Source organism: Nipponia nippon, unplaced genomic scaffold, assembly GCF_047370975.1.
Source record: "Nipponia nippon isolate SJK-2023a ecotype South Korea unplaced genomic scaffold, ASM4737097v1 scaffold_19, whole genome shotgun sequence".
NCBI lineage: Eukaryota > Metazoa > Chordata > Aves > Pelecaniformes > Threskiornithidae > Nipponia > Nipponia nippon.
Window position 1 is genome coordinate 8,587,208 of NW_028262335.1, and position 277,084 is coordinate 8,864,291.

General features: G+C 51.5%; 11 protein-coding genes and 2 long non-coding RNA genes across 34 annotated transcripts; 5 read left to right on the forward strand and 8 right to left on the reverse strand.

Annotated features, from left to right (window-relative positions):
- The first annotated feature begins 1,675 nt into the window (after window positions 1–1,675).
- Window positions 1,676–14,877, forward strand: ARHGEF16 (Rho guanine nucleotide exchange factor 16). 5 transcript variants are annotated; one of them, XM_087755329.1, is made up of 16 exons: window positions 1,676–1,722; window positions 2,341–2,606; window positions 3,329–3,914; window positions 4,603–4,654; window positions 5,140–5,309; window positions 6,031–6,087; window positions 6,433–6,593; window positions 7,708–7,860; window positions 8,496–8,625; window positions 9,332–9,406; window positions 10,516–10,608; window positions 11,262–11,416; window positions 11,791–12,000; window positions 12,409–12,482; window positions 12,977–13,078; window positions 13,557–14,877. In XM_087755329.1, exons 3-16 carry the CDS (start codon window positions 3,354–3,356, stop codon window positions 13,694–13,696), a joined length of 2,133 nt encoding a protein of 710 aa, XP_087611455.1. In that variant the 5' UTR covers window positions 1,676–1,722; window positions 2,341–2,606; window positions 3,329–3,353; the 3' UTR covers window positions 13,697–14,877. The 5 variants fall into 5 exon arrangements, with proteins under 5 accessions (XP_087611455.1, XP_087611456.1, XP_087611454.1 ...); XM_087755330.1 differs by having other exon boundaries at window positions 2,341–2,536; XM_087755328.1 differs by lacking the exon at window positions 2,341–2,606 and having other exon boundaries at window positions 1,682–1,722.
- A 135-nt stretch (window positions 14,878–15,012) lies between these two features.
- On the reverse strand, window positions 15,013–124,471 carry MEGF6 (multiple EGF like domains 6). Of its 5 annotated transcripts, none has more exons than XM_087755323.1 (39): window positions 123,556–124,470; window positions 120,815–120,949; window positions 116,098–116,207; window positions 104,441–104,545; window positions 73,648–73,770; window positions 54,812–54,934; window positions 45,120–45,245; window positions 44,148–44,270; window positions 43,637–43,759; window positions 41,437–41,574; window positions 39,753–39,875; window positions 38,763–38,885; window positions 37,393–37,560; window positions 37,007–37,138; window positions 36,752–36,880; window positions 34,869–34,997; window positions 34,567–34,701; window positions 34,129–34,263; window positions 31,456–31,581; window positions 30,357–30,488; window positions 29,775–29,903; window positions 29,220–29,351; window positions 28,682–28,810; window positions 27,958–28,086; window positions 27,212–27,340; window positions 26,286–26,414; window positions 25,956–26,084; window positions 23,684–23,812; window positions 23,197–23,325; window positions 22,424–22,555; window positions 21,251–21,379; window positions 20,520–20,648; window positions 20,210–20,338; window positions 19,882–20,010; window positions 19,208–19,336; window positions 19,005–19,133; window positions 18,356–18,487; window positions 17,809–17,856; window positions 15,013–17,520 (listed from the first exon to the last, which is right to left on the reverse strand). In XM_087755323.1, the coding sequence occupies exons 1-39, from the start codon at window positions 123,639–123,641 to the stop codon at window positions 17,453–17,455; spliced, it is 4,842 nt and encodes a 1,613-aa protein (XP_087611449.1). In that variant the 5' UTR covers window positions 123,642–124,470; the 3' UTR covers window positions 15,013–17,452. The 5 variants fall into 5 exon arrangements, 4 of the variants coding, with proteins under 4 accessions (XP_087611449.1, XP_087611450.1, XP_087611451.1 ...); XR_015704288.1 differs by having other exon boundaries at window positions 17,493–17,520; window positions 18,332–18,487; window positions 123,556–124,471; XM_087755324.1 differs by lacking the exon at window positions 17,809–17,856 and having other exon boundaries at window positions 123,556–124,471.
- A 2,561-nt stretch (window positions 124,472–127,032) lies between these two features.
- On the forward strand, window positions 127,033–131,828 carry TPRG1L (tumor protein p63 regulated 1 like). Its single transcript, XM_087755416.1, has 5 exons — window positions 127,033–127,273; window positions 127,342–127,433; window positions 128,723–128,899; window positions 129,485–129,638; window positions 130,356–131,828. The coding sequence occupies exons 1-5, from the start codon at window positions 127,058–127,060 to the stop codon at window positions 130,548–130,550; spliced, it is 834 nt and encodes a 277-aa protein (XP_087611542.1). The 5' UTR covers window positions 127,033–127,057; the 3' UTR covers window positions 130,551–131,828.
- Window positions 131,829–131,955: 127 nt separating this feature from the next.
- On the reverse strand, window positions 131,956–149,668 carry WRAP73 (WD repeat containing, antisense to TP73). The gene is made up of 12 exons (XM_087755414.1): window positions 149,527–149,668; window positions 148,675–148,827; window positions 147,972–148,088; window positions 140,586–140,658; window positions 139,617–139,720; window positions 138,646–138,732; window positions 137,638–137,772; window positions 137,469–137,546; window positions 135,995–136,100; window positions 134,834–134,959; window positions 133,874–134,065; window positions 131,956–132,919 (listed from the first exon to the last, which is right to left on the reverse strand). Exons 1-12 carry the CDS (start codon window positions 149,593–149,595, stop codon window positions 132,810–132,812), a joined length of 1,350 nt encoding a protein of 449 aa, XP_087611540.1. The 5' UTR covers window positions 149,596–149,668; the 3' UTR covers window positions 131,956–132,809.
- A 4,859-nt stretch (window positions 149,669–154,527) lies between these two features.
- On the forward strand, window positions 154,528–184,950 carry TP73 (tumor protein p73). The gene is made up of 14 exons (XM_087755402.1): window positions 154,528–154,628; window positions 156,832–156,927; window positions 158,263–158,386; window positions 164,646–164,891; window positions 177,754–177,940; window positions 178,083–178,198; window positions 178,738–178,847; window positions 179,262–179,404; window positions 179,856–179,944; window positions 180,280–180,404; window positions 180,737–180,891; window positions 181,051–181,183; window positions 182,169–182,262; window positions 184,018–184,950. The coding sequence occupies exons 1-14, from the start codon at window positions 154,618–154,620 to the stop codon at window positions 184,336–184,338; spliced, it is 1,950 nt and encodes a 649-aa protein (XP_087611528.1). The 5' UTR covers window positions 154,528–154,617; the 3' UTR covers window positions 184,339–184,950.
- A 1,163-nt stretch (window positions 184,951–186,113) lies between these two features.
- Window positions 186,114–196,258, reverse strand: LOC148056037 (uncharacterized). Of its 4 annotated transcripts, XR_015704303.1 has the most exons (10): window positions 195,879–196,258; window positions 195,212–195,751; window positions 194,042–194,112; window positions 193,431–193,539; window positions 191,555–191,685; window positions 191,155–191,262; window positions 190,010–190,128; window positions 189,108–189,264; window positions 187,272–188,297; window positions 186,114–187,126 (listed from the first exon to the last, which is right to left on the reverse strand). XR_015704303.1 is itself a non-coding variant. In XM_087755404.1 (9 exons), exons 1-9 carry the CDS (start codon window positions 196,121–196,123, stop codon window positions 188,149–188,151), a joined length of 1,629 nt encoding a protein of 542 aa, XP_087611530.1. In that variant the 5' UTR covers window positions 196,124–196,213; the 3' UTR covers window positions 186,114–188,148. The 4 variants fall into 4 exon arrangements, 1 of the variants encoding a protein (XP_087611530.1); XM_087755404.1 differs by having other exon boundaries at window positions 186,114–188,297; window positions 195,879–196,213; XR_015704305.1 differs by lacking the exons at window positions 186,114–187,126; window positions 187,272–188,297 and adding an exon at window positions 190,299–190,474 and having other exon boundaries at window positions 189,126–189,264.
- Window positions 196,259–196,350: 92 nt separating this feature from the next.
- CCDC27 (coiled-coil domain containing 27) lies at window positions 196,351–199,184 on the forward strand. Of its 2 annotated transcripts, XM_087755410.1 has the most exons (6): window positions 196,351–196,504; window positions 197,155–197,285; window positions 197,427–197,504; window positions 197,784–197,996; window positions 198,601–198,705; window positions 198,830–199,184. In XM_087755410.1, exons 1-6 carry the CDS (start codon window positions 196,351–196,353, stop codon window positions 198,965–198,967), a joined length of 819 nt encoding a protein of 272 aa, XP_087611536.1. In that variant the 3' UTR covers window positions 198,968–199,184. The 2 variants fall into 2 exon arrangements, with proteins under 2 accessions (XP_087611536.1, XP_087611537.1); XM_087755411.1 differs by lacking the exon at window positions 198,601–198,705.
- Window positions 199,185–199,321: 137 nt separating this feature from the next.
- LRRC47 (leucine rich repeat containing 47) lies at window positions 199,322–206,571 on the reverse strand. The gene is made up of 7 exons (XM_087755403.1): window positions 205,885–206,571; window positions 205,358–205,804; window positions 204,503–204,619; window positions 203,171–203,286; window positions 202,184–202,286; window positions 201,662–201,751; window positions 199,322–200,735 (listed from the first exon to the last, which is right to left on the reverse strand). Exons 1-7 carry the CDS (start codon window positions 206,539–206,541, stop codon window positions 200,496–200,498), a joined length of 1,770 nt encoding a protein of 589 aa, XP_087611529.1. The 5' UTR covers window positions 206,542–206,571; the 3' UTR covers window positions 199,322–200,495.
- Window positions 206,572–206,687: 116 nt separating this feature from the next.
- On the reverse strand, window positions 206,688–229,828 carry CEP104 (centrosomal protein 104). 7 transcript variants are annotated; one of them, XR_015704302.1, is made up of 23 exons: window positions 227,712–227,815; window positions 226,828–226,992; window positions 226,163–226,336; window positions 225,703–225,841; window positions 224,953–225,018; window positions 224,516–224,592; window positions 224,179–224,347; window positions 223,801–223,959; window positions 222,913–223,161; window positions 221,832–222,035; window positions 221,134–221,301; window positions 220,250–220,423; window positions 218,529–218,705; window positions 218,009–218,215; window positions 217,391–217,507; window positions 216,732–216,768; window positions 216,154–216,235; window positions 215,429–215,537; window positions 214,982–215,120; window positions 214,456–214,523; window positions 212,864–212,954; window positions 211,299–211,588; window positions 206,688–208,548 (listed from the first exon to the last, which is right to left on the reverse strand). XR_015704302.1 is itself a non-coding variant. In XM_087755399.1 (23 exons), exons 2-22 carry the CDS (start codon window positions 226,938–226,940, stop codon window positions 211,452–211,454), a joined length of 2,856 nt encoding a protein of 951 aa, XP_087611525.1. In that variant the 5' UTR covers window positions 226,941–226,992; window positions 227,712–227,815; the 3' UTR covers window positions 206,688–208,548; window positions 211,444–211,451. The 7 variants fall into 7 exon arrangements, 5 of the variants coding, with proteins under 5 accessions (XP_087611525.1, XP_087611524.1, XP_087611526.1 ...); XR_015704301.1 differs by having other exon boundaries at window positions 206,688–207,305; window positions 208,409–211,588; XM_087755399.1 differs by having other exon boundaries at window positions 211,444–211,588.
- On the forward strand, window positions 227,777–231,599 carry DFFB (DNA fragmentation factor subunit beta). Of its 3 annotated transcripts, XM_087755406.1 has the most exons (7): window positions 227,778–227,947; window positions 228,019–228,145; window positions 228,269–228,457; window positions 229,181–229,260; window positions 229,443–229,613; window positions 229,848–229,948; window positions 230,455–231,599. In XM_087755406.1, exons 1-7 carry the CDS (start codon window positions 227,834–227,836, stop codon window positions 230,669–230,671), a joined length of 999 nt encoding a protein of 332 aa, XP_087611532.1. In that variant the 5' UTR covers window positions 227,778–227,833; the 3' UTR covers window positions 230,672–231,599. The 3 variants fall into 3 exon arrangements, with proteins under 3 accessions (XP_087611531.1, XP_087611532.1, XP_087611533.1); XM_087755405.1 differs by having other exon boundaries at window positions 227,777–227,947; window positions 228,019–228,457; XM_087755407.1 differs by lacking the exon at window positions 228,269–228,457.
- Window positions 231,600–232,471: 872 nt separating this feature from the next.
- On the reverse strand, window positions 232,472–237,289 carry CUNH1orf174 (chromosome unknown C1orf174 homolog). The gene is made up of 3 exons (XM_087755408.1): window positions 235,575–237,289; window positions 234,423–234,914; window positions 232,472–233,656 (listed from the first exon to the last, which is right to left on the reverse strand). Exons 1-3 carry the CDS (start codon window positions 235,818–235,820, stop codon window positions 233,546–233,548), a joined length of 849 nt encoding a protein of 282 aa, XP_087611534.1. The 5' UTR covers window positions 235,821–237,289; the 3' UTR covers window positions 232,472–233,545.
- A 2,813-nt stretch (window positions 237,290–240,102) lies between these two features.
- LOC148056039 (uncharacterized) lies at window positions 240,103–248,210 on the reverse strand. Its single transcript, XR_015704306.1, has 5 exons — window positions 248,141–248,210; window positions 247,734–247,838; window positions 247,240–247,376; window positions 242,885–242,956; window positions 240,103–242,601 (listed from the first exon to the last, which is right to left on the reverse strand). It is a non-coding gene; the product is annotated as an uncharacterized LOC148056039 (long non-coding RNA).
- Window positions 248,211–263,781: 15,571 nt separating this feature from the next.
- LOC148056040 (uncharacterized) lies at window positions 263,782–269,752 on the reverse strand. 2 transcript variants are annotated; one of them, XR_015704293.1, is made up of 3 exons: window positions 269,615–269,752; window positions 268,120–268,242; window positions 263,782–267,580 (listed from the first exon to the last, which is right to left on the reverse strand). It is a non-coding gene; the product is annotated as an uncharacterized LOC148056040 (long non-coding RNA). The 2 variants fall into 2 exon arrangements; XR_015704292.1 differs by having other exon boundaries at window positions 263,782–267,583.
- Window positions 269,753–277,084: the final 7,332 nt, after the last annotated feature.

Below are 277,084 nucleotides of genomic sequence, written 5' to 3' on the forward strand. Positions count from 1 at the left end.
CAGGAGGGTACCCAGAGCTGGCAGAACCCTTCCTGGCTGAATAACGGGGCATAACGCTAACGAGCGCTCCCCGCCCCTGCAGTAACCGTTGTCTGATGTATTACGTGCTTGGCTTGTAATACCGCAGAAGAGCTTCAGAAAATTAAATGATGGACGTCCCTCCTTGCCGCCGAGGTCCCGAAGGACCGGTGGTGCCGCCGAGCCGTGCCTGCGTCCCGCGGAAGGGATGCGTCGTCCTCGCTGGGAAGTTTGCACGGGGAAGAGTGAGAACGCTCTGGGGCGGGGGAACGGGTTAGGACAGAGAATTAGTGAGCTATCTAAAACCGTCAGGAATATTTCCTTTCACAGCTACGAGCCGAGAGTTAGCGAACTATCTAGTGATAGCGGTCAGATGTTTCAGCGGGGGCCCTGGGAGCAAAAATGACTTGAAAGCAGGGTCTTTGAACTAACAACATGCATTACAAAAGTGATGAATGGTCTCCGCTTCAAAAAGTCATTCATCGTGATCAAATGATGGTATCCTACATACAGCATAATAGCCCTTCCCTGGAGTTTGCCATGTAAGGGTTTCAGTCTTAGCTGAACTCTCGAGCAGAAACCCTCTGCCTCTCCGTGACGGCTGGCAACCTTTCTCCTTATTAGCCCTGGAGGGAAAGGGAAAAAATCTATCGGGTAAGAAAGCTCTGATAATAGAGCGATTGTCAGGCAGGCCTTAGAGAGAAGAGAACAGTCTTTGAAAAGAATATTGCTGACAAGTGGACTTTGTCATCCAGAAAGCACTTGAGATTCACCATAAACCAGCGAGAGAAAGGCTCCATTGGGGGGGGGGGGGGGGGCGGGAATCAGAGTGGGGGACAAAAGAGAAGGTCAAGGAAAAATCTGTTCCCAGTAAATACAGAGCACTCTTGGGCCTGGCCTCACTGGGCAGCCACGTTCCTGGGCAGCTGTCAGCAGCCCGACCCTTGGATCCTCTTTCCCCCCGTAGCTGCGCGTCCTGACAGAGGCCGTGCGGTGCCAAAGCATCCGAACCGGGTGGTTTATGCCCCTGGAGGGACGGCCCGCGATCGCGTTTAACCGGGGAAGATGTAAGCTGCCACGGCAAGCCTTACACATGCCTGTGGTAAGAATCAGTCCCTGGCCTGCTTGGAGTGACTGCGTGCCTGTTGCTGGTCAGGCCCTGAGGACAGTCAGAGGTGCGGTAGTTTGTCACCCGTTAACACGATGGGAGGGCGATGCCAAAGAATCCCGTACCCTTCAGTGACCTTGGTGAAGAGGCTTTCGGGAATGGGCGACCCTGAGAGAGTCCGGGGGCCAGGAGAGAAGGGCTGGGCAGGCACCTTCTGCAGGGAACGCCAAGAAGCGGCGAGAAGTCCTCTTTAGTTACGTCTGGTCAGCTCTGCGCTCCTGTTAAGTCCTGGCCCCCGGGACGGCGCCCAGGAGGTGAGCGTTGCCCTCCTCCACGCCGAGATGCCTGGGGCACCGGCTGCCGGCGCCCGGGCCCGGCTCTGCGCGGCCCCCGCTCGGGGCAGCGTCGGGGACCCCGGGCGCCCCGGCCCCGAGCCCGGACCCGGCGCCTCCGGCCGCGGGGGCGGCTCGGCCCGGCCCGGTCCCTCCCCGGGGCGGCTCCGCGCCCGCCCCCGCCCCCGCCCCCGCCGGGGCCCGCCCCTCCCCGGCCGCCGCCGCCGCCGCCGCCGCCGCCGCCGCGCTGGGCTCCGGGCCGCGGTAGGTGCGGGCGCCGCGGCGGGACCGGCGCCTCCTGCGCGGGGGCCCCGGGCGGGACCGGGCCGGGGCCGCGGAGCGGGCGGGCGCCTGCAGAGCCCCGGCGGGGCCCGGCTCCGCCGCCTCCTCCCCGAGCGGCGCTGCCCGCCCCGGGCCGGGCCGCGGGAGGAGGCGGACCCCGGCGCCGGGGAGCGGCTCCGCCGCGGCGGGGGAGCGGGCGGCGCCGGTGAGTAGCCGGCGGCCCCGTCCTCCCGCTGTCGCGGCCGCAGAGCCGCTCGCGGCGTCTCGGGGCAGCGGTGCCGGGGCGGGGCCCGCGTCCCCTGCTCGCCGGCCGAGCGGCGCTGCCCGGGCGGGGCGGCCTCTCCCCGCAGCGCGCTCCCGGGGCGCACGGGAGTTGCCGCGGGGCCTCGGCAGCCGGTGCCCCGGCGGTGCGGGCCCCGGGCCCCGCGTAGCGGCGCGGGCCTCCTCCAGTGGCGCCGGAGACCTGGGGGTGCGGTAGCACCCAGTGCCTCTGAAACGGGGCGTGCCTGGTTGGTGCCGTTGGGGCTGGTGCTTCGGGCAGGCTCCATCCTCAGCCAGGACCGGGTTAGGAGCAGAACGTAGTGCTTTTCTCATCCGCAGGACGTTCGGCAGACCGTGGCCGAGAGGCGTGTGCCCCTCATCCGAAGACGGGAAAATAAGCAGCATCTTGATCAAATGAGCTTGTGTTGATGGGTCTGATTTGTGCTTCCGCCAGTCGCTGCGGCAGGGAATTAAGTTGAAGCCTTGGTTGCTGTTTCCTGGTCCGTGGCCTTTGGAAAGGAACAGCTGAGAGACGGTGATGGCATACAATGAGATCTCAGCTGAGGGAAATTAAACTGTAGTTTTTCCTCAAATTATGTAACAGGGTAGGCAGTGGGCGTAAAATGCTCTGTCGGGTGTTTGTTCCGTAGGGGCAGGGTACGTGCTGTGGCACAGGAGGGGATGAGTAAGCGTAACCCTGACCGGGGAGCTTTAGGGACTCGGGCAGGTGTTCTTGCACGCGATGTGGAGCCGCTCCTCGGGGCGGTTTGGGACAGGTACAAGCTTTGAGGAGCACAGGGCTTGCGTTGGGGCGCCCGCCGGGGTTTTCACAGCCCGGCAGCCCTGGGGAGGTGGAAGCCAGGAAGGGAAAGGCTGGCCCTGGTGGCTCAGGCTGGCGGCACCCCTCGACAGGGAAGTGCGGCAGAGGGGAAGCGGGTGCTCGGGGTGCTGCAGCCCTGCCCCGGCTGCTCGCTCGGGTGCGAGCCTGCCTGGTGCCGGCTGTGTGGCCTGGCTGCTCCCTGGCGCCTGGCCGCATCCTGCGCTCTCTGCCTGAAGCCAGACACGGGCTTCAGGAGCCGCCAGCCCGGCCCCTGCGCACCAGGTGGCCCCGAGAGGTGCGTGGGCAGTGGGAGCATCACGAGCGCGCCTGTGTGGGCTCTGCCTGCAGACAGCGCCCGGGAGAGCAGAGGCTGGGTTCTGTGCTGCCCCGAGGTTCCCCGTGCAAAATGGTGCGCTGGCCGCAGCCAAGTGCGCTGGCCGCAAGCCAAGCCCTCTGCCTTACTGGGAAAAGTCATTCCATCTGTCTGTCTGCCTGTCTCTCATGCAGCTTTCTGGTTCCCTGTGCCACCGAAATGTCTCAGAGTCCCCCTGGCACCTCTGTGGATGACAGGACCTTTCTCCTGGAGTACCGATGCCACCCCGTGCGGCCGGAGCCCTCCAGCCCGACCTCCTACCCCGAGAAGCGCAGCTCCACCACGGCGCCCGATGCCACCTCGCTCTCGGCAGTGGGCTCTCCCACCTCGGCCGAGCCTCGCCGCATCGTCCTCAGCACGGACAGCCCGGCCGCGCTGAAGGTGGGAACCCAGCAGCTGATCCCCAAAAGCCTGGCTGTCTCCACCAAGACCAAGAACAACCCCTCCCGGCACCAGAGCCTGGGGGCAGCTGGGTCGAGCCGGGAGCCCCTGGGCCCCGACCCGAAGCGGGCGTCCGTCCCCAGCCTCTCACTGGAGGCGGAGGCGGAGGTGGAGGATGACAGTGGGGCGACCCTCAAGCGCAACCTCAGGAACATGTCCTACCGCGCGGCCATGAAGGGCCTGGGTGCGGAGCCGGAGCCGGTGAGCGCCGTCCCCTTGCTGAAACCCACGCCGGAGGAGGGCAGCGCCCTGCCTGCCCGCAGCCCCGGCAGGAACAAGGTGGGTTTTGCACCTGCTGCCACCAGATTGCTCTTGGGCAGGGATCGAGCCCCCACTTTCCCTGGTGATGAGCTGCTGCCGGGGGATCTGCAGAGCCTTTTTCCTGCAACTCCTGTCAGTTACAGAGCGGCGTGAGCCCAGCGCGGAGCTGGCAGGGCTTGCTGAGCCTGCTGGCGTGACTTGTGCCCTGGGAGGCCTGCATGTCACCAGCAGATGCTGTAGGTCCCGAGAGCACGGAAATGGCTGACACGGCTTTCGTGGGGCGTGCAGCTGGCTGCTCTGGGGCTCCCGTTTGTCGACAGGCAGCTGCGGGCATGTTTGCAGGGTGGGGCTGGCCGGGTGTGTGGCTCCGAGATGGCGGCTGGGTGTACACAAACATGGGTGAAGCAGGACTGGGGAAAAGGAGACTCCAGTGCAGGCAAAGTCCAGGTGTGAGACAGATAGATGTGAAAGGCAGCGGGGTAACCACAGAATGGTTTAGATCGTGACCCCGATAACGCAAGGTGAAAGCTGAGTCACTTCGGTAAGGCAAACAAAAGCTCAGACAAAAACCAGGCTGAAAGAACAGGGTGGTATTTGCTGACTGGCCGCGCAGGTAACTTCTCCCCTTTCCTGCAGGAGCTAGATGCTTCCCAGGGCCACAGAAATACAGTAACTGCAGCGTGCTCTCCTCTTCTTCCTCTTGCAGAGAACCTTTGGGCGGAGGCGGGTGCAGAAGCGTGGCGGCTCGTTCAAGGACCGTGAGTGCCTCCCGTCCTCCCGCGAGCACGGCTCCAGCGTCCCCTCTGCCTCGCAGGGCACCGGGGCGCTGCTCAGCGCAGCAAATCCCTAGAAGTCCCTTTGCCACGCGTGCTGCTGCTTGTCTCTGGCCTGGGGGAATTGCTTTTGCCACCGTTTCCCCACCTGCAAGAGGAGCATTGCAGCCCTGCTTCCCCACTCCCTGGGGCGTGATGAGGCTCAGGCTGCTGCCGCGCTCGCAGCTGGAGCGCTCCCAGCTTTGCTTGCTCCGGGCAAACACGGGGGAGCGGCGCGCTGGCTGCGGGAAGCTGTCGGGAGCAGGAGCTGCTGGTTAATTGGTGCTGTGCAAAGTCCGACCTTGGTGGGGAGGCGCTGGCCCCGGCTCGTGGCAGGGCTCGTGGCCGACGGGGTGAGGCAGTGGTGGGAAGGGAAGCCGTGGGCCGCAGCTGGGAGAGGCTTCGCTGACCTCGTGCCTTTGCCTCTGCAGAGCCCCGGCTGTATCAGGAAATCCGTGAGAGAGGTCTGAACTCTGTCAGCCATGAGTCAGATGAGGATTTGCTGGAGGAATCTGTCCCAGAAGAGCCATCCCCTCCGGATGCCGCTATTGTGGTGCGGAGCTATCGCCCGGCGCAGGTGACCTGGAGCCAGCTCCCGGAGGTAGGAGCAGCAGCCCAGCCCGCAGGGTCCAAAAAGCCCCTCTTGCCCTCGCCATGGGCTGCTCCCGCGCTCGTGCCGTGTTGCAGCACAACTGCGTGTATTTTAAAAGCTCTCTGAGCCGCCGAGCAAACTGCGAGTGGATAATTCTGCAGCGTTATTAGTCTTTGCAATGGGATGCTCTGGGACGCAGGTCCCCGTCCCGGCTCGCCGGGATGCCGGCGGAGCTGCTGCGGCTGTGCGCGGGAGGGGTTCCCCCGCAGGCGGGGGGAAGGCAGGTTCCCCTGCCGGGCACCCGGGTTTTCCCTGCTGGCCCTCGGGGGGAAGGAGCTCCTCCTGCGGCGCGGCGTCGGCTACCGGCCACGGGAGATGCTGCGGGCGATGGGGGGGCGCTGCGGGCGATGGGGGGGCGCTGCGGGCGATGGGGGGGCGCTGCGGGCGGGCGGGAGATGCTGCGGGCGATGGGGGGACGCTGCGGGCGATGGGGAGATGCTGCGGGCGGGCGGGAGATGCTGCGGGCGATGGGGGGGCGCTGCGGGCGATGGGGGGGCGCTGCGGGCGATGGGGGGGCGCTGCGGGCGATGGGGGACGCTGCGGCGGGAGGTGCTGGCGCGGGGCCGGCGGGTTGTGCGGGGCTGGGCAGAGCCCCGGCCCGCACTAGAGGGCGTGCAAGGACCGCCGCTCCGCAGCCCCGGCGCCGGCTCATCCCCGCCTCCGCCCGCAGGTGCTGGAGGCGGGCCTCCTGCAGAGGGTGTCCCCCGAGGAGCGCAAGCGGCAGGAGGTGAGCGGGGCTTCCCCTGCCGGGGGGCTGCGCCGGGACCCCTGGCACCGGGCGGCGTTGGGAGGGCTCGCCCGCGCGCCGTGGCGGGGAAGCAGGCGTGCTGGAAGGGAAGACATCTTAGGGCCGTGGCTTGTGAATGAATGCAAGTCCTAAAAGATGCTGAAGTTGGTGTAGGCCAGGCAATGCATGAGGTGAGGGAACGCCGCGTTGTTGGAGCGAAGTCATTTCCCTTGCCTTCGTGCCAACCGAATGTAAATAAGATGTAGCAAGTGTTAATTCCTGGCCTTGTTTAGTCGGTAATAATCCGGTTTGCGTTGTTACATCTTCACTGCCCTGCTTTTTCAGGCAATGTTTGAAATCATCACTTCTGAGTACTCCTACATGCACAGCCTGAATGTCCTGGTGTGCCACTTCATGAGGTCGGAGGAGCTGAAGGAGACCATGACTCAGACGGAGCACCACCACCTCTTCTCCAACATCAGCGACGTCCTGGCGGTCAGCGCGAGGCAAGTGGGGGCCACCGGCGTGGGGCTGGGACCAGGCAGGCCTGGAGCAGCGACTCTGGAACTCGGTTTATTTGCCATGTAACAACAACTGTCCCTTAGGTTTGCTGAAGGTACTGAGACAGCCCACCCATTGCCCTTCTTCCTAGTGCCTCATGTCGCGGCACTTACCCCAGACCGTGCCGCACCGGCTTCCCGCTGTTACGTGCTCGGGACCTGAACAGCTGGTTGTCTGTTACTCTGACACCCAGTTTTTTAATGGGTTATAATGGTGGTGCTCGGTCATGCGGCTGCAATCAGGCACCGAAAGCTGGCTGAGCCCCCGTCCCCGCACCTGGGACACTCCCATTTGCCTGGAAACTCCTCCTCGCGTGTCCTGGTGCTGCCGTGACGGTGGTGCCTCCCTTTGCCTCTGGGCTGGTGAGATGGGGCAGGTGGAGCCGGTAGCGCTGCGGCTCAGCTGCCCGGCTCCAGCCTGGCCAACAGCAGGGACCGGCGAGGCAGGGCACCGGGCGGCTGAGCCGCAGCAAGCGGCTGCTTGTTGCGGAGCATGGGCAGGGGATCGCTCGGGTGCCAAAAATGAAACTGCGCCTTCAGCAAGCCAGAGTAAGCATGGCCTTTGCTCCCTGGGAGGTGGGGAGCGAACGCCTTGGGAGCCGGTGCTCGGGGCGGCCGGCGAGCCCTGTCCGTGTGGGAAAGCAGCAGGAGGAGAGCGCAGGCGCGGCTGCGGCAGCCGTGGGAACTGCTGCGGGGGCGGTGAGGGCTCGCAGCTTCCCGCAGCTGGGCAGAAGCGGCCCTGATGGGGCAGAAACGAATCTTCCCGGAGAGCTAAAGCGGAGGAGGGATCGCACGCGGGAATGGAGGAAGCCTACACACCTGGGGGCCGGGGAGCTTGGGAGCTGCGCTCCCCATCTCTGCAGCGGAGCTGGGAGCCGCGCTGAGGACGTGGGCGTCTCGGCTGCGCAGAGCTGACCCCGTGCAGAAGGGATCCAGGGCCTTGACTCCTCTGGGAAAACTGGGGAAAAGTTGCAGTGGGAACACTGTTAAACACATATCTGTTCGGTTTATCTGGCCCTAACGAGTCATGCTGTAAAGTTATTTGAAATTCTCTCCTTAGATTCTTTGAAGACTTAGAGAAGCGGCACCAGGAAAACGTCCTAATTCCTGACATCAGTGACATAGTGGAGGAACACGCCTTGAACCACTTCAATCCTTACGTCAGCTACTGCTCCAATGAAGTCTACCAGCAGAGGACACTTCAGAAGCTGCTGTGAGTACAAGGCTCAGGCCTTGGGCTTGGAGGGGAGTCGCTTACAAGGGGCCTCTGGGCTACAGGGACGCTAGCTGGCTGCAGACGGGACCGCGACTTGCAGGTGGCTCCCTCAGCCCGTGGTTGAGTCCTTTTTTCCTAAGGAAGGCTGTCTCCTTTCTGAGCAGAGTTCATCTTCTAGACCTCAGTGTGCCTGTGTCGGGTGATTAGGACGTGATTTGTGTTGTGCTGTGAGAAAGGTGAAGGACAGGGATAACGGGGGGTGATGCTACCACATACTGAAGTCAGACGGGTCTTGCCAAGGTCAGAACACGTATGGGGTGTGGTAGGGACATCTATGGAGGCTGGTCGTCTGCAGATCATACTGGTGGTACAGGTCAAGTTTGTGTCTGCTGTTGGTGCATCTACGGCTTTACCCGCCTTTTGGTGGACTCAACATCTCTAGGTGCTTTTCCATCACCTGCTAACGGATCAGGCCATTTTCCACCCCAGCTGTGTGCCCTGAGCTCAGCAGACTGCTGCTGAGCACCAGAGGCAGCGCCGTCGCTGCGCTGCGGGTCTCGTGCACGGAAAGCTACCAGAAAATCTTGATAACTGAAGAACAGAGTTAATGGAGATTTCTTGTCCTGTTCCAGAAACACAAACCCCTTATTTAAAGAGAGCTTGAAACAAATTGAAAGGAGACCAGAATGCGGAGGCCTGCCAATGATATCATTTCTCATTCTCCCTATGCAGAGGGTAACACGGCTTCCTCTGCTGTTAGATGTAAGTAAGTCACACGGTGGCATTGCGTGGCACCTCTGAAGAGGTGACTGTGTTGTTCCCTTCTTCGGTTTGCGAAGCCCGGGACAGCCTTCTGCTTGGACTTCCATCCCTCTGGGAGCCAAGGCTGGGATGCCCGAGCCTTTGTTCAGGATTTAGATCCAGAGCGATCTGCTTCTTGTGGGTGTCAGATGTGCAGCTTAAAGCTTTGTGAATAATGCTTCACGTCTTACCTGAGTGCCGTGAGGTTCCTCCATGCCCTGTCCTGCGTCTGGATACCCAGGGTGGGGTGGCACGAGCGTCCTGTTTCATTAATGGTCAGGCGGCCCAGGAAGGGACCGCAGGTCTTGCACAAGCCTCATTGAAATCCGGGACTTCTGGACCCAGCTGCTCTAAAGAGCAAAGCTGCTGGGTGTGGGGTTTCTAGTAACTGCTCCCAGTCCGTAAGGGGCTGCGGGAGTGAGAGCCAGGGGGATGCCGGTGCGCGGGGTGACAGTGATGGGCAGGTACGTATCTGATGTGAAAGCCCCAGCAGAAAGCAGATTGACAGCTACCAGCACTGTTAAACCTTGCTTTGACCGTCTGCCTGTCCCGCTGCCAGGCTGACCATTGGGAACGTCTCGAGCCTGTGTCACATCCTGAAATCCCAGGTTGATGCACAGTTCTGTGTCCTGCGATATCACTAAAGCGTCTTATCTTGACATTCTAGACTGTCTGTCAAAAAACAAAAGCATGCACTGCAGCGTATGGAGCTGCCACCAGAGCTCTGAAAGCCATCAGCAAGGTGAGGCCCGGCTGCCAGCTCTCCATCTTTCCTCCTCCCAGCGCACCGTTCCGTCACTCCGGCCCCGAGCCTGCCATTCTGGCCTCTGGTTTTCCTACTTACGTTGGTTCACTTGAGATTTCTCGGCCCTAAATAGCTGGTGGATGTACACATCTTCTCCCTTGCTCACCTTTTTTCACCTGATTTTGGTTTTTCCTTTTTCTTGTCATCTTTTCTTCTTTTCTCTTTGGCCCATCTTTTGTCCTTCCCTTTGGTGTCATCTTCCCCATTAGTGCTCTCCCTTCTCAGAACCACCCTCCAGGTGACAGCAAGCTGCGACACCTACTTGCCTCAGTTTTTGGAGATTTAGGCAAAGAGCAGTAAACAAAGCAAAGAGCAAAGGGCAGAGGAGCGAAGGAACAGCGGCAGCAGTGGCACTCGTGAGCCGTGCGCTCTTCCTGCTCCCGCGCCTCCCCTGCCTGCCCAGCTGGTTGTCATTCACACAAGGCGATGCACCACGGAGATTATGGCCACCAAAGCGGCGGTGGCAGCTCTTCCTTTTGTCCCCCTAAAGACCGGCTCTTGGCAACGCACTCCAGCCACTCGCGGTCTGTCCTGATCGCTCATCCCATGGGGCAACAAAGTGCAGGACCCTCCGTCCTTCCCCGGGTTGGAGGGGCGGCTGGCAGAGGCGCGTCTGCTCGGGAGAGGCAACGCGAGGGGCCAGGGAGCCACGTGGCTGCATGAAACGCGGCCTGTGGAAGGGTTCTGTCCTCCTCTGACTGTTCGATCGTTCGTCCTCCTGTCTTAACCTCCTCCCTTCAGATGATTCATTCTTCCTCTTCGTATTGCTCCTCGGTGAAGCTCGGTTTTGGTGTGGTTTCACTTTGGTCCTTCTCCAGGCAAAGGAAAGGTGCCATCTCTCTCCTGGAGATCTCTCGTGGCAGGAGAACCTCCAGCTGCCTTTCCCCAGCCCTGGCTTGGAGCCTGTCGGGACTCAGCTGTTTCTCCTGTCCAGGGAAGCGGGGCGGCTGCCTGACCCTTCGCCGGCAGCGCTGGTGCAGAGGACAGACGGGCTCAGCGTCTTGCCATCTAGGCCGCTTCACTTGTGGTGGTGTTTCCTTTTCTAGCTGGTTAAGAACTGCAATGAGGGAGCTCGTGCTATGGAGAGGACGGAGCAGATGTACACCCTGCAGAAACAGCTGGAATTTGGAAAGAAGAAGGTGAGGACCGTGGCAGTGGTGGAAAAAATATCTTCTGGGGTGTGCTGTTAGAGTGGCCCATCCCAGGCGCGTTGGGCCTGTCCTGGGAATCCTTCCAGGAAGCCTTGACCAGCTGGAGCATCGCTGCTGCTGTGAGCAGCATCACTGCGTTGTGTCCGGGGTGACCATTTCTTCCTGCTGTTCTGACTTAAATATGAGTTTCTGGGCCTTCGCCCTGCCAGCTTGGAGGGTTCAGCAGAGTAGTCCTGGATAATCCATGCTCCCTCACGACCCTCATCCGGTGGAAGCTGGGCTTGCCCCTGAAAGAGGAGGTGTTACCTGGGTGGATCAGCTGGCAGCGATGTCTGCCCTTGCTGTGTTGTTCCAGGCAGAACATGGGGCTTCGGCTGTCTGTAAGCGCTGTCAGATGCGGGCAGCTTTCTAAAGGGGTGTAGTAAAGCCTTGACATCGTGCCCCACTGCTGCGGCTCGGGGGGCTGTGTCTCCGGGCGAGCTGGAGCAGGGTGTACGGCTGCTCCACTCCCTGCCTGCCTCCTGGAAAGTCTCCAACGGACCCCAGGGTCGACTGCGAGTTCAAACACAGGTTCTGAGCTTGGTTTTGCCTGCCGCTTGTGAGACAGGTAGTAAGTCAGACTTTCCCTGGATCCATTCCAGCCTTTCCCGCTGATCTCCGCTTCCCGCTGGCTGCTGAAGCGGGGGGAGCTGTACCTGCTGCTGTCGGAAGAGGCGGGCATCTTCCGCCGAGGCGCTGGCAGGCTCTGCTACCTCTTCTTGTTCAACGACGTCCTGATCATAACCAAGAAGAAGAGGTAAGGCTTCCTTTCCCTACATAACAACTAGGGGGATTAAAATCTGAGTTTCCCAAGCAGCACGTAGCCTAAGAAATTCTCGAGATTTCCCTGTTTTGACCTTTACTGAAGTGTCCCCTGTTAGCCAGAAGGGAAGTGCCCGGCTCCACAGCCCTTGGCCCTGCTTCTGTTTGTGGGTGGCTGGCAGGTCCGCAGAGCTGTGTCCCACCCCTGGGCATCAGCTCATGTCCTTGCCGTGACGGTCGCCTGGGTGGTGCCCACTGAGCTTCACCCACTGGGGCTCTGAGCTGGTCCGGGAAGCAGCTTGGTCCCCGCCGGTGGCGTCCACGCTGCGGCTCCGTGTGGCCGAGGTGCCGATCCTGTCTTTGCTGTAGTGAGGAGAGCTACACTGTGATGAACTACGCCACGCTGGACCAGATCACGGTGGAGAAGATCGAGAACACGGACCCGCCTTCCCCTCCTCCTGGCAAGACCGGGAGTGGTGGCACGGCCCGTGGCATGGCTGGCGGGCACCTGCTCCGGGTGGTGATGGAGAAGGACAGCGAGGGCAGGCGGGAGGAGATCGTGCTGTCGGCAGAGACGCTGTGAGTGGCCCGGTGGGATTTCAGAGGGTGCACGCTCTTGCTTGTGGGATAAACTGGTGCCCTGGAAATTTCCCTGAGGCTTCTGTGAAGCACCCTTTCCCTCCCCACACCTCTTCCCAGAAAGGGGGATCTGTGCGGGCTTGTCCCCTTGCTCTGTTTCCTTCTCTCTCTTAGATTTCCCTTATAATTCCCATATAATGCTTCCCCTGTGCAAATTAAGCAAAGCGGCTGGGCGATGCATACCGCTTGTGAAGTATCTGTATGTTGAATGCTCTGAACGTGATGTTTGCTCAGTCTGACTTCCCTTGAAAGCCTTCATCTTTCGTGCTGGGAATTTCCCAGCTACTGCTGGCAACATGGATGCTGTCTCTAAGGCTTTCTTTGTAATACGGGCTTTCCCTCTGCCAGGAGTGACCGGGCCCGGTGGATTGCTGCGCTGATGCACAGAGAAAAGGAAAAGCCTGACACCACTCCTAAAGGAGGTACTGGCATGCTGGAGGTCAGGCCTGGCTGTGCGGGGATTAGCGGTTGTGCCTAGAGCCTGAGCGTTTGCAGGCACGGGTTTTTACCCTGTTCTTATCCGCTCCTGCTGGAGAAGGGGCTGAGGATGTGTGTCGATGGAGAGGAGAGCTCAGGGTACCACACCTTGCTCGCTAGGAGTTGCCTCCCATTAAGTTATCAGACACAATAAACTTTAAATACAGTTCTTAGGAGGCACAGTGAAATTCCAGGAATGCCTCAGGCTGTTGGAGGAAGAGATTTGGCTTCCCCTTCCCGTGTGCTTGGAGGGGGCAGCAGGAGAGAGGAGGGGTGGGGGCAGGAGGGCAGCAGAGCACGACTTGCTGTGGAGCCCCGGAGCGGTGGGCGGCCAGGCGGGGCTGGGGCAGCTTGCCCAGCACTGGGGTGGCACGGCCGAGCGTGCCGGGCTGCGGCTCCCAGCCGTGCCTTCTCACTGGGCCCCTGCTGTCCTCTGCAGATCTGAGCCAAGTGGAGATAACCCACGCATACCTGGCTAAACAGACGGACGAGATTTCCCTGCAGCAGGCTGACGTTGTCCTGGTGTTGGGTGGAGAGGATGGTAAGCGGCAGCGAGTGGGCAGCTGCGGCTGGGCAAGGCTTACCTTAGGCAGAGCTATGGTGGGGGGAAAGGCTTCAGTGATCCCAGTGAACTGTGATTTTAGCAATTTTCAGAAGCTTCCAGGAAGCCCTAGCCACTGGCAGGGTCCGTGTTGCTGGCTGGTGCTGTGGCCCAGCAGATGACAGCGGGTCCCCGGTGGCTGATGGAGGTGGCACTGCCACGGGTGGGTGCTGCGTTACTTACGAGTGATGCTGCGCGCAGGCTGCGGCTGGCAGCCAGCAGCAGAGACCTCAGAAGTGAGAGCAACAACCTCAGAACAGGCAGGGCGTCAGAAACCTCCTCCCCTGCGAAGCTTTCCCTGCACGCCTCTAGCTGGCACCTCCGTGGGAAGGGGAGCGGTGCAGCCCTCTCCTTCCACGCACATCCCCAGGAGCCGCGGCCTGTCCTCCTTGCGTGACCGGCTCTGTTCTTCTCCTAGGCTGGTGCTGGGGTGAGAGGCTGAGGGATGGTGAAAGGGGCTGGTTCCCCCAGTCCTGCGCTCGGCAGATCACCAGTCGCGCAGCAGTGGAGTGCAACGTCCGCCGGATGGAGCGGCTGCGGATAGAGACCAATGTGTAGGCTTACAGCCACGGAAAGATGCCTCTGTCGTGACTTATTTCAGGGGTCTTCAAACCTCTGCGGACTGAGCCCATAGCAAGAAGGGAGTGGGAGATCCTTTCTTCTTGAATTTCATTTGTCTTGAGCTGTCACAGGCGGCAGATCTTATCGTTCAGGACCGGTCTTTGTAGCGGCCGTGACAGCAGCTAATTAATGTGAGAGCTGGCATCCGAGTGCTCCTGGCCAATGCCAGTATTAATGACCTGGAACAGGCTTCAAAAGCAGCCAAAGTGTTGGCTCAAGTTGAAGAGGCTGCAGCTGTGTTCTGGGCTCTGTGAAGTGGCTCCTGCTGCCGTCTGGGCCATGGCCTGGTGGCAGCGGCCGCGCACCTTGCGTGGGAAGACTGGGGCATGGGGAGAGCATACCTGAACCGAGAATTTTTAAGAACTTAAATCTGTATGCTAGGCTTATTCCTTGACCCAGTTTTTCCCTCCTGTTTCTTTTCTTTCTTTTTCTTTCCCCACAATTATTATTGGTTCTTTTGAACACAACTGTGAGCTCGGCAGGGTGAGATGGTGCCCACCACCTTTCCGTCACTTGCCAAAGTAGCAGATGCTGGAGGCTGGTGCAGTCGGAGTTGTTCTCATGGAGTCAGGGCTAGGGCCAGAAATGGGATGCTCCAGCCAGAGGGAAGCAATTTGCAAGTCCTACTGGAGGAGCAAGCCAGGAGCATGAAGAAGAGCAATGCTGCAGCTCCCGGCTGCCTTTCCCGTCTCCGAGGTGGGCAGGTGGATGTGCCCCGGCAGAAGAGGGAGGCTCAGTGCCCCTGGAGAGGGACGTAGTCATGGAGGTTCAAACCCCATCCTTCCCGAGGCAGAGCAGTCCCCTCTCCTCCCCTTCTCCCCCAGAATTAGCACCGACAAGCGATTACCGACGAGGGCCGAGGCAGGGTAGCTCTTTTGTTGTACTGAGCAGTTCGCATCTGGGCTTTTCATGAGTCGAGTGTTTAATGCCACAGGGCCTTTGGGGCAGTGGCAGGAGCGGGGGCTGCGCGGATCTGCCGGCTGCTGCGCGCTTCTCAGCCGGTCAAGACGGCAGCAAGGATTTTGGGGTGAGGCGGCCCCGTGTGCCGTCTGGGTGTGCATTCACAGGGGCAGCAGTGTTGTAATGTGTCTGTTTTGATTAAACTGTTAAAGGATTAATTGGATTAGCAATAAATTCATGGATCCCAAGGAAATGCAAGTTCTCCTGGAACTGTGCACAACGTCGGCAGCACCGGTCGGTCCCCATGTTTAAGCTGTTGGTGGTGACGGGTGTCCCCGAGCAGGACAGCTCCGCGTCGCATTGACGCCAAGGAGCAGGCTTCCCCCTTCCAAGCTCTAAAAAGAACCTTGGCAGCATCTTTCTGGCCTCTGCTTGTTCTCGACATACGCACATCTCGGGAACAATCCTTCAGAGCGGGTGACTAAAAACCTGCTGTCAGGTGCAGCGCATTTCAAGTGTAATCAACTGAGAGAGACCAGATAAACAGAAATTCAGTCAGGCTTTCTGTTTATTTCTCTTAACTGTGGAAGAATTAAAATTTTTCATCAGTGCTAACTTAGAGGAGATGGGATCCAAAAAGAGAGACACTAGCTGCATGAAAACAGGAGGCAAACAAACTGTATTAAGAAATATGAACAGGAAAAAAACTTGATATAAAAAAAATAGGTACAGAGTTGCTGCATTCCCATGCTCAGACGTACGGTTGACTCCAAGCAGCTGCCGGGAGCCACAGAGCCACGGCTCAGGCTTTCACGCTGTAACGGGACAGGACCGATCCATCCCCGTGCTTAAGGCAGGGCTAGGTTTCCATGCACTCCTGGAGCAGGGCCCTTGGGGCCAAGGGCTTCTCTGCACCTTGGTGCCGGTGGGCGGCAGGGACTGCCGGTGCGGCTCGGTGGCATCACTCGCCAGCTCGGTGGCATCGCTCGCGGGCCCCCCCAGCCGCACCTGACGGCTCCCGGGTCTCCGGCCGGCACGGCGCTCGCCCTGCGGAGCCTGGCTGGCCGCGCTCGGTGGAAGGACCCGTGGGGATGGGCCGCTCGCTTTCTGGGGGAGGCTGCGTTTGCTTTCCAACCGGCCAAGGGAATAAATAGAAACCTTCGCCTAATGCAACGGTCACTTAAAGGCAAATGTAACAAAACATATGATTGTCTGGAGAATCGGCAGCAAGGCTAGCAGGATTGATCAGGGTCATTTGGCACACGGACAAACTCTTCCTACTCCCTGGTTATCAATCATACAACATACAACCTTAATTACACAAGTTTGGTCCTTCACTACATACTTATATTAACATTATTTCTTCACAATAATGATATCTAATGCAAAAAATACTGTTAAGGAAGAAATAAAATAAGAAAAGAATTAGCAAAAAATTACAAGTTATATACAGATTAAAATAAATTCTATCAGGAAAAGAAACAATTCTTTTTTATTATTTTCAGTTGGCCCCTGTGGGAATAATTTAAAGGCCAAGCGCCGGGGCAGGGCTGTACTGCAGCAGCAGCAGAGGCAGATGTGCTGGGACGGGAACGTCCCATCTCCTTCGTAGAGACTGGGTTCTTTTGACGTTGTCGGCTCTCGGGCTCCGTTTACCCAAGAGCTTTGTGCAAAGAGGTGAAGGGGCCCGGCTCAGGAGGGCTGTCGGTCCGGGAGCCCTGGCCCTTGCTGGGGCGATGGCGTTCCCCGTTGCTGGTGGTGGCAGCCGAGGCTTTGCTGTGGCTCTGCACTCGCTGCCGAGCCCGAAGCCGACTGCTTCCCGGCTGTTCCTCCTGCCTCCAGCCCCTTCCCAGCTCCTGGGTTCAGCTGGGATGGAAAAAACAACGCAGAGTCCAGGGCTGGGGCGGGAACACTGAAACAGGGATTTGCATTTACCAGACGATGCGAGAGCTTTGTGTCTATCCACACAGTATCGCTGATTATTACACCTAATTTAGGCTTGCTTTTTGGTGGAGCAAACAACACAGGCAGTCAAGTGGGCTGACGTACTCCTGGTCCGAAAAAACGGCTCCTGACCCCGGCAAAGCTTGCCGAGAGCAGGCTGCGCTGTCGGTGAGGGAGCCGCTGCCTGTCACTGGAGGTGTAAACCGGGAGCACTTGACGCGTGCTGACAGAGAGGGTAAGGCCGTGGGCGCTGGCTCTGCAGAGGTGGTGTGGTAGGCGCTAGAACCCAGCGTCTTGCCCCCATGGCAAATGATAATTTACAGTAAAATGCCATTGTAAATTCAAATTTAAAAAAAAAAAAAAATCCAAGTGAGGTGATACATCTACCGGAGGCATGATCTCAGGAGAGCTGGGCACATTCAGCCATCAGTTCTGACAACACTGTTGTACGGCTTCCCATAAATATTGTTGCATAAATACCTATTTTGGACCATAATTTCAGCCCCCTCCCCAAGCCCAGCACCCAAAAGATGAAGGCCAGCAATTTGCCATGAGCTATCAAAGTCCGCTGTCCGCTGACCAGTTCCTTCTGGTGTCTGGCCAAGGGCGTGCGCCAGTGTCGGCGTGCGTGCTCTTGTGGCATGCCCGGAGGCCAGCCCGTGCCGCCGTGGTGAACCGGTTAGGCTCGGCACTTCAGCCTCTCTCAGACAGCTCCAAAAGCAGCAGCGCAGTCTGTCAGGCAATGATAACCGCTCATGTGGCTTGTAAACAAGTTTGTTAAATAGGTCATTGGCTTCTTCAGGTGGCTGCTTGGTCACACCGAGGGAGCGCTCCCGGCAGCTGCAGGACCTAGTGCTTGCCCAGCCGGAGCCCCCCCTGGGGCGGAGGTGACCCGGTGGGCGCCGGGGGCTGCACAGCTGGAAGGGAAGCCGGGACAGGTCAGCCCTCGCCATGTGCGCCGTGTCGGCCACGGCCAGCCCGCGGCTCAGGAGGGGAGCAGCCGCAGGGCCGACCCACTCGTGCTGCTGCTCTGCCTGGGGGCAGCAGCCCCCGTCCCGCTCCCCGCCGGGAAGGCATGAGCTGGGAGCCTGGCCCCCGTCTGCGCCCGCAGCCTGGCTCTGTGGTTTCACATTGGCGCAGCATTTTTAGGTTGGTGCCTGCAGCCGTGGTGTGCAACAGGCCACTTGTCGAGGTCTGTTACTGACCTGGGACCAAGGAGGGGTGCTCGGCCGATGGCGGACGAAGCGTACCACCTGCAAAGCAAGCCAGAGCGTCCTGCCACCCGCCCCTGCAGTGCCGCTGCGCAGCACCCACGGGGGAGTCGCGCTGAGCCAACAAGTTCAATCATGGCTTGGGCAGAAATAAGGTATGTGTTCTTCCCACCATGGTCGGTGCACAGGATCATTTTGTTCCAGTGTGCCCAGAAAAGCGTGGGCTTTGTGTCGTGGCTTTACCACGGGCACATTTGGGGTTAGACTGCTGAACAGCTTTATTTTCACAGCACTGTCAGCACGCAGTTTTCATAAAACCTCCCTCATGGCTGGGGTGACAGTGCCTTGGGAAGAGGCAGGTGCTACACCACATTACTGGGTTTAGTTGATAGCACTGCTACCAAAACCAACCCGCCAGGGCATGAGCCACGACCCCAGCACTGGTACCACAGCATCCCCCCGCAGCAGTTGCGTTTGCATTAGGCTTCCCCTAATGTGTGTATCCAGCGGTACTCACTGTGGCACTGCGCCTATACGTTACCTTCCCGGCACGTCGGTCCCATGTACCCATTCAGACAGAGGCACTGGCCGTTCTGAGCATTGCAGTAGGAGTTGCTGGGTGCGCACTGGCAGGCCAGGCTGCAGTCCGGGCCGTACCTGGTCGGCCGGCAGTCTGTGAGGGGTAGAGAGGTGCAGAGACGGCCGCAGTCAGCCTGCTTCTGCAGCTGAGCAGAACCGCTCAGATGTTTCCCGCTGTGCAACAGGCAGAGCTTGCAGTGGAGGCTGAGTGCAAGCTAAGGCAGAGAGCTTTTTCCTTCCCCCCGCTCCCAGACTGCTCCTGAGCTCTGGTGAGGACATCAGCGGACATCAGAGCACCCCAAGGCCAACAAGCTGTTCCTTCTGCATTTGATCCTCAGCCTTCTGACTCTGGCAATCTAAATACAAGGGCACTGGAGGCTGGGGGAGCATTTGCATTCCGATCTGACCACAAATAGAGGCTGGAGAGGTGACCACCACCGTTCAGATGCCCTCTTACTCTTCGAGGGAACACACAGAAAAGAAAGCCCCCTTCCGTGAGAATTCAGCTCCAACAAGAGGGGTTTTGCATCCACTTTAGGACTGAGCTTCTGAGTCAATGCCCCTCTTGCATGGTCCCCTTTCTCACCTTCCCAAGCCGTGGCTCAACTCACCTGAACCGCACTTGAGGCCGGTTTTCCCTGGGGGACACAGGCAGCGCCCCGTGGCTGGGTCGCAGGGCGCATTGCCGACGCAGTCGCAGAGCTGCTGGCATCCCTCACCGTACGTTCCTTCCTCGCAGCCTGTTTTGAGAGGTGAGATACGGCACACGCGCTCTCCCGCCTGTTTCTAGGGAAGCAGGAGGAGGACGGGGTACCTGTCTGACAGCGCTCGCCGCGGAGCCCGGCAGGACACTGGCAGCGACCAGTGGCTGGGTCACAGCCTGCTCCGTGCTCACAGTCGCAGCGCTCCCGGCAGCCAGCTCCATGGAAGCCCGGGGGACAATCTGGGATGGAGCCGGGTGGAGAGCTCATTAAAGCCCACGGATGGGCTCAAGTCAGGCTCAGCTGCAGACAGGCTCTGCAGCAAAGCCTCCATCAGCCCACCAGAGAGAAGCAGCGAGCCTTTCTCTCTGAGAAGTGCCCAAATGCATGCAGTTGGTCTCGGTGGCCCGGGGCAGGGCTACCAGCTTCCCGCAGCGAGTCTTGGGTGCAGAGCACAGCGTTTCAGCTCTGAAGCGTTTGCTCGGCTGCCCAACACTAAGCTGTGCAGTGGTGACGTGCGTGCCCAGCTGCCTTGGAACGGCACCTCTGTGCCCAGTGGTCTCACGCAGAGAACAGAAATTGCCTTCTCTGCGACTGCTTCTGCTACCTGGAAGGGTTCACTGTGAACACCAGTAAGAAAGGAAGAGCCCATCAGTGCACACAGCCACGTGTGCGACTGCAGCGGGTCACACTGTTGTCCTATGGGCCTGCTCTCTGGCTGAGCTTTAGAAACCCCCCCCCTCACAAAGCCAAAGGTGCCCACAGGTGCCAAACTGCCACAACTCACTGTGTTCACACAGGGGCCCATAGTGGCCCGTGGAGCAGCGGCAGGTTCCCGTCCCCGGGTCGCAGGTGGCATTGTGCAGGCAGGCGCAGTGGAGCTGGCAGTTGGCACCGTACCTTCCCGGCGGACATTCTGCAGGGAAGATGCAGCGGCAGAGCTGCTCAGCGGCCAGAGAGCCGGCCCTGGCCCCGCTCCTGCACTTCAGAGGGCCGTGATGTGATAAGGCAGAACAGGCACAGGCGGGGATAACAGAAACTGCACCCAGTATGAAACAGAGTGAGCTCCACAGTTACTGAGCCAGTGCAGGACGATGCATCCAAGTCGGGTTTACCTAATTCACAGGATTTCCCCATCCACCCGAGCGCACATGAACAGGAGCCGTCGGCTGCATCACACAGCCCCCCGTTGCGGCAGGAGCAGGTCTGCTGGCAGCCCGCCCCGTACCGGTGCTTCTCACAGCCTGCGGGACGAGAGGAAGTGGTGGCAGCGGGCACGAGGACCACAGCGCGATTTGGGCAGGAGCGCCCAAGCACAGGCAGAGGTCTCGGGGCAAGACAATCGGCTCCTGCTCAGGACCTTTTCTGACCCGCTGCCTGAAACGCCTGCTTGTCCTGATGCACCACCCTGCAGCTGATGTTTACCTTGCTCACAGGTGGGACCAGCTCTTCCAGGTGGGCAAACGCAGTCTCCGGTGACGGGGTGACAGGTAGCACCATCCCCGCAGGGGCACACCTGTGCACAGTCTGTGCCATAGCGACCAGCAGGACAGCCTGGCGGGAGGAAGACCTTGAGCTGCCTTGGTGAGGCCAAAGCACAGCTGGCTATGTCTGTAGGCTAGAAAGGACAGACTTTGCAACGGCACGTGAGCAAAGCAATGGGCACAAGGGGGGGCAGGAGGAGTTTGCAGCCCTGTCATAAGTGCACAGTGGGACTGGCAGACCAGGGAAAGAGCTTTGAGTTTCCTTCTGCTGGAGGAGCAAAGCATTTTTAGCAGAGAGACAGTGATGGCATGATGCAAAGGCTGATGTGTCAGGCCTTTCCTAGCGGAGAAATCATTGTGGTGTAAAACAAATGGAGCGAGACATTTTTTCCATGGTTAAGACAGACAGCAAACGAGATCAGCTGCAACTGCGTTCCCCCAGTAAGGCTGGCACTATGCGCTACTACTACTGAAGCGGAGGGGGCATTGCTGACAGCACAGGTTGTAAAGCGAGACAAGGAGCTCTTTTTCTGTTGATGGGCCACTGTAAGGCTTCTCTCCTCCCGCAGGGTCAGCAACCCGGCCGTGGGCAGGATTTGCACCTACCACCATTCCCCTCCTGCTGAGGAAACTCCCGCGAGCTCCTGTCCCCGGGGCTGACCCGGCACTCACCGATGCTGCAGTCGGCACCGATGTAGCCAGCCGGGCAGTGGCACATCCCCGTGGTAATGTCACACAGGCCCCCGTTCTTGCATTTGCATGGCCTTTCACAGTTAGGGCCGTACCACCCAGGGGAGCACTCTGCGGAAAAAAAAGAAGCAATGGCCTCAGTGCCTAAAAAGATGAGAACAAGGTCCAAACCCTCTGGAAAAATCCACCACGTGGATTCATATGGCCATTTCATCAGAGAGGAAGCAGACAGCTCTGCTGGAAGCGGGTCTGTGCCAGGCTGGCACAGTCGGTGGGTTTCTGATCTGCTTTGTAGCACAGAGCTGCTCCAAAGCACTTATGAGTCAACCAGCTACAGCAACGTGCCGACGGCGTGCGAGTCGCCCACACGCGTCCCTGGGCATGAGCTGATTGTGTCCGATGTGAGCCATGCAGCACAGACAACACAAGCTCCTGCAAGCCATGCTCAGGTGCCTCTGCCCTCCCGGCGGCACACGCTGAAGTGCAGGAAGGCAACAGCTTCTCCGAGGTGCCGGCTGTTCAGCAGGAGCCAAAGAAAACCCAGAGAGCACTTTTAAGTAATTGCATGGAAACGAGCAATGGAGCCAAGGAGCTTTGGACTGTTCAGAACCTCTCTGCTGAACATACAGCTGGTAAATATCCCACAATTCAAAAGAAAAATGGCAAAAAATCGGCCTGAGTGCACATGAGAATGATGGTTTTTTTACATGACCTCCTACTTGCAAATCAGCCAGCGAGAGACACCGCAGCGGTCAGAGCCTCTCGCGCAGGGCCAGGCTTGGACAAGGGAGCAAGAAAACATTTGCCTGGACAAGGCTCAGCTCCCGAGCTGTGAGAGCTGCACAACGGTTAAGAACAGAATAAAACAGGCCTTGGCCAGGCCAATGAGGACAAAGGCGACCAACGGCAAGAAACCAGGCAAGACAATCCGCCAGAACCTGTGTTTTGAGGCCGCTCCAGTGAGCTGGCTGCTCCCTGAGCTGAGGCTTCTCCGGCGGTCAGCCCAGCGCCGTGCCCCGTGCCAGGGCGCGATGGCTCTGCACTGACACTGCTGGCACTCCCGGCACCGGCACCGCGCTTTCAGGGCAAGACGCAGCCTTGGGCAGCAACCTGCAAAGGTCCGTGAAGGAGAAGAGGAACCGAGCGCGGACTCACCCAGCTGGCAGGCGGGGCCGTGGAAGCCGGGGGCGCAGACGCACGCCCCGGTGACCGGGTGGCACTCCTGGGTGGCTCCGGCACACTGGCAGATCTGACCACAGCCCTCGCCGAAGGTCCCTGGCAGGCAGGCTGTCAGCAGAGAGGGCACCAAGGTGACTCAGATTCGCTTAGCGGGAGCTATCCCATCCCTCTGTGCAAGACTTTTTTTGCCTTTTTATTTTAAGGCAGGATTTAGGAAGCCTTTTATGACAGTGAAAGTTCTCTGCCACCCAAAAAGCAAAAGGAGCTGCACGCAAATGGTTCCTTGACTCCAGGAAAGACGTGGATTGAAAAGAAAACTGAGTACTTAAAGGCATTAGATGCCTTTAGCAATGCTAGCCCTACCTACCCTCGTACTCCCGCAAGCTTCCATCCCCACACACACAGACATCGCAAATGCACCCCTCTCCCCTGGGTGAGGAATGTGCTCGCATGCCTCTGGCCCTTCCAGACTTGCTCCTACCCACAGGAGCGCATTTTAATACTGATTTATTGCTAATCCTCTGGATAAATACATAGCTCTGATTTCCCACTTGGCTCCCTGTGCTTTGCTAACATTCTGCGGGCATGCACCCAGCTGCCAAAACGTGAGCTGCTCCTTGGCACAGCTCGCTCTTGGTATTTTTTTCTTGTTTTTCTTTTCCCCTTCTATTTTATGTAGCAATTGCTTGACCCGTCATGTTCCCAGAGCCTGTCAGCGGAACGGTAAGAGGATCACTCCATCTTCGTACGTTTTTCACATCCAGAGCCTGTAAAGCCCGGCGGGCAGCCGCAGCGGCCGGTGATGTGATCGCAAGGCACTCCCAGGGGACAGGCGCAGCGGCTGGCACAGTTCTTCCCGAACGAACCCGGCAGGCAGGCTGTGGGAAAACAAGCAAGGAGATGTAAGTCTCCTGACTGGATTTCAAGTTATTGTTAATGCCTGCAAGGCTTTGGAGACCAAGGGCCAGCTCTTGCCCTCAGCACCTGGCTGCCGCATGCGGTGCTGAGCCAGAGCCCCACTGCAGCAGCCAGCTAGGCAGCGTTTTTTGCAGCAACCCAAATGCCTCTTTCAGGGCACACTGTCAGCTCCTCAAAACGTTTTGTCACAATTTGTAACTTTTATTAAAGACAAAATTTCTCCTCTTGCCAGACTTTGGAAGGAGCCCAGTTTCCCCTGAGCCAGGGATGGACCCAGCGGAGTCCGGACGCCGTGCCGCCAAAGGGATGCTGGCTCACCTTTCTCACAGCGCCGGCCCCTCCAGCCACGAGGGCAATCGCATGCGCCGGTAACGTGATGGCACGACACGTTGTCCCCACAGTCGCAGTGCTCTTCACAGCGTGCCCCGAACAGCCCCTCTGGACAAGCTTCAGAGATGCAAACACGGGAGAGGAGACAAATTACACAAAAAAGGTAACATGGCTCTTTTTTCACTGCAGTTTCTGTAGGCACATACTTCACTTTATTTATGGCCCTTTCATTCCTGCCAAGCCAGAGCGGTGCTGTGACAAGTCCGGTGACATGTGCCAGCTGCAAAGGTATTCTCCCTCCGGCAAGCGGTGCGGCTGGGCTAACGGCCCTCTTGCCTTTGCTTCAGTGGCATGGGCCGCACCAGCCTGCCAGCGCGGGGGCTGCAGTCCCTCTCTCGCCCCACGGCACGTATGGTGTGGGAAATCGTCGCACGGCCCAGACCTGAACGCGCGCCCGCTGCCCCTGAGCGCGGGAGCACGAGTGTCTCAGCCACGTCACCGGACAAACCTGCTCAGGGTACGCGAGCGTGAAGTGTACTGCTGGCTGGCACCTAAGTTGCTGTGAAAGTCTCTCTTTAACCGTGCCACATGTTCTCGGAAGTGTTATTCCTGGCACTGTTTAATGAGAGCTGGGCACCAGCACAGTATATTTTAATCACAGCAGCAATCGTTTAGTTTTGCTGCTTCTGTTGTCATAGAAGCACCTGGTTTCTAAAGCAGCTGCAAAACAAAATGTGTGCTGTATCAGGATTATGCAGAAGTTTAGCACTGCAGGCGCAAAATCTGTGAACTTAATTTTCAATTCTGCCTCATGAATGAATGCAAAAAAAAATCAGTAAGTCCCTGTACAACTGTCCAAACAGGTTGCTTGTCCACGCGAGGACCAAGTTTGTACACACAGCTGTGGTGAGAGCGTGGCTGCGCTGTGCACAGCTGGGCAGATACTTGCACATACACGCAGTTTGAAATAGAGCACCGTGGGAAGCCAAGGAGAGGATTCTAGCTTTTTAAAAAAAAAAAATCATATAATTTCTGCATTTTTGGGTGGGTTTTTTAATTAATTTATATTGAAAGAAATTATAAAAGTGAACCTGCAGGTGAGCTCAGCGCAAGCAACTGCGGGCAGGGTGAGGCAGGAACAGTCCCTGGGGTATGATGGCCAGAACCACAGGGGCACCTGGAAGCCAAAACCTCCGAACGCCCATCCTTCCTGATCTCCACCCCAGCAGCTTAAGGCTGCCCGGTGACGGGGACTCGCTGCTGGCAGGTCCGAGGTGTGGGGTTTTGGAAGCGCATGACGCGACGCTAGGAGGGGACAACGTGCCCGAGGATGCGGCAGAATCCTGTGGCTCGCCCTCGGCCGCGAGGTGAGCCGTAGGTTCCGCTCCGTGGCCAAGTCTCGTCTGCCAGCCAAACTGTTTACAGCCACTGCAAACGGCGACATTCCCAGGCAGGAAACCCGAGAGCAGTTTGACGTGGCTGACGGCAGACATAGCTGCAGTGGGCAGCTCCTTTATGCCAGACTTCAGCTGACAAGTAATGGCATTGGACTAAGACATGCCTTTTACACCGTAATATAAGGCGTACGCCAGGCTGAGGTGTCATGACCCCTGAAAGGGAAGAAGCTTGTGGATCTCTTCTTGGCGTGCCAATATTCGATGAAGTCCCTGTTGCTGCTCTTATTAAGGCCAATAGCCTTTTCAACACTTCCTCATAGCACAGGGATTGCCAGGGTATGTGTTACAGTTAAAGATAAGGTGAACACAGGAGCCTGCCGAATGACAGATGTGATTATTTGCTGGGGCTTAGGACTGAAGCCAGGCATTTAGGGTCAGTATAATATAGGCAAGCGTAGAAGAAAGAATGGAAAGGAGATGATCTTTTGTTACTCTTAAAATAAATGGGACAGAGGAAGATCTTCGCTTGGCTTTTTGGCTTTCACCATGCAAGTGGTGGGGGGGACGGCTGCTGCCCTGCCTTCATCCCTGCTTGGAGCCTGCGGCTTTGCACTGATGCCTGGGGACCTGAGCCTTCGGACACCCCAGCCCTCTCCCGCTGGCACCATCGCTTTTAGGACAGCCCTCAAAGGAAAGCACAGCAGTGGACAAAACCAAGGCACACAGCCAGGATCACGGCACCCACGAGCTCTCTGCAGTGCTGAAATGCAAATTTTACATCTTTGCTGTCCCCGGGCCCCCAGAGCCCCTTGCGCGGCACCCGCAGGCGGTACCCATGGTTAGGACCCCCGTGCCCCACTTACGGCTCTCGCACTTCTCGCCCGTCCACCCAGGCTGGCAGACGCAGTGGCCCTTCTGGCGGTCGCAGAGCCCCCCGTGACGGCACTCGCAGCGCTGCCGGCAGTCTGCCCCGTGCTGTCCCTGCGCACACTCTGGGAGGAGGCACACGGTGAAACGCCGCCCTGGCACCCACCCCCCGAACGCGCGCGGGGAAGGACCGCGAGCCCTTGGTCGTGGGCACGCACCACCAGCGCCGTGCACGTCACCCCCAGCCTTTGGAGGAAAACGAGTCCAAAACAGGACAAGTTTGTGCCAGAGCCTGTTTCCCAGTGCTGCGACGCACCGTTACTCACCCAGCTCACAGGCCAGCCCTGTCCACCCCTCGGGGCAAGCGCAGAGCCCTGTGGCGGGGTCACACGTGCCACCGTTTTGGCAGAGGCAGCGCTGGCGGCAGTTCCTCCCGTAGAAACCTGCCAGGCACGCTGAGGGAGAACCAGGCCAAACATCCAAGTCAGAACACAGGTCCAAAGGCAACTGCCAAGCCTCTGGTAGCCTGCTGGAGCGCTAGGTGGATGGGCTGATATATAAAATTAAGCCATTATCGCTTGCAATGAGAGGCAGGGAGAGGAGCTGAGGACACCCTCAGGCTGCTTAGCTGCCCGCATAAAGACATCTGGTATTTCAGCCTGCTCAGGTAAGAGACAGTGATGACACGGGGCATTGGGTGCCCGATCTCTTTAGAGCTTTCTTAGCTCTGGTGGTGGCAAAAGAAAAAAGGTTGGGTGAGTTCAGCAGCCAGGAGAGCTGCTCAGTTGGTAACCTACGCCTTCGGTCCCGAGTGCAGAACATCCTCCTTCCTAGACCCAGACAGTGCCAGTGCTTGGCAGAGAAAAAAAGCCATTTAAGCACATGAATAATTGTTCTCGTGCACAGTTTCACTGAGCTGTGCCTAAAGGCATGGCTGACGGTGTCTGAGCGCTCAGTGCAGTGGACGATCAAGCCCTTACTCTGTGTGCTGCTACGAAACTGCAGGCCTGCAATTTCTGGTGCTCTTGGAGAAGGCAAACTCTGGGCTTCTCTCTTTGCGAATGAATCGGGAAGTGCTGCACAGCTAGTTACGATCTTACTTGCAATCTTGCCTTGCTATCGTACTGTCTCGGCTTTCTGTAGTTGCTACTCCACTGAAAACTCTGACCCACTCAGAGAAACGGCATTTTTAACGCATGCTGGCAGAGGCAGCAGACAGCCTGCGTTAGGAAGCGACCATAAGACGTCTTACCTTGCTGGCACGTGGGTCCCGTCCACCCGGCTGCACAGAGACATCGGCCGCTGACGTGGTTGCAGGTAGCGTTATTGAAACAGTTGCACGTCTGGCTGCAGTTCTCGCCGTACCTGTTCTCCTGGCATGCTTCGTGGGAGCAGAAGCAGGCAAACTGTTAGGCAGCAGGTACGAGTTGCATCAGCCAGAATCCTACTAACCCCCCCAAACGCACTTGTCTGGGCGAGGAACCAACACTGGTGCGTGGCTGCTTTGGACGGCTGTGTAAGTTGGTTTTTACGGTGCTATGGGGAAAAAACAGCTGTATTCTACAGGTGGCTGACTTCCAGACACGGACACTGTTGTTATCATCGATGTTACATCATTTTATCTATTTGGAAACTGTTCTGCTGGATGGCCAAGCCCTCATTACATTCAACAACGACGTGCTCAGTCAGACCCCCCCCAGTCCCTCTCCAAAACCAGAATTAACTTCCACGCAGAGAAAATCACACGTGGGGAACAGACACCTAAACCTCCGGGCTCTACGCCCTAGCAGCGCAAGAGACGGCGAGGGCTCTGGAGTGCCGCGCGGAGGGCTGCTCCTGCCTCGCTCCAGCCCAGCGCAGCCGCAGAAGGTGGGTGCCAGGCCGCAGCGACACCCACCCTGACCGCGGCGACACCACCCTGACCGCGGCGACACCACCCTGGCTGCGGTGACACCACCCTGGCCGCAGTGACACCACCCTGGCTGCAGCGACACCCACCCTGGCCGCAGCGGGGGCCGTCCCAGCCGGGGAGGCAGTGGCACCGGCCCGTTGCAGGGTCACAGCGGGCGCCGTTCAGGCAGTCGCAGGCTTCCCGGCACTCCAGTCCATAAAATCCATCAGGACAGGCTGTGGAAAACAAAAGAGAAATCCCCACAAAATGCCTATACAGAGAGCTGGAAGTCTCCCAGCAGAGATGAGATGCCTCTTGGTGGCCTTTTTTGTCGGTATAATGCTGCACCAGGGTGGCAGCCACCTGTTAATGGCTCTCCCCCTGGCAGGGCAGCAGAATATTGGATGCCTGTGCTCTATGGACACTCAAGGTACAGGACAAAGCTGTGGTGCATCAGACGAGCAAAGGCACAAGGTTTCTGTCCACCAAGTGACCGAGCAGGTTGATGCAGGAGCCAGAAGTCTGCACCCAGGGACCCCTTGGAGAGACCGCTCCACGACCCAACGTGTGTACACACACGGGCGACCGAGGCAGCTGCGCATTTGCTCCTTGTTTACATTTTGTTAGTCTTTTTTTTTTTCCTAGACCTCTTCCCTTCAGAATTAAAATCAGAGACTTAGCAGCTTGCGGACATGCGGTTTTCCCCATCACCATCCCGAGGGACTCTCTTTGCTGTAGCGGGACAGCAAAGGCAGACACGGAGTACAGCCCGCTTAGGAAGTGGTCCACGGGAGCGCTGACAGCGCGGGGTCCCCAGGCCAAGGTACTTACCGTGCTCGCAGAAGGTTCCTCTCCAGCCTGGGCTGCAAGTACAGGCCCCGCTGACGTGGTCACAGGCAGCCCCGTTGTCACACTGACACCGGTGCCGACAGCTCAGCCCAAACCATCCTTCTGGGCACTCTAGCAAGCAGAAGCAAAGGAGACTGAGGAGCCTGTCCTTTCCTGGCGTCCCCAGGAAGCTATGCTAAGGCAGGAGCTCAGGCTCTGAATGGAAATAACAGTATCTGGCAGCTGTGTTTTTATAACGACTAGTGGGCTCTACCCTACCCCTTACAGATGTGTACCCAGGTCACCCAACCACCCTCAGGACAGGACTGGACCCATCACAGACAGGGCACTGGAATTGCACTTCTGTAACTGGGCCAAGAAGCACTGATGGAGAAATCTGCACCACGGCTTCCTCCGCTACCTTACAGGGAGAAGGCAGAAGCCTCCTGGACTGCCTGTCCGATGCCTTTCCCCTGGAAAACAAATCTATGGCATTTGGCTCGGCTTAAGGCGAGCAGGGCAGCCCGCTGGCAGCACTCACTCTTTTCGCAGCGGCTGCCTGTGTAGCCGGCTTCACAGACGCACTGCCCCGTCTCCGCGCTGCAGCTCCCATCGCTGTTGCTGCAGTTGCAGGTGTGAGCACAGTCGGGGCCCCAGCGACCTTCATCGCAGGCTGAAACACAGGAGGGAACGGACCCTTAACGGCGTGGGCTCTGCTTGCTCAGCTTCTTGGTGAGCGAGGGTGCGGGCACAGTGCTGCCTCCTCCTCGGGGTGTTATTTCCCTTGATTACAACTGCTCACTTGGGCAGAAGGACAAACACAGGGGTAGGTCCTCGGAAAACCCAGTGGGACAGTGAGAGCGGGTGCTACACTAGCACATATTTGAGGTGAATTCATTCTGCAAACAAGCCCACTACAGAAAGGCAAGCGGCACCTGGCAGCACTGGCGGGACAGAGCAGAGAAACCTAAAGGATTTCAGAGAGAGACTTCTGGCAGAGGCACAGCACGAAGATGACAATGAAGCAAATGACAGCGTAGCTTTGCACAGGTCAGTGTCTTCTAGGAGCAATGGATAATAAACAGGGGTACAATACCTCTCTGGCAGTTGTACCCCGTCCAGCCAGGTGCGCAGCTGCACGTCCCCGTCACAGGATGGCAATGTCCATCATTCCCACAGCTGCAGCTCAGCTGGCAGTCTGGGCCAAACCAGCCGGGCGGACACACTGCCAACGCAGACACGTACTAGCTGCAAACGGCTGCTGACACACCGCGGCAAGGGCTGTCTGTCCTCCTGGCAGACCCGATGGGTGCGGCAGCGTGCCTCTGCAGACCTGCCATGAGCACCGACGCTCCTTGTCCAAGCGTGGGTGCTCAGCCTTGGGCTGAACGAGCCGAGGGGCTTAGGGTTTTACATTCCTTTCTGCTGATGCAAAAATTACCGCTGTGAAGATAGGACTAGAGGGACGTCAAGGGAAGAACGCAGCCCCTGCCCCAAAGTGTGAGGCATCGGAGGCATACGCGGTGCTAAGCCCTGCTCTGATGAGTGCGGTGGTGCCTCGTCGATAGCTGGATGCTCTGCTCACTAGAGCAGGTACTCCAGGTGAGCCTAAATAACCCTCATTCCACCTGGAGACAGCCATTCGGGCGTGAGGGACCCGACGGCAGGCAGCACTCACCATCCTGGCAGCGACGGCCGGTGTAGCCGGGTGGACACAGGCAGGCCCCCGTGGCGGGATCGCAGCTGGCGTTGTTCGCGCACTCAGGACATAGCTCCTGGCAGCCCAGTCCCCAGCGACCGTCGGGGCAAGCTGGAGCGCGGGCAGAGAGAGGACACACACTCATCGGGATCACAGCCGAGGCGTGGGAGGGAAATGTCTATTTTCTGGTGCACGGCAATGAGTCCCCTTTCTCGTTCACCCTCGTGCTTCATGCAAAACATGGGCTTTTGTTTGGCAATACATGGCTACTAGCAAGGACAACATTGCTTGCTTTGTTTTATAAACAGCGTGTGAGCCCTTGGGAAGAGCTATTCTGATCTCACTCCAGTACTTTCATGTCAATTTTGGATTCGCATCGACTTGTGGAGAGCTACAAGGGCTCCTTGCTAGGAAATGGTGTTGCTGGCAAAGGGTCTCGGCAGCTGCCGTCACACCACTGGACAGCACGCTAGCCAGCATTCCCAGCTCTGCTTTTAGTTGCAAAGGCGAAGCAAAAGGCTAAGAACTGATAAAACTGGGGCACAAATCCTTGTTTAACTGCTCCTAAGCTGCTCCAGGGCCTGGAAAAGTTCAAAATGTATGGTAAGCACTGTGCATGTATGGTTTTATTGCTCAGTCAAACTATTAGGAGCAGGACATCTATATATGACTAATATCTTCCAGCTGCTGTAATACTGTACAATCATGTAAAAGTTTTGGATTTAGGATTCTCTAGTTTCCAGCCATTAAAGAGTAATATGGCGAAGGCAATTAAAAATACACATCAGTAAAGAAAGACTCCTTTCCTATGTTAAGGGCTGCAACAGCCAAGAATACCTTCATCTTTTTTATTGTTGATGTTGTTGACTTCCTTGTACTTCCCTCAGCTTCAACAGCAGAGCGGAGCTCGCGAGCCTATTGTTTAAGTCTTACCATCAAAAGCTGCATTTTTTCTAATTTTCCACGAAGATGATTCTCATTGCACTAGATGTTTTTGAAACTAATTTTAGCAAGAGAAAAATAACAGCTATACACCTAAATCCCTACCTCAGCGCACTGGCTCCCATCGCCTCCTCACCTTGGCCGCAGTCGTGTCCGGTCCAGCCTGGCAGGCAGAGGCACTGCCCCGTGCTCCGGTCGCAGGGCGCTCCCCCGCAGGAGCAGGACCGCCGGCAGCCCGCCCCGAACGTCCCCTCCGGACACTCTGCGTCGAAAACAGCAGTGTGAAACCTGCCCCCTCCTGCGAGGCCTTTTCCACGAGCACATACCGATCGGGCCCCACATACCGAAGGAGCCTCCGGCTCTGTGACGAAAAGCCCATCTGTGAAAAGTTCCCACGCTGCAGAGGAAGACCGCGCTCGTGGGCCTGGATGTGACCGCTCTTATCCCACCGGCCACCTGCAGCCGGGCCTCTAGCATTTCGCACCACTACCTTGAGTTGTCTGTCCGAGTATCACTTGTCTGCTGTTGCTTGTACTTTCAACAAGTATTTCTTTATCACAGAGGACCGACTGATCACAGGCCCAACAGCTGAGGCCAAACCAGTCCCCAAACATGACTCTGCAAATAACCCATTCCCTCGCTGCTGCACCCCTGCAGGGCTGCGCCCCGGGCAGCAGCCGCAGCCGGCCGTATGCAGCACTGCTGCAGGCACCGACAGCGTGGCAAACGGGTCAGGAAAGACGCACTTTTGCTCAGCCTCCAAGACGCCCGTGCTCATCCCATGGGCAGTGGCCTGAGCCACCCTGCTCTCTCTGTGCTGGGGCGCAGAACGCCGAGTTCGCAGTCCCCAAACCCATACCATCCCTTGACTTTTATAAGATGCTGTGAGGGTTTTTTACTGCCCTGGCCGAATGCCTCTGGAACCTGGAAGCCAGGCTTTTAAGAAGCAGCAAGATTTGCAGCAGGTACACTGATGTAAAGCAATAAAGCAGGAGCATCCCCGTCCACAGGAGGAGTAAGCGCTTTTCCTTCCCTCAGCTCTGAATGCCGGGGGGCTACTGCTGATACCAGCAAGCTCCGTTTGCTCTTTGTACCCCATGACACAATTTAGCAGACAGCTAATTACATGCAGACTGAGGGCCTCAGACCAAAAGATCCTTAAATCCCATTTGAGTCTCCCAAAAATGCTCATAGTCCCTTTTATTCACCCAGGCCAATGTTTCAAAAGGCTTCGGCAGATGCAAACACACCGGCATTCACAAATCGCGGAGGAAAAGCACACCAGCACGCAGATTTCAAGTGACACAGTGGAGTTTTTGTTATTCCTCCTCTTTGCTAATTGATGGCAGATGTTTGTCTTCACCCTTTAATAATTTCCAGATCCGAACAACAGCCAAGAGCCTACTATTTCTATACAAATATTTGTGTTATTTCCTGTGACTCCCCCCTACAGGCTTGAGCTCCTTTCTTATTCTTTTTAAAAATATCCCGACCAAAAGCGCCCAGCCTGCCAAGGCGCCGCGTGGCTCGGAGGCAGCAGCGTCCCGCACGCCGGGGGGGCTCCAGGGCTGCTGGGACCCCTGGCAGGGGGCACAGGCCCTGCAAAAGCCGCTCCCAGCTCTCCTCCTAACGCCGCTTAGCTCTGTTAGCACTTGCTTGCATGGGAACTTTGTGTGACCATCTGCAGCTTTTGTTCTGACCGACAGACCAGCTATGTTCTACCAGTTGCGGTGTTATGCAAGATAATCATGTGCCAGCAGCTTAATTAGGTGAATAGTTATAACTGCTGGGTTGGGTGTGGGTGGAATGCTTGGTTAAACATGTGCAGAGACTCCCGGGATGCTTGAATCAAAATTCAGATGCTGACCACCACAATGCAGTTGGGTCTTCGAGTGTGGACTTCAAGCGTTCAACTTTTTGCCTTTTCTGTTGGATCTGACCAGTTGAAATGTGATTCAGAAGGGGTCAGCTCACAAGAGGAGGAGGTTGGCTTTTCAATCACCGATCAGCTCTGAGGCTGGCAGAAGTTATTATTTTCCAGGAACTGTGTTCATGTTTTGTAATCATCACCTCGTGCCAATGACTCACTGCCATTAGGTTCACTCAAAACACCTTTGTTCGAAGAAAGCCAAGCTCTCTGACACCCCAGCTATCTCCTGGGACCTTGAAAAGCTGCGCCCTCGGAGCTCGAGTGCTACAGTGCCCACACAGAGCGTGCAGTTTAGTTACCATACTGTCAACTGGCCCTGTATGTGAAGAGCAGAAAGCTGCTCCAGGAGGTTCATACGGAGGCAGAAGTTTAAATCCTAATGTAAATGAAATATAAAATTTTCTTTTCTGCTTGAAGATCAAATAGAGTTTCAATATAAAATAGAGAATGGAGCAGAAAATATGATACCGTTCTGCTGGGCACTGATTGCCTGGAAGTAAAAAGACATCAAAGGGAGGGAAAAGATAATGAGATATCTATCACCTTCATCTACAAAAGCAGAGATGCCCAAGTGGCAGGATAAAGTGAGACCTTGTTCTCCTTTTCTGAATAAGACTGACTATGCATGAGAAATCCTGCTTCCCCTTTTAAAGAGATCGCAGCGGTTTACAAAGACCTGTACGTGGCAGCTCTTGTGTCCTCTAAAGCCAGTTCAACTTTCCACTCATTAGATCAGCTGCAGTGGGCTAGGGGTCTGTGAGAGCACAGGAGGAATTCTGCAAGTTCCTTCACGTTGATTTGTGAAGAAAACGTTTGTACGTGTGAGGAATCGTGAGCCTACAGCAGGCTTAGAGTTGCCTTGCAGGGCCCCTGCCTTACCTTGGTCGCAGCGCTCCCCATGGTAGCCTTGGGGACACTCTTTCCAGCACTCTCCGGTGACACGGTCACAAGACACTTCTGGAGGGCAGCTACATTTCTTCTTGCAGCCATCCCCGTAATAGCCAGGGTCACAGTCTGTTAATAATCATAATTAAAAAGAAAGAACATCTGGCATTACTCGACAGACCCTGGAAGAGCAGGCAGCGCCAGCTCGCGGCGCCAGGCACTGGCCAGCACGCTCCCGAGCCGCCGGCTGCGCAGGTTCTTAACGGGACTGAGTCTGGCAGCAAGTTTTGTTCCTAAGCTAAATAACAAGAGCTGAGACAGTCTTAGGAGGGTGGCAAATGAGCTGAGCTTTGCTCCCAGAAATGAGTTAGGAGGGAAGGGGCTGCGGGAGGAGAAAGGGGGATGCTCTGTGAATACTTCTTGGCAACTCACTCGTCTCACAGCGCTTGCCGCGGTAGCCAGGTTTGCATCGGCAGGAGCCGTCCCGCTTGTCGCAGTCCTGCGTGTTCTGCTGCACACAGCGGCACTCTTCGGAGCACCCGGGGCCAAACGCCCACTTTGGGCAAACTGGATGCAGAAGGAAAGAGCTGGTCAGTGACGCACGAAGCCAAATGACATGGGGCAAGGGACAGAAACTTTGCCACCCAGTGCTGGCCCTTCCCAGGCGTGGTACCTAGAGAGGCTGTAATCTAAGAATAATATATATCTCATAACAAAGATGAGGACAAGCATACCTAAATGGCAGTATCGTCCGTATAAGCCAGGATCGCACAGACAGGCTCCATAAATCCGATGGCAACGACCCCGGTTGGCACAGTTGCACTTTTTCCTGCATTGTTTCCCAAAAAATCCTTTAGGGCACCCTAGTAATAGAGAGAGATTTCCTGGGATGGTGAGGCAATTTTGGCCTGTCATTTTATTTCCAGCAGACCACAGGAAAAACGAACCAAAATCAAAGCTGTATAACATCAGAAATGAACCTAGGCAAAGGATGCAGCGGGTGTTCAAAAGGCGGCTGGCCTGTTTTCTGACCAGGAATGCGTGTGTCTCTACACAATAAGGTAATGATAAGAGCGATCGGGTTCCCTGCATCAGCTCAAAACCAGGTTGCTTCAGCAGCCGGCACCCCTGTCCCCGCACAGGGCGTTTCCAGCCACACGAGGTGCCCCGAGGGCACCGCCAGCTCTGTGCCCTGCTCGCAAGGGCAACGCGGGTTCTGCTGGAAATCCACCCTGCAGGGCTCTGAGAAGCCAGGTTTTTCATATGTGAGAAGGTAATCCGTGAGGCTGTTCCGATTGATAAATAACAGTCATATCTGCACTATTAAGGGAATAAAATTTTTCTTCTTTGTTGTGCTAAAGATCTTAATATTAGAAGCACACGGCAGACAGACTGTGTCAGCAGAAAGCTCCGGCCAGCATCCATCCAGGCAGCATGTGCCTTGTCCCCTATGATAAGAGCAGCAGGCAGCTTAAGCAGAGGAAATGCCACCGTGGGACAACAGATCAGTTCTTCGCTGTTTATTTTAATCTTACCTTCCTGTTTTATCTCTGTACCCCTCAATCACCTCCTTCCTACAGAAAGAAAAGGTCAGGGTATCTCTTGCATTCATCTGCATTCTGCTTTGGTCTCCTCCTTCAGTAATAGTTCCCAGATGCTCCTAAACATTTGTCTGAAGTCATTTTGTCTGAATCTCTTATTGTCTCACTCTTTCTGTGTTTTTAGATTATGTCCCCCAGATTTTAACTCTTTGGGAGAACAAATGCCTACCAACAGCAAGTGACGCCTCCTTCTGCAGTACTTTGGGTAACGATTGTTGTCAATGCTTTTCAATGCTTTGGTTTTTCTTCAGTGGAAAATACCTCCATGGTGCTGTAAATTTGCCTTTGGACCTCCGTTTTTGACATTCTTTTCTGTGCCCACCACTGAATGTCCAGTGAAATACAGATGGCTGCCCATGGTCATTGCTGAGTAGCAAACAGGGACTGCAAAGGTTTTCCAGTGCAAAGACAAAGAATACTACCTGGAGCACTGTTTTGTGGGTGAAGAATCCCCTTTACTGTCTTTTCCTTATTAAAAAGACTTTTTTCGATGCAAGGCTAGGTGACCCACTGAGTCAGGCAGAGCAGGGACGTGTAGAGCCGCTCACACCAGGATGGTTCAACAAAAGCGTTGAAGGATGCTTTCAGTGAACAGCTACAAAGGGAGCAGGGTAAGGCAGTCTGCGGAAAACACTGTAAGGCTTCAGAGAAGCACAGCTGGAACATCAGAGAGTGGCATCAGAGATGGCCGTAACAGCCATTTATCAAATTACAGCAAATGCTCTACTAACACGTTAAAAGCAACAGAAAGGAGCTACCTGTGCAGGCTGGGGAGCATCACTATTGCTCTTTCCTTACAGGAAAATGTTTTAGTGAGAAAAGAAAACTGCAAGGGAGGCCCCCGTGTTCTCTGCTTGATTTCAGGGCTCTGCAGAGCTGCCGTCCTGCCTTTTCGCAACGAGGCGGGACGTCCCGCACCCCACCAGGTGCCTGCGCCTTGCCGAGGGCTGCGGCGAGAAGGAAGGGGATCACTCTCACTGCTGCACGAAGCAGGTGACGGAGAGCAGCGGGCTTACCGTCTTGGCAGAGCTCGCCGGCCACCCCCGGCGGACAGCGGCAGGCACCCGTGGCGGGGTCGCAGGTGCCACCGTTCTGGCAGCGGCAGGCCAGGCTGCAGTTCCTCCCGAAGGTGCTGGCCGGGCAGGCTGGGGCGAGAGAGAGAGGCGAGGCTCAGCCGGCTGCCGCAGCCCCGCACGCAGCCGCTGCCTCCATGCATCCTGGAGCAGGGACGAGAAGAGCTTTCTTGCCCACTGCCCTCCAGCATCACTCACTCTGGTTACAGAGGACGCCCGTCCAGCCTGCCGGACAGTCGCAGCCGGTCTCCTCCGCGTTGCATGTGCCTCCGTTTTGGCAGTCCTCACAGGTCAGGCTGCAGTCGGGGCCGAACGTGTGCTCCAGGCAGACTGCAATGAGAGGGTGAAAAGCGTTCCCCAAGGCTGCCGCAGCATCTGGGAGAGTTTGGGCAGAGAAAACCCTTGTGCGCGCTGCGGCAAAGCTAAATGCATCTGTGTTGTAACACACGTTCCGTGTGCATAGCAAAGGTACTCGACAAGTCTTGCGGGTACGCTCACCAAACACAAATAAACCCAGCATGCGTGGTTAATTCTGAAGACTTCCAAGCAAAGTATGCCTTTTACCAGTGCTGCAAAATGCCTACCAAATTTTTCTGAAAGTGTGTGCTCTCCTCTTGCTTCCATCTCTTCCTCCTCTTCTTCATAGTCATCATTAAAGAGCTGGGTAAATTCATCTCGCAGGATGGCAACATGAGGGATTGGGTGGATAACGGGGTGCCGACTGTCCAGAGCTTCCACGGGGTCCTCTATAGCTAGGGAAGCAGTCACGGAGATGACAATGCCAAAGTGGGAAAACAGACAAGATCTCTAAGAGGTGAATAGGACAGAACCTCTGTAATAAAAAAGGGAAAGCAGAAATATCTGTACAGGGTTGGTGATCCGATTTGGCATGGTTTGCACCACTGATCTCTCTCTGTATTGACACCTCTAACATTTTTGCACCTTGTTTGCTTGTTCGTTTTGGCTAGAAGGGGCACGGGCCAGCTAAGTGACTTCAAAATCCATGGGAGAAGCTTTGATCTTAACCTTGACACACAGCTCTGGCTTCTCAGGCAACTGAGCTCGCACTCACCCCATCACCTTTGCTCTGCTGTTTTTCTGACCAGAGCCACTCAGGTTCTTTGAGTTTTCAGGTAAGTTAATTCTTTTCTGCAAAATTAAACAAGACTGCCCATCTAACAAAATTAAGCAATGCATTTCAGCTTGGTTCTCCTTTTGGGAACAGTGTCTATCAGGTACAGCTACAGGTTTCCTTCCCCTGCAGAGCAGGCAAGGGTTAAAAGCCAGGCAATCAAGCTAAGCACAGGCACACTTGGGAGCCAGGGCAGGGCCTATAAAAGCCACGGGGCCAGAGGAGCCTCAGGTGTTTTGCCAGAGCAGGGAGGCCCTGAGTGCTGCTCCTCTGGGTCCAGACCTCAGAAAGCCTTTCCAGGGACCCGGGCAATGCTGCTGGGGTTGGTAGATGAAGCGAGGGGGATGTTGGCTGCCCTGCTAATGAGTAAGTTGGGTAATAGTGTGTTTGGTGGTGGGATTTTGTCCCACTAACTGCTTAAAAAAAGTCTGTTTATTTCTTATAAGGAGAAACTGTAGAGGCTGATGGCTGTGGAAAGTGTTCTGGTTCTTTGGTTAATGTGGAGTCATCGCTGCAGACTTTATCAGTGTAGCTGTGCCAAAACCCTCTACACTTCTTTGGAAAGTGCTGTGTAACATGGCTGAAATAGGACTGGTTCTGTCAGGGGAAAGCTTTCCACTGGTGGTGTGAGTCATTCCCACTACTAGTAATAGTAAGTACTGTGAAAAAGCTGGAAAAGGTTGTGTGCAGGGCTCAGGAGCTCCAGCCTGGGCTGGTCCCGGCTTGCCGGGCTGCGTGCAGGGCAGGCCGTGGTGGGCAGAGCAGGGTGAGGGGCAGGGAGCCCGCCGCTCACCCGTGCAGCGGCACGGACGTTGCACTTACAGGTGCAGCTCCATCGGTCTTCATCCAGTTTGTATCCGATCTCGCAGCCACACTGGAAAGACCCTAGCTGGTTCTGGCATGTGTGTTCACATCCACCGTTATTTGAGGAGCACTCATCCACATCTAAAAAACACGGGATACTCCAGTGTAATGGGAGCAGGCCCTCTGTACAGGACAGGGGCCCAGATATATTTCTGTCCACAGATCAGCAAGTAGGCTGATGGCATCCTCTCTGGTAGTGAGGTGAAGCCATCTGACTCTCAAAATTGAGTGAGACTACCCAAGTGGTTCAGGGAGCCCTGGGTTTCGAAATACCATGTGCTGGGTCTCAGCTCACATCTGTCACTAATTGTGTAGAAACAGGTGGGTAAACTTGGGGCTTCACCTGTGAAACGTTATTGGAGAGAAGTGTTATTGGAGAGCTTTGATAGTGAGAACAACTCATTAGGAGGAAAAAAGCCCCAAACTGTTAATGGTAAGAAAGTGACTCATCAGAGCTGACAGGAAAGCTGCTATGAGCTGCGAGAAACTGGAAGAAATGCCTGACTCTTTGCAACCAGGTAGGGCAATTTCTTGTTCTCTTTGTTAAAAGCTTGTGTTAGTCACTGTCTTAGCTGTATTTTATACAGATGCTTTTATTTGCTTGTATCTCTCGGGTGAAAATGATGGGCAATGTTGGCCTCCGGGGTTGAACGTGAAATGATTTCTGTGAATCACTCCAGGTCAGACCTGGACCAACTCAGCTTGAGATACCCTGATTTGAATTCAGTGTGTTCAAAAGCCCCATTGCTACTCTTCAGTTGTGCTGGACTAGTGTATGGGTTAGAATTGCTGAGTTGCCTTAACAGTAAGCAAACTGAGGAGGCTGACAAAACACAGAAACCCAGAATTAGAGAAACGCATTCCGTGTGTGTCTTGCCGTGCTGCACGGCTGAGGACCGCAGCATTGCTGGTTGACTTGCAGGAGTCCAGCTAGATGTTTCTGCTTACCATCACACCCACAGCCATCTGTGCTGAGCCTGTATCCAGCATAGCAGGCACACTCGTAGCCTCCGGGATAATTGTAACAGTCCTGCTGACAACAGTGGGAACCATTGTCACATTCATTGATATCTAAATAAAAAACAAAGGGCACTGGATGTTAATACACATCTAGCTTTGCAGTGGTGACAGTACTTGTTAAAATTGCTCCGTGACTAGTTCTGGTAAGCTTTTACTGCTCTGACTGCCAAATGCTGAGCCAGTATTCTTGCTTTCCTCTGAAATGAGTGAGCTTAATGTTAACAGCTCATCCTTGGCAATGTGCTCCCCAGCCAAGGGGAATCTGGAATCCTAGAGGCCTGTGGGAAGTTAACTGTGATTTTCAGTTTGAGGTTGTTCTTAAAGGTTTTGTGTGCTTACAAGTAGGGGGTGATTCCAACTGTAACACTGACTCTTGCTTTTGGATTTACCCTGTTAAAATACTGATGTTGAGTACAGAGATGGATGAGAGCTGCATGGCTCCTTCCAACTGCCTCAGAGCAAAGTGAGGGATGGACCTCAATCACCTGGAGAAAACAGAGCTCCTGCAGCTCTAAATTTCAAGCCCTTTGTATTTATGGGACTTCATTTGTCTGCTATGAAGTGGAATTACTGCGGTGCCCATGTAGTAGTGGGGTTTGTGAAGCGTGCCCCTACCACCAGAGGAGGATGGACCAAAGAGGTATCTGGTAGGAAAACAAATAGCACTGCTGGGCTACAGAAAGTGTACTGGGCTTTGTAGTATGCAAAGGAGTAACGTTCTTTCAGAGTAGACTTCAGTTCAGGTCCTGGCTTTTTTTGCTCCCATGTTGTGATGTTGTGTGGAGACAGCTCCTACAGCTTCCTCAGAGCCGCAGAGGAAAGAAAATGTCCTGGGGATTTTGGGTTCCTCTCCTCTGGCAGAGGAATCGCTCCCCTTTGCACAAGTAACTGTGGGTGCCCGTGGCAGCCTGCTCAGGAGTGTGTCTGTTCCTAGCAGATGTCCTGGGCAGACATGCTGCTTGAAAGCTGCGGGAAGAAGGTGGTACTGAAAAAAGAAGAAACAAATTCAAGAATTTTCCTGACTAATGTGCACCACACTGGTGCAGGACCTGGCTGGCTGGGGAGCACCGCAGTGGCTTTCTGACTAGGTTATTTGCTGTGAGGGGCTCAGAGTAATGCAATAGAAAGTGCATGCCTCAACTTCATAGCACTTACAGAGCTTGAGGTGCATTTCACTTACCTCTCCACTAACACATACTGTACAGAACTGGATGGGGCTGAGCTACACTTGGCTTGCAGCTAGTGACTCATCCACATCACTCACTCACTCAAATAACAGGCAAGATGGCACTTTTTGAGCATCATCCCTTCTAGATGTAGGCTTATAGGTATCTGAGATGCGAGTCTGTCTGCCAATGCTGCCTTAGATCAGCTTCAGCAGGGAAAAGCTAGCTAGTTCTGAAGTCAACATTGCTGTCCAAGTAGGTCTTGAGTGGAGGTTTGAGGGTGTCTTCAAGTAGAGAGATCTCATCTCCTTTTACTTTGCATCTGTTTCTAGCCTTGTTAACCTGTTTGTAGTGCATATACAGATGGTAGCTAATATACGGAGATCCTCATCATTACTTGAGAGGTGCTTGTAAAAACAAGATATGTACCTTTTCCCTTGCCTTACCAGTGCATGTCTTCTGGTCCTCTTCAAGCCGATAGCCAAAGTTACAGGTACAGACTGGGCCAGAGCTGGTGTGGTGGCAAGTGTGGGAACAGCCACCATTGTTGGCTTCACAGCTGTTCACAATCTCCATTTCTATCCCTGGAAAAGGCATGCTGGTTAGGGTCCTGCAGTGTGTGCTGCACATCTCTACATACTGGCTGGCCAGTGCCTTCCCTCGGTGCTGCGCTCGAGCAGGCACCCGCACAGCAGCTTCCAGCCAAGCTCCTTGCACGGGCATTTTTGTGTGCACAGCCCTGCTGAGGAGAAGAGTGATCTGCAGTGAGGAAAGGATGAAAATAGCTTTGCGCAGAGGCCGCTGCTGGGCTGGGAAGTGATGTATAAAAATAAACCGATGGATCCCAGGCAACGCCCCATGTAGCCTCTTAGGGACAGACTTGTGGAGCAGGCTCTGGACAATGAGATGAACCAGACTGCAGACAAAACTGCTCCCATTCCTGACAAGCTGCAGTATGTGCTGCCAACCAAAAGTTGGCTCAGACTTTGTGAGTACAGAGCTGTTCTGATGCCAGCTAGAAATGGGAGCAGCAGAATACAGCTAACTATGGAAACATCCAGATGCCTACAGCTAGAAACGTTACTGACATGTCAGAAATGGTGGGTGCAAACATCAATAGCAGCCATATATCTTCTTAGCTTGGCAAAGTTTATGTAAACTTCGGTCTAGTTAATTAAGCTTTCTTAAACTAAAAGGAACTTGTACCATGGAGCTTTGACTCAGTCCTGAACCTCAGGAAAACAATTTCTGCCTTCAAGAACATTTTTGAGTTTTTTAGTGTGTTGAGGCCCAAGGAGGATGAAAGGAGGGGAGCTCGATGCTTCCCAATGGATCTGTGCATTCAAAACCAAAAGCTGTGTCATGGTGGAAAACTATCTTCCATATTTCACAACATGAATATAGTCCCTCTGCCTTTCCTTTTCTTATTAATGCAAGAACCACCAGGGTTTTGCATAAAAGAAATGTGCTAGAAGGAGCAGGGAGAAACACTTTTCATACAAGAAGCCTATTTGATTCCGTAGCTGGCACCAAAGTAGAGGTACTGGCCGTGGTTATGGCAATGAGTCACAACAACCGGAGGAGCCATGTCAGAACGTGAGTGGGGCTTGTGCTTCCACTGTCCCTGCTGTCAAAAGTGACCCTCCAGGGCTGGCATCTCTTACCAGGGGCTTACCTGGAAAACCAAGGCTTGAGCAGCAATAAAACTAAGCTTTTTGTCACCTGTGGGCCAGTAGCTGAAGCCACAAAGCGTAGTCTTCCCTGCTGCGTAGTCACAGTGCTAGGTGAGGAGGTAGCTAAGATTTATTAGGCATAGACCTGGCTTCCTAATCCAGTCCTCTGTAAGCCTTGCTGGCTATTGTGCATCTTCACCCCAACAGCTGGAGGTGAATGTGCAGCTGCACATGAAACTGAGCTATGGGATATTTTTGTACAGAATATGCAGTGTGAGATAAACCATCTTCCTAGGAAGAAAGGTGTGTACATGCTCAGGCTCTTAAATACATGTCATCAGTCTAGTTCCTCACATTGCTCTCAGTTTGATGCCTTTCAAGACAGCCTTTTTATGATCTGCAAAGCCTTACCCTCGTACCCTTGGCAGGCTCCCGGTGAGAGCTGCACAGGTGGAGCATCATGGCTTCCAGTAACACCAGCTGCCAGCACTGGGGCTGCCACAGTGGCTTTCATCCATAAGGGGGCTGCTGGTGCTAAATGCTGATAGCTCTGCTTTGGACTGTCCCCGCTGATGTGTATTAGCTGAACAGAGATGTATGGACAATCTGGCTCATTCTTGCCTAATAGCGTTTACTTGTTGTCTCGATGCGATCACTTCACTAGCTCAATTCCTTCGGTTACACATCTGCAGCTGACTGAACTCATCCAACGAAGTCCCCAAGAGCAGAACTTGGCCTCCAAACACATTGCCTGAACCAGCAAAACTAGCTTCATGTTAACTTTAAAGATCAGACAAAGTTTTTTATCTTGGTGGGAGAGTAAACAGCCCCAAACCTGCTTGTGAAATTCTTCAAAAAAGATTGCTGTAGCTCAGCCCCACCAATTCACAGAGGATAGTGCAGGAACAGTTGCCTGCAGAAGCAAACCTGCCTCCGTCCCTGCCTGAGATGGGGGTCTGCATGCAGTACTCACGATAGCATTGCTTGCCGTCTGCCCCCAGCTCGTAGCCCGGGTGACAGGTACACTTAAAGGAGCCGCGAGTGTTGAGGCACTGGTGTGCGCACATGGCTAGTCCAGTCAGACATTCGTTCACGTCTGCAAGAGATGAGAGATCAATAAGCAAGGCAGGTTGAGCCATAAACTTTCTTTCAAAGGGACAATTGTTACTATCTCCAAGTTTTTCACTGGTTTCTTGCACCCTGAATCCTTCACTGGGGTCCAGACCACCAAAGCAACAGAGTTAAGGGTTGAGAATTACTGTACAGCTTCCTAGGAAATTGGATCACATGGAACTCGAGTGCTGTTCCAGACAACTCGAGCGGGGCTCTTGGACAGACGTACGCTGAGCACTTTCAAGCCGCCCCTCTGGAAGCCTTGTGCATCACTGTTAAATGCCCAAATGCTGGGAGTTGCTACGATTGAGCACTACTTCACCCCATGAGACAGTTGTTTTCCTCTGAGCGCTTTGCTGTAGGGAGGTTACCTTCACAGGCCTTGTTGTCAGGCGCCAGCCGGTAGCCAGGGTGGCACTCGCAGCGGGCTGTTCCACGGTGGTTGTGGCACCGGTGCATGCAGCCCCCATTCCTATCGGTGCAGGGGTTCCTCACTGCAGGTCAAAGCAGAAGAGGCAGGCTTATTTCGTACTAATCCTAGCTCTTATTGGCATTATACTTAGGGGGAAACAGAGCATCAGGCAGTTACGCCTAGCAAAAATGTCTGCCACCTGTGAAAGATCATTTTCCACCAGACAGAAAATCTCTGCTACTGCTTGCTGCTCCATCCGGGCAGGAGGATTTACACGGTGTGCAATCCTGCAAAAGGCAGGCACTAATCTGAGTAAAACCTTTCCCGCAGAAGCTTGGCATGGGCATGGCCCTCTGCAGGGCTGACAGAGCAAGCAGCAGGCAAATTTGTTTCAAGTGCTCCCATCAAGAGGCTTGCCGATCTCCGACCTGCTCCAGGACCTGGACAGGTGCTACCAAACCCTACCGACTGCTGCATTCGTAATACCCCAGGTGTTCCTTTTCCCTTAGCAACTTCACAGCTAAGGACTTCCCTCCCCCTACTTCTTGAATAAGGAGATTAAACTTCTGCTTTATATCCCCTTCAGCTTCTCTCCCTCCTGCAGCCGGGAGCAGGTCAGCCAGAAAGCTGTCTGCAAGCAGAGGGAGAAGATCCCATCCCGCTGCAGCACACTGCCGTTCCTTCGCTTTCTCAGAAGTGTGTGCCTTCATACAATTTCATTTTTGTTGGCTACACTCCTTCAGCTCTTCCTTGCCTTTCCGAATAAGCTGCAGAATATGTCCATGACAATATAACAGGCAGAGTTTGGAGAAGAGCTCCCCGGTCTGATCTATTTGACGCCCCTATTCCCCCAACCCTCCGCTGCCCCTGGATAAAAGCCCAAAGCGAGCTCTGCCTCCCCGGCTTCCTGCGCGTGCTCGAGGGGACTCACGGGCGCAGCGCTTGCCGTCCTCCCGCAGCTGGTAATTGTGCCGGCACTGGCACCGGTGCTGCGCCAGCGTCACCTGCACGCAGTCGTGTTCACAGCCGCCGTTGTTCAGGGCACATGTGTTCAGAGCTACAAGGCAAAGGGACAGAACGTTTGTCACAAAAATAACGGCACCTGGACGAGCCTCTTGCACAGGACCTGGGCAAATCACACACACTCACACAGAGCACTGCTGATGGGAATTGAAAATTGGGGCATACTCAACCTGTGCTAAAGCAAGCAGTTCACAGCAAACTTCATAAGCGAGAAGTGTGCTAAATGTGAGCTGTTGCTACAAATCTGTTCGTGTGCAGCACACGAGAGAGCCTGCCCGCCGCTGTGCCAGCCAGGTACCTTGGCAGACCCCCCTTGAGATGGAGGCCTTTTCCTTTACAGCCCAACAGTGCCAGGTAGCAGCTTAAAATTGCTCTTTTCTACGTAAGAGTTGCCAGCAGCTCTCCTGAGGGGCAAGGCCAGGACGTGGGGGTCCAGGCTAGGTCCTCTGCAGTGCTACACGGGCGGGCCGCTGACCGCTGGCATGCTTCCTAACGAGCACCAGCCGCTGCGAAGGGTGCCCGTGCCAGCAGGCAGGCTTCTCGTGCTGCGGTATTGCTGAAATTCTCATCATTTTGTTCAAAGACAGCCACTGCAGGTGCAATGCCAGAGTTAGTTCAGCTTCATTACTGCTCAGGGTTGCACTCGGGCATATTCAGGTTTCCCTGTAACAAAATGATATGGAAAACTAAGTTTCTGGCTCCATGCTGTGCAAAAGACACCGACTGCACAGGGCAAGGCCCAGCAGGTACCATCAGTTCTTCTGGGAACATCTAAAAAAGCGTTTTCAGATGCATCCTGCATGTCTGTACTTCCATTGGGTGTAACAACCCCCAGCTCAGGGCTTTGACAGGAGATTTCTATGTGAAGGTTAGGATGGATGTGCCCGTCCGCGCCGCCAGTAACTGCCGCCGTAACCAGCGGAGTCGCTGAGCCGGAGTGCGTGGAGATACGCTGGCAGGAGCTGTGGTTTGTTGTGCAGGCGGGACTGGGAATGGAGATCCCTGACTGCTGTTCCTGGCCGTGCCACAGCGTTTCTGTGTGGCCTTGCGCAAGACGCTTCCCTGCCCAAAGGATTTCAAACAGTCGGAAAACAGGTTTTGCCTAGGCTACAGCAGAAAACAGATCTTATGACCGAACATGTGGACTATCTTCTCTTTACAAGCTTGCTATCATTATTCAGCCTTAAAACAGCCTTCTCCTCCCCCCTCTCTGTTCTCATAATCTGGGACTTCTCTGCAGGACAAGCAACAAAAGCGTGGTGTTTAACTGGAGCTGTGTGCACTGCGCAACCAGCAAGCAGGCAGAGCTTGCCTGCCTATGTTTACTAGGCTGCAGCTCTCCAGGACCACTGACCTTCTTGCATCCAGGAGAAATTTGAGCTAGAGAACAAAGCAGAGAAGGACTTTCTGGAGAGGGATTCACAGACTCTGGTAGATAAGCCATCCTGGGGTAACTACATGCCTCCAAAGTGATGAAAGTCATCTCTCAGACCACTGCGTGTCTCCTGAGTTAGCCTACCTACTCCTTAATCGGTGAGCATCTCAAGCAGAGACTGCTCCAAAGAGGTGCCCCTTAGGGGAACTGGGAAATTGGCCTTTAAAGTCTGTTCTTAGGAGACACGAATGTGCGTGAAACACAACACGCTGCGCACCAAAGCTGCGTGGGTGCGACATGGCTAAAGCCCGGCCACGGTCTGGGACGGGAACCCATAAGCAGAATGGTACGATGAGCTGGGGTCTCACGTGTTTCTGACCTATTTTTCAAGCTCCAGAATAAACTAACGTGCTGACTCTGAGGAATCTTATGAGAGTGCTAAAAATCTCTCTAATGAAAAGCATCTCACCACAAACTAACACTTCAGGTAATCACAGTGCCCCCAACAGCCTCCAGAGTTTTGCTAAGCAGGTGAGTCTGGAAAGCATATGCTGGTAAAAGTCTCTGCTTTTAACGAGGCCTCGGAATCCCAAGGAAAGCCGGGTCTGCTGAACACCCGCACCCAGATGAGCGGGCAGGCTGCAGGCAGCTCGCCTGCACTGGCTGGCAGCGGGTACCGATGCCTTGCAATAGGTGGGCATGCAACCCCCAAAGAGCATTGTCTATAGACAAAGCACTGAAAGTCATTTGATTAAGCCTCTTGTATATTAGTGAAAAACAAATATTTGGCACAGGAGGAAAACAAAATGCAAAACTGTATATGTGGGGTTTCTTTTCTGCAAACAGTTCCCCTGTAAAAAATATGCCTTGACTCAGAGCTGAGGAGCTCTCTCATTTCAAACTTCTAAAAACTCACTTCCCGTTGTATGCCTCTAATTAACTAAACAACATTTAGGGGAATAAAAGTGACTTAATAGGGTCGAAGTATTGCCATACGCAACATATGGCTGGAGCACGAGCTATCCGTTTATGTTAGTTGTGCTGACATCGTTTCCTTCAATCCATTTGGAAGGAAACAACAGAAATACTTGACGTTCCTGAAAAGTTATGGGTCAGAGTTACAGTACTCAAGCTTTAGCAGAGATGGGTGGTCATTTTAAAATAGTCTGATATATTAAAGTGTTTAATTCAAAAGTACCCATAAATAACGTGCTTGTTGGGAGTGGTTTTTTTTTTTAAAAAGTAAAACAATGCTAATGCCTGCCAAAACATTCCTTCATATGTGAAAAGTACTGGGCCAATGTATAACGAGCCAACACATCTTACGTCTAAAATAACCTCCCAGCATGCAGCTATTTGTATGAATTTGCAGTCTAAATAACGCCCTCCTTGCACACCTCAAAAGACAACTTTTCAGAGTGGAAAAAACTAAAGTCCAGGTTCTTCTTTATCATACAAAATTTAAGCAGACAGAAATTCTGTGAGGTTGGATACAGCAGGCTTTCCAAAAGCATTATTTCTACGCACGAGCAGTTCAGCACGTCTCTGGGTTGCACTGAACCGCGTGCTGAGGCACGATACCCCGCGGCAGCCATGTCGTGACGGAGCCATGCGATGGCAAAAACTGCTCCTGAACAGCAGAGGAAACTTCGGGGACTCGGGACGTGGCAACGCTCGGCCACCGTGACACCAGCTGAAGGACACGCGGTCCTGTTCCAGCGAGTCCTCCTTGACCAAGGTGTTTAAGCGCAACCGAGTGCCAGAACTGCTTAAGCAGATCTTACCTCACGCTGTTTGCAGACCACTAAGAGAGCATAAAAGGTGAAGCAGCGAGAGCGCAGGGGTCTTGCAGAGCATTTTCTTTCCTCTTGTGTTTCTTTTAGTATAGCTTATTTGCTAGCAAACGTACTCTTCAAGACTAATAACCCCATCTGAGCCTCCCCGTTCTGCGACTGCACACGATGACGAAGGGGCCGGGGCACGTGGTTGCCTCAGCCACCGCGGGTGTGTTCCAGACCACTACAGGCAATGGGAACCAGAAGTCCTTCTCTGCCAAGAGACTTTTATACATGGGGAAGAAGTGGCTGGCATCGCTGGCTATACGGTGCTCGTAAGCTATACGGCACTGGTGGCACGTGCGGGATGCAAGGAGCAAAGCAATCGCGTCCTGCGGGGCCACCCACGGTGCACTGGCCGGCAGGGCTGCTCATGCAGCACCGCGGTTTTGCTAAGATGCGAACTAATTCAATTTAAGAATCAGGAATAAGATGAAACACGTTAAAATTGGTTTGGGTGTCTTTCCATCAAAGCAAGGGTCTTCTAATTCTGGGTCTCCTTAGCTGGCTTCTTGCAGAGTAACAGCCAGTAGACCTCACTGCTGGCCTTGTTTTAATTACTGCTCTTTTTTTCTGTTTACAGAACCACTCTAAAAATATTTCCATTCCCAGATGCTTATCCTAGCTTATCATTTCTGTGACAACATTGCCAAATCCAGTGTCATCTTGTACATCACACAGATTTTTGTAATTAAAGCTCAGACAGATTTTCCACAGATGATATTTCATCGTCTGCACGAGGGATGTTACTTCCATCCCCTCTGTCTGAAGGGAGTGCAGTGCTGCTGAAAGATGCTAGCTCCTAGATTCTGACCCTCTTTGGCCTGGGAAACAGCTAAAAAGGGATGAAAAGGACATTGTTGCTACTGGTTGCACGTGGGAAGCGCATCTGCAAGCTAGCAGCCTCACACAGGAGTCGATTTAACAACCGAGCTACCCGAGCTCTGCACCCTCCGGCTGACCCCACGAACTGGGAAGAGCTGAACGCAGCCCCTGTGGCCACACCGTGACCTCCTGGAGCCGAGCAGTCCCCTCGCTCGGCCCGGGGCCGTCAGCAACCTCACATCATCGGCGCTCGCCCCCTCTGCGTCCCTCCCCGGTGTCTCCACAGCTCTGCGGCAGAAGCCAGCTCAGCAGCGCTGAAGGCGTGCGTGTCTGCTGCCTCGCGAACCTGGGGCGCAACCCTCGCACCGCAGCACGCTGGTGATAACGCTTCCCTTGGTTTGACTCGGGCTCCTCCACTCTAACTTCTCCTCTTCCCCATCCGTATCAGCTTTCCCTCAGATCCAAGTCATTTGCCATCAGAAGCAGTGAGCTAATGCTTTAAAAGCAGCCGTAACTAAGATCGAGCATGACGTTCCCTTTTGCAGTGTCACACAAAACCATCGATTCTAAGAAACAGCTGAGAAATGCCCCACTGGACAAAGAAAAGGCAAATTTTCTAAAACATGCAAGTTGTCTGTACAATGCATGCAAACCGAAAACCTCTACAAAGCGCACACGGAGGATTACTCCCTGTGCACATAGTTCAAGCCCACAGAAACCTTTACGGCATAGTCCTTCTGTTCACTATATAAATCGCTGCTATATTTGAGATTTCTTCTTTTGAAGTACTCTTAATATAAATAGGGATACATCATGTAATCCCAAACTGATTTATTCTAACCTCAGACAATTTCCAGAAACATGTTGTGTGTTAATACAGACCATCTCTCTGCTCCGCAGGCCAACAAAAGCAATTGGCTCAGATGAAATTCTTTGCCTTGGACTGGATTTCATCCCTCTGCTGAAAGAGTGGAGAAGGACCTGAAGATGTCAGCCTCCTGCCCATGTGGTTCTGATAAAGAAAGAGGTAATTTCAGGACGTCCAATGACTCTTTTTGTTCTGTTTCACTTTCAATAGAAATGTCTGCTCTTTTTCTCCCTCCTTTCTGTATTAAAGTCATCAGTGACTTGCTATATTTGAACAACAAAGGCACAATAAAAGAATCTTGCGCAACTGAGCTGCAAATTACCCAAAGCATCAACAATTGTTCAGTTCCCTTGTGGACTGTGCATAGAGCCAAGCTCTGCTTATGCTGTAAAAGGTACCAACACCCTCAAAGAAAACCGCTTTTAAAGGCAAAATATTTCTTCCAATCCTACAAACCACAAGTGCTAATCTAAACAGCTCTTTATCTGGAACCACAATACACTTCATAAGAAATTGCTTTTAAAGGAGCCTAAGTAACTTCCGAAAACTTTTGCTGATTCTTCCCTGCATTGCGCCTTGCTTTATCATCTGCAGTACTAAGCACAAAGGTGCAAACTACCAAGGGTGTAAAGCCATCAAAAGAAAGCAGCAAAAGATTTTATCTGTTTTCCAATTCTTTGACGTCTTCAGGAATAAAATAGGCTTTGACTTTCCATCGCAAGCTTGGAATAATCGTCCAGCCGGAGGGTGGAAGAGGACCGATCGCCCTGAGCCCAGCCCGCCGGAGCTGAGCTGCTCGCCCGGCCCCTGCGCTCCCGGGGTTAACAGCCACCAGCCTCTGCAGGGGAATTCTGGAGCTCCCCGCTCCAGGCAGCGCTGCTGATTAATTGAAGCCTTTGTGGGTTTTGTGGTGATTGGAAAACATTTAAAGAATTAGACCCATGGTTTTACAGACCTTAACTAGAAACTGCACGGCAATAGTCTCCCTCTGTCTCCAAAATGCTTTCTGCTGCATTGCTGCTCACTGGGGCTGCCAGCAGCTTCCTAAAGCCCACGTCCATGCTTGACCCAGCTCTGCGAGCCGCCCCGCAGCCCGGCGCAGGTCCCCGCAGCGACTTCCCCTGCCTCTAAGGGCAGAGCAGTTCTGGAGCAGAGGGGAATGGATGGGGGAGCCTCGCTGTCTCCAGTTCTCTTTATTCCTGTCTGATCGCTTTTATTTAGTGGCAATTTTTTTCTGTTTTAGTAGCACTGAATCTTACCTGTCCAGTAAAATAGAGGATATCCCAACTTGAAGAGAAACACAGCTTTTCTCAGTTGACCTAATCCCTCAGAACCATGCAGGGAAAAAAACCCCTTGGTTGAAGTCAAGTCAGTGCCTGAAACTTCACAGGAGTGAAGAAACGTGGCTCAGGTCCCTGAGCAAAACCTCCCACCTCTTGCTACCTTCAGCCCGAGAAAGCAGCTGCCCGGCACCGCAACGTCTCCACTCTGCGTCCTTGCGACGGAGGTTACTTGCCCAGACAAACACACCTTCTCTGGCCTGCTCAGCATCACGCTACAGCTCTACCTTTGCCATACACCACAACTGATCTCTGCGTAGATACCAACCAGCACAACAACTATAAAGCAGTTTATTACCGGGTAGAAGCTCAACTATCTAACTGCACCCACAAAGAGAGGCCATCGTGGCTCCTTTCTGCACAGCAGTCACTCAGCCCCCAGGCACCAAGAGCTGCTCCACTCCTGGGGAGACCCTGTTACGGGTCCCCCCAACCCACCCGCGGATTGGATGGGTGCTCATGCTGCTTCCCACCACTCAGTCGTGGTGTTCTACCTTCCTGCTACAGCTGGCCTTAAGATCGGCACTTAGCGAGGGAAAATCCTTTCTTCTTCCCCAGCGGTGCTGGGAAAGCACTCCTGAAACACAAAAATTGAAGTGGGAAGGGAGGGCATGTTGAGTGAGGCATCCTGCCTTTGCTGCTGCTGCCTGCACGCTGCCCGCACCCCGCGATCGCTGCCTGGTAACTCGTCAAGAATGCTGGCTTAATAAAAGTCCTGTGATTTCCAAGATCAAGTTGGAGCAAAGCCTCTGACTTCGCAGTGTAAATATTTACATAGACCAAGCACTAAAGGAAAGAACCATTTGCGTGTACTTGTGAGAACACCACAGAAAGCGAGCACATGCTCGAGGGCCTGGGATTACCGCGAAGTGACCCACGGAAAGCTGCCCGGCCGGACCGCACGCCGCTGCCAGGCTCGCGGGCTCGCCGTCCCAGCGTCAGCGAAGGCAACGGACAGGCAAGCACATGCTGCTGCAACGACCAAACCCAGGGCGAGAGCATCCCCTCGGTGGCCCCAGCTGAGCTGCTTCCCTTGCCTGGGCTCTGTTGCGGGGTGGGCTTGTTCCACGGGCACAAACAGCCTGTACTGACACAAATCACAGTCGTATAAACTCAAACCACATCACACCGAGCCGCTGTGCCTGACTGCTGCCGTGCAGCCAGAACCACTGCTGCCAGCACCAAGAACCGTCATACAGAATCCACAGGGCAGAAATCTGTCCACCGGGAGACAGGCATCAAACGGGGCAGTCGTGGCACGTGGGCGCCCGTGGCACAAGGCACCCTTACGCCTGTGGATGCATAGAGGGCAGCCACAAACACCGGCAGAGGAGTAACCTCTAGGTCTGTGCTCTGTTCCAAGCTTTTACAAGAAAAATAAGTTTACTTCCACCCCTCTGCACAACTGGCTTAATAGGTTAATACAGCACTATTATGAAGGCAGGATATATATATACATATACACACACACATATATGCACATTTCTGTCACAAAAGTGTAAAGAACAAAAGCCACCAGTCCTGAAGCAAGCAAGCCAGATTTTTAGGTCTGGTCTGTTGTTATCTTAGAAACAGCATCGGACAATTATGTAGCGAGAGTTTTTACTCGCCCTGCCTGGTCTGCATCTACTTTCCTGTGTACTTTGTGGGTCGCAGGGGTACAGGCACCGCCGAACTAACAGCAGATCCTGCCAGCTCTGCTCCCCAGAGCTTCCAGAAACGGCCCGAGTTACTCCCGTAGTAGATCAGGTTTCATGAATAGAGACCCCTTAATTTTGGCAGATGAATTCCAACACTGTGCACATTATGGCAAATACTTGCTCAAAAGTTTAATGCAAAGCAGGTTTGCGGTGCTCAGCGCAAGCAGCACGGAGCAGGGAAGCCCTGCCTGCACGGCTCCTGGCAGAAATGCTCTGCACATCGCAGCCGCACGAGCAGGTAAGCCTGAAGAACAAAAGCAAAGGATGGAAATTGCTTTTAAACAAGAGATTCCTCCCTGTAGCGATCCCTTTTGTACTTTCTCTGGAAATTGTTTCACCTTCTGGCACTGACCCTGCTGAGAACTCCAGAGCTGGAATGGCTGGCTCATGTTTTATTCTATGAGGCAGAGGCGGCAGAATCACTCTATACCACAAAAAAGAGAACTACGTGTTATAAGGACAATGATTAGATGACAGACCACGTACACACTTACATGCAAAGAGTAGCAATGCATAGCCACGAACACAAGTTTAGGTGTTCAGTGCTAGAGCAGCGGGCTGGGAATGATTGGCTTTTTTCTTTATTTGCAATCCTTTTGCTTCTGGATTTTCTGGGCAAAATATAGGGCACCCAGTGAACTTGCACCTTAAGCCTACGCCTCGCTGCGCCCGTGAGAGCGTTGCCACGTAGCGGGGCAGCTGCAGAAAGACGTGCAGCTGGTGCTGCTCCGGGCACGGCAGGCACCGCTTCCTTACACGGCTTTTTTGCTGCTCGCATCACCGTTCCCAACTGGAACACACATGCTCACACAGTCGTTTTTAGCAAACTCTGGAACGTGACTATGTTCTGAGCAAAACCAGCAAATGGCCTTTGTAATACCATCGCCCAGGAATTCTTTCCACTTGTATGAAAATATCCCTCAAAAAATGGAAAAATGTGTCAAATAAAGCTGTGACGGAGAAGTGGTTTAATAAAAACAACAGCAGCAGCAGATGCTGGAAGGCAGACTCCAAGCTCCACCCCAGTGTCTCTGAGCCTCTAGTTTGAGGCAGGCAAACAACAATATTTCAAGAAATTGGCCCCGAAGTCAGCTGCAAGCCAGACCTGGCACCTGAACTGTAACGTCTGGATGGGCGCCACCCAAGCGGCCGCATGACCAGCATCCCAGGGAGGAGTGTGTCGAGTATTAAGGCCGCAGTCCCGCACACAGCCATGCTCATTTTCGCTTCTCTGTCACGCCTGGTGCCTGCCGTGCGGGCGAGGGAACAGCTGAGGTGAAACTGAAGTCTGACTTGAACCTTTTCATAATCTAGTTTACGTATTTGTTCTGAAAATGCCATATCTGATACACCCTGTATCAACAGCAGAAGCACCAAAGCACTGGAAGTCACTTCTCCCGAACCCGAATAAACTAAGGAACGGCAAAGAAGTCTAAATTCTACATGGCCACACTGCAGAACAGCAAACGTTAGGGAAGACGACCAGGATCCTGTGAAACGAAGGAGCAGGCAATCCATCACCGCCATCTCAAATTCCCTGCAGAGAGGAGGGATGTGAGTGGGTAAGCCGATGTCAGCGCTCTGTGTACAGTGCCACAGGTACAAAAAGGGCTATGAAGAATTAAAGATTCTCAAGAAATTTAAAACTGGGACTTACCGATGCAGGTCCTGCCATCTGTGTGCAGGCGAAAGCCTGGCTTGCATTCACAATAGTAAGATCCAAGGGTGTTCACACATCTGTGCTGGCAGCCCCCATTGTGGACCTGGCACTCATCAACATCTGCAAAAGAAAAGGGAAGAGGGAAAAAAAATTCAGAGGAGTGGGCATGACGGTACCTGAGGTCAGGATTATTTATCCTCTGTTGATTGACTCCAGATTTGAGGAACAAATGCAGAGGGAACAAGATTGCCATTTCATTATGTTTGATCAGTCAAGCTATTTAAGAAATTTCAGGGAAAAAAAAGTATCTTATTTGTCAATCAGCATAAACCATCTTTCAGGTTGTTCACCTCGCAATGGTCACTTTTCCCATTTGCTCTAAGATTACGGATTTATTGAGATTTTACACTTCCTTTTCTTTATGTGCTGAAAACAGGCTGGGCTAGTCCATTTGCTACTTACATACCTACATGGAAGGTGGAGTGAACACCTAGCATTACAGACCGAAGCGATAAAAAGCAGCGAAGTTCAACGCCTCGGCGCTGCAGCAGCAGATGCTCTCGTCCTGCTGAGTCAGCCCCATCCTGCTGCAGCACAGAAGCTGGCTTCCACCGAGCTCGGCCGCGTGCCGCAGGTGAGAGGTTTCACTGTCGTGCTCGCCTCAGTACTTCGCAAAAAGCATTTAACACATTTCACACCATTTACGCCTGGGACTCACTTGACCTGCCGCTGAAACGCAGCGAAATCTGGGCTATCTGGTGATAAGCTACGCTCAGAATTGCTATGCATCATTGGAGACAAGAAAGAAAACACGTTAATACCCGGAGAAAGTTATTACGATGGACCAACTGTGTGACTAGCAAGGATTTGTTCGTAATTGTACGATACTTAAGAACATGACGAAGTCCAACTGGACCCCCCAAATACAAAAGGCAGACTACAAGCGGCGAGACTCTGACCGCAGCCCCCCAGCCCTCTCCCCCAGCTCCACGACCAGAGCAAGCCCGGGAGAACGGAGGCAGCCGTTCCTGCAACAAGGCAGCCACTTGGCCAATAACACTGCGCACGTCCGTTTCTCTTGGTAAAACTACGGGCCCTCGAACAAAAGACAGTCTCTGGGCCAGAAAAATCTTCTGCCAAGTGCTGAGCAATCTTTCAAGAGCTGAAATGGGAACCAGCCCATGAGTTCTTGGTAAAAAATCCTGTTACGTTTTATTATCAGAGCTTCAAAACCAGGGAGGTAGACAGCAGTGTGTTGTTACACAAAGGGAGATTCATTCCTGTTGCACAGACCTTAAATTGCCTCTAAGCACTGGGAATAACTTCCAGAACTGAGAAGAAATGTAAAAATGTTTGGAGCACCCAGCTACATGGTGCTAACTAAGACGCATATCAGAAGCTTGTCAAAGGCAATTTCAAGTTTCTGAGATGTAAGACTCCTTCATATGGCTGTAATTAGAAATAATAGGGATGTTTGTGGTTATAGCTGTACAGTTCCTTAATTCCTGCCATTTGCGTGTGTGCGTACACGTATGCACATACGCTACCTTTCAGACGGGCAAGGATTGAAGATCTCTAGTCAGATGGGGGAACCGGATCACATCCACACAAACAGCAAAAAAGCCAACCAGCAATTCCTTTTTCATGGAGGGAAAACTTCAGTAGGTTTGCGTCTATTAGTGTTTCTATGCACTTGCGGCATTTTTGTGAAGACGCCTTCAGCACGCACAACTATTTTCTGCTGTTGCACAGCATTGCTGCTATCCGTTACACCTCTCAGGCAAGATTTTGCCAGAAGAGAAGGCTAAATCCCCGAGCAAGCAGAGAACCTGGGACACAGCTTGCACAGGGGCTTGCTAGCCAGACCCTTCCCGGGTGCTGCAATCTGGGCAGCCCAGGCACAGAAACCCCAGCCCAAGGCCTTGACTCTGAAGGGGGGCATCGAGGAGAAAAGCTCTCGAGGCTGCTGAGCATCCGACACGACGCTCTGTCCATCCAGCAGCTTTGTTCCACAGGCAACGCTGCTAAACAATTTCACAGAAGTACACACAGTTCAAAGTAAATGAAGTAACGGGGCCGAGATGACGAGCGACCAAAGCCGTGCACGTGGCTCAGAAACAGCAGGTCTGGGGGCAGTCACGGTGGGGACGCTGGAGAAGGGCATATATCGTCTGAGTTTGTTTAGGGCACTTTAAGTACCACAAAAAGCTGTTACCGCCGGTTAGATAGAAAGCTAAACCATAATTGAGACACTTGATTGAGGACACAGCACTTTGAGATCTGTGCTGTTAAACAGGATTTCAACTTGAATGTGCCACAAGCAAAATGCACATTTTCAGTACTGAGGACTTCATGCTGTGTGTATAAAGCGCCGGACGGTCCTGACTGCACGCGACTTCTTTTTGCATCCTAGATTCTGCCTGCTATCGTGTCACTCGCCTTGGTAAATCTATCAAATCCACCCTATTGATTCACCCGGAGCCTCCCAGTTCTCACTGAAGCTCCCTGGAGCTTTTAAAGCAGTACATGATGGAAAGGTTAAACCCACGGGAGCAGGAGCAGAATTCCTGTGCACCGGGCTCGGCCGGTTGGTAGGATCCCCGTGCACAGGCCTGGCAGCCGGTGACGCTCCCCGACAGCTCGCCTGGTGCTGCACGGTGGGGAAAACTAGAGGGCAGAGCCTGCTGGCACGGCGAAGTGGGTCACGCAGGCAGCGGGACGATACAGAGCCAAGCTGAACAGCGAACCAGCGCCGTTTTGTCAATGACTGTTGCTAATAAGATACAGAAACATTTCCTCAATGAATCACGGCAGGGCGTTGCCCCTGGCTGTGCCTCTGCAAGCCAGCAGTGCAAAAACCTGCGCAAGCCTCACCCTGGCCCAGCGCCTGCGATCCACTCCCCTGCCCGAAGCATCGCCCCGCTCCCTGCCAGCCTGCTCTTACCTGATTGCAGTTACTGCTCTCACTGGGGAGGCAAAGCGCATCGAAAACCACCAGAAAAGGAGAAATGCAACCTTGACTGAAGCCAGTGCTAAAATTTGACATTAATTGGCATCCGACTAATTGCCAACAAAATCAGCTAGCAGCAAGCAAATGGACTGGGTCAGGGAAGAAGTGGGAAGCTAAGTGGGAAAGGTGATGCTGCTTTTACTCAGTGTTTGTGAGCTACACAGTAATAATAAAAAAGTTTGTTTTCTCAGCATACTTTTCATTAGAAAGCTTCTCACTGCTTACAAAGTTCAAACCTAAGGATCAGAGCACGTGAAAACGGCCCTCTGCCCTCTCTGTCCTGGCGATGTCCAGCGAGCCCGCAGCCCTGACGTCTGGTGTCCTGCTGTAACGGCCGCACAGGGCTCCTTCCCCGAGGCTCCCCACTGTAGCTACAGCCTTCATTAACCCCGCGGAAAACGACAATTTCTGTAATGCCAGACCTCTGCTCGGTCAGTGGACTATAGATTCCTTCTCTGGGCATTTTAGAAGGTTTTGTTATTTTCTTCCTGTTTTCCAAGAGACTTAATTTTTAAAGAAAGGAAAATGAAGAGATTTTTGAGGTGAAACATAAGCTTTAAGTGATGCTCTCCGAAGAGTAACCCAAATCCAAACCAGCTTTTCAGGGGGGGAAAAATGCTGTGGCATGAATCTGAGATGCCTGTCAAAGCAACCTAGCTCAAATTAAATCCTTGTCTTCTGCAAAGGTTTCACACAGTTTGGATGCTACAGAGCCCCAGGGTCGCTGGTGCAGCCCCTGCTCACGCGGTAGGGCAGCAGTTCTTGGGCGCAGCACCGGAGCGTGCGTCCTCCCGAGCCCTTCGTCTAAGAGCCGCGGGCAGCTGCCGAACCCTGCAGCCCCCCAGCCGCCCCACAAAGCTGGAGCTTGGGTGTCCAGCTCTGACGCCTCTGAGAGGAGACTGCACAAGGTCCATCGCCATTAGCTATTAATACACAGAACTGGCTCTACTCAGCTCAAGAACAGTAAAACTGGGGTTTGGGAAGATATTATAAAGAGTAATAAAGTTTTTTGGTCTGAATTTAAACGACTATTCCACTGCTTCCCTTCAGCTCTAATCTGAAACCGTAGATAATTTACCGTCCAAAAAAGTTAGTGATGTGTTGAATAAACTTCTTCCTTGCACCCCATTACTCGTACTCAGTAATTATACATCTCCTCTCTAAATGTCTCTTCTTCCCCCTCTGTATTTTTCACCCTCTAAATCTCTGTAATGACGGAGGGCTGTCCCCACCCCAAGCCCCGCTCTGCCCCGTCCCACCCTAGCCCGGGAAAGCGGCCAGTCCTTCCTCGCGGCCCGGCTGCAGAAACACCCAGCACCTTCACGGCACACGCTTCCCACGGGACCCGCCACGTCCCCTTTTTCCTTCTGGAGCCTCGCTTATCTCCTCCTACAGTAACAGAGAGCTTTTTGGACGTATACTGCACGATGGTGTGACCAAAATAAAGCTTCCCATCCTTCGCACCCCTGATGGGAGGGCAGCAGCGTCATCCCCCGAGAAATCTTAGGTTTGTGTCTTTGGAAATAACGCAACTGTGCCATTTGCCAAACCAAATTCAAACTCCGGTATGAGCGCACAGAGGGAAGAGGCACCTCCTGGGCAGCCGCTCTGCCTACTGCCTGGCTCTCTGATGGAGAGTTTGCAGGTTCTGGTGGGGACGGGGTGCCTTCGGTCCTCAGCCTGTGGAGTCGCGGGCTGCGCCTGCCGCAGCAGCTGCGTGAACGCTCACGGGGGAGAGGAGCCAGAGCTTGCTCACAGCTGTGTGAAATAGCAGGGCTTTTTCTGGTTTGACCTGAAACGCACTGCTAAAAAGAAGGAACCACAATGATGGTGTGTCGGGGCATGCTCTGGATCCGAGAGGATCGCTCTGCCCTGCCCAAGGGACAGCAGCAGCTTGTGCTGGGGAATGGGAATTGTTCCCACTCCGCCGGACACCTCAGGTGGCCCTTGCCCGGCCATGCCCAAACACCAGGGTCCGTCCTGCAGCCCAGGACCGCTCTCCCACACCCTGCACAGACAACAGAGCACAGAGAGAGGAAAGAGGCAGGAGCTGCATTTCCCAGCGGGACGTGTGATGGAGGAAGGGCGACACATTGGCCCCAGGGACAAGGAGGGGGCAGGTCCGCTGGCCACCCCCAGCAGCAGCAGCAGCATCTCCAGCCTGCCCAGGCGTCACAAGGCTCGCCAGCAAGTGATTCACCCGGCAATACAAACCGGGAGGCAGCAGGAGCCTCCTCTGGGGCCAGGACAGAGCATCCCTGCAAAGGGTCACGTTGCCCCTGGTGCACGTCTTGGCAGTACAAAGATCCGAAAATCTACACGACACTTTGCCAGATGCGGTTTGTGGCATGCCGAGCTATTGGAGAGCTGACAAAATCTGGTTGAAATTAATATGCCAAAGAAAGAAAATTAGAAGCACACAGGCTTCTCTGCCGAGGAGGGTGGCTGACACTGAGCAACCCAGAGCCACGCCAGGATGGAGCACGCCGAGCCCACGTGCCTGGGCACTCCGCCGTGCCAGCATGGATAGGGCAGTGGGTACCGGCCGAAGCCCACCGAGACAGACACAAAAACCAAATGCAGTGAGAGGCTGGGAGCAGGACTTGGCTCATTGGGGAGGGCAACTCCCCTGCGGCGTATGGAGACTGGAGTTCACGTCCTCATCCGCAAGGACACGGGGCTCACCCGAGAAACAGCTGATGCCCTCATCAGCCTCTTCCCCAAACAGAAACAATCCATCGGACCGCAGATACCGGCTACGTGGACCAACAGCGGTAACGCTTGTAATCGAACGTTGGGAAGACGAACACAAGAGGAGGAGGGTGCGAGGAGATGGCTGTATTTAAGTGCACTCCCTGACCACGCACAGGTCTTCGGGAAGAAATACTATGATTTATCTCAAACAAGAACTCCATGTCAGAGGAAAGAAAGTGGCAACAGCAGCTCTGCAAATTACTAAATATTTGGTACAGAGGCAGTTTATCTCCTCTGAAAGGCTGAGGAGGAGGAGATGGATCCCAGCTGGAAGCGCAGGCAGTAGATACGCTGCTAAGGTTCTCTCTGTCTGGTCGAACAGCAGTGCCAGGCTTTAATCCCTGCGGCAATTAGCCTGGATTACAGAGCAGGGCTGCAGGAAAAAGGTTAATTAAAATCCATCAAGATGAGCATGTGTGGGATTTAGCGACTTTATCTTTCTGGTACCAGTTTGTTGAAGCTAATTCAGCAATATTAAGAAGTAAAGAGCCTGGAAGGAGACGAACCAACAGAGCGGCACGCTGGATGGCCGAAGCCGAATGCTCCTGGGTAGAGGAGCACAGCGCTCCCGCTGCTGCCCTGCACTACAGACACGGATTAGAAACTTGGGGCGCAGAATGGTGCCGGGACATGTTAGAAGGAAAAAGCCCTATACATTACTTCGTCTCTTGCGTGTATTGCACAGCCTCTAGCACGAATAACCTGGAGAGCTCGGAGGCCCTGTTATTCCACACTCCCCATGTAGAGCGTGCAGACAGGACTCAGCAATGGCAAGGTCCAACAGTGCAAGGAAGACATGGGAGAGGACGATGTCTTATCCCCCCTCTGCTAACTCAGAAGCCTTTCCCTCCTCCAGGATGAGGGCGAGGAAGAACGGTGCCTGCCTCAGGCTGGTCTCGGCTTGGAATCTGAGTGACTCACGTGAGGAAAGCAGCAAGGTCATCTGGGGCGGTCAAAATGCCTCCACACCCTCAGTTTTCATCGTGCTGTAAAACAGGCATTTGGGAAAGCCTTGAAGGCTCTTGAAGAGCTCCACAGAGTTGTCCGAGCTGGCATTCCTTCCGCTGCAGCCTCTCCTAGACAGACGGGAGATGCCCGTAGCTTTCCCACGCTACCTGTGCCATCCTCAACAGCAGCAGTTTCCAAAGGCACTTCAGGAACAGATGCATTGGTTTTACAATAATCTGATGAAGTGAAAATGTATCAGGGAGCTGTTTTTGCCTCAGTCGCTTGCTTTGTCCTCAGCTCACCTTTTTTTGCCTTCAAGCACAGCAGCTGGGAGAGTCGCCCAGCTCTCATTTGTGCTCACATTTCTGTCTCTGGATGGTGCTGGCAATTAGGTATAGAGCGGAGCAGAGGTGCACGTAACAACAAGCAGGCAGCCTGCCCTTGACTTGCTGCTACACTCGGTCTCTCAAACCTTCTTTCGCAGCTTGCTTTGACCCCACTTCTCTCTGCAGGACGTCATTTCGACTAGAAGACGTACCTGCGCGGAGACACGTCGGCTTGGTCCCCGCGCCGTGCTCTGGAGGCTAACCGCACCCAGGTAAACACGGGCACGTACCTGGCAGCAGTACCGACTGGTGGAAATGCAGGCCGCTGCTGAAGGAGCTCACAGGCTCACGGAAGCCATATAATCAAAGCAAAGCCACTACGCTGTTTTCTGACATGTTTTAGAGGACCACGGAGAAAATATCGAGGTACCAGGTCTACTTCACTGTGACGATTTAATGGAGGTCCCCAGCAGAGCGCAGCGCTCTCTCCTGTCAAGGTTAGCTGTGCGAGGCCATAATCCAGAGCATTGCAATTAGCCACTCTGCACTAACACACGGATCCAACAGAGCGCTGTTTGTACACAGAATGCGTTTTAAGGCACTCAATGAAATGTACGCCGCTGTTACACAAACCGCCTCTCCGTACAGTAAAACTGCCGATGAAACGCACATACTGCAGATCGTTGCGCTTGCTTTGCTTTTGCAGCTGGCTGACGAAGGAAACACCTCTGCGCAGAAGCAAGCGCTGCCTGGCCTGGCAAATGGGAACGCGCTTCAAGTAAACCAGCGTGCGGTACCGTAAAAATCATATGATCGAGAGAATGTCTGCTGCTACCTGCCGAAGAGAAGCCCAAGCAGCAAAGGAAAAATCATCAACCAAAACCGCAGTAATATCCAGTTTAGCAACGCGTCTATGATCGTCTCCTCTGCCTTGCCAGCTGCAAGCGTGACGCCAGCTTCCCACCGTCCAGCACCTGCCGTCCGACCGCTGCCGCGTACCTTGGGGCATCCACCTGCATGCTGGTGGGTGAGGGGCTGCGGAACAGGGGGCCATCTTCAGGGACCTTCCCCCCAGCACCTTGTCTCGGGTCACCTCTCCTGAGGACCTACTTCCATTCAAAGGCAGAAATTACGGTTCCTGAAAAGTTACCTTGTTTCGTGTATCAACACCCGCAGAGCAAGGTCCGGAGAGCGCCTGTGGCAGTGCAGAGAAGACAGCAGTTGCGAGTGCTCCGGGAAGATTCGAGGCCAAAACCCCAGCCCTCTGCTAGTGCACATCAGCGACTTGCACCGAAAAGGCTCGTCCCACCGGAGGAGAGAACGGAGGTGTTCACCCGAGCCAGCCTTTACCCCTCTGTCTGCCGGTTCTGTCAAAGGTACCGTTCAGGAAAGGTATTCCATGCTGCAACATGTCAAAAATTCACTTGTTTCCAGAGATGGAAAGAGAGCAGAATATTTTTTTTCTTGTCTTTTTTGGTTGTTCTCAGTCGGGTGGGCCTGAAGGCTGCGGTATGTTGGACTGGGTTTATTTTATTTTGCAATCTGCACCTACTTCTTTGTAAACTATGTAAGAATATTAGACATCTTGGAGGAAAGACATATTTAGCTTATCTGCCAGATTTTGGCTTGCAAACGTCTGGATATTCACCCCTTTTCTGAAGATGAAAAAACCCACGTTCCTGGACAAAGAGGCTTAGAGACCTCACGCTTTTCAGTAGATACGTTACTTTTTTCCCTGGGTTCAGAGCACTTGCAAGAGTAGCCAAAAGGCCTGGGTGAAGGCGCTTTGCTTTTCTGCTTGAAGCTTTAAATGACATTCTCCCTGAACATGAGAGAAACGCCTCAGCCTTGCAGAACGAAAGATACCTCACCCGAAACTCAGGACAGAGCCGCGAGCGTGCGCGAGCTACCTGTCCGTGGAGCCCAGATAAGCAGAATCAGGATCAGGTGGATTATGTGGCAGGGAAGGACAGGCTGGAGTTCATATTCCAGACACAAAGCTGGATCTCAGGAGCTTGTCTTGGAGAAGTCATATGAGCTAATGTAGTTGGATGGAGATGGCAAGCGCGAGCTGAGTTTGAGACAAACATCTGATCTATAAATAACAAAACAGCAACTCACCCCATTTCCAAAGGTCTGGCACATCTCACAAATACACTGATATCACTTTTATAACCGACTGCTTGGGGCATTTACTTATTAGGATTATCTCATGATGAGATAATGCATTCCTTGATGTCTACATTATTCACAAGCATCCAAAGTCTTTAGTGAACTTCACATATTCTCCATTATTTCCTAAATCTTCAGGCAACCACAAGCTTTATCTGCCGCTAAGTCAGCTGAGCACATAGAGGAGGAAACAGGGATGTGGGGGGGTGCGCGTACTCGCAGACCTCACACCTCGCTCAGCGTCCCCATCTACCATCACACATAAGCCAGTGCACACATAAACGTCCAACGAAAGACATTGCAAAGCGGCAAAAAAGTATTTACTGCCTCCTTGCAGTGCCTGACACAGTGCGGCAGAAAGCGCAAGTCTCATAAGTCACAAACAAACAAAAAACCGTAAACCTCTCGATGGCAGGGAAGAACTGACAGGGAAGTCCTTCACCCTGCGGTATGCTGGAACCTCCAGCCACCGCCTGTTAACGCTGCTGGCTTTCCGAAGGCATGCTGACATGCCGGGGTGCCATCGACAGCAGGCGCTGCACGTGTATGACGGGAGCAGAGAGCGACTCCGTCCCCTCCACCTGCCCGGTGGGGGATTCAGGCTGGCCAGGCACTGTCCACAGCGACGGGCTTGGGATGCCTTTGCTGGGAATCGGCTGGACCAGCCGCTGGGAAGCCTGAGCATTTCAGCGCAGAGAAGTAACCATGAGACGACTCCTCTGGCTGCACCCACCGGCTGTAGCCCGCATACTCCCCCGCTCCTGACCCCAGTCACTGCTGCCGGAGGACTCCCCTTATGCACGAAAGGACACTGAGTAACACCGAGCTCTGTCCTTTGCGAGGCTCCGCTATACAATACTCACGCGACTCGGGCACAGGCAGTCTTGCAGAGAGAAAGGCAGGGTTTTTTTTCCATGATAAAACAGTATAATATTTCATGTATTTGCCCTGGACTGGGGTGAGATCCTTTGGAACTGCAGAGAAAACTAATCAACGTACCCTAACAAAATGTATACGTTTGTTTTTTAAAGGCATATTGCACAGTAGCTATCTTTAACCAAGCCACATAGCTGCACAGCAACTGATGGAAAGAAAGAAGAGTTTCTTTCCCCCTCTGTCAGAAGTGACTTTTCCGAGTAACAAACCCACCAGAGGCAGACTGTGCCTACAACAAAGCGAAGCGACGATGCAAACAGGCAAATGTATGGCCAGGTCACCAGTCTGTGACTTCAGTTGCTGCCAGCCCGGGACTCCCACCTGGCAGCTCAGTTATCTGCCGCAGCAGCAGCAGCAGCAAAACCTCTCGGGCTCGCCGTGCAGCTGGCAGCCGAGGAGGAGAGCCCCTGCAAAGGCACCAAACCCAGCAGCCGAGGAGGAGAGCCCCTGCAAAGGCACCAAACCCAGCAGCTGAGGAGGAGAGCCCCTGCAAAGGCACCGAGCCCGGCTACGTACCTGGCCTCAGCTCGGCGTGGCCAACTCCGTACCCCGCGCGCCCCAAGTAACAGGGGTAGCAGTTTCTCCAGAGGTAGTGGTAGTGATTGCCAGCGGTGCCTGGGATGCCACCCAAGAAGCCGAAGCACCACAGCAGCATCCAGAACTGCCTCTGCTCCTGTCCCATGATGGAAAGCTGACAGGCATTCAGACAGAAGGCAAACAAAAAACCCCCAACCCCACAAAACGCGGAGTCCCGCAGCACGCCGGAGACGAAACGGTGCCGAGCTGCAGGAGCCGGGGGAAAAAAAAAAAAACGCAAAGGAGCCGCCAAGCGAAGGGAAGCCGGGGGGTGCGCGGAGCTGCGCGGGGCGGCGCGGAGGAGCGGCTCTGCCCGCGGCCGGGCCCGCCCCGCGCCGCCCCCGCAGGTGAGGCCGAGCCCTGATCGCTGCCGGCTCCCCCGGGACCGCTCCCGCCTCCCCCGGCATCGCTGCCGGCTGCCCGGCATCGCTCCTGCCTCCCCCGGGACCGCTGCCGGCTCCCCCGGGACCGCTCCCGGCTGCCCGGCCGAGAGGCCGCATCCCTCGGGAGGAGCCGCGGAGGCTGCGGGCCGGGGCCGGGGCTCGGCTTCGGCGACCGCCGCCCCCGGGGAGGGAGCGGGGGTGCGGGCTGGGCTTTCCCGGTTCCCGGGCGTGGAAGGCGGCTCAGACAGTGCAGGGCACGGGGGAGCGTGATACCCGGGGTGCTGCCGGGGGGACGGACAGAGAGCCGGCTGCAGCACGGCCCCGCAGCAGCGGGAGCCTGGCGCTGTCCCCCTTCGTGACCCGCCCGAGGGGAAGGGGCGGCCGCTGGGGATGCAGCGGAACCGCGGCAGAACCTTCACCATGAAATAAAGCCGACAAACATGCCCAAAACATGTCTGGCGAGCGATCAAACAAGGTCGTCGGTGGCCAGGCTCTCCCACAGCACCCGAGAGCAGCCCGGCATCGCTCTGCCCGCGGGGAGCTCGGCCGCAGCTGCTGGGGAGCAGAGGGCGAGAGCAGCCGCACAGGCAGAGCCGCCGGGCACCGAGCCTCGTCTCCCACATGCAGGCCCGCTCTGGCCAGTGACCCCTGCGAGTGGCCAGGCCCGGGCCAGGCACGAGGTTGCGTGCACAGGCTGGTAAAATCCAGCTCCTCCACAGAAAAGCAAGGGCCTTGCGAGTCCTTAACTCGCAAAAAGGAAAAAAAAAAAAGAGACCTCCCCCTTAAACCTTCACGGGGCTTTTCTTAAAATAATGAAGAAAAAAAAAAGAAAAAAAGAAATCTTCATCAACAAACCAAAGCTGAAACGAGGAACAGCCACTGCGGCTACTCCAAAGAAAACCATCGTATTACCGTTTCCTGTAAGATGGAGCCTAGAATTTTATTTTACCTTTTTCATTAAGCAAGAAGTAAGAGTAGCTTATTGGATTTTCCAAAGGCAAGCTCAACAGCCTCATTTAACTTTCTGGAATGTTTTGAAACAATGTGCTTGCAGGGTTGAGCTGGGGGAGAGCGGGGCCTGCTACTTTGAGACATTTTAGCAGTATTATTTGGCTGTAGTAAAATTCCAAATTAAAACTTGTGGTTTAGACTGCAATGAATAGTATTCCATGAACAATTTTGAAACACAGAGAGAAGCTGAATCCAGGAAGAAAATAACAATTTAAGGCTATTGCTGCAGCGGTTTCCAAAGGAAGGTGGACCCGAGTCACGAGTCCCCTGCGCAGACGGTTCCAAGCAAGAGCAGCTTCCTAACGTTTCATGGACCGCTTCAGCTCATCTTAATATTCACCCCTTGCAGCAGTCCACATGCTTCTCATTAATATTTTGAGTTTAACAAAAATATCCGACCCAAAAATTTGTCAGTCGCTTTGTGGAAAAAAATGTAACCTTTCTCAAAGATGCTGCAAATTTTTTAGAAACAGTCTGCAGAAGGAAAAATCAGTGCACGCTGCTAATGTGCCACAGCCCGCCTGCTGTTTAACACGCACCTTCCTCCCGCTGCCCCGTAGGTCTGCCAGGGTTCCCCGAGGAGATGCTCGGCACCAGGGGAGAGAGGACACGGGGCAGGAGAGGGGAAACGCTGGAGGGGTATTACGGAGAGGCACCAGAAATTCCACCTGCACTCCCCAAGTGCCGCGATGAACCGGCTGCCCATCGCATCGCTTTGCGCTGCGCCCCGGGCGTGCCGTCACACGCTGCCAGCCCGCTAGAAGCCACTTTTCGATCAACCAAACTTCACCCATTTAAAAATAACGCGTTGCCAGGCATTGTGAGTTTTCACTGCTGGCCCGGATCGGTTCCTTGGGAACGCCCCCTCCGAGCAGCGACACCGCGGCCATTACAATGGCTCGCGTTGGCACTTCTGTAAACGTTTCCAGTAGTGTTGACATGCAAAAACGAATGTTGCCACAGAGCTATGAAAAACGGTTTAGACCGACTTCCTCACTTCAGTAATGTTATTAAGACATTGTCTATGTTAAATTATGCTTGCCTGGAATGCAGATGAATCACAGGGAGCGCAGCTCTTCAAGTGACTCCCTGACTCCGCAAGCACCAACCAAAGGGACCTTTCCACTGGCTCCGCGACCGGGACGTTCCTCCCACCCGGGCACCCGCAGCTCCTGACAGAGCGCCCTTGCTCCTTGCACCGCAGAAATGACCGCTAGCACAGCTGCTGGTGCTCAACAAATTATGTGACAAACGTGTTCAATCTCATATTTTTGTAGACTGCTAAAAAAAAAAAATAAAAAATGATGAGAGGCTCAGGCTTTTCCGAATGGCTCTGTGGTATAACACATGTATCAGAAGTACACCAGGCTTGAACATCGACTGAATCCTGCTTATGTCATAAGTTATGCTTGGCCAGGTTTGAGCCAGCTCGAGCTTCCTTGTCACCTAATTTACTTCAGCTGATTAAGTACTAAGAGCCGGTTTGAGTACGGTAACACATTACGGTCAGCAGCAAATCGTTACCGCTTCCCGTGGAGGCAGCTCGGAGAGCACTACCATCCAGAGGAGTTCTTTAAACAGGGACGGAGCTGGACCGAACCCGTAACTCTCGTGGAATTTCATTCAGATTCAGGCTTAGCATTAATAAATTCTTGTAAGAACCCAAACAAGTTGCAGCTGATGATGTGGCACTTCACAGTTCAACGGCGTGTTAAGCCCCGGAGTTAATTCATCCCTGCACAGGCACAGGTCAGCCAGCTTAGGTAAACATGAGTGCTTGAATCTTCATCCAAAAATTACCCAAGCCCCAAACCAAGTTTCTTCTGACATTTTAAAAAGGATTCTACAGTTAAAAGGAAAGAGCCAAATGGAGAATAGGAAAGCAGCCCAGAAAAACGCAAGAGGTGAACAGGGAAGGGGAACGGAGATGAACGGGCGGAGGCACGGGGTCTGTGACCCCGGGGGTCGGCACCGTGCGAGCCGTCACCTCGGCTGGTGTGCAAGAAGCACGCGGCACACGGCTGCCGGGGGAACGAGCCGTGCAGAAAGATCTACGGCTGCTGGCTCGTGTAGCTGCGCGACGGAGGGGCGAGCAGTGGACGTGCGCTTAACCATTCCTGCTTCAGCATCTTTGACATGCTTCGCCCTTCCATGGAGGATGTTTGACCTGTTTAGGGTTAGCTTTCCACCCTCAGCTACCTGGGGCTACCGTGGGCAAAGTTTTCATCTTATTCATCAATTTTGACCAAAGAAGATACCACAGGAACAGCTTAGAGGAAGAAACGGGAATGAGTACAAACTGGAAAAGCTGAGAGCTTTTAGTTTTTCCAGCTGCAGAGTTTGAACTCCCTCTTCCAGTTGGGAGATGGCTCATTTCAAATGAGCCTCCTTGATCCATTTCAAGGGGAATTTAAAGAGGGGAAAATTCCCCTAGTCTGGCGCTCTGTAATGGCACCTGGGTTAATTGCCCCATGGCACTGGTACATACTAGTTCCCGGAACTCCTCATCAGGCTAAGGCTTGTCTGGCACAAATCCCAAGGTCATCTACTCAAATGGTTTCAGAAGCTGAAAGAGGAAGGTTCATCACCTGCAGCTGGGCTCAAAATGACAGCTACCCCGCTAACAGACGATCACGGTTTAGGGAGCCACTGCCCACTTCTGTCTCCTGACAGTCTCTCAGCTGAGGCCAGGGAGAAGTCCGGCACTGCCTGGATCAATCCGTCTGCATCGAGGGGAACTTCAGATTCCAGTCTGGTTAGCCATGACATCCTGGCTCCGTGGACCAGCAGCTCGGGCGTTGTGCCGTGCTGTAACGTTGGCTGATGAAGAGTCAGATAAACTAACGGCGCAGGAAATTTAACACATACCAGTCACGGGCTGCATGCTGAAATCTATTCCAGACAGATTTTTGAACCCCTCTACATGTGCGTAAGGAAAACGTTAGCTGGTAATTAAATGAGCGGAGACCGCCATGTGCTGAATTGGGTTTATTACACACAATCCAGCAAAAATGTGAATTTTCATTTAATTTTCCAGCTAATGTCCTTGTCCTAAGAAGGCTGTGAAAAGTTCAGATATGCTTCTCTATGTGAAAAGGCGCTTGGAAGGATAAAATAAACAACAGTTTGTGAGAATCATATTTTAGAGGTTTGGTTTATGATGCTTTCTGGGAGCTCTGTCCGCTGCATACTTGGCTGAGCTCTCTCCATCACGCCTATGCCCAGTGGAGAGCCCTGTGCATATCAACTCTTCTAGAAGTGTGCACAAGGGGCCTGGTTTTCTGCAAAACCTCCTACAGCAAAACCAGAGAGCTGAAGGTGAAGGATGACTTAGTACCACTGCAAAAATGAGCTCCTTTCCCTGGGACGTAACTTAAACCTGAACTGATGGTGGCCAATGGATCTAGAAAAGGGGCTTCCACGTCTTTCAGGTCCCTGACATTATCACGTCACATTGTGTAGTGGAACCTCAAGAAGATGTTGTTCAAATGGGACTTGAGCTCCCCTAGAATTTGCCATACCTCAAAAATTGTTGTAGAAAAGCGGTTTGTTTCCCGTAAAAAACCCAACGCATAATGTCCCCAAACCACTCTACACACAGCTCTTCCACTGGAGATAAATTAGAAATACAGAAATACTTGAGAGGCTCATGGTTACAAGGATAACCAGCCTATACTCAACAAAACAGAAACACTCTACAAGCACCTAAGTCAGCTGTATGTTATTGATACTGGTAAATCATATAAGAATTAGTAGTGCCTAAAATATATTTCCTTGCAACGGTAGGTCACTAGCTCAAGTTCAAACCACGTAAATAAAGATGAGAGCTGGTACCACCCAGGGACTCAGTGCCAGTACTAAGGGAGCTTGTCAGACAGATCCCAGATGGGTACAAGAGCGAGGTGGCTCCTGTCCTGGCAGCAGCAGCCCAGGACTGAATAAATCCAAGGGAGGATTTTCTTTCTAACCATAATCCCTTTAGCTTAGAAGTGAACACAGACTGGAGAGGCAAACACTGCTGCTGCTACTGCCCGTCTGCCTATTTCATGGATAAGACCGAGCCAGGAATCATCCTGTAAGGTACCAGGCAAGGTCTGAGCCAGAAGCGTGCACGCACACGCGTGCACACACGCACGGACACGTGCCCCGGCCCCGGCCCCGGCCCGTGGTGGCCGTTGCTGGCAGTGGGAAATGGCAGAGCGCGGGAAGTAACCGGAGGGTCCTGCAGCTCGGAGGATGTCACCTGTGACCATCCCTACTTGTCGCTGTGTCTGACAAGCGTGCCAAGCTCTGGACAGCCACACATTTCAAGAACTACTTATATTTCTTTGCAGCGTTGCGGGAGAACACAGACACTTGTTTTAAGATCCCAGTCATCAGCCAACCAGTCAACACCCTGGCATAAAAGAAATTCATTTTTTTGCCCCTTGCTCCTGCAATGGTATCCCCCACCTCCCACATTTCTACTGAGAGCGAATCAACATAACTTTAACCAATTCTGGGCAGGAAAAGCAGCGAGCTCTCCCTGAGCTATAATCGCTCTCTTTCTGAATAGAGGTTAGGTTGGGAAGTCCTTACGTAGCCGAGACTCAATTTTTTTCTTCAAAAAATTTCCTACCTTAGAAGCAAACACTGGGTCCCGGTGGCTTCCTGCCTCTCCACACAAAGCATCCTGCTGATGTTATTGCGTAGCTATTTGTTTAGCAGATACTTCAAAGAGGAGGGCTCCGAAGAGGCCAGCTTGGCATCGCTCCGAGCCAGGAACGAAGTCACAAGGGTGAAGCAAGTAAACTGCCCGCCTCTGGACCCGCGACTCGTCTTCTCGGGCCGCCCTCGGGAAAGGCGCAAGGCCCAAACCCTCCTGTCCAACACGGAGCCAAGAAAGGGCTCCAAATATCTGACCTCATGTTTTGAAGCCCAGGCTGCTTTATTCTGGCTCCATCAGGACTTCGATCAAGAAGAGCTGAATATTTTGCAAACTGTAAACATTAATCAGTGCCTTTTGTCTTTTCTAAACTCCCCTGTCTGTACAAACACGGGTCTAATCCCGTCCACTTTTCTCCATGCGTGCATTAGCATTCAGGGTATTTGGAGAGAGTTTCTCCTCTGATATAAAAATAACAAATGTAAGAAGTGGGGAGTACAGCAGGGTCCACCCACTATCACAGTAGCAAGACTGATGGAGAAGTACAAACCACGGAGAGGTTAACTAGCACCCGCTTTGCCAGTGGGTAGAGATTTACACTTGAGCAAAATGGGAGTATATGAGCGACGTGGCCCAATGCAAACTTTAGTCTCAGTTAATTTAGGGCTTAATCTTGCCCATGCTCTTTTGTTGTGTGATGAAACCTGCAGAAGAGCAAACACACGCAGAACGAACGAGGAGCTGGAGGAGGACGACGGCACTTACTGCACCCCTGTGCACCCCGACACCGGCTCGGGCGAGGGGGAGGAAGGGAGGTGGGCCGCCATCTCCAGTACAACGAGGGGGAGAGAGGGGGCACGTGCGGGCTCTGGGGGCACAACTCACGGCAAATAATTCCACGAATGTATGCACAGGGATTCACATTGTCTCCCCTAAAAAAAAAAAAAAAAGGGGGAAAAAAAAAAGGGTTGTTTGTTTCCACCAAAATCCTGAACCTCTTAATCATCTGGGAAGCTAATCCTCATCAGGGGAATTCTGGGGAAACTGAAAATATTTTAGCTTGGCTAAGATAAGGGCAGAGCTGTTTATTTCACACATCTCTACAGTGGTACAGAGCCAGGAAATACTTTTCAGTTATTTTCAACAAAACAAGACAAATGTACCAAATTGGCAAGAAAGTGACATTTTTCTGCAGAATTCTTTAATGTCCAAACCGATATCCACAGAAATGACTCTTTCCCAGTTTGTCAGCAATCTTTGTTAATTATTTTGAATACTTTTGGACTTCTCCTAAGCAAACCAGTGCCGAAAATATGTTAGACCTCCACCACAAAACACGACCATCCTAAGCAATCAGTAGAGTACCCTGCAGCGGGCACTTTAACGTGGCACTAGGGAATATGCGAGCTTCAGCTTTCTGGTCTGCAGGAGCCCAGTAAAGGTGTCAGTGAATCCTGGAACTGCAATATACTCAAAAAAAAAAAAAAAGTATTTGTTCTTGGCTCCAATAAGCAAATAGCTTTTTGCATTTTTCTGACTTGCAGCTCCAGCCGACTCGAACACGCAGCACTTGCGGAGATAACGCCCAGGGAGAAGGGGATGGGGAGTCTACTCAGTGCACTACAGTACAGATTCAAGCTGTAGGAGCTGAAATGGCCATACGATGCAAGGCTTGCTCCGAGTACTATGCTAACACAAATCCCATCTAGTATTTTCATTTTACAAACACAAAATTGCATCTTCTCTTCCACTTTGGTTTGAAAGTAGGAGATTTAAAGTGGAAGACAGGGAACAATATAGACTCCGAAGAAGAAATCTCATCTCTTTTGAAGCAATAAAACACCATCGACTTCAACAGGGCCAAGATCTCACCCTGAAAACTACACTTCTCTCCAGGCCAGGCTTTCCTGCTATGACCGGCATGTATACCTCTAAGCGTGCAGCAGAAAGAGCACTTTCTCCGGATGGCTGAACAGCACCAGGAGGGTGCAGGATGTGAGAGAGGAGAGGGGAAACCCGAAAGCCTCTCCGTCAGCACAGCGGTCGCGACCACGCCACAGCCCCGGCCCTACCTGCGCACGCCTTCCCGTCCTGCTCCAGCCGCAGCCCCGCCGCGCACTTGCAGTAGAAGCTCCCGATGGTGTTGCAGCACTGGGACTCGCAGCCACCGTTCCCCACCTCGCACTCGTTCACGTCTGGAAGAGAGAAGGGGGAGCACAGCTGAGCTTCTGCTGCCAGACCGAGCTGCCATACTGCCAGAGAGGAAAAACAATTTTATTACAGCTTATTTTCCTATTATTAAATTTGCAGTGCCAATAAGAAAAAAGAGCGTTAACCAGTACAAAATGATCCCCCTCGTTATGGGCTCAAACACTTCAGATGTCACTACCCAAAGGATTCCTACCCTGGATGGAGGCCGGCACTCGCACGGATAAGAATATATTCATTATCACAACACGATGCCTCACTCCGTAATGGCCATTTTGTTCATGAAAACGAGAAGACCAAATTTCTCTACATTAAAAATCTGTTGGTTTACAAGTTTTAGTTTCTTATCTTAAATCAGAGGGGTAGAACTACTACACTTCTCCACTAAAATTCCTTCAAATAAACCTGCACAAGTTGCCTGAAGAGTATTAATCCAGAGAAGACTAAACTAAAAGATTGTAAAAATGAAAACATCCCCATAGTACACCTTTTCTACTCGTTTGTGTAACTCAAGTCCAGAATAAGTCACGTTACCCTACAGAAGCCGGAGGTTTCTCTTCCCCTCAGCAGAGCATGGGCCAGACCTTTAAGGAACACAGAGGACCTTTCTCAAATTACCTTTAAATAGAGTGAATGACTCATCTCCAGGTGAAAATGGAGGAATCGCCACCCGCCTTGTTTTCCTTATTACCTAAACATGGGCTCTCTCCACGCCTCAGTTCAGCTCCTCAGATTTAACAACCGGGGACCCAAACCAGCCGAAAGCTGTATTTGCCCTCTAACTCCGAAGCAGCATCCTCCCAAAAGTCCATCCAGAAGCTATGAATAAGCACTGGAGATGCTTTCCCTTCAAGCATTTTCACACCTCACCAAAATACATGATAGCTACTTTAATTAGTCCAAAAATCCCAGTCTGCATATGGTGCCAAGGCTCCCAACGCATCAGCTGGCTCCGTGACCCCAGACGAACAGACTGGAATCTCCAGAAGCTGCGGGCAGCAGCCCAGCGGCACCAGCTGCCCAGGCTTTTCGGGGAAGCGTGGGCAGAGGGACCTGGCCACGGGGAGCCTCTCCCACCGCCCGGCTGCAAATCCCTGCTCCCGCGCAGACCGCGCAGCCTCAGTCCCTGGGAGAAATACGAATGCGCAGCCAGGGACGTCAGTCCCTGCCGCAGCCTCGGGAACGCCTGCTGCCTCCAGCACGGCAGAGGGAACCTTGCGCCGCAGCAACGTTGTTAGGCCATTTCATTATTTTCAGTTACAGATCAAAATCAACCCCAGATTAGGAAATGCCAAGTTGCAGTTAGACGTGAAATATATGAGGAGGCTGCAAAAAGACTGATCAGTTGTTGGCAAATTCTTGACATTTGGCACTAAGCAAGGCACTCTAAAAATGTATTTGTGCTTAAGAAGCTACTTTTTTTTCTCTGTAAAGAAGCATTTCCATCTTAAAAGTAGAAAAATGGACACAAATACTGTTTTAAGGCATTTGGTCTGGATGGAAGAATAATGAGCTGTAGCTTTGCCAAAAATGCATGCTTCAGCCATACTGTATGCCGTACATTTCCTTCTGCTACTGCAGATAAATCTTGGTTTTCTTTTGCTCACCCAGAGCCGACAGAGCTCGTGGTCTGTTGGGAGCCAGCCCCACTTCCATCTGCTCTTAGCTCTGAGCCCAGCTCGAGCTCCGCAGCCTCTGTGGCCAGACGCAGACAGAATCCCCCGGGGAGCAAGGCTAGGTCGGGCACACACCGCAGGAGCCCACGCAGCCCCCCGCGAGGCAGCCAGGCCGCGTTTACTGCAGGATGCTACAGAGAGGGAGCCCGCTGGACAGCCATCGACCTTTGCACGCATTATTAGCATGTCCCACTGAAAGAAAAAATAAATAGTATCGACGTGAGCCATCACATTATGTTTTAAATTAGTGGTTCGCAAACCAGGGACTGCAAAGTAGTGCAGAGCGCCTGGGTGCCGTCCACGCAGCCACGCGAGGATGGTGCTGCTGGGGCTGCTCTCGCCTGCCGGGTGAGGGTGCATCGGCGGCGAGCAGCTCCGTCCTGCTCCCTCCGGCCGGGGAGCTGCTGCGTCAGGCACCCGCTTCCCACACAACACGCGGCTGCAAGCTTGCTCCACATAACAAGCGCACCTGAAGCAAGTTGCTGCTGTGAGCGCCACGTGAAATTTCACGTTAGATGCAAAGAAAGGTGGACATTGAGTTAGGGGGGCGGCACGACGCAGCACTCGCGTGCACAGCGCTTGCTGCAGGTGTGACTGCAGCAGCCAGCAGGGACAGGGACAGGGACGGGGATGGGGACAGGGCCAGGCAAAGCTGCTACCGCACCGCAGGCATCCACCGCAGGCTCTCTGCCGGCAGCGCTTCCCCCGCCCACGGAAAAGCTCTTTGCAGAGGCATCCGTGTAGTGATGCTCTTTATTCAGTATAAAACAGGCACTAGATCACTCCTGCGATAACAACAATAAAAGGTAGCTGCGGGTAGTGCGCAAACCTGTCAAGCCATAAAGAATTAAATGTATGACCAGCCAAGAATAGAGTCAGAGGACAGTGATCAAAACAAGGCCGATGTGATCAAAGAGACCCACCATTTAATTCCCTCGGCCTCTTCTAATTCAGTCCTGTCTGGGCTCAGAGTTCCCTAACTTCTTCTGAAACACCAGACAGTGCAAGTTTTGTTTTACTTTTCAGAAATTCTCAGACCTGCTAGAGCTTAACGAAATCCCCAAGGGTTTATGTTTGCTTAATCCTCCCATCGCAGCACCCCGCCGGCGTTAGGAGACCCACGGTTCATTCCGAACGCTTTGTGCAAGAGGGAAGGGCTACCCGGTGGTTAGCAGGAGGGCTACCCAGCGGTTCCCTCGTCCTCGCTCTGACAGCAGATTTCCACTACAGGTGTTAAAAGTATGAATTCAATGGCTCCATAAATTTTAATTAGATTTTCATGTACTGTAACTGCCTAAATGCAGTATCCGTTTGAAGAAAGGTGTGTTACTGTCACAGCTGTAAGAAGAAGAGCTTTTTAAACCAGTTCTGGAAAGTAACCCTTCATCAGTTAATGGCTTTCCTATTTTCACCAAAGGTCTGGCAAAGCTTATACGTACCGTCCCGCTGTGAGCTGCTTTGAAGCCAGACGCCAGCCCTAGCAGCTACGCTAACAGCCGGCACGACGGACCCTGCCTTACGTGTTGTAAGAAAAGCGATCCTAAGTGCTGTGAGCGACGCTCACAAATACAAGAGAAAATTCTTGTTCCTGCTCTCTCTCTTGTTCCTATAACCACTATCACACGGGTTTTATTTACACAAACAGCACCGGTGGTTAGACACGTTGATTGGGCGAGGCAGTATTTCAAAGAGATGCTTACGGACTTGTTACGGAGAGCAGAGGGGGAATTAGGAAATGCGACCCTGTAGGATCTTGTAAAACTTTGAGAAGGCTTATGAATTTGAAAACCTGATGTTTTAGAAGCTAAAAGGGCAGCTGGAGGCAATGAAACATCTGTCATGCTGAGTTAGGCAAGGAAAGAGGAGTAAGAAAGGCTTATCGGTTTGAAGGTCCGTCCACAACGCAAGTAGCCTGCTAGGAGCATCCAGGGAGAAGTTTATGATCCAAAAATTTGTCCCAGTCCTGCTCATCCTCATAATGTTTCATGGTTTAATAAGCCTCTTGCTCGGCTTCCCACACAGCAACACCTTAAAGCTGCGCCTGTGGCATCAATCTGTCGCTGTGGAGGAGACCTTTCTGAGGCCATAAATCCAGATTACGGCCTTACGAAGGACAGACAGAAACCATAAGGGGAGCGGGAAAGACATCTTAAGCATTTGGCACAAAGCCAATTTGGGCAACATGAGGTATGGTTACCTCGAATGAATGTCTACAGAAAAGAGCAGCTCACTTTGAAGGGATTCAAGCAGCTGTTTGCTCGGGCTGTGCTTTGCACGTTGGGGCTCACGCCTTGCACTTCAGAGGCAAACGAATGCCAAACCCAAGCAACCAGACAACCAGAAATCACAAAGGTGCCTTCAGCTGTAAATCTGACCTTTTTCTGGGCCCACACCAGGACTCAGTGTCCTCCAGCTCCGAGCAAAGCCGCAAATCAGCCGCTGCCCTCTGGAGAGGCTTTGCTGTCAGGTTTCGCAAACTCTGACGGAGAGGAATTTGTCACGGAGCCTGAAGGGCTCTGTAGCCTTTCTGGGTATGTGCTGGATACAGCTGGAGTCCAGCATATTTGAAGTTTTTTTTATTATTATTATTTTTAACAGCAGCTTTTGTATAAAGTTCCCTTTAATCTTTTAAATGGACACAATCTCAGCAGCTTCCCCATAAGCCGTAAGTTTCCCCAGAAGGATACAGTGAGAGCAGGAGTTATTCTTGCCTCCACGTTTTGTAAAAATAAGCACTGTGGTTAGACTCTGCAAACACTACTTTTAGTTTCTTAGAGCTTGTGTTTATCAAAGCATTATGAAACTTCCTTCCTCCGTGACTGAAACATAGGATTTATCAAGAAAATGAAGAGTATTCCTCATCCCCCCCAGCCACACGCCCCGGCATCACCGCTGTCTGCCTACCTCGTACACTTCGATCCTGACCGCTCGCTCCTGCCCAGGAGCCACTGCAGCTCTGAGCTGACCTCTGCTCCGGCTCCGGTTTGATTTCCCGCTGCCACTTCCAGCCAGGCACCCGGCTTTCCGAAGGAGGGCATCCCAGCGGTCCGCTCAGGGCGACCAGGGAAAGCGTGAAAGCCCACAACAGAGGGAAGTCCTGCGCTGGCCAGGGCGTGGGCTGGGCGGCTCAGCGTTCGTTCCCCGCGGTGTATCCAAAACCTGGATGGCTCTAAGACCAGAGCACGCCCCTGTCCCCTGCCGCTGTTAGCACGTCAGAGCATGAATTGCCATTGCACTCCAAGGGCATTAATTGCCAATTCCGGCAGAAAAGCGGCTCTGAGGTACTAACAGCCCAGCCTTGTTCCGAAAAGGGGGAGAGGCTGAGGTTGACTATTTTGCTATCATCAGTTTGGGGCTGTTTGGCCATCCTGAGTTATAAGATCTTTGGACAAAGGATACCTTGAAATTGTAGTCAACCCTCAGCACAGAAGTATGAGATTTATTTTGCCTCTGCCAGGCAGCTATGAATCCGCTGTCACCACCAGCCAGGTGGCACGAACAAAGAGTGGTAAAGGTTGGTCCCTAAATCAAACCTGACCCTGCTGAAGCTGTGAGCTAACTAGGAGCAGCTGTGCTGGAATCGGTCCTCGTGGGCCCTCGGCACGCTCGGGAGGGAAGATTATATATTATTCCCTGGAGGTTGTCGTGCGTCTTTGAAACAATCCATTAGTATTTGAGAAAGGTGTGATGGCTGCAGGCGTTCCCTCACTCAGTGTGCTTGGCTTACATTAAAGCTCTTAGGCATTCATGCCATATGCCACCCAAAATTACAAAGGCTCTCCTCTCTCCTTCCCCCCAGGGAACGGTGCACCGGGAGCCAAAGGCAGAGCTGCAGGAACGGCCGCGGGTTCCAGGGGCCGGCTGCGTTGCGGCACTCACAGCCGCCCTCCCGCACCACGCGGGGCACGCTGAGCAGGCGCTGGCCGCTCCTCCCCTCTGAAGCACCAGCATAAGCCCAGCGCTGCTTCACCACCTGCGTTGCCGTCGCTCTCTGACGCAGCCGAGAGCCGAGCCTGGCCCACGGACCACGTATTCATGAAATCACCGCCTTGCGTCAACTTTTTTTGTACAACATCAATCCTGCCTAGAGCTTTCTTGGACTTATATTTCCTGTCAAACTCAAAACTCAGTTCAAGTTCACTGAAAGGTCTGAAATTCTTTCAAGGAAACCAGGACTAGGTTGGAGCACGAGAAGGGCCAAGTTACCGTTTCCCACTGAAGCCGTGCAGAACTCATAGATCCTTCATACTTCTCATAGGGAATCCAGTCAAAGTGTGTTATTCTGGTGATAGTCTTAGGCCTGTCCAAACTCCATAATTCAAATCCAACCTGAGAGACCGTGATCCGCACTTGGACTTGAACATTGAGCTTTTTTTTTACAAGACAATCCTGAGGAAGAAAAGAGCGCAAAGCTACACGTGGCTCAACCGCGAGATACCAAATGACGGCAGACAGACTTATCAGTGCTTGGAAACGCGACTGCAGGTGCGCAGTCACCCAGAAATGTGTGGGGTTATGGGTACCGGGCTGCTGCAGGCTGCTCAAAATCTCAGCTGCGGAGGGGAGAGGTGCACGGAGGCAGGACTGCAGGAGACCAGTCAGGTTATTCCGAGTCAGTTTCTGCGTCCAGATTACTCCCATAGGTCCTATCACCCGGGAAATGTAGATTTTCGCCTCCATTGGATGATTTTTCAAAATGAAAAAAAAAAGTCAGTGTCCAAGAACACCAGTGAGCCAGTCCGAACCTCAGCAACGAAGGGCCGCCCTTCCGTGCACTCGCATTTCCATGTGTTGACAGAGCAGAGGAGCCACGGGGCAGCGGGAGGGTGCGTGGGGCTCTGCTCGCTCCTCTCCGCAGATTCCCCGCAGACCCTTGAAACCAAGTATGGGTCGCCTCGAATCACACCCACAGGCTCCACCTACACTTGATTTCCAAGGTCGCACACAGCGGACACCAAGGGGCTCCTGGAAACCTGCTCCCTGAGAAAGATTTCTTCCTGTCCTTAGTTTTAGTCATACATTCACTGAAGTGCCATGTAAACGCAAATGAATTCAATATGATGCTTCTTACGGGACTTCTGTTAAAACTTGGTTTCAGTTCATCTCTGTTTGTAGAATACATACAAGGTTGCTTTTTATTTTTTAAGAAAGAGTTACGAACACATAAGAGGATATTGTACCGAACGTTCACACATATAACACATTTTCTCAGATAATCTGTGCTCCTCTGAAAGCACCAATCTTCAGATAACTCACATCCCCACTAAATTAAAGGCAGGCAGGAACGAGAGCTTGATTAGAGGAAAGATACATACGCAGCATAACTGGTAAAGATCTGGTTTGTTTTCTGCTTGTTTCCCAAATAACTCAGAGAAACGAGCACTACTCGTGCAGCGCGCCGCAGCGTAACCAGGCCCCCGGCAGCTCTGCCGGTGCGTCTCAGCCCGACCAGAAACGTCTCTGAAAGCAGCACCGCGCTCCCACACGTTTCACTTCAGCTTCAGCTACCACCTCGATTTCTAGCTCTGGGCTCCCTCTAGGCAGTGATCTCTACAGGTTTTAAAGCATTGCAATAGTTTATATTCATCTTCATTATCTTTAGCAATTGTCTCCCTACCTCTTCAGTGCCCAAGCCAGCCAAAAATAACTGTAAAGGTCCTATGATAAAATTGCCACTGAATTGTATAATCCTTCCCAGATACAGCCTAACCTTCAAGCATTCAAAGAAACCCATGACATCTGAAGTGGCAGAGCTGCAATATGGAAAGAAATACATCATTTCAGTTAAATTAAAAAAAAAAATCCATCCGTATTTTTAAGCAGCTTTGCAGAGGAATACTTAGACTTCTTATAGAAGTTCAGTCACACCCAACTAATGACCATGTTTCTTATAAAACTAAATTCATCTGCTTTGGAAGAATTTCATGTTGCTACTTTAGCCTTGCACCTGTGCAATACATTCTCAGTCCCTGGCTGAGCCCAAAGCCCTCCCAGCATTAGAAAGGGCAGCGACTTGCTCTCTTCTCTGCATCGTGCCTTTCCTTCTGCATTGCACCGTACCGCTCTGCTTACCTGTATTTCTCATCCTTCTGGCATTTCTTTCTGTGGTGGCTCGGAAATCTCCTTTTGAACGCATCAGCATACTGTTGTGCACGGACGGGACAGACGGACAGACCAAAGGCTCGGCTGGGTTTAGGACTCACCTTCAGGACTGCCGTGGCGTTAGTGCTGGGCTCAGAAGCCTGCTTCTCGGGACCGCTGGATGTCCCGCGTTCCCCTTTGCTCCGTCCGAACACGGCACCTGCCAGGAGCCCCCGTCCCTGCCAGCCTGGGCGAGGAGCAGCCGGGGCCCCAACCAGCGGCGAGACTGGCAGTGCTCCGAATCAAAACCTGAACTGCATTTCTTGGGAAACCAAGCATTTTGGAGGATCTGTGTTTTTGCGATGGGATTTGGAATTACAGGTAAACCTGGCTTACTGTGACGAATTCAGAGCCTCAGGACGGAGGCTGAACACGATGGCGGTGATACCCATTCTGCATCAACCTGGCCACTACTCTCTGGCGTTCACAAACTCCCTTTGACACCTTTTGCTAGAAAAGGCTTGAAATAAAATACTGATAACAGTAGGTATTCCTCTTCTTTATGAGAATGCCCAAGTAATTTTAAGGAAAACAGAATTCAAGCACATCTGGTATTTTATTTATGGAGGTTACACACTCCCACATGAAAGAAACCATCCACTTAAAGTGATAACAAAAAACCCCCACTTTTCCATCTGCCGTTGGGTTAAGAGACCATTAATATTCACAGCCTATTATCAAGCGACTTTACAACATCTTGTAAAAAGGCCTGAAGGAAGCTTAAATGCCAAGAGGCCCCAGTTTCACAGCATCTGGCTTTCCCCTGAACAATGGCTGCCCCTTTCCAGCACACCCAGAAAACACACCGTGAAGCCACAGGGTCATCTCCCAGCTCGAAAGCACACACACCAGCCAAGTTTTGGGGACTCGGGCAGAGAACATGGCCCTCGAGAGAAAAAGGAACGTCTTTGCACATTATTGTGATGACCCATAAAAGGTAAGTGCACTCCAGACTGCACAGATCTGCTCAGCTATTTGCATATTCGCAATTCCCTAGAAAGGAGGACCAGGGTCCAAACGTTGGTGCCAACGTGCCAGCCTCTTCCCCACCCCAGCAGGTTAAGTTTTTACACGGCTTAATTTCCCTTAATTCAGTAAAATCACCCAATGTGGCAGGTGAGAGGAGCTGGCAGGAGATTTTCCTATGTTCTACTGCCAGCTCTCCCGGCTGAGGATGGCAGCCCTGGAAGGTGCTGCAGTAGCAATGCAATAGCAAATAATAAATGAGCAATTACCTATGGTTATCAGCGGACAGGTCCCCAGGAAACCGCCGCCACCGACAGCCCCCGAAAGCGGAGGGGCTCGCTGCAGCGGAGCAGCCCGGGGCGCGGGCAAAGCCTGGTGGGCATCACCTCCTCTGCCCGGCGCTGAGGGCAGGAGGGCACCTCTCACCGCAGCCGCGCCAGCCGGGCTGGACCGGCAAACAGAGCGCCACCGTTTGTTAAAAGCATGACCGCAGGATTCAGGCTGCGAATGGGGACGTTGCTGGCACCAAATTCCCTCTCCAAATTAGAAAATAATGATCACAATTTAGGCTCAGCTGCGCCTCGCAAGGGCCCCTTCCCCTCCGAGAGCAGGAAAGCTCCTCTTCTCCTGGCCCTGAGCAGACTGACCCCTCTGCGGTTCCTACTGGGACTTTTCTGTGGAGCCAAAAGCTTCCACTGTGTGGGTGGTTTTGACTCTCTTTGCTCTCTCCAGCCCTTTACGTTCGTCTTTCCTCATTCGGGTGTCTGAGGGGGCTCTGGCGCTGCCGGGATTTTCCCCACGACCCGCGAGAGGGACGCAGCCGCTGCCGGCGCTCCGCCGAAGGCCGGGATGCTGCAGCGCTGCCCAAGAGAGGGCAAGCGAGAAGCAAAACCTCAAGCACAAGCAGCCCAGTCTGTGCTGCTGTCTTCATTCTCATACCTTCTGCTTTCGGCAGCCCATTTCCTCACCTTGGATAGAGCAAGCAGGTGGGATTCGTTCCCAGCATTCAGGGAAAACCCCCTTGCTGCTGGGACTCTTCCTTTTGCACGTCCCCTCCTCCCATCGCTCAGCCGAGCCGTCCCTGGTGGGTACCTCAGCAACTCGCTAACGCCACAGCCCCTCGCGTGCCGACAGCTAATTACTGCCAGCTCTCTTCTCTCTCTTCACTTAAACACAGTCTTTGTTATAAATATAGGGGAGTATAGTTCTGGGATCAGCTGTGCACTCCAAGCAAGACGGCTGTATGGCTTCCACGCTCCGCGCTGGTGAGCCACCATCCCCAGGAAAACAGAACTTCTTATCTGTAAGATGCAAAACTCACAGCCTCAGCTGGCTCAGCCCCAAATACCTCTCAGCGATAGCGACCTGATGCCTGTACAGAAAGTCATCTGACGGCATGCTGTGTAAATGGCTGCTGGGCATTTCTGCTCCATGATGGTCCAGAGAACAGTCTCGCTGCCCGGGACCTCGTGCTTATTGCACCGAATAGGTCGTTTTGATTCTGTGTTTTAGAAACCATCCGTCCTACTCGACACCTCTGCGATAACGCCTGGGAGAGCGACCGTCAGTGCGGGGAGCGCCCGGGCGGCAGAACTCGCAGTGCCACTTGGACTGCTGTCTGCCGCTATCTAGTGAGAAACAGCACCGTTGCCTTTTCCCATCATCGTCTTTTTCCTTTTTTTTACTAAAAGAATTTTTAACTGCCTAACTATTTATTATTGCAGAGGGAGAATTTCCATTTCCTGAGCATTCAGACCTGCCTTGTTCCTCTTCGGCACGTACAGCTGCAAGCAAGCGCGAGCTGGCTGCACGGAGAACTCTGTGGCAAACTCCCGGTCAGAGGAGCGCAGGCTGCCCCTTCACACCGCGTGTCTGCAGGCCGAGAGGCGTTGTGCCACACGCTGCTGGGAGGGCAGCTCCGCACCCGGGCTGGACACTTGCCTGTCTTAAACACCCACTGAAGGCGGATGGTGCCGGTCCCCCGAGCTCACAACATGCACCTTGCAAGCCAGCAAAGGCTTGTGGCTACCTTTCCAAATTCCAGATTAATTTCTGAGAAAGGATTCTCCTGAAGTAAATAAAACCTGTGAAATCTGGTTTTCCAACAGAATCCGCACTTACATGTATTGCATACATACACATATATATAACTTCTACCTGTGCTGTTTTTATCTCCCAAAGAACTCCATAAGCTTTAAAAAAACATTTTTTTCCTTTTTTTTTTTTTGTGGGAAGTGACCTTTAGTGAGAAAAAAAATAAACAAAATTTGCTGCATTTTGCTTGACGGAAAAAAATTAAAAAGAAAACTACTAGAGTTTATATAGAGTAAAAGCAGCTAAAATTAGGATAAACTAATTTTTATCTAATTTCAAAGGGATAACCCCGAAGCTCTTCAATGGGAAGAGTTCTCAGCACAGTCCAAGGGTGAGGCAGGCACTTCAGAGGGACCCAGCTCTGGGGGATCTGCTCCCCGCAGAGCAGAGCGAGCAGAGCGAGCAGAGCCGAGCAGAGGCTTTACCTCCTCCCTCTGGCCATCCCGGAGTTTACCAGACTCAGAGCTGTTCGGAAACGGCCGCAGGCAGCACCGAACTGAACGCAGCCACGTCAAAGATGAAACTTGGGGTAATAATTATTTTCTAAAAATCAAGTTGCTGTCATATATCTTCACTAAAACAGCTGTAGTGGGAAACAAGCTGTGATGTCCTGAGAATTTGAGCTGCTCTGTTTTATAGCCGTTATAACACAACCCATTTAACAAAGTGTACATCATATTCTCCCGATAAGAAGCACTCCTGATGCTCTAAAGGAAATAAGAGAATATGCCTTATCTAGTACTAGAACATAAGCAGTTAAGCATAGAAATGGCAGAACTGCATGGGTCCTACAGACACTTCTGCATGGCTGAATTTGGGTTGAAAGAAAATATTTTCAATTGTTTCTCTGAAAATCTGCCAAACTGATGAGCCAAGAGCGGGCTGCTGCACCGTCACATCAGCGTCGCAGCTTTGCTGCTTCCCCAATAAGCTTGTTTGAAAAGTTTTGTCAGCAAACCAGAAATTACACACAAAATCCATGCTTGGTGGAGATTTTTTTGTTTCTTTGTCGGTTTCTTCATGTTTGTTTTCTTTCCCTTTTTCACAACTCAGCACACTCTGGGATTTGGCATCCCAGTATTAAAAACCCCTTTCTCCCACGGCATAGCCAGGAGGTCAGCCAGCGGCCTACTGCTGCCTCGAGGAAGCCCACGGGGAGTTGCGGACCTGGGGAAGGCGAGTCCCCGAAGGCACGGGGGGTTGCGGACCTGGGGAAGGCGAGTCCCCGAAGGCACAGAGGACGAGGAGCCTCAGGGACGGGGCTCTCCCCGCACCGCTCAGTTCGGGCTGCAGAAAAACCAGCGACGGAGCCCCTGCCCCGGGCAGGGCAGGATCGCTTCTGGTGCAGAAGGGTACTGAGGGTGGAAAAGACAAGTTGCAAAATACAAGGGTATAACCAGACTTGTAAAAAAGAGAAATTGTAAGGATATATTCTATATTTTCCTGTCTTCCAGGAATTCCTAACCAGATTCTCATCCTTACCCACCTAACCATCTATAAACTCCATGTCTCTCCATGGATTGTATCAAATGCTCGGACAACCTCAGCCTGTCTCCTCCTGACCTACAATAACAGAGACAAAATAAAACAGCCACGACAGACAGCACCTCCAGGAAATCCCTTTTTTTAAAAAAAAAGAGCACAGCCTTTCAAGAGAATATGCCTGATGCGATCTGCCGTGGTCTGCAGGGAGCAGATTATCTTTCACAACTCTGTAGCTTCCTGCAGTGCTCGGATAAAACTTACTCAGTGCAACATTCATTGCTTTTCACAGCCTTTTTTGTACACCCATAATTTCTTCCATAATTTTCTGTCCAAACTGACATCATCTGGCCGCTTACGCGTAATTCTTCAAGCACTTTTGCTGTATCTGGCCTTTTCTAACTTTTTGTTTATCGTAATCATTTTGTCACAAACTACACCGCACAAGGCTGTATCTGCTGTGATAGGAAGGGCAGCGTGTGAGCCATTTCTGCGATGCTTGTTAAGACATGCTGATGTACAAAACACAGCAGCATGCGTATAAAGATCCACACGTATACACACACATACATATGTCTATACGTGCACTGTCTGTTTTAAGCCGAGGTTTGGGCCAGGAGGGATGGACTAGAGACCATAGGTTCATTTTATCACGGTGGCATCCTTCCCCCACATCCCAGCCGTGTACGTGCAGTCTGCAATCCCCTGCTTGGTAACAGCCAACTTCTCCAGAGTGATTACATTATCATTTTTGCCTCCCGTTAAACTTCTCACAAATATGAAGATGTAAGATGGCCAAATTACATTTAATCAATATCATCGTTAGGGCTTTAAATTTTTATGAACTTAAAGTTGCATAAGACAGCGAGTTGACCTACGTTGACCATAAACTTTGCAGGTCTTTTTTAACTCGACTCCTGGACATGATGGGCTATGCCATGAAAAGTTCGAAAGGATTTGGCCTACTCTTTAAGGTATTTATTTTTTTAAAGAAGAGAAAAATTAAGCTCAAATATGCCAGTGGTTCAGTTTGGGTAAACACATGACAGAGATGCATTTCTGCTCGTCGCCTTTCCCAGCTGCATGGTCTCCTCCGAGACAAGGCAATTATCTTTTCCGTTACCAGGGGCTTCCCAAAAGTCTCCCTGACCTAATGGAGACTTCAAAATAATGTCTGCGACCCCGTCATCTGCATGGAAATGCAGAAGCGAAGGGCGTGTTGGGATCGCTCCGTCCCCACTGGAACGGGTGCAAGTCCCTGCCGGAGCAGCGCGAGGTACTTCTTTAGGCCGTGCAAACGTTCTGGAGGAAGGGGCATCTGCAAGAGAGAACAGCTACACAGATCTGAAAGCCCTCCCATACACATAACCAGCTGTGCCGGGGATCTTCCACGCGGCTTCCATTAAGGGGTGAGACAAAGATTTTCATCAAATGTTCTTGCTCCACTCAGAGCCCACACATTTCCTATTCCCGTCAATGTCGTATGATTCCCTGTTTCCTTAGCTTCTTGCACACTGCAGGCCTCAGCCAGACGGCAGCCCGCATCACCAGAGATGGTCTCCTCTTTCTCCCGGTCCCATATTGTCCCCGGTTTCTGCGGAGGTCCTCCCTCTCTGCTGCCATGCCCAATTCATTCGTGGTTTTGACAAGTTTCCGCTTTGTCTCCCCGAGGGCCGGCAGGAGACGGAGCGGTGGGACGGCTAATGCCAGCCAGCCGGGCTGGTTCTTTACACAAGTTGCCCTCACTCTTTAAAGACTTTCTCCCGCTGCAGTGAGAGGCAGCAGTCTGACTAGGCTCAGCCAGAGTAACCTTAGACTCTCGACTGCTGCCATAAAACCTTATGGACTATAAATATCTCTCCATAGCGGAGAGAATTCTTTTTTGACACATTATATAATGGATGCAATATAAAAATATACTGCATTTGGCAGGCTTTCCAAGGCTTCCCTTCGGGAGCTCAACAAACGGGCTGGTGTTTGATGATTTTTTTTTTTCCACTGTATGGCCAAAACTGCATTTCACGGAAAGACGGGAAGATGGCTCTCCTGGGAAGGAACCCGTATTCCTCTTACGGAGAAGCTGCAGAGACTTCCTTCAGAGTTTCCAGACCTTTGAAGTGACCTCAGCTCCATGAGATCACGGATGGGTTTGCCAAGGCTGTGTATGGAGGTGTGAATGTCAGCGGCAGTTTTCTCCCGTTATTAATTGCTTCTTGCAGAGAAGCCTGGGGCAGGGTGAAGCTCTGTGCTCAGCAGGCAGCTGGTGATCCTCGGCTGCGTGTCCCCGCGGCGCTCAGCCCGTTGCCTCCGAACGGACCCCGGTTACGCCTCCTGCGCTCGCAGCAAAGCAGCCAGGCTGAGCCAGACTTACTGCCATGTACCTGAGGAGATGAGGCAGCGAGAAAGCATGGAGCTGTGTTCTCACTAGTTACATCGCCCCGATCCAAAGCCAATGAGATCCATACCGAATCAAGGAAAAATTTGTCAAAATCTAGCTGGCGGGTTCAAAAGAAATGCTGTTGCAACAGGCGAAGCTGTAGAGAGTTCAGATAGGGACTGAAGATGAGCGGAGCGGTCCGAGTGCCAGATGCGTATGCACCGGGAGGCAGGAGATCTGGGCTCCAGATACATCCCAGGCTCGCTGCGTTACCTTCCCTCGGCCAAGGCACGTAACCTGCCATGCAGATTCCTCCAGCTAAAACATCAAAAGACATACCTGCCTCGCGAGTCCTTCTAGCTGGGATGCTTAAGGCACCCGAGTCTGTTAGAGGCGTTATTAGCTGCTATGCGGAGCACTGCTCAGCTGTGGGCCTCGCTCCCCTGGAACACGAGATCAGCACCGACACTTGTTTCTCCGAGACACTTGCAGTTAAGCAGAAGACTAACCAGGATAAAGAAATCAAAGTTCTCTTCTCCTCTCATTTGAAAAAGGAACAAAGCGTTGAATTGAACATAATTATTCCTCATCTATAATATTGCATCCACAAACGACAGTTCCATTTCCCCCCGCAGATACCAGTGAAATACAGCTGCCTTTGCTTACAACGGTGTTGCAAAATGAGCGCAGTTAAGTGAATTTCAAGAAAAATGCTTGCTGTGCCCAAACTGGGTGCACTTGTCATTTAGCACAGCTCCAGGTATCGTCACAAACACACCGTGCCCAGAGGCTCTGGAGAATTCAAAAGAGAAGCATCCTAACAGATGCCTGTAAAAACCCGAGGATTTTCCTAAGGTTTTGGTTATTAGAGCTGGCCCTTCCCCAGGAAAAGGAGGATATCGTCTGATCTAGTACCCATAAATCTCTGTTTGTCCCTAACAATACAAACAACGTAAGCCTCTTGATTTTTGCTTACAAACAAACCAGAAACCAGAACCACTCGCTCTCATATGCTGTTGCCCTACAAATGTGTTTGATAGCTATTTTTAAGATGTTACTGTACACAAATATAAAAAATGCAAATTAAACCATAAACAGAATACAAACAGAAATAGCCAACAAAAGCTTATATCTGCTGAATATCCTTTCTTTGACCAATTAACTGGTGCTTCTGGGCTAGCCCCAAATGGTCCCACGTCAGTGGTTTGACAGCTCCTCTGATAGCGGATCATAACAACTAACTAACCTAGGCTCACAGGGGACTGACTTACCTTAGGCTCCTGCAGCCGCTGACCTCGCTGGCCAGGGCTGCTGACGAGGCTGGCAGAAGATAATATGTGAATTACAGAGAGACTTATGGCCTTTTTTAAAGCCAAAAGCTTTAATGAAAACTGTATCGAGTGGACACTGATGGTGACCCGGCAAAGGATGCTCAGCTGGGGAGATAAGACTTGACAACAGATTTTCAGGAGCGACAAGGACAAAGGAGAAGGCTCTGCTACCAAAGTAAGAAATGAGAGGTACAGCACGGAAAGAATTGGTTTGCCATTCAGCTCTTTCACCGGTCAGGTTTAAACTTGCTCACATGAGTAAGAAGCTCCAGGAGCCACACTCCTTATTCAAAAGGAATCCCACGCCAAGCATCTTGCAAAGCTCTGCAGCATTGACTGTCAGCTGCTCCTTCCAGCAAACCTCCTCTTTTTGGCTGGATCAGAGTCAGAAGTGCTGAAATACCGTGAAGAGGATTACGATGGCAGGTAGAAGGGTCATAACCAGAAGGGTCAGCTACGACCGTCTGTCTTTGCCCCGTCATTCTAGGCACTTTGCAGAATTTTGATTGCATGCAACACTAATGCAAATAGTACCTCTCTCTGGAGGCTTGCTCACTCAGCTACCGACGCACAACGGACAGTACACGTCTTATTCTAAAGAACTGGAAAGTCCCTGGGAAAAAATAATCTTCTCCTAGTCTCTTTGTCTCCATATAATTAAGTTCAACACTACAAAGCATCCAAGGGGGGAAGCATTTTGTAAGGTTCTCAAGAGCTGCAGTAACATTTATAGTACAGGATGGTCTATGCAAAACTATGGATTACTGATCTCATTATTTATATTTCACTACAGAAGCCACTCATGTTCCCAGATGCATAATAGGTGTCGAGAGTAAGAACCTTGAAAAATAAATTGAAAAAGTTACAAGAGCAAATGGCTTGTTTATGCCATAATTGGTATTAGGCAATTAATGGTGGGACGAAACATCACATTGCGTCTGAAAACAAAAAGCAATACTGTTTAAAGAACAGTTAATGAGCACGTTTTATGTTGTCCTCAGCAAGTTTACTGCCAAGCCACAAAAGACATTTAGACACACTTCCTTTTGTCTCCAATGAAAGGGTCATTGCTCCTTGCTTCTTGTTAAATTCACAAGTTAAAAAGAAAAGCGCAAATGTGATGTTTTAAACTTGAAATTCACCTTCTCGAAGAAGCAGTTGTTTAAGTTCAGAGATGTTTGCTCGACGGGGACAGTCACAGCACTGCGCAGGCTACCAGAATTAGAGGCGAACCAAACACCTCCATGCAGAAAGATGGAGTTCAGCGACTGCCTGTCACAGAGATCTATTGTATAGCTCTGATACCCAGATACTCCAAATATTTGACATTCCAAAATCTTCACTATTAATGAGGTGAGATCCTAAGCGACCGGGAAAAAGGAAGGCGGAAATAATGTATTTATTTGCTAGGAGTAAGTATTCTGCTGGGCAACTCAGGGCAGTTTCCCAGACCGCAACGGAGGGGGATAATGCCTAAATCATTTTAAACCAGAAAAATTACCTGATCTGCTGTTTCCCAAAAAACATTTTCTACATCTGTTTCTCCTACGCATTTCAAAAATCACCGCTCTCTGCTGTTACATTAAAAAAGGCCAAAGCCAATATGCTGCACAAGAAAGGCGCCGCATTTCCAACTACGGAAGGTTTCAGTACCGCAGAATGGAAAACGGTGGTACGAACCTCTGCAAACACCCTCCTTTCAGAGACCGGAGTCCTTTTTTCCCTTATCTCCTTCAGCCTGGCCGCAGGAGCGCCAGGCAGCTCCCCCGCCAGCCGCCAGCCCCTGCACAGCGCTCAGCCCTCACCCTCCGCCTTCCGACCCCACGGCCGGCTCGGCCGGTCGGCGAAGGAGAAAGGTGAGCACAGCAGCAGCGAGTTCTCAGGAAAGTAAGGCGGTGGCGGTGGTTTCCTTACAATGAGCCGTTTTTCTAGGTTTGAAAAAAAATGACCTTTTCTGAATAATTTTCTGAAGTGTTCTGTCTTGGAAATACATGCAGGAAGGAATGAACTTCAAAAGACTTGGAAAACGGTCTGTTCACAGAACTAAGTAAGTGTATTATGGAGAAGCATCAACCAACACATACAAAATCTCACATAAAGCTCAGATTCCTTCTGACTAAAAGCCTGTGTAAAGTATGAATATTTTCATAATGAATTTATCCCTAAATATGCCGTGATGCGTTCTGTATTCATACTGTCTGCACGGCTTAATGCTCTCTTTTTAACCATTTCTTCAGTTTTAAAATGTGCATTTTTAAAGAGCATATCCTGTTACACTAGAGACCGTAAAGTGAAAAGCCATGTCTTATTCTCACATAAGTACAAAAACATCTCTGGCATTCTTTCACTTAAATCCTTGGAGTTTTCTAGGGATTCATTTTACTAGTTAAATGTAGAATATAATTTTCCGGGCAAGTTTATCAAGGCAAATCATAACTGAGCTCCTGAACAGACACAAACCAAAATACATTACTTGACTTTTCCACATGTGATTGGTTTGGGCAGCACAAGCCCATTACTTATCAGTTAAAGAGAAGCCTGATAACATCTGAGATATCAGTAAATTGTGGGAATTCAAGCTTCTCACGATGAAAATATACAGTAGAGGAAGTGATGGACAATTTGCAGCTGGTAAAAAGAGGTATCCTCTAATGACATACATCTGGCATCCATTATCTCAGCATCTGCTGCACTGAAATCCAATACGCCTCACAAAACACAACGGTATGCTGAGGAACGGCACAATATCCCCCCGATTCTCTTTAAGGGCTTAAGACCCACCCGTCCCCTTCATCCACTGCACACTACATCGTCACACCAGCAAAAGGAACCCAGCATCCTCCCCATCGCTCCCAGTTATTACGCAGGACTGTATCGTTTGGGCCCTTTGATCTCTGACAATCAGATTAGGACCCTGAATCAGCAAAACCGATGCCGTTATCAGTGATTCAATACGGCTCCCGGCTAGCAGAGCCAAGAGCTGGTTTGGACCTCTGGTAATGATCTATCCGGTCTTTAAGTAAGCCACTTAAATCTCTATAAAAAAAGAATCCCTATTTTAATCTGCAAACATGGGCTGCTCTACTTCTTTGTTGTCACCGTTCATTTGTATTAGCATAGCCTGCCTGCAGCAGAGTCCCACCTCAAATCAGTGATATATAGGTTTTAAGTCTCTGCCACTTACAAGACCTCTTTGAGAAGCCTGGAAGCCTGGACTGAAGGCATCCGAGAAACGCAGATGCACTTAGTAGGGTGAAAAACATCGAAAACTGCTTCCACTGCAAAACTACTGATGGCCACCGAATGTAGGCAAAGGGAGCTGGACCAGCCTGCCCGGTGATCTGCGCTGCTGCGTGCAAACAGCAGCCACCAGTGCTAGGGGCACGACAGTGTCCTAAAAGCTGCCGCGTGCCAGGCTTTTCAGCCGATGTTCCAGAATAAATGGAAAGTAAAATACAACCGCATGACTTAAGAGAGCAGCTAAAGGCCAGCAGCCCCGGCATCTCGCCCGTGAGCGTGCTAGACGGCCCGCCATGGAGAAGGGAGCTTGTTTGGGCTTCTTGGCACCCTCGTGCCGGGCCGCCTGCTGCTCTGGTGTTGAGTGGAGGATTTCCAGATTCAACTGTGGTTTTATTTGCCTGGGGAGGCGGGAAGAAAGACAGTTAATATGCGTTCACATACGGCAAACTAGAACCACCTGTTGGCCTTCAAAACAGTTTTTTGGCTGGCTTATAGAGACTGAGGGTCTAGCAGGTGTCCCTGTAGCCAATGGGAACGTAAGGGGGTTACAGAGGTCCCACAAATGCTGAATTATGCAAAGAGAAACCATTTGCACAACTATATACGGCACATGTGCCTGTGTGTGCAAGTCGAACCACGAGAAACTGAAGTCCCATAAAATTAAGCATGTCTGGGAGGAAACCAACCACGCTGGGACTGGGAAGTCTCACCCCGGAACAGCAAGGGTTGCCGGGCTCCTACTTGCGGTCCACAGCTGCTTCTGCTGACCAACGCTTGCCGTGCGCCTGCTTCCAGCTGCCAGCGCTCCTGCCCCGCTCCCGGGCAGGGGGAACCCAGCCACGGAGCCTGAAGACGACGACACAGCTCCTGCACGGCACGGCTTGTTCCCCACCCGCTTCCCTACGAACGCGAAGATGGTGCCAACACCATCGCTCCCAGTAAGAGCACCGCACGCAGATTGTGGCCGGTGGGCTGGGACAGGGGAGGCTCAGAGAGGAGCAGGGTCCAGACATAGGTTCCTACAAAGCGTGGGGCACTGGCTGTGCCTGAGGTGTCTGCGTGCTTGTATGTGGCTAGAAAGATAAATAATCACTCCACTGCAAATCATTTCTGTGTTTCCAGTGAGGGGACCGTTAAAATGCCATACATATTTTTAAATACTAGTTATAGGTGGTATTAATATACTACAAACCATGTATGTACTATGATATCCTAACGTTCATGTACACGCATACACATACATATGCACTACAGTACCAACTTCAAACCATAACATAGCTGGAGTCCGTGAACACAAGCTAAGCCCATGGGAGACCTGAGGACAAAGGAGCTGCAGAGGCACAGACTCCCTGAACTTGTTCTTTGACCCCAATGCCACAGTCTCAGAAGAGGGGGGGTTCCCGTTTTCAGAGGCACCATTTTTCATTTTAATTTTGTAACACGCCCAGCAATAAAAAGCGTCTGTAACGAACTCCTTTGCTGGCTGGTGCCACCCTTGATTTGTTTGGGGGGGGGTTGTCAGTGGGAGATTTTCCTCTGCCGCCGCTATCGAACAACTTCGTTGGGGTTAAGGCTGCACAGAACAGCGAGCTTCAGCCCAGCTCAAAACACTGCACTGCACAACAGGAATGCACAAGCACTTGAACCTGGATCAAGGATGTACGGAAAGTGTCCTCCCTTTCTCACATAACTCTCATTAATTAAACCTCTGGAGCGGGAATCCTCCAAGCATCTTCCCAGAAAAACAAAGAGTATTTGTAATGACTGGAATCTCAACACGTGTTTGTTTCTTGAATTATTACACAAATTGCACTGCAGCACTGAGACCGGGCAGCAGAGGAGAGGAAACAGACCGAAACCCAACAAACGACGCAAAACCTAAAGGAAAACCTGTGGCTGAGGTGGAGATAAAGGGGCTGGTTAAGAGATGCTATCAGCTGCTAGAGAACACTGCTTTACAAAGATGCCTTGGAGAATGCAGCACATAATGAATAAAAAAAAAAACCAAAAACGCTTTCTCCAACCTTTCCAAACCCAGAAATTGAAAGCATAACATACTGACGATTTATTACAGACTGTACTATGTATTTAGCATAAATTAATTCTAAAAATTCCAGGAAGGTTTGCAGCAACCCTTAGCTTTTCTGCTTTGGCCTTCACTCCTCATTTCACTCGCTAAACCACCTATTTTGGCCGGAACCTCTTCCCCCATGCCTACGGCCAGTGTGGATCCCTGCACTGCCCATCTTCACCAGAGCCCCAGAAACCAACGGAGGACCACAGGTCCTGAGAGGTAAGCTGCCTTGGGTCATTTCTCTTCCCTAACAGAAACCAGCCAACAGTCTTCTCCGCAGACTGGACCGGGCTGTGGTTTGGTATTGTTCTCTCTCTTTTCAAGAAACCAGCCAGCTGGGTGAGCAATAGTAAGGTTGGGATGGTCTCCTCCTCTCCAGTAATGGTCCAAGGATTCAGCATTAATTCAGTCTACTTGGCATTCATGTATCAAATTATTCGTATTACCAATTACACGATGGGATCCCAGTGGTCCATTTTTAGACTGGAGTACTTTTCATTGCTTGGAAAATAATCTGTTCTCCTATATAAATATCCCTTGACTCACCTCTGTGCTTACAGTCTGACTTTTGACAGATGGTTTATGAGAAGAAAACACGTCGGGTAGACTACATAGCTCTCGAAAATGTAAAGCTCTTTGGACCCCTAGCTCAACCTTGCAAGTCGCTGAGGTTTTGCAAACACAACCCCCCCTTTTTAATTGGTCACAGCTGGCTGCGAACACTCGCGGAAATCCTTGAGGGGAGATTAGAGCGGGGCCTGCCGTTTCCCCATGGTCCTGGCACTGCAGTAATTAAGGAGGCGATCACGGGAGGTGCTGAGGAGTTTCAATCCTCACTAAAGGGAAAACATGCATCGCTTTGAAGATGGCATCCAGTACTTCACATGACTTGGCCCAAGGTACAAATCCCTCTAAACAAGCTGTAGATTTGGTCTTCTCCAGATGGCACAATAAGCAGTCTCCTTCCAAGCTTTTCTTATCCCTGGCAGATCTTAATGCGAGGAGCAGTCAAGATCTGTATGAAAATTTCAAACCGTGCGATGTCAGCGATAGGATTCCTCTCTCATTTATTTGCCAAAATCTAAGCAGAGGGCTACAACTCATCTAAAGGACTTGAGCCATGCATTTTCTTTCACCTGATATACTCACCTCTTTTAAATGATAATGAAATCCTTAATTCTTGAGTTCAACCCAAGGAAAGCTTGAAAAGAACAAAGAAATCCATAGTTCGAATTCACTAAAGCCCTTAAGATTTTAGTCTCTGAAACTAGCAGCTCATTTTCACTTGCTATCATGTTCCTTTAAACAAACGTGTCAGTAATATTTTTGCCTATGCGTACGCTCCATCACTCATCGATGAAGCTGGACAACTTTAAATGTGATAGCCTATGTCCAAAAGGCTGTTTGCTGTACTCCAGTTAACCTTTAGAAACTCAAATCATATGAACTATGAAGTTATTCATCGAGTAATTGCCCTGCATTTACGTCCAGATTTGTAAAACCGAGGCCGTGCCAGGAAGCCCGCGATGAGCGCCACGGTGCGTCGCGGTGCAGGACGCCGGGCCCCAGCACGCCCTACAGATGGGAGTGCGAGGAAACGGGTTTTGCGGGTACAGCCCCAGCTGCTCCCCCAGCCTCAGCACATTTTCCTTTTCTTCAAAACTCACTTCACAAAAGATTTTTTTCTTAGCTGAATAAACCCCTACATAGCCTTGGCTTGTTTCCTCTCACTAACTTTTTCAAAGAGTTCAGTGCTACCTGTTTGCCAGCTATTAAATACCTAACGTTTGGCTGATGGACAAGCAGATAGCGCAGGACGAAGCAGAGCTCTGCACAAGCCGCCCTTGTTCCACTGCCTTCCTGAGCCAAAAAGAGGGAAAATCCCAGCAGGCAGAGCTGCACGGCACCGCTGCGGACGGGCAGGAACCTCCTCTGGGCTCAGGCTCTCCTCCCCTCCCCAGCAGAAGGCTAAACCTTTGAATCAGGAGGCTGTTTGTAAGTAAAAGTATTCGGACTTCTCAGCTGTTGGAGGAGAAGTGCTCTGCTTAATTTAGCCCTGGTATTATTAACAGTGGATTCTCTCCAATAAACTGACAGCTGAAGAACAATTGCTGCTATTTAATCTCACAAACGGATTTTAAATCGGCCTCGTGAACTGTAAACCCATGAAACATCGAACACAATATCTTGCTACTGTTATCCTGAAATTGGCAGCGGGGTCCCTGTGGACCGGGGAAGTCACCCGAGTCCAAACAAGCCTTACCGCACGTGCGCACTCGCTGGTGGTGTCTTTCCATCTCGGAAAGACGCATCTGGCTCCTGGATCCAAGAAGAGTGTACAAGGTGCTTTCCTTCGCTTCCAAAGACAAAACCTTTCCCGTTTTGACTTCAGCACCTTCGAGTGCTTCGCAGTCCTGCGTTACCCTTCGAAAATCACCTCCAGCCCCAAGGCCGCAGCGAGCCCCTCTCTCTCCCACCCCTCCGCCAAAGCAGCCCATGCCCTAACACACAGCAAAGGCTTCCAACTGAACAGCTCAAAGAGATTAGCAGGAGAAATAGGGTCATTAGTCAATCAAACAACACTGAGGGCATGTCAAATGCTTGTGTAAATGAGGGCACTGCTATAAAAGAAAGAGACAATAATGGTCTCCTGAAGCACCGACAAAGCCATTTCAGCTGGCCTTGCAAAAGCAGACACTAATCACAGGCCCTGCTTGCTTACAGTTGACCTCTCCTTTGTGCAAAGCTAAAGACGATTTGGTTTGGCCAATCCTTCAAAACGCAGCCTGGCTAATTAGGAGGGGTCCTGTCCCTACAGCACAGCAAAGTTCCCACACAAGAGCCCCCAAAGCCTGAGTGTTGCTGAAGCGATCCACTCCGCCGTGAAGTTTTCAGTAAGCAAACGCTGAAGGCAAGCAGCTGATTTACAGTACGAAATGCAAATAACAACAGCCTCTATGCTCCCCGGCCTGTGGACGGATGGTCCCTGCCGCGACTGCACAAGCCCCGGCGTGCAGAGGTCTTGTGCGCCGCTGGAGCTGTGCGGGGAGCTGCGCCGCTGGCTCACTCGGGTACGCCGAGTTCACCAAAACGGGGCCCCGAAGTGTCGGGTGGTCCGAGTGTCCCTGGGAAGGCTTGGAGCAGAGCCCAGGGTTTCCAACACCCCCTCCCTCCCAGCAATGAGCCCTGTACAGAAAGGTCGTTTCCATCCAAGCTCAAAGAAGGGAGCTCCTAAAGACAGTCTCGGCCCAAAGCAAACCTCAAACACTCCATTTACAACCCTTTCATCTACCAGACGCGGAAGATAACGAAGGAGTTCAGGACAACCCAGCTGTTTCCTCAGTTCAGGAACAGTCTCTGCAGTCACTGTAATATTGTGCAGCTCAACCTCTTCCTCTGGTTTGCTGCTCCAGCAAAGCCCCGCTTACGGCAGGTAGGAGATGCCGCATTGCATGGGGGGAAAAAAGAGAAATCCCTATGCTGACAGCACTTCACAGGGTCAGAAAGCCACGGAGATGCAAGAGGCAACAGAAAAGGCGTTGAAACCCAGGGGGTAAACAAGACGCGCTGCAGACCTTCCTGAAGGAGCTCGTGCAGCCTTATCGAGAGGGCTGCCTTTAAAGTGAGATGATTTAATGCAGATGGAGAGTGCTCAAATATTATCACTGTCAACAGCTCAGGGGAGCAGGAAGGACAGCATCTCACTCCTGGAAGCCAGACTGCTTGGGTACCGCCTGTGTTCCAGCCAGGGTAAACACAGGATTGCTGCTGCTCCAGGCTGGCCAGTAAAAATATCCCATGCTGAAAGGTATGATAAGAGTCTGGCCAGGATGGAGAACGTCCTGCCTTTAAAACAAACACGTCTGTATTTCTTTCCAGAAAAGAAAAAGTGATACCATTAAGATCAGACGCAGAGATTTCTGGAAGACGAATGACACCACAGAGTATCGCTGTGGAGCAACTTCAGTCACTCTGGGTTATTTGCACGTTGTTTTCATCGAACAGCCTCGCCAGCAGCCCTCCGGACCACATCCAGATTCATCCCCGCCAGATGCTAAACAGCTCCATTTTGGGGAACTATTTCTCAAGAAGGTATCATCATCTCAAAAACCAGGATAGTTGTTTTTATAGGTGGCAGATGAGAGAAATGATTCACTGATCAACCATCATGTGCCTGTCCCCAAAGCTGTCTTCTCTGAAGCAGCCTCCAGCCTCCCATCCTATCATTAAAATCCAGCACAAATGTTGACTGACCGGCACAGAAGTTAACCACCAGAGTACTTTTAACAGTGAAAGAGAAGACGAGAATCCAGACAATCAGGTTTCCACAGAAATTTGTCCAAAAAAAGTATTTACCAAAAAAATAATTTACAGTAGTCAATAAGAAATTAAGATGAAGGGAAGGATGAGTTTGTGGCTGGGATCTCCCCATATTCTCAATCAGCACATTCTCTGTGGCAAGGACCTTAGCTTTTGGAAAATGCCATGAATAATGAAAAGCATCAAGAGAGAGACAAAAGGAGTCAATTCTCTGCAAGCTGGGGCTAATCCAGCATTTCATTGGTCTTTTTGAGTTTTTCAGGAGCAACATCTGTTTAAAAGCAGGATGGAAACAAAGGTCAAAATGAAACTTGAAAGCTAGGAAAGCTTTCTGAAGATGCTTGCAGAGTAGCTTATCTTGCAAAATGAACACTGCCCCCAATCTCTTGTATCTATAGGTTTCCTTCATCTGCAGGTAATGGAAATGCTCCATCATTTGCAGAGTCTACCTCAGCAGGTTTGGGGTTTGTCTTCAGGAGCGGCCGAGGCTTACGGAGCAGTGCCCCAAGAAGATAAACCACTTTTCTTGTCAGCGTGCTGGCATCTCTCATGGCCATCGCATGCCCTGTCCAAAAAATTCACTAGGCCAGGAGCTGGTGCCGATCACGTTACATCTTCCGCCACTTTGCCAGGAGACCAGGGAAACAGTGGCAGTCCTGAGCCAGGCGGCCCATCCTGCTTGGGGCTGGGCCTTCAGAGGTCCATCTCCTTCCTTCCAGCCCTTGAAGCGGCCAGATAGTCCTGTCTGGGCGGATTTGCCGAAGGAAGCAGGACAACGGTGCCTTTGCAATGTTTATAAACAACAGGCCTCAGAGCCAGCGAAGCGTTGTCCCGGCGGAAGGGGATGTCAGGGGGTGACTTTTGGTATGAGCACAAAACATAAATCACCCGGGAATTAAAATAATTTGAGGTTGCAAATGCAAAGGAATGCTCCCAGGTCAGCTGGGCTTTGCTCTTTGAAAAGGCAATAGAACAATTAACACTTTATAAACTGAGGTTAGGCAGCAGGAAGAATGATTTGCCCACTCTATTCACTCAACCCTGTTGCTTGTAATTAGCTCATTCCAAAATAAAGAGTTTGGCCTGGTTTCCTTTAGCTTCAGGTAGCAGAGCCACAATGTGCGCAGCCTTGGCCGCCCCCCGTCTGCTGTAATGCAGCCCGTCCGCCCCGCCTTGAGTGAAGCTCTGCCAAAAGACGGAGGGTAAGGATCTGACCACAGGTATTCAGGATTTCAGACATTCATTTAAAATTTGACAGGCATATTAGAGATGAGCGAATCAGATAAGGAGCTTCTCTGAGCTGCCACTAAAAACATATTTTGAGTAAAGACATTTTAAAGGTTCAAAATAACGTTCAGAAATTCAGTAAGTTTCAAAAGCTCTTTGTTATTTTTTTTTTAACCCAGTTTTACAGTTCGCTTCTTTGCTTCCAGGTTCCAAAGAGAGGCACATCTCGAAACATCACCACACAGGTCAAATGTCCTGAGAGAACAGTTCAACAGCCAACTCACTTGGAATTTAAAAGAATTAAAATAAAATCAAAATTGCTCAGAAATACAAGTGACAACTGTGACATAACCACAGCATGCTTTGTTAATTGGCAGAAAAACCTTGAAAAAAATTTTTTTTAACTCAACGTATCACTTTTAAAAGGCTCAACCATTGTCATACTGCACATGATTGCCCCAACTGCAACTATTGGAGGTGCACCCACACCTCATTTTTAACCAAGAACTCTAATTTTCCAATTTCTCTGAAACCATCTCTCATCTGATCAGAGCATCCTTGTCCCTGGAAAAGGGGAAAGGCTTCTTGCTCCGGGGACCCGTCGATGCGGGCGGAGGCGAGCGGTGACCCGCAGCAGCAGGCGCAGCGTCCCAGCCCAGCCCCGTCGGCCCCTGCCTCTCTCCCGCTCTCCCCAGCGGGCTGCCAAGGGCCGAAGGCAGCAGACCGAGGGCCGAAGGCAGCAGACCACCGCCCGAGGCCATCAGGCACCCAGCGCGCCGGTGGCACGAGCCGCTGTTCTCCTTTGCTGCCCCACTGCAAAAGGCTTTGCAGCACAGCAAAATAAAAGCTAATCTTCAGCCGTCCACAGGCCGACCTTTTAAGACCCAAAGCACCACTTTGGGTCCTTCATCCAAGGGGGGTAACGTCAGTGCGACTACAGATGTATTTTCTTCCCCTCCAAAATAAGCCAGTCATTTCCCTTTTAAAAAATATTTGGGGGTCTCAGAAATGTGTGCTTTATTTGCAAAGCTGCAACCAATTACAATTGTTGGAATTGCTAAACATTTCCACATGGGAAAGCATTGTTTGCCTCTCGGGTTCTGTACAGGAAAACGCCTGATGTATATTTTATTAATTTGCATGAGAGAAGCTATGACAAAAAAATTGCAGGGACAATTTAAGGCCTGTTTATTTCCTAGAAAACCGTGCAACATGTGCCAACGCAGACGGAAGCAGCAGTGCAGAATGTGTACATCTCCGAGAATCAGCCCTGCTCTAATCCTTCGGGGGTCGAAGGATGAGAGGGAAGCAGTATTTTAAGTAATGTGTTTAGACTGCAGTTAGGAGAGTGTCACTGGGGGGATACACAATGTGGACTCGGGTTATTATTGTGTCTGCAGTGTGACCGTTTTAGAAACATAAAGCAAAAAAGCAAAACAAACTGCAGATTGTTTTTATACGAAGCAGCATCCTCCTCACCTTACTTAAAATATAGAACGTAAACCGTTAGCGTTAAGCCACAGAGCTTGGAGTGACCAGCGGTTTAAAGCCGGATTGCTGCGATTCCCGGGCTTTGCTCTGGTTTTGTGGCAGCAGCGGGGAGGCAGGAGCGGTGCCAGCCCCAGGCCGCCCGCCGGGGCCAGGCGAGGCTCGGGGTGCTGGACCCCAGCGCAGCAGCACAAAGCTCAGCCCGGGGGAGCTCCCACCCTCCTGCCCCTCTGCGGGGCACGGCAGTCCCCCGCAGCGGGCTGGAAGCTGCTCGCCTTGCTTAAGGCAAGCAGAAGGTTGTGCTGTCCCCCAACACCAGACCATTTCTAACACGCTAACGCGGGACAGAGCACCCTGTATTTCTAGGACGTGGCGTTAGCTCCGGATGACACCTTTGCAAGTGCTGTGGAGAGAAGGACAGCCAGCACGGAAGGGCTGTCACGCCTCGCTGCGACCAGAGGTGAAAGCCTGCGGGTGACAGGAGGCTGGAGCGGAGATGCAGACCTGCAGCCCTGACAGAAGCATCTCGGAGGTGCTCCAGGAGGGGGTCGTGCCTCGTGTCCGATGGGTCCGTGCCACCCTTGTGCTTGCCAGCGCCCCGGCTCCGCTGAAATCACACCGGGCTGGCCGAGGGGCCGGTTGTTGCCAAATGGAGCCTGCGTTTCTGGAAGTAGCTCTGGTCTGGATGCCCTGCAGCAAGAGCAGCAGCCAGGCTCGTGATCTGCACATCTGGGCTCGGGGCAATTCTTTTTTCTTCTTATTACCAAGGAAATTGCTTCATTGCCTAATTGAGAACTTGTACCACCACTGGGACACGGGGCAGGGGACTCATAACCGCCACACGCAAACCACTGTCCCAGTCATGTCCAAGAAAGCCTCCGACCGTAATAAACACAGCTCCAGCTCCAGCTGACAATGCATATTAAAGAGCGAGCAAGGAATGAATAGAGCCTAAAGTCAGCAGCATCAAGGAGGGTTTGGCCGATCTACAGTTTGTATCTGACTGAGAGAATCCTCTTTTTCTTTAAAGGTATTATCTAAACGCGACTTAAGGGCCTTTTAAGCACTTCTAAATTGACACTTGTAACAACAATTGAAGTTCCTGGAAGCAGATGCACCGTGAAAAACACGCAGGAGCAGGCAGGCTCAGCAGCGGCCGGTGGCTGCGTGCCTCCTCGCTCGCTGAAGCGGCAAGACCTCCCATCCGCCCTCTTAAAGCATGGTGCTACGACACACACTGGCCCTGAACGGACGAACTCGCGCGGTCGCCTTTCTGCCCTCTGTTCTGATTACCGGGGCCAGAGGGTTTCAGGCTTTGCAGAACCAGCTCCTCTCCAGCCCTTCTCACTGGGAAAAGACCAGCTCCTGCCAAGGACTATTCCGATGGCAGGTCCTCTGCATCTGTAAACTTACCTCCATTTCTGAAAGAGCAGGGAACCACATGCCTGAAGGAAGAGATATATACTAATGGATGGGTAAAAAAAAAAAAAAGTCTTATTATTTAATTTGCTGTTATAAACCCAGAATTTGAGTAATTGTTACTGCCCTGTACCTTGCCGACTTAGCAGCTGGAGGGAAGAAAGGGCAGCCGTTTCTCTCTACAACAGCACGAGGCACGTTTTCTCTTACTGCATACGAGCATGGAGAATCATTCCAGCTTTTAGCAGTTGTTTGCTGTAGGCTATCATGTTCCCAAATCAGAACATCTCTGAATTACCAAACATAGGAAACTCAATAACCTTCAAGAGAGAATTTGTATACTGCATGAAGGTTAATTAAATAAAGCTTACCAGCCCCAAAATAAAGCCTAGCCAAAGATATAACTGATCCAGCTCGTCAGAGCTTAGCTATTTTCCCTTCTGATGTGGCAGCCCATTGCCACGCTCCCCCAGGCCGAGCTTTGCTCCGCAGGCCACGACCCCAGGGCTTCTTTGTTTGACCCAACTTTAATCAGCTTCCTTCTCCGATTCCAGCAAATCCCTCTGCTGATGGCAGCCAGGAGTAAAGGCTATTGTACAGTACGGAGCTATGTTTCACAGCAAGTCATGATAAGCATTTCCTTTCCAAACATCCAAGCTCCCCAAACATTACAAACAGTGGCCAAAAAAAGTAGAGAGCAGATTATTGGAGTTTTGCAGATAAAACAAAGGCTAGGATAGAAAAACATTGGGGCATCCCTTGCTCTTTATCCCCTTCACTTCCGACTCAAAATTAAAGGGAGAATGTGAAAAGGCTGCTTACCGTACTGGCAGCGAGGTCCTTGGAAACCAGAGGAGCAATGACAGAGCTGCGAGGATCCCTCTCCGCAGTTTCCACCGTTGAAACAAACCCCGTAACTGCAGACAGCTGCAAGGAGGAGGGAGAGAACAGTTCCCGAGGTGACGATGGGAAGAGTACCTGCACCAATAAATACCTGTTCACTGATTCAGTTCCCGCAGCCCTGTAGCAAACTCGAAGCGTTACAAAAATACTGTTGAACCGCTTTTGAAAGGCGACTCTTTTTTGGTGGGCAATGCGATACTCAAACAGCACACAAAGCCTCTCAAAATTTAGGATAGGAAGTAAAATACCTTAGGCAATGTCTGAGGGCTTTTCTCAAAGTGCGGCTAAATGAGAATTCACAGGGCAACATCAGCAGAGCTGCAGGGCTGTTGATGAAATAACGCTTTTCCAGCCAGCAAGTGGGTAAAATACTCAGAAAATGACTCATGCAGAATCATACCAGATCTTGTGGCAAAAAAAGATAACTTATTTATTTTGAAATTGGAGGCATCTTTCAGGAACGAAGCACGAGAAGCTGCTTTCCACCTCGCCGCTGAGCTTTCCCGGAGAGCTGGCTACCCAAACGCGGCGTCACCTTCTGAGCGGACGAGAGGATGAAATAGAGCTAAACTGTACGTAAGCCGGAGCAGCCCCATCTCTCTGTTCTCACCAAGTGAAGTGTAAAATGGACACAGAGACAGAGAATGCTCAATTAGGCTTCTGAAATCCACCTTTTCAAATCATCTAAATAAAACCACAAACAAGGATATGTTTTCCCAGTGAAACATATATTTCTCATAACTCATGAAATGCAGCCGGTATTTTGTACTTCCCACTAGAAAATGCTCATCTCAAAAGGAGAAATGTAGTTAACAACCGATGCTGTCACGTGTGCCGTGCTTTGTCAAAGTGTGAGGACGCAGAACAAGCACCTATCTTCCTCTTAAAGTCCATTTCAAGATTCAGACAATGAAATTTTCTCTATTCACTGATCTGGACGTCGCTGTGGTGCCACCCAATTTCCCTTCTCCTGCTTTTTCCTGCACCTCCTCTTTTTCTTTCCCTTTTCACTTTCCTTGAACAAACTGTTACAAAAGCCAAGAACAATGGGATCGGGTAGGAACACACCTCACAAAGCCCTGGCAAACCTGATCACAGGGAGCAAGAAAAGCTTCGCCTGTCTCCATGGTGCAAGAGAAGCCGTGGCAGCGCCTGGTCCAGCAGTTCCCCCTCGCCGGCCCCAGCGCCCGCTCAGCCGGGGCTGGACTGCCGACAGCCCTGCGCCCAGAGCAGCAGCGGGGACCGATGCGGTCCAGCTTATGCATCCCGGGAAGGAATGCGCTGCAAGTGCCAGCTGCGTCCCGGTCACCTGTGCTCGGGGCCCTCACGGCCTGTCGCTCCAGTTGATGGATCCAGAGGAGGCAATTATTTCAAGTAGCTGAAATTACAAAAGACAGACCTGGCAGCGCAAAACCTGTTGGCTCAGAAATGCAGATTTACTAGAAAGAGCACAGAGCACAGGCAAGCAGACAAATGCTGACGGAGCCAAGCGCAGCTTACGCTGCGATTTACTGTGGATCGTGTGCCGGCTGAAGCAGGCTGCTGCCCCGCACGGTCACCGCCAGGAGCAGCGTGCCAACAGAATAAGTGAGCCATCAACCTGCAAACATACAGGAAGATGCCAAGCCTCCTCTGCTGAAGCAAAGATTACATTTGTCTTCGGCTTCAGTGGAAACAATAGGGGAAAAAATGAGTGCGATGTTTTTCTCCTGCTAGTAGAGTTAGGGGTTGTTCCGATCCCAAGGCACACGCGGGGCAGCGGAGTTGCTGGTTAGCGTAGGTTGGTGACAAGCCGTCATGACCCCGCTCCAGACCATGGGCAGCCCCTGCCCCGGCCGGGCGCAGCTGGCTTTGCCACGCGGCACACGTACATACAGCAGCTCTTCAGGCTCAAGAAAAGCACCTTCCAGAATAATACCAGGCCTCTCCTCGAAACTTCAGCAGTCACACTTTCTTTTAAAGAATCGGACTGCATGGGTCAGGGTAAAGAATGTTTTCAAGGATTTCACGTTGTAAAGCAAGAGCCCGAGACATTTCAGACCGACTGCAGAGTCCCGCGTGCTCGCGGCCACTCTCACGACGTGTCTGCAACTCCTCACGCTAAATTCACATCACGTGAGAAAACAACACAGCAGCATCTCCTGCATTAACACCCCCAGGGCTCATGAGTGCAGACAGACTAAATAAGTGAATAAATAAATAAATAAAAACTCCTGGAAAAGCCATTTTTTCTTCTCTAAAGCTGCAAGGCTGCCAGTCCTGCATGTCCTGACCACCTTAAGGAAAAAGCTGGAGCATTAAATACATCTCCAGCAGGTACAGCCTGGGAACCGACCGTCAGCTACCCAAGCGAGGCCCCCAAGAGACACCGGAGGCACCGGCCGGCGTGGAGGGCAGCGCGTGGTCCTGGGCACGGGCTGGTGGAGAGTCCCCAACCAGAAGGCTCTGGACCGTGCTCAAGGCCAGCGATGAAATGGCACCTTTGCAGTTACTGCCTGAACATACAAAGCCTGTGATTACATGACAAACCTACGTATGGTATGGAACCACCTGGAAACAATTATAACAGCGCTCGCTGGACTGAGGCTTCCACACGCACTCTGTCTATAACTTCTCCCTCCTACTTGCAAGCTGGGAGCCCCCCGGCTTCTCGTCCCATTCCAGCTAAAGCTGCACCTAATTAGTAACAGAAAAAGCAGGTCTGTGATTACACATTTCGTGTCATTATAACCGGGGAGGAAAGGCACCCCGTGCAGGCTTCAAAAATGGCTCCAAAATACTTGGCACAGGATACTCCGTGCCTACTCCAGAACACCACTTGTGCGCTCAGAAGAAAAAGGAATCGCAGATGGAAACAGTGCAAGGCAGTGTTTGCATTTTTGGGGCACGTTGGCAGGACACTTTGTGTACGCCAGAAGATAAATCTGCAACGTTACCAATATATTTTCAAAGACAACTTGAAGCTTTAAGAAAGACATACACACAAAGTCAGAGATGGGAAAAAGCAGGTACTACCTGCACAAAAGAGACCCGAAGCTTGCAGGTGCCAGCTTGCCACGGCTGAAAAAATCCTTCCCTCCTGATTACAGGTCTGCTAGCAGTTGCACAACTGGGAGTCACGGTCTGGTGGTACGAGCATCCCCTGTAAGCCAAGGAGATGACCTGGGCAGCAAAGGCAGGTCCTTTTTCTCTCCCCACCCTCACCTCCAGCCTCCTCTCCGCTAAGCTGCAAAGGCGATGCAGTTAGTGCAGTGCACATTCATGTCCCCAAAACTCCTAAGAGCTGCAAGGTTTCATCAGCTGCCCAAAGCGCATCAACAGCTCGCGGGAAGCTGCCTGACATCCTCTGCCTCCTGACGATAGTTTGGAGAGAGACAAAGCGGCACTTTGTTTTGGGGCTCAGTGAAAGTCAAATCACTGGGTCAAACCCTGGGCGCCGTATTGTCAGGTATTTACACGACCCTTATCAGAACGCCATCAGTTACCACCTACGCTACATGGAAATCTAATAACCACATACTAAGTTTCCCACTATTCTCCTCCTACCATTGAATCCTCCATATATCAAGTATTGGCTCTGTTTTTTCCTACAGAAACACAATTGACTTCCTAATTTCTCCTCTGTGCTACATCTTGATTCTGTCTTACACAACGCTTTCTCCCCAGTCTGCGGTGATTAAGAGGGTTTGGGGAAGGTTTCGGTGAATATGACATTCTACAGATTTGCATGTTTGCTATCAAAGCACACACTCTTACTGGACAAAGCTGCGCACCTACTTCAGGGATGTTTGCTCTACCACTTCCACACTACAACTGGCCAAGCGCCCTGGCTCGAGGCATGGCCGTCAGGCGCAGGAGCTCCCTCCCAGCTGGCCCAGCTCCGGCTCGCCAGCCTGGGCGATAACTTCAGCTCGTGCCAAGTCTCATTCTCGCTGATATCTAAACTCCCCAAACTTTGCACCTTTGATGCACAAGAGCTAAAATACTTAAGCCTCAGTGTTGGCTTTTTTAAGGACCTGATGATTTTTGAAATCCCCCCCTCCAGAAAAAGATTATGTAATAATACAAAGGTAGCACTGAAGTCCAAATACTCATCTACCCAAACTAATGAAACAGTGATGAAATGTTGTTTCGGAAAGCCAGTTATCTTCTCATCTAACATTTTAGTCACTTTTCATAGCCACGTATCCTTGGGGACCATGGTGATCCCGTGTCAATGCCGTGCTGGCCCGCTGGTGCATAATACTGGCACTTGGGAACCTCTTTCAGGAGCATCCTGCTCGGCCAAGCCACGCCGTGCGACGCCGTGACCGCAAAGCCTTCCCCGGGCAAGGCAGAAGGCGCTCCTGGCAGCGAGCGTTTCATCGCCACCTCCCATCTCCAGCTGGGCACGAGGGTTTGCTAGGGCTGCAGCCTGAAGATTTTGCCAGCTCTGGTCTTGCCAGAAGGACTGTCTTCTGTTTTCTTCCATTCCTTCAGGCCTCAACACCATTAGACAGAATTGACTGTGTGGCCAAATTGCATAGTAAGGTGGTTTGGTCTTCCCCGAATCCCTCACCTTAATCAGCTAAAACCCAGGCTTTAGACAGGGCCCCAGTAAAGCTCAGCCTGGCTCCACAATGCCCTCTTTGCCAGCAGTGCTCAGCCCTCGGTTCAGTGAGACCCAAAGCACAACAATGGAAAATATTAGAAGCAATTGCAGCGACACAAATCAGGGATTAGAAGATACGGGTGTTATTCTTGGCTGTGCCCCAGATTTCCTGAATGGCCCGGACAATTCCCTGCTCTGTGCTTCAGGCTGGCACACACAGAGTGGAAACCAGAATAACCTACTTCCCAGCCCAGTGGGGCTGGGGGCCTGCGGGTCTCCCTCCCCTGCGCCCTCCAAGCCTTCTGCAAACTAGCTCCTAACGCAGCGTGACATGATTTTAATGCAGTGAAATTTGGGAAAAGGGTAACGACGCTGTTCTGGGAACCGGGAAAGAAAGGATAAATTACAGAAAGCGTCACCTTCTTCTGTTTGAAAGGCCAGACAATGTCTTTTGCGAGGATTTAGCAAGGCGGGATTCTTGGGAAGTCAGAGGCAAGAGACTGATTTGAAAGGAAGAGTGACGGAGAACAGCATTTCTCCTACGACGTACAGGCTCAGTGAGGTACGACACGGCTGTCCTCTGCGTGGACAAAGGTGGTCTCCCAGGGCAGCGTACGTTAGAAGTTTGACCAATACTAGGCTTGATCCCAGGCAAAAGGTTCAGAAGTTCAGTCAAAGCCTTTCAGCTGACAAAACAATGAGGCTCCAGGAGCCAGGAGGTGATGTACAAAGGCAAGGCAGCCTAATAGGGAAATTAAACTGTTAACCAAACACATTTCCTGCCAAGCCTCCCAACCTGTATCACAAATACCGGAGCTGCCGCCCCGACGCCGGCTCAGCCGGCTCCTGCGTGCCTGTGCACACCCGTGTGCGCGGCCGGCTCCCGGGATTATGCAGCGCGCCGGGCTCGGCCGTGCCTGCCGAGCGAGCGTGGCAGCCCAGCGCGGCTACTGCGGCAGGCCCTGCTGCGTGCTCTTTCCCTGCTCCCCGGCTGATAAGCTACAGCTAAGCGGCGTTGGCAGAAAGAAACACAGTTCAGTGCGGGGTAACTCGCTCTGGAGCCTTCAATAGGCCATTCGTGACTAATAAAACTTTCTCTTCTAATGAGGCGATTAAAATTCAGCTGCTTTCTACTCAGCCCCTGGGGATGCTCGGAGGGGTGTTCACCATGTCTCAGACTCTGATGCTTCCTCCCACCTCCTCACCAAACAGAACGTTAAGTCTCCCTCTTTGCCTAGGGCCAGGCTCTACCTCTGCCTGAGCTAAAAATCAGAGCAAAGCATGATCCTAACAAGGACTGGATAAAAACTCAAGATAAAGACAACTAGGGACGGTGACTGAAGCTTCAGACCAGCAGCTCGAGCCGAGCTCCTCCAGCAGCTCCATGGAGGCATCCAAACAGCAAACGGCCCCGCGGCGCAGCGTGCCGCACCACGCGAGCCTGAGCAGCAGAAACTGTTTCACCACAGAGCTGCACAACGGCCAGAGCTGGCTAAACCACTTCTTGGCCAGCCTGTGCTCACCTAGGCTGTTCCATTTCCTTGAGCTAGCTTATTAAAAATCGCCTCGGGTATCCCCATCCCACTCCAGGCTCTCTCCCCAGCTGCAGCCCCAGTTACGACTTGGCCTCGCTGCTGTTCCAGCCCCAGCACAGAGCCCGTCTTTTCTGCAGGAGCGTGCAGTCAGGGCAGAGATGGCACTGGCACCTCCTGCCGAGTTCACAGGTGACATTGCAACTGCGACAAGGTCACCAGTACTAAATCTTCTAGCAATGGTCTCCTCTTCAGCCTCTTCCATACTTATTGCTCTCCGTGGTGCCTTTCTGCCTCATCGTGTCATTTCTGATCGGGGCAGGGGCTGGCCCAAGAACAGAGACACGATGTCCGCGGCTGAGCTCCAGCTCTCCATGCAGACCAGGGGCTGTTGGTGGGACTTGGCTTTTCAACATCTCGAGCTGAAAGTAGAGATCATGGGGATTACCGGACATGCAGGCCCCTTGTCCTAATCAGCAAGGGCTTTAACTGCGTTATTGAACCCATGTGGAATTTAAGTAGCACCTCAGAGGCCACTTGAAACTGAGAAGCTTAGTCTGAAAGTCAATTTATCTGTAATCAGGCAGGGAAAGAACCTGATGCCATGCTAAAAATGCAAAGGGTGCCTTGACTTCTGACCTTTTTCCTTCCCGAACGGGACTGAGCGGATGAATGCTCCAAGACAGAGGGCAATGGAAACGCAATAAGCCCTCACGCTTCTGCTACAAGCAGAAGAGACGGGACAAAAAGCAGGCACGCTGCAATGGAACCAGGTACCCTGCCTTTCCAAGGCGAGATCCGAGAGCTCCAGGGGTGTCACCAGCAAGCACAGCTGTCACGATGTCAAATGGCACAGCAGGAGAGGAAGAGACACCAAATATTCTTTGCAACTCATTAGATCGCTGTGGAGCCATTAGTCTTCAGACCACTTGGCTTCAGCACCATTTTACAGGGTGTTCCTATGAAATTTTCCATCTCTTCCCAAGCTACTTGCTCCCAGCAGAGCCCACGCACTCCGAGTCACTGAGTCCCGTCCTCGCAGCCCTGGGCCGGCCATTTTCTCACCTGTGAGCGCTCAGAGACACAAACCTGCACATCAGGAAAAGGAGTACACCCCTTTCTTTGCTGCAGCAAAAAACCAACCGAGGCAAGCAATGAGCACACTTGGCACGGTGGCTGCAACGGGGCAAGAAGACAGAGGCAGCTTTATCCTCGTGGGCCCCATATTCCCCATATTCTCTTCTTCCAGGCTCTGAGGGCCCAAACAACTCAGCTGAACTGGTACCCACAGCAGTGCTGGGACCTCCCATTTCATAACGCTATTTAACATGACTGTCAAATGCCAGACAGTATGTCATGTTCAAACAAGAAGAAAGCAGCAGGCCTTGCCAGCTACACACAAGTCTACAGTGGTGAAAATTTCCCCTGATAAAACACCACATGGGTTGGGTTTTCTTATTTTTAAGGCAAAGTGATGAAGAGTCCAGCATTTGGAGCAGAGGGCACTGCAGCGAAGAGATGCCACCCTCCAAGGGAAAGCAAGATAAGACGTCCTTACTGGAGTGATTCCACCGCACGGTGTCCAGCAGCTCTAATTAAACCGTCAACAGCGATGGCCTTCCCCACCTTTGTGCTCCCGGAACACGATCAATGATCTCTGAAGACAGATAGGAAGGGCCACAAATCCTGTTAACATATTTTGGCATAGCTTCACTGCCTTCAGCAGAGCTACGCCAGTGAACGCAGGCTGACTCGCGATTGCTATATACAAAACAGAAAATCCTCTAACATACATAACGCCCTGGCTATGTTTCCCTGCCTCAGCAGTTCACTAATATTTACTGACTCATTTCCCCTGCCAATCCTTCCTACACCCACTTCTGGTCCAGAAGAACATGCTCATGCTAAGGTCCAGGCCACCAGCAGGAAAAGCCATCACACCCCTGCAAACCAAAAGCTGGGAGCTCCTCAGGACGGAGGATTCACTTCCACGGAAAGCAGCAGCGTTCCCCAGGACAGCCTGCGGATCAGGGCAGAGGCTCCCGGCTCAGGGCACCAGCCGTCCCGCAGGAGCGGGCAGAGCTGCCCCGTCTCCCTCGCCCAGCCTGCGGGACGCTCATCCAGCTGCTGCCAGACCAGCACCGGCTGCGGGGGGGCTGGCAACGGGCAGCGAGAGTCCCGTTGCCACGCTTTGGCCACCTAACCAGGCGGCCAGCCTTCTGCCGCTCTCAGGGGATCCAGAAGATGATTCAGAGCAATGTAACTCGAGTTTCCCACCCCGCAAAAGGCCCACAGGGACGAGCTCCCTGGCGTACAAGTTGCACTTCAGGTGTATGAATACCCCTTTCTTCAGCCCGAGAAACTTAAGGTTACAGCACAGTCCCTGTTTTAAAATGAATGGTATTCATCCAGATCCGAATGGCTGCACGGAGGCAAAGCCCCACGCATCAGAAACGCACACGGTGAACGTGTAACACAGAAGGTGGAACATTTATATTCTCAGCATCATGAGAGCATGAAAAAGACTTAAATATCGAAATAAATAAAGATGTTAGAACGCGAGCTCCAGAAAGGCACCTGGAAATCCAACACACGCTTCCTTGTGAGCTCACGCCGGGTGCGATCAGGGCAACCTCTGCCCCCGGGAACTGCACCCTCTCTGCCACAACCAGCTCCACGCTACCACGCCAGTGATGCTCTTGCATCCAACGGTCACACCCCACCTCCAAACCCCACCAACGGCTCGGCGGCAATTTCTGCTGAAGTTCTGGCATTGGTGTCATTCTGCTTCTGCAGAGCGCGCCAGGGCTGGCTGTCCCTGGGAGCTGTTAAAAAAGAGACAAAAGCGCACAAGCTGGCTATCACAGGAATATGATTTAAGATGCTTTGAGTGCTCAGGGTTAGCCAAGCACAGAGGGAGCTGCTGACAATTGCTAGGCCAGTTCAGCAGCCGCCAGAGCAGAGGCGGGAGTGGATCTGCAGTTAACCAGTGCTGTGCCGTGGCACAGGGCGCGTTGCTGGCCTCGATCTCGGTCGTGTCCTTCCTGCTAAAACACCATTTAGCTCACCATGTCACCCTCATTCGTACTTTGAAATACAAAGGTTAACAGACGGAAGCAAGGGAAAAGCAAGGACTTTGTAACCTGTTCTTCAGCTTACACGCCAGCTGCAAAACATCTACCAGCTTTGCTGCTCTTGGGAGTCATACACGGAAAACATGTAAACAAGGCCCATTTAAAGAGGGCAACAGGAACGACTGAGGTATGCGCGATAAGGAGAGAAACACCAGCGGCGTGCCTCTCACGCTGGCAGCGAGTCTGAAATTAACAGGGAGAGTCAAAGTATTTCGTCTCCAAAACAGCCGGACCTCCCTCTCCTTCTTATCCCAGAGCGAGGCTGCAGCGAGCGGCCCGGTGACGACCACGGCCCGGCCTCAGCGCTGCTCCCGACGATGAGGAGGATGAGCTGAGAGCGGGCCCTGAGCAGCTTTATTTCCTTTTCGCCGCTTCCTTCCTGGATGGAATTACTCACTTCCTGGCAGGAAAAATCATTACAGAACGCGCTCGTCTGAGTTCATCCGAGGTTATTATCTGCTCGCTGACCGTGGGTTATTAGGCACCCATGGAGTTTCCTCTGGCACAGCGGGGTGGCTCTCCTGTGCTGCAGGCTTTTGAATAGGAAGAATAAAGATTGCTTGCTAGACACACCTTTTTTTTTTTTTTTAAACCTTTGCTTCAAGCATCAAAGCGCGTGGAAGGTATACGCAGCCTCTTTACAGAACAAAAGATGGGTAGCTGTGGGAGACATTTTCCTATATTGTAGGTCAATTATTAAAATCAAAATCGCCCTTACAATGGAGTTGGACACGGCTGATGGCAAGGCAGGTCAGATCCCAAATGCTTTGTTGGTTCGCCTGCCTATGACTTAAAATGAAAGCTGCTTTTCTGCGGCAAGGGTAGGAGCGCCCCTCCAAAGTCTGAGACCAGAGCTCCATTATGCAGCTCGGCAGAGAATTAATAATATATCACAGGGAGCGTGTGCGATTCTGCCTCCATGGTGACATTTATTTCTACACGTATGCTCAGATAAACCTTTGTTTGATTCAAGAGAAGATTTTGCTTTGCTTTCAACATCTCAAAAGCAAAGTTTGAAGTTAAACGTTTCCCCAGCTGGATGTGGCCGCAGTGTGTAGGGAAGGAGCGGGGAGCTGTGCAGCCTCTGCCTCCCATCCAAGCAGTGCAGCCTGGGGGGGGGGCGGGAATGTGGGGCCCATGAGGATAAAGCCACCTCTGTTTTCTGCAACAATAGCATAAAATCATCTTATATACTAATATTTGCACATCCCTCACCTGACTTCTCTGCAAATCTGAATGCAAATTGCAGCTTCCCCGCACAGCTGGGAAGGAGATACTTCCCCGCCTGTTTTGCAGAGGATTACACCAGAGCAAACACAAAAGAGGAGGAAAACCAACCACAGAATCCAAAGGTCTCAAGTTCTGGGTCTCTGCTTCAAACCTTAGGAGTGCCATCACTTCACCCACGCTGGCAGTTTGCTTTCTCCTCTGAGGCTGATGCTGCGACATCCCTTGCTGGATCCCCCCAGTCCTGAACCCTCGGCTGAAGGAGGGAGCAGAGGAAGGGGGGGGCTGCAGAGATCTCTGACCTCTGGCAGGGCTATCTCAAGCTCAGTGGGTCTTAAAAACAACAGAACTAGTACCTGACACACAAGCCTCTCCAAAGCAGCTGAGGAGTCGCATCCCTTTACAAGCAAGTCGATGAACGAGTCCCGCTCTCACGCGCGGCTCGGGGAGAGGAGCAGGGAACGGGCAGGGAGCAGACCCCAGCAAGCGACCACGGGCTGCCAGCCAGAATTCGCTGCCTGCAGCACAGCACTGAACGCAGCCCAGTTTCTCAGCCGGCGTGTAATTCATCAAGGGCCGCCTCTTCCCGGGAAGCAGCTCTCCTGAACGCTGAGCAAGGCCAACTAGCCGGGAAATTAGCCCTCACCGGCACGTTCAGTCGCACAGACAGCAATTACTGGGTTTTGTAATGAAAAGTCCACTCACGGCTTGGACCTTTCCAGAACTTCTGCCAATGGCACCATTTGAAACACCAGTTTGGGCTTGATTTTAAATGTTTAGTGGCATTTGGCAACTGGATAAATGAATGTGACCTGAAAACCCTTTCCTGCTGCGATGAGGAAATTCTCCAACAAGCGAAAGCAACACACGGCACTTCCCGGGAAGCAGAGAAAAATCCTTCTGCACACAGTTACGGTAACGAAAAATAATACTAAAAACCCCAGAAACAAACAACAAAAAACCCCAGTTCTTTTTAAAGTCAGTTGGATAGCATTTACTGCAGGCACAGGACTTGAAATGAGCACCCTCAGCCAAAAAACCAACACCGACAGTGCCAAACAAAGCATCTCACCCGAACGGCATGGTACTTACGGTAGAGACAGCCGGCGTCCCCTGCCAGCCGGGACCACCCGGGGCAACACCTGTACACGGTCTGGCGTTTCACCTTGTACGCCTGCCTGTAGCCCGTGTAGTACGCAGTTCTGAAACACAGAACGAGAAACCACCCATCAACGGCAAGTCCTGCGGAACGAGGAGACCGGGAAGGCAGAAGGGGTAACTCTATGGTTGTACATAAAACGAGGAATTTGGTTTTCACATGTGCTGACATTTTTTTCCACCTGGTCTAGCAATGATCACTGATGCTAAGAAAATACTCCTTAATTTACTTTAATTGGGAACATGAGAGACTGGAGCGTCCAGGTCCTCATAACACCCCTGGCTCTTTTCTCCTTTTCTAAACTATTTCACAGCTCTCAGCGATTGTTTCCCTCCTCTCCTAAATCACCTGTTAACAAAGGAAATTTAAATGTTAAGAACAACAGGTATTTCAGTCCAGCCTTAGCGAGCACGAGCGGGTGTCTCTAAGGGGCTGGTGAGCTAAAGAAATCATCGGCATCCTGGCGGGAACGCCAAGCGAGGCTGCTACAGGTTAAGGCTGGCAGAACCGATTCCCTGATGGAAAGGGCTTTCGTCTCCTTGGTTCTCCTTCTGCTGAGCCCGCAGTCACCCGCGACTCCACACCGACGAGCCCAGCGCTGCAGCCAGCACCAGCCCGGCCGCGCCGCAGGCGTGACCCCATCTCTCCTGTCTTCCAGAAGAAGGCAGAAGCCCTCCCGGGCCGCACAGTCCCGGGCCGCACAGTCCCGGGCCGCGAGGGCACCGCAGCCCCTCCAGAGGCGGTGGCCGCAGCCCCACCGCTCGCGGAGCCGGCGTGGGTCTGCCAGGGGATGCTGCGCTCGGGTGGAAGCTGAAGGCCCCTTGCGCAACGCCCACTAGCTACCTTCCAGGGCAGGAGCTGGGGTAGTAAAACAGGGATTGATCTGAAGTATAAATAAATAGAAGCAACACTTTTTTCCTGGACATTTGATGCTGTGTGTACGTGAAAATTGAAACACAGATAAAACTTTTGAAGCCAATTTATAAAAAGCTCCTTTGGCAGAACATGAAAGTATCCACCAAAGCAAAGCAGACAAACAACAACAAATATTTGGCACAGCAGATGTGTTGTACATGTCCACTGAAAATATTTATCCTAACTCACTCTAGTTGTTTGCTTTTGTCTGAATGTTTCTACAAAAAAACCTAAATAATGGTGAACCATTAATTCCCCTGCAGGAAACCTTAGGCTACTCTTCTGTGCCAACCAGCATATGGAAGCACAGCTGAGAAAAATAAAAGCAGATACTGATTTTTTTGTATGAGCTGTTAACAAATTATGAAGGAAATACTCATGTTCCAGAAGCAGATGAGAAAGCAATTTACAATCACTCAGGCACCAGGGCAGCCAGCAATCAGGCGCGGATCCATCTGGATCCCCCTGGTATCGAGAGCTATCATCCCCAGCCCCGGCGTGAACGCGGAGGGCAGGGTGCCTTCGGAGGCACAGAAGGACAGCGGCTGCGGGGTGGTGCCCACGCAACGAGCATTCCCTGCCCGGGCCGTTCTGGAAAACACCCTCCTTTTCACCCAGAACGAGAAAGCCTGCGTGGCAGCAAGCAGCCGCCTCCATCTGCCCTGCCTAGGCTCAGAAACCAGGAGGAAAAGGCATTCCAAGAAACAGCAACGTAGGACAGCTCAGGGCTAATCCCGGGCTGCCTTCTGCCCCCAGCAGCTCCCTGAACGATCTCATCTCCACGAGTCCTGGTGGGCTCTATCGGACACTTCGGATCCTTAAGTCAGCCCAAGGGGGTTCTCAAGGAGATGCAAATATTTTGACAGCCTCAGTTGCCTGTGGATATCTGGATGCTGCAGACTGGAAAGAACCACATAGGAGATACTTTATCTTCAATGTTTCTGTTTTCTTTTGTGTTTTAAGGAGTCCCTGGCACAGAAAATGTTGAATGAGCCAGAACTAATGGAACCCAGGCTTAAAAATCCTGCTGTGTCCTGCTGCTGGAAAATCCACTTCCAGCCCCTCTGGGACAGCGCCGTCATTCCTCCAAGTTTCGTTACTGAGGGCTGAGCAAAGTTACCTTCTGTTGTTACCTAATTCGGGAAAGTTACGCAGCCAGTAGCAAACCCTCCACTTCAGCAGGAGCGACGAGCGGCGCGGCCCAGAGGATGCTCGCTTCACCCGCTGCGGAGCAGCCGCTGGCTCCCCGAGGGGGCAGGGCCCGGGGCGCGGGGGCGCGGAGCGAGGTTTGTTCTGATTTTTAGGAAATGTTGCAATCCAGTACTCTAGGCACAGATACACGTCTTATAAAAACAAATGCTACTGGTTTTGGAATGCACGACCTCAGCAGGCGACCACCCCCTCAGCTGCCCCCCGTCCCCTGCCCGCCCCAGCCCACCCTCCCTCCTCTCCCCACCGCCCCTAAACTGCGCTTACAGTTTAGGCAAAGTGATGGGGCTGTAGCAGCATCTGCAGCACCCCAAGGGTGGCCGGGAATTGTAGGAATTAACGATGATGAATCCTGCACGTCAGTGGCTTGCGCTTCAGCCCCTGCAGGCTGCTGCTCCTCGCCGGCACGGGCAGGTGGGCTCGGCGGCACTGAGCGGTGCACCGGGGAAAGGAAGAGCACATGCTGCATTTTCCTAGTCACGTCCATGAACTCAAAGGCACCGAGGCCAATTCCAGGCCAGGCCTGCGTGTGTCAGATCCTGGAGCTGTTAATATGCTTCCTGAGCCTGGCGCTGCCGGAGCCGGGTCCAGCTGGAGCAGCTCCAGCGGGCGGGACAGAGGCTGCGCAGCATCCCCGTCCGTGCCCGAACGGCGCGCTCCGCTGCCCTCGATTGCTCAGCGCCAGGGAGCTTGGCAGCAGATCTTCCATCTGCTGGCACAAGCTTGCTGCGATGGGAACTCCTGAAAGAAGTTCCAAGGGGATATGGGACAAAACCTTGCCCGAGGAAAGTTTTGCTGATAGTCCTCTCACTGTACTTGCCTTTAAAATTCCCTGGGTGAAATCCCTCACCGCACCTCTAGGCTTCACCTCTCTATTTTCATCAGGAACAGAGTTTTAGCACTAGGCTGTTCTGATATTTATAAGGAAGCACGACAGAAAGTTGTTTCATTTCAGTTCCTCAATTCACAGCGTCAAAAACAGACACTGAAGAACCAAAGGGACAGCTGGGTCTGAGAGCTCGCAGCCTTTGAAGTCGAAGCAGACAGGGCACCTATCATTTCAAAGTCCTCTCTTAAAACACGGTCAAAAGATGGACTCTGTTTGCTCCTTTATTACCACTACACAGATATCATCACCAAGATAATTACTGCAATTACAGGGTTAGGAGGAATTCCTGAAGTCAAGACTTAAAAGCTGTCTCTAGTCCGAGATGCTTCTTTGAAACTACTACTATCATTATTATTTTGCAGAGGCTTGTAACTGCCTAACGAGGCCGGGAAAGCAGGCGGGGTACAGAAGGAGATCGGGCACGTTGTCATTTGGCTGCTGCGTAGGTAAGAAAAAAGCATTATTTGCACTGTTGCACATGTTCATAGCACTCCCTCTGCAACCCCTCCTTGCTTGGTTTCCCAGCTCCCAGTAAAGGCCAGTCGGCAGCTCAAGGGATACCACGATTAGCTGAACAACCGCACGAATTTTCCGCTCCGAGTCCATTCGAACTGCCTTCTCGCACGTGCAAGCCTAACTCCGCTGAGCTGCACGCTCTTCTGACGCGGGTGGAGCATGGTGCCAAAGGAGCCCGAGGACGCTGCAGCAAAGCCTGCTAACCACTGCCGCAGCCGCCCGTCCTCACCGAGCATCACTTGCACGATGGCCACGTGTATTTTTTTTTTTTTTAGACCACGCAGAATAAACCTCACTGGGACCCAGCTATTGCCTTCAGCGCTGTAAAACCACAGAGGCGTTGAGATGCCTCTGCTTTGAAGCTGAGACATGTAAAGACACAGGAATAACGCCCGTGATGTGATTAAGTCCTTTCATTAACATGGCATGATCATAGGAAACAGTTGTAAAACATTGTCAGAAGACTGGAAACAACTAACCACAATGACAAAGCCTCTTTAGAACAAAAGCGATATACCTTCTTTTTGGGAATTCCTGAACAGCTTAAAACCTCAGCATCACAAAGGTGCCAGCCGGGGTCAGAAACCCCTCCAGCTAGATGCACATAGGGTTTACAAATCTCTCAGAGTCTCCTGGGTTTAGCCCAGAGGAATATCTAATATCTTTACAGCTCATTTGTCGGCTCAGAGCCACATCTCTCTGCAGGTAGCTCTCTACATCAACCCCTGTATGAACTGCTGTTACCCTGGTGCCAGAGCCGCTGGAGGCCGGGTGCCGAGGGCTGGGTGCTTTCGCCTCTCCCTGGAGAGCTGCCGGGGACTGAGGAGGGCCACGGCCACGGTGTCTGGTCACCACGGCTCCTCGGAGGGCACCAGGCGGTCAGCGAGGCTGTCTCCCGTGCCAGACCTCAGCCCCGGCAGCAGGACGGGCACACGCGCTGTGCCCAGCCCTCGCCTCCTGTGCCCAGACCCTGCCCGCTGTGCGGCCGCTGCCGGCACCACGGGGTCTCCGCTTTGCGGACGCAAAGTGAGCAACGAGCTCACTTCTCCGCTGCTGCTGGTGAGGAGGAATCCATTTTCATCACGCAAGGAGCAAACCAAGCTCGAAGGAAGAACACATACCTCCGCTCGTAGCCTGTGCACCACCGCCGTCCTCCGCAGTCCTGCTTCCACACTTTGACGGTGCGGGCAAAGGCCTGGACGCAGGGCTGCCGGTGCCCCACAATCGCCAGCTCCTGCTCCGCGCAGACGTTCGGCCTGGCACAGAGAAAGAGAGGTGTACAGGGTCTGCACGCCGCTGAGAGACCAGTGCAGTGCTTCCACCGCTTAAACCGGCACCAGCTAGGGGCAACTGCATTCCCCTACTGAAAGAGCAGGAAGATCTTACGCAATACACAGTATTTGCCTCCTCGTTTAATTAAACCTGCGCAGGGAAAAGAAATCTGCCGGGTCAGCCAGCCACAAGCAGTGGTCAAGTGCAGCCTACCCACCTCCCCCAAAACCCTTGGATGTAGTGCTCTTGTGAACAGGGAGCGTGGCACCAGCGTGGCACCGGCACCAACAAAACACACAGCACAATAATATCATCTGTATTTCTCCGAAGCGTGTCATTAGGACTTCGTGAATCAGTTAAACATTGGAGAGCTACAAGGTGAACATTGCAAACCCGTATTTACAGATGGAAAATTGCTGCACAGAGAGAGGACACGCTGAGCCACCCGGGCTGCGCGTCGGTGGCAGGCACGGGAAGCCTGCCCCGTCCCGAACCCCCTCCTGGAACCTCCAGGCCTGCCGCCCGCGGTGAGGCTCCGACACAGCAACAGAAATCTAAAGCAATATGGTTTTATAACATTGCAACACAGCAAGCTTCAGCGGGGCTGGGAAGCTGCTGACATCTTGTACCTCTAGGTCCCGGGACGCTCTACAGCCCACCTGAAAAATGCAGCCATTACTTTTCTACTGATACATTAAGGCTAATTTTTAGCCTTAAAACAGAGAGTATGGATCAGAAAAGAGGCAGCAGCCTACACGATATGGTAGCACAATACTTTCTATGTTTGTCCATGCTGTCCGCTCTCAGTTAACGAAGAATACATATGCTTTCTTTGCGCCTAGGGAATTATTTTTCCTGACTATTGTCATTGCAAACGCCAACGATATCTGCATCTTCTGACAGTGTTTGGGAAAAAAATTATTCTGCCACGAGAAATGACACATCATTTTATTAATACTGCTTTAAATCAGAATTCAGTTTGCTGTCTTAGATGCTTTCTCATTCGTTCAGAGCTAAGGGCTGCAAGACTAAGTCCAGTAGATAAAGTGAATATATATAATTCAGTGAGTAAGAAAATAAGGAAAATACCATTTGCACTTTACTTCTTTTCTAATCCTAACTCTCTTTCACCAAACGCGAGTCAGTGGTTTTAGCTAAGAATGAAGAGGGAAACGTCTGCCCCTGACTTAATAAGTTATGAGCCATTCATTATCTGGGACTGCTTCTGTTGCTTCCAATTCTTCGAAAGGGACCGAGAGTTTTCATTAAAATACTTTCTGTAAAAGAAGTTAAACTAAATAACGTGGAGGTGGTGAAGCACAGAGATTGCAGCTGGCATCTGGCCGCTCCAAGGCGCTCAACGGCCGCGCTGCCGGCGCGAGGCTGGCGATGCCCTTGGGGTTAATGGCATGCCTCCTTCCCCTCCAGCTTTGCTCTGAAAGCTCCTCTCCTCATCCCACGCCGGGCCAGCGCCGAGCCCTTCGGCTTGCAAAGCTCCGCGCACATCACTTCACCAATACAACAGCCCCGGCGCGAACGGTGGCCGCCAGCGAAGCCGCTGGATTTCCTGAGCGTCTCCGTGCCCGGAGAGCTGCGAGTGGTGCCAAGAGCAGTGCCTCCCCGCCCCGGCCCGCTGCCGCGAGCCTGCAGGCGCCTCACCTCCCCGCTGTCTGCACGTCCAAAACAGAACAGAAAGGAGCCACAAGAGCAAGGCTGGCAGCAGCACCGATTTGGTGTCATTTATTACAGCCAAGAAAGGTTCTTGTGTGCCCCGAACAGTGGCTGTGTGTGTGACGGGCATCGTCAGCCGTGCCCTATGGGCAGCGACGGCCCTTCCCAGGCGCTGGCGCTTGCTTTTCTCTGACGCTTTGGCACGCATCTCATCTCCAGCGTCTCATCCAAGAAGTCCTAAAAGTCCCTGTCAAGGCGGGAGCGCAAAATCTCTGACGTAGGGAGAAAAGGCATTTTCTTGCAAAACCTTTTTCTGCTGAAAAGGACCCCTTTTCAATCACAAAGTTAAAACCGTCCGGGAGAGCAGCTTGGAGTTAGCGCACCATGCAACACTGGGTTCATTCACGAAAAGAATTGGAGCAATCCCCCTGCACCGAGGGATCATCTTCTGGCAGGAGACCAAATTTGCAAGGAAGTTTTCCAAAGAAGCCAAATGATTAACACCAAACTGTAACTGTAAAATTTAATTAAACAGAACGGGCTGCGTGCTGCTAGAGTAACAGCGAAGGGGGGAAAGAAACATGCAGTAAGAACAAGAGACACAAAGTGCAATAAAAATAGCGGGTCTGTGAAGAAAGGGCAAACTATTTACACAAAACCCACCTCTTGCACTCACGCTATAGCAACATTCCAGTTAAAACCAGTCAGTTACCTCCTACCAGCAGACTATCCCGATTTCCAAATTTCCATTCACCTTTATGTACATCTGGTCCTCAAGAAACACAGAGCAGCCCTCCTTCCCCCTCCCTCTCTCTGCTCCCTCCTTCACCTTTGATTTTAAAATACCGTATTTAGCTTCCGCGTTACAGCTCCCTGCCCTGTAAAAACACTTTTCTGGTATTCTTTTCCTGCTACTTACATATGGGGCTGAAGTTTGTTCCCAGAAGCAAGAGAAGAGATTCGCAACGCGAGGATGAATGACAGTGCCACCGCATGAAACTCCATTGCGACAGCTCCCCTCTCCCCCCGCGGTGCTTCCCGCCGGAGCCTAGAAACCTCCCGGCCTCCTCGAGCCCGGCTGGCGAGCCCCTGTCCCTCAGGGACACTCCTGGCCACCTCCTGGTCCCAACCTGACGGTCTCTCGCAAAGGACAACGCCACCGGAGCACACGGGAGCTCTTGCACGGGGAGAGCGGGCTGATCACCCCCGGGTGCTTCCTCCCACTGGGGTGCAGCTCAGCAAGTTTCTTCAGTCCATGGGAAAGGATTCTGGTGCAGATTGTCGCTGGGCTTCTCCCCAAACCAAACCCGGCTTCTTACGCTCATTTGCTTTTAGTGAAATGCACTGAAGTGACTTTTCCTTCTGGCATTTGCTTCCTGACAAAGCCCGCAGACCCGGTGGCTCACAAGACCTGGGTTCTGTCCAGCAATGAAGCCCCATGTGGGTTTCGCTGACTTGGAGCCGCGATCCGCTTCGCAGGGCGATGCAAAAATCAGCGCTCAGCAAGAGAAAGGGAACAGGAGGGGTGCGCTCCCGCGCACGGAGAAGCCCACCTCCCAGAGGACTTCTCCAAAAGCGGAGCGCGGGTTCAGCCCCCCGGCGCAGCTGAAGCCATCCTCCCGCTGCAGCTCCCCACCCGCCTCCGCAGGCAGGAGCCCGGAGCCCGGGCACACGCGCACACAGAGCAGCTCCCCTGTGTTTCAGGGGAGTAACAAAACTTTCCCCCTGCCTTTCCCAGGTCGAGCTCCTTTCCCTCACATGCTCTCTTGTTTCTTTTCTTGCTGACAGTCAGAAATCCCTCCCACCAGCTGCGTCCAACCCCGACCAGAGGAGGGGGAAACCCAGCAGAACAGTAGCAGAAATGATTCGGGTTTGTTTCTCACAGACAGCTCTTTTGCACTACCCAAGGCCAACTCCGCACACGCCACCCAAACCCCCTTTCCCAGCAGCTCTAAAACGCCCCACAGAGATTTAATCTTTCCTATGCACTCTAATAGATAAGAAAAACCGATCGCTTCCCAAGGAAATTCTGCTGGGCACGTAAAAGACAGGGATGCATCCGACCTGCGCTCGGCTGCTAGAGCACTGTTAACCGACCGGTGCCCGGGCTGGCAGGGGAGCACACCGAGCAAAGAGGGGGCTGGGGAACAAGATTACATTGCCATCTGCCTTCTCCCACCAAAACCCCTGCTACGTAGGGGAACGGCACAGAAAGAGGCGCTGATAAGGATTTTGCTGAAGCTGGGTGACAGTCCGCTGGCCCCTGTGAAAGGAGAAAACAGAGAGAGAAGTGCCCAAGCCTAATTCTCAGATGGTTCACTGCCGAGTTTCCTCCTCCAAAAAACTGCCACCAGTACCACCAGTTGTTATTGCCAGCACCGGCGAGGGCTGACAGGGGGCTGAGCTGTCCCTGCCCCCCTCCCAGGGAGGACGGGCGCGCGGCAGCCGGCGCAGTAGGACGGGGAAGAAGAGAGCGGAGGAGGGATGCAGCACTAAACCTCTCCTGCCTGAAAATCCTGCGAGCAAAGTCTCTCGCCACAGGCCAGGAGGAGTCCAAGCAGCAGCTGGGCACGGCTCCGCTGCCCGGGGCGGCCCTGACCCTCGGCAAATATCGCTGTCTGGGAGAGAAGCAGGAGAAGGTCTGAGCGGTTTCAGTGCCCGTGCCGTGCACGTATTTTGCCACTGAAAGACAACCATTACATCAAGACTAAAGTCGCCAAGGAGCCATGCCCAGAAGTTGGCAGCTCTTGGAAGAAGCAGAGGCAGCTGCTTTTTACACCTTAACCCTTCCGAAGTCCCAGGCTCTGCATAAATCCTTTAGGTCAGAGGAAAGAGCGGGTAAGAGGGGCTCGCATTTCCACTCAGAAGTAAAGTATCTGCCAAGCTAACAGATGGGAAGACAACATCTGTCATTGGTCCTAGAGGAGAAAGGCAACTACGTAAATATGTTTTATAATGATGGAGAGAGCTCCAGGATACAATAAATTCAGGCCTCCTTTTTCCTATCAGGACTTCAAAAGTTGGGACTTTTCTTACGGTAGGAAACCATAAGACTGCTCCCAGTGAGTCCTTCAGCGCTAACTTACTGCTGCTACCCAAAAGCTTCCCTTAGGCTTAGCTGATCCTCTGCTTGGGCCCAGCTTTGCGAACGCAGCGCTGGGTGCGCGGTATCTGGATTTAGGACGTGCCCAGGCGAAAGCCGGGGGCGCGGGGAGGCCGCGGGGCCCGGCCCTGGCCAGATGCCCGCCGGCGGGGCCGGAGGCAGGGTGAAGGGGAGCCTGTGCCCAGCCGGGCCAGCGGGGAGCGGGCAGAGAGGGAGCCACGCTCCGGCGGGCAGAGCGGGCAGAGCCGGAGCGTGGCTCCCTCTCCAGGACACGGCCCAGCCACAGCTCCCACGCCTGCCTCGGGGACGACCCTGGCTACCAGGCGGCCAGGAGAAGGCAACCTGCTGAGGGTGCAGGCTGGCCTGGCCGCGGGAGGCAGTGGCGCGGGCACCGCTCGGCTGTGGCCATGCCCAGCAGTGCCGGGGGAGAAGAGGAGGCTCGGATGGAAAAAGCCGTGCTGTGGCCGTGGCGTGAGAAGTTACCGAGCGTAAAGCCAACCCTGCGGCTCTTCTGGAAGGCCCTTTAGAGAAAGCAACGAGGTTTCCCGTTTAAGCAGGCTCACGTGAGCAAGGGCTGCAGGGAATTCGTGAAACACACGTGAAAGATGGGTATCTGAAATCCAGTGCCGTCTGTGAAGTCAATTGAATATGTTTTCAATTTTGTATCGTTTCCCAGCGCAACTGCCTGCTGAAGGCGTCGTCCTCTGGCTCAGGGTAAAACAGCCCTGGAAAGCGCTGCGAGATACAACACGGTTCCACAAGTAGCAACGATGAGATCCGCAATAACGCCAGGGACCGCAGAAATACAAACATTAACTTGCCATGCGCTCCCCAGCATTATTTAATCCTTGCTATCAGGCTGGCGGGACAGGGCTCGGGCTTCGGGCCGCGAACTCCCAGTTCTGCCCCTCGTTCCCGTGCCGCGCCCGCCACGCGTGACCGCAGGGTGCTGCGGGGACGGCGCCGCTGCCCCGCCTCCAGACCGCGACCCTCGCTGCCCTACGGCTCTGCCAGCCCCGCGCCCGGAGAGCAGCGCGGAGCAGCGCGGGCCCGGGGCTCCCCGCACAGCGCCCTGCGCGCCCGCGCATCCGCGGCAGAGCCCCGCCGGCCCCGCACGGCCCCCGCGCACCCTCTGCCCGCCGGTGCCGCCCGGGTTACCCCCGCCCGGGTTACCCCCGCCCGGGTTGGTTACCCCCGCGCCCGGCCCGGCCGCCGGCAGCGCCGCCTCCCGGCGCGGAGCGGGCAGAAGGCGGGCTCGGCCGCGGGGTGCCCCCGCCCCGTCCCGCCCCGGAAGGCGGCGGGAGCCCGGCCCGGCGCCATGCTGCAGCTGCGGGACGCGGCGGAGGAGGGCCCGGCCGGCAGCCCCGGCAGCCCCGGCGGCCCCGCGGCGGCGATGCTGGTGCCGGGGGAGGCGGGGGAGGCCGCGCCGCCCTCCCCGCCCGCCGCCGCCGCGCCGCCCCGCCGCCGGCTGCGGCCGCTGCCCGTGCGCACCGCCGGCCGCGCCGGCCGCCTGCGGGAGTACTTCGTGTTCCGGGTAGGGCCCGCGGCCGGCGCGGGAGGGGCCGCCGCCGCCCCCCGTAACCTCTGCCTTTTCCCCCTCAGCCCGGCACCATCGAGCGAGCGGTCGGCGAGATCCGCCTGGTCGTGACGCCGGCGGAGGACGGGGCGGTGCGGAGCGTCTGGCTGCTCGCCGAGTGAGTGGGGCCGCGGGGGCGGCCGGCGCCGTGCGGGGCCCGCGGCGGAACGGGCGGGAAAGGGGGACGCTGGCCCAGCGGCCGCGGCGGGGCGCCAGGGCGGCCGATGGCACCGCGTCGCTGTCGCTGTCGAACCCAACCTCTCCTAAACCCGTCGGGGGTTACCTCCCGCACGACACAGAACTCGCTCCAAAACCACTACCGCAGCTTTAACGAACTGCTTCATCCAAAGCCGTGCCCGCGCGCCGCGCGGCAGGCCGTTAGCCCCGCAATTCACCAGCGAACAGAAGGGAGGCTGACAGCTTGCAGCGCATCTGGGCGAGGGGACGGGAGCAAAGCACGAGCCGAGCACGCCTGCCTCGTGGGAACGGCGCCTGGCCAGGTCCCCAGGCCCCCGCGCGGTTTCGGTCCCTGCGCCGTGGCCGGAGTCGCGCCGGCAGCAAGAGGCAGAAAGCAAAGGTTGGCGGCAGGGGGAAAGGCGCCGGGCTACGGCCCGGTCCCGCTGCTGGCACTTACCTTCACACGACGAGCGTAGCCTTGGCCTCATCAGCTTTACGGCAGCGCTCCTCTTGAAACAAGAGACAATTTTTAATGTTTGTAAGGAAAGACAATTAAGTCACTAACACTAAAAATAAGCCGTAGCAGATTTTAAAGGTGCTAGTTTAAAAGCTGAGCTTACTACCCTTAGGGTGAAAAATACCACCTGCCGCCAGGTTGCCCTACGGATGAAATAGTGTTAGAGCTGCGATGGTTCAGCAGCGTAGCCTGGCAAAACGCCGAGGGAAAGGTGGGACCTTTTATTCACGGACCTTGAAGAAACGGAGGAGGTTTTGCATGTACAGACTGTGCTGAGGGAGGGAAACACCGAGCCGGGCCACACGGTTCAAGAAGATTATTTCTCTCCCCGGAACGTGCACCCGTGCAGTCGGTAATTTAGCAAACGGGGCAACGCAGTAACGGCGCGGTGTCAGGCACCGGAGGAGCTGCTGGAGGCTCGTCTGCCCCGGCCGGTAGCGTTTGTTCGCAAATAGCAGGAGATAGATAGAAATAGAGCGTTCTCTCGAGATCTTCAGAATTATTCTGCTTTTCTTAATGCTTTCCTATGTTATAACATGACCACGTTGTGACGTTCAACCTCTTATCAGACTTGCTGATTCAAAGCAAAGGCCGTAGTGGGAAATACAGCATTACCAAGACCTGAGATTTGTTCTCCTTCGTGACTCTTCCGTCAAAGTGTTAAGCGTTTCTAGCCATTGATCAAAACCACTAAAGCTCCGTTATCTTACCAGAATTGATCACTGGAACAACGAGAAGGAGCGCCTCGTCCTTATCACGGATCGGTCCCTCCTCATCTGCAAATACAACTTCCTCAGCCTGCAGTGCCAGCACGTGACGAGGGTGGCCCTCGGCGCCGTCGATACCATCTCCGTGGGAGAGTTCGAGTTCCCCCCTACATCTCTGAACAAGTAAGTGGGCATAGTAATACTGTAATGTTACTGTAATTCTTGTGGTGGTATTGTAAGTGGCGGTTTGAGCTGTCAGCCTTTGTCACCGGCCATCGGACAATTTGAGAGCTCTTCCTTTTGCCCGCGTGGCTTTGTCACCGCGCTGCAGCCTTGTTAGCGCGCCGCTGCCCTTCTGCTGGGACAGCTGGGAGCTGCCTTACAGCGAGCTGCTCAAGGACTTCCACGAGAAGATGAGTAATTTGGGAGCAGCAGCTCGTCGCCGCTGTGTCGCGCAGTAGCAGTACCACCTCAGCCCTGCTAGAAACCCGCGTGTAAGTGTCAGGTAAAGGCAGGCGATACCGTCCAGGCCTCGGGTCTGGCTGCCGAATGAGCTCAACCCTTTTGTGCTCAGCTTGTAAGACCGTACCTTTGCACGTTTCAGGGGCTGAATTCCTCTAGTACTGTTCTAGAGGAAGAACTTACTAGCAAACTTATATTTCAGCTTCCAGTTTTAAGCAGGTCTTTTTCAGACAGTACATTTCTAATTAAACTTGCCTCAAAGACTCAACAGTCTTACCATAGTAATTCTGCCGTCTTCAACGTCAGGCGAGAAGGCATCGGTATTCGGATTCAGTGGGACAAGCAAAGTCGCGCCTCCTTCATAAACAGGTGGAACCCGTGGTCCACCAACATCCCGTACGTCACCTTCACCGAGCACCCGATGGCAGAGGCTGATGAGAAGATGGCGCCCCTTTGCCTGGTAAGGACATCTCCTCTCCTGCTCCAGGTGGCTTGTTGATCTCATAGGTTTGGAAAAGACAGAGCAGTTACATCAGAGACAGAACTCAGAGCTGGAAGCTGCATTTCCCCATTCTCCAGATTTTGCCTTGCAGGGCAGCCCGACTCGGTTTTTGCCAGCTGCCCATCGGTGGTTTATACAAGGAGGAAGCTGAAACTTCCAAAAGCGCAGAGTCCTGTAAAACCCAGAAGAAAATGGATCTCTGTGCTATTCCTGCTCTTGCCTACCTCACAGGCCGATGCCCGACTTCCCATCTCGGACTGCCAGCTAATTAAACGAATAGTCTAATTGCTAAGTGTAATCCTTCACTTAGGTGGTTCTGTTTTTCTTGCAATAGTGGCTTTCCTCCAAAAGTTTCTTTAAAAATAGAACGCTATGGTAATTTAAGTTGAACACATCAATGATAAGGGCAGAACTACGGTCAGAAATAAACAGTATTAGGCCCTGACAAACCTCTGCGCACCCAGCCCACGTGTTTAAGTTACACCTAAACGGTGTCCTGGTAGGAAAGGAACTGTATCGCTAAGGCTACGTGCCAGAGCGTAAAGTTATCACGGCACGCGAGACCCATGGCAGCTACAGCTTTAGTGTTAATCCTGTGCAATTCAACGTCGGCAGCTGTTTGCCGAACCGTTTTTAAAACAATGGAAAAACATCAAGGTGATTTTTTTCTTTCAGCTGGAAAACTTTAAAACTCAGCTAATCCAGGCTGTGAAGAAGGCCCATAAGGAGTGTCCGTTGCCAGGAAGGGCTGACGGCGTGCTAGTGCTGGAGCGGCCGCTGCTGATCGAGACCTACCTGGGGCTGATGTCCTTCATCAACAACGAGGCCAAACTTGGCTACTCCATGTCGAGAGGCAAAATTGGATTTTAAAATTCATTGCATTTAATCTTTTCAAGGGAACGCGATGGATAGCGGTCTCCTGGGGAGAGCGTGCTGTGTGGCAGCACACTCGATGACCAAAGCGAAGAAGTTGGGGAGCGAAAGGGGGTGGCTGTAGATGGAAGAGTTCACGGGAGGCCCTCGTTGTTAGGGAGAGCGCACAGGCCGGGGTAAGCCGAAGCAGACACAAGATGGCATCCTTCTTGTATTTGCTATCTAATTTACAGTTCTTTTACAGGGCTAGCAAGCAGCGGTATTTTCCATTTCTAACCACGTGTTCTTCCCTGCTAATTAAGTGCAATTGGTATTGGCTATAAACGCTCCGCGCAAATATCCAAGATACAGGATAACGTTCGTGCCGTATCACAGCTGTACGTATCCCTGCGTACGGTGTGGAATCGTGTAGCGTGCTTGGGATTGATCTGTGGTGTTTAAAGAGGTGGTGGTGTTCACAATTACAGCAATCACCATTTTGATTAGTGCCTGTTAAGAATTTTGAAAGCTGTGTCAGTCGTTCTTTAGCAAAACCGAGTCAGCAAATTTTGTTAACGCTGTACTGTTACGTCTGCTCAGAAGCAGTGTATGTTGTAAACTGAAGTATATGGCTGAATATGTGTTTATTAGCTTTTTGTAAAAATGCCTCCCTCTAAGAACCGAGTCCAACTTCCTACTTCCTTACCGTGTCCGTGTTCCTGCTGCAGCCATGGAGTAAAGGCTCCTTTGAGAGAATATTGCCAAAAGCCTCACAAACGCATCTGCCTTCAAAGCTATTATTTATAAAATGGAAAAGGAATTCTATTTTGATTAGATTTATATTCTTAGCAATTTTTCTTAAATCTACTCTAGTTTGGGACAGCAGCAGTGCAGGACTTTTAATGGAGACAGGTAAGACTTCAAGCACTGCACGTTAATCTTGAGTTATACATTCGTGCACTTAACCCCATACAAATGTCCAGTAAGGAAATTCAGAAGCAGCACAAGAGACTACAGCTGAACTGCTCACGAGGTTACTCTAACGAGGTTTTTCATTGTGTATGACCTTCTACGTGTGCCATTTCATCGGAGCATTTATCTGTGCAACTACGATGTGGAATAAATGCTGTGCTGCAGTGGTGGTTTTTTGAACTTAAAGTAGATGTGTATTCATGAAACTTATGTAAAGCTGAGGTCCTGATGGAATGCAACACGTTGCACATCCCGCTCAATGCATTTGCTAAGATAGCTATTTAATTTTCATTAATCTTGCAGTAAAGTTAAATTTCAACTCAATTTGTTCTTCGTTCTTCATTTTGTGGACACCGAGGCTGTGAAATGAAGTAGCAAAAGAAAACGCATCCAATAAATTCCTAAACCATGGGCTCCCTTCCTTTGAAGAATACAGTGGCTGGCTCCTCGGGTTCAAGACAACGGCTAGTCCAGCTGCTCTTTGCCTGCTGAACCGCCCACGCCGGTTTGGCAGGAGGTAGTTGGGTCAAAAGCTCCCATTTCAGTTGCCTGTAATACCTCATTCTAAGTATCAGTTATGAGCTTTCTTGTCGAGATTCAGTGTAAGAAATCTAGGACAGGCCAGGCACAATTACTGCCACCTGTTAACATCTTAGTCTGGAAAAGCAAATTATTACAGATGACTTAATTTGCTTTCTGAACAAAGGACTCATTTGCTTTAACAGTAACTGATTTGCTAGGAAGTCTCTTACTGATGTATCTACTTCCGCTACGCTATTTGATCTAATACACCAGAAAAATCTGTTGTCTTACAAGGCGAGATATCAGCTGTGCACCGTTGGGTGCAAGTAACTTTCCTGGTGCGGGGATAGACAGCCAGATAATCACATCACCAGTACTACAGAAACTGACTTTAGAATGGAGAGGCGCAGGTTTATGGTTAGAGTCATACAAAGTTTGTAACTATCAAAATATTTATTGGAAATTATAAAATTTAAATAATAGCTATACCTTATATACACACAGCTACAGTTTTAGAAAATAAGGTTTCATAGTTGACAAAGCTCAAGAGAAAGTCCAATTACATCAATACTAAAGTTTTCTTGAAATCCAGACTTACTCTCTACACTTCAGTTGCTACGTCACTTCATTCAAATGCAATCACAGTACTTTACACGCTGGAGTTTGGGTACGCTCCTTCAAATAAATAATTTATAAATACAAAACCTTCAGACTGGACAACAGGGTTTGACCCCTTTCCTCATTCTTCCTCAAGCTTGTGAGCATTTTTAATGCAAATGATTGTTATTTTACCTCTTCTCTTTCTAAGTAACACACACAGAAGCTGTCCTTACTCAGAAGCGCCATGGAGTCTCCACTAGAATGCCAGGAGAGAGAGACGATCTGGAAGTCACCTGCAGAAAGAGATGGGAGTTTGTCAGCGAGGAGCTGACAGTCCCTCCTCTGACTCTAGGAAACAGTAGCTGGAGTGAGTCATGCACACTGCAAAGAGCACCCTCCCCGTCTCGGAAGCCTTAACGGGGTGTTCCCTTTTGTTACTGCTGCAGTAGAGCCACTCTGTTCTCCTACACGGCAGTGCAGATAAGCTGCATTACTGGCTCCTCCCCCCAAACCTACAGTCGCTTTTACAGTTACAGCTACTCCACATACAAGCACAGATTTTGTAGACTCAGCATTTTCATGCAAATAGGTACCACAAGGTTGTTCACTGGTGCAGAGCTGCATACCCCGATGATACTGCTGCTCCTTGTGTAGAGAGGAAAAAGTTGAATCTCTGCGATTTCTTTTGTTTAATATGCAGAAGGGCATTTATGTGATCTAGCTAATGGCCTTGTATCGCTTACTGCCAGCCGTAAAACTTCTCATCACGCAGGCTGACTTAGAGTTCAGGTTCACATATATTCTTCTATCTTTCCACATCAGATTTACTAGGCACATTTTCCCCCGTTAGTGTTTTGTTGTAGTTTAGTTGTTTTCAGAATACCCCAAAACATTATAGGCATTTCAGAGTCTTTATTTCAACACTTGCCACTCTGCACAACTAGTTTCTATGTAAATAAACCGATATGAGTAGAAATCTTGAGAAATAATTCAATATACCATACGATTAAAGCAACAATTAAATCATTGTTAGCCCCTGTGCTCTCTCCTTGATATATTTTATCATGTTTGCTATGTCTCATTATGAACTCCTCTTTTTTGAAGACAGAAATACCTGTTTTTAAAAAGCTCCAAGAACACATCTGAGCCACGTACATGATAATGCTCAGACCAGTTTATAAGTAGAAGAATATTTTGTAAATAGGCAGCTGGTGACAGCCTGTGGGAGTTAGTGCAGGCAGCCTTACCTTCCGCTGGCACCTGCACTGACACGCATCCGGCTGGGGACCATAAGTAGACTTTGCCGTTTCCTGTACACACAGCAAGGCGAGGCTGTCGCGGATCCCACTGGAAAGACTGGATCGCACACAGCTGCTCTAGGACTACAAACAGTTTCAGCTTTTGAATGTCCCAGATCCAGACAGCGTTAGGAATGTTATCTGGCAGAAAAGGAAGAGGTAATCGTGTAAATGCCTGAATGATAAAGAGATCACACTTTTTTTTTTAAAGAAACAGGCATTAACTGAGGTCTAACACGACACAAACCACTTAGGTACACCACAGGTTTAACACCACTGGAGTTTTGCCTAGCACTGCCTTCAATTTTGCCTTGGAAATATTGCAAAAAGGATAAAAGACGTGACTTAGTTTGTCTTCCAGTCCTTCACTGGCTTTTATCAAGTTATTCACAATTACGCTGCTCTTGATGGGGTTTGCATCTGAACCACAGCTTTTGCATCCAGACCTAAACAGCCCTTCAGGACCATCGAAGGGAAAGATTAAACATTAATTCCATGACTTTCACTATTTGAGGTAATGAAAAGCCCCCTACTACAGGTTGTGAAGAATTCTGCCTTTCAAGAAACACTTGCTGTGAACGGAGGAGGAAAGATTGTGTATTTCCTTTTCTAATTCAGTGAGCTCACATACATTTCAAGAAATATAAAAAGCATGCTATTTTCATTAAATAGAAAGCCAAGACTGAGTTAACGCACTGATAAGCAGTTCTGGCAGCTCACAATACTCTACGTACGCTAGAAGACATAGGCTGAATCACGTTTGCACACTGGAGAGCCCATTTTAAATAGGGCCGTGAGCCTTCCCATAGAGCAGAACAGCCGACCCGTTACTGTCCTCGTGTCTTCTGTGAAAACGCAGCACACACAGCGAGGAGGTTTCCCCTCTAACGTGGGGCGGGAGGAACTTACCGTTTTTGGTTGCCAGGAAACAGTTATCGGGACTGAATGCCAACATCCCGATTCCCATCTTGGGATTCGCTCTGTCAGCAACTGGCTTGATATACTGTAAAGAGACCGGCACCTGGGCAATGGCATCTGGAATTTGAAACAGAAGTACTTTACTAAGCAAGCCTGAATGGACAAAATATTTAAATTCTGACTGTTAAAAAGCCCCCTCATCTCTGAAGTGATAGGACCATATTTTACTCTTCTCCAAGATGTTCCAATCAAAAACTTTAATTGTTTTAAGATATTGCATCTTCACATAAACAGCTTACTATTCTTGCCCTTCTACAAAAAAAAAGGAAAAAGGCTGGAAATCCAGGCAAGTCTGAGATTAAACTATGAAAAAAAAAAAAGGAGAGATCAAATTTTCTGCCACCTTTTAACAAGGATTTCAAACAAACACCAATGAAAACAAAGGCGATTTACAGTACCACAAGCAATGAGAAAATAAAAATAGAAAAAAATACTAATCATACATTGTTTGCCGTCTCTTTAATTTCAAAGCCTGTTGTCTGGAGGCAAGTTTAAAGCATTGCTACAACTACAGCTTCTTAGACAAAAGCCAAATGGCATTTTCATGCTCTGCTTTTTTACATAACCTCATACCTAAGGGGTTAATCACTATCCTAAAACAGACTGCAAGCCTAACACCTTTTTTTTAAATTATTGGAACTGCCACACACGATAAGATTCTTAATTGCAATAGTTCATCTGATTTAGCAATTACCTGCAACAGTTAAACTAAGTCATGAAATAACACTGCATAGATTGAACAAATCAGAAGAAAATCCACACAACGTTAAGAAAACATTTGCAAGCAACTCCAAGACTGCGATCTGGCTGCTAATTCTACACCCAAGCAGTACAGTTCTTTTCTGCAATATCCCGCTAGTCTTTAACCTGCCTTCGAACCACCACGCAGGCAGCCTCCCCTCCAGCGGGGTGCTTACTGCCCTCGGAGCTCTTCGGGGAGCTCTTCGGTTCGCTTGGGAGCCTTGAGCAGAGCATCCAGAGGATCCACTCCAATATCGAAGAGGCAGAGTTAGAGTTCGCCTGTCATGTTTATTCATAGAAAGACTTCACGTGGCAAACTCAAGCGTCTCATTTTAGTAAACTTTGGCTTACATTTACTTTGCGCGCTGAAGAGAGAACTAGCCAATGCTCTTGTTGGAGGGAAAGAAAGTCTCTCTGTCTCAACAGATGGGGATTTCTCCACTTCTTTATACACAATCTACAAAGAAACAAGTGAGAGTTCTACAGAAGGGCCTCAGAGAATTGGAACATGGGCTATTACCAAATCATCCACATCCCACTAACTCGTTTTCCAGCGTATTATATCTCAGCATCCCCTAGTTCATCAATAGAGGAAAGGGCTTCAGTAGGCAAACACCGAATCCGGCATTCTCAGCGAATCATTTGCTATTTGGAACCGCGATCAGGAACACACCCCTGTGACAGATAAATGAACCTTGAAGTCTGCAAAGAATGAGTCTGCCAGAGCATACCTCATTCGTTATTCCTGAGAGCTAAATCTGGCAGTACAATAAATCGTCTTCATTACAATGGGAATATAGATTTCATTTTTGCAACAAAGAATCTTCAATCGGATACTATCCTAAATAAATGCAAAGTGCAACACTGCAGAAGGAAATAGCAAAAATATTAATAGCTTGCCTACAATATATTGTTCCCAAGACGCAAGCACCAGGATAAAATGCACCAACTGCAATTCCTGTTTGTGTAGCAGAGATTAACAGAGCGATTTCCATTTGGTTTCCGTTACATATTTTACACCTAACTGGAAGTAAGGGCATTTTTCAGTTGTGAGGAGGTTTGCGGAGGTGCATTTAATGGATCGTCCCTTGCTTCTGTTAAGGGGCATCAACACAGTCATGTGAATATTGCAGACTTACAGCCTACACGTGTAAAGTCTTACAGGACACCTGTCCAGAGGCGAGACTAGTCCTTCCTCTGCAGCGGCACGCAGCACTGCTACACTGGGTGCTCTTTTCACCTTGATGGATGAGAACAGCTTGTGATTTTTGGAACAAAAGCTACAGCTCTCTGCCTGCTGCCAACCACCCAAAATCTGCTGGGCCTTGCAGATACATGTATGCAAGGAGAAAAATAAATGATGACAGATGTTTACGAGAAATGCTCTTTAGGTGAGCTGGATGAGCACATACAAGATGTAAATCTGATCACAATCCCGTTCCAACACTGTTTAAAGTTATGAATTCTATAAAGCTGAGACAAGTCTCTCCTCTTAAGTGTCCCAGTTTGCCATCATCTGCATGCCCAAATCTGTAATGCAATCACCATATACATCAAAATACACTGGCATACGACAGAAGTCATCTGAGAATCTCCTATTGCTAAAGCTGAGAGGATCATGTGTGCGTATTCCATCAAACTTGAAAGGATTCCTCTATTTTTCTTACATCCCCAAATTTTCATGCAATTCCCAAGCCCTGTTTACACATCAGGAGGGGAAAGAGCAACGTCTCCAGAATGCAATGTATTTACTAGCATCTTTGAGATACAAACAGCAGTGTCAAAGTGCTGCTAAATAGTCAACGGATTTTGGATCCATGCTTACAGTCTTGGTGTTAGTAATGGTTGCTGGATGCTCAAACTCTGTGATCTTCTTCCAAGTTACGTGGTTCAAGATACGCACCTAATGCAAGACAGCATTGCAAGACAAAACTGTTATGACAAAGTTCTACAAATGGTTTAGATAAAAGAGAGAAAATAAACCTATTTCTTACCTTTTCATCATAGCTGCCAATTGCCAGAAATTGACTGCTGGGACTCCAGGCGATTGATTTGATGCCTAGCGACCATTCATAAGCCCGATACGTGGATAGCAGTCTGCCATCAAGGGAATACAGCAGTATTTTATACTGAAACATAAATAGATTAATTCTAAAGACTAACAATATTGTTAAAAGCCATAGACAGGCAAAACCACCCCTTCCAAACTCTCCCTGCTTAAAATGCAGCAAGTTAAATACAAATACAAGCATGGTCTCTTATCTGTGACTTGAGACAAGAAGCTCTAGGCTTCCAGTTTGGCTCTTTTGGCAGTCACAGAACACGTCCACCCTGTCCCCAAGAGCACAAACACCCCACTGGGCCCGAACAACGGCCCATCCAGCCCAACACTCTTCAACAAATTCAGCCGCAGACGCCATTATGGAAGAAACTCGTGCTCCTTCAGTATCTGCAAGCCAGCTGATCAGGGATGTTACAGCCCTGCCTGTTTCCAGGGGTATTCGTTTTGATCATGCCACCCATAATTTTACAGCCACAGGAGGACACTTTTCTATACCTACAAGTTCACCTACTCAGAGCAGAAAGGTTAGCGATTTATGTATTCCTTGCTAACTTTTTGGATGAGTACTTTTACTTAACTGTAAAACTACTGTGCAATGCAATGTAAAGTAAAATGGTAAAGAGTCTTACAGAAGAATTCTCACATTATTTCAATAGTGGCTTCGACAAAGTTTACAATCAATTTTTTTTTCCCCAAGATAAATTAGAAAGAAAGCCAATAAGATAATTTGCTGTCATTAAAAGATATACATAACAGTTTGACATACACTTGTAAGGACATCCATTACCAATACAAGTATAATATTTAAAATGGATTGAGTTCAGCTTTTGTTACACTTAGAAAAAAAAAACAACACTAGTTATTTCAGTTACTGCTTTATACATGGTGGCTACAAACCAACCTGAACTCTCCAAGAAGATAATCTGCTTTTCCCTCATACCTCCAGACATGTATCCCACGCTGCCAGAACACAGCCATTAGGAGCCCATTCAATCCCAAACAGATCTTGCGTTTCAGTGTCAAAATGCTGCCCCCAAAAGAGAAAAAACAAAACCATTTGAAATACACTAACAAATACTATTGCATCTGACCTAACATAGTCCTCAGTTTTATCCTTTTAAGTGCTACCTCAAATGCAAAAGAGCCTTTTGTACACTAGCACAGAAACAGAAGTATTTTCTTTTGTAATAGTATGCTGCATTCACTGTTTCTTTGGTTTCCCTTTACAGAAAAGGCAAAAAGTTGCTATACCTTAAAATGAACAGCATTTCATAAGAAAACAAAAGTAGTTACACTGAATCAGTCAAGAAATTTAACCAGCCTAACTCCTTGCCTCAGAAAGACCGGTACAGGATCACTAGGGAAGAGCCTGGGAACATGACAAGCATTTAGTGGCATTTCCCATATTTTGCTGTCAGCTTCTAATGAGACTCAGAATTCCTGAACCAGAGGTGACACTACCTATGGACTAGTTCTTAATGGGTTTTAATTGCTCAGATCCATCGGGTCCTCTGAGGCATGCTAGCGTGCATCCTTCACAGAGTGGTCTCATTGTTAAACAGAAAATATGACAATTTATATTATACATTCCAAATGATCACTTTATCAAGCATTTGGTACTTTCATTATTATAATGTAGCATAATTTATAGTAAATAAGCTCATGCAAGAATTTAAAGGTGAAGTTTTGCACTCCATCAGAAACTCTTTATGCACGTACGGCATATATTGGTCTCCTGAACAGAACGCTGCTACAGAAGTACGCCTGCAGGCCAACGAAGGGGCCAGACGCTGGACAGAAAATACATTGGCAAGTCTAAAACCAGACTGCCAACGTGACTGAGCTTAAAGTGCTGTGCAACATATGCTTGTAGTCTGTGCAGAAGCAGTGGAAGGCAGGGATGTATCTTACTCTCAGTAGCTGCCAGTCGCTGCATACAAAGATGCTAATGAAGTCCTTGCAGTCACGTCTTTCTGCTACTGCCATATAGCGGCCATCCTTAGTGAAAGCTATCCCTGCCAACAGGACAAAGTTAATTAAAAAAAGAGAGAGAGAAAACAAGACAGAATAGCTGACGATTCTTCAATGAAAAGCAGCTACTCCCAATTAAAAGAAGTAAGAAGAGAAGGAAAAATATCTTCAGAGAAGACGACATTAATCAAGGCAATGAATAGTTTTACTAATTTGCTTGTGTTGGCAACTCAAACTTGGCATATACTATTTCTAAGGATGCAGCTCCACAGCTATTGCAGAACTTCAGCATGCTTCAAAAAACCACGTTTGACTACTGACAGACAATTGTTATATAAAAAACACAGATTTCAAATAAACAGTTCCTTTCTTCTAGCTAAATGGATTAGTTATGCAACCATTGGTACTCCACTGACTTCCAGGCACTGGTCCCCATCTACTCTTATTTTACATGTAATACGTAATTGCCTTTGTCATATGTGGGATATTACTATATACAAGCCTCAGGCGGGAAGCTGCTAACCACAGCCACGCGGCTAGGGAGCCCCGACATGAGCTTCCCTTTCAAACCTTTTCATGTGTAAGAGATGACAAAAGCCACTTCGGATTAGTGTTTTTCATCAGCAATGCATCCAGCTTAATTTAATGTCTTCAAGGACCCTTCAGGGGCGAACACAGCAGAAAGATGCATATTTGAAGAGGCGGCACATAGATCAGATGTAATCCTTCATTGGCAGTGAGGACGCGACAACCCCAGAGCACCGCAGCAAGTGGCACGCAGGTACGGATCTCAGGCGCGCGTGCCCGAGGGCGAGCTAACCCCTCCGTGTTCCCTCATTACACAAACTCATTCTCCCCTTCCTGCCACATTAAAAAATACCATTCCTGCATTAGATTTGTGACACTTACCCTGCTGACAAGCTTTGGGATACTTGATGTAAGACACAGATTTCGTACACAAGGACCACACGGTTATCCGCAGCTGTCACAGACAGAAAGAAACAAGGAAGTATTTGTTTATTTTTGTAGATTAAAAAAATAAGCAAATAGAAACCCGTAAACCTAACTCAATAAGGCAAAGCAGATCAATACACCTTCTGTGGTTAACGAAACTTTGCAGTATTCTATGTAGCTCAAACACAAAGCCCGAAGAAGTCACTGCGAGGAATTATCTCCCAACTGCCCTCAGCTCGCAAGGTTACTTATTCCAAATTAACATTACGGGCACACTGAATACTCTAGAGGGTATGAGATGCAGAGCACCAATACGGAGAAAAGCTCTTCATTAACATTAAAGATACTGATATTAGCACGACTCTAGCTACATGACTGCCAGTGTGTCGTACATAGACGCTTTTCGGTTGGAAAAACACAGTTTCATCACAGAGCCTGGAAGAGAGAGGAGAAGTTTCTTACATTTACAAATGGATGAGGCGCTACAGCAGCTTAAGAACATTGTATCTCTTGGGACAAGACCATAAGTATGAAAATTTAGCTGTATTTTTCAACTTTTGGACACACTCAGCTTTGACAGCTAATTTGCATTTTGCTCTTCCCCCCTCAGCCACCCACAAGAAGGCAACATTACATAATTACTGAAAGAAGTAGGAAAAAACCAAATTATGGTTTTCAAACGTCTCGTTTGGGGTATTTCTGGAGGCTGGTACATCCGTAAAACACAAGAAGTGCGGAGAAGGCAGCCAGCTGCAAAACAAGCCTCTCCACAGCTCTTCAAGGTCACAGCCTGCATTCTGGAAGCTCTGTGTTGCCATCTGCAGATTATTCAATTAAAAACAAATACTTACTCTCCCTTAGCAACGGCAGCCACACCAGACATATGTGCATTAATCAGTATGTCATGTGAACCTTTGCATTTATATCTGGAGCGAGGAATGTTTCCAGTGTCATTTTTTTCTTGTGTTTTCCTACATTTTATTGCACCAAGGTAAGAGATTCTAGAGGCGACGGAGGTACGACTATTTTTTGCAATTAAGCGCCACTGTCATAAAGCTACCTTTCCAGAACTACTGAACAACAAAATCAGTTCCGATTCATTCCGTACGTAAAACGTCAGCACTGTCTACCAGCTCGTCACCCTCCCGCATCGGATGCGGGCCATCAGCATCACCAGCACTCTTGGGAGGAAGTTTCCGCTATGCTTTTTTGCATGTTTGTCCTCAAAGTACATTTTCCTTCCCTGAAGTAATGGCTACTATTCAACGGTGACCCAAGATAGCATCCTAGGTATCTGTTCTACCTGGCAACGCTATCGACTGTGCATTGCAGCAGAACTTGGAGGGTTTTTTTCATTGCTGACATTATCATTTTTGCTAGAAAGCACGATACAAGTCATCGACAGGGTATTCAAACCAAGTTACAGAATCCGAATAAATGGTGCCTCCCTCCAGAGGCATGTGGAGTCCCAAAGCAAAAGAGCAGCAGTAGCTGTTCTCCCTACTGCTTTTTATATACAGAAGAAAATTTTGAGATTTGAACAGACAACACAAATATTTTTTTTGTTTATTTATTACAGGAAAGAGCACCACCAGACTGGATTCCAGTCCACCTCTATCCAAAATCTAAAAAACATGTTGGACCACTATTTAATGCAGCGTTTATTGTTCTCTTCCTTTATTTTACAGGTATGAAGTTACAACTAGGCATCTATCGTACCAGCCTTAAGTTTAGCAGGTCCCAGAGGAATCCACTAGATGAACAACATGAATCAAGTTTTATCACTGCAACTGCTCACTTCCGGACACACAAAAAAACAGCATTGCTAGTCTGCTCTTCACGCAAGATTTACTTTAAAAATACCAACACAATGCCTACTCACATTCTTCTATAGCAACTGCAATAGTGATACGCTGCTCGCTCCTATTAATTGCGGCATTAAATGTACTTGCTGCTGCTCCTCCCTTACCAAACCACACAGCATACACAACACACATTCTACAGCCACTTAATACAAGCTTAGCAGCTGCAAGCTTTAAATGCTGAGGTCTAGATCGTCACTTTTCCTGACAAAGGCATCCAAGTTTGTATCTGTGCTGCCACTCGGCCTCACAACCAACTCACCTGGCCTGCTGTGCGTGAAATGCACTTCTACCCTGGACCACATCTCACACCAAGCTCAAGCACATCAGAAGGGGAAAGTCTCCAGAGGTCAGAAACAGTACATCACGCGCAGAGCTCTTACTGTCACCTCCTGCCTTGCCTGAGACTCCACTGCAGAAGAGAAAAGGCAAGGACACCTTCGTTTCGAAAAGTCCTTCAGCATCCAGCTCTGCTTCATCCTTGGGTGCAGCCCTCTGCTGCTCAGACAGACCCTTCTCTAAAGGGTCAAGTTTTGTAACTCCCCAGAGAAGGCACTAATAACGGTTTCCCTGTTCATTCCTGTCATGCTGCACTTAACTGCTGAGCATATGCTTCACCGAAAACGAAACTTTCCGTAACATTAAACACTGACACTGTTGGAGTAGTGCCTATATATACCTCCTCAACACATCATTTCTAGCATGTACGGTATAAATTGTAATAACGGCATTGCAGTACCAGGGAGAGACTACAGAACACAACCAACACACATTCATGGGATGTTTACACCCAGGCTACAAAAGTATACTTTTGTGGGTTTTTTTTGTAAGCAAAGACCTACTATTATACTGGATGCCTACAACCCTTTGATAACCAAAGCACTTCAGACTTGATCTAAATCAGTCACAACACACCCGTAACAGCTAATAAGATCCTCTATTCAACTTCAGCATCTCTCCCCGAAAAGGCTGCAGGCCAGCAAGAGAGGCACACAACTGCAAGTCGGAGACCACATACCTGTGCTGCTGTCACTTCATTGCAACCCCTCGCCCAAGTCACACCCCACAACCTGGAGGTTTTGGCCTCGTGTTGGAAACAGGTGAGAGCAAACCATTTTGATTCTGGCAATCAGGAGTCTTTTCAGTCATTCTATTTGTATACACTCAGACATTTTTATAAACTGAGAAAATTACATTATGTGCTGAACACATGGACTTCACACCTGTCTTACATGATTAACAATATGTGTACAATTAAACTGTGACAAAGGGAGAACCTTCATATTCCCAGCTGGAACTGAAACACTATTTCACAATCTTGCCCAAGCTGCCAACGTAAACCAGCCCGAGAAAGATTATTTCACAGCTAGCAGAAATGATTATGAGACAGAAACATAAAATGCACAGAGGGTGAAAAAAGAAAAGCAAAAACTTCAGAAGTTAGAATAAATTGCATTGCTCTTATTTGCTTTTCTGTGAGACTTTGTGGGGAAGAGACAATTGCTTTTACAGCAGGAGAACAGATCATGATCAATTAAGTCTGCAGCAAGCACTTCTTCGCTGCTCATTTTGAGGGGTACTTTCTCTTTAGCGCAGATGACTCGATTAAGTGGAGTTGTCAAACTCAAATGCTAATGATAATGGTGTCTGAGAAGTTTTCAGCTGTTGTTTTGCAGTGGAAAACCAAACCAAAAGCAGAAGCATTTTTAAAATAGCCTAAAAACAGCTGAGAAATAAAAGGTATTTAGATGGTAACGTGATAAACAGTCTCCAGTGCTGGGTTCAGGACTACGGCCCACTGTTGACAGCTATAGGCAGGTGTAAGACTGGTGATTTTCAATAGATAAAAACACACTTTTAAACAACCTTGCATCTCAAATGACTGTCAACTTTTGTCCCAGACTTGACTGGGTCACAAGGCCTCCTTACATAGCAGTGTCTGTCAGCACCAGATTTCAGAAGATTATTCAGAGCACATTCCTCGACAGAAAGCATTTTTCAACCAATGTAGCCATTTACAGTTACTAAGGATTAGCTCCAATATACACAGAAACACACACTTTTTTCCCCTGCTGCTGTAGTTCAAAAGAAGCTCCTTAATGCTTCAGTATCTAACGTGGAACTAGAGAAAGCACAATATATGCAGCTTATAAGTATGGCTCTTGGAAGAAACACTGAAGAACAATGCTGCTGATCTTCAAACTATTTATCACAAAGCATGAAAGTCATGAAGAAGCAGAGGATCCATTTGCTTTTTCCGGATCTTTTACCTGCAGCTCTTGTTGAAGCTCTCCATGTGCCTAGGACTTCGGGTGGAAGGACGGCACTGCAAGAGGAGAGATGCCTGGTACACCACCTTCCACAGGACAAACCGATCACGTGGAACCTCCTAGCCATCAGCTTGCTGTGCTACACGCTGCAGGCATGCAGAACCGCCGCACAAAACAGGGCGGATTTCAGCAGGAGAGGAATCACCCGCTACAAAATATGTAACAAACGATAGCTATGGGACAACAAGCTGCTTTCCAGTGCACTCCATGAATCAATATAATTAACATGGTGTTCCAGCTTTTTCAGATTCCAGATAGACTTGGCATAGCAGGCTTTCAGAAGGTGTTTTTCCAACTAATTTAGATTTGCTCTTGATTAATCAAATGAGAAAAAAGTACCTCCATTTCCCGCCCCCCCCCCCCCCCCCAAAAAACCACCCTGCTTTTCCTAACAGAACTGTACTCTAACTTGGTATAAACAACAAGGTGATGAAAAAAATCAAGCTGCAACTATTCTGACCACTTCTCACGTGGAGCTGTAAGATATAAGCAGACAATTAATGAAAAAAAACCTTCCAAGTTTGGAAATACCTTTGAATATATGCAGCTGCCCAATAAAACTAGTTTTTGCCTGGCAAAACCTAGCAAGTCTGTATCTCACCTTGCAGTTTGCCAGTCTGGATAGCAGCACCGACAGTCCCCAACAGAAGGAAATCCTCCAATCCAGCATAGCAAGAGTTTAAGGAACAAGCCTACATCTTTCCTACAGCTCAACAGAATTCCCATCCCAGATGCTGATGGAATGACCCCTCCACACATAACACTTCAGCTAACATAGAGCACAAAGATGCTTTCAAAATATTGGGCCGAGTAACTAGGTGCTAAACACACTTTTGTAATTAAGCACAGTAAATTCCTCTGCATCTGCCAGTAATCCATTATTGTGAAAAACAATCCACTCAAGTGAAAGCACAGAGTCTCTATATACTTCCTCCGATAAGACTGTACCATTTAATTGCCTTGCATATCATGCTGTTTATTGCAGTAACTGTGTAAAGATTTAGATAGGTACCCGTACTATTCAATATTACTGTACATTGTTTAACAATTCTGGGACCCAAAAACCTGCACGTTATTACAGACTCACCTCCAATAAAATGATTGCATTTGCAGAGTTGTGTTAATACCAAGTGCATATAGAGCATTGCTGCCCATCTCAAAAGACTGAACAGAGTCAAAAGGGATTTTGGAAACGTGTCAGAATCCTGATGCGCTCATCTCGCGTTAGGAACTGCACACCAGTCACATCCAAAAACCCACAACATTATTCACTGTAATGCTGTACACAGTAAGAACTTGCTGCAAGTTAGCCAATGAGTAATTTTTCGGAGGCACTAGTAAGTTTGGATTGCTAGAAATAAGTTAGCACAACCATATCCTTTAAAAAATTTCTAGGAATAAGAAAGTTATTTGTGAGCTTACAGTGGAGCTCACACATTGACCTGAAGAATTACAAGTATGAGTCATGAGTTGGTGCTGTTTGAAAGCGTCAGGCTACCAAAGCCAAGCTGCACTGGTTGACAGGGAACCCCTAAGCCCTCCAAGCAATCTCTGAATTTGATAACGTACATAATACACCAACATTAAGTATCTTGACAGTTTCTGTCTCGAGCACTACTCACGTCTGTCCCACCAGACTATGGATTTAGCATAGAGAGAGTAAACACAACTCAGACATCGGCATAACCCAGGCAGCTGTCTGACAAAAGCTAATTTAGCAACCTGTTTACAGCTGGAAAGAAAACTTATCCCAACACAGATGCCAGCTCGGCAAAGGCTTAATGAAATCCTCTAAGGTCAAACCAAGTTCTGTTGGGAGGCAATAAATACTTGCTAGTCCACCCCCACACGCACGTGCCATGAGATACTCACTTGTAGCACATAGCACCAGCCTTCAGTTTGGGTTACTCAGACTACACCACTTCTGCCTGACTAGCAGGCATGTCTTTACTCACTTCAGGTTGAAACTCTGGACTCTTTTTTTTTTTATCACTATTGGGGTGATCCATTCCTGGGAAAACTAAGGCCTAAATTCATCTCACTCCTCATAACCCACTATCTAGAGGGGTAGGGGAATGGAAAGAGACTGCTTTATAGCCAGAAAATCCCTACCCCACTCAGCACTAAAAATCCTTGCCAGCACTAAACATCCTTGCCAGAGAATTCCACCGTGTGTGCATTGGGAACTACACCGTAGCTGTTTGCAAGTCTCTCCACAGGTTCCCTTGAGAGCATCAGCATTTGCGCTAATTCTGGTCCGCACACACAGAGACAAAGTCCCCCATATATATTCCATTTACATCAGGATTTGCATGAAAAAAGGAAAAATCTTACATTCTAATTCAGTGCTAGGAAGAGTTATGACAGAATAGCCTGTCATCTAAAATCCATCTACAGTTCTGAAAGATTAAATATAGCAAAGAGAACAATGTCTTGCTTGTAGTTCTTAGCTATTTTCTGACCGTTCATCGTTGTACTGAATAACATGAATCGTCAGCTCTAATCCAAAGACTACAGAGGCAGAGAGTCAGACTTCCACGTGTCTTCCAACAAGCCCAGTGCCCAGCATCCACAGACTGATTTGGATTCTACCTTAGTGGGGATTCCAGAATATGTCTCTTAATCAATAAGCACTTACAGGTGTTTTAATTTTGCAAGTGCTTCTATCAACAGCAGTCTGACTCCTATGTGTAAAATAAGAAAAAGTGTTGCCAGGATCTGGATCTAAATCTCATCTCATAGATCAATAAACCTAAGACCATATTTTTTTATTCCATAGCCAGTCCTAAATGTTTACGGTTTGAGGGTTTTATTGCTAGAAACCCTGAGCCTTCCCTGAGCTACAACACATGTGATTTCTAAAATTGCTTTGATGAATGTCAGTTACCCCTACACTTTTCTCAAACACACAATTTTACCTTCAAAGCTAAGTGTCCATTTTCTATCTTATCATCAGAAGCAAGAGGATAGAATGTTAACAGAATAACATCTAAACTGGAACCAACCTAGATTACATGTATGAATATAGGAGAACTATATCCGCGTTCTTTACCACCGCTGCAGCTTTAAGAGCTTTAGGTTATTTTAAGAGGCAAAGGGCAGACAGTAACATCTGACACCGTCCAGAGCAGCGATGACTTCACACTTACATGGAACTCAGTTGTATTGAGAATGTGACGACCATCCGGACTCCAGCATGAAGCCACCAATCCTGCCGACCCCTCGTCTATCTTACAGTGCCAGTCTGGCTGCTCCAAGGACCAGACCTAGGTCAGAGAGGAAACCACACGGACAGTGCTCTGAACAAACAGCTCACCAAAGGCTTTGCTTACAAGAATACGCTACAGCGAGAAAAGGTTCCTGTATCGCCTAACAGAGAGGTCAGGAAACCTCTGAAAGCCCCTGGCCATGAAGGACTGGCGCTGGATCCCACTACAAAAGTAAGCCCCACACCTCCGTGTGTTAACACAAATTGTAAAGTAAGGTATTGGGTTTTTTTCCTGTGACAAATATTCTGAACATCCCACATTTAAAAAAAAGGTTTAGTCCATTTAACAAGTTTGCATGTATTTATTTCCTTCTGAACTAAGAAACTGTAAGATAATCTCCAGCTTTGATTTGTTTTGATAAATATTTTTATTCTAAATTTGGGGTTTTTTTTTCAAACTAAGACATTTGTCGTGGTTTTAAAAATAATGGCATGCTGGGTTATCCTCAAACCATGTGTTATCGATAACAACGCCAGTTACTTTAGCAAAAGCATTGAACAAGTGCTTGCTGTCAGGGAGCTCTCGCGCACAGCACACACGAATCCCCAGCAGGGAAGGTATTCCGCCCGGCTTTTGTCCTTACCTGAACAATCCCTCGCTTGTACATGGCACACAATATGAACAGAGAATCAGACGACCATTCTATATACTGGATCTGATCCAGGCACGTGTACAGCTGGAGGATCTGGAGGGTGTTCACATCCCGAACCACCAAACGGTACTGCACGCACGAAGCCTGAACAAGAACAAAACCCAGGCTGAGCTGGTGCACCAGCACTGGGCTCGAGAACACGACGGTCGCTGCGCCGTGACAAAACGCTGCGCTGCCGCCGTCTCGACACGCTTCAGACGCAATTAGGGTTTTTAATTTCAGAAGGGCTTGACGTGCGCTGTGCTCTACAGCGAGCTACAGGAAAAACAGCTAAACCAGGAGGGAAGGGGGTTGTATTAACAATAAGAATCCTCGTTCATTCTATCGCTGCCGGTTAACTAATTCTACTTTTTAAGAAAATCGTTCTTTGTGTCATAACTATGATTTTATTTAATTAATCGGAATCAGGTCTCCACTATAAAGACCCGTGCTGACTGACAGCTTCTCGGCCAGCAAGCCGTCCCACAGGCACGGGTCGGTTTTTGCCGGACCGACACCACTGCGGCTGCTTCTTCCCTGCCCGGCCCCGGAGGCCCGGCCGCCGCCCCGCCCGGGGGGGCCGCCCCGGGGGCCGCCGCCGCTGCACGGCCCGCAGCGGCCCGGCTCCACCGGCCGCCGCGGCGGGGAGAAGCCGCTGCCTGGCGGTCGCCCGGGCCGAGCCGAGGGCCCCGGCGCTGCCGCTTGGCCCAACGGCCTCCACAGGCCGCGGCGCCAGGGCGGGCGGGAGCGGCCCCGGTTCCAGCCGACTTCCCCCCCGCCTCGCAGGCGGCGGCCTCTACTCACCAGGCAGCGGCCGTCGGGGGAGAACCTGCCCAGCAGGCCGGAGAGCTTGAACAGCTCCGAGAAGTTCATGGCGGGGCGAGGGAGGGGGGCGGCCGCGCCGCGATTCAAACCCGCCCGCTCCGCCCGCCGCCGCCGCCCCGGCCCTCGCCCCGGGGCGGAAGCGGGCGGAAGGGGCGGGAGCGGGGCGGCCGGGCGGCCAATGGGAGCGCGGGGGCGCCGCCCCGCGGCACGCCGGGAGCTGTAGTCCTGGGGAGGGGCGGTGCCCCGGGGCGCCCGGCGGCGGGAAGCGGGCGGGAAGCCGCCTGGTGAAAGTAATTATTATGCAAATGAGCCGTTTAATGAGACGCGGCGCGGTCAGGTGCCGGTCCCCGCCTTCCCCCGTCTGCCCCCCCGCGGCCCGCCGGAGGCGGCCGGGCCTCCCCGGGGGCGGGGCGCTCCCCCGGCGCGGCGCTTTTCGGCGGGCAGCGGCCCGGGCTAATTACGCCTCCGGGCTAATTACGCCTCCGGGCTAATTAGTGACAGCGACGGGAGAAGGGGCGGGACGGCCGGCAAGGGTCCCCGGCTGGGACAGGGTCTGCAAATGGCAATAGAAATACACCAGTAAACAGGATGCTAACTGGATTAGAACGAATGAATAAATAAATACATAAATACATAAATAAATAAATAAATAAATAAATAAATAAAGTTTGGGGGGGAGAAAGAGCCGAGGATCGCCAGCTAAGGGGGAGAAGCCTGGAAAAGCCCTCCCAGGGTACATATTCCCTTGGGAAATTCCCTGCCTTCCCCCCCGGTGCAGGCAGCTGCTGGGCTCGGCGCACGGCGTGTCTGAGCCAACTGGGGGGACCGAGGACCGGGGCAGCTGTGCCCTAAAAACGGTCCGGTCCTTCGGGCAACGGGTGCAAAAGCTGAGGAGGCCTCCGTGCCCCTTCGCTGCTGGCCGGCCACCTGGCAGCGGGGCACACGGGTCTCCCCTGTGGGGTCCTGCCAGCCTGTCCCCCCGCATTTGTGGGTGGGCTCCTGCTCCGGCGAGGGCAGCGCCCCAAGGGGCACCCCACCTCCGTAGCTGGGGAATACAATCACCGTCATTTAAAAAATAAACCGTGGGATCAGAGCAAACATTCGAGTCTTGTTTTCATTATGGCTTAGGCATTTAGACCCCAAAAACTGGTTACAGCGGCTCCGACGTGTTTAGGGGCTGGTAAACGCGTCGGTTTTCTGGCCCTACCCATAACGAAGGGACAGAGCGTGACAGCTGCTCCACAGCCACCGTCGGCCCCGGGGAGCCAAGTGCGGGTGCCTGCAGGCAGAGCGCTGGCCGTTGGCCTCCGAATGGAGGCGGGGGGCTTAAACGCGCAAACGATGATTTAACAGCGATGAACGCCGCTCGCCGCGTTCCCCAGGTCACAGGCTAAACGGCAAGGGACCAGCAAAACCGTAGCTTTTGAAAATGGGTGTCGGTGAGAAGGTGTATCAGTGAGGCCACGCAACGCAGATAATCAGTCTCATGGCTGATGGTTTTTAACCAGAAAGCCTCAGTCTTCACCCACTGCACTCTACGGGCACCTTGGCAAGCTGTTTTTTCCACTGTGGGACGCAGCGCGGTGAAACGTGGGGCCCTTGCTGGCCCCCCAGGCTGCCCCAGTCCTCTGACAGCCCAGGAAGGACGAGCGGGTCATTTCTGACCAACGCAAGCACAAAACCAGCTCGGCCATCAGTCTGGTGAGGGCAAGAGCCTCCTTCAGAGCAGCGGTCTACGTCGAGTCTCCTTCCCCTCTCCCTTGCAATTAAATCCCAGCAGCCGCCTCGGGCGCAACGCTGCTGGGTGGCTGCCGGTGCCGGAGCCCTGAGAGCCAGCTTGCCCCCGAGTCACTTTGGCGCTGGTGACCAGCTTAATTCCCCGGCACGCTTGGCTGAGCATTCCCCACCCCCTTGCAACTGCCTCCTATTCCAGGAAGGAGCGCACAAGCCTTTGCCTCACTTTTCACATAGCTTTCAACAGCTCCAATGTCATTGCCTAGGCGACCGGGACGCTACTTGATTGTAGTGCAGTAAATAACATAGATCCTCAATCCCAGGCCGCTCCTGTCTGCGGGAGACCTCCGGGGGAACTCGAAACGCTTGGGGAGCCAGAGCAGGTAGGAGGAAAAAAACGACAAAAGGCAACCCCTTGCTATTTGTGTGCGTGAGTTACTCAGCACGACCCTCTCTCGAGTGCTCGATAATGCAGCTGGAAGATGATTTGTGGCCGCTTTGCTTTGTAGGCTAGTTACACAATATTAAAGTGTCTTGGAAAGTTTGCTCCCAAGTGCCTTAGGTCCAGAGTTAAAGCACTTGTGGAGGTAAAACCAACCAAGGCTTGACTGGGAGCAGCAGAGGTGGGGCTGGGTACCGCAGGATGCTGGGCTGGCTGCCTGCCGCCCGGTCCCGAGGCAGGGCTGACGCTCGGCTGCCAGGGAGGGAGGGAGAGTTGGCTGGCTTAGCCTCCTGCCCCATCGCGAGCTGCCTGTCGATGACTCTGTCCCTCAGAGAGGATTTCTGTCGAACCTGCCTGCTCCTTGGAAAGAAAATTCTTACTAAGCTGCTGGACCCCGAGGAGGGCTGCTGAGATTTAAGTGTGCTGCAGGAGAGCTCGCTCACTCTTGGTCGCTTTTACAAGCCTCGTTTCGCAGGTGTGAATTTAATAATCTGGGATAAATGAGCAATAGCACGGGGTAGCGTTGGCATCTTGGGATCTGTCAACATTTTGCAAACATTAAGTTATTTGCTGCGAGCTGGATGAGCCTGATGGTTCTCGTTGTGCAGAGGAGGCAAGGCGAGAAGGTCCAGGGGCCAGTTCACAAACCATCGAGCAATACACAGCAGTTCGATGTGAGAGCTGGAAATGGCTCTCAAAAGTCTTCCTCTCTCAGGATGGGCCAAGAGTCTTTCGGAATTAGGAATAGCCCTGTTATACAGGTTATACAGGAGGCATTTATCTCCCTTTAAGGTGGACTGCAAAATGCTGTCACATTTCATTCTGGGCTGTTAGAGTGGCAGGATAGCGATGAATATGTTATTGCGAGGTGAAATAGCAACAGGCAATTCTAAGTGCCTAAAACTGAGGCTTACAGTTAATGGTGAGATCAAAGATGCTCCTTCTAGGGACTGCAGAAACTGAGCTGCCAGGCATCACCCTCAGCAAGGCTCCAGCACCCTCGTTACGGCTGTGGTACTCTTTACCTTCCATATATTGATGAAAGAAGGAAGTTGAATTTATAATAATTCTAAGAATATATTCAGACTCTGTGGTCAAAACACAAACCGTGGGCTGAATAAAGCACAGTTGAATATATGCAAGTTCATCTGCTCTGCTTCTCCAGAGAGTTGTTCTCCCGTCCCGGGATGGCTGTAGTGGACCGTGGTGCGTGCTTTTCATTCTCCTCGTGTCCCTGGGGCTGGGGGCGAAACGGCTGCTTCAGCTGAGCTGGGGCTGACATGGTATTTCGGGTATAGCCAAAGCCACAGCGGTGGGGAAAAGACTGAGGACACCGAGCATTTCCATACTAATCCTGTGGAAGTCACTGCAGTGGCAGTTCACGGGGAAGGTAGGTGGGCAGCAGGAACCGGCCCCGGAGCGACCCAGCCCGCTGCCGCAGCCCCCGCCTCGGTGCCGGGCCGGCAGCGGGCTGAGCTGAGCCCCAGTGCGAGCGAAGGTGGTGGGCTGCCTCTTTGCAGGCTTTGTCTCGGTGCTCCTGGCCTTTTTTTCCCACGTGCAGCTTCCCTGCAATGCCCTGACTAGCAACAGAGGGAAGCAGCAATCCAGCGAACGGTGGAGCCGGCTTGGGGAAGCACGGGGAGCGCAGTTCTCCCAAGGGAAAACGGGCAAATCATGCCAGCAGCCTTGGCGCCCAGCGACAGCCCCCGCGGTTTGCACGTTTCAGGCTTTCTTCCTCTAGAAGTCTGCAATGAATCCGGTGTACGTCCTGCCGCAGGCTCCCACCGCCGCCCCCGGGCCAGCCCCGCGTCCCGGCCGTCCCGCACGGCCGCACCACGCAGCCCCATCCCCTGCTGCGTGGAGGCAGAAGGGACGGAGGACCCCTCGCCGCACCCTTCTGTGGCCAAAGCCATCTTTGGTTTAATCAGCAGGTTTGGGGCTCTCCTGGTGGGGGTTTGGCTAGAGAACTCTTTCTGGCAGCAGTCAGGGTGAGACCTCAGGTCTTTCCTTTGGTGCTGGGAAGCGGGTGACATCAGGGAGCTGGCACACTTATGGCAGAGGTGAAATCGCCTCCAAAGGGACCTGGGGGCTGGAAGTAACAGAGAAGCTGAACCTGGGCTGTGGCTTTTCTCTAGCTCTGCCACTGCTGCTGTGTTTAGCCCCGGGTTATTCGCCTCCCAGTGCCGTTCACATAGCCTGCAGGCACTGGGAAGGTAATTACATCCAAGCCATCTAGTCCTGCCTCTCTAGCAATGCAGAATTAGTCTCTAAGGCTCTTCCTAGTTCACCTCTAATTAAGCTGTGCCACAGGGCCTACACTGCTTCCGACGGGATGTTTGTTCCTTCTGCTGGACCTCACCATCAGAGCGCTTTCCCAGCTTTCCTGAACGTGAATGCCTCCACCGTTCATTGCATAATGGGACTTGGAAAGGCAGCTCGTTTTAGAGTAAATCACACTGTCATCGGCACCACTGCCAACCGCCGGGAACGCTGTTTGCGAAGGCTTTTGTCATTCTTTATCATCGTAGATGCCTGGCTGTCAGGCTGCCATTCTTGCTGCGGAGATGCTTTCCCAAGGTGTGCAACGATCACTGCAGCAAGGATGTGCGTTAACAGCCCGAGCTTCGCTTTGTTCCACAGAGTTTGGAGCTCAAATGCGAGAAGATACTGGCCTGGCTTTGCAAGCACCGATTGAAAGAGAAAGGGAACTTCCAAAACGCCCTTAAAAATATTCAGATTTTTTCCCTTTCGAAAACGAGTGCAGCCACGTGGTTAGAGCTGGTGTCACCCATCATGACCACACAGCCGGGGCGGTGCGGAGGTGCTTTCTCCGCTGAAGGGAAAGGCCTGGCTCCTTCCTGAAGCTGCCGCTGCCCTGGGCCAGGGAAAGCAGCATGGAAGCAGGGTAAGGCCACCAGCAGTCACCTGCCTCAGCTCTAGGCTTTTCCTTTGCTCAAAGCTGCCGCGTAGGTCCTTTCGTTTCTCTGTGTCTCACACGTGGGACGAGGAGGGATGGGAGGACGCCAGACTCTCACTGCTAGCTATTCTGTGATGGGACCCGTGGGGAACGAGCCCTCCTCCGCTGTGGCAACCCCTCCTGGAAGAGGAGTCTGCCGTGTGGCGCAGACGAGTCGCAGATGCAGCAGAAAGCAGCCCGCAGGATCAGCCGTCGGGGGACACCGCCCTGCTTTCGTTTTACCTCCGGCCCCTGCAGCCGCCCGGTCCCCAGCTGACTCAGAGGGGCCTGGGCGACCCCGAGCATCACTCAGTTAGAAAGCGGCTGCCCTCGCGCTCGGCAGCTCGAGCCCCAAAAGCAGGAAGTTTTCAGGCTTTCACTATTAGATATCGGTACTGAGTTGAAACGAGATGCTAACACTGGTGTGGGTAAAAGGAATAGCTAGATGGTACTTGGGCCACATCCATGTCAGCCAGGGCAGGGAAGTGGTCCCGCGGCTCCCAGGGAGCGGGTAAGGGAGGAGGAGGACGATCGCATGGCGGGGCTGCCAGCAGAGGAAGGCAGTATGGAGCTCAAGATGGCTCCGGCTGTTGGGGTCGGAGAGGTGCTGGGCACAACGGGAGAGCCGAGGTACGCTGCGTGCTTCCTTCCGCACTTGAGAGGGCCAAGAAACTTTGTCCAGGGGCCAGAGGAACAGACTGGATTGAGGATGACTCCAGTTATGCCTAAGCAGTAGCTCTCAGAAGGCTTTGGCTGAAGAATTGGCTTCCCCACGGGCTTCCCGTATGCAGTCCCGCATAACCAGCGTGCTTTCTCCCAGTAACACTTCCCTGTCCCCAAAGCAGAGGCAACATTCCTGCCTTGCATTACTTGGGGGCATGATATTCCATTCAATAATGTTTGCAAGCTGCTTAGAAGTGGGAAGGTCATTTTAGTGTCTGAACAAGTAAGATTTAGGGTGGCTTCACTATAAACTTGCACTATGCATCTGGGTGTCTTACTTGTCTTTATGCCTTTACGGATTTGCGGGCATTTGCAACTAGAGCTTACAGAGCAAAATATGTTAGCCTGTTGGCAAACGATGTTCCTGGGATAAAAGCTGCCCCATGCCTAAAATGGACAAACCAGGATGAAGGCTGAAGGGCTACATCAAAATAGAGCACAGACTTCTTTTGAAGTTGTTGAAGTGGCCGCTGGCAACTGGGGACGCCTGAGCTCCAGTTTTTCTTGGCACACCTTGCTTGGAGCCGGTGGCACCTGAGGATATTTCATACAGCAACCTACGGGGTGCAGCCCGTGGCCTGCATCTGTGACACTGCCGTGTTTCAGAGGCAGGAACGTCTCTCCCGTGTTCCCCAGATTCGCGGAGGTGGATTTCCCCAGCCGAGAGCAGAGCAGAGACCGCACTGCGCAGCTCAGCAGCCTGGACCTGGGGCTGCAACAAGGGTGCCTTTGGCTCTCATTCTTGCTGCAAGAATTTTTTTCTGTGACCTAGCTTGGGGTTTCAATTTGATTCAGAGAGCCGATACTCAAGAGTTTGGTATTACTGTGTTGAACTGGAGAGCCTAAGCCCTTTGCTGAATGAAGCCGGTCCAAAGCGATTACTAAGAGTTGTGGGAAGCCTCCCCAGGGCTGGGGGAGCTGTTTGTAGGCAGGCTGAGGCACACCGTAAACATCTTAGCTGGGAGCCTTGAGTCACAGGAGCAGTGCTTAGCAGAAATGGGCTGACTTCCCAACACCCTGCCGCTTTGGCCCGTTCCAAAATACCCACGTATTTGTAAGAACTCTGGCCTGCAACATCATCACCAGAAATCCCACCCCTGCGGGAAAGCCTGGCAATTTTATTTTGTTATCTGTAGTCCTGGTCTGCAGTGACGGCGTTTCCAGTTGCCTCCCGTCCTGTGCAAGCCATCTTTCGGGGCAGCAGGCTCCAGGGCAGGCTAAGCCTGGGTCACCCCTCCTGCAGCCGGTCCTTGCCCGCAGCCCGCTGCGGGGGCCAGGGGCACTGTCCCCCGCGATGGGCCCTCCGGGGCGCCGGTCCCTGCCACGCCGCCGGGAGCCAGGTGGGGAACTCCTGCCCTTCGCCCGCCGCTTTGCTGACATGAGATGGCACTCCAGCGATGCTAACCTCGGTGTTTCTCTGTGCCCCTAGAGTGATTTATCCGCTGTCAGACTCCCCCTCTGTGAAGATGTCCCAGTCATCTCCAGCTGACGAAGGCACGACGTTTGAGCACCTCTGGAGCACGCTGTAAGTGGTGGTTGATCCTCTGCCTTGAGCTGTATTCTGAGGCAGAAGGGGCCCTTTGCTTTGTAATCTGTGTTAGCACGTATTATTACTGTGGCTCACAGGGAGACAAGTTTCTTTTGCATGCTCCAGTTTTCATGTATTCCTTTTCCACATTCAGAATTTTGCTCCCAGACCTCGATGTCTCTGCTCAGATCGTTTCATTTGCCAAACCCCTTTGCTCTGGTGACGCTAGACAGTTCAAAGACTGTGGAGTTTGCATATGCTGCAAGCAGGGCTCCACAAACCTTGTTTCAAGGTATTGGATGCTGTTTCTGAAAAGGGTTGTGCAGCTGCCACTGTTTTCGACGTGCACCGTAAATGCAAAGGCAGGAGAGCTGCAAAGCATGGCGCAGCGTTCCCGCAGCACGGCTGCCCTGGTGCACATTGGAGGTCGGGGCTCGGGCACGCTTCCTCTCGCCCGAGGAAGCCAAGGTGTTTGGGGAGCAGAAGCGCCTCAGCAGCAGCTGGGAAGGGGAGACACGGACTCATCCTCGCGCAGAGGAGAGCAGCCGGGCCGCGTCCTCCATGCCCTGCCTGCTGAGGAACCCACCGGCTGCGGCAGCGCCCTGGGGCCCCTGCCTGTGTCCCCGTGGGCACGGCAGGGCTGCAGAGCGCAGGGCTGCTGACGGGGCCAGCCCTGGCTGAGTACCGACACACCTGGCCCTTAGAGCTGGCGTTGGTACATGACACTGCCTGCCTCGTGTACAGGTCCTTTTTTTGATGCAGTGCTCAGGGCCGCGTGGGGATGGTGTCAGGGCCGGAGCAAAGGTCCCCTTTCGGCTGGGACCCTTGCCTGGTGTGTGGCAGGGGACACAGGGACCAAGCCTGGGAGATGCGCTCTTACTCGTCAGTCTTCACTCATGAGGTCATGAGGCTTGGTGGCTGCCTAATTGAAATGGATGTTTTCTAAAATTAAACATCTTCCAGTCACACCAAGACTTTTGCAACTCTTCTGGCCTTTGCGCCTCACACTCTAATCAAGCAAGGAAGGACGACTGTACTGCATTTCATCCTCTTTCTTCCTTGGTCTCCTCGCTCTTAAAGACGTCCTGAGGTGACAGATACTCCAGAGCAGCTGGGTGGATGAAAAACTTCCCAAGTCTCTGCTTGCTTTACCTACCAGGCAACAGTTTCCCTGAGCAAAGCCTGCTCTGCCACGTGAAAAATAAAAGCAGAGGGTGGAGGGAAAAGTTGAGAAGGGGATGAGGTTCAAGGGACTCGCAAGTTGCCGGGTGGCGGTGGTGCTGGCTGCGCTGGGGAGCTGGAAGGCTGACTGTGCCGCCACCTTTTCCACAGGGAGCCAGACAGCACCTACTTCGACCTCCCTCCATCCAACCACACAGGCAGCAATGAGGTCTCCAACCGCACAGAGGTCACGATGGACGTCTTCCAGATGAGAAGCATGAATGACTCGGTCATGGTGAGTGTGCTCAGGCTGCGCAAATGCGAGCTGCATCAAACACAAAGTTGTTTTCCCCGCAGTGGGTTGGGGGCTCGGGGGTAGGAGATGGGCTGCTTGCTGGTTCATAAACCGAACACAAACACTACAGGTGCAGCGCTGCTGCCATTTGTGCAGGGCCTGGTAGCCTGTAATAGGTGACTGTACCGCAGGATTGCAGCTTCATGGTACCATGGTCAGTAAAATAGAGGCTACTTATTAATAGATAATATTGCTGCATGCAGCAGCAGGGGCTCTGTGCTGTAACAGCAGCGGAGCTGGCGTACCTCGGCAGGAGGAGAGTGTAATTCGCTCCAGTATAAACATGCTGCATAGTAAAAGCCGTTTGTAAGCTGCTGACGAGGCAGAGCTGCTGGAGGGGCACGTCGCGCTCCCAACGCCCGGCTCTGCGCCCACTGTGGTCCCCGAGGGTCCGTGCCATTGCTGCGGGCGCTTCCCTCCAAGAAGCTGGTGGGTCTCCATCCAAGGCAAAGGGTTTGAAAAGCGCAGTGGGCATGCGAGATGTCTGGGTCACTTGTGCACGTTCAGTGCCGTGAGCAGGGTGGCCCCCTGGGAGCATCCCTGGAGCAGCTCTGCCTGTTGGCAGCTTCTCCCTCCAGAAAGCCTCCGTTTCCCTCCTTGCCAGCTTGCGTCCCCTCCCCCAGCCCCCTTTTCCCTCGCTTTTCGCTTGCTTTCCCTCCCTTCCCCGGCCTTTGTCTGCAGCGGGCAGGAGCCTGGCAGAAGGATCAGGCGGGGGCTGTGGTGCTAATTGGGGAGCTGCCCCTCGCTGAGCTTGCCGTCGCCTTTCTTCTCGTTCCCGCTGTAACCGAAGCCGAGCCCGGCAGCAGTCAGTGCAGCCCGGGGTGCTGCCAGCGCCGGGCGAGCCCTGGCCTTGCAGAGCTCCAAGCGCAGCGGCAGTGCACAGGCAGGGCAGAGCCGGCTGCTGGCCCTTGCTCGGGATAATGAGCCACTAGTAAATATTTACGTTGGCCCAATCGTGCGACCAAGCGCTGCGCTGCTGAGCTCCCAGTGAGCCGCGGCCAGCTCTTGCCGGCTGACGTCACCGAAACACGCGGCAGGCTGACATGCATGAAAATAAATGCACAGATAACGTGATGCTGCCGGCCCGAAAGAAAGGCAAGACACGGGAGTGGCGGCAGCGGGGCCGCTCAGTCTGCGCTGTGATGCCTGCTGCTCACAGTGCTCAGCCGTGCCGGAGCGGATATGCGGGAAGCAGCGGGTGCTGCGGTGCCCAGCACCGGTGCTGATGCGCAGTGAGTGCCAGCCGGCCACCCACACGCTCTGTGACCTGCCCTCCAGCCGGGCATGGTGCTCCCTCTCGGCATTGCACAGGCACTGCATTGCTCCTAAAAATCTGTTGCAGGGTCCTGTGGGAGGAGTTGCTGTAGTTAAAGATGTGAACCACCCTTTTTGCTCAGAGATGGCAACTTCAGGACCGGCAGTTTGTGCAGCGCTTTAGGCTTTAGGCTTTACGTATGGCACTGCCACTGACCTACTTGTGCGTGGGTCAGGCGTGCACACCAGTGGTGGGAGGTGGGCGATGCACGCTGCTCCCACCTTTCAAAATATGCCATGCCGCTCTTTGACCTGCTCATCTGCTGCAGCATGCAGCCCTCCACAGCGGGGCTGGCTGTAGGAAACACTGTTCGCCCATCTGCCTCGAGTCGGAAGGAAATCTGCCTGGTCACTCCAGATATCTATCTATCCATCTATCCATATCTATCCACCTAGATATCTATCCATATCTGTCCATCTAGATATCTGTCTAGCCATCTACCCCTATCTATCCATGTCTAGCCATATCTATCCATCTAGATATCCATCTATCCATCCCTATCCCCATCTATCCATCTACCTATCCATCTAGGTAGGCGTAACTCCCTATCTCTAAGATGCGGAGCTATCTCAGCATCACTGCGTTGTCTGGTCAATGCAAGTGCAGCCGCTTTGGTCCACTGGTAAAGGGCGCCGGCCAAATGGGTTCCCAGCCCAGTGCGGCTGCAAGCAGCTTTCTGGAGTGGAATCTAGCTGGGTTTGATGATGGAGCTGGACCCCCGCTCTCCCTGCAGTGGGAATGGTTGGTATCACCCCGTCCATCACTGGGCAAGCTGGGGCCTGCCCTGTGCTTTAATGAATAGTCATGAGGGACAGAAAGGGGTGGGCCCTGTTTTGTTGTTGGATGCAGCTAGTTGACAGAACTAAGGGAGATGAAAAAAGCAAAAAAGCCAACACACGGCAGCACACGGGTGGCCAGCGCAGCATCCCTGGCGCTGCCCGCCCCGGCCCTGCTCCCGCGCTCCCTTGTTCCACCCGCCTTCCTGCCCCCGCTGTCCCTGCCGCCGCCCCGACCCCATGACTCCCGTGGCGGGACGCTTCCCAGCGCTCTGTGAATCCCGAGACGACTAAAATGCTGTACATTAGCGACCCGATGCAGCATTATACCACGGTAGGTGATACTTGTTATTCATGGGTTTTGCCTTGTTGCTTCTTATTTGAAATCATCCTCCGCTGCCAAGGCAGGAGCTGGGCATGGGCTCCGGCTCTGCCTGCTGAGCCTCCGTGCCCGCCGCTGCCTGGGATGTGCCAGGGGCTCGGTATGGCGCAAGCCTTCCTCTGTCCCGCGGTTGCACGGAGGAGCCACGGCTGCTCCAGCCCTGGCTGCGAACCATAACCTGTGTAGTGTGGGATGCTGCAGCCCTGGCGGCTCGGTCGGCATTCCTCTCTTGCTTTGCCTGATCCTGTGCTTGCAGAGCCCAAGGTACGATTTAAGCCTTTGGTGCAATTTAAACCTTTGGTGCAAAGGGGCGCAGGCTCCCTCACCCGCGTACGTGCAGGCGGGAGGGGTGTTAGCTGGAGCATCTGCCCGAGGAACGCCCCGTGGCGCTGGTGGTGCCCAGTTTGGCGTCCACTGGGGGCCTCCTCAGCCGGGCTCCCGGCGTGCACCTGCGGCCCCGGCAGGCTTTCCTTCCCTGGTTTAAAGCCTCTAGGAGGGCAGAGCAGATGAACTGGTACCTGCACTTGCAGGCGATACATTTTCAGCCCTGTCCTCAAGCGCTGAGGTTGCTTTTTAGTCAGAAGGGTTTTGTGCCGCTCTCTGGCATTCGGAAGCGTTAGGTATAGGCATAGATGCAGTTAGAGATAGAAAGGTGCGGTGCTGCATTTCCCGACCGGGAATTACTTCATGCCTCTTTTTTGTCTTACGTGTGTTGGTACAAAGCACGTATGTACCAGTTCATTTTGTACTTGGTGCTGTTCCTTGGGAGGTCCTTGCTGCAGTCATGTGCATGTTTATATGTGTGTGTGTATAAATGTGTGTGTGTGTGTATATTTACAGACATATACACACAACGGCTGTGATGAGTTTGTTGACACACATACACACACAAACACTCATGCCTTCTGTTTGTCTTTCAAGGGAATGTTTCCAAAATTTAGTCAATTTTTAAAAACACATTGGTCATTTTCCCCCGCACCTGGCTTTGGGTGTTCCTGCCAGCGGATTTCCAAAGCCCCGGTACTTGGGGCACTGCCTCTCGCTTTGTGCTGGCAGGGATCCGGGCTCGGGGCGGCCAGCCCGGCTCGCAGAGGTGATGCCCTGGGTCCGTGTCTCCTTCATATGCGAAGAGGTCGCCGTTTTCCCTGAGGGACGGCTCTCTCCTGCGCAGAGCTCGGGATGCTCTTCTCAGTGGGTCAGTCCCGAGTTACCGGTCCATTGAGCTTTACAGCCACAGGCTTCAGCTGCTCACAGTCCGGGCTCTGAGCACTGCAAACTCACAAAATCATGCAGGGATGATTTTTGCGGAGTTTTTTTCCTGCCGCTTCCAAGGGCCACCTCACCCCTGGCCTGCCCTGCAGCTCCCAAACTTGTGGCTCCCGAGCAGCAGATACTGCGGGAGGCGAAAGCTTCCCGGTTATTTCCCATTCCGGCAGGAGATGAGCCACTGCGGGAGCACACGGTGCTCTGCCGGGCGGTGCGGCCGTAGCCTGCTTTTCCTGAGTACGCACGGGCGCGTGCATGGGTAGCGCTGAAGGTCGCCTTGTTTGCTCGGCAAGTGCAGAGCTCTTCCTCTGCATTCATTCCTAAAAAAGGGCCGTGGCGGGGCCCCAGGCGTGTGTGCAGCCCGTTCCCCGGGGCCCTTCCGCTGCCCCAGGAGAGCAAACAGCTCCGTCGTGGCACTCGTGGCTTATTTGGGCTGCGGATCAGCCCTGACAAGCGGCAATCCTTTTTCCCCTTGCTGCTCTCCTCCTGGGCGATGCCTGAGCTTAGCTTTTCAAGGGTGACTTGTGCTGCACGCCTCCCAGCCGGTGCCACCGCCGCTGCAGCTGCGCTGGCCCTGCCAGCAGCAGCCCGCGGCCGGGCAGTTTCCCGGCTGGACGGCCAGGGCTTTCCATGCGCATTGGTAACGCCCGTTTTGCTGAAGTTTCTCATAACTTTTTCTCCGGGTGAAGCCTCGGATTGTGGAAAGCTTGGATGGGGGTGGTTTGCCTTTGGCTGGGCTATTTATAGAGCAGTGAGAAGGAATAGAGGGGTTTACACACATATTTTAGGGGAGAAAATGGCTATATGTGTAAAAGCAAGCCGGATCTTGTTCAGCATTCCTCCAGTTAGTCACAGGCTCCAACGACCTTGTGAGAGATGCAGGCAACAGGAGAAGTTCCCTGGAGAAGGATGATTGCCTTTAAACCATTTTACATCGTAGACGTTTGGGTGAGGTTGGGATCCCAAGTTAAAACACGTCTCCTGATTCCTAAGCTCTGAGCCTTGCAGCCCTTCGGAGCAGGCGGATGGCGGAGCCTGCTGGGCTGAGGGACGGTGGCGGCCACCTTCCAGTAGCTCTCGGTTCCCCAGAGCTGCCCCGGCCGGTGCTGGGGGCTGGAGGCACAGTCCCTGCCGGGGCGAAGGGGGGAGCGCAGGCGGGCGGCCCCGGTGCTCCTCCGACGCAGGGTGCTGCGGGGAGTCGGGGCGCCAAGCAGCAATGCAACGGCCGCTGCGCGCGGTCACCGGCGGAGCCCCAGCAGCTGCCGCTGGGACTGCCAGCACGCTGCTGGCTTGCAAATGCCGGGAGGGTAAGCCTCGAGTGATTCGGGAATTGCAGAATTTCTGGGGAAAAAAACATCCCACTTGCTTTGAGAAACAGTTACGTTGGGATATATTTTTTTTTAATATTAGTTCATTTCTCTACTATAGAAAAAATGATTTTTTTTTGGTCTGATTTTCAGATGAAAGAGTTAGGCTGCGTTAGCCATGTGGCTTTTGAGAACGTAGTTTTGCTTAAGCTATGCCTGCAGATAAAAGAGCTGCCAGCTCTTACTGGAGGTATCTGACAATAATTGCTTGGAAGAGGAATAAGAAAAAAATTGTAAAAAGTCAAGATTTGGTCCAGCATGTCTGGAATAAGAGCCAGTACATGCATAAATGGGTACGTTTGCTGTGTGACCTTGCTGCAGCGTGCTGCATCACAGCTACGCGCTTTGTAGGTTTGAGGTTTTCCCCAAATTAGACCTGCATCAGTGAAAGCCACTGAAAGCAAACATCCCGGCTGGGAAACGAATTCCACAAACCGCCATTCAGAGCTGGCTCTTCATCGCGAAGCGCTTCCAGGAGCGCTGTGCGCGTGTATATTCGCGACAAGTGGATGCACGCGGGAGATGATGTCTGGAAAACAGGTCGGCCGTTCGGTAAGGCCGTCGCAAGGGGAGCGATGCCTTCGTCGGGGGGCTGGCGGTCGCCCCGCGCTGGCGCGGCGTGCCAGGGCTGCTCCCCGGGCCTCCATGCGCTGGCTGCTAGAAGGGCCACCGTCGAGCGGGGCCCTGCGCGCAGGATGGGGCTGTCCCTCCCCATCCCGCAGCAGGACATCTCCCACACCTGAGCAAACCCCAGAAAATCCCTGCCCCGTCCCCCGCTGGCAAAAGAGTGGCTTTGCGCAGCCAGAGGCGCTGGAAATCCAGGGATCTCTGCACCTCGCTGCCTCCAGTGAGGATGGAGCGGACAGATGGGGGTGATTTAAGCGTATTGAGTTTATCCCTTGCACAAGTGGTGACCTGTTCAAAAACCCAAGCGACCCAGAGCAGCTCCTTTGGCTGGCTTTCCCGCATGCTGGCCCTTTAAGGAGGCTGTAACAGGACACCTGGAGCCCTGGAGAAGTGTGGCTGAGGTTTCCATGTCTCTAAACTGGCTGGTGTTTTCTTTTTTCCCTCCTCCCCTTTTCCCTTCCTCCAGTCCCAGTTCAATTTGCTGAACAACAGCATGGATCAGAGCATCGGCAGCAGAGCAGCCTCCACCAGCCCCTACAGCTCTGAGCACACCTCCAATGTCCCAACGCATTCGCCCTACTCGCAGCCCAGCTCTACCTTCGACGCCATGTCCCCCGCTCCCGTCATCCCCTCCAACACTGACTACCCCGGTCCCCACCACTTTGAGGTGACCTTCCAGCAATCCAGCACTGCCAAGTCAGCCACCTGGACAGTAAGTTGCATGTCTTCTTGCCTTCGCTAGAGAGATGCTTGCTACTGCGGACGGTGTTTTCGGCCGGCCAGCCGCAAATACCCGAATGTCTCGGTGGTGCTTTGCAGCGGGACGCAGAGGGCACGCTCGCGCGGGGCGGCTGCAGGACGCAGCCACCACCCGACGGGGACTTCGCCTGCACAGGTGGCCCTGGAAAGCAAAACACGCAGGAAACATCAGTGCTTGCTTTTCAGGGATTTTCTCCAAAAGGGCTGTTAGGCACAGCGGTTCGAATGTAACGTCTCTCATGGCAGTTCCCTAAACTGTGGGTAAATGCCCCCAAAAATCACAAAGCTGGAGAAATGTCCTAGGGAAGGACCTGCCTTGTTCTCGTCGTGCTTCCCTGCGCATTTGCCAGCGACTGCTGTCAGAGGCGAGGCAGTGGGCGAGATGGACCTTTGCTCGCATCTGCTGGGGCTGTAAATTCTTGCTTGTCATTTACTATCCTTTTTCATCTCGTATCAGAAGAGTAACTTAATCTCTAGAAGTCATGGCAAAATAACAGAGTAGGGTTTTAATCACAGAGGGGTCGCTGCGCGGCACCGTGCCGTGTGGGATGTGGGCGCAGCAGGCTGGTCCTCAGGAGTGGAGATGCAGGTTTGGTCCACTGCCGACCTGACCGCACGTCTGCAGCCCGGCAGAGGAGTCCTCTGCAGGGACCCAGGAACCGGGCAGAGCGTACGGCAGCTGCTTTGCTTTTTGTGGCAAAAGTCCTAAATTCACATCCTGGCTCCTGGCTCAGTGTAGCGCTGTCCCTATTTTTAACAACAAACAGCACTTGCGGCCGGTGTCGGAGGCATTTCTGCGGCGGACGCCTCCCTGAGCACCTGGGAGAGCTGCTCACCGGCATGCTTGAGGCAGGCAGGTTTCCTCCTCCGGGAAATATTAGCGGAGCAGGAAGGCTGGGACGAGACAATTCACACAGCGAGGGAGCAACGGGGTTTCCTCTGGGGCTGCGGTTTGACACTATCGTGAAACAGGCAGGGCAGACCAGGAGCGATATATCAGCCCGAGGTGTGATAATGACTTTTAGTTTGGGAAGCTGATGTGTTTAATTGCCAAGACAGTCCTTCCCGCGGTAGACAGAAAGCATCTCCGGGTGCTTTTGTGCAGGCAGACCCCGGGCCGTGGCCGGCGGGTGCTGCTCCGCTCACTGCTCCCGGTGTGTCGCAGTGAGAGCGGGCAGGAGGGGACGGGCTACGGCAGCTGCCGCGGTGCCGGCTCCGTCTCTCCTGCGAGTACCAGCGGGCAGGCGGAGTGGGCAAACCAGCAGCAAGCCGGCAGCGAGCTGGTGTTTGAACGCAGCCAAATTCATGGCAGGGACAGCGGAGCAGCTTCCCTGTGTCTGGTCACCGGAGCTTCGCTGCTGAGTCACGCGGAGCGGGGGCTTGGGGCCAGCACCGCGATTAAATACCACTTGCTCTTGTAGGAGCAGTTGAGTCTTTGCTCTTTTCCACTGTCTTTCCTTGCAAGATGTTGCTGATGGATGCATTTCATCAGGTTTTGAATAAACTGAAGGTCCTCAGGGTAGGATGCGACTACAGCCCAATCCTATCCCTACTGGGGGATAACTCACATCAGTTAAGAGTAAAGCTGCACAGGACCTGCACAGGGAGAGGAGGCATTCCCGTGCCACAAACGCATCCGAATGGAGACCAAACCCACAGTGATGCAGGGTGTCTTGTCCCAGCTGTCCTGGCGTGGAGGGAGGAGGAGCGGAAAGTGTCCAGTGCTCGCTCGCCACTGTCCCCAGCCGGCAGTGCCGGGGAGATGGCTTTGGGATGGAGCGGACACAGCTGCGGGCAGGGCCGGGCTGGGTGCTGCAGGACACCCTCAGACAGCACGGTGGGCAGGGAGTGCTCGTGCACGTCAAAAGATGGAGAGCGCACCTACTAAAGACAGGCTCTGTGCTCGCTTTAGTCAGCAGTAAGGAAATACCCTTCCCTCATCCCAGACGGTGCATGTTGCAGCCGCAGGAGTAAATCAAAAAAGCCACTAAGGTCTTTTTGGCCAGTTGTCCCCAGAAGAGCAGAGGGAGCAGCGAGAGGCTCCCCGAGGCAGTCGCACATGGGGAGGGAGCCCGTGGCAGCCCCCTTCCCTCGCTGGAGCCATCCCAGCCACCTGGGATCTTCCCACAACTCTAAACTGAGCCCAGACTGTCTCAGCATCACCCTGTGCCCACCGTGCTCCTGTAGCTGTTGTGTCCTACCGGGAGCTGTGCTAATCGGGACAGGATTGCTTTTTTTCCTCAAGCCTTTGTGTTAAGGTCTGCTTTGTACGTCAGAGCAGCCAGTGCCACACGGATGCTGTGAGAGCCCTCCTGGCCTCGGGGGAGCAGCTGAGCTCGAGAGATGCCCGGCAAACATGCCACGGGCAGCCGCGAGCACCTGCGGAGGATGTGCCCGCCAGCCAGGGCTGGGAGCTGAGGCTGCCGGGCGCGCGGCTGCGAGGGGGGGCCTCCTGGGAAGTGGTCCAGAGCGGAGGAGTTAAATGCCTGAACTGGCTTTAATACTTGGCAAGGCAGCCAGCGAGATGTGCGGACCTCTGAGCCGCGATGCTGGGGTAATTGTGCATCCCCAAAAGCAGGCTGGCTGCAGGACTAGCGCCAACCAGCCCACGTTTCACTGCGCTGAAGCTGAGCCTTGCGGAGAACCGAAGTGGGTCAGCAGCATCTTGCACCCTGGAGAGCGCAGGGGATGTTTCACTTGAAATAGTAATTTCTGCAGGACCGCTGACATGGGTGCAGACTGTCTGGCTCCTGCACTTGCCACATGAAGAACGGTCCTGCTGCGGTGACAGCCAAATTCGCTCCATGTCCTTCCAGCTGATGGCTGGCACGGCCACGCAGCTGCATGTTTTGTGCTGGAAGATGGGGCCGCTGCCTTCCTCCTGCTCGCCTTGAGCTCTGCATTGCCACCGCTGCGCTTGAAAGTCTGTCCTGGTTCAACGGGGAAAGGAATTCAGCAAAAACAACACACGTTGTATGTTGCCAGTCAGTCAATACACAAATAACGACGTATGTACACAGTGTGATTCTCTACATAAACTGTGGATGCGTATGTAGCAGCATACAAGTAAGACTAGGAAAGCTGCTGGGAAATGCAGGCAGGTGGGAAGGAAAGCTAAATGTACGGTCGGTAGGGCTGGGGACGGTGACATCTGACGGCTCGGCGATGCTGCAGCCAAGGGCAGCCGAATTAACCATCTGGGTGCGCTGAGGGACGCGCGTGGTTTGATTCAGCACTTTGAAAGAAACGACACTGCCTGTTTCGTCCATAGCTAGGGAAGCCTCGTGGCTTTTGAATACTTTAACTGCACCAAATAACTTACGCCAGGACCGTTGCAAGCGTTGACCACGAACTTGGCGGAGCCGCCTCGCCAGGCAGCGTTTCGGGGCAGCAGGGAGCCCTCCGCCGCGGAGGAGGGCTCTGCCAGACCGGCAGCTCCGAAGGCCTCCTGCAGTCTGGGGGCGGATCACGGGGAACGCAGCCGAGGAGCGGGCAGCTGGCGCACAGGCAATGCCAAACCACATAGCTCGATGCGAGTTGTCTTGTCAAACGATTGATACAGTCATGAGCTTTGGTTGTTGGAAGTGCGTAGCCCCACAGATTTCTGGTTTTGGCTGAATCCCTCTGGCTATTCCTCTGGGAGACATGGCGTTATCCATTCTCCCCTGCTCAGGACAGGAGGCTCCTAAGGAGTGCAGGGCTCACGGCCAAGGACCGTTTGGAGACGAGCTGTCTGCATGGTGGGGTGCCTCGCTCTACAGGGGCTGGGCAGGCAAGCGTCACCTGGAGCAAGGTATCCCCAGCCCACCGCCCTCGCGCACAGTTCTTGTGTCCACACTTCAAACCCTCTGTTGACAAAACAGAAAAGGTTTGGGAGGGTGATCCAAAGAAGATGAAAGATTTGGAACAGGTGCCTTGCAGGGCGATACCAGAGAAGTGTTCTGCATGAAAGGTCTCCAGGAGAAGAGTAAGGGTGGCTTGACTGCAGTCTGCATAGGAGATGGTTTCTGATAGCAGACAGCTCTTTAATCTAATAGAAAAAGACATAATGAGATCCAGTGCTTGGAAGCTGAAGCCAGGCAAATTCAGACTAGAAACAAGGTGGAAATTTTTTAACAGTGAGGATAATTAACCATAGGAACAATTTACCAAGGAATGCAGTGGATTCTCCAACTCCTGAAGTATTCAAATTAAGAGTCTGCGTATCTCTTGAAAGATAAGCTGTACTTCAAGCAGACACTCTTGGCTCAACGCAGGAGGAGTAGGCAGGGGTCTTAGGCCAACAGTGTAGGGAATCAAAGCGGAGGATCATCATCTGTTCTCTCTAGCCTTACAATGCTGAATTTCTAAATTTAGGAAATGGGTGAATGGAGAAGGGGCAAAGACTTGGGACAGGGGTTTGGGGCTCACGGTGCCAGCACCAGGCCCGTCCTCGCAGAGGGATGCTGGCAGCGGGTGGTGACGTTGGCTGTCCTGACTCCCAGGCTGGGCTCAGAGCACCACGCACTGCCACAAACTCTGACCCGAAGTGGCCACGCTGGTCTGTGCGCCGGGGAGCCCTCCGGGCTGCTGCCGCCTCCCTTTTCGTTTTTAATGGCCTTCTTATCAGTAGAGAGCAATGGCCAGATGCTGAAAATAAGGTTTTCCCTGTAGGTTCGAAGCCCCCCTCTGGTAGGCTGGGAGGAGGACCGGGAGCTGCAGCGCTGCAAGACGGGGCATGCCGGCAGCCTGCCTGTTTGTTGGAAGCTATCAGGACTCTCGGTTCCCCAGAGCTGCCCATACACGCTAGAGCCGCGAGCCGATCTCGGCTGTTTTCTCACAGGCAGCCCCTCACCACGCCGGCCAGCTGGTAACCGATAGATAATTAGTATTTTTCTCAAGTCGGGTTTGCGGCAGATCGGTGCTCCCTCCCCTCTAAAACGCTATCACGTGCGCCAGAGCCAGCAGAAGCGTTAATAGGGTCTTTGGCCTCCCGTGGCCTGGCTGCAAAAGGACGCAGGGGCTCGAGCCCCCGGTGTGAGGCAGCTGCCCGGGCTCACACGGAGCCCCAGGTGCTGGGGGCAGACGGACAAACCGCCGAGCTAAGCGGGCAGGGCTCCCCTAGCCTCGGCACGGGGGGGTCTGGGCCACATCCAGGGTCTTGCCTGCTGCTTTGGGGAGCAAACAGGCTGCAATGGAAAGGCTGGAGAGGTCCAAAGCTGAGGTGAGATGCTCCTGCTATGATGGACGCCGTCCAGCAGTTACCCACGGCAAACCTGCCTGCATCCCAGCGCTCGGCCAGTGGGAGACTGCTGCGTTGAACTGGTTCCACTTGCTCTGTAGACCTTGCAGCTGGAGCATGGGCACTGGGGGAGCTGAAATGGTTTGTCTGATGCTGAGTGAGGAGGGTGGAAACAATCGGTGTGGCAGGAGATCGGTTCTCCCTTCCTGGTTGCTGTCTGAAGCTTGTTGGGGTAGAGGCGGTCGCAAAGAGGAGGGAAAAACTTTCAGGAGCATCTATAGAAAAGGAGCCCCCTCTTCAAACTCTCTCTGGCACCTTACGGTGGTTTAGGGAGGTACCTGTCCAACAGCAGCGGCCTGGAGATGAGCAGGGGGCAGGCATGGCTGCGTACACTCTACCTCTGAGCCGTAAACATCTTTGTTTTTATCTGAGTAGCTGGGCAGAAGAGCGTGGATATTTTGGCGTGCCAGAAGTAGGAAAGCAACCTCAGCATCAGCCTGCTCCAAAGCCCATTGAAGCCAGCCCACTGGAGGCTTTCCACCAGCTTTTGCAGGGCGTGGATGAGGCTCCAGGAGCTCCAGACACAATGGAATTAAGAAAAAAGGCAAAGGAATTCGGTGTGCAATGTTCCAACACGATCCCGCTATCAGCTCCACTATCTCGAACGTGTATGGTATGCACAGGTCAAGGGAACGACTTACTGGCAAGGGCTGCTCCGGCGGGAAGGCACCGCTCTCCTGCAGGGCCTGCTGCGGAGGTGGGAGAGGACGCGCGGGGAAACGAGGTTGCTCTAGCCAGCTCCGCTGCGTTGGGATCTGAAACACACAGGGGAGGCAGCGACTGAGGGACCCACGGGAGGAACTGGGATCATAAATAGGCTGCAGAAGGAAACACATGTCCATGCTCCGGCCCCGGAGGGGTCCCTGGCAGGGGCTCCAGCAGCGCCCTGGGGGAGCACGACGGCTGCAGCCTGGGGGGTCGGCCAGCGGCGCTCCCCGCCTCGGCTGCCAAGTCCCCGGGGAGCGGACGGGGGGCCTGCTGCCGCACCGCCGGGACTGCAGGGTTTTATCACGCAGGGCTGCGTCCTGCAAAGCGTTCCTGGCAGCCCTGACCTCCAGCATGTAAAGGAGGGTGTGCCCTCGGTGAACCACGTTCTCTGCCTGCGCCCACTTCAGGCAGTGGCTGTAAGGAAGCAGGAGAAGCAGCTCCCTCCTGCTCGGCACAGCCTGCCAGGGATGCTGCGAGAGGCAGTGGTCTGCCCCCGAGTTGTGCTGGTTTTTGCAGTTCGTTTCCAGCAGTGATTCCCAAGCCCAACTCAGCCTCTTCTTCCCTCCCCTCCCAGCTTGCTCCCCCTATCCAGTCTTGATAGTGCAGCATGAAATAACTGCCTTGCTGGATTTTCGGCTTCCTTTTTGGATGAGCGGGAACTCCAGCGCTGGGTTGGTCAGAGGACCCCAGTATCCAGACGCACAGAAGGAGTCAGACTTACTAGAAGCGATTAAACAACGCCCGAGCGTGCCAGTGCTGGCTGGCTGAGCAGTGACTAAGAACGGCTGTGATCCGGGTTGGCAGTTATTTTAAGGATGTGCACACTGGGGAAGGAAGGGAGAAGACTCCTTTGGGGGTGAACCAAGGGATTTTAATTAGCAATAATGGCATGATAATAAAGGTAGAAGAACGCAGGCTGGAGCGCACACAGCCTCTCTGTGCTGGGTCTGCTGTGGGGGCAGCCCCGGCCCCGAGACATCGCCGGTGGTCCAGCACTCGCGGGAGCGGGGGGGAGCTCGTGGGGACCTGTGGGTGAGGGGGGGTCCCCTGCAGCGGCTGATGGCCGGGGTGAGCAGAGGGGCTCCGGGCTCTGCCAGGCACCTTGAGACCCCCCATCCTGGCACGGCTGGCGCCACACTGGCCATCGCCCCGAAGCATCGCCGCCGTGGTGCGGGGACTGCAGAGGGGGGATGCAGGTGTTGGGGCATCCTTCACAGCCGCCCCCGCGCAGCGTCTCTGCTGCCCGGCCCGCCTGCGCGGCTCGGGCACCGGCGGATGCCCCGCTCTCGGGCGTCAGTGATGCGCTGGACATATTCTAACCCAGCTCATAGTAAACGAGCAACAAAGTAGCTTTGGGAGGAATTTCCAGCTCAGTGAGAAGCTATATAGGCCAGTGATTAAAAAGTCGTTATTAAAAAAATTAGAAAGGAAAAATTAGCTCTGTAGTCGGCATGTCTTCCAGGATCTGTCGTAACAGATTTGTCCAAGCCGGTTAACGGTATTTGCGGTTTGCAAGATGCTACATGTCTGAGTAAGATGACAGACACATTATTATCACCTCTCTGCTGCGATCTGTCCGAACCTGTCCCAGGATGCAGCTCTGCAGCTGCTTGCTGGGGAGCGCAAGGAAATTAGCAGCCGGAGGCAGCACTTTTCTTCTCTCTCTCTCTTGCCAGGCTAGTGGCTTTATTGGGATCCATTGACTGCAGTCCTGGACACGTCTTGAGTAGAGCTAATGAGGAGACTGGAATGTAGAGGAGGAGGAGGCTGGTAGGGAGGAGGGGGGAGGATTTGTGGAAAAAGTAATTGTTGAGCAAATCATTTCCTTCAAGAGAGAAAGGAGGACTTGGCTGCAGCCCTCCCGAAGCAGGCAAGTCTAGACGCTTCAGTGTCAACAGTTGAAGATAAATAAGATTTTATCAGCTCCGAATCTGTTGGGACACATCCTCCTAGCGGTTCTGCTGCCCAGGGAGGGCAGGGGGGAGACGGACTTCGCCGGTAGGTCTTTCCACACAGAAGATTCAGGTTATTTTTTGTGCGAGGCTGTCGGCATCCATGGGGAAAAACACCTCTCCCCGCTCTTGCTTCCCGTGCAGGAGAAGTAGCTGCAGGTCCGAGCAGTGCGGTGGCCTCTTCCAGAGCGTCCCAGGCGTTTGCTCAGGGTGAGCAGTGGCAGATGCCGAGACTTAATTTTAATGCTGCTTCACAGCTGCGGCTGTAGCAGTGGCCATGAATCGTTGTGAGGCATTAGCTCGTTTGGATCTTGTGATGTACAAAGCAGTGGCACCAGGACAACCTTGGCAAACCCCAGCAGCGGCCGACTGCACCACGGGGCTCTGTCGCTCCAGCGTGCTTCTTTCCCATCACGTTCGGCACCGATGCAGCGCAGCCTCTGTCTTGTCCAAGAAGTAGCTGCGTTTCAAATGCAGGGGTGAAACAAACCGCATCTAAAGACCCTTTGAGGTACCAAGTCCCTAGAGAAAGAGGTTAATGCTGATGTACTGCTAGTGCTTAAATAATCTGGCTTTCCCAGTTATTCCTAGTGCTCTGTACTTGCTCTGCAGGACAGATCACAGCAGCGGGGAAGGGACAGCGACGGAGGTGGTGTTATACTCTCACCCCCGCAGATGAGGGCTGACACCGAAAGCTGCACGACCGCAGGAAGAACCCAGGGGAACAAACGTTCTGCCAGTTTACGCAAGCTTCGGGTCGATGGCTCAGTGCTGCTGCTGTTTATGCCCTACCAGCGCCCACAAGCCACACTAACACCTGAACCTGTTGTGCTCTGCAAACACACCGTAACAGACACCCTCTGACATTTTCTACGAGCAGAAATGACCTGAGTAATAACGTAACCGGGGAGGGAGACACTAACAGCGCAAAGGGTAGAGCAGGAGCTGAAAATAAAGGCAGGAGGCGTCCAGGGGCAGAATGTACCCAAGCTCTTCCGAAGGTGTGAAAGAAGCCTTGGGGCTGAGGTCTGGCCATGGTGCTGGGGAAGCGTTCAGCTGTCCTGGGATGCTGTTCCTGCACCTGGGAGCTTTGGCTGTGACCCGGCTGCCGTGCGTGGCCGCTTTCAAGAGGTCAGCGTGTCCAAACGCTGCGGAACAGGACGGGTACGAGTGAACTGCCCGAGGGTCGCCCTTAGTACAGGTGGCAAAAACACGGCCATGGCAAAAAGAAGAGTACCCGGCAGTGAGGCGGCTGCGCTACTCTACATGATTAAACACCAGCATTTTGATCTCCTGGGTTCCACTTTGCAACTGTCTTGCCTTGCACGTGAGGAAAGCACGCTGCCTTTGTGCTCTCTGCAAGCCGGTGTGCACGCTTCAGCTGCGGCTTGTGAAGTATCCGTAAGTCAGATCATGCAGCACAGCCCTGCACAGAGGGGCACGGGTGGCAGATTATTAGCGAATACAGATGACCGCGTAGGAGCGGAGGCGCCTGCTCAGCTTGGCACTCGCGTCGCAGTCTGAGCAAGACGTGCGTCTTGCTGCCCCTTACAGAGGGTGTACGTTGCCGAGGGCTCTTCCTGGCTGAAAACATGGCTGGGGATGTAGAGCCTCCCAGGATCCTAAAAACACCACGCTCATTCACCCGGTGGCCGCAGGCAGGCTGGGTCTGCGGGAGCGCTTTGGCCGGTGGCGGCTGCGTGGCTGGAGAGGCGGCTGCAGGACGGCTGCACGCCGCGGGGAGCCGGGAGTGCGGCCGCACAGGGCACAGCCCTGACTTTTCTTGCCCAGAGTTATCAGCATGGAGTTCCTTAAAAGAATAGTTTGTTATTGTGGAAGGATCTTTGAAGGCAGTCCTGGAGCTGTTAGGACATGATAAGGTTATCGGTGGAGGCATGCCTGTGTTGAGCAGCAGCCTTTCTCCCTGCAGGGCAATCGCTCTGCTATTTAACAGAGATTTATCCATGTCATAACATGGTATAATGAGAGAATTTGTTACCAGAGAACTTGCCATAATGCACCTCTGCTCTTCCAGAGCAGTTTTATTTCCCAGGCATGTTGAGGACTGCCCGGGAATGTCTACATGAAAGGATCCTTTGACAGGAGTTGTCAGTATTTTAACACCTGGCAAGGAAGAGCCCCCCTCCAAATAACCCTTGTTTTGCCATGTTGTCTCCTCAAAACGAGGGTGTTAAGCCCCCGTTGCACTGCAGGCGAGCAGGTTACGTGGGCCACGGCAGCGCGAGAGCCTCCCCTTCCAGCCGGGCAGAGGGGAGCGGCTGTGTTCCCAGCAGAGCCCATGCTTCCAGCCTAGGTGCAATCCCTGCTGGAGATGTAGGATCACACCCGGGAAGCTGACCTGGCCAGAGGGTCAAGGTGTAGTTGCAGTCATTGCAAAATTTGGGGATTTCAGTGAAAGGCAGTATTTCTAAGCATCCTCTCTCTCTGGGCTAGTCCGCATGCCTCCAAGACCCAGGATTAATTCTTGCTGCCAGATTCGGCTTCATGTTATACCTCCTGATCACACCCTCTAACAACCACAGCATCTTCCCACTGTCTCTCGCCCAGAGCAGGCTCTGACCCCCGGGACGCATCCCCTGCCAGCCCACTGCCATGCCTCCCCAGGAGCTGGTACCTGCTGCCAACTGGCCATCAGTCCAGTGCATCCACACCACGCAAGAGCTGCTGCGGTTTGCCTTGGTAGAAGCCTCTCCCCTTTATATCTTCCCTAGAAATACCACCTGAAAAAGGTTTATCTCATTTGCCTCTTTAGCAGTTCCTGGGGTACTACAAGCCCATCCAGCACCGGCAGGCTCGGTGGGAGCCTCGCTCAGCCCACAGGTGGATCCACTCCTGCAGAAAGGGCAGTGGGATCGGGAAGCACAGACCCCTCTTGCAAACCCGCCTGATGCGCGGGCGCACCGGACTGGGCTCCCAGCAGCGGGAAGACGAGGGCTGAGCCATTCCTGCCAGCCCCACTAGTGCCCTACCAGCAGTCCTGTGCGAGCAGCTTGCTTGCTGCCGGGCCCTGCTGCCCTCTGCTTCAGGCAGCCCTGGCTCAGAAACACCCGCGCCATCGGGAGAGCACAGCGTTGGTGGAGGGAGCCTCGCTAGCCTCTGCACACCTGTATTTGGATGGCTCAGGACAAGCTTTAACATCCTCACAAATACTCTGCACGGTGGTATTTTTTTGGCATCAGGCGTTATGTTGTGGGGATGAGATAAAATACTCTGAGCGGGAACATGCCCTGCCATGCAGGGACTGGCTTTTCTCCGTGCAGCAGGGGTGGGCTCTTGTATAGCAAACACATTCTTTGTGAGATGGAAAACAGCATGGCACCGGTGAGGTGGAAGAGAATTGCACATCCCCACACCTGGGAGCTGAGACACGCGTTTACTGGAAGGTGAAGGACAGGCTCTGCCTTCCCCACCCTTCTCAAAGCAGCGCGCAGCCTCCTCCCGCCCGGGCGTGCTGCTGGCCCCTGCCCCGCTGCAGACGGTGGCTTGTGGTCGGACTGGACCCGGGACTGGCGCTGGCTCCCTGCCCTGGGCAGCGCTGCCCAGGCACCGTGGCCGAGGGGCTCTGCCGTGCCGCGGGCTCCGAGCAGGGCTGGCTCGCAGGCACGCTGCTGTTCCCTTCCCGCTTTCAGCGCCCACCGGGAGCTTCCCCCATGCTGAGCAGGTCCATGGTCCTTGCCAGAGGAGTTTGCCCCTCGCTCCTGACCAAGCAAATCCCGTTGTGCCCTCGCCAGTGGTGTTTTAGTGGTTGTGAGCTGTTTTCTGTTAACAAGCGACTCCAGGCACCACCCTTGGCTGCCTGCAGAGCATCCTCCTCCCGCGGCCAGCCCGGGGGAGCGGTCCCCACCTCATCCCCTCGGTGAGCCGCCGCTGTCCCTGCGAGCAGCCGCAGAGGATCGAGTCATGGTCAGGACAAGCACTGCCTGTGTTACATGTGCTAGTCAGAATTAAACTCTGAGGTCTTGCATAATTAGCTGTGATTCTGCTAACGACGTTAAGCACGATTTCCTTAGGCTGTGGTGCGTCAGCACCCTCGGTGGTCCCAGCCCTTGGCTCAGCCAGGAGCTGCGTATGGTAACGGACTCGGGGTACTGTTTCCAAAATGGGCTGAGTGATGTACGGAGAAGGGTTTGAGCTGATTTTCAGCAAGATTTCCTCTACGTCACAGTACAGCAGGTGCTCCCGCTTTGCCGCAGCACTTAGGCTAGCTGGGAAACCCTTCTTACAGCGCCCGACCCTGGACCCAGTAGGTGGTTGTATCTGGTTTATGTGGAAAGCGGATACGATGTCGTGTGGGCGAATTTGGTCATATTTAAATATTTCCAGGGAAAAACAAATATTGAGCCTAGAGAATAAACAGTTACAGCAAAGAAAGGCTGCATTTCCTTTGGTTGCTCTCCCCTGCGACGCGCTGGGAGCACGCAATAGCTGTTTGCAATGCTACCGTCTGTTACGGAGCTGCCACGGAGCGCGGGTGCCACTGGGGCAATTCCCTCTGCCGGTACACGGCGCAGCTTTGCGCTGCCACCGTCCCTCCAGCATGGCTGCGATACGATAGGCAGTAACTGGCTTTATAACAAGTCATTATTTTACTTTGCTGCTTTACTGCCATGTTCACGTTTCCCTTGGAGCGTTGAGAAAGCAGCACGTGGGTGGATGAGAGGAGCCGAGGGAACAGAAACGCCCGTCTCGGTGCACGCGGGAGCATCAGCCCGAGCCCAGCACCAGCCCCGCTGCAGGGATGGGAACCCTGCGCTTACACCGCAGCAGCGGAGGAAGCCGAGGGCAGGCAGGGGAGCCGCCGCCGTCCCACCAGGCCCAGTGACATTCACCCACGGGCATCTCTTCTTTTCCAGTACTCCCCCCTGCTGAAGAAACTCTACTGTCAGATTGCAAAAACATGTCCCATCCAGATCAAGGTGTCTACCCCCCCGCCCCCGGGCACCATCATCCGGGCCATGCCCGTCTACAAGAAGGCAGAGCACGTCACCGAGGTGGTGAAACGCTGCCCCAACCATGAGCTCGGCCGTGACTTTAATGATGGTGAGTGCTGCTCTCCCCGCTCTGCCGGGGGCTGCCCCGTCACCCGGGGGGGCCGCGCATCCCGCCCCGCGCTGCAGCCCTGCGTGCGCAGGACAAGCGTCCTGCAGAGCCGCCGCCTCTAACGCGGAGGTTTGCCTTGCAGGCCAGTCAGCCCCAGCCAGCCACCTCATCCGGGTGGAAGGCAACAACCTCTCCCAGTATGTGGACGACCCCGTGACGGGAAGGCAGAGCGTGATGGTGCCCTACGAGCCCCCGCAGGTACCCGGGGCCGGGGGGCAGGACCGGTGCTTGCCTCTGTCCGGGCTCCAGCAGTTCTGCCTGTGCTGAGGGTGAACCTACTGGCAAGAGGGCTGCTTGGTAGGAGACACACTTGTGTCCTGAGCAGGAGTCCTGCCTGCCCTGGCACGTCTAAGGCCACCCCCTGCTTGCTCCCTGCACCGGTGGCCACTGTGTTTGAGTATCGGCAGCTCCCAGCCCTCTGAAGCATCCCAGAGCATCCCATTGCTGGCAAGCGGGGTGCAAAGGGAAATCCCCTCCAATCCAGCCCTGGGGGACCCCAGGGACCCCGCAGTCCTTGCGGAGTCCCCTTTTCCCATCTGGGACCGTCCCCACACCGCCCTTCCCTGGTGCTCCCGGGGAAGCGTCCCCTCAGAGCTCCTGCCCTGCCAAGGCGCCAGCCCCGCGCCTGGAGCCGCGGGGGCCCAGCCAGCCTCCCCCCAGCTTCTCTCCCTGGGGGTCCCAGCCTGCCTCCCCCGCCATCGCTCCCTGCTCAGCGCCTGCTCTCCCCTCCCGGGCAGGTGGGGACCGAGTTCACCACCATCCTGTACAACTTCATGTGCAACAGCAGCTGCGTGGGAGGAATGAACAGGAGGCCCATCCTCATCATCATCACCCTGGAGACGAGAGAGTGAGTGGCCGCTGGAGCCGGGATGGGCACTGCGGGAGGGCTGGGGTCCCTCGGGAAGGAGTCCTCCCCTGCAGGGAGCACCCCCAGCCTGCGGCAGGGGAAAGGCTCTTCTCTGCCGGCTAGGAAAAGGGCTGGCACGGAGGGACCGAGGAGCCAGCCCAGCGTCGGCTTCTCCACCTGCGGCTGGAGCCTTCCTCTGCCCCTAGAGCTCCTCTTCCCCCAGGGGACGGCTGCCGAGAGGCTCTCTGCAGCCAGCACAGCGGGGGGCTCAACTGCTTCCTGAGCAGTCCACCCATACGGAGGAACGGGAAGGCGCTTTGCTGGTCTGGTTTCTGAGCTGGACCATGACGTGCTGGACTGAGCCGCGAGGCGCTTCCCAAGCAGAAATAGTCACTGATTTCTCTCTCCTCCCAGTGGCCAAGTCCTAGGAAGGAGATCGTTTGAGGGACGGATCTGCGCCTGCCCCGGCAGAGACCGGAAAGCTGATGAAGACCATTACCGAGAGCAGCAAGCCCTGAACGAGAGCGCAGCTAAAAACGGCAACGCCAACAAACGCGGTGAGGCCCCTTGCCGGGAGAGGGAGGGGGCTCGGGGCAGGGCTCTTCTGCAGCCCCAGGCTCCCGGCCAGCCCCTGCACCCCCTGGCTGCTCAAAGCCGTGCAATGCTGCTGCCTCAGCTCCTTTCCCATCGCACCTAAAATCATGCCCCAGAAGTTCGGGCTCAAATCCACATCCAGACATGATGCTTTGATCTTTCTTGACTAGATCTAAAGTCTCCTAAATAGGACCCACTCCCTTTTCCCTCCAGAGTGCAACGCTATTAGTGCAGGGCTTTTGTGGCCAGATATATTTGTCCTTCGTTATTATTACTAATAAAGGGACAACATCAATGCCAAAACCCAGGTGAACAGCTAGCATCCTGCGTGGCTTGAGCTTAAGCCCTGCAGAGCCCGGGTACTCCCCGCTGTGTCGTGCCCAGCCGCTAACGCTCTTCCTCTCTCCTTTCCAGCCTTCAAGCAGAGCCCCCAGGGCATCCCAGCACTGGGGGCCGGCATTAAGAAGCGGAGGCACGGGGAGGAGGAGATGTATTACGTGCCTGTAAGTGTCAGTGAGCCACGCTGGTTGAGAGCTTGGCTCGGGACAGGGGTGGCAGTGTCCCCTCTGCGAGAAACGCCCTGGGGATGCGGTGTCGGGCAGGACGGGCTTGCGTGGTCTGCCAGAGGGCAGCGGCCACGGGGGCTGAGCAGAGACCTAGAGAACAGGAGCAAAAGCATCTGTAAATGCACGTGTCCAAGGGAGTCCTGGGTCCCCAAGTAGTCCCTGGCCACAGTGACGCTGCACCTTGTGTGGCTGGGTGGAAAAAAGGGGCCACGAGGAAGGTGGCCAGGTAGGATGGGAAGAAAGCAAAGCTCTGGGCTTTTTCCCTCCTCCAGGTGCGAGGCCGAGAGAACTTTGAGATCCTGATGAAGATAAAGGAGAGCCTGGAGCTGGTGGAGCTGGTCCCGCAGCAGCTGGTTGACTCCTACCGGCAGCAGCAGCAGCAGCTCCTACAGAGGCAGTAAGTACCGCCGAGAGCCCGCAGCAGGGCGAGGCTGGGGAGCAGCCCCGGCCCTGGCCGCGTGGCTGGGGGAGTCCTCAAGCAGCCCCAGTCTGGGGCTGGTCTGCTGGCTCACAGCACGTCTGCCGAACGCCTGGCCCTTAGCAAGGGCTGACAACCGCTGCGGCGCCGCTGTCGGTGCAAAGCAGCTTTGCTGTGCCGCAGTTCGCATCTGTGCGGCGGCCTGAAGCCTCCACAGGAAAGCGATCGGCCAGAGGGGAGCTCTGGAATGGGGCAGAGCAGCTCCATCCCACCCGCTGCAGGCTGACCGGCCGCTTGGTTTCCCCGAGCAGGAGCCAGCTGCAGACGCCTTCCTCCTACGGTCCCGTCCTTTCACCCATGAATAAAGTTCACAGCGGAGGAATCAACAAGCTGCCCTCTGTCAACCAGCTGGTAGGGCAGCCAGCGCAGCACAGCTCCAGCTCCGCGCCCAGCCTGGGGCCGATGGGTAAGGTCCTCACCTCGCCGGGCGCCGCAGCGGCCCGTGCTGGCGGGGGCTCTCCCTGCCCCTCAGACCCTCGGCTCCCTGCCGAGGGAGCGGGTGGTGATCGCAGTTGGGGTGATGTCTAATGGATCTATTTGTTTCCTTGACATGGCCGCTGCCTAGGACCTGGAATGCTGAACAGTCACCCCATGCAACCCAACGGAGAAATGAACGGGGGCCACTCGTCCCAGTCCATGGTCTCCGGATCGCACTGCACCCCCCCTCCGCCCTACAACCCCGACCCCAGCCTCGTCAGGTAGGGAAGGCGTCCAGTGCCCTGTCTGTCTCGTCCTCTGATGTTTCTTGCTGTTGTCCCTCACTCTAACCTTCAGATCTGTCTAGCAACTGGTCAACTGGCCACTGGTCCCAACTGAGAAATCACTGCTCATGAAATCACATAGACCATTCTTCTCATCTCAGAAACCAAAGCCCAGCTACCTACCAGTTAGAAAGTTCTGTTGCCCTCGTAGACCTCTATCTGGGTAATCCACCCTTGCTTAATTAAAAATGAGATGCATCCGAACAAGAATCTTTACCTGCATGTCAAACCGGCACGTAGCTTGGAGCTTCCCCCTTCCCCTTCCTTACCCGCAACGTCTGGAAATTGGTCCATGTGGCTTATTTCCATCAGGAATGCATTAACAGCTCTGCAGCCAGTTTTTGACATTTCAGTCTTTAAAAAGACCACAGAGACTTTGCCAGAGACCCCACCGACGTCAGGGAGGCTGTACGTGCAGCTGAACGAGAGGCGCACAGCCGCAGCCCAGCGCGACGGGCCAAATGCCCCGCGCCGCCAGCCTGCGCGTTGCAGAGCCCGGCCTCGCTGCCCAGGCTACGGCATGCCCCCATCTCCCGCCCCGGGAGCTCCAGCTCTCCCAGGTTATTCCAAGTAAGTTACGGAGCTGAAACCTCTGCTGACCAGGAGAAAAAAAAAATATGTAGTTTTAGGAATTAAGGTAATCCTGTGCTTCACTGACATTAGCGGCAGTGGAGGTCAGGCTGGGGATGGCAGCGGCCAGACAAAAAGGCCGACGGAGCGGTGGGAGCGCCCCGGCACAGCTCCCTCCCGCCCGGCGCGGGCCCGCAGCCCTTCTGCGCTGCGCCGAGGCAGCCGGAGCTCGCCGCAGCCCCCCGCCTCCTCCGGGACCTGAAACAGGGTTTGCCACTACAGCGATGGTTGCGAGCACGGCTTTTATTCGTGAGAAGTTAATGCCACTTTATTTTCCAAATTTTTTCTGCAGTTTTTTAACAGGATTGGGGTGTCCAAACTGCATCGACTATTTCACCTCACAAGGGTTACAGAATATTTACCACCTGCAGAACCTATCCATAGAGGTAAATGCTTTGGGAAGATCTGTTCTTACCACTTGTTTCTATCAGCTGTTGATCTGAAAAGCAAGGACAAAACCGTTTTAAAGGAAAGGGAAAACCGTGCACCAGCCCGTCGCACAGATATACGCTCCCCAGGATTTATGCCTCCCTTTTTACGTGCCCTTTCCAGTCCTACGGATTTAGCAGCAGCTCAGTCATCTGTAGCAACCATGATAGTCTCAGTTGGTCCTTCCAGACTGTCAGAAACAAAAGCGCTAAAAGAGCCCCAGACCAGACCTCAGGCAGATTTTCCCCCTAACACAGAAAAACCAGCCGAGGTGCTCAGCAAAACAACCCGGCGCCCAGAGCCAGCGGGAACCCCTCCACTGCAGTTCAGCGAGTTTAAATCTGATCTGATCTTACGTCTTCCCCTGTTAATCTTTAAGACAAAGGAGGCTGAAATAAGGGAGTCCAGCCCGGGGCATTTGTGTTAAGGGAACTCTGGAATGAAATAGCACAGGTCAGGCAAAAGCTGGCATGAAAAACGGTGGAGGGGACGCTAGAAGGGCCTGAGCCTGCACAGAGCGTCAGGCCTCTGCTGCTGCTGTTGTCGCTTACAGCCCAGTCCCTTGGGGACGGTATCGAGGGCGGCACCGAAGCAGGGGCTTCCCCAGCCCGTCAGGGTAATGAGAAGAAGGGGAAAAAAAAATCCTAAACCCTTTGAGGCATAGCAAGCGCTGTAAATCCCAGAGTTGGTGTTTTGGCTGAGACAAGCTCCTGCCCCCGTCCCGCTTTGCCCCCGGGCAGTTTGCAGTAGCTGTCGTCTACCTGGCAGCTACGGTAAAACGCGCGACCGCGCGTTGGCGATGCGGCTGTTGGAGACACGATGATTTTTCATTGGTAGCTGGGGCCAGTTGTGTAACCTTAGCCTGGTTTTGGACCATCTTCTGAACTAACTCCGTGACCGTCTGTAAGCTGTCAAAGGAAACGTTTGGTATGGCCAAAACTTGTGTCAGACCGCTGAGCTGTGTGTCCGAGTCAGCATTTGTAACTACTAATTGCATACTCGCTGTCTTCTCTAGTTAACTCTTACGTGAGTCTCTGTGTTTGGCATTAACATGGCGCTCTGGCAGCTCTCCACTACGACGGTGCTCGTTCTGGTGCAGGCCCCCCAGTCCTGAGGCTATCGACCTCGTTTGGCTTTATGACCGCAGCCCTTAGCACCGTACCGGCCTGATAGTGCCTGCTTCGGTGCGTTAGTGCACGACCCCGGCCCCGCCGGGAACGCGGCCGGTTCCCCGAGGCTGTCGGAGACCCCCGGGGGCAGGTGCTACCTGGACGTACTGCCCCAGCCTCCCGGGCCAGGGCTGGAGCAGAAGCCAGCCTGGCTGATGGCTCCTCGCCGGGCGAACAGACATGGGGACGCTTCACGTGCTGCTCTGCACCCTGCGTCCAAAGGGGAAAGGTCCCCTCCCTCCCATTTTCACATTGCTTTGATGTGAACCCACCCCCAAAAAAAAGAAAAAAAATTTCTAACCTGCGAAGCTGCGTTTGAGTAACTGGTCAACTGGCTGTTGGTTACAAATGAGAAATCGCCCATGGGGGATGCACCCATGGGCTTGGTGTGGTGACCCAGGGGAGGCCCAGCCCTGCCACCCTCGGGTGCTCGGGCACCGTGCCCACGTGCCCCCCAAACCACGAGCTCAGGGGGCCGGGGCTCGCTCCCGCCGGTACAGTCGCGTCTCTGCTGGCTGTACCTCAGCGGTGTTCTTCTTCCAGGATCTCGGAGCACTGAAGATCCCGGAGCAGTACCGGATGATCATCTGGAGAGGTCTGCAGGAACTCAAACAGAGCCACGACTACGGGGCCCAGCAGCTCATCCGCTCCAGCAGCAACGCCTCCACCATCTCCATCGGCAGCTCGGGCGAGCTGCAGCGGCAGCGCGTGATGGAGGCCGTGCACTTCCGCGTGCGCCACACCATCACCATCCCCAACCGCGGCGGGGCCGACGAGTGGGCAGACTTTGGGTTCGACCTCCCGGACTGCAAATCTCGCAAACAGTCCATAAAGGAAGAATTCACGGAGGGAGAGATCAACTGAGGGTCTCCAGAAGGCAGCAGCAAGAGACCGGGGGGGAAATGAAACCTCTATGAAAAATATTTTCAGCCTTGGGCATCTGGAAAAGTGTAATTTTGTTGTCCGGAGGGGAACTGCAAGCCGCGTGGGAAAGCACGGCGCCGAGCCGCCCGGGGAAGAAACCGCGGTGGCTTGGGCAGCGGGGGAGAGGAGGGCGGCCGAGGCGCAGATCTGCCTGCCCGCGGCGGGGGAGGCACCTCCCGGGGCTTGACGCTGTTCTGCGCTTTGCTGGAGGAGCCCCGCATCCGACAGAGGCGGCGCAGGGATGGCACGTTTTTCTCTCTGCGAGCCCAGCCTGCGTTACTGCTTCCCGCGCCACGTTCGGCGTTCCCCGTGGTGTCCCAAGCCGACGGGTCGTTATCGCTGTGAGAAGGACTCGGCCCTGACCCGCTCCGTTTGCTGTACAGATACCTGCCAGTGACTGATGCGAAGCAACGCGACCCGCTTTCCCGACGGACTGCCAAAAGCACCCCTTTCCTTCCGTTCTTTGTAGAGCAGAAAAGCAGCTGTTTGTCAGTTCCCGATGTGTTCATGTACTTAAATATTTGTGTATATAAACAGAAGCAAATGTACATACGGTATACTCATTGTGCTGTAAGGAGAAAAAAGATTTATTTTCATGTAAGCTGTAAAAATTGATACGTACTCCTGAGACACTATAGTGTGAAGTAAATTAATTTCATGTTCTAGCATGTAAACATGCAGAAAACCGTGTCTCCAGCCTTATCTATTCAAAATTCAATTTTTTTTCCTCCTCTGAATCTCTTTCACACAATAGCAGAGGAGGGGGCGAGCCTGTGAATGCTCCTGGGCAGTCAGAGGCCTGGATAATCCCGCCCTGCTCCAGCAGGAGCTCTGCAGACAGGTGAGACCGGGCGAGCAGGAGCGCGGGAGGCGTAAATTCAGTCCCGCTGTGGAGCGAGGAGATGGACCAGGTGACCGCGTGAGGGCCTTCCAGTTTTGTTTTCTGTTTCTGGTCATTTTTTCCAGGCGGAATTTGTCTGTTGACTCGGGCTGGGAAAAGACCTCCGCAGCAAGCAGGGGCGCAGGCGGGTGCCTTCCCTCCCGCCCCCACCAGTGACCGCACGTTTTGCAGGGCGACGTCCCCCGGGTCTCCGAAAGGCACGGCCCGGGGAGGGGGGGCGGGCAGGGAGCTGCTGCTTCGTCTGCCCCCTCAGCCTTGGGTAGCTCGAGATTTTGGGCAGCCTGAGAGAATCCATTCAGAAACGATGCTGCCCGGGACGTTCCCACTGCTGCATCTCCTCCCCACGTTGCCTCTGCGGTGGACACCTCCAGAAGGCAGACTACAGCTATTTCCCACCTCCCCCAGGCTGGGGAAGGAGCTCGGAGACCCCAAAGCAGAGCCCTGGACCCTCTATAACCAGTAGAGCAAAAGAAGAGCTCACGTCCCACCTATGACGTCCAGGGCTCGCCGCAGAGATGCGCCTTCTCCTTGCAGGCCAGTGTCTGTCCCCGCTCGAAGGGAGGATCACGAGGAAAATGAGTGTGAACTCTGTACGTACCGGCAGCCCCGGGTCCCAGGTCCTCCCTCCGTCGCCTTCGTCTCGGTGTCCAACGGCAGCTCCGAGCCTTCGGCGCGCAGGAGGTGGCCTCCTCTCCCTCCCGCCCTCCGGCGAGGGGCTCCCGCCGCAGCGGCGGGGCGCCGTCCCCCAGGCCGTTCCGCCCCCCCCCCCCCCCCCCCGCACCGGTTAGGAACCCCCCCCCCGGCGTTGCTCAAATGTGAACCTATGTCCTAAGATAACGGCTAATTAAAGCACTTTAATGCTTTAAAGGTTTTGACACAATCATTCATGTTTTCAATGGTAGCTAAGGCTTCTTCCAGCAGTATTAACTGATACACCCCAGCCACGGTATGAATGGTATTTTTTGTAATGTTATCTTTGGAAAATGTGTTATTTTTATAGCTGTGGTTTCTCTTTGGTTTTTTTTTTGTAACACAATAAAAGCACATGTGGGAAGTACAACATCTGGCAACTAAAGTCTTGCTTATAGTGTAGGGAAAGCGTCCTCCTACACCAGCGTAAGCCTTAAAGACCCCGAAGGGCCTGAAGTCGCTTTGCTTCATCAAGCGACCACGAAGCTACAGAGACGCAGCTCTGCAGCTCCCGGTGCCGCTCTCCCTTCCCGACGCCCCGCCGGAGGAAGCGTGCATCCCGCAGCAGTCGGCACGGAGCTGGCCTTCAGACCCCGCCAAAACAAAAAGAAACCCGCTTGCTATGAATAAATTGCTATAGTGATTACAGAGAGGCAAACGTCCACTTCTTTATAGGTAAAACTTCTTTTTCCCCAATAAATGACTAGAAAATAGAGAACGAAATGGATAGCAATCTTTATCGTTAAGACACAGCTTTTCTGAGTTTGAAAAATTACACCGTTAAAAGCAATTTCCACGAGATAACTGTCTTTAGTTATAAACGTCACCGCTATTTCTAGTTTTACTAATATATATTCCATAGGTAGGAATTGGAAATTGATTGAACTAAAGAATCTTGCAAGAAATGTCGTTTATAAACTAACACTCAAGGCAAGAGCGTTACTTAAATACAATAAAAAAAGCTTTCAAAAGATCCTGAAAACTGGCATGTGAGAAAGATGAGAATAGTAAAATCTCTACATCTGCAATAAGCTCAACACAAGAATAAAAAGGTACAAAGAACCTGGTTTAAAAGCAGGCTGGCCTGTTGTTGAAGGCACTATCTTTTCCTGTGGTGTATACTTCAAATCTGCTGGACTGTAAAAAAAATACCTTTAAAATACGCAATCAGATGCCCTTCCTACACTCAAAGAACACAATTATTAGCTCAATTTTGCTACTAAAATGTTAACATACAACATTTGCATTTAAGCAAGGAAAACGCTAGCCTCCAGACAGCTACCTCGCTGCTGCTGCTGCTGCGCGTAATCCCGGCAACGCTCAGCCCGGGTGCTGAGTAACCACCCCGCAGCCGCAGGTCCCGGTGACGGATGCTGGACAGGGCCCCTGGACAGATTCACAGATTGCATTCTGAAAAAACCCTTCAATAATGCAATAATTTATTACTGAAATGCCCAAGTGCGTTGCTCCTCTATGGAACAGCCTGAATTTATGGCCTTACTACGAAGTCTCTCCCCTCTCTAACATCAGGGCGGTCAGAGGTCTCCCTCCCTGCTTTTTCATTCCTTCCCCCCCCCCCCAAGAAAATTAGATCATAACTTCTTTTCAAAAAGATTTAGAAAAACCCAGTAAAAACGACAAACAAAACAATAAATAGGAGGCCCAGAGGCAAGTTCAGCACAGAAGTCACATTCCTGCATATACTGAGGGGAAATGAGCACGGACCGGACGGATGCTCCCGTATTTTTTTTGAGCATTACGTCACCCCGCTTGCGAAGCTGCCAGGAAAGCCACCCGCTTGCACCGTTCCTATCACGGCTGGTGGCGGTCTACGCCTCCTTACCACGGCCGGAGGAGCATCCGTCTTCTCCCAGGAAAAGAGCGCTCCACGCCAGCAGCGCTGTCCAGGAGGAAAAGCCACCTGGATGAAACTGCCCAGAATTTCTCGAGGGCTCTGGCCGACGCGCTAAGAAACATCCGCAGCCTCAGCGCCGAGCACCTCTGGTTCCAAAGTGCCTCAATCTTCTGGGCATCCCCGGCGGAAACGTCAAAACCACAAGTCGTATTTTAAGGTTACAGCGGAGACCTCACTAGGTGGAAAGACCTCACTGTAGCACAGCTTAACGGTTATCCTTCAGCTCAGGAAACAGCAGCGTGTGTCACATTATCTCAGTCTTGATTACAGAGGAATCTATCGCTTCGTTGCGCAAGTCAACAGTGGATCCGTTTCTCCAGGACTGTTCAGCAGCTGCGGCAACCTGAATCGTCCAGAGAAACTGCTCTTTGGTTATGACGGGGGGTTCCTTGCCTGCAGGGACAGGAACGAAGCACTGGATGAAACCCGTATGATCACCTGCTCTGCCTTTCGGCACATCGCCGCCCACCACAGCATCGCTCTTCAGCTGCCGGAGCTGAAGGGGCCTCAGATATTAAAAAGAAAGTTTCAGCCCTCTCTCCTTCCTGTCCTGTGACTAAAATCCTGCACTTTTTTCAATGCAGCCAGCAGAACAGAAATATTTTTATTCTTTCTGGGCAGCCAGGACTCTACGTGAGGGTCTCCTTGCTGTTACAAACGGCTGCTTTCTTCACAAATGACAGTAAGGTCCAACGTAATTTTCCCTCCCAATTTTCCTTTCTTCTCAGAACACAGTTGCAGATCAACGCTCCCTCCCTCACCTGTCTCACTGACTTGAAAGTGAGCAAAGTGCACCCCCAAGAAAGCCGAGCCATTCATCTTCATTTACTGAACCAAGGTTAGCTGTTTGCACTCTCACCAAACTCGCTCCTTCAGAGCTGACCACTCCACGCACGTTTTCACCAAGCTGGGTGCACTGTCGCCCTCAGCGTGCATCCGCTGAGAACCCCAGTGCTCGTCAGGGCGGCAGCCCAGCCCGTGAAACTCCGTCTGCTTACAGGGAGCCCGCTCATCACCTGCACAGCCCTGGCTTAAACTTCACCATGACGAATCTCATTCCTAGTTTTCACCTCTACTCATTTCTTTTTGAGATTTCAGACACAAACACCAAATTGCAATCGCTCTTGGAACAGCTTCCAAGGGAAGTTTTCGCTGAAAGCAGATCCAAAGCAGCACGAGCCACTAACGTAAGCTTTGTCCTACCTTTCAGGGTTCTCAGAAAGTGCCGAAAGAGCTCCCGGTGTGCATCCCTGTAGCGATCAGCTTGGGTATGCGAATATATGGATACCGAAGTCCCGTGCTCCGTAATCCCCAGGGGATTGTGATTATCTACCCGTAACGTTCCTTGAGAACCGTGAACCTGCAGGGAGGCAGCAAACAGGACAGAGAACAAAGTTTTTAAGTTATCATGCTTTCGGTCTGAAACACCTGGCTAAAGCCCTGGTTTGCACAACCAAGTAAGAGAGTAGCTTCTAAAACCAGGAGTTCCAGCTGACGTACCCTGTTGTATGGGCCAGACACGACAGAAAATACCGGCTACGTGTTGTTGGGCAGTGGCTTCTGCTTAGGCGATACCTCCGCTTTTTTTTTTTTTTCTTCCACCTGAGCAAAGCTCCTTTTTTAAGTATTTAACAGATATGACTCCCCAAATCCAACCCACGCATCGGTCATAATTCATGACTTTAGGAATTTACACACAATTTGCCTCTGAGTTTACACTTTTCTTCCCCTTTAATAGCCTTAACTCTTGGCTTGCTATACACCTAAAAACACCCTGGAAATACAACAGATGAGCTGTGCGACAACATTTCAGCCTCAGGAGAGCTAACACCAACTCCTGCTCTAGTAGGACTGCATGCAGCTTATAACCCCAACAGAATACATGTAAACAGAGGCAAAATTCAGGTAACAAAAGAGAAAGCGGATTGTAGATTAAACAAGCACAAGCAATCCACGGCTGCCGAGGTACAGAGGTGTTCTGTGAAACGTGCTTGCAGGCGTATGCACGGGGCACAACACGCGTTGCCCCGCGCGAACACGTACGGGGCAATACTTGTGCTAGCCTGCGGTGTCGCGACAGACTTGACTTAAAAGTAAGAACGCACCTCTAGTCTCTGATCACAGCTTTTAGTGCAGTGCTGACTGATGTCCAAAGTAACAATTGCTCCGCTAGGGAATTTCATGCTGACCGCTACAGTGTCTGCATCCTTCAAGTAGGCCATATCTGAGTGACAAAAAAGGCACTCGCTCACACCAGGAACAGCAAACCAGCAAGTACTGCGACTACAAAGTGCTCTTCTTGCTTTAAGAGGCGACACTGGCTCTATGGCACCTTCAAACAGGAGGCAACGGCGACAGCAAAGCGCTCTCTGCAAGGTACGCCAGCTGGTTTACCTTTGTCGGCACTTCTGACGGAGAACAAGCAGCTCTGCAGAAACACACAGCCCCTGGGCCTGAACTCCACCTTCCCAGCCCGGGGCTCTCCCTAAGGAAGGCTTCCACTTCTTCTTCCAAACACGTTTGCCTTTGCAGCTCATTACAGCCAAGATCAGGCAACTTCCAGCACGTAGCTAGAACGAGGCAGATGGCACAAAATCCTCCCTGGGACATTTTGTTTGTTGCATTTCAATGCTTTACCACAGATTATAACATTGCATACTACACCTTCTAACACCAGGCAGTCAAGGCTGGCGGCAGCTGCAATTACCTTAATTAAAACCTTGCGTTTCCATTTAAAAATTTGCAGCTTCCAGTTTTCTCGTTAGTTTAAATTAGTCTGGTAACCCAGAGCGTGCCTGTCAGCTTGACGCGATCCGGAGCAAATGCGCATCCTTAACTGTGCTGAGATCAACAGGAAAGTGCCAGAGAAGTCAGAGAAAGCAAAGAACTGAAAAAGACTGCATTGCCATTCTTGTAAGCACAAAGCTTTGCTCGTCATTTTCTGCACTCTGGTTTTCAAAGGGCAAACTTGATATCCCTCAATTGCCACAGAGAGCAGAGTTCAGGGACACCTCTACAGCAACTGCTTCACATCAGCAGGGAGCTGACAGCATTCAGAAATCGTTGCTAAATACCCCGTCTACAACAACTTCTGGAGAAACTTGCCTTCTGTTTCGCTAGACTATTTTTTCAGCCATTCTACGATGGAACGATTAAGTCATGGCTAGCAGGCTCTCGTACGCTCTTTCTTCACAATTTTAGTACTGAAGTCCAGACGGACGCAATAAACTATCAAAAGATTTATTCTTACCTGCACAGAATGCATGCCCCAATGAAAATACTGTATCTGGTGCACGCTCTCCCAACAACAAACTGATAATATCTATATCGTGCACAGCAGCATTATAAAAAATTCCACCTGGAAGAAGGAAAACTGGGCATTAAGGTCTCCACATTTAAAACCCACAGTCAGTGTACAGTTCTGAACTGCACCGAGATCGATACAAAAAGCCCCCAAACAGAAGAAACTAATACTAAAAGAAAACAGAAAAATGCAACAAAAATAAAGACTGGTAATGAAAATGCTCCTCAAAAGAAAACTCATGCATCTTAAGGCTACACAAACGTAGGGGATTTCCCACCAGCACACAGGGCAAGACACATTTCCAGTCCTTTGCGAATGAACTTTTCAGAAGAAAGCTGCTCAGTACCTGATGTCTTGAGGAAGCTCGGAGACGCTGCTGGATATATGCTGCTCATCGTCGATATCCGGTGGATCCTCCCCAGCGCCTGGCTGTCGCGGACTTTCTTGCACAAGAACTGCAGCGCTGGGTCAAAGCGCCTTCGAAGAGAAACAAGGAATGCGGTACAGCGTTGGGAGGAGGAGGAGGAGGCCGCCCGGGCCGCCGCTACCGCTGCGGTGCACGAGGCCGACTGGACGGCAGGCAGCGGCGAGCGTGCGACACGAACCGCGCTGGACAGACAGGGTGAGACACAGCTTTCTACGTTCAGCCACTAATCATGTATGAATTTTGCTTCTTGCAAACAAGCCTAATATCTGCACTTGTGAAGACTTAAACTAACAACTTTAATGAAGAAATTAAACTACGGGGACTAAAAGCATTTAAAGGTCCAGTAAATTCCCTGCAGTTCTTCTTAGAGCCCTGCCTACAAGTTTATATTCAGTTGAGTGTTGACCAAAACTTCAGCTGAGGTTCAACCTTGCGGCTGGGATCAGACCTGTACGTATAGCACTCAAACAGAAAAGGCAAATGTTAGGGCAGATATTTTGTGTAATTACATATTAGCGTACTGAAATACACCTACACTTGTCCAGGTAAGTTTTATTGGCCATGAAATTAACTGTTCTCAGCAGAGGAGCACAAAGCGATCAGGTGTGTTCACTGACAACCCACATCCACTCAGCGAAGGGTGTTCAATACCGCGCACAAGCGTAAAGCGGCGTTCTTGCCTTGTAGCAGAGCTCCCTGAGTTCCCCGAGTTTAACGGAGTGGAAGTGAATTAAAATTAATCTACTTTCCTTCTGTTTCAATTATTTAATCTTAAAAGTCCAGATGTAAGGTCACAAGTGGAAATATCACTTTATAAAGATTAATAAATCTGTTCCCATCAGACAGGCCAGTAATTCTAACAGCAAGCCAAATTTTCATGGCCACGTAGTTTGCAGTCCTCAAGGTTAATAATCTTCAAGCACCATCCCTTCTAAAGGTGTAAAAAATCATCTAAGTAAGTACAGAATATAATTAGCAAATCAGTGAAAATACAAGAGAGTTACAAAAAAGGAAGAGTTTTCAATATTATGAAAATATATTTGAAGAACAGCCTTTTTCTCTGCTATTTTAAAGAACACAGCTAATTCACTGCCTTCTTCCAGCATTATTTCTAGTCTACTGCAACAAAGCTGTCAAACAGGGAAAAAAGGATAGATACCCTCAGATCCAGAAAAAGCACAATACATCTAGGCAGAAGCTTCATACGGAAGCCTAATACACGAGCAGAGTTTAACGCCATAGGGCATTACTAGGCTGAACAGGGTTGCAAACTAAATGCTTTACAACAGAGCAGGGAAAAGCAGATCTCGGTAGCTGCACGCTTACTAAAATCACAGATCTGCCCGAGCCGATGGTTGTACAAGCACGAAAAAACCACAGACCAAGAAACTGCCTCAGAGAACGGCACAGCACCGTCAGAATATTCCCTCCTCGGAAGCTCCCGCTAGCTGTAGCGTTTGCAAAACCTCGAAAGGACTGCAGAGATGTGGCCCCCAACTGCCTTTGGCCATTCTGAAGAAAATGGAGCTTTCATATCTTGCAAGCTTCATCATTTGAGTTCCACTAGCATCCATTCGAGTGAACATTTATTTTGATCTTATGACAGCTAGATTTTATCTCCATTAAGCATGAAGAATTAATCCAATCCAATTAACTCCCAGATGAACAACATTAACAAGCAGCAGTGAAACTAAGTTTATTTGAGGACAAACTCAGGAAAGCGTGAGGAATCAACGCTACTTTCAGACAGGCATTTCTTATCAAGCATAAATCAAAAGAAAAATGCTGCTCTTACTTGTAGAATCCACACACCAATGGTCTTCCACATCTGTCAGCTTCATCGAAACAAGCTTCTGCCGTCTGCCTGTCAAAGCTGGGCAGCCGCTCGCAAAACACACCTTTTCCTGTGCAAAATGGTACAGAACGCAGGATTGAGGGCAAGACACAGTCTGCACAAAACGTTTTTATCTTGCAGCAACATACGTGTGTCATGACATTCTAGAAAGCATGTTTGACAGAACTGAAGCATGGCTTTTTATTTGTTGATGCTACTGACTCCCTTTTGGCCTCCAGCGGAGGTTTTGCTAGCTGGTTCCGGACCCCAAGAAGCGTGACTGTTTTGAAAGGCAGCTTTCCTTTGAGTCCTAGTGGTATTTCTAGGACTAGACACTCCGCATGGCTGTACTGGGACCAGCACCGTACAAACTCCATTGGCGTTAAGCCATTAACATCAGCGTCATCAGTGGACTAATTTTAACTATGCAATTAGATAGCCTGCACAACTCAAGGGGCACTGCTGAAACGAGAAAGCATTCGCATGTAAAGCGTTTAGCAGGCATAGGAGGCCTGCCTCAGCACGTGCTACCGACTACAGACGAAAGCCGAACCTGCAGCCGCTCCCCTTACCCGCTCGCAAAGCGTCCATTACAATCTCAGAGGCTTCCTCAGGCGGGGAACAAACGATGGCTCCAGAGACTCTGCAGAAGTCAAAAGAAAGATCTTCAGTGAAGACAAGGTTTTTACTAGAATGAACAACGCTCAAAAGCTCCTTTCGGTTACAGTTATTTTTCCGATAGCTGCCTTAAACTTTGAGGAACAGTTGAAAAAAAAAAAAAAAAGACATAAAACCCCATTGCTCTGGAAGAGCAAGTTATGTTATAAAAGGGCCTTGGTATCTGCTTGCAAGGATGAAGTATGGGACCACATATATAGCTTAAAATTACAAGTGGCAAAACGGAATTGCGTTACTTTTCCTGCATCTTAAAGGAGAAAATCTTTTAAAGGTGTCCTTTGAAAACGAGTTAAATCACACATACAGTGAAATCGAAACTATGTGGTAGAGCTGCTGAACAAGTGACTGGTACATCTCAGTTTAGTACCGCTCTTCAGTTTCTAACATCAAATCCATCTTAAAAGCTCTGCCTTTCACTTTCGCACTGGTATTTAAAACACCAATTTGAGAACTGACTGGAACCACATCGCTAGATGGTACTTATTCAGTTCAACTGCAAAGCAAAACACCACAATCTTTCCTATTTACAGCAAAACACCACGATCTTTCCTATTTACAGCAAAACACCACGATCTTTCCTATTTACAGCAAAACACCACGATCTTTCCTATTTACAGCAATCCTCGCTCATCTCAAACAGTTTCAAAACAGCCACCAAAGTCAGCCAGCTCTCCGAGGCTGAAAAACTGGTAGGCAGCAGGAAAGCGTGTCGTTTATCACGCTATGGGAATGGAAAAAAATAAAGGCTTTTTTATATTTCTTAACAAAACTGCCTGCAACTAAACTCCTCCGAGTTTCCATCGATTCTGGGCACGTGAATCAAGCTAAGCTTCTCGGGGACTTCTGAAGCATCTAGGGGTGGATGACATACTACGTCAGGCTTAGCCTGCAGCGGCCCCTCGGTCTCGCTCCGTTCCCACACGTGGGGCCAGACGAGCACGGTCTGGGTCCCCTACGGCGCAGCGGCCTTTTCCAGAGAGGGGAAGCAAGCCTTCCGCGGAGACGCTCGCCCCAAGCCTCGCGGCAGGGAAGAGGCACGCACGGGAGTTAGCGGTGGACAGTACCGCTGATCGTTGAGCGCGACATCGGCGTCCTGCTGCCGCAGCACCCTGGTGCCAGCCAGGAACTCGGCGTCGAAGGCGCGCTCCACCTCCTCCAGCTGATCCTCCACGACGTAAAGCAAGCAGCAGCCGTTTTCCTCCATCAGGCTTTGAAACAAGGCTTTATTAGCGAGCCCTACGCCGAAGAGGGCGAGGCCGCTGCCGCTGCCGCGCTGTTCGGCGGGCCCCGGGCCGTCGGAGGCCTCGGGCGCAGCTCCCCTTGGGCCAGGCTGCTTCAAGGCGGCCGGCGCGATCCTCATGTGGAAGGCGGCGAGCGGCGAGGGGCGGCTGGCGGAGGTGGAGGGCGTCGGGTCGTCCCTGGGGGCGGCCGCGCTGGCGGGGCCGGGGTGGTGGGGAACCAGCGGCTTGGGGTAGGAGGGCGGAGAGGGGACCATGGCGTAGCTGGCGCTGGTGCCGGCGGCGAGGATGAAGGACGGCTGGGAGAGCAGGGAGGGCGCGTCGAGCTGCAGCGGCAGGCCGGGGCCGACGTCTGGACCTGCAGAGCTGGGCGAGAGGGAGGAGGGTTTGGGGCGAGCCGGGCGAGGGGCCGAACCCCGCGCCTGCCGCCGGCCCCCCGCCGCCCCGCTGCCCCGCCGGCAGAGGCCGGGCCGGCGGCGGGGCGGGCACTCACAGGAGCAGCGGGGCGCGCAGGCCGTGCTGGCGCAGGAGGCGGCGGTTGCGGTAGTGGCGGCCGGAGGAGAGGTGCTCGAGGATGCGGTCGCGGCGCACCCGCATGGGCAGCTGGCAGGAGGTGCAGTACAGCGTCTCCACCACCGCCGCCTCCCCGGCGGCGCCGCGCTCCAGGAGGTGCCGCTTCACCGCCAGCTCCGAGAACTCGGCCGCGTAATCGTGCAGCGTCTTCTTCTTCCGCCCCATGGCGGCGGCGCGGCCCGGCCCGGCCGCCCCGGAACCGGAAGGCGCGGCCCCGCCGCCGTTGCCCGGCAGCCGCGGCCCGGGCGGGAGGGGGAGGCGGCGCGGCCCTGCCCCGGGCGAGCCCCCGGCCCCGGCCCCGGCCCCCTCCCGCGGGCGCCCCCGCACCGCTCCGCGCCCGGCAGAGGGGCCGAATCGCCTTCCCGGGCACCGCCGCCGCTCCGCGGCAGGCGATGGACGGAGGGCGCTCGGGCAAAGCAGCCCCGGGCGAGGCTGTCGGCGGCGCCCCGCGGGAGCAGGAGGCGAAGCCCGGCGAGATGCCGAGAGCCGACCGGGAGCTCCGCCAGGAGCTGCAGGAGGCGAAGGACGCCTACAACGTGGCCACAGGTACCGCGGGGAAGGCGTCCCGAAAACACGCTCTGACCCTGGCGACCAGGTTCATCTTCTTCGATTCTGCTCCTTTTACCTCGAAGAAATTCTAGCTTGCGTTCTCACGCGTGCAAAAGCTCCTGCTTTCCGTCGTCGCTTGCAGAGCGGGGCAGAAACGCCACTTATTTTGAAACCACTGTCTCATGGAATCGTTGAGGTTGGAAGAGACCTTTAAGATCGTCAAATCCAACCGTTAACCCAGCACTGCCACATCCACCACGAAACCGTGTCCCCAAGCACCACATCTACACTTCTCCCCCCTGAGAAGCGAAGTGCATGAGGAAGCCGGGCAGAGGCGGCCCTGAGCCGTATTCGGGGGCATCGGCAGCATTTCAGCCCTCTGGCAAACCTCTGCTCCTCTTACCAGCTCCATCAGTCCTCAGCGTAGCTCCTACCTCCTAGCGCCATTACTCAAGTTTAATATATATCACAGCAAAGTACTACAAAATGCATTATATTAACCGGTGTCACCGTGGCTGTAGCATTAACTTCACCCACAGTCTATACTCGGATGGTTACGGCAGGTCTGCTCACGCGTACCTGAAAAAGATGCCACGAAGCTTTTGGCAGGGGCTCGGTTTGCTTACAGCAGTACTCCAACCTTACAGGTACCATCTCTTCCTTGCAAAGACAACTGGAGATCCAAGAATCCCAGCTTCGGGGAGCCAAGTCTGAAAAGGAAATGCTCCAAAAGAAGCTCAGAGAGCGAGAAGATCAGCTGCAGGCCATGTCTGCCAAGGTACCATGCGAGCACGGTGGCCGTCGCTGTTAGGAGAGCTGGCAGCGGGGAATTCGGGCTTTATGCAACAGCTCCCTTTCTTGTAGACAGGAGGTGCAGCTGTGAACTGTAAAACTGAAGTGTAAAATATTTTCTCTTCAGTTTTGCAGTCTGAGAGAAGAACGGAAACACAAAGAAATGATGGCGACAATGGAGGAGGAGAACTGCAGTCTTCGACAGGTAAATGCGGTGCAAAGCCACTATAGAAAATTCTTGCGTTAGCTGCTTAGTTGTGCTTGTTCGAGGCTTGGGAGAGTTTGCCACATAAACAAACCTACTCCATCCAGCAGTTTTAGAGAAAACGCCAAGTAATAACAGTTACCAGTACCGGCAAGGTGGGTAGTCTGCAGACTCTGCCCAGGAAATACAAGAAGTGTTTGGACCAGACACTGGGGAGACGCGGCCAAGCCTGCTCAGTTTCTTCCTCACAAGAACGGCTCGATTTCTGTATCTCCTCAGGTTGTTACAGAACAAGAATCCAAACTGGCTGAGCAGAACAAGCTGATCAGCGAGTTACAGGGGACAGTCAGCCAGCTACAGGCAGAGCTTCTGACCAGCCGATACCACATCCACAAGCAGCAACAGGCCCAGGAGGCGATCCAGAGCCACGCTGAGATGCTGCAGCACAGGGAGCTGCAAACTAGAGTGGCACTCGAATGCATCACCAGCAGGGTAAGTGTAGCCTCCTTCACTTCAGACTCCTACCTCCCTCTTGCGAGACACTTCAACCACTTCAAGCGGAGAATCTGAAAGCTTAGAGGCATTCTTGGGCAGAGCCCAGCGGGAGATGCACCCGGGGCCCGGCTTCACTTTGCAGCCACGGGGCCAGAGGAGCAGCAAGCTCAGTCCATTTGCTTCCCAGCTTTTTAGCATGCAGCTCTTGCATCACTTACAAAGCAAACAGGCCTCAAGTACCAGAAGCCCTTGAGAAACTCGAGTGCAGAACAGCTACCTCACCAGATTTCTAATATCCTTGCAGACTCAAAATAACAGGTTATCACCTTAAAGCCCTTTCCTGCAGGCACACGAGCCCGGCAGCAAGCACAGAGCCTGACACCTGGGTGAGGGACTCAGTCCCCCCAGAAACACATCGTTATCACAGTACTTGCAGTGAAGCCCAGCCAAACTGCCCGTAATTTCACACAGACAGACTTTCCATTCCATCATTCACTAGTACTCTGTCCAAGTCTGACAGTGTAGCCTCTGCAAATCCATGCAAATGCCAACGAATTGTGTATAAAGACTAAACACACCTACTTTCCTCTTTTATCAAAAGTTTGAAAGATATCGAAGCAAAATAATTCAGGCTACGTTCAGTACAGCAGGCAGCAAGCCTCCCCAGGCAGAGGTCACGGATGAGGAGGTGCTGGAGGCAATGCAGGTACGTGGCTCTTTCAACCTCTGCTTCTAGCAGCTGGCCAGGGACCGATGAGGTAAGAGAACACTTTGCAGCACTGCTCTCCACCTAATGCTTTCCCACCTCTTTACACATCTCTAATTTTCAGAAAATCATTAACGAACGGATAGAGTTCCATCAGATGCTGAAACAGAAGGGCATCAAGGTCCCATCGCTCCACAGCATCGACACGTCTCCTTTATTGCCTCCCAGTGCTAAGGGAAAGAGAAAGAGTCCTGTGAGGTAGCACCTTTTAACGCCCGAGAAGCAGCCCTAACGGCCGACTCAGAATACGTCACCAACTTCAGGCGAAGTTTCCTTGGTTCTGAGATGGTGACTTACTAACAAATTAAACTCATTTTACTGAAATCAAGTTCTGTGGGAATATCTAATTCAATTGTTTCAGCCGGCTCAGAGCACAATGCACTGTAACTCATTGGTCTGCAGAAACATTTGACTTCACAGGGAAGCCTGAAGCGCTACTACAAGCAGCTAGAAAGTGCTAAGTTACCGTTTTTGCAGTATACAACAGCTGCTTTGGCAGGTTTGTATAGTTGCATGACTGGAAAATTCACCAATGCCAAAACAAGTGACAGGGACATATGACTGCAAGAACCGTTTTATTTCTCCATTCAATATGCAAGCCCCAACACATGGACGTATTTGACGCGGTATCTAGAAGTTCAGTTACAGCTCTGTATCATTTTTAACAGAAAAAAGTCAATCTGTCAGTCACCCTAGCTTATGGAGAGGTTTGCATTCATACAGGTAGTAGCCTGGATGTAAAAGTCACCCACAGACTGCAATAATTAGAACCGCTCAAACGACCTGCATTTCGGAAGGTGTCCCCAGCACTCTTCACGCGGGAGCGTGACCGAAAGCTCCAGGCGGGTCGCGCTGGGCAAGAGTGCTCATGTTCTGGGGAGACAGGGAGCTTTAGCAGGGTCGATGTGAGGCAGCATTAGCCGTCTGAACGCAACTGAACTTCACGACCAAGAGTAAATTCAGTGCTCGATCAACAGTAACTCAGCGGGTACACAACGAGGTCGCTACAGCGGGTACTCCACAAGGATGGGTGATGGCTCTCAAAGGTACTGGGACACACAAACCCCTGCAGTCAATTCAACTGACTTCCCTTAAAAATGGAAGCTGCGTTAATGTCTGAACACAGAAACCATCACTTTAAAACTCATTCCTCAAGTTCTGGTAGCAATTAAATTTTCACAATTACTCCAGATATAAAAATAAAATTATGCAGAACGAGACATTAGCAAAGTAGTTTTGCATTCTGTCTTCAGTATTGGCGCACAGCACGTGCCTTAGTTTCACTGCTGTCGCCTACCGGATTTCTCAGTTTAGCTGCCAAAATAACAATCCCGCTGAAACAAACCGGGAAGAAACACTGATCTTGCAGAAAAATAGGACGGCACTCATTTTATAAACGCTAAGATGTCGTAACGATTTATAAACGCTAAGATGCGTAACAAGTTAACGCATTCTGACTTCCAATACCTTCTCTGCCTTTAAGTTCGCGTTTGAAGATGCCGTTATCTCTACCTCGTCAGAATACTGATGACTTTCTATTAAGGCTGAAAGAATGCAATACTCCTTGCTGCAGCTTGATCAAACTCTGAAGTTTTTACATAGCCAGGCAGGATGCACTGCATCTTTTCTTTAAAAAAACCAAATCACCTCACTGTGTACGAGTTGCATTGTTGAATATGGGAAAAAAAAAAAAGAAGAAAATTGAATATTTTTCTTAGCTTTGATAGCTGCTAACGTATTACAGTCAGAAGAGAGGAAACTGTGGTCAGGTCAGTTTTTGAAGGATAAAGTACTTTCAAGTTTCCATCTGTGTCCACCACTCGAACCTGCTCCACTACCAATGGAAAATTCATCGGCTGTACGTTTTGGCTGGGGTTCAAATTCACTGGTCCACAAAGAGCGTCAGATTCGTTATCCGAGCCCGAGTCTTCCTTATTTTCCAAGGTAAATCTGTTCAGTTCTGCAATTTTCTGTTAAAAGCAAAATACAGAAAATGATTAATTCTGTGGTTAAGCCCTCAGAGCAACTCCAAGTTGCTTCCAAGGTGTGGGTCTGGCCAGCCTCTGGAGGAACGTCTGCATGAAAGCATTCTTCAGTGGGTCAGAATCTTCCAGGAAACCGAAAGGGCTTTTGATGTTATTCCTGCTGTGCTCTCCAGGAGGTCCCGCTCCTTCTGAACAGTTTAATTCTTTGCGTTAAACACAGAACTCAGGCTTTGTCAAAGCACTGGATTCTAAGCAACAAGAGCCTGCTGCAGGATCACCACCGACGAGTCTGCTTTTGGTCCGTTTGAAATTGTCTCTGTTACCACCTTGTGTCAACTACACAAACCAGTTAGCCTTCACCAACGTGTTCTAAAGGTTAACTGGACAAGAAAAAATACATCTTGCAAAATGTTTAATAGCATATGTCCTGTAGTCACCATATACCAAGTTTTACCCTTTTCATTAAGAAAGCTTTAATTAAAAGCAAGCATGTTGAATGGCATTTAAGGAGACTGTCCTGCTGCTAATACAGTGTCTGAAAGATGATTCTGTCATACTGATAGGACCAAGCAAGCTAATTGTCAGGCAGGCTGAGGTGAGAAACCTCCCTAAAGGAAGTTATTGGCAGCAATTGAAGCCGTAAGATCTCTAAAAAAGGGGAAGGTGTTGAAAGTCAAACCATAGATTTCCAGTTGTGGTAACACAACCTTACTTACGCTGGTGAGTTTTGAGGTCTGCCAGTTCGCTGGGATACAAGAATACAAAAACCTTTTGCGATACAGCAAGGAGAGGGAATAATAATAATAATAAAATAAAAATCAACTTCTGTATCCTTCTCAATACGTGAGCAATTAAACACTTTGTTAAGAAGCACACCAAGAACAGACAGGATTATTTTACTAACTACTTACCAGAATTAGTGTGTCCATGACATCTTTGCATATCTGTAAATTGGTATCGCTTGTCACTTCCAGAAATAGGTCACGGGTGTCTTTTCTGATCTGTAAGAATTTCACAGGTAAAGCAAGTAAGGAATCAGAGCATGCTCACCCGCAGTCACCTGGCAACATTTCAATACACAAACTGAATGAAAGGCTTTCATTCGATTCCACCAGAGGCAAAGGACTGCCTTTCTTTACAAGTCAAAACCCATATTCTTGCCCTTCAATAAAGCCACCTCTGCCAAGGCGGACCGGTGCCTTTGGAACAGCTTGCCAGAGCTTTACAGCTTTACAAAGGTAAAAATGTAACTCCAAGATCCACCTCAATCCGACAGTCTAGCAGAGAAGGTTCAGGTTTTGAAGATTTATATTTGGAATGCAATCCCAAGTTTCACAGAACTGCGTGTATCTTTGAATCTGGAGTTAAGTATCTCTCAGCAGAAAGAAATACTGTTTAATTCTGATTAGCATATTTCCACTAACAGAGAGTACCTTTGTTTTCTCACTGTTGGTTATCGGTGGGAAAGAAATCACAACGCCTTCGGCATCCACAAGACATGGGTAGTTATCTTTGCCATCCAATAACTGGAGATACCTGCCAAGAAAAACAAAGAAGCAAAAAGTGAGCAACCGAAACGGCAGCTGGACACAATGGCAGAAAACAGTGACAAAAACGAAGTAGCGTGTTCCCGATCTACCACGTAGCAACACCAGAAGTCGGAGCACTACAATTCAGCAAAACGGTATCATGGTGATACAGCTGAGGAGAGCCACCAGCTGCAGGAAGCGATGGGCTAGAACCATAACGTAACTCCCATTTTAATATCCACGCTGTCAAAGTAGACAGACATGCTTCTAGTGCTTCCAGAGATCCCAATGCTCAAACAGGAAAATCAGTCCACTGCCTGATTCTTCCAGACAGCTTCCTTAATTTTCCCTCTTTCTTACTACGGCGATACACAGTCCTCCCATCGTGTACCTGGCAAACTTCCCCAGGCCGTATCAGCGATGGATATGGGCAGCGATCTCTGCCTGAGCAGCAAACAGAACAGGGCAGTGCCGCGCTGCTTTCAAGTTCCTCTGGTACTACACGCAGACTACCGCACCTCTGATTTGCTTAGTTTATCGAAGGTGCATGACATACGCTTCATTCCTCCTTGTTTCCTTTCTATTTGCTGTTCTGAATGTATTTACCACCTCTAAGAATAATTCATATGACAAAAATTTACTCTTGATGCAGCTAGAAATAACGGAAGGCACTCATCATCCTCACTTCGCTCCAGGTTACTCTTTACATATAAATGCAGCTCAGTGTTTTTCATCTCAACTCCTAAGAGCTCGTGCTGGGTTTGTTAGCCCCATCACCATTACAGAACACGCTTCTCGTAACACATTCGAGCACATTTTCTTCAGTGCTGTTTTTCCATACGAGTTACCAAAATTCACGTGAAGAAAACCACAAAAGATCAGTATACTGACCTGTGCAACCCAGAAACATTCTGACGCTTCTTCTGTTTCCTCTGCTCCTCAGCTTCTAACTGCAGCTGACGGAGAAGATCCTTTGCCTTGATCTCCTTTCGACCCAGGGGCGTTATCTACACCATAGAAGAAAACAAACATTTGAGTTCAAGAGCGACTCAAAGACTAGGGTTATTAAAACTCTCCTGTAAGCCAGACAATACCTAAAACCATACTTCTGTATCCGTCATTCCTAACACCTTATTCAGTATGGAAACATGCTCTCTGTTTTGCATGGACTACCACGATCACACTGAGTCTTTGTGTGAGCTACAACACCCGCTTGAAAAACAGGCTCCTTCGCTGGTACTAAACCAGGCGCAGACAGTTTCCTTAGCCAGTTCCTTCACTGTCATTACTTACTGAATAATGCGAAAACCTGCTGTCTCCTAACAGAAGCCATGTACAAAAGGCTCTGTAAGCCATCAGGAAAACGAAGCATTCGTTCCTGAGGACCAGGCCACGTGCACAGAACGGTCAGAAACACAAGGTGTCTAGAGCAGAACGCAACAAAAACTTGGGGTCACCCCAAGTCAGAATATCCTGACTGTTCGTTCGGTCCTCCAGCGAGATGGGTTCTGGAGGCAGGATATTAACGGCCACACTGAAATAGGCGTAAATAATAAGGATGACAAATTTGAACTACCGTTTTTATATTCTGGATTGAAGTTACAAGTACGGAGCTCGTCACACAATGTACTGCAAGCTTCCCCCCCTGCCCCTTCTTTGAAAACAGCAACATAAACAACTCAAGATCGGGTAAATCAACGGAACCTGAGGTGATTGTAATGAGGTTCCCTTGACGGCTACTGCCATTCGAGGTATCCTCATACGAATGAGCACCTGCCTTGCTGTACGGCACTGCAGGCACATCCTAACGTATACGGACCTCCAGGGAACATTAAGAGGGTAACACCACAACACGGGAGAAAGGATCAACACTGAAACACCAGTACCTCAGTCACCCTAAGCCAAGGCACACGTTAAGCAAGATCACAATCTCTGTAGAGGAAAAAAATCCCCTACGTCTGCTTTCTGTGATTGCTGTGAGTCCTCGGACAGACGCACTCATAACCGGTCCTGGAGCAATACTAGGTAGCTCTGGGAGGCTTGTTCAAGCAGGCTTTGTTACAGTAGGACAGCAAGAAAGTTAGCACAGCTTCTAAATTAAAGTTCCTGGAGTCAGTTTTACTAGCATCTACAGGGTAAGAAAAAAATTCTTTCTGTCTTATAGAGTTCCAGAAAGCAAAAGGAAAAAAAACTGGAGAGGCCCACCAGTGCCACTGGCCCTACCTTCAGCTCATCAGGAGGCTGAACATCATATATCAGAGGACCTTTGATCAACTGCAAGTCGTGGGTGGCAATCGTGGCTGCTGTCCGCTTTTCACAGATGTCTTCGTGCAGTTTAGTCTAAACCAGAAAGAATGCCATCAAAATATATCGAAAATATCAACATGATTTACTCCTCCTAGGGTTCAGATTCTTCTATATTTAGTCTTGGTAGCATTGTCAGCTAGTTGAGTAACCCTTTTGCATTAAATGGAGCCCTTCTCTTCACCTGCAAAGTAACTTTATCTGAATTACAAACCAAACGTAACGATAGCGAAGCACAGCACACGACATGTTCCTCAACTGGGAGATAAACAGTTTTAAATCAGAAAACATTCACAAATACGTGAGTCTCGTAATCTGAAAGAAGCTAACACCTGCCATCTAACGGACAGGCGAGCAGCATGGCAGGGGAAAGCCTGTGGTTACCACACCTTGTTTGGAAGGTTAGGTGTGCAAGACAGTTTTAGCTCGGATTAGGGAACCTGGAGCCAAACCAGGGTACCTCTAACGTGGACGGGGGTTTATTATTAGTTCTCAACAGGTTCCACAACACTAACAAGCTGTTGTTACAGAGGCAGCGTGAACGCACGTGTGTTCATCGCCGTCTCGTGGCAATATCCGAGCTCCTACTAGGTTCTCCACGAAAACCAGTTTTACTTATTACAGACCGCTGAGGCGGCACGCTGCTGGCAGAGGCCACGCTGCACTGCCATCCCGCCGTACCCTCACCGCCTGCTGGGTGAAGAGCTCGCTCTACGTTTCAGAAACTTCTCTGCTAATCGTTGCAAACGAGTAACCCAAGACCGCAGCAATTACCTGCACGGACAGGAACCTCTTCAGAGCATTTCCCGGCTTTAAGCTCACTCCCTTCAGCACGCAGCACACAATGAAGGGTCGAACATCTTTGATGCCCGGGCTCACTTTGACCACCAAGGGCGCCGGGTTTTCGGAGACGTGCAGAACCTTCACCAGCAGCTTGCCCACCTCCTCCAGCTCCTCCTGCTCCCCGTCCCCGCCATCCTTCTTCTGCTGCTTCTCCCTCTTCTTCTTCCTGGCCTCCTCTCTGGCCCCCTCGGCCTTCCCCTTCCCGCGGCCCCCGGCCCGCAGGTACTCCAGGATGGCCTTCGTCTGGCAGCCGTTGACCATCTTCTCCAGCCGCTTGTCCTTCAGCTGGTTGCCCCTGAAGTTGGCCTCCTTCAGGCGGGGGCAGTCGGCCAGCGCGGCGGGCAGCTCCCTCAGCTGGTTGTTGGCCACGTCCAGGCTCTGGAAGAGACAGAGACGGGGCCAGGGCGGTCGGCGGCAGCGCCCGGGCGGGCGGCGGGGGGCCGCGGGGCCGCTCCCACCTTGAGGGCCGGCAGGGCGGCGATGCCGGCGCCCAGCTCCGCCACCTCGTTGTCGGCCGCCTCCAGGCGGCTGAGGAGCGGGAAGGCGCCGCCGGGGGCGGCGGCGGGGGGCAGCAGCCCGCCGGGCAGCGCCCGCAGGCGGTTGCCGGAGAGCAGCAGCGCCTGGAGCTGCGGCGCGGCGCGGGCCAGCCCCGGGCCCAGCTCCCGCAGCCGGTTGCCGCTCAGGTTGAGGCTGCGCAGCTGCGGGAAGGCCGCGGCCTCCTCCGGGGGCTCCGCCGCCGGCTCCGCGCCCGCCGCCCCGCCCAGCGCGGCGGGCAGCGCCTCCAGGCCGTTGCCGGAGAGGTCGAGGAGGCGGAGGGCCGGCAGCGGCCCGCCCAGCCCCGCGCCCAGCCCGGCGGGGCCCAGCGCGTTGCCGCGCAGCACCAGCGTGTGGAGGGCGGGCAGGGCGGCGGCCAGCCCCGGGCCCAGCTCCCGCAGCGCCGCGCACCCGCTCAGCTCCAGCGACTGCAGCAGCGGCAGCGCCAGCAGCGCCGCCGGCAGCCGCCCGCCGCCCGCCGCCACCCGCTCCGCCACCGCCGCGCCGGCCAGCGCCAGCTCCCGCCGCCGCTCCCGCGCCGCCGCCTCCAGCTCCGGCCAGGCCGCCGCCGCCGCCGCCATGGCGCCGCGGTCCCCGGCCCGGGCCAATCTCCGCCCCCGCGGCGGGAAGGCCCGCCCCGCCCCGCCCCCGTCGCCCCGCCCTCGGGAGAAGCGGGGGCCCGGCGAGCGGGGTCTTAAAGGCGAAACCAAGGGATCCGGTCGCGACAGAGCACCGCGCCGCGATAGCGGCGCAGCACGGGTGCCCCGAGGCGCTGCCGTGGCGCGGCCCCTGCAGCCGCGCTCTCACCCCGCCCGAAACAGCTTGAAACTGCAGAGGAACCGCCCAAACTCGCTGAACAAATTTATTAAATAAGTGCAATAAAAGTAACTTACACGTTTAACACAAGTGACTTTTCCCCCCTTGAAACGGTAGCGATAAAACCTCTAGGATTTAAATACCTTCTCTGCTTATCCAGCACTCGGGAACCGCGTAATCTATATAAACGTGCGCGCGGGGCAGGGGACCTCCGAGCGGTCGCCCGAGATGAGCTGAATTCCCGCGCGCGGGGCCGCCGGCTGCTCTGGAGATGAAAACAACTTGGTTGACCTTCAGGTACAGCACGGAAAAAGAGATCAGATAGAAAAAAGCCCATGAGACAGGGACGACAGTCTGTTCTCTCTTTAATAACGATGTACCATCGCTGCCGATTTCAGTTTTCCAGTCCAACAGTTTGGAGAACTCCCCATCAGCCAGACCTGCACCTGTGCAACACCTTTACTCCGGAACATTTCTCTGGAGACTTCATGGCACAGGACCAAACTTCACACCAGTGTTCGTTTTGCCACTGCAGAAAACACAGGTTGTTTAGTACGGGAGAGGAAGCAGCCCGGTGAAATCATCCTTTGAAAGGGACAGGCGGCTCTGCTATACTCCAAGAAGGTCCTTTCACATCCGAAAAACAATTTCCATTTTCTCACTTGTTTCCAATTCGTACCGTTGCGTAGTTAATATTACCTTTATGCTTCACTTTAGAAGTGCATTTTTTTAGATACCCAGCAATCTCAGCGAATGTTACACACTCTAAAATACTTAACTGATTTCTCTAAAATATTGCTAAAAAGCTATTCTGGATTTGGAAAAAAATTACAAAGCCCTGAGTCACGATGTGGTCTGCCTAAGCTTATGCATTTGTCTTCTAAAAGCTGCCCGACAAAAGGCTCTGTAGTGCGCTTCTCCGGCACACACCTAATTCCTGCTCCCTAGCGGGGGCCGGGAAGCAAGGGGAGAGTCCGGAATCTCCTACGTGCCAACTTCTTGCAGTGAAAAGGCTGCAGAGTTATTGCACAGGTCCCTAAGGCATAATTACTGTGCTCCAGGACGGAGCAAAGAGAAAGGCGGACGCTGGGCTGGCTCCGGAGCCCCAACAGCTGAGCACAGCGCAGCAGGAAAGCGTCCTCGTACTCAAACGCGAGGAACGAGTGCTACCCGAGGGAGAAATGCCTCCAGGGAGCAGGCCTGGGGAGGCGTCTTGCGTAGCTCCCGACCTCTCTGCTGTTCAGACGGGTCAGCGCTGGGAAACACAGCCCTCGCTCCAACAGCGTTTGGGGTCCTGGGTTTGGGGGGTTGGTTTGCTTTGAGTTGATTTAAAAAAAAAAAAAAGTACCCAACCAGCCAAGTCTTAATTTTTTTTTAAAAGCACGTTTAAAAAAGTTGTCCTGTAATGTTATAAAATAGAAAGCACACACCCTGCTACATGCAGGATTTAACAGATGATTTTCATTACGCTTTGCTTTAACAGCCATGGTTGAGGAGCAATGGAGAGCTGTGTTTACCAGTTCACTGGACATACTATATTGACCAACCCAGAACAGACGGAGGACCTTTGCAAACCATTTTTGGTTTTTTTTTTTTTTTTTTTCCATTAAACTTGCACAACGGAAAGCTCACAGTTTTACATCCAGAAGGAAAAAATGCTCTGGGCGACGGCTGCCGAGCCCGCAGTCCATTGCGCCTGCTAACCTCTGAGCAAAACCAATGGTTGTTTTGCTTGCATAAGGAGTCAGGTTCTCAAATAGCAACCTGTGCCACTGAAGTAGAAATAAAAAAACATACATATTTGTTAGTATATATATTCCTTATGTATGTATATTTATTTATATATATGTATTTGGAAGAGTTAAAGAAACAATTTATATAAAGACTTTCAAAATACAAGCGCGCCAGTCTCCCTGTAAAAGCCATAAGCTTGCAGACAGGCCGCAGGCAAACTATAAAAAGCGCACATTGCAAAAATCAGTGCTGTGGATACAAAACAACACCGCAAACTCACTCCGTGGCAGCAAAAGAACCCAACCCCCAAAAGTTTTACCTGCGTTACCACGATCGTTCCTCCTTGTACCTGCGAGTACACGGAGGTGGGACCAGTTAATTCTATCCCGGGAAGCAATTGCCTAAGCGTTACACGTAGGAACGCTAGGATTGTTGCTTTGGGTACAAAGCTTCGTACATTGTGCCTTAACAGGATCTGTTCTCTTCACATGCTGTAGCCTATGGACGTTTATTTCAATCAAGATCTAACCAGAGAAACTCAGTATTAGAGCTGGATTTAGAAGCGAGCTGAGAGAAAGTACGCTAAAGCAGGAAAAAGGGTCTAAATTCATTAATTCAAGCTTTGCAGAGCCCCACTAAGATTTTTTTCTTTTCTTTAAGGGGCCATTTCTTGGGGATATAGTTCAGAATTAACTGTGAGATGTTAAAGCATAACCTTCATTTTTACAGTGGCTCCATCGGTACACACTCTTGCTATGTACCAAATGGGAACTCCTGCCGTTTAGCTTCATCCTCTTGCCAAGCGGAGTAATAAGGCACTTAGCGCACCGCCAGAGGAGCGCGAACAGCTATTGCGTGTCCCTCCCTACGGAATGGCGTGTCATACGGCAATAGCCGCCCAGCCCTTCAGCTTTTTTATTTGGTGCTAATTCTCGGTGCTGAGTAGTGCTTTGGGGACTGCCCTACTGCCTTTAAAATTCTAAACCTGAAATATCTGTCAAGGCCAGGCTTCCACAGCAAACCCACTTCTCACCACACCTGGCTTGTGTCACTCCTCGAGCCTCGGCGGACCCAGGGAAGGGACATCCATTTCACTTGACATTATTAACAAGCCTGAACTCATAAAATCACAGACACCGGTATTAGTAAGGAGAGCAAAAGTTATCTGTCAAAATAATGTTTCTAAGAGTTTTAAAAATGAGTGGAAACGTTTTATAATGGCCCCGATGCAATTCCTTTCCTTGCAAGGTCAATCAGGGCTTTCAGCTGACTTCAGAGGTGTTCAAGGATACCGGGCAGTTTTAGAAAAAAGTACAGTTCCCATTTCCAATGAAGGAACCAGGGGTTTTAGAGCCCGGCACAAATAAATAGACTTGTAAGCTTTCACGATGGCTATACACTTGCCCCATTTTAGCTGACAAAGTTTATCGTGACAACTACACAGAAGAGAAAGGCAGCTGTTGGAAACGGACTACTAGTGTCCCTCTTACTGTCACAAGACACCAGATCCTGGCACGGTGGCTAAGCTCACCACCAAAGAACGGCGTGATTCTTTGATTTACTTCATTAAACTTGAGGAGCGGACAACTGAAAAAGCTTTCCAATTCCTGGCCCTACTTCTAAACACGCCTTAACTGAGGCACATAAATCCACGCTATAGGATTTGCAGTCGAAAAAACCAAACCCCATCACTTCCCTCGACCACATTGCAACTTCTCCCCCCTTTTTTTTTTCTCCTTCTAGCAAACAAATGACAAAGAATTTTGCTTCATGGGACTGTTCTTTTACCCATTAATTGGTTCAAGAGTTTAGATAAACAGGATCATACAGGTCTTCCAGATAACGGAGATACATGTCGGACTATATGAAATGTGTATCTCCTTCTACATGTGCACGCATTTTTCACTTCACCTTATGCCAGCTGCTCATCAGAGCAGACGAACGACGGTATTGCTAAGCTACCAACATCATCATCACACCAAAGGAACCTGCACGACTGCAACAAGCCTGCTTTGCTCATTGTCTATCCATATTTTCAGTGGTGTTCCCTCAAGTCTAATTAAGACGAATTCTCTGTAAACGCACAGACGCACACCGGCAGCCCATCTCGTAGCCAACCAGTACATGCAGTTTCACTTGCGACCTGTTTGTCTACCACAAGTGTCTGACGGCAAGACAAACAAAATTATTGACGCTATTACTTTCGGCATGTTACAAAGTCAATTTTGACAGAAAACTATTAGCAATCTATTCTGCAATTATTGCATTGAATTGATCAGGTGGTAAAGTCTGCTAATATAGGTATTACTTCCCAAGCTTTCAGAATATATAATTGCGAACAAGTGTCACACTTAGATCAACAGAACAAATGCTTTCCAGCTCTGTCCTCAAAGCCCAGTACAATTTCTGCTTGGTAGGTTTCTTGTTCTTCCCCAAAAGAAAGCCAAAACACAAATGACTGTGGCTTTTGGATCTTAAGGAAATTCCTTACTGGATCTCCAAACCAGACGGTTAGAACCACAGCCCCAAGAGTAATCCACTAACCAGGGCACAGCCTCTGTGCTACGTGTGGCAGCAGCTCCACAGCGTGGCCACGTTAACTCCGTACTCATTGGGGAGGTTTTTTTAACGTGAGGAACCAGCCGAAGACCAACGCACGGCCTTCCTTGTGCCATACAGGGAACGTGGCAGGCTAGCTCTGTCCCAGAACATAGGCGCATTTCTAACACAAGCGTTTCTAGGAGAAAACCACAGTGCTGCACAGACAGCTAACACAAAAGTTACGTACCGCAGTTAGCAGACTAGGCAAGTACTGCTCAAGGCTGAGAAATAGCCCCATGTAGTCAAATGAAAAAGATGACGTGAGTTGCCCATACTTTTAAAATAGCTATTAACAACTATATGCCCAGTTATTAAGACAAAGGAAAAAATACTTGTCCTGTCATCGCTTTGAGTATGTTTTGCCAGTGTTTTTATTTGGGCCCCCTCTTGGGGTTGGAATCTTGCTTCCTGTGGAGGGAGGTCGAGCTTTTGCTCCTGAAGGACCTGGTTTCCTTAAATAACAGCCACCTATTTTGCCTGTGAAGAGAAAATACAGATCATTATTGCAAGCACATCTAGTCCCAGTCTTGAATTTTATCTCCCATTTTGATTCTCAAGATGCATTAAGTCTGAATGACACATACTAGCAACTAGAAGTTGGCAGGCATCCAGCCTGAGGGGCGCCTCGTTCCAGGAGCGGTAGGCCTAAGTGGTCAGGGCTCCTTTCCTATCTCTAGGAAATCGCTCTGGAGCTTTAGCTGTATCCAGGCAGGATTCAAGTTCCTTCTATGTTTCCAAATTCTAAGCAGCAGCAAGCAAACTAGCATTCTCATTAGCAAGCAGAAACAGCAAAGCTGAAGACAGACAGACACGATTGTAGGTCCAATTCGAGACTGGAAACTGTTGAGTTTAACCGCATTCCCTTATGATAGCTGAAAGAGACAATTCAACAGTTCTTTCCAGGAACTGGGAGTAGTTGTGAAATGCAGATGTGAGCAAAGCAAACACCAGACAGAGAAGGTTAACTCTAGCAATGACCTGAACAGGCAGCGGAATAAAGAACTCCGAAAAAAGTCTGAAGGAGGAAAGGTTTTGGATGTTACAGGCCAAAAAGAGTTTTGGTGCTGCAGGCAGTGAACATAGCTTGTTTGTTTAACTTCTGTGTTCAGGAAATAAAAGGATTTTGCATGTGCTTCATAAATAAAGATGACTGTTAAAAAAAAAAAAAACAAAAAACAAAAAACCAAACACCTGACATCAGCATCAGTTTCTCTTTGTTGGTGAAGAAGCCACACAATCATAAATTCTGCCTACCTCCTGGGTCTGAATTGAAAAGGAAAAAGCAGTACACAGCACTAACTATTCAATTCATCTTGTAATTAGGATTAGATTAGCATCCTCTGATTGGACATTAAAAGCTAAATCAGGATCTCGGTTCTCTGTGTCAGCGTTGAGGAGCTTTCCAGAATGTTAACTGTTGAGTATCACCGCGGATTGTTCTATTCATGGTCATGCTGTTGTGCAGAAAACAACCCTGAGCTGATCAAATTATCAAATATGCCAGTTTCCTCAATCAACTGACCTAATGCCCTCGTTTTGAAATTATTGTTACTGAATGATTTTGAGAATTTGCTCCCTAAGTATCCTGTAGTCTCTACCAGCATAAGAAATATCAGTTAGGTTACACAAATGCAAAAAACGCGTTGAACAAGTAATTAAGAGCCAGCTTGCTCTCAAGGATGAAATACTTTTCTTAAGTAATGGCAACATAGTAAAAAGCATAATCTTTATTACCATAAAATAATATCTTACCAGGCTGCAGCAGAAGAGTTTTATTTATTGTAGATAACCTCCGTTGATTCATTTTACAGCCATTTTTGCCCATTAGGTGAGATTTCCAGGCCTAAAGTCAATTAAAAAGAAGTGATATTACAATACCAGCAAAATTAGCTGATCTTTTATCTAGTCACTGTGTATGCACATCTACTTTTTAAAACATGGGGAAAACGAGAGTTGTATACAGGCTTTATGGCAATAGCATTTTAATCTGCTCACTCATAAAAGCATGAGCACCTTATGACTTACTAAGTGAAATAAATTAATATGTCCTTTTTTTTTTTTAATATAACTTAAAAGATACATCACAATAAAAAACCCCAGCCAGATCCTAGAAATTAAAAGCAAGTGACATTCGTTTTCTTTTTTAAATTTTCTTAATTAACAGAGTTAAGTCAGGAAAAAACAATGTACAAATAACATGGAAAATCTTTTCATCTATACATATTCTAAACTGAAAAAGCGTGGGCATACTACTAGGTTATGATAATAGTTAAAGCATTCAGCAACCCGAAGGAGTAGGAGCTGCTATTACAAGAAAACACGACGGCCTCTGCAAACTAGAGGCTATGTGAAGTTTCTTACTTACAAGAATAATTTGGGCAGAAGCAAGGAAAAAAAAATAATCCAAACACCACATACATTTCTCAACAAACATTTGAGATTTGGTTACAATATTTTCCGAGCTCCTCATGCCGGGCAAAGCAAAAAGGATTTGGAAAAAAACCTTGGTTTTGAGAACAGAAGCATTACTCAACGGTCCCACGGAAAGGAAGAAAATGACCTAGATTACGCATCAGCCATTGACATTTAACTGGGTCTAATACGCAGTATAGAGTTGTTGGCTGCCTACTGGATAGTCTTTTTCTGAAAATTAAATCACACACAGAACTACTTAAATATGAGCATAATGTAGTGTTAGATGATTCATATAAAAGACTGAAACAGATGTGTTAATTATTCTCTGAACAAATTGCTTTTTATGTAATACCAATACATATTTTCAATTGCTGAAAGCACATTTTGGAGCTGGCGCGTCAGAGATTTCATAGCATTAGGCAGTTACAGGCAACAGCACGTAGAAATTAGAGAGACGCAATCTCAACTCTCTTGACAATTATAGCGGTTTTTGCTTGCTTTCTCCATGTCAATTTTTTCTTATACCCAAATCAACAACATCTTAATCCTGGATGCCTTGTTGGATGTGCTCAGTCTTGCTGCAGTATTTTAAGCTGCATAATGTCACTCCGAACCCTAGGGCTGACAAGCAAACCCTCAGAATCTGGTAGCAGTTGGGAATTTGGAAAGCTGTAAGGTGTATAGCTGCCTATGCGGGAGGAGAAAGACGGACACCAAATAGCCTGTAGCCCTGTGGCTCCCACATACACCTTTAAGGGTGGAAGACCCAGGTTCAAATATGGTCCCCAGAGTGTGAGAGCGCCATTATAGACCCAAGCAATGACCCAAGCAAGTTCGTAAGTCGTTGGGTGTAAGTCAGCGTTAGAAGAGGACATGAATTCAGTCCCAGTGACATAACAACATCAGACCAATCTGGAAGGCAGTCTTACCTCCTCTCCTGGGGAAAAGTTGTCATGGCACAATGGGCAATGGTTTGCCACATTTTCTGGTTTGGAAGCTGAAATGATTAGAAAAATAATGTAAGAATTGCGAAGACAGGCGAATTTCAAATACAAGAGGAGAACTTGCACAACAAAGAGCATACAACTACCCCACGGCTAAACCAGCTCCTACCCTATTATCATTAACTGCTCTCAAAGAGGTCCCGTGTTTATCATCTACATCGAAACAAGATCAAAAGGAACGATAGGACTTAATCTGCAAGGATGTGGTAGAGGCTTTTGGTTCTCCTCACTCATCCTCCCCACATGCATTCATGGAAGCGAAGCATTTCAAGCGCTGGGCAACTCAGACATTTATTCCCAAAGTATGTCCTTCCTGAGGATTTACTCGGATTTCTAAATCCACAGTGCAGTACCTAAATAGAAGCAGTCTGACTTCCCAAAGATACAGAGTATTTGAAAGTCTGACTGACTTGGCCGTTGAAGTTCAACCTTCCTGTTTGAAACTACTCACCATTGCAAGTCTTGCTCTTAATATGTTTGGGCAGCTCATCTTTTGGAAGGGCCTCACTGCACCGCTGACATTTCCCGAAGCTGTCCTTTTTATCACAGTCCGTCAACAAGTGCTCTGTCAGGCTCGCTATCTCCACCACCTGCAAGAGAGCAAGAGGCACCCAAGACGATTTGTACTGTACTGAGCAAATAAGGATAGTATTACTAAAACTGCTTATGTGACTTTTGGAAGTTAAATCTCACTTTCCAAAATGACAAAGGGAAAAGGAAATTTTAGTCCAGTTATTAATACAACTTATAATGCTGCTCTTTTTGAAAAGCACTACCCAAGATCAACACAGTTGTGTTCAGAATTCATCTACCTTAGCATTAAGTATCTTATAGCACCTTAAAACCAGAATAACAACAGCTGGTGTCTTGTAGTAGCTCTAGAAAGTTTATGCCTAACCTGTTTGCAGTGCTCACATCTGGTTAACATAGGGCAGCGCTTCCAGTAATGGAGATCCAGTCCTTCCTCTGTGAATGATTCGTCCCTTTCACCGCAAAAAATACATAAGCTAGGAAAAAAAAAAATACAAACATCAGTAAGGTCACAGAGTGAAATGGATGAACCCTGTTTCTTCTGTTAGAAACTATTCTGAAAAATAGCTAATATCTCGATACACCTTATTTTCCCTATATAGTGTTGACCTTAGGATAGGGCATGAACAGATACTATCATATAATTTATGGTAAATACAACTATAAAGCATTTGTTCACATAGAAGACATAATTCCACAAAAGCACTGAGAACAGCTCACTGAAATTGGCTTTCAATGGCTCCAGAATTTTCAAATGCTTTCTCTATGCCCTTATCCCACAGGATGCAGGGAAGCTACAATATATCTTTGCCTTATTATATACCGGCAGTGGAACATTAAACTGTGGCAATTTCTTATCCCACAAGCAAGGACTCAGAAACAAGTTCAAGGTCACACTATCCAAGAACTTAAAAAAATCAACATCTAGGATTGCCTAGTGATAATTCCAAACGTGTTAGAAGATATTTTCTTTTTCATTGTTTCAATGCTGAAGGTATTAGCTTTGATCTACTGGAAAAATGTTATTAATGTTATTAGCTTGCAGGTTATACTACCTGCTTAAGGTGATTAGAAGCTGCTCATCTAACTTACTTATCCAAGTAATTTGCAACTGAGGAATGATCATCTCGAACCTCTGCTGCTGCAGGCTGTGGGCTTTCGTTTACCCGGTAACCTGTAAAAAGAGAACTATTAAAAACAAGATCACATTTTAATTCGTTTTTGTGCAGGCCTAGAAATACTGCTTCTCTGGATCTTAACAGCAAAGAACCTAACAGAAGCACACCATTGCCATATCGGCAAACGAGCAGTGAAAGACAACATACCTGCAGGCACTGGGGAAACTATCGCTTTAGTGATCTACAACAGTCAAATATTTTAGTGATTACTTTTACATGTAGTAGATTATTTACCTGAGGTGGGGGAGAAATCTAAAGCGGTTTCAAGCCAAGCCATACTGATTTCTTATTAGAAATTAACTGGTTAGCTGATGGTAGATTTTCTTTCGTGAACTTAATGGTTACCTCTATGGCAGGTTGAGACTCAGCCAATCCGAAGCACTTGGGCATGTTTTTAACTGAGATAATTCAATAATCCATTCAGCTTCTACAGTGTTTCAAAGACAAAGTGAAATATCTCCACATTTCTTAATACTATTTGAAACTACCTACCTTGATTCTTTGGCTTCTGAAAATCAGATTCTTTCTCCTATTGAACAAAGGAATTTACGTCAGAAATTTCCTTAATGACAGTGATGCTTGCCAGGGAGAAAGAGAACAGATTATATCCTGATTTTTCTCTAGAATTAAAAGCTTAGAAGCAGAGCCAATGCATTACAACATTCATGCCTCTGGTCCGACAGCAAACCTCTTGGGTACGGAGGCAGCAATCTTCTGAGGATGGAACGAGAGTCCTAACTCCTGGCATTGGGGTAGCTGCCTACCTTCCCAAGGGTCAGGTATAAAACTGAACAGATGTGCAGTACAGCACGCTTCTGGAGGGCCGTGATGCACTCAGTACAATTCCAGCTAGTAAAGAAACATTTAGACCTCTAGAAACACCCTCAAATTTACCATATGATAGACAAAACTGTTATAAAAAAGAATCCAAATTTTATACTACGTTAGGAAAAACAACCCCCCAAATTTTAGGCTGGACTGCTGAGGATGAAAGTCAGTTAGTGTATGTCATGGAGTCTCTCTCTCTCTTTTTTTTTTTTTTTTCTTTTTTTTTAGTTTATAATGAGACAACAGTAATGTTAAGTATCTAAGCTTGTGATACCTGAGAAAAAGAGGATTTAAAAAAAAAAAAAAAATCAAAACACCCTAACCTTTCCAGCTTGAACTTCTGCTTGTATCTCCTTTAGAGCTGCCAGCTGACCTTGCAGAACTTTTATTTCTTCCTTCTTCTGTTTCTCTGCTTGTTCCGTTACTGCCTTTCTCTGTGCCTGTCAAGAAATACTCTTTCAATTACAAAAAGTTTTTGAACCATCTGTCTTATAGAAGAGATTGCAAAACACATCAGCATAGAACAAATGGTCAATGCAGTACAGGAAAGCTCCTGCTCGGCTAAATGCCTGGTCTGTTACCGTAACGCCTCCCTCCCCCAGACTCCTCTGTACGAACCCCAAAGAAACACATAGCATTTCCTCTGTGCTTACTGTTTCCAAGGCCAGCCAGCACAAAACAGTATATGTCTATCTTCCAGAACGGTTGTGCGTTATTTCAGAAGTACCACCTCTGTATTCTTTGTAGGCTCTATGCGCAAGAGTGAGTGTATGTCATAAACTGAACACCAGCTTTTTACACTAAGTAATGTTAACAACACACCTTAAGATACTCTGCTACGCGTGTCATTCAATGGCTAATGCAGCTATGGAATCAGTATATCGCTCAGTTCAATGCAACGTTTAAAGTAGCTATGTATGTTCTACAATCTTATTACATACCCTAATGTCAGCTTCAGAAAGTTTACCGTCTATTTTAGTAAATCCGTCAAAGAGCGTCTTATAGAGAACAGTCTTGCGAATGCTTGCATCATCTGGAGGAAGATATTCTAGTATAGCAGCCTTGTGCTTCCTGTACATATCAAAGATAATCCGCAATGCTACATCACGAACTTCATAAACTCTGTGTTCCAAAGCTCCCGTTGCAAACTGAAAAAAAAAAAAAAAAAAAATTCTGCCTCTCTTTCCCACATGTTTTTTAAGGACTTGTTTATTAGCCTAAGACAATTATTTCACTGCAGTGGGAGAAACCTTCATACAGACAGTTTTTTCCAAACACTTTTTGACCCAGTGATTCTTTTTTTCTGTATTGGCATCTTGCTTCCTCACAAGGTTGTGTGTTGTCACCTCCAAGAGGCTCATAAATTCTCTTTAGTAATTCACCAAGCACTCCAAAACAGACAGACAAGCCTAATAAAACAACAACAAAAAAGCTTCATGTGCTGTAAACTCAGACTCCTACCTTCATGACGTTGCTGATGGTAAACCCAGAGTTTTCAGTTCCCATGTCTTTCAAGAGGCATTCCACTAATTCCACTTGACTCATTGCCAGATGTGTTGGGGAGTTCGGTTTGAATGGTTGAACCAAATGAACTGGAACAATCTGAAGAGGTTTAACTTCACTACACAGTGCCATTTCCTATAAACGTACAGAGAGTCAGCGTGTGTGTAGGAATGCTAAATGAGGAAAGTGAACTGTCTTTGCAAAGTAGGCTTGTTCTAAGTTACCTATATCAAGTTCAGTAAAATGAAATAAGCCTTCTGTAAGAAGTAGCTGCTCATTTGTTACTTTAGCAGTCAGAAATTGCTTGCAAAGGCTTTAAAGAGAAGATTATACAGATGTTTGGTCTTGCTTTTGGCATCAAGCTACTGAGAAATGGATAAAATCTCAGACAGGCTCAGATGAGTTACAGAGCTGGACTGTAAAAAAAATTTCAAGAACTCCATCTTACCCTGAGCTATCTGAGGAGGAGGTAGATGAGAAGTGTCACAAAGGATACACGGTCTTGACATTGCAACAAGATGAACTTCAAGACTGCTTCAGAAGACATACGTCATCTTCTAATTCCTCATTCTATTTTGCAAAGAACCTTAAGGACTAAATTCTGCTGCTATTCAAAGCTCAGTGTTTATTCCGTTGCTGGTAGCAGAATGTTTAATAACCCGAAGCACCCCTCTCCCAGTTCCTGTCAGCTCAAGCAGACGGCGGTGTCCTGCAGCCTCTCTTCCCGAGGGCCAGACGCAGTTGTCACTGGTCTGTTTTGGACACACCGATGCCTAGAAATAGGTGGCACCTTCCCTAAAGAACTGCTTGTTCAGGCAGCGTATCATCTATTAGCAGCGATACAAAATAAACACATTTTCATCTCTCCAGGCCATGTCCTGTCTACAAAAATACATTTGTAACCATTTTCTCATTTCCTTTCCTATTCAATTACAAAAATCTATTATAAACAAGCCAGGCAGTAGTAATAAAGTAACCTGTCAGCCTTGGGGTTCCAGTGACACACCAGACACTTCACACAATAAGGCTGTTAAAATTTTACTTACATCTACAGCGAAAGAAAAGTCTTTTCCCTCCATGTGTGGATGCAAGCAAGGATAAGTACCCAGTGCCAGTGACTCACTCCCCTCCACTCCTGGGACTGAATTAACGCATTTTCACACGGAACTACTGTTCTTTCTTCTAAATTCTACTGGAAAAGAGAGCCTGTAATCCTCTTGCAGCTATTCACAGCTGCTCTTTGCCAACACTGAGCAAGGAATGGACTGTGTCTTTAAATGGGCATCTTTTTTATGCTTTTGCTAAGCTGACTTTCAGAAGCTGACTGTCAAAAATGCAATCAAATCGCAACCCAGCCTGAGGAGCACGTTGTACCTTCTCGCTCTCATCTCTGTAGATCACTTGCAACTAAGAAGAATGGAAGAGCTACACCCTCCTTGCACCCGCAGCAGCAGCTGTCTCCCCACGCTGTCCCCCACAACAAAGGTGATGATACGCAGCCACAAGAAACACTGCAAAGATACTAAGTTGGTGCTACCACTTTGCCTTCCACATAAGGTGTAACCCTTCGCAGCAGCAGACTCTGGACCTGAAGTCAAGTCTGCTTAGATGGTATCCACCTGTAAGCTCTGTGACATACTCAATGCACATTGAACTCTCGTTTGAAGAAAAACACCTACCTGAATAAAGTTAGAAGCCACAAGGCGAAGACGGGATGAAGAGTCTCCTGTTCTGGAAAGCAAATTTGGAAGCGTTTTTTCCACACAATGAGAAGCTTCTAGTTTTCCTAGTTTATGTTTTGGTATATATTGGGTAATGATCATTTTTAGAAGTTTCAGGGAAGCTTGAAAAACCTAAGTTAAAAAGAAAAAGGAAACACTGAACAAAAATACCACACAGATCCCTGCTTTCAGACAATATTGTAAAGTCTTTTCTGTAGGTCTAAAGAGCAGCAGCCACAGGAATCTAGAATTACAGTAACACTCTTAACGGAAGCTACTTCGGATAGCTCTCTTGCAGAAAACATGTTGCTAGGGCTTAGGTGAAAGGCTTCAGAATTTGTTTTATAAAGAGCAACACAGCTCTTGATGTTTTTTCTTTTCTTCTTGTTTAAGGCTTATTTGAAGCCTAAGTCTCCTTAGGCTAACTATAGTCTCTCAAGCTGGAAAAGAAAACTTACTTCATTGCTGTATTTCAACTTTACAAAAGAAAAAACCCCAAAAAACTCCAAAAGGCTCAACCACACTATGCATTTACTGCATCAGCAGTTGTTTCTCAAGCTCATTACTCAGCCCAGGGCAGTGTTTTCCATGCTGCTGAGTGCTAGACAGTGCCCAGTCCTTGATCCTAACTAAAAGCTGACATTTCAGTTGGTTTTGGTTTGGGGTTTTTTTGTTTGGTTTGGTTTTGGGGTTTGTTTTTTGTTTTTTTTAAAAAACTTACTCAAAAGTAGTTTTACAAACTATCTGTGTACATTATTTAAAGTGCATTAACCACACGGTTCTACAATTTTTGCTGTTAGTTCTTCACTGGAGCATTCCTTATCAAACATATTACAACTTACTGAAGACACTATGTCTTTGATGGCTCTCCTTACAAGAAAAATGGCAGCCCTCAGCATGTTCTTTAAATCATCCTTTGGAGTGTTTACCGACATTTCCATCAGCTTCTTATATACAGCCAGTAATGCATCTTCTCGATACGACCAAGTTTTGGAATATGCTCCTGAAACCTGAACAAAGAATAAGTTTATCTTTTAAAAGGTCAATACGGATACTTCAATATTTATTCAACATTTATATACAGAAACAGCCTCAAAAGAACTTATGAACTTAAGCATGAAATCCCCAGGAGTTTCCTACAGGAATTTGGCTTTTATTAAAAGCACGTTTTTTTGAAAAACGATGAGTGAAATGGATTAACAGGTCAGGCTCAAGGAACTATTTCAGGTACAGTAATGGTTTCTCTCACTACAATAGACAGTGGCAAGTTATGGGTATTCTGGTAGGGTCCGTATCCTAAAGCAGTCTACCAGACACTATCTGCTTAACAGCTCATCAAGTAATCAATCACAAAAGCTACAGCATCATATAAACATTGAAAACAGGCACCCATATATCCAAGGTCATTTTTTAATCTCAAATGTTTAAGTAACAGCTCTGAACACATAAAACTCATATCAGTAGGTCTTTGTTGACAGAGCACATATCAAATCAACTCAATAATCACAATAATCTATGTGTTTATTTTGTTGTTCTTTACCAAAGCTTCTCCAAAAACTTCAATAGCAGGGCTGGCCTCCCTCAGGGCCTTCTCAGCTAATGGTTCTGGTTCCCCAGTAATGCCACTTCTTGGAGTATCACTGATGTCCTCTTCAGTCATCTCCGGCTCCAGGTATGCAATTGCTTCATCAAACTGTTTACAGATAACTGGAAGAGGTCTCTCATCATAAGGTAAAAATTCAACCTAACAGAGAAGACAAAATTTGCTATTCTAGAAATGGCTTAAATGTGAAGGTGTTTCATCACTAATTGGATTCACCTCGATGTATTTTTTCCCCTGTCAAAGCAGTGCCGCTTTGCAATTAAGTACAGATGTTGAAGTTCCCATAACGAAGAACATCATGAAGAAATGGAATCAGTGCTTGTGAATAAAACTTATTTCTTGTCTATAGAATACAATAAAACACAAAATGCCTTCTGTGGAAGCGCACACATCTACAGAAGTCACCTGTTGATAGGAAGTCAGCAAGTCATGAAGCTTTATTTGTTAAATTATTTTACGTCAACATCCTGTTAAGAGAGAATTCTACTGCTACTAGAGTCAATACGAGTCTTCCTTAGCTTTGCCAAATGCTGGAGCAGCAAAACCTGAAGATCAAGATAACTAGATACTATGATTTTCTTCCTCTCTTTAGAGATGACACCAAGACTCTTACCCTACAACCACATTCCAACAAATTCCCTTCCTGCTGTAGATTCATCCAACACAATCTCTCAGAAGGAGATTTATTAAGCCATTAATGGAGCACGCAGAATTCAGCTTCTACTATATTGGCTGTGTGAGCCCTGATTAGTCATTTCATGTCGATTTGCTTCCATTCACCTATTTGTAAATCAATTCTACCTCAATCTCAATGAACATTTGTAAAAGCTTCCAAAAAAAATCAGGAAAGAGAAAGACCAATGCCAATTAGGAGATGGGCACTGCTCAGAAATACAGTCAATTTCAGATACTATATAAGCTATGAGAATAACCATGAAAGACCCTGTTGTTTTGGAAGGCTGAATACAAGATCATTTGCTGTGATAGATTTCTGCAGTAACAGAGGTACACTACTTACATTTTCTTTCAGAAACGCTTCCCCAGAGGCTGTGGGATGAGTCACAGGAGGAGGAAGGGACTGATGGGGAACAACAGGATCAGTAGAAGTGGGATCTGCTGACTTCTCTTCCAGCAAAGGCTCTGCTTTCCACGGCTCTCCTTTTTGCAGTTCTGTGTGCTCACAAGGAGATGAATTTGTAGCTTTTGGGCACTGAGGATTGTCAGTATAAATCGCAGGCTCCAAAGGCAAGTCAGGTGGTTTTCGAGTCTGAGAAAGGCAAGGAGATTTTGTAAAGCAAGGCTAACGATGTACTAAAATCAGAGTTAACACAGCTGCAACTCTGACAGTTAACAAGATTCTGCTGCTTTCAAGTAAATACCAGACCTCGCTCACAGACACACGCAGTGTAATCATTTCCACTGGATGCAGTTTTATGAAACAATTGGAAAATAATTCTGTGTGGATGCGTGTGTGGAGAGGTTATGAAGCTTCCTGTTCTGAAAACAATATAAAACTGTATTTTATCACGTTAATTCTGTATGGTTAGCCATGATGCCAGCATAAGCCTGTTATACCCCTTCAAAATGCGAGAAAGTACCTCATGAACCTGCATCGGGTAGCCCTGAAATTACGCAAAACATTCAGGATTCTAATGTCATTTGCTTGAGACCTGAACAGTTCGATGGCGTGTAATGTACGGAGAACTAAGCATGTTCATAAAATGCCACGTGCAAGTCTTTGGTTAGGGAAATCCACAATCCAAATAGAAAACTTAAGATCCATATGTAATTGTCATAAAATACCTGTGTGGCAACTCATTCCCTGAATTTATTTTGGTTGCTCTGCCATTTCTGTTTACAACACCCACATGACAAAGCCTCCTGAATTAGGAATAACAGTACCCACCATCAGCTCCGCATCCAGAAGGTCGTGGAGCTCCAGTTGCTGATACACCTTCAGGCGGTACGCTTCCATTTGCTGTTTCTTCTTTTTAGCAAGATCATAATCCTCTTTCTCTACAGCATAGCGCTTCTCTACCTCATACCGTCCAAGTCGTTCCCCTACCTAGAAGATGGTGTAAGAAGCTAGCTTGGAACCACATTACTGTACATATGTACATGGCCCAGTATTTCCAGCCAAGTTATTAAATCAAGCTATCTGATTTTAAAATTACTATTTTGAAAATACACCGGAAATCATTACGATTCCACATGAACGCTAGGGTCCCTGATGGACCACCGGAACACTGTTTGGCTTAGGAGATAAACAGTCTTTCAACAATACCTTTTGCAAGTCTGCGATGGCTTGTTTGAGTTTCTTGGCATAATCGTAGCGTTCACGATGGACAGCTTCGCGCTTCTTCTCATCCAGTCTACGTATTATCTGAGCAACTTCTGGATCCTGGTACATATCAAAAGCCAAATCATCCAGAGGTGAAATGGAGTCAGGTTTCCTGAAGATAGAAAATGATTAAAATAAACTTTCAGCTAATCCAAAACAGACCAGGCTGAGCACACGTCTTCTCTTTTCTCTAGCAGGCAACTAACAAAATACAGAGACTGAGAACTACTTTAGACTGCATAGATGTTTTGCCGGAGTATATGGAAAAGAACATCCTTACCCAAGGTAAGTTCCGTCTAAGGCAGGATCATCTGATTTAATTCCTAGGTAGTGGTCTATCAGCTTCTCTCTGGAAGGCTTTGCAGAGGGAGAAAAAAAATTTTAATGCACACTCATCGACATCAAGCACACATTCAGGACAGAAATTCTGAGTTGCCACAATCAACATAAGCTATGCAACTTACAGTACTTATGTTTCGGGGCATATTGAAACAAGAGAATTTGGAGAGGCTGAAAATGCCAATTGATTATGTTTTATTTTTTGTATCCACAAATTAGGCTGAATTTTTTGAGAGCTTTCTTGCTTTGAGATAACATTACATGGCAGCTCTGCTACAGCACAAAACTAGCAGAAGAAAGATGCATTCCATTACCCCAAGAACCCTGTAACTGAACACGTGTAGCAACAGTAAAAAGATGGGGATGCTTTGCACTTACAATATTATTGCTGTCATTACTGTAGTCTGCTGGATCTCCAATAATGTTTATAGCTACTAGGGCAACCTGGGATAGATTTAAAGAAAATGTAAATGCAGAAGGTCATTACATTTTCCATATCTTATGAAAACTGAAACAAAAAACTTGGAACAAAAAAAAAAAAATAGGACCTGTGGTCTCCAGGGTGGTATGGAAACAAAGAAAAGCACCACGTGCTAAAGGTACTTCATGCTTCATTAAAAATTTATTACCAAATCTACAGACCACATTGCACAGTTATCAGTTGTTCCCTTTTCTGGTCTGGGATGGAAGTGAAAAGAGTCACTGCAGAATTGAGGCAGTTATTTGCTTTTTCTGTATCAGGATGGCTGTACAACACCTCCACTTAATGCCACATCAGATCCTAAAGATTAAGAGTGGCTTTGTAGCAACCGCAAAGCTGTTCTCACGGGAAATACTTTGTCTTCAGCACGGAGCCGCTGTGCAGTCTAAAACTCAGAACGAAAGGCAGTAATGGAACATGCACTTGACTCGTTTGTTCTGGACAACTTGCATGCACTTGGTCATGATTCCAAGTCGCTTACAACCTCTTATTAGTAGTTACTGTTTTAAAAAAAATCAAAAATAAACCCAGGAGCTTTCAACCAACATTTTTAGCTTCTACGAATCAAGGGAGCAGATTTCTATGCCTGTCCCGTACTACTGAAACTTCATCTAGCTTACCAGGTAAGTGCTTTTAACTCAACTTACCTGACCATATAAGTTGTATTTATTGACGTAATTTTTATGGAAAATCAGCTTCAGGTACTGGCCAACTGCATCCATATACACAGATTTTAACTCTCGCGCTTTGAAACCAGTCTTTTCATTGTCCGAGAGAGGGACATAACTGAGAAGGAAAACGTAACATGTGAGCAGGGGAAACGCACAAATACACAGCTGTATTTTTGCTCCTCAGGTTAGCACTTTGATAAGGTTTAAACTCCCTCATAACTGACACAACGCGTGCTGTCATCTGACAAGAGCGTTCATCTGCATCATGCCTCTTACACCTACGTCTTCAGCTTTGTTACGGATCTAAGCCAGTACGGAATCTCCTTACTGCTTGTAGCACAATGTATCAATGCTGCATGCAAAGCATAACGAATATTATTTCCTCCTGAGGCCCTTCTGTTAAGGTAATAAAACCCTTTAGAGCTTTTTGACTTACCCTAGTCTGTGAAACCTCTCTGACTGATAAGGAGCAAAGTATTCAGGCAAGCTTTCACTGATGTAGAACTCAATTTTGCTTGAAATCATGTACTGGTGAGCAAGCAACTGCAGTTTTCGTATTCGACATCTCTCCACCAACTGCAGAACAATTTCCTGTGGATACTGACAGAGTCTGAAAACATACACAATTGCTGAATCGTCTTTTTAAAGGTGACTTCACTTCCAACTTGAGTAACATTTAATTATGAACCTTTCCAAAGTTATTATAGGTTAACTCAGTATTACAAATATTGTAAAAAGAAACCAAAGAGTAGAGTAGAAACACTCTTTGCTTCATCGCACGCATGCGCATGTTATACGTATCTAGAGGATATGCTGGATTTTTAATGCTAAGCCAAAGCAGTTGTGAACTCCAAGACTGACAGGAATAAAAATAGTTCCCTTTTTTCTTTTAAAGGACTAAATGCAACGTGATGCCTTTAGGGGGTAACCAAGGCACTTTTTCCCCAGGATAAGGATTCCATGGGAATAAAGTAACTTTTTTGGTTTTATAATCAGTTTGGCCTGGGATGCTGTAAACTACTCTGACCACGCATGGTGCGTCTCCCACTCATTTTAAACTCAGCGCTTCAGAACTACGCGCGTTCCTCCCGCTGGCCATACCTGGGTGATCGCCATCCATTCACCGTCGGCGCGTGAACCATCAGCTCTTTTGCGCTGAAGCCATCTTCGTGTCCCGACGAACTAACAACTATAAAGCCGATCTTGTGTGGCATCCTGCAGAAGCGAGCTAGTCAAAGCAACGATGTTTCGAGCTTAAGATAATCCCTGGAAGGACAATAAAAGAACACTGAAACACTACAGTCAAAGAATTCAATCCTGTGGTCCATCAAGTCAGTAGGTGATAACTATAAACATAGATTTTCTTTAAATATTGGCACCATAAGCTGCACCATGTTCTTATGCCGAGTGTTTTATTAGTACTTAGTGAAACGAGGGTTTAGCTGACTTGTATAACAGTTTGTCAATAAACTCAATTAAATCTGCTAATCTAAGACGGAGCGTGAAACTATTTGGGTTCCAAAACGCGCACGGGAGCGAGCCATACCGTCCTCTGCGTGCTTGAGCCGACGGCATAAACCCAAATAATCGAGAATAAGGTGAATTTAGCCAAAAGCCAGCTACCACCCTTCCACAGCTACCCCGCGCCCCGGCTGCTGACAGGGGCGGCAGCGGAAGGGAGGCGACGGCGGGCAGGACAAGCGCCAGAGACCGCCGCTGCCCCCCTTCCCACCGCGATGGTACGGCATTAATTTCGGCTCCGGCCGCTTCGCCACCTGAGGCGGCGGCAGGCCGAGGCGGCGCCCCGCAGGCCGCGCAGGGGTCACGGCGCCGGCTCGGGGGAGCGGTCGGGCCGCGGACAAAGCCGCCCGGCGCGGCGGGGGCCTCGGAGGAGGCTGGCCCGGCCGGAGGGGATGGGATGGGAGGGAAGGGGGCCGGGGGGGAAGCGGGGGGGAAGCGGCCGGGCCGGGCCGGGCCACACTTGCCTCGCTGCGGCCCCATCGCCGGGTCTCATGGCAACGCCGTGGCCGCCGCCGCCGCGCATGCGCGCCCGCCCGAGCCGCCCCTCAGGGCGCATGGGCGGCGGGACAGGGACGGGGCCGCCGCCATGGCGGAGCCGCTGCGGGCTTTCCGGCTGCGCGGGTGCGGCAGCCCGCAGAAGTTCGGGGTGGCGGCCGGGAGCCTGCGCGGGCTGCTGCGGAAGGGCTGCCGGCTGCTGCAGGTGCGGGCCGGGGGCCGCGGCGCGGAGCCGTTGGCGCGGGCCCGCCCGTCCCTCACCCGCCGCGGGGGCAGCTTCCCTTGCCAGGCAGCCGCCTCTGCCTCTACGAGGACGGGACGGAGCTGACCGAGAGCTACTTCCGCGTCCTGCCGCCGCAGACGGAGCTGGTGCTGCTGGGCCCCGGAGAGAGCTGGCGGGGCTGTGAGTGCGCCGAGGGCGGGCGGGGGCCGGGGGGGGGGGGGGGGGCGGCGGGCGGCGGCGGGGCAGCGCCTGGGCCCGGCCGCGGTTCCTCAGCCGGCGCCGCCTCGCCCGCGCGAGCCGCAGGTGCCAGCGACCTGGAGCGGTTCCTGGCCGCCTTCTGCTCCCAGCGGGACGCCCTGGCCGCGGCGGCGCGGAAGCTGCTCTCCGACGAGCAGGCCCCCGGCAGGCAGAAGCTGCTGGCGGACCTCATCCGCAACCTGAGCGAGAACGCCCTGGCCGAGGAGAAGGAGGACGACAAGAAGTGGTTTGAAGGTGCGGCTGCCGCCCGCGGGAGCGGCGTGGGGCGCCGGGTCTCGCTCGGCTCCCGAGAGCCGCGTCCGTCAATTTTACCGTTCTTAAAGAAGAGTAGTTGACAAATTTGGGAGTCCTTCGGGCTGGTGTGATTTGGTACCCGGCTGGGGGATTAGTTATCACTTACATTGGCGTGCGTTTTTAAGTTTCTTTCGGATATATGCATTTTTACTATCAGAAAATGGTAAAAACCCCAACGTTCCCTATTGCTCTATCCAAGATCGCTCTCTAATACTTTTTTCCCTATTAACACGGTCCTGCATTTACAATCTTTCAGCAACTTGCTAATAGTATATTGATAATTTGCACATATCAGCCAGCTAACCTTTCTTTATGTTTCCTTTATACTTTCTTTGCAAATTCCCCCTCCCGTTCCCAAGTCATTGCTGCAGTTCTTCCTGAACAATTCCCTTTTCTTTTCGCACACTCTTGGTGTTCTGTGTATGCACATTAACGAGAAACATTTAACAACTATAATTCCAGCTACTGCTCTCACAGCAGATGCTCTGCATGGTCCTTTTCAGTGCTAAGAGCAGGGTAGTCTTGAAGCAGTAAAATAAAAATGGGAAAGGAAAAAAATCTGTGCGTACTGAGTTTGTGAAAAGAAAGGAAAAATACCCAGCTAGGCAGAAGCACAGCATTAAAAGTACTCAGTTACAAGACAATCTAATTAACTCCCTTTAGGTCTAGAGTCTCGTTTTAAGAACAAATCAAGCTACATGCGATACAGTTGTGAAAGCAGAATACGAAGCTACATGAAAGAGGTAAAAGTTTCTGTTGAACTAACTTGTATTTTCAAGCTTCTAGTAAAAATAGTTCTGTGACCACATATATATAAAATGCTTTTACGGCGCAATGTATTGTAGAAAAGAGCCCCAGGCTGCTACAGGCATCAAGGAATGACTGTTTTGTTGGTTTTTTTTGTTTTTTCCCCCGCCCTCCCTAGGTTAGTGGTTTTACTTCAAATGTTCATCCTACAGCAAGAGATGAGTATAAAAGGATAATTGACCTGATGTCAGATAAACTGAAATCTGTGAAATACAACGGATGCTACTTTGACAGAAGAGAGGAGGAGGCAGTCCGCCTCTGCACTGCGGAGGGATGGTTCTCTTGTCAGGTAAGTTCAGCCCTTCCTAAAGCAGAGGGCCTTGGTCCCAGCCAGCAGTGGCATGACTTGCAACGACATTAGAGGAAGGAAACGGTTACCTGGATGCTTGCGTAGCGCGGTATCAGGTTTGGCAGGGTGATGTCATAGCGTGCGTCATCTATCTTTGGGTAGTTAGAGCAAGCGGGAGGACCGCGCTGGGGTGACGAGCAGCACGCCTGTCATTGCAGCCGTCTGGTTTTACAGGGGCCTTTCGACAGAGATGACTGCCCGTGTAAGCATTCGATCAACCCCTACAGTAACAGGGAAAGCAGAATCCTCTTCAGTACCTGGAATCTCGATCACATGTATGTACGAAGTATTAATCCAAACTTAGCCGTTTCGTGCCCTTCATCTTAGGTGGGAAAGGTGTAGCCATTGAGTCTTTACCTCGTCCTTCCCCCCGCTGTGCAGTTAGCTCCGCTATGAACACTGCATTGTGACCAAAGATGCTTGGATGCTGCAGCTGCTTCTGGTAACATAAAATCCTGAAGACAGATCATAATGCTGTCTCTCCTTAGCTGCTTTGCTTCTCTTCAGATTTTCTTTGTATGGAAACATACCCCTTCTCACCACGTTATCCTTTGTGAAGAGTCCTCTCTGGCAAAAACCCTCAGACCCATTTTCAGGCATTGTGCACTTGCGAAGCAAACAGGATTGGCTAAACTAATTTCCTCAGGAAAAAAAAATAAATCATAATCCTAGTTATGGTGAAAGAATTCAAATTCTGCCTGGCTCTAAAAGGAAGACGGAGACTTGATTATTATGAAAAAACTTTTGATGGCAATATTGTTTTCTCTTTTGTGTACTAAAGAATAGAGAAGAAACGTGCTGTCGTCCCAGAACTGGCAGAAGCTGTCAAAACACGAGATGGAAGAGAAGTGAACTGGGAATACTTCTATCAGCTGCTGTTTACCGTGGATAATTTAAAACTTGTACATATTGCTTGCCATAAGAAAACCAATCATAATCTCAGCTGTGACAAAACTAAAATTTACAGAAAAAGGAAGCAAAACCATAAGATTTCATAGTGCTCTCTCTGGAAGTGACTTCTGCTTTTTTCAAAATCATGTCATGTGGTATCATTTTTAAATCGCTCTAGTTTCTTAAACAAAAACTTATTTAGGAGTCTCCGGCAAAAGAGACTTGCTAAGTGATTCAACTGCAGTCTCACAAAGCATACATTCATATCGTGCCTAATTCTACTCTCCCGCCTTCTCGCTTACTACAAGCCTTCCTTAGATCGCACTGTGTTCAGTGCGATAAAATACAGCTGTGAGTCAGAGTATAAAAACGGGGCAGAGGCTGACACTGATTGTGCCCTCCAGTCTCTTTCTTGCCATGACAAATGTAGGTCCCAAACTCACAGTACACAGAAAGGAAACTTAGACAAAACATCTCTTAAAAACTTATCTGAGGGGACCTGTAGGTTCGTATTTCTCTGAACATTAAGCCAAACAAAAAATACTTCAGGATAATTATTTTGCTCCGTGCCTTTTCCAGGTAGACAGACAAGCAGTATGCCGAAGGGCGATTCAGGACAGAGCCGCTGGCTCTTCTCTACCAAAATACCTGCGCTCATCCACGACCACTCCATTTGCTGCCGCTTTAGACGTGCATCTCCTAGGAGGAGGAGCAAGGCCGTGGCATATCTTTGCTTCTACCACCTTTGTTCTTTGTCACCTTTCCCATTGATTTCCCTCTTCTTTCAAACAGTTTCTGCCTCTAGCTTGAGTCTGCTTGAAGCAATACAGGCAGTGTTACTGTGTAATAATCATGTTTACCTGCTGCTTTAGAGAATATTGCTTTTGTAAAACACATCCTACCTCAGGTAGCAAAATACAAATGGATCAATTTTTACTTGATATTCTTTTTAAACATCAGCTGATAGCAACTGAACTTTTAGGGATTGTCAGTGTAAACGACGGAATTTTTTTAAATAAAAAAATTACCACCATCTTTCTGTGTGTGTATATGTGGAGGCAGAGGTGCAGGAGTGGTTAATCAGGTCTAATATAGCACGGCCAATACAGCCTAGAAAGACTGAGGGCAGGGAAATGTGTTTATGAATGGAGTGCTAGCTGCTTACAGCTATGTAAATAACATCGCTCATCTCTAGGGAAGAGCTCTGTTTTCCCCGTATCGTTGGTCCTCTTTCTTACCTGGGCAAATCCAGCTAGTCCACACAGAATCGTATTACGATATCATTGCTGTGTGAGCCATAACTTACTAGGTCTTGGAAATGCAGGAGCTTTGCTACAGAGAATATTGATTTACTTTAAACAACAAACTCAATCCTCCTCTGAAACATTTCAATACGAGAAGTAGGTAGGTGCATTTTAAATACAGGATTTCTAATACCAGTGCACTGAACTGATCCTTAGTGAATGCGCGTCATCGGTAACTGAGATGGAAACGCACACCACACTGTTTTGACATTGGGGAAGGCAGCACAGCTAAGGTTCTGATGACAAACATAACGTCATCTGTATGGCACGCTCGCTACGAACTGAAAATCACTATTTTACACAGTGCTGAAACTAAAATGAGTGTCTGTGTGTGAAGACATATTTGCTAGAAAGAGACGGTAGCAAATACGGCTTCTAAGGAAAGCTGGGAGAGCTACTTCAAGATGGAGTTGTGCTGAAAACCATGAATATGCTATTAAAAAATTAGATTTTTCTGCGTTACAGAATGAGAGTGAAAAGGAGCCAAGAAATATCGTTAACAGAAACAATGCATCAGCTGGAGTGGAAATGTGAATAAATTAACATGTCATGCATATACAATTTGTTTGGCTTACAACTTTTGAATGTTTAACAGGCTATAGCTGTAGAAATTAATATTTATTTAAAACATCTGCTGATAACATTTTTGCTATATTTTTAGAAGCATAGAAGAAACTGTTTGTAACAATAAAGATCTGGAAGCTCACTGCATAATCACACTTTCAAAGAAGTATTATCATAAACATTGGGTGAGTGAACAGCGCCTGAAATCATCTGAGGTTGCTCATTATTTTCTAAAAATGCGGGCCAAAATAACAAATTTGGTGGACTGACCCACATCCTTAGCAATCAATACTCATTCATCTACCGAGTCCGACAACTGAGAGATTTTATTCCTCCTTTATCACCACCAGTATATTTGTTTACGAAATTCCTATTCATAACCCTTGCAAGTTAATTGAAAATACTGCATGAGCTGCATTACACAACTATTAAAAAAGGCAACGCTTGCAGCTGGGGTGGTGGAAGAGGGAAGCAGTCAGCTTCACGTGGTGGTTCAGAGAACTGACATGCAATAAAAACGTAGTTGACTTCCCGAGATGGCCACCGCTGAACTCACACTGACACCCACGCATTCAGTTTTGCCAGCAGAACTGCATTTTAGAGGTTTAATTGGTTCTGGTTTAGATGTAAACAATGCAACACAACTCCCACAACAGAGGCCGGTGTCCCCCTTTGTGCTGGGTCGTCAGCTGGATGCCACTAACTGGATGCCACCATGGCAGACGTGGCAGAATTAAAAGAAAAAGGACCTTGTTCTGACATGGTTTTCTTGGCTATTTTTAAAAAAGGAGGGAGACCAAATGTTCACCCTAGATACGGGCTCAAATTTATAAAAAAGCAATACGAACTTCTGTTTTCCCTGTTTTTTCCCTAAATATTAGTGGTAAAATGATAAATTACAATTTATTTCCAAATCACTGAAAATTCAGTCAATCTTTGCCCCAGATAACCGTGGGAGAATGCGGTATCTGCCAATTCCAGAAAAACAAACTCTACCAGTTCTCTCTCTCAGAAAAGGCAAACGCAGACACCTTATGTTAGTGACATAGCCAACCATCATTATGTGGTTGCAAAGAAAAATAAAAAAAGGTTTCATTTGTTTACAGTTTGTTGTTAGACAACATCCTCTTCCTCCTCCTCCTCATCTTCCTTTGCAATGAAATGTAGCTTCCTGAATTCTCGCCTGCTCATCGTTGTGCTTGGGAGTGCAACTGCTGGGAGATCCTTTAAGAAAAAGATAAAATCATTAAGGAAGGTCTGTTGCAGCAAATGGCAGACCTCCTACCTCTCCAACAGTTCGCATACCTCCACATCTGATACACGAGGCACCAACACACACCGCTTCACTTGGAAGCGGTGCATAAACCCATAGCTAAAGCAGAGGAGCTTTCAGGGGAGCTTGCCTGAACCAGTCACGGCTCGTGGCCAAAGGGAGGGCTGGCATTCCTTCTGCAGGCTTGAGAAGGATTCAAAGAGGGCAAAGTGCTCCACAAACGAATCCTCACTGCTCCTGCTAAATACCGATCCTCACGGAACACCTGAAAGAAGGCGGCATCACTCTCCCAAAGTTATACAATGTTAAAGGCAGATCTGGGATTCGAATTTAAAGCTCTGGCCCTTGATCCAAACGCAGAGGTTGCCAGAAATCGGCTTCCATTCCAAAGAATTACAATAATCACATTCAAGAACCAATGATGAGTGAAAAACTATTTTGACAGAATAACACTGTGTCTTTATGAGTAAAAATATCTATCTTATGGAATTGGAATAATAAAATCTAAACAAGAAAGATTTCACATCTGAAATTAACATGCCTTGACAATTAATTTAATCTCTGAGACAAATAATTCTATCTAGGGGACAGGGATATGACTCCAGATGTCCACCAATACTGGTCAAGTTTGCCTACAATCTTGAGGCTAGCCTACTTTTACTTGAAGATGCAAGACTGAACTGAATCTGTAGAGTGAGCAGACTGTCATCATCTTACCTGTATAAACTCAACATCTCCAAAGAACCGGTCCACTGGCATGGGCTGGTTGCTGTCTTCATCCAAGAAAGCACTGCTGTCTAGTTGTATCGGCTGCTTTGGGAGATCTCCCTCCTCCAAGCTAGACCCATCTGAAAGCACACTCTCACAGCTGCTCTCCTCTTCGCTGCCAGCAGGATTGTGCAGATTTTCAGTACTGTCCATTTCTGACAGAGCACTGCTTGATTTCACTGCACTTGGCTTGAGAGAAACATTATGTTTCTTTTCCTGTTTGTCTTCATTAGTCTCTGGAATGCTTTCACCTTTTTTCTGTTGAATTACATTGGGGTCTTCTGAATGTTGATCCTCATCAGGTGTTTCAGGCGTTTCCCCCAATGCAGGAAGGTTTTCACTTCCACATGTAAGTCCTTCTAGTTCTGATTTTTCTAGACTTTTTTTTTCACATTTTAGCCTCTTTGAGGGTCGTCTGTCAGCCGCTTTGCATGAAGAACACTGGAAAAAAAAATAAGATCCTAAAGCTTACTTGAAATAAAGAAAAGTAAAATCATCATATGTCTTTAGTTGCAAGGCTGGATGTGGAACCGAAGGCCTCCATCAGGTGAGCGGCATCTTGAGCCAAAGCTGCATCACTAAGAAAAATAATTAGTAGAAAATGCACTTGGAAAAAAGAAAAGAGGAGCAGATAGCTTACACTAAACCACAACGTACACTCCATCACCAGTGGAAAGCTACTTCTCAAAGCATAAACTAGGACCATACGTGGCTAATCACCATTTTCATATTTTCTTAGGGATGCTGTAGATGGCAATTAATGTAGCAGAACGGACTATCGCCCGGTACGGCGAAGCGTCCCGCCGTCCGCTAGCGGCACAGCGCAGCGGCCTGAACGCTGTTGGGTCTGAAAGCTGGCCCTGCAGCACCCGAACATCCCCCGCACCGTATGTTTGCACACAGGCGGCTAACAAAGCGGCGGGAATGTAGGGAAGGCGAAGAATTTACTTAAATTCTCCAGGTAATTCCCTCATGGTGATGCTCAGTTTGCAGCTGTTAACAATCAGCTGCACGCCCCACGCCGCGGCTGCCGGCCCCCGCGGCCCTCTCCCCCAGCCCGCGGCCGCCCGGCCCCGGCCCCGGCCCCGGCCCTCCTCCTACCGGGCTCGGCGTGCGGCGGGCTGGCGGCCGCGCTTCCCCCGCGGGCTGAGCAGAGGCGGTTGCCGGGCGCCCGCCCTCCGGGGACCCCTTCGCACCGCACCCGGGAGGCCGCCGCTGCCGCCCGCGGGGAGCCGGGCCGCGGGCCTCCCTCCGGCCCCGGCCCCGCGCTCCGGCCGCCGCGCCCGCCCGCCGCGCCGGGCCGCCCGCCGCCATCTTGGGGAGGGCACGGGAGCCCGCGCTCGCCATCTTGTGGAGCCTCTGGCCTCAGGGGCAGCCGCGCTTTGCCGTCGCCCGTCCCCCGCGGTACCGGGCGGGCAGGCGGCCCCTCCGGGCCGAAGGGACGGGCGAAGGGAGGCCTCGTCCCCGCTCGGTGGTGGGGCGAGACGGGGCCCGGGCGGGGAGCCCGCCTCAAGGGCCTGCTGCAGGCAGGGCGGCCAGCCCCAGCCCATCGCACAGACCCGGGCCCTGGGCTTGGCCTACAGGCAGCGTTACGTTAAAATAAACTTTAGCAGAGTGAAAACAGAGAGCCTTGCCTCCAGATGTCCCTGGTGGGCTGCTGCTTGGGGAAAAAAACCAAACAAATTCTGCCTGATTGCTGTATAGGTTATAAACGTTTCAGAGCTTTTGCTTCCCATTGTGTCTTCCTTCTGGAGCAACGCTAGCTCTGGTTATAAGATGTGCAGTTGGGGAGTTATTATTCAGATATGCCTCTCCGTTCATTTCCACAGCCCTCAGGGAGCAAATTATGTCAGTAACTCAAATCCCTCTTTAACTTCAAGGACTCTGACAATAGCAGATGAATTTCTGTGTAGCAAGGCAGCCCAACACCTAGATTTAAGTATGTAATTATCTTCACTTATTTTATTGGGGGAGGCGAGGTAGCACGCTTGCCCATTTCGAGAAATTGTAGGTCCTGCGTGCCCCGACGGTCCGCGCCGGAGGAGGGACAGCAGCGTCCGCCGCAATGGAGCCCAGGGGCTCTATCCATCACATTAAACTGCAGCTCTCTCTTCTGTTAATTCAGTGCTTTGAGGACGCTGTGGGGATTTTTATAATTCTGTCCGGCTGAGGGCACAGGAACTTGTTTCTTTATAGCAGCCTTTAATGTTCTTGCTCATTGCAGAGCAATACCGCAAGTCTCAGTGGTTTGAGGGTATTACCTGCGCTCCTCCATCCAACTTAGCTGATGAAATGCTTGTCCATTCATCCTGGCCTTAAAAAACATGAGCAACAATTTAAATCGTAGAAATAAGTGGCAAGAATGTACCTATGGGAATATTCAAGTAAGACATTTTTTCTCAATAGCGTCAAGTCTCCCAGTTAAGCTGCGGAGGTTCGGAGACAGGCCTGATACGTTGTTCTGCAATTTCTCTCGGTGCTCAGGGGTCCTTCTGTGCTTTGTTCTCTGGCTGAGATAATTCATATTCTCCTCCAAAAGCTTCTCAACTTGCTCCACTCTCTCACAGTGTTGTTGCTTGCAGCCACGGAATACAGATGTATGTTTTTATTAGGCAGTGAAAACTTATACTGTCTCATAAACAGAAGAGGACTAGAACTGGCTGAAGAACAGCATTTCTGCAGCTGGAAACCTTGGTGGTCGGTTTAATTTCCCCCACGAACCGAAAATAGCGAGAAAAATTTAATTTTGAAGGTTTTAATAAATACTTTTCACAACACTATATGTCTCTCATTCCTTGTGCTGCTTCATAAGACTGACACGCGCGTTCGGGCAGCGAGGGCAGGGTGGCTCAGCCCCGAGCGGCCTCCTGCGCTTCGGTGACGCAGCCCCGCACGGGCTCGCAGCCTGTGGCAGCACGTGGCAGGGAGATGCACGACCGCAAGCGCCTGAGACCCTGTGGGGCAGCCTCAGACGCTTCCAAGGGCCAAAGCACCTTAGGTGGACGAAGCCAGGATGCCAGGGCTCCCTCACAAAGCTCTGGCACCGCGGTCACCACGTTCTCCCCTATAACCACGTTACTTTGTGGGAAGATGGTGGCAATTTCGCCACTGCAGATGTTGCTGCATTTTCTGAAATACGGCTGATCCTTCTCTGAGAAAACAGCTGTCACGTAGCGCAGAGAGCACCCCGGGAGAAGCAAGCAAGAATGCAGATCCCCTCCGAGATCAGTCCACATCTCAGCAGCAGGCGGTGTCTCCTGAGTGACTTGAAAGGCTACGCAGAGACTGCTAACAGCCGAGCAGCCCTTAAAGAGAATCAGAGCAGCACAAACTATTTACGTTAAGCCCACATTTCCACATAAAAGAGAACTTATTTTCAACAATATTAAAAAGTGGTTTTTATTAGAATCTGTTGTCTAAGCAGGCAGGCAAAAAAAAAAAAAAGATTTTGTGAGCTCCCTCATTTTTGTGAAAGCTGGCTGGCGGGTATAAAGCAGCAGCTGATGAGCTTATTGAGCAGGAAGGGAGGTTCAGGCTGTGAAACTCGATGTGTAAATTAGCTTCTTGCAGCAGTCGTCTCTGCGCCTGTCACTTGCACCAGTGTCCCTGTCTGTTATAATCCTCCCAGTTCATTTGGCTAAACATTAGTGACATGCTAGGAACAGCGGCCAAAAAAAATGTTGCCTGTAAACATGCTGGCTGTTAACTGTGGAATGAGAGGTCTATCAAACTAAAGAGTCATACAGCAGGAGCACTGGCTGGTCTTTTCCTGCTATGGGGAAGTTATTTTTAGTTAACGTGGCTGAATTATTTTACATTAGCAGCACTTGGGGAGAAAGCAGGAGGAGGATCCACTGCCTAATCCGTGGCACAGGGAGCCTCGCTCCCTGCCGAGCCCGCGCTGCGGCAGCCGCCCTGCCTCCTCGGCAGAGCAAGCGCCGGCACTATGCGTTGGTCTTCTGCTCAAGATTTGAAGACGCGACTTTTTAGCTGTCGTTCTCTCCTGTCAAACGATGGTGGGATGCCAACTCAGGTAATGACAGTGAATGCTGAGCGGCCCATTTTGGGCTCCCAGAGGCGCTGTCTCCTGGACAAATCTCTGACGAGCTGATATCCCAGCTAGAACTGAAACATTCAGGGGGGTCTGCAGCCCTCTGGTGCAGCTGTCCTGAACACCTTTGGCCACTCAAACTCAATAAGACCTTCACTTTCATTACTGAGGAGTATTCACACCCGCAGCTAGAGAGCCCTGACACAGAAATAACGGGGAATTTATGATGCATAATGAAACTTTATGCTTGCCACGTGAGAAATCTCTTTGAGTCTTATTTTGGATTTCTTTCTAGTATCTTATCAAGAACCAAACGTGGAAAGCCAGTATCTGAAGAAATTAATTAACACAACTGAGCGGAGTACACAGGCTTTGCAAGAAAGAGCAGCAGAGAGAAAAACTATGAAATTCATTAATGAAAAACCTTAAGGGACGTCTGAGAAAGAGAGAATACAGAGAACCCACCTCCCGCTGGATAGCTGTAACGCCGGTCTGACGGAGCGGCTGCGCGGCACCGGCCTCCCGGGGTCGCTACGCCTGGAGACGCCGGACCCCTGCCCAGGGCCCGCTGCTGGCATCGACAGCGGGGAAGATCTGACTGCACACACCCGATTTTCCTAACAATCTCTAGTGTTTTCAGGGTAAATCCTTTCCAAAGCACTCTGCAAACACTAACCCATGAATTCCCCCAATGATTTGCCCAAGGTTTCCTACCCTTCCAAAGACCTTAATTGCTTTGAGCAGCATTGATTTTTAAAGCGTTTCACAAAAGGCAAGTAAGTCTCTCCCAGCACAAAGCATCCCACTGAGACCAAATCATTACCAGTGCTCCAGGAATCTGATTCCATGGACTGGGGCAACCTAGCCTTGCCGTTACAGAGCAGAACGGCTTACAGAGATCTTTTCCTGACTTAATTTAATAGTTGCTTTAACTGCAGTCACGCGAACAAGCACGCTCTTCCCACCACCGCCTCCCTTTGCGTCTCGTTTTGCTACGGGGGTTACGGCTGATTTACACCCAGCCTAGCGGTGGCCGTGCCCCCTTGCCCAGGCAGCTGCTCCAGCCGCAGAGCCGGGCCCAGGGCCGCAGCTCGGCCTAAGCGGCCGCCGGACGCTGGGGGTCAGTGTGGGACCGGCGCTGCGCGCCCCGAGCCGCGCCGGGCTCCCGGAGGCCCCACGGCTGCGGGCGCCCGCCCCAGCCCCCTGCCCTGCTCCGGGCGGCCCGGGCGCCCGGTTCCCTTGCTGGGGAGCCCCAGGGAGCTGGAGCGCTTGTGTTTAGCGGCCCTGCTATTCCCAGCCGGCTCCGAGCTCAGAAACGAGCAGCTTCTCCCCGTCTCCTCCGGCCCTTGGCCTTCCCTGGCCGCAGGGAGCTCGGCCGCCTGTCCTGGCGTGGCCACCCTGCCCTGGCATCGCCACCCTGGCATGGCCACCCTGCCCTGGCATGGCCACCCTGCCCTGGCATCGCCACCCTGCCCTGGCATCGGCGCGATGAGGTGGGAACACCCCTCCTGCATCCAGCAAGGCCGAACTCCATCCAGAATTCGGCTTTATTTGCCTGGTTAGATTAAAAAAATAAGCTATGCTTTTCCTCTGGCCTAAGTGCCAGTAAACATCAGGCTCGCCTACTCCTAGCTAGATTTTCTACCAGTGACAGGTAACATTTTGGTAAATGTTGTACATTATTTAACATTGTTTCTTTGGGAAGATTAAAAATGCTTTGAGTAAATGCAACTCTCTTGCGTACACACCTGACAATGATAGAAGAGGCTGTTTTACACGGGGCTCATTAAAAATAAAACCACAATGTTGATTTCAGCAGCTTAAATTACTTGAGCCAGTGTAATGGGATAAATATTTGATGGTGAAGTTTATTAAATTTCCACCACTATTATGTTGCTGCTAAAAATATAAAGGATTCTTTAAAGCCTGCTCGGTGGTCTCCAAAGGGAGATGGCTGGAAACCTGTCTCAAAACCTGCCTGCAGAGATTGCTTTTGGGATGGGAATGAATTATCTTCTTCCCTCTCTTGTCTGCAGGTAACAGCAATTCTTTCTGCTCCCATCAGAATTAGTCAGTCCCTGCTAGCAATGCGAAAATAGCACGGGCCGAGCCTGCAGCTGGTGGGGAAGCGTGCCGCTCCCTGGATGAGTATATACGCTCCCTCTCAGTCATGTAATTAACTCTTGCTCATTTTCTGTCACTTATCTTGTGATAATTCAATACATCAGTTTATAAAGGCTGAACAATTTAATTCTTGGCTCCCAAGAATCACCAGTTGCGAGGCAGACAAACGGTATCTCCGAGGACAGAGTTGGCCCGAGCAGAGGTGCAGTTCCCACTGGTGATCACCAACCTGAGACGGAGAAGGTGGCTGGGCTGGGTAGCACCTTCTCAGCAGAGCAGAAAGCCATCAGTGTTTTCCTCAAGAGGCATCTTTTTCCCTGGTATCTTACAGGAGTGGGAGTTTAAGCCACTCCAGGAATGTTATCACAGTTCGATAGCTCCCCAAATTAAAAAAGGATAATTACAGTTGAAACGCTCTAGAGCTGGGCCGTGGAACAGGCCGCTGAGGTCGGTCTCTTGTCAAATCTCACAAGCTCCTTCCAGAAAAGGAGCAAGCTTCATCCAAAAAGCACTTAGATCTATTTTTTTTTTTTTTTTACCCTCCATTACCAATGCCAGAGGTTACATGCAAAGAGCTGTAACTGTACCTTGGAGAAGACCTTCTACCAGTGGGGATCCTCAGACGGCATTTATCTCAAAAGAGCAGGAAAAAACAATCAGAGGAGACATGTTCTGTTCATGCAACAGCAAGCAATATTGTACCATTGGCAGGATTCATGCTAAGACAACTGCTCCAGCGTCCTAGAGTGCCGTGCGTTTGCACATTCATTCCAACTGGGGACTTCAGTGCAACAGGAGCGACTCGGTTATCAGCCCTACGAGGCTCCAGTAATGAAGCCAGATCTTCATTACAATCTGCTTAAGTATTTTCTACATGCAAGTATGCCTCCATCAAGAAATTGCTGGTGGATCTCCTGTGTACTGACTCTTTTGAAGCACTTTTTTTCCAGGAGTAGCCCTGTTACACAATGCCACAGCACTGAAGTCATCTTCCACCTCTGTGCGGGGTCGGCTGTGTGCCTTGCCGTCCACACCGCTTGCATACTGTAAAGAAAATGTAGTGCAACTGTCCAGACACCTTCCTGGTGTGCAATAGCTGCACTCCAGACAGAGACAGATTAATCATGGAAGTGGACAAAGGCTTCTGCTGAGAACTCCTTCACAAGCAGAGAGTTTCTAGGGCTCTTTTCTGCCTGCACTGATAGTGCTTAATACTTGAACAGAGCCCAAATTAAATAAAACCTAGGCCTGCTGTCATATAGCTAGGAACTTGACTTCTGCATCTTCCTCTCCGCGCCTCTCTCCACACCCGGGGCAGGAGCGTGGCAATGCGGACTGCTTTCTTGACTTGGACATTGGTTGCCTGAGCACACCGTGCCACGGGCCCGTCCGGCATCGCTGAGCCATCGTGGGAAGCAGCGTCCATAGCCAGGTGTTCCCAGTGCTGACGATGGCTCTGCTTTGGGGACACCGGCAGGATCTGGGCTGCCTGACACACGGCAGAGATGCAGCAGTCAGAGGCGACCGCTGTAATTCCAGTCCTCTCAGATCCTAGTAAAAGTTTGTGCATTACAGTTTCTTCTTACCATGTGTCCTGGGTCGTCTCCTCACTAAATAACCCTCGCTGGTTATCCTTTACAGCTAAAAATATCCGTTCCTCAGGTGTCCGTCTAGTGGCCAGAAGCTACAGCTAGCATCCCAGGGATGTTATTTTGACACTTGGATTTGATGTGAGGATACGCTAATAGAAAGCCACCAATGAATAGAAGAATAAATCTATATACTCCTTGCTGTCACTTCAACTAGAAAGCAAAGCCGGCAGCTCTCTCTCTTTGGGGAATCTGAGATTATTTGGACAAAGGTTTCCCCATGGGTTGCACGCTTGCAGGAACAAAGCAGTAGGGTTCATGGTACGAACAAGTGTCCTACAGCCAGCGCGATCAAAAGCAAGCCCTGAAACAGCGTGTAAACCAGGTTAGGTAGGAAAGATTTAACAACGATCGGGCTGCACAAGAAATGTATTCAGGTAGTGGGTTCTGAGAGAATTTAAACAAGCGTTAGCTCTGTCATTTCCAGAGACAACTAGTGCGGGCAGACAAACCGCTCTGCCTGCAGACAATAGCGATGTTTAAGGAGAAGCTACTACAACATGCGTGGCTGTGATTGTGTCATCCTGCTTAACAGGAGAAGAAACCAAGCTCCTTGGCAGCGCTCAGAAAGGCAGCCGGTGACTTACCCGTACCGCCGCCATCACGCTCCCCGTGCCTGTTCATACGCTTGCCGAGGCTTGTCCTTGCTTCTTTACATCCTGCAGAAAAACAGCCACAACGTCACTAAGGACTTCTGCTCTCATGCTTAACTCTGCGCATTTTGATGTCAGAAGTGTTTCAGGATAGGTTTTAGGGTTAAAAGCAGCAAATGGTAGAGCCACACCGAACCCCACTCTGGCCGGTCTGGAGGAGCAGTGCCACCTCCCAAGGTAGCAGCGCTGTTCTCCGGGCCGCCCCGACCATCTCCTGGGCGCTAGCAGGCTTCTCCACCAGCACCAAAGCCAGCAGAGCTGCTCTGCCCCGGGAGGGAGCCTGCTCCTTTGCCGTCCAGCATCCACGTCGGAGCGATCCTCTCGGTAATGGATTTCTTACGGCAAGTGAAAGAAACGCAGTGCCCCTCATTGCTCAGCACACAGCTAAGCACCGGCTTCTCCTTCCCTCAAAGCTCTCCAGAGGCAAGCTCCTCTAGCCCCAAAGCCCAAAGGCACGTTAGCCGCTACTCCAGCCCCCAGATCTCACTGTTCTCCAGGGAGCGCGTTGTTTGTACTGCTGCGTTGTCAAGGTCAAGCTCCCTGTGCTCCATGTGCGGCTTCCCCAGCGCTTGACCCGTGACGGTGCTCTGCATTTGCAGCTACACATTTCTTACCACTTTGTGCTTTCGGTCACGCTCCTTTGCGGGAAACATGCGAATTCCTCAGTTTTGTCTCCACACTCAGTAACCGGGGAAGGAAAAACCCCTTAAGAAGTGCCTAGGTTGCATCTTTGGGAAACAGAAATGTACAGGTGTGCACTTGCAGAAATTTTTCAGGAAGGAGTTTATTAGATTCTACTAACATGGCAACTGCTGCCTTACAGATGCCTAAGACTTTGGAAGGAAGCCAACCACTGGTTTCCCAAAGAATATTTTTATTGCCATTGTGCTGTGCTGAGCAGGGATCCGTCTTCTCAAAGCACAGATAGCTGGTCGGGAGGATGAGAGGGGCCACCACAGTCAAGTTGAAGCAATTCTTTCTTCTGTAGCTTAATCCTCTTCCCTCCCCTTGATATGCAGTTTATTTAATTGCAGAGACAAGATGCATTTCTTTCTTGAGGGATTGTGGGAGAGTATTTGTAATCCAAGGGCTGTAATTGAACTCAGTAATAATAATTATACTTCTCTTCATTAATATGTCTTAAAGCTCATTACAAACTATTGTTGTGCCAGCATCTTTGCCAAATCCCTAGAGGGTTAGAGGTAACTTTTTATTCCACTATAGCAGCAACTTTAAAGAGTGCTCCTCCAGTAGCAGGGTAGCAGCAATAGCCAAAACCAGTCGCTTGATGTTAAGGCCCGGGAAGCCTGGTCCCAAGCGGTAGGAGTGCCCGAAGCGCTCCAGCCGGCCGGGGCTGGGCGAGGAAGGGGAGCCCCCGGCCTTGCTGCCACCCAGCCTTGCTGCCACCGGCACTGCTCCCCACTGGCCACTCGCTTCATCCCAACCCTCACTGTTCGGAGCAGGGACCGCTTTTACATACCCGTGCCACAGACTGAAAACACCGTTCCAAGCTAAGTAGCAAATAATAGCACAAAATGTCTTGCTTGTCCGTCGAAGGGGAGTCCTTCTGGAGCCACGAGGCATTTCTGAGGTTTTCTGGCTACTGAAATGCGAACCACCGCTGGGATACAGCTGAGCTCTCCGAACGCAGCGTACAGGCAGCAGAACCCGGGGACGTGCCTTTGCCGTTGTATACCCCAAAGAACAGATCTAAAAGCGGATGCTTTTCAGTACAAGAATGTCTATATTCCAGATCACAAGTCTGCGATTAAGATGAAAAATTCAAACTCATTTTACTTAGACAAGAGATACGAGGGATGCGGTGCATTAAGATCTGTTCCAAACTCACAAATCCCATTAATGCTGAAGTGAGGTCCCCACGCAAATCCCAGTGTGCAGAGGGGAAAACGTTCCCTAGATTTAAGATAACTTCAAGCCCCTCTGATGCAGGGATGCTGCTCTTTCAATATTTAAGCTCAGTCTGTGAAACACGCGTTATCTAACATGCATTATCCTGTTTGTGCCAGCATCTTCACCAAGTCCCCGGTGCGCTGGGGAGAACTACCTTCTTGCTACAGCAACAGCACTAAGGTATGCTATTGCAATTACAGGGGAATATAAATTTATAGCTCTCCTGAAATCGCAGCGCTCCTGGTAAAGCAGCCTACTGGCTGTGTGCTATATTTGCCCAGGCAGCAGCACGGCCAGACAATGGAGGCCTGTTGAGATCCTCCAGAATACGCCAGGTGCCGCTGAGTTTGCTTTTGGATGAAATGAAGTCCTCTTTCACTAGCTCTCCAGCTCATATCAGTTTCAAGAGAAAAAAAAAATGAAAAAGGAGCAGAACAAGTGACAGCAGCCACAATAGGCTTTCTTTGAAGCCATTCTTCCTGGGATATATGCACTTGCTCCCTAGATCTGCAAGTAGTTGTCAAATGAATTCAATTAATTTTCTCAAACAACCCTTACTGCTTTTCTTTAGAAACTCTCCTGTTGAGCTCACCTGCGACATTTTAAGTTCTTATTCCCCAGAGAGGCACTATAGGCAGCAGGCAGCACGAGCTGCTGCGAGTCCCAGGAGGGCTGCTGGCCACCCAGCCACGGCGCAGGGGACATCCCACCGCCTCCGCTCTGCGGAGCCGGCGCTCCTGGCAGCGTGAGCTGAACGGGATCATCAGCCCCAGGTGGAGCGTGCAGGGATGGAAGAAGAGCAGATGAGAGCGTGCTTAAAATGATGAAGTGAGGAGGTTTGAGTGGCAGGCGCAGACGCCTGGAAAATCATTTCCATGTCCTGTTTTGGAGCAGAGCGAAGCAGAAGACGTGTCAGTAGGCACCCGGGCTGCAAGGAGAGCATTCCCTCCACTCCATCACTGAGACCCGTGGCTGCACAAACCTGAGCTTTAAAGAGAGCCTCAGATCACCCCAAGAGCACCAGAAAGCCCCAGCAGCAGTTAGCTTGGCTGAAGAAAACAGTGCACAAAGCAACAACTTGGAAATAATTTTTGCCTGTCTTAAAGCTGCCTCTCTGCTGTGAGCAGCAGAAAGCAGCACAAATCTGTATGGGAGCCAGACATCTGGATTCAGACAGGCACAGTATCACCGAGCTGGTGCTTGTCATTTCTTTCTGAAGAGGATGTGGAGGAGCACAAGCCGCACGCCTCCGTTCCTGCTGGAGACTCCTCTTCTGCAGGTGACACGCTGGCAAGTGCTCATTTGAGGGACACCTTCCCTCCGCCGCCTCCCCTGTCCCGGTCCTGATGGGAAGGAGGATCGAGCCCATCTCAAAATGGCTGCACTCCCCATGGGTGTCTTCTCGCATCTTTCTTCCAAGCTGTTTACTTCTTAGAACATTTTTGCCTCTCAGTTTCACATCTCCTTCCAAAACATCACATCTCCCTTAAACTGACTTGAATGTAAACGATGCAAATGCAGGAAGGAGGTAATTAGTCTCTGGAGGCTACAGTTGGGATTTAAGCAATGAAATCATTTTAGATGGGTATAATTTCACCTAACTGAGAAAGGGAGAAATGCCTAAAGAGCATGCTGGTTTGGGGAGGGGTGGGGGTGCAGCCCAGCTATTGCTGCCGAAAGCTGCCGCCCTTCTCCTGCAAGAACTGCTTTGGATTTAAAGTGCCCAAAAGGCTTTGCTGCCCCAAGCAAGACAGGAGCGTGGGCTCAGGCTGGAGCTCAGCAGCTCCCAGTGACACGCGCTGTTCCCATCTCCATCTGCTCAGCCCCATACAAACACACCGCCCCTTGCAAACACCCAAATGCTCATCTCCCGTGCCCTGGCGTTTACCCCCCGGGCTCTGCGTTCCCGCAGCGCCCAACTGCCAAAACCTATTTCTGCTCTTGGCCACGTCTCGCCTTGGAGCCCTGAAAGTCATTTCCCACCCTGGAGCAGGAGCTGCAGCTGCAATCAACTGGCTGGGCTCATATGCTCCAAATCACCCTAATGGCACTTCAGAAATGCAAATAAAAGTGAGATTATGATATTTTACGTAAATAAGCAATGTGGCAATCCCAGACTGGCTTGGCCTGCCAGGGAAATTCACTGGAGAGATATTAACATTGAACTATGTGAGCGTGTTTGCATGGAACATTTATTGTATAACTCTGGGCTCCAATAAAGGCTTGTATAAATTATTCATTTTGGAACTGAGATGAAATGCCAAAAACCCCACCCACCAAGGGACTGTTTTTATTACTACCAAAGATCTAGTCTTAGTTAGCAACTAAGCTATTGAGCCAGCATGCAAGGTAATTACGAGTGGGAAACGAGCAGTTACCTCCCTGGTGACACATGCCCTGTGCTCCGGGCAGCTGCTGGTCATCCCTGCACCAGGCTGTTCTTGGGCAACGCAGCGGCAGGTCCCTGCTTAACCAAGAGCGACAGCTCCTGCCCGCTGTGCCCATCGTCGGGAGCCTGGAAGGCAAGCGTTTGCTAGAGGAAACCGCAGCTCGTGCAAGAGCATGGCGTGCCCGGAGCTGCGGGACCCTCTGGGGCATGGGCCCCCCGAGAACAGCCACCACACGCGTGCCCGCAGAGGGGAGCGGGCGCTGCGGGCTGCCTCGGGGCAGAGGAGCGGGACCGCTGTGCTGTGGCTGGGCACACACAGCACAAGCATTTCCCTGTACCGATCTGCAAAAAAACCCGGGTGGCAGTTGCCATGGCAACTCCTCTTTTTAAACACTGCTGTTAAACAGTTGCATCAAACCCTCTGCGAGCATCACGAGCCCCCTGCCAGCATCATCGCGGGTGCATCGTGGCAGGAGCACTGGCCTGGCTGCTGCGTGGGCTTGTGCTGCTCCCTGCCTGGCTGGCCGCGTCCCAGCGCTGCGTGGCGAGGCGTTACAACAGGTTGCTGTGTTTTCTGGAACTGCAAAGCTAACATTAAGGATCCAGTTACCAATTTGCAGTTGAAAATTACTTTTCTCCATCTCAAATGCTTGCAGCACCCACAGTCCCAAGGCATAACTGCAATTAGTCTTCCACACGTCCCCTCCCTCCTCCCACCTTACACCTCCCACCCCCCTCAAGTTTGCAGGAGGCAAAACAAAGTGATGGATCATGGATAAGAACTGGGGGGCTGCTGGCTTTCCTGGTTTGAATGGGGAGGGCGGCAGGGACTCCCTTTCTGAGCTGCATGCAGCCCGCCCAGGCCCCGGCTGCCCCCTGCCCAGCCTCACCTCCAGCCTGCTCCGGTGGGTGGTGGGGTGCTCCTTCAGCCTCCACGCCAGCAGCACCCACGCAGCCCGCCTACCCCCCCCCCCCTTCCTCCTCCTCCAGCACTGGGGCAGGCAGAGCTCTAGAGCCCTTCCTCCCACCTGCAGCTTTTTATAACCTTGCACCTGCGGTTAATTAGGCTGCTCTGGTACCTCCATTAACCCTCTCCTGCTCTGACCTTTGCAGGCAGGGTGGGATGTAAAGGCTGCGCACCCAGCTGCTCAGGTATGTGGCCAGGTGGAGCAGTTGGCTATCTCACTTAGACCTCCGCGTGCCAGCCCTTCCCTTGCAACAGACATTCCGTGCTGTGCCGACCACGCCAACGGCACCGGCTCCCGCGCATGGCATCCCTTGCCCCGCTGTGGCCGTGCGCTCCCACACGCACACTTGACTTTCTCCCATAACCCTGCCCCAGCGCTAACCACCAGTGCCGGTCGTGACGGATGCACCCAGCTCAAAGGGGATTCGGGGCAGACAGATAACACCACAACAGCCAAGGGCTAATTTATGGCAATGTGTCCACCTAACCGCGGTGCTGGTCAGTGTCCGGCTCAAGCCAAATTTGCAAGAAACCAACACGTGCAGTCGGTATGTAAATATGACTGTGAGTTAATCGTCTTACCCCCCGAACAGCGAGCAGCCCAAAAGCCCGCTGAGCTCCTGTGCAGCAGCGGGCTGCACGCCGGGATCTTCCTTGAGCAGGGACACCTCTCCAGGTCCTTCCTCGAGGCTGAGATTCCTTGCCACAACAGATCTTCAGTAAGTGACTAATAGCATGCTGAACTTCGAAATCTTAGCTAAGTGATATAAAGGATTCATTGCACATATATAATCCCTTAGCCATAAACCGCTGAGCAAGCCTGGGACTGGGATTGGATCTGGCCGCACCTGCGCTCCTCTCTGAGGAGGAGTTTGGAAAGCAAAGGGCCCCTCTCTGAACCTCGGCACTCACCGGGAGGGTCCCCCTGAGAGGTTGGTCTGACCCTGTCCTCTGTGCAGTGACTAATCAAGTGTACCTTGCCATCGAACCTTGTTAAACTACCGTCGCATTTACCATTGAACTTTTTGTTTACTCACTGGTTTATATCAATAAAGTTGTTTTTTTTTTTTTGCTTCTCTCTTACGAGTGAAGTGCACTCCCACTCCCTCCGCAACATCAGTGCACGGCAAGATGGCGAGGGGATCGGAAAGCCACAGGTGCCGATGCTGTCCTGAGCCCCCTGGACCTGCCGGCACTCGGGGGAACAGGGACGGCAACCGGCGCGGCAACCGTGCTTTATTTCTGCATTAGCAGCCCAGCGCTTGCACAGTCACAGGCATCCCGTACAACTGCAATAAGTTCTCTTTACCAACTGTAACTTTTTTATATCAGCAGCTGTCTCTGCCTCCAGCAGCGTTTTATGGATCGTAAGAAAGGCTAAGTGGAAGTTTTCCTTTTTTTTTTTTTGGAAGCAGATCAAACAGCCCTCGTCGAACAGCTTCGTGTGGTCTGGAGCAGAGGCCTGTGCGACAGGAGGGGTTCCCCTGCCGTGCTCCCCCGGGAAAGGGCGCCTGTCCCGCAGCTCGTCGGGAAGCTGCACCGTGGCCCCGCACCACCCTCCCGTGACACCGCTTCGGTGCGGTGAAGACGGGAGCCGCAGAAAGGCAACTATAGCACGATGATCTTGTGCACCAGCCTGCTCTTGGCTTGTTTCAGCTGTAGGATGGGGAATAGTTTCATTGCAGGGAATGCTAATAAGAGGTTTGTATGAGAGAGAGGAATAGAGAGAGGTGAAGCTACCTATCACAATAGTGAATAATGAAATTAGGAGAGTAATAATTACCAGTGCATGAGATTCCAAGCAGAACAATTATCACAAGTGCCGTATCACTAACTGCCTTGGGTCTCCGCAGACGTCTCCCACCCCTCGGTTTGTTTTCACACCGCGCAGCTCCGGGCAGCTCCGGCGCTCCGCTGCCGTGGCCAGCGGTGCCCTGCGGCCCGCTGTTGGCCCCACGCCTCCCAGGGACTGGAGCTGCCACAGCCAGGGAAGGGCTGTGGAGCAGAGCCCTGCGTCTCCGTGGGAATGCAGCCCGGGTGTGAATACTTAAAATAAAAAGACATTCTGAGTACGTCTGAAAAATGCATCTTAGGCTTCAGGGGCCAAATCGTGCCATCTCATTGTGGAACGAGAAATGATATTATTCCATATCGTAGCATCTTTAGTGGGGATTTTATTTCTCTGCCTGCAGCAGTGTGTCTTTGGGAGGGCTCAGTGTTTTGTTAGGCAGATGATCAAATGACGCTGAGGACCTGCAGACCGACACCGATGTCAGCCTCTCTTCACAAAGTTTGTGTTTAAAGCCTGTGCATTGTGCTGGAACACTAATTTGACATATTTCTGTGGGTTGCCTCTCCTTGGCGTCAGCTGCCACTTGCAGGCAAGTGCAGAAGGGGCCAGCTTTCAGCTGCCCATGGGGCTGGGGCTGCCTCTCGCCTCCCCGGGCACGCAGGGGAGCGGAAAGCGGGATCAGGACCTGCCCCTCCTGCGGGAGACGGGCGAGCCCCCCTCACGCCTCCGGCACCATGCGCTGGCGCAGGGGGCTGAGCCGTGACCCCGGCTCGTGGGCTGTGCCCATCTGGCTTCAGGTAGCGGGGACTTGTCGCAGCGCCCAGCGCTACGTGGGGAGTTTGCTGGTGCTTCCTGGCCAGATCATGGCCGGCAAGTGCAGGTCGCAGGGGCCATGGGCCAGGCCCCCTGCCTCCCGCCCCAGCCGCCGGAGGAGGGTTGCGTCCCGCACAGGCACCTTCCCGCGCAGCGTCGCGCAGCTTGCCGAGGAGGTTCAGCCCTGCAGAAATCCAAACAATGAGGGAAAGTGTCAATAAACATATATTTTTTACAGTCCATTATCTTACCCTTGCCAGCTTTTAGACTGTTATTGCACCAAGCCATTAAATCCCCTCCATGAGCGAAACATGCCATTTGTGTAATACAGTGTAATGGGACCATTAATGCCTTCCCTCCCCCCCGCCGCAGAGCGTTTCCAGGAGAGGCATTAATATCCACATTCACAAAAACAATCCCTTAGTTCCAGGTTATTTGCACTTAATGCAATGATATTGCTAAAATCCTCCCTAAAATTAGTACAGACGATTTTAACAAAACCAATAAAACATATTAATTAATAATCTCTATGATGAATGCATGAATATAAATAGGTCGTTATATCTATCTCGAAGCTCTTTCAGGAGCAGAAGGGCTTATGATTTCTTGACGATGGTCATCAGAGGACATGAATAATTTGCAGCCTAGTGGCTAGATCAAGTCACAGCTGACTTGCCCTGAGAGCGGAGGGCACATTTGTTGCTGTAAGGCTAGCAACGCGGTCTGTGTTCACTGGTATTTCCATTTACTGACCTTCCAGAGTCTATTTTTTAAAAAATAATTAAATGACATTTCCAGTTCAATAATGTTTTGCTCTATTAGCAGTAAAATCTAAGATGCAGAATTAAAATAATGAAGTGAAACAGTCGGCGCGCCTGGGCTCGTGAAAGCAGCAGCCCTCTCCAGGCTGCACCCCATCTTCGGGCTCGCTGCTGTCCCTCTCCCTGCTGAGGCCGGCTCGCGGTGGCGGGGACGATGCCTTTGCTGGGCTGCCAGCGGAGCGGAGCCCTTCCTTCTGCGCGGAGCAAGCCACCGCCCCGCGCGCAGCTCTGCCAGCTCCAGCCCCCAGCGCCCCTCCGGCCTCCTTGCACAGTTTCCTTGTTCCTCAGCCTGCAGCTCAGCTCACAGCACACAGCTGAGCCATTTTTGCTCTTTTACTGCTTCTTACGCAGCAGCTGAGGCTGCTGGCAGGGTTTGCCAGCAGAGGAGAGCGTGAGAAGAAGTGTGCTGGGATTATTAGCAACCCCCTTCTGAAAGCGCTGTTATTAGCAGGGTGACATGGGGACGGCCACTGCGGTGCTGCGGGCACAGAGCTGGGATGTGCCGCGGGGCCGCTGGGCGTGCAGTGAGCGGTGAGCACCGTCCAGGCCCAAAACCAGCTTGTGGAAACCATGGTTTGACAACAGCCAGCTCTGCAAGAGGCAGGAGTCACTGTGCAGAGCATCGAGCTGGAAGCAAAGCAGAATGACCCAGACGTCGTCGCTATCGCCGCTCAGTGCGAGGTGCAGCAGGACCAGCCACCGGTGCCAGGCCCAGGCACGCCAGCTTCGGCATTGCGACTGCAGTGCTAAGCTCACATTTGTAAATGTTTGGAATCTGCTGAGATATATATTGACAGCAGCAATTAATCCCTTGATTTATTTGCTGACCTGCTGCATAAGAGGGGTCATATTCAATTCAGCTACCAAAATATGCTGTTATTATTGTAGGCAGCAACTTCACTTCATGCCTCATGCCAGCTTTTAGATTTCATTCTTCTAAATCCTGGCACTAAAAAGCCTAACCCCAGGCAGCACTTGAGGCTCGCGCTTGCTCGAGACAGGAAAGCCAGTGAGAAGCTTTCGAGGGGAACATGCACTGGGGACGGCCGGGGGTAATTACGCTGCTTCCCTACCGGCCTGTGCCCGCAGCCTGCCAGGCGCGAGCGAGAATCAACATTACGTGGGCTTTACTCTCCTCCTCCTCCTCCTCCTCCTCCTCCTCCTCCTCCTCCTCCTCCTCCTCCTCCTCCTCCTCCTCCTCCTCCACACAGACCCGACCCCTGTTGAAGCAGCTTCGGGAAGGCGCCTGCAGCATGGGCATGCCTGCCGGCGGGCATGGCCCCCACCCCAGCATGGGGGCTCTTGGCCTCATCCTCACGGATTTCCCTGCCTGCACATGCCATCCAGGGAGAATCAGGGAAAGCGAACTCATGTGCGACCATAGCCACGCACTCGCCTGTCGATCTCGGTTTATGAAGACTGTTGTACAGCTGAGGAGCTGGGACCAGAGCTGGCAACTCCTATGCATCCTGGTTAGCACCAGCTCCCCTCCAGCCACCCCGAAAAGCACCTGGGGCTTCCGCATGGGCTGGCGGGGAGATGCGGGCAGCACCACCCCGCGTCTCTGCAGGAATCGGCATCCCTGTGAGAGGATTTGGACGCCTCACAGTGCCGGACGATTCCAGTTTCGCCAAAGCCTTCATGCTGCTGAGCCCCTCGGCACTGCGAGGGCGCGTGGCCGGCGAGGCCGTGTGCCGGGGGCGGGTGATGGAGGTGCTCGCTGGCTGTGCTGCCCGCTCAGCCGCTGCCCTTTGGGTGCCAAGCGCGTCCTGGGAGCACAAACTTCCCACCTGCGGCTGGTCCCAGCTCTTTTCTGGCTTTTCCTTCCAGCACTCTCACTTACACATTCTCTATTATGAATTGATTCCTAATCTCCTTTCAGAGAAAGATCAAACAAGCCCTTATGTCTTTGTTGGCTGCTTCCTTTGCTTACTTTTAAGTCGTTACCCTGGTTTTGAAGTACGATTAAAAGGGAAGCGAGGATCCCGAGTGTGGGGTACACAGCTGGGTGAAGCCGTTGTGCCTTGGAAGCACAAGACCCCAGAGACCCCAGCTCCCCGCGGCACCGTCACCCCCCGCCCCAGGCGGGACCCTCCAGCCTGCTCACACCGGCTCCGCTGCTGCGGGGGAATCAACGCCCATACCCTCGGCTCTTTGCACTCACGTTTTGTTTCTTCTGAGCAAGACTCTGTCATTAGCGTTTCTCCGCCGAGCTGCACTCCGCGGCCCAGGCAGAGGAATTAGGAATTCATAGCGCCATGGTCCAGCATAACTCTGTTTTCAGTTTGTTCCCGTTCAGCCGCAGCACCGTTGCCGCAGATGAGTCCTTTGTGCACTGCCTGGCCACGGCGCTACATGGACAACTCCTCCCTCGGTGCTGGCTGCTGTGCCAGCGTCCTGCCGAGCCCAGGAGCGGGCAGGCGGCAGGGAAGGGGCTGCGCCCTCCAGTCGTGACCAATGCGCCCCTTTGCAGCCATCCCAAAGCCAGCCAGCGCGGCTGCGCCCACCGCCGCCTGCGGCTTGCAAACCCATCTGCCTCCACACTCCACGGCAGCAAGCGCTTTATGTTAGATAACGCCTGTGTTTTAAACCTTTATCCCTTACCATATTGTTAAGGCCTGATTCTTAAACAGCAAAGCTGAAACGTGCTGGAATTTATAGGATTTTTATGTACACGCCATCATCTTGAACAATTGACAAGAATTTGAGAAAGATGGTGCCGCTTTTCTCCCGTGGCATCCTGAGGACGAGCTCAGAAAATGAATGGTCTTGCCGAAGACAATGCCCTTGATGCATAATAGCGGAGCCCTCTCTGAACAATCGGGGGCTGATTTTTATTTTGGCTTTAACTCAGCTTTCTCAGCGCAGGTGTCCAATTTGTTCCTGCCTGTATAAATCCCACCATTTAAATGACTCAGCTGTTGGCACAAAGCAACCCGGGAGATATTTCCCTGGCTGGGTTTGCACCTCGTGAAGGCAGAAGCATCACGCCTGTGAAACAGGCGGCTGTGATATACTCACGTCCTGAAGGAGATTTACTGGCATGAATTGCACGTGAGGTTGAAACAACGGGGGATTCCTCCACCGTGTCTTTCTCCGCGGACGCGGGCTGCCCGGGAGCTCCGGCGGGGAGCTGCCTGCCCAAGCCCCTGCCGAGTGCAAAGGCGCAGGCAGCGGCTGCTAATTTACTGTGGGGGCTGGCAGCAGGTTAAATGCAATAATCTGAAACAGCATTTCTGTAACCTTACGACAAGGGTAATAAAAGTGAATGAGATGCGCGTTGTTCCCTGGAATTTATCAAACTAGGATTGTCTTTCTCTTTCAGGAAAGGTCACGATATGCCTTATTTTATGGCGTACAAAAGAACAAGGGCAACTACCCTGGTGCATGACCAAGTGCCTGTTTAGAAAACTCGTAGGTGAAAAGGCGTTGTTCATGGGAAGTTCATAGTAAGGTGATGGAGAGCAAAGCCAAGACCTCTCTGCCCCCGGCGAGCCTGCTCCCATCCCGTTTTAGCTCGGCAGGCCTTATGCATCCCGTGGTTTTCCGTGTGCACCTGGCGGGGATCGCCGCTTGCCAGAGCAGAAGTGCGGAGCACCGGGACTGCTCTTCCTCCCTGCTGACCTGTGCAGATTGGCGTTTCTTAAAAAATGAGGTGAGGCAAACGCAGCCTGCCCACCCTTGCAAGCCCTTCCTTTTCAGAGGAAATATTTGTGTTTGAGTGTTTGTGTGCTGTTGCTGCTCTCCCAGAGGCTGCAAGCACCACCTTCCACCTGGCGGTCTGCCAACCGTGGCTTAATGTTGGGGAAACTTGAAGAAACTTCAGAGTACCTAAAGGGAATCATTCCCTCGGACCCCCGAATTCCCGGGCTGCTCTTCCCCCATTCCCACCCTCCAAGAGCCGCCGCAGCCCCGCGCGCCTCGGCAGCTCCAGCAGGAACCGCAGCTGCCCGGAGCCTTGGGTTGTGGAGATTCAGAGGATTTCTCATTGTTTGAGACTGAGAAGCAAAGTCTGTATTGTGTAAAGTAATTAAATAAAGCCATCAGTCTTCCCTCTGAAGTGGCTGGTACTGGCTGTTTCATTACGGTTTTTACTCTTTGGAATATGACCCAGACAGCACTTACACCATCATACGGTTTCACTTCAAGGGTCTTAAAAGGAAATCAATTATTTTTAGAAATATAAATATTTTATGAAGCTGCTTCTTTTTCTAATGATGGAATAAAGAAAAATACAGCCATTTTGCTCTTTAGCAAGAGAAAGCAATGCAGCAATCCAATCTCAAAGCCTGCAGCACTTCACCTGAGTCACCTTCTCCAGGCATCTTAGGAAGGAGTCTGAAATACAATATTCTCTGTTAAATTATGCATATTGGAGCTGGCCGTTTGCTGTCGGGGCGGAGCGGTCAGGCTCCGGCTGAAGGCTGCCGTGCCCTGGCTCCCCCGGGGGAGTGGCAGCAGGTCCCTCCTGCCCCGGCGAGCCCGGTGCCCAGGGAGGGTGATGCTGTTGGCACGAGCAGCCGAAACGGTGGCGGGGCCCTTCTCGCTGGCGGGCGGCGATGGGCGTGCTGCGAGCGGGGAAGGTGCGTCCCCCCGCGCAGGGCTGAGCTGCTGCTGGGAAGCCGGGAGGTCCCCCCTCCAGAAAGGGTTTCTGTATCCCGGACGGCGTGAAGAGCGGCGGGGATGCGAGCGGCAGCAGTGGACACAGGGCAGAACTGGGGCACGGCTCTAAGACGCCGTCGCAGCTGCCCGTGCGCCCGCACTTCCCACCCACGGGGGACCCAGAACTCGGGCAGACTCCGGGCGGGAGTGGGCACCCAGCCCTGCTCCCTCCCTTAACCTGGGAACCCAGCACAGCTGAAAAATGCAGGCATTTAGATTTTTATATTATTATTGTTTATATCAAATGAGTGAATTCCCAGCCGCTTTGGTTTGCTCTTACATAATTCAGACCAATCAGCGCGCTTCCTAACGCAACATGCTCTTAACTTTGCTGAGCCCTAAGGCATCGAATTTATATTCTGTTCTGCTGCTGTGAAAATGAATGGTGTGATGGTGACAAGAGGAAGAAGGAGCTTTAAAGAGAGAGAAGAAGCCAAAGAGAAAGAAAGATAGTTGAAAGAAGCAGAAAGACAGGGAGAGGAGAAGATACAGAACAGCAAAGTGGTTTATAATGGAAGGACTGTAATTTATTTTGACACTAATTATGTATTATTCATTCGGAACAAAAATAAACCTTATTAACCAGGAAAAACAGATCTCCCATCTCCAGCCCACGTTGTGATGAGCGAGTCGCGGTGGTGAGGATCCTGACAGCCGCCAGGCTGGCTCTGTGCCGCGTCCTGCACCGCGCGCGCCAGTCCTCGCCCGGCGGAGCAGCACCCGCAGGCGCTGCGGGCAGGAGCAGCGTGGTGCTCCCGCGGCGGCCTGAGGAATCAGAATCTTGGTCACTAAGGGGAACTATGACTTTGGCTGTCAGGGAGGCCAGACTTGGATTGTTTTCATCCCCAGCCTCGTCTCCGAGGCTCTCGACATCCTTTCCAGGCTATAAATAACCGGATCGCTCCGTCCGCTGCTCAGGCTCCGCGGTGACAGGCCCAGCAGTAGCAGCACGCAGAAGCCCAGAGGAAAAGCAGCCCGTCCCTGTGAAGCCGCGGCTCGGCAGAAGGGCACGGCGACAGCCAGCATGAAAACTGAGCCGGACTCGTTTCTGCCGGGAGGGCACGACGGTCCCGTCGCGAGGCCGTTTCGGGTGTTTTGAAGCAGCACCACGCTGCCCGGGGTCAGGGGCTGAATCCAAAGTACTGCTGGAAACTTTGCCCTTGCCAGCCAGGGAACTAGGACCTATAGGTATTTCGCATCTCACCGGTGGTACCGCCTGTGGGCTTTCTCCACCCCGCAGTCATTGGCTAGATCTCTCGGGAAGAAAGGGTGTGGAGAGACCCAGCAGGTATTTATGAGGGCCTGAAGGCCAGTAACCTCTGCTGCGCCAGCTGCGAGGAAATCCACAGGTTGTTGGCGGTGCCGAGGGGGTCTGCGCGCCGGGAGGATGCGTTCCAGGGCACGCTGTTATTTTGCAGGGCTGAAGAAGCCTTTCTCGCTGGTGGCAAACTGGGCGGCGGGCACTGCTGCCGCTGCAGCCAGCACATTAATGTCTTGCTTCGCCAGCTTGTTTGCTGTGAGGTTTGCGGTGGAAACGCCACTGTTATTTCGACTGGCAAAGCTCAGAGGATGAGCACTAAATAACTGTGTTGCTTCCCCATTTTAGAAATCTGACGACAAACCCGTAATCGCCAGGGCTTTCCTGCCTGGGCTGCGTGCGAGCCGCCCGTGCAATTACAGCACTAAATCCTGCTCCGTTGGACCAGGCCAGCCGCCCCCTCCCGCACACAGCGCTCCCGCATCGAGTCCTCCGCTCCCACATCGAAAGGGCTTGGCATCTCCACCCGGCAGGCGCTTCCCCCTGGTTTTGCCCATTCTTCTTTTCCTGTGGGACAGAGAGGAATGGGCAGGAGAAACTAAACCCACGGCTAATTCACTTTAAATGGCCCCGGCGAGCATCAGCCATGGAAGGGCTGCGAGGAAGGGACAGCCAGCACGGGGAGCCGGGAAACGCTGACTTACCATTCACGCTGATCCTACAGCGCATTGCAGCGCTGCTGTCGCAGAACGCATTTCGATTGCGGAGGGCTTCGCGTGCCGGGGAGCCGGGAGATGCCACCCGCGCGCTTCCGGCATCCCCAGCGGGTGCCGGCGCGGCCCTTCCCACGCGGAGGCAGGAGCCGCCTGCGGTTTCTCGGCGGTCTCTCCCTGCCCCGCCGCAGTGTGCCCGCTTACTAGGGACCCTCTCTGCTTTCTTACCATACTTTGTGCACAACACATAAAATGGAGCTCATCAGCTCCCAGCGCCAAACCAACCCTCCCCAGCTCCTGGCAAGATTTAGGGTGGATTTTAAAGCGTTATTACTGACTTATGAGGCTTTAAATAATATTGGACTCTGCATATCTTTCAAATCTACTTTCTTTTAATATCCCCGATCAGGTTTTAAAGTCTAAGCCTGGAGATTTACAGGGCTGTCCTCTCCGTAATTCAGTCATGTGTGGCTTGCGATTTCAGCGTTTATGTTCCCAGTTTTTGAAGCAAGTTTTGCTTCACGCTTTGGGGCTTCTGTTTTAACATGAAAAGCAAACACATTTTCAGCCGTGCTTCCTTTTGGTCAGCGTAAGAAGAGTCCTGGAGAGGGAGTTGTGTGCCACAGCGATGCTGTCCCCCAGCGACCCGAGATGCAATGAGCACCTGAGAGATGCGGGCTCCGCAGGCGAGGCGGGTTGGGAAATGACTGACCAGCTGCTGTACAGCAAGGCGAGATTTTTAAAGAGTCGAACAGGAGCGCTATCTGTTGTTACCAGGTTGAGAAGGCAACCCTTCCCTCTGCTGCGTTCTTGCAACGGCCCCGTGCTGGCAGCGCCCCGTCCCAGCCCCATCTGCAGCTCCTCTCCCGATGCTGCGGCAGCACGCCGTGCTGCTGGGTTTTGTATTCGCCCCCTTGCCTCTGCACGCTCCGGATCACCGCCTGACAAGTTTATTGACTTGTTATAACACAGAACAAATTACAAAGGGGCTCCCCGAGACCCTTAGGCAGGAACAAGAGCGATCGGCGCACGTGGTGAGTGAGCAGCGCTGATGGAGTCGTGGTTGCAGCAGGCAGTAAGCGATAGGACAACGTGCTTCGGGAAGCAACAAATTATAAATTGAGGTATTCAATCTCTAGAAAGCTTACACATTTAATTATCTAGCCAGACCTTCAGGGAAAAGAATTAGAACAATAATTATCAATTTGTTCATTGTATCCAAGGGCAAATTTAGCATTTAGAGGACAGAGTTGTTGATGGCTTCTTTTTTTTCCCCTGCTCTTTATAATCCTGATTAGCAAAATGCACTTTAGTCTCTGAAATGAATGATTCCTCCTCTCTGGCCGGCGGAGCTGTTTCCTTGGAAAACATCCTGGGTGCTGGGCATTTGCTAGGGGCAGCGCTGAGGTCGGAGCCGGCTTGGAAACACGCGGTTTTGCCCAAGGGGGAGATTTTTGCTGCCTGGCCATCCCACGGGTGCTTCCTCCGCCTCTGTGCAAAGGGCGGCCGCATCTCAGAAGCCTTGGGCACCCCCGCTTTCTCCTGGCGAGCAGCCGAGGCTGCCCAGGGAAGGACACCCAGAGCCTGCCCCCACATTTCCCCTCCTGCAATGGGAAAAGCAGCTTTGCCTGGAGCCTGCTATCGCCTAGCGCTTTCCAGCAACGCACAGTGCTGTGCACGGGGTTTTTTGATGCCTGAAGGGCGTAGGGTGCCGCTTGCCAGAGGAGAGGAGCCGTCACCCACCCGCCCAGGCCTGCCTGCGCCTGCGGTGCCGGGCTGCCATCGCCATGCAGAGCGTGCACACCTTGCAGCCGCGCCGCGCTCGCTGGCCTCATAAACCTTTCTGCGATGGCGTTTCCATTGCACAGCGCATTCCCTGCGCGTTGTCTCATTATTGATTCCATTTCCCGTTAATAGCCCCCTGTCATAAACCACATCGACAATAATGAGGCATTTTATGTTGATTGTTGATCTATGGGAATTTCCAGAAACAGCATTCTTTATTTATTCAGCAGCATAATGGTAATTCAATATTGTAGCTATGCAAATTAAGGGTCTTTATTTTTTTTTCTTCTGGACTGGAAGCTGGGCAAGACATGACTTTCAAAAGCCGAATTGCTCCTGAGCAGCGAAACGAGAGGAGTTGTGTCCAAAGGGCTGTCAGGCCGGCAGTTTCCCTCTCCTGCTGGCAGCTCAGGCTTGCCCAGCTCGTCCTCCCAGGCGGAGGAAGGCTGTTCGTCCTCCTCTTCACGACACACATGGAGCAGTTTCCCCTCTCACCGCCTGTGGCACTGCCTCTCATCACATCGTTATTGTTCCTTCTGGGATTGTTTTTTTAAATGGCATAAAGCATTTAGGAAAAACTCCTCCCGTGCCTGGACCTTCAGGGAGGTTGGGAAGCTCACGTTCCTGAGCAAACGGGACCCCCGCCAGGCCTGCCTGCAGGCCGGGCAGGAGAGGCCGTCAAACTCCGCCTGCTGCCGGGGTTGAAGGGCTCCCTGGGCGCCAGGCTGGGCGACGCTGGAAGCATCCCTGCTGCTTTGCTCGGTTGCAAGAAAAGGCTCCTCCGGCCAGGGTGCTCCTGACCTCCTGACGAAGGGGCGAGGGCTGCAGGAGTGCATGCAAACCAAGGACCCCAGCCTGCAGTCCTTAATGCCTTGCAGTTATCAGCTCCTGACAGGCTTTAATTTATAGATAATGGACGTTTTCTTACAGTTATTATTTGAATACATCAGTTTCCACTTGACCTGTCTGAACAACTTCTTGATGGATATTCAACTTCTTTCATAAACGGAGCTTATCCTTCAGCTCATGGAGAAAATGAAACATTAACAAGAAATACAAAATGCAATCCGGGCTCTTCACGAGCAGAATTCCCGGCCAGGGCTGGATGTGTGGGCGTCCTGGCGGGAGCGCGGCGGGGAGCTGCTCTGCCCAGGCGCCGGGGCTCGGGCGGCCGAAGGCAGCATCGCCCAGCCCGTCCCCTCCTGCCTGGGCTGGCGGCAAGAGCGGAGCCGCAGGCACGCGGACACACGCGCTGCTGCGCGTGCTGAACCCGACCGAGCTTTCATTGCTTATTTCTTCCTTTTGGGTCATTTTTAAAAGTACGGAAAGGATAGAGATGCTGAAGCTGGCACGGAAAGCCTCCTGGAATGAGCTACATTATTAAAAATGCTCAATTTAATTCAGATTGATAACTGCATTAAAGTAGCGGGTTTTCCCTTCCGTAATTGAGTTACACCTACAGCATTGAAGTCAAAATGATTTTAATCACCGCCAGTGTTAGGTGATGTATGCTAAATTCCTGGTGTCAATGCGAGTGCTTAGAAACATCAATTAGAGATGCCGCTTTCTGCTCCCTCCTCTCGTTGCCGTCAAACCCCGCGCGCTGGGGGAGAGCTCTGGCTCGCCGGCAGCTGGCGACCTGCTCGCTCTGCCCTCGGCGAGCACCTGCGACCGCTCCTCATTGCCCTCAGCTGCTCCTCGCTGCCCTCGCCTCTGGGAGCGTCCCCACCACCGCCAGCCCTTTCTCGCCTGCCCGTTGCCAGGGTATGTGCCAGTATGGATCTGCAGGCGCCTTTCCCGCCGGTGGGTCCGTGGCAGTGGGGAGTGATCCTCGGGGATGCCGGGGTGTCCCTGCTATGAAGAGGTGCACCGGCTGCCCAGCAGCCCATGGCACCGTGCCGGGATTCAGCCTTGCCGCAAAAATAACGTCAGGAGCTGGAGTCTGCAGCCGGAGGGGAAGCGGCTCAGCCCCCGCCACCGGGAGCTGGGCGCGAAGCTGGAGCCGGAGCACATTCCTGATGGATTCTCGTGCCGCCGTCCGGCGAGGCTGCGACAGCGTGGCCTCGGTTTCACTGCTACTGTGTGTATTTGGGAGCCAGATATACAATGTGGACACGCACAAACACACAGCATCCCCCAGCTAGTGAAAAAAGCCAGACTCTCCTTCATTTTGACATCAGATAACCTTGATAAATTCTCTTATTAAATTTAATATCTTTGATCAATCACAGTAAAACTTGAGGAGATGAATTATTAAAATGAAGAATTGCTTTGTAGGGTTTATGGTTATTGTGCTACCTAAATTAAAAATGTAGGTGCTGTTATTTAAAAGAAAAAATATTCCCACTGTCCCTAAAGCCATGTATATCATTTTAGCTCCAGCCAGAGATCTCCAATAAGCAGAAATCACATCGCTTTCCTTGCACACACTAATTAAGCAGCCCCTGTTTTTCTAAGCCATGAATTACGGGCACGAGGCAGTGCGGGTCCTCGCTACGCGGCACGGCAGAACGCGTCACCTCGCCCTCGGCAGCGTGATCTCTGTGCCAGGGCGTCACGCCCCTGGGATGGGTGGAAGCAGGGATGTGGCTGGTTTCAGCCCGCCAGGTTACGGCGAGTGAGCGGCTGGGTGGGCGGGTGGCGAGCAGACGTGGCATTACGTTGGCTCATTGGCTGCTCAGACAGCTCTTGGGAGCAATGGGCTTCACAGTGGTGAAACCAGCTCAAGTTGTTTTGAGCCTTCAAGGTTTTTACTACCCCAGAGAAAAATACAAAGCCCAGAGCTGAGGGCATTGCTGCTTCTGTTGCTGTGGCTGCTGACATCCAAAGGAGACGCGTGAACCTGAAGCCTGCTGGCTACTCCACCGCCAGGGAAGAGCATGCGGCCACAGGCTCCGCTGTGCACAGGGGCTCCTGAGACATGTCCTGCACGAGATTGCCCGCTTCTGGAGGTGGTTCGTGCTGACCGGGATGCTCATAAACAATAAAACATTGATGCCTAAACGACCTTTCTTTCGGGAGGTGCGGAGAACTGGTGAGGTCTGTGTGTGCCAGAGGAAGGATGGGAAAAGCTGCTCGTAGTCAGAGCGCCTCAGCTCCAATACCCATATTGCACATTACATCCTGCACATAAGCCGTCATCCTGCCAATAACGGAGTGCCATTTTTCAAAGATGGTCTCTGTTTGCTGAATACTCCACTCCTCCGCCTCGCGCTCTCATTGCATGGTCGGACAACGTGTCATTACAGTGATTGAAACTAAACTCAATTTTCTGGAGGGCTTGTCTCCTCTCCGTGCTGCTGTAATGCACATGCTTCCATTTCCCAGTTAAGTGCCTCGGTCTTTTCTTGGCTATTATTCTAATTTGATAACATTATATATTTTTTAAGCTTAATTGTACAAAATGTAATGAAAGCAGTGAAGATGTCAGCACCTGCAGTGCAAAAGGGGCAGTGGGTGAGATTCGGACGTGAAGGTGCTGTGTCGCACCAGTCCTGATGGTCTCCGATTCAGCAGCCGCCCGGCTCCGGTGCTCCCGGTGTGCCCCAGGTCCGGGGTGGTGCAGGAAGGCTCTGCCGGGCTCGTAGCTGCTGCAAGAGAACAGCAGGCAGCTCTTCTGTTGCTGTTTCGTTCTCCAAATTTCCCATCCCGCTAGCAGGGAGACATCCACGGACAGCCTCCCACGCCGGCTTTACCCGGGGTCTCGGCAGGAGCAGAAATAGCTGTGGCTGAATCCAGCCCCGAGTGGTTATGGCAGGGAAAGGGCAAGAAGAGAGGTGGCCAACAGAAAGGGCGAGCCGCCCCAAGGCGCCCAGGCTGCCGCCCTTCCCGGTTATCCCGCCGCGCGTCTGATCCTCACTGCTGCGGCCCCGGGGCCGGCGAACCCCCGGCTCCCCGCGGGTCACGCGCTTGCCCGCCCCTTCCACACCTGCCTGGCATTTTTACAAATCACTTCTCATTTTCTTCATTTTCTGACAACCCCCTTGGTTTTCTTCTTCCTTGAATTGTTCTTCTCCAAACCCTTCAAGACACCATCAGTAAAAAGGGACACTGGGGAATTATTAATAGATGCTGGGTTTTTTTCAGTGCTAAGAGCCTTGGGCTTTTTCAGGACACAATTAAGGCACAATTCTCCCCTGTTGAAAGGCAAAACGTTTCTAAAGCCCCGCGTATTTCTGATGCAACACATTTCCTACGCCGCACATGCTAAATAGCAAAAGGCTGAACGAAGCAGGGTGTGCAGGCTGGAGAGAATTTCCATTTTTCATCTGCTGTTGCACAGGGTGGTTTACAACGCAGCGGGTATACGGGGAGCACAGAGCGGGGCGTTCGGGCTGGGAGAGGCTCCTTGCCCAGGGATGTCAGCGGGCACTGGGGGGTGCCAGGGAGGGTTCCCCCGCAGCGCTGGGTGCTGCCTGAATCCCGGGGCAAGCGCTGGCTTGCGGTGGCTGGCACCCGCCCCGGGGGACGCGGAGCTTGCAGGGGCTGGTGGCTGGTTTTGGCTTTGCTGGCGAGGTGAGAGCACCCCACAGGGCATCCTGACATTGCCAGGGGAAGCGTCACGGCTGACAAGATCACGACTTACAAGCTTAACAGCCGAGCGTACACAGAAAAATTCAGGGCAAAGAGAGCAATTCCTCCACCCAGGAGAGCTCAAAACGAGTTTTAATCTTTTCCAGGCTCGTTTCAGTGTTTGGAAATCCAGGACAAAACATTTTGGGTTTTTCTTGTGAAAAGACACAGAGCAATTTAAATTTTAGGGTCAGCGAACAAAGAAATGTCCAGGATCTGATGTGAGCTGCGTGCAGCTGACTTCGGTGGGGCTCGTGCTTTACCTGCAGCTGCCTTGAGCAAGCGACATCAGCCACCGCCAGTGAACTCCCGGGCCGCGGCACTGGCGCTCTGCAGCGGGTAGCTAGCAGTGCTGGGAGCTGCTCGGGCACCCAGCCCGGCTCTGAGCCCACGGGGGACAGCAGGAGGTGGGAGATGGCAGGCGGCGAGAGCCAGCATGCCCCGGCAGCTCAGCTCTGCCCGTGTCCGTCCGTCCTGACGCCTGCACAGCCGCCCTCGAAGAAACACCATCTGAATTCAGGGAGCTCAAGAAAATACAGCTTCTTAGGCTTAGAAGCTGGCAGCTTTACTTATTTTTTCCCCCTAGATTGCAGGGAAAGACAATTAGAAGGGATAAATTCAAATGTTTTTAAAAGAATGTGTTGTTAGGTGCACGCGGTGCTGCCTTGTCAGAATGAGCTGCCAGGGAGCAGTGGGGTTCGGGGTGGATTATGTGTTTAGAGGGATAAAGAGGAAATCCAAAGCTACAGTTCTGCACGAGGGAGAACCTGCAAGGGTATCAGTATGTGAGGGAAGAAGCCGAGGTGCAGGCGGGAAATCATAATTATCTGCTGCTGCCTTCCCTGAAACTTTGTCTGCAGCATCAGTTACGGGTTATTTTGGGAGAGAAGACTGAACATGACGGGCACGCTTCTGCCTCAGCTACCCTGCGGAGCGGCTCGGCAGGCAGATCTCAGGGTGGGAGATCTGTTCCCAGCATCTTTTCAGCTCAGGAAACAGTGGCAATGTCATAAGAAATAACGATCAGCCCAGCTGCCAGAGCAAAGAAGTGCAGCGAGCCTCCGTATTTCAGGCTACTTAATCAAAGTGAACTTCTGCATTTCTCACCCATCACGAATTTTCTCTGTATCCTTAAAAACAGCTTTAAACTGCCAGGCTGCAGATATTTTCCTCCCACTGCTTCCTCTGTGTTGGTTCTTTCCATCACAGCCTGTCAGTCCTGCTGCTCGCAGCTCTTCAGCAGTGATGTACGAGCGTGCCTCCGGAGGACCTCTGGCTGGAGACAGAGCTGCCGTGATGGATGGGCTCGGCGCGGGTTTTCCTGTAGCACCGGGCTTGCTGGGACTCTGCAGGACGCTGGAGCTGTGCGGGAAGCCAGACTTTCAAAGACGGATTTTGGTTAGGGCTAGCAGGGGATCCAGCTGTGCGACACAGCTGCCGTGGGCAGGGCTGATGCTCGCGGGTGACAGCAGGCACCAGCAGCAGCTCTTCCCTGGAGCTGTGACAGCTCCTTTCCTCCTGTGCAACCTCGCAGCTGTAACGCTAGGGCTAAGATGTGGAGGTAGCCATGGCCAACATCACCCCTCCGGTGCACCCGCTGGCGTTTGGTGGTCCCTGCCTGCCAAGATGGGGCCCAATGCTGGGACAGTGGGAGGGGCTGGGGCAGGGTGGGAGAGCCCAGGCCCTTGCGGAGGTTTGCCACGGGCTCCCTGGGTAGCTTTGGGCAGGCAACCAAACCTCCCAAAAGCAGGGGGTCGTCTCCCATTAGGTGGGTGGAAAGGGCAGCCGTGCAGCCAGCCCCCAGGAAATATTACTGTTATATTGACTCCTCTGTTCCTTTGGCACCTGAAATTAATTTTGTATTTGTTTGGACTGTGATGGATTTTAACCTATAGTAACAGCAAGCTTTTGCCAACCCCAGGCAGTTTAATAGCTAAAGCGTTTGATTAAAAAATTTAATAGCCCCAGAATGATGGAACAGCTTCTGTCCACAATATATTAAGCTTCTGGCATTCAGATTTATATGCAGTGTAAACTTCCTTTATATGAAAACATTTGTTTCCTTTCCTATATCCACAGCAGAGCAGACTCTTCTCCTACTTCATTTCCAGCCACTCGTTTAATTGCACACTTTTCTGAAGCTGCTGCACACGGGGAGGCAGGTTCCAGCTGCACCAGCTGCCGTTACTCGAAGGAGCGGGAAGGAACGCCGGCGCCAGCAGCGGCGGACGGCGCGGTTCGTGGCTGTGCGGTATACGGGCTCCAAACACGGGGCAGAAAGTGCTCTGCGGTACAGCAGGATTTTCCAAGGAGTCCCAAAGTGAGCGGCTTTCCAGTGGAAAAGGGAGTCTCGTGCCGTCATTAATTTCTCGTTGTGGCCAGTTCAGCTCCCATGCCCAGGCTCGGCTGAGGGATGCGACCAGTCGCCTCTCTGCCATCCCATCCAGTTACACGTCCATGCCCCTCTCTCAGGAGCACTTTGTAGGAACCTAAATAAACTCTTGCCACTGGCAGACCCCATAAATCTTCATTACCGTTTGCCTCAACTGATCTGCTCAACGTTTCTCCTCTCCCCGAGAGTTCCCAAACTGGCCATAACTCTTCGCCAGGTCAAGGAGTTAACTATATTTTACAGCAGATGGATACATTCAGTTTATATTTTATTCCTCAGCCTCATGATTTTAGGCAAACATTGTCGCTCCGTACTGGAGGAACAGCTTGGACTGGCAACCAAAGCCAAGAGCTGGGGCCGTCTCTCAGAGGAAGATGTGAGAGCCGGCCAGGCTCGGCGAAGGGCCAAGGGGTGGGCCAAAGAGCAGGAGGGAGGGGGACGATTCAGGGCATCGGCTCAGGCTTCTCATCCGAGGAAGGGCATTTTCAGCAGCCAGCATCTCTCAGCATCGAGCCCTCGGCCAGGAGGGGCACCAGCAGAGTTCCCTCCGCTCATCTGCTGGAGAAATTGGCATTTAATTTCGCATCGCTCCTAATCCTCTTACTCCTGTGGACTTTGCAAGGGTGGATTTTGAGCTGTTTCTAGCTATATCATAATGTCAGGCAGAAACGTGGGCTTTAGGCTCTGTTGTAGGACTTAGAGATTTTTGTCACCTTGGAGGAGCTGGGGAGGGAGGAAGAGCCCCGCAGCAGCGCAGCCCAGAGGGGCTGGAGGGGCGGCTGGCGCTGGGGGAGCGCGGGGCCCCGGCTCGGGACAAGGCGGAGGACTGTAAATAGCAAATCCATGTAGATGCTCTACAGGAGAAAGAAATTGCCGATTATCTTCGGCGACACTTTATTAGTGAAGAACAGTTTGTTCTTATACTCTGCTGACTGTCTGCCTTTTTTTAGATGAGAAACTACATGAAATATGCTATAAAATACCTAACATGCCTTTTTGGGCTAATAATTCATAGTCTGTGTTCATAAATCCACATTTTGGTAAAAAAGGGGAAAGAAAGAGGCAGGAGATCTTGCGTAATTTATAACACTTACTCTGTGCTATTATTCCCCAGCCGTCCTGATGCTGTTGCTCGGGGATTTGGATCCTGCACGGAGACAGCAGTCAGTTTGCAGTCCTTCATTTCGGTTATTCAGGCTACATTAGGTTTCTCAAAGCTGAAAAACAATTTGGAAAATGCATAGGCCCACTTCTGAGAGCTGGAGGTAACGATCATATCCCGGGAACGGAACGGCATTTATACCTGTTTTGATATACTGGCCAATGATGGATTACCAACCGAACTGGGAAATTTGCATCAAAACGTTGTTTCCATCATGACAGACAGGAGTTTCCTACCTATCTCTACCTAGAGGACAATCTCGTTTCATTTATAGTTAGAGTTTGTCATTGTCCATACAACTTAAAGCATCCATCACTCGGTGATAGAAAGCACATTTGTTTCTCCTAAGAAGATCTTGCTGTGTGCTGAGGATCGGTTGTAGGTCTGTAACTCAGGACCCACGAAAAGACTGTGTGTTCCTAGGTGACTTTTCTCAATTAATAGCTATTTCACCTGGGACCCCAAAAAACGTAACCAGAGAAGAGCTGCTGTTCGAGTCCTACGCACAGCAGCACTGAAAGAGAAGAGCCGCTGCAAGGGGCTGATGGCCAGGGCGATGCACCGTGGTCCTTGAGGAGAGCTGTGTGCCCCGAAAAGGGTGCAGTCACTGAGGTTTGTGTGATACAGCGATTTAAGATCTCCATTTCTGGGTTAAGGAGATGGATACACTCTCAGGGCAAAGCCGGCCTCATCTCCAGGCTCTGCAAGGGCCCTTCCCTTCCCAAGGCAAACAGCAGGACAGCTTCCTCTGTTTGCTTTCTCTCCCAATTGCAAAATTGAATTATTAACCCTGCAATGATATTCTTAAGGTTAAGAACAAATATATATAAGAATATTGTGGAGAATTTGCAGAACAGCACGATATTCAAAGCTGTCTTAACAGTTTCACTATCTTAATGGTAACGTTTTTCGCTTTATTAGCACCAAGTGCACTTGTCAAGCTGCTATTTTAAGACAAGTTTCTGTGCAAAATCTGAGGAGTCTCCACTTAAAGCCATGCGATGAAGGCTGCGCCTGTGCAACATGGCAGCATCACTCAGTGCTCCCTCCCAAGGGCTCGGGGATGCTCCTGTCCCCAGGATACCCCAGAGAAGGCAAAAAGGGCAGCAGCAAAGCCATCCCACCCGAGCCAGTGGGTCCCCCTCCTAATAAAGCAGTAATAAACCCAAATTAGGATTTATTGCGCCAGGCAGACATTTCTTCAGTACCTCGAGTCAATGACCTCGGTGTAGGTTTTGAACTATTGTTCAATTTGCACTCATTGCAATCTGAAGCTCAGCACCGCGATTAATCACAGGCCCAGAACATTGCAGGGCTGCACAAACGGGGATATGGAGATTAATTAGCAAAGGGTATTTGAGCATACGGTTCAGCATCTCAAGTAATCAGAGCTGCTGCTTCCCGAATCCCGCCAGCGCGTCCCTAACCTGCCAGAGAAGCGCTCCGGTGCTTCTTGGGCTGTTCTGCACAAGCGCTGAGCCAGAGGAAGGACGGGAGTCAGTTCCTGGGGTGCAAACGGGGTGCGAGGACCTTCACATCCAATAACAGCTTCAGGCAGTTACTGCACTGGCAAACAACAGCAGGGAGCCCCCAGCGCAGGGGACTTTAATCTCCTGCTTCATTAACGGAGTTCCCTACCGAACCTGCTCCTAGCCCGTACTGAAAGCATTTCAGCTGTGCCTCGCAGGTGGCCTTGGTCCTGGCTAGCACACTTGTGTAACGAGGAGCCGTGTAGCATTAGCATTAATTGCAGCTTTCCTTGTGTGCAGGCTTCTGAATCTGCTAGTCTCTGTCAGAAAGAAAAAACACAAGACAGGAATTACTTGTGCACCTCTAAATGAATCAGCGTGCCGAGGTACCTGTCAGAGCGCTCAGGGAGCTGCGTTCTCCGAGAGATTAACTCAAACGATGAATTGAGAGATGGCGATCCTTTAAAAAAAGTTATTTGTCATTTAGATTTGCACTTGAAAGTTTGGAAGTTGTTCCAGGTTTCTGTCTGTGAACGAATCCCCCCGGTGTTGCCCGAGCCGCGGTGTTCCCTGCTGCCATTTACCCTGCAGATGCTGCTCCCCTGCCTGAGCCATTTCTTGGAAGAGCGGCTCGAGCAGCCCTGTACCTTCCTCCCTCTTGACGCAAAGCCTGGTGGTGTGGATGGCTGGAGTGAGGAGGAGTGAAATGCAAACTCCTCAATGGCTCGAGTGGATATAAAGAGTAGGCGTGAGGGGCTGAAATAAGTCTTTGTTGGTGCTGCTTCCTGCTATAAACAAGTATAAAGTGTCTTTTCATTCCTCGGTAAGTGCGTGGATTGTATCAAACGAAGCCCGTGCGCAGTGGTGGCCCAGCGATGCCTCTCGCGAGCCCCCGGAGAGACACAGTAGCTGTCGGAGGAGTCGCCCTGCAGACGCCGGGGAGAAGGATGTCGAAGGATGTCAATGGCGGGGCTCCGCGGAAGGAACGTTAGCTCCCACTTAGCTTTTATTAACCAGGTACCTCATGTGCCAGCGCAGCCGAGCGGGTGGGAGGAAAATAGGTGAGGGCGGGAGTTACGGGAAAGAATCCGACAGCTGGAGTTGCCTCCTGCCGCCTTCCTTAGCCGCTGCTTGGGAGTTTTGTGCAGACAGACCGTGGATCTTCCCGGCAGAAGCCCTGATTCATGGAAAGTACTGATTTACAGGGATTTGTGGACACTTTTGGACAGACCGTGAGGCCTTTTCTCTGCTCAGCCTCGCCGTGGAGCTCCCGGGTGAGGCTCGCTCTGCAGGCAGCATCCCCAGACGGACCCCGCGGCATCCCCATCCCCGCCACCGGCGCCAGGTTCACTCGTGTCGCTGCACCTAGGCTCTGGGACTGCCAATAACTACACTAGAGCCTGATTTTTTTCCTCCCAGTCCACTACAGATCTCAAATTTTTTATAAAAATATAAATGACAGTCAAAGGTAGCGCGCAGGCGAGATCACAGCCCAGAGGTGGTGTCAGTCTGGATGGCTTTATTAAAGTTTTAATATGCTCTTCACCTCTAGCTAATCTTGCGGTCGTTGTGATTAGGAAGAGGAGAAAATCAGGCTGAGGAGATGATCAGCGCCCAGGCTGGAGCAGTGCTGCGGCAAGGGCTCCCGTCCCCGCTCCCCTGGCTCGGCCGCTCCTGTGCCCCCACTTCTGCCCCACTTTGGCGTAGCTGCGGAGGAAGGGGACCGGCAGCCTGCACTCGCACTCCGTCAGGTCACGTCACCGGAGCCCCATCTATCGCTGCCAATGCTAATAAAGCCATTAAAAAAATAGTTCCACCAGAATGTATTGATTTGCTGAAAATGTCCGCACCTCCAGCAGCTCCTGCAAGGACATATTTTAAAATGGAAATGAAACTCTGAGAAAAACCTAATTTGCTTAAAATAACTGCAGAGGTTGAATTGTTTTGTGCTGAAAGAACAAATAAACAAATGGAAGAAACGGAGTTTGAGTAACGAGTGCAAGCTTCATATGACACTTTTTAATATAGAATTATGGATGAAATCATCGCAGGAGTACATCCTATTTGTATTGTAAAACATGTCGGCTTGTTTAAACAATTGCATCACTGACCTGAGATCCAGCAGTCTACGCGGGATTATTAATGAGTGCTTCGGCATGACTTTCTTTTGCAGAAATTCTAATAACTGTTTAATAAATATGTAAATGTGCATCCATCCATTTTAGCAGCGCATGCCAATACAGCCGAACGCTCTGCCCACGGGAGTTCTGCAGAGGGTGCCTCTGCCAGGAGCCCTCCCCGGGCGCCTGCCGCGCTGCTGCCGGCGGGGCCGGGCGCTGCCGGGGGTGCCGTGGCTGGACCCGGGGGTCTGCAGCCCTCCCCAGCTCCTCCCTCGCGCGCCCACCGGACGCCCTTTGCAGGGAAAACGCGGTGCCGTGCGGTGACAGAGGTGGAGCTGCCCAGATGTGGCGCGCGGGGAGCTCTGGCCTCTCCGGCTGCGCCAGGGCATCACCGGGTCCCGTCGATAGGTGACACAGTTACAGTTTCACTGAATTGCTTTTTCACGGCCGCAGCTCCAGGCAGTAAGAGGCTGACAATAAAAATAATTTGTCGGAGGGCTGTTGATAAAACCCTGCTTATTGCGAGCTGTAAATTCGGTGCAGACACTTCCACCTTTATTTCTCACCCAGGGAACAATATCCCCTTGCACCAAACTGGGAGGAGAGGGAAGGATATACTGCAATCATTCTGCTCCACCAGTCTTACCAAGGAGCTCGTAAAAATTAAGGAATCATTTTTATTCAGAGAGATAAGGGCTCTGTGGTTGCCAAAAATGAAGTGCCAAATTTCTCCAGCCTGAGGAGATGATTGTAGCATGGCGAGGTTTCCTCTTCCGTGTCCAATGTATCAAATTCTTGTAAACTACAGTTAAAGAAGAGGCAGCAATTCCAGATGTCCTGTTAAGCTTTGCCTTAACCCTTCATTTTGTCCAAGGAAGGATAATCTGGTGGCACGCAGGTCCCACGCGGGCCCCGGCAGCGGCTCCCACGCCTCGCACCCAGCCGCCGGAGGGGCAGCAGTGGGGGAAAACCAGCAAGTTCAGGTGGTTTTTAGTCTTGCTCACTCTCTCTACAAGCCAACTACTTAGGCTTTGCTGAACGGATAGCAGGGCACTAACGTGGCAGGGGCTGGCATTACTGCACCCCAGTAGGAATTCAAAATGTGACTTTTGTGGTCATTCAAGCTGGAAGTTGCCTTTCAGCAGGCACGTGGGTGCTTGAGCACCGGTGGAAAGCCTGGCGGAAAGCAGTCGTAAGGGAGCGTGCACTGGCTTTTGCTTCGGCATTCGGGAAGAGTCCTCGCGCACGTGGTCGTGAGCTCTTGGAGACGCTCCTGCCCTGGCATCCCTGCCTGGCCCGAGTGCGCAGGCAGGAGCTGCCGCTGCTGGGCTGGCGCCGGCCCCAGCTCCCCGCGAGCCTGCAGCGGGGTGGGTGCAGCGGTTTGGGGTGCAGCAGCTCGGGTGCAGCCATTTGGGCTGCAGCAGTTTGGGAGCAGGGGGGTGCAGGAGCATCTCATGTGTCCGTGCAGGTGCAGGCAGGACGGCAGAGATGCTCCTCTTCCCCAGCTCAGCCGGGTTGGCCGGCAGGGAGATTGCATTAAGGGAGAGACCTTATTAGTCCCATTACCGCTCCTGTGGGATAAACACCTTTTGGTGGGAAGGCTGCAGGGAACGGAGGAGTGCGTTCCCAAGGCTGGGCAGGGCAGAGACCTTCCCTGCAAAGGCTCTGAGCCGCTTCAGCTTTGCTCTGAGCTGGAGCTGACCCAAGCCCTGAACTGCTGAGATCGCTTGAGGAGCGGAGTCTCCCTCCCCTGCCAAGGGCTGTGCTGCCGGGGTGGCCGCTGGTGCCCGAGGGGTCGGTGAGCTGGCTCGGGGTCGGTGAGCTGGCTCGGGGTCTCCTGGCCAGCCAGACCCTCCCTAGGCCCGTGGCCAGGCTGAGCCTTTTGCCCCACGCTTTGCATTGCTTCCAAATGACTAATCAATTATTCTTTATTAGGTTTATTTCTTTCATTAGTCATTTCTTCAATGCTTTCAATGTTTCATTAGTCTCCTCTCAAGTTACAGTGGATTTCGAGCACTGTGTGGAAGAGGATAATTCATTTTATTAGGTCATTTATTTTCTGGGTACATTTTTAAAGGTCAATTAATCCATCTAAATGGAGGAGGAAGTATAGGATACCATATAGTGCCTCCCTCCACCGCTGCCAGAGAGACCCCGGTATTAGTTTACTTGGCCAGGTAGGGAGAGATGCATCAATATGGGTGAGTGCCGTGTATTGGCGTGGCATTTGAACCTGGAATTATGCTTTCATAAGCTGCTCTCAGGAGCATATTAACCGGCTCCTTCCTAGGGATGAAGAGCTCCTCGGCCCGAGGGAGGGCAGCCAGCGCCTGCCATTCGCTTTCAACCCGAGAGCTGGTCAGTGTGCCCACCCCAGTCCCCTCACGTCAGAGCAGCTCCTGCGCCGGGGATCAGCTTGGCTTGCGCCGATGCAAACGGAACCAGGCCGGGGATGTCCATGCAGTTGTGTTGGAAGGGGTCCTGTTCTGCTTCACTGTCTTCGCCCATCGGTAACGCTGCCATCGATGAGGATAAATATTATTGTGCAGAAATTCAAACCCAGCATTTTATAAATATTTTCACCAAAGCAGGCAATTTATTCCATTCTAGGGCCATGATCATTATGGATATTTGGAAGCAGCAAGCTACTCGTCTCGCTCATGTGAATCATCCCATTAATTTCCCAACAAGTGGAGCTGGCAGGGCCATGCATCGGGCAGGTTGTGAGTGGTGCCGAGGAGCGTGGGGGGACCTGAGCCCGTCCCCGTGCCGGCTGCCGGCGGAGCAAAGCGTGGCCGTGCCAGGTGCTGTCACCCCCTTGCAGCTCCCCAGCAATAACCAGGCTTGCAGTCAATGGCTCGATGTCCAAGTGGAAACCAGTGAGAAGTGGTGATCCTCAGGGATTGGTACTGGCACCGGTGCTGTTTAACATCTTTGTTGGTGACATGGACAGTGTCAAGATCAAGTGCACCCTCAGCAAGTTTGCCGATGACACCAAGCTGTTGGTGCGGTCGACACGCTGGAGGGGGGGGATGCCATCCAGAGGGACCTTGACAGGCTGGAGAGGTGGGCCTGTGCGAACCTCATGAAGTTCAACAAGGCCAAGTGCAAGGTCCTGCACATGGGTCGGGGCAATCCCAAGCACAAATACAGGCTGGGGGGAGAATGGATTGAGAGCAGCCCTGAGGAGAAGGACTTGGGGGTGTTGGCTGATGAGAAGCTGGACATGAGCTGGCAATGAGCAGCCCAGAAAACCAGCTGTCTCCTGGGCTGCATCCAAAGCAGCGTGGCCAGCAGGGCGAGGGAGGGGATTCTCCCCCTCTACTCTGCTCTTGTGAGACCCCACCTGGAGCACTGCGTCCAGTGCTGGGTCCCCCAACAGAAGAAGGACACGGACCTGTTGGAGCGAGTCCAGAGGAGGCCACAAAGATGATCAGGGGGCTGGAGCCCCTCTCCTATGAGGACAGGCTGGGAGAGTTGGGGTGGTTCAGCCTGGAGCAGAGAAGGCTCTGAGGAGACCTTAGAGCAGCTTTCCAGTGCCTGGAGGGGGCCTACAAGAAAGCTGGAGAGGGACTTTTTACAAGGGCCTGTAGTGATAGGACAGGGGGTAATGGCTTTAAACTGAAAGAGGGCAGATTTAGATTAGATACAAGGAAGAAATTCTTCACTATGAGGGTCGTGAGGCACTGGCACAGGTTGCCCAGAGAAGTCATGGATGCCCCATCCTGGAAGTGTTCAAGGCCAGGCTGGATGGGGCTTTGAACACCCTGCTGTAGTGGAAGGTGTCCCAGCCCATGGCAGGGGGGTTGGAACCAGATGATCTCCAAGGTCCCTTCCAACCCAAACCATTCTATGAAACCACGCTTCAGCACGAGAGCCGTGGAGGGGCTTTGGTAATGAGGCTCCATCGAGAGACCTGCCGGTTCAGCCCTGGGAGCAAAAGCCAGAAAATCCATTGCTGCCGCTGCCTTTCCTGTTTGTATTTACATTTTTATTGATGCCTACAGTGTAAAACACCAATTATTTTAACTGGAAAATCCATTGAGTGGCCTAATAAAGCTTCCCTTAAAAAAGGGATAGAAAAGCATGAACAGCTTGATGCCTCCATGAAATGTAAAAGGTGTGTTTTACTCCAACTGGGAAATACTCGGAAATCTTTGAAAAACCAAACCCTCCACACACAGGAGCTGGAGAGGAGCCCGTGTCCCATCTGGCGAAGGGAAGGTACGGGCTCCCACGCCTTTCTGGGGGTCAACGGCGATGCTGCAGGTGATTTCTCTCGCCACCTCCGGCCTGACCCCAGCGGGAAGATGCCACTTTGCCAAAAAACCCGCTCTGGTGTCAATTCGGCAGCACTGCCAACCACTGCACTCTCCATGTGGAGTTTTGGTACTGATGAGCTGCAGCCTTTGGGGGGTCTCAGAAAGAGTCGGAGACCCAGGGAGATAAAAGCAGTGGAAAACCAGGCGCCGTGCTTTGTGGAGGTGCTGTCTGGTTGGTGACAGCAGCGCCCCAGCGAGCCCAGCAAAGAGCCTGATGCTCCTCCCCAGAAAGAGCCGCCAGCCAGGAAAAATGACGGTTGAAACACCCCGACGTGACATTATGAGATCGACTGGGAGACTGTTTTTTGGTTACATTGTAACAGCTTGGCAGAAGAATACTAATGAGGATGCGTAATTAGTCCCGGCCATCCCGGGCTCGGGCTCTGTGCTTTGCTCAGCCCTTTTCAGCGGGGTGGGGCGGGTCGGCGGCTGCATCTCCGCCGCGGCGGACCCTCCCGGCTGGGAGGAGGGTGGGGAAGCACAGAGAAAGGCCTGTGTTTGCCCAGAAAAGGGCTGCTCATATTAGCTGGTCACCAGGAAAGACAGGGGACTTGGTTTTTTTGCTGTATCAAGGCTGGCCAGGGTGTGTAAGCCAAGGGCACAGGCGCGTGAGGTCCCCCCGTGCAGATTAGTTTCCTCTTGTTCCATCCTTGCTCAATCTCATTAATTGTGTTGAAAGGCTTTGTTGAGGGCTCCTTAAAAAACCCAAACAAACCAACAGGCCAGCATCTGAAGCATGCACAGCTGAGGGGGATGTTTCTGTAATTGCAAAAAAACCCCAAAACTTTTTTCTTCTTCCAGTGCAGGAACGATTTAAAAAACCCTCTCGATGCAAGGCAGGTTTCAAACCACTTATTAAATAATGCAGAACAAGAATTACAAATTGATGCTAAACTTTATTTTCTTTGGCCTCCTGAGAGGCCGCTCAGCTTGTTACCGCCCGGCGTCTTCGCCATTTATCAAGAGCCATAAGACTTGCGGCGTGT

What these genes read in the sequence shown, in the direction of transcription:
- MEGF6 (XM_087755323.1), bottom strand. Translation starts at nt 123,641, where the DNA reads ATGGAGTTTCATGCGGTGGCACTGTCATTCATCCTCGCGTTGCGAATC. An exon ending in CGGCCGTCGCTGCCAGGATG is followed by an intron (nt 29,904 to 30,356) that starts GTGAGTGCTGCC and finishes CTGCGTTGGCAG; the next exon opens with TGTGTCCGCCCGGCTGGTTT. An exon ending in GCACCCCTCCTTGGTCCCAG is followed by an intron (nt 17,521 to 17,808) that starts GTCAGTAACAGA and finishes CTTCCCTTCCAG; the next exon opens with CTGTGCAGCCCCCGGCGCCC.
- CCDC27 (XM_087755410.1), top strand. Translation starts at nt 196,351, where the DNA reads ATGGACGGAGGGCGCTCGGGCAAAGCAGCCCCGGGCGAGGCTGTCGGC. An exon ending in CGCCTACAACGTGGCCACAG is followed by an intron (nt 196,505 to 197,154) that starts GTACCGCGGGGA and finishes CCAACCTTACAG; the next exon opens with GTACCATCTCTTCCTTGCAA. An exon ending in TGCAGGCCATGTCTGCCAAG is followed by an intron (nt 197,286 to 197,426) that starts GTACCATGCGAG and finishes TTTTCTCTTCAG; the next exon opens with TTTTGCAGTCTGAGAGAAGA.
- CEP104 (XM_087755398.1), bottom strand. Translation starts at nt 226,940, where the DNA reads ATGCCACACAAGATCGGCTTTATAGTTGTTAGTTCGTCGGGACACGAA. An exon ending in GAGAGGTTTCACAGACTAGG is followed by an intron (nt 225,842 to 226,162) that starts GTAAGTCAAAAA and finishes TTTCCTTCTCAG; the next exon opens with TTATGTCCCTCTCTCGGACA. An exon ending in CCATCAGCAACGTCATGAAG is followed by an intron (nt 218,216 to 218,528) that starts GTAGGAGTCTGA and finishes TTTTTTTTTCAG; the next exon opens with TTTGCAACGGGAGCTTTGGA.
- CUNH1orf174 (XM_087755408.1), bottom strand. Translation starts at nt 235,820, where the DNA reads ATGGCGAGCGCGGGCTCCCGTGCCCTCCCCAAGATGGCGGCGGGCGGC. An exon ending in CCCGCCGCACGCCGAGCCCG is followed by an intron (nt 234,915 to 235,574) that starts GTAGGAGGAGGG and finishes TTTTTTTTCCAG; the next exon opens with TGTTCTTCATGCAAAGCGGC. An exon ending in GAGATGTTGAGTTTATACAG is followed by an intron (nt 233,657 to 234,422) that starts GTAAGATGATGA and finishes TTTTTCTTAAAG; the next exon opens with GATCTCCCAGCAGTTGCACT.
- ARHGEF16 (XM_087755329.1), top strand. Translation starts at nt 3,354, where the DNA reads ATGTCTCAGAGTCCCCCTGGCACCTCTGTGGATGACAGGACCTTTCTC. An exon ending in TGGAATTTGGAAAGAAGAAG is followed by an intron (nt 10,609 to 11,261) that starts GTGAGGACCGTG and finishes GATCCATTCCAG; the next exon opens with CCTTTCCCGCTGATCTCCGC. An exon ending in GGTGTTGGGTGGAGAGGATG is followed by an intron (nt 13,079 to 13,556) that starts GTAAGCGGCAGC and finishes TTCTTCTCCTAG; the next exon opens with GCTGGTGCTGGGGTGAGAGG.
- LOC148056037 (XM_087755404.1), bottom strand. Translation starts at nt 196,123, where the DNA reads ATGGGGCGGAAGAAGAAGACGCTGCACGATTACGCGGCCGAGTTCTCG. An exon ending in GCTGTGATCAGAGACTAGAG is followed by an intron (nt 189,265 to 190,009) that starts GTGCGTTCTTAC and finishes GCCTCCCTGCAG; the next exon opens with GTTCACGGTTCTCAAGGAAC. An exon ending in CTTTCTGAGAACCCTGAAAG is followed by an intron (nt 188,298 to 189,107) that starts GTAGGACAAAGC and finishes CTGTCCCTGCAG; the next exon opens with GCAAGGAACCCCCCGTCATA.
- TP73 (XM_087755402.1), top strand. An exon ending in CGGCCGTGACTTTAATGATG is followed by an intron (nt 177,941 to 178,082) that starts GTGAGTGCTGCT and finishes TTTGCCTTGCAG; the next exon opens with GCCAGTCAGCCCCAGCCAGC. An exon ending in TGCAGAACCTATCCATAGAG is followed by an intron (nt 182,263 to 184,017) that starts GTAAATGCTTTG and finishes TTCTTCTTCCAG; the next exon opens with GATCTCGGAGCACTGAAGAT.
- TPRG1L (XM_087755416.1), top strand. Translation starts at nt 127,058, where the DNA reads ATGCTGCAGCTGCGGGACGCGGCGGAGGAGGGCCCGGCCGGCAGCCCC. An exon ending in GGGAGTACTTCGTGTTCCGG is followed by an intron (nt 127,274 to 127,341) that starts GTAGGGCCCGCG and finishes TTTCCCCCTCAG; the next exon opens with CCCGGCACCATCGAGCGAGC. An exon ending in AGCGTCTGGCTGCTCGCCGA is followed by an intron (nt 127,434 to 128,722) that starts GTGAGTGGGGCC and finishes TTATCTTACCAG; the next exon opens with AATTGATCACTGGAACAACG.
- LRRC47 (XM_087755403.1), bottom strand. Translation starts at nt 206,541, where the DNA reads ATGGCGGCGGCGGCGGCGGCCTGGCCGGAGCTGGAGGCGGCGGCGCGG. An exon ending in AGCCTCCTGATGAGCTGAAG is followed by an intron (nt 203,287 to 204,502) that starts GTAGGGCCAGTG and finishes TCTATGGTGTAG; the next exon opens with ATAACGCCCCTGGGTCGAAA. An exon ending in TCATGGACACACTAATTCTG is followed by an intron (nt 200,736 to 201,661) that starts GTAAGTAGTTAG and finishes TGCTTTTAACAG; the next exon opens with AAAATTGCAGAACTGAACAG.
- DFFB (XM_087755405.1), top strand. Translation starts at nt 227,834, where the DNA reads ATGGCGGAGCCGCTGCGGGCTTTCCGGCTGCGCGGGTGCGGCAGCCCG. An exon ending in CGACAAGAAGTGGTTTGAAG is followed by an intron (nt 228,458 to 229,180) that starts GTGCGGCTGCCG and finishes AACTCCCTTTAG; the next exon opens with GTCTAGAGTCTCGTTTTAAG. An exon ending in TACGAAGCTACATGAAAGAG is followed by an intron (nt 229,261 to 229,442) that starts GTAAAAGTTTCT and finishes CGCCCTCCCTAG; the next exon opens with GTTAGTGGTTTTACTTCAAA.
- WRAP73 (XM_087755414.1), bottom strand. Translation starts at nt 149,595, where the DNA reads ATGAACTTCTCGGAGCTGTTCAAGCTCTCCGGCCTGCTGGGCAGGTTC. An exon ending in ACAAGCGAGGGATTGTTCAG is followed by an intron (nt 148,089 to 148,674) that starts GTAAGGACAAAA and finishes TCTCTGACCTAG; the next exon opens with GTCTGGTCCTTGGAGCAGCC. An exon ending in CGTGGGATACATGTCTGGAG is followed by an intron (nt 137,773 to 138,645) that starts GTATGAGGGAAA and finishes TTTATGTTTCAG; the next exon opens with TATAAAATACTGCTGTATTC.